This window comes from Meleagris gallopavo, chromosome 25 (assembly GCF_905368555.1).
Source record: "Meleagris gallopavo chromosome 25, MGAL_WU_HG_1.1, whole genome shotgun sequence".
NCBI classification, from domain to species: domain Eukaryota; kingdom Metazoa; phylum Chordata; class Aves; order Galliformes; family Phasianidae; genus Meleagris; species Meleagris gallopavo.
In genome coordinates this window covers 1633092-1849341 of record NC_139428.1, presented here as the reverse complement: position 1 = coordinate 1849341, position 216250 = coordinate 1633092, and the positions used below count along the sequence as shown (strand labels likewise).

Sequence of the window (216250 nt, the reverse complement as noted above, 5' to 3'; positions counted from 1 at the left end):
TCCCTCCCTCCATCCTTCCCTCCATCCCTCCCTCCCTTCATCTCTCTATCCACACACACATCCCTCCATCCATCCCTCCATCTATTCCTTCATCCCTCCATCCATCCCTTCCTCCTCCCTCCCTCCATCCCCCCCCCCATGCGTATTTCTCTTGGCAGGTCTGGCAGCCGCGGGCAGGAATGTTTCCCTCTGCCGAGTGAAAGTGGAGGCAGGAATTGCTGGAATAGCGACAGGCTGAGTAACAGCGCTAACTTTATTCTCTGAAACAAAGGGCAGTGTCCCAGACACCGAGGGCTGTTCCAGCTCCCGGCGGCCGGCAGCGCGGAGGCCAGGGCTGGGGAGTGCAATAAGCTGTGGCTGACGGCAGCCCTGCAGCCCTTACCCCAAATTTCCAGCCCCCAAACCAACCCCCTCCCACCGGTGAACCTTTCCCTCGCTGCAAGGGGAGCTGAGAGTGTGCTGTAAGAGAGGAGAGTTGAAAAAGCAGCCCCGAGGGGTGGGATTTCCCTCTAGGATCATAGGACAGCCCTCCCTGGGACCCTGGATTTTGGAGGGCTCCCCATGGGGTGCAGCAGTGTGACGGCCCTGAGCAAGCAGGGCGCTGCAGAGGGGCTCCAGGACCCCACCACACCAATCTCCCCCTTCCTGGCTCTGGGGATTCTTTGGTGGTGGCTGAGGGGTGGAGGGTGAGGAGGAGGTGAAGGAGGAGGATGAGGAAGACAATGAGGAGGAGGAGGAGAAAGAAGAGGCAGAAGGTCCTCTCAGTGGGAACTCTTGGAAAGGGTAGAGAACAGCAGGACAAGGGGAAATGGTTTGAAGTTGAAGGTGGGAAGATTGAGGTCGATTGTCAGGGGGAAGTTCTTGACAGAGAGAGTGGTGAGGTGCTGGAACAGCTGCCCAGAGAGGCTGTGGATCCCCGTCCATCCCTGGAGGTGTTCAAGGCCAGGTTGGATGGGGCCCTGGGCAGCCTGGGCTGGGATTAAATGTGGAGGTTGGTGGCCCTGCATGAGGCAGGGGGTTGGAGCTTTGTGATCCTTGAGGTCCTTTCCAACCCTGGCCATTCTGTGGTTCTGTAGAACTCTTCAATAGCACAGATGTTCCAGCATCTCCCCATCCCTCCCTCAGCAAGGTCCTGGACCCCCAAAGAGGATCCCGGGCACGAGGCCGGACCTGGGCAGCTTTTCCTTAACCGTGTGGTTCTGCATCTGAGCAGGATCTCTCCTCACTGCCCAGTGCTTGCAGCTGGGGACGGCCTTGGCTGTGGGGCTCAGGGCAAGGCAGCGCTTTCCAAAGCAAATATTTGAGCAGCACAACAACACGTGGGAAAGAGCAGGGGCGTTCACTTCCCCCCCTCACTGCACAGCAGCGGCTCCAGGGAGCTGGACCCTGCCCGGGGAGGTTCAGCCATGCCCTGACCTGTGCTGGGCTGAGCTGCTTGCAAACCTCGTTCTGCCCCATGGGTTTGCACAAAGAGGCTTTAATGTTAAAGGGGCATCGCTCTTGGCCGGTGCTGGGCAGCAGCAAGGCGGGCGGTGTGGCGAGGAGTGAGGCCACAGCGATTGCTGTCTGTGCCCCAAATCCGCCCCAAAACCCATCTGTGTGTGAAGAGCACGGTGCTGAGCTCAGGAAGGGGCATCACTCATCACCTGTCCTCAATGCTGGCCATGGTGGCTGTGAAATGGCTGTGCCAGCTGGCCAAACCCACCCCACCCCTGCACGTACAGCACAAAGCAATGCAGGTCTCCATTGATCCCTCCGATGATTGCACCCAGAGCTGCTCCCTGTCATTGCAGTCACCCATTTCTCCTGCTGCACGTGCACAGCTCGGCTTCACCACTCTATTCCTCTTTGCTCTATTCCTATTGGCCTCAATATCCTTCTCTCTGAGCGTCGTTTGGCAACTTGCATTTTGCTGCAAGGAGCGACAACACCTGGACACCCCAAACCCCCCAGGGTGGGAGCGAGAAGGGCACCATTACTGGGAATGGCACAGTCCTCACCCGCGCCCACGGTTTTCTTGGAAGCCACGCTGGAGGTGGGAATTGCACCCATGGGAAAGGTGAGGGCTGATTCACAGCTACCAGCCCTGGCACGCCGGGCACCCAGCAGCACTGCTGCCATCTGCTCGTGCCCACGTCACCTTTGGCAGGGCAGAGCTGGCAGCCCATCCCCAAGCACCGGGGGTCAGCACCGAGAGGGTGTCAGCAACTGCTCAGCAGCCCCACTCTGCCTCCTCCTCCTCCTCCTGCTCTCCAGGACGCACCAGCAGTCATGGAGACGGTGTCCCCAGCACAGCGTCCCCATCGTGTCCTATGGGGCCCTGCGGGGAGGCTCGTTCGAGCCAGGGCTTCCCCAGGGCTTCTCCATAACGGGAGCTGCTCCCTCCTGCTCCGCTCCATAAGAGGAGAGGCGGCTGGGAGCGCTGAGCACAGCTTGGCTTCCCCCATGGATTCCTTTCCTGCCCGTCACTGACAGATATAGTGCCCACGTCAGCATGGCTGTGTCAGCCGGGTCTCGGTGCCCGGGATGCCATGGGATACAGGGGGTCCTTCTTGGCATCATCCCTGACCCCCTCCTCGCATTGAGGCAGCGGGAGATGAGCTCGCAGGTGTCAAAAGGGATGAAAATAAGGGCTGAGTGCAGTGCTGTCCTTCACTTCTCTGTCTCCTGTGTGCTGGTGGCACGGCAATGCCGCTGGGTTCCCCCCGGGTGGCTGCAGGACTGCTGGGACAGCTCGAGCCCTGGAGCGCTGCTTCAGGCATCACATCTGCCAAAATTTGGGGCTTTTCTCCTCAAACCCCAAAGCTGTGATTACAACCCAGGTGTTACGATGCTGATCTTTGGGTACAACCATCCCACACCGCACACAGGGACCGGGATGTGCCAAACCCCGGAGCACTGCCTCGCTCCCCTCCGCCTCTGCAGGGCAAAGCCCAGACCCCAGAGCCCTGCTCCATTTGTGCTTTGGGGCTGACATCCTCACAGGTCACTGCAGCAGGGAAGGGAGCACCCAGGGGAGCAGTGACCACAGCCAGCAAGTCAGTGCTTTGGGCAATTAATCTCTTTAAAACCATTAATGAAGAGTGATCAGGTTACAGGTCTCCCATCAGGTCGGGTTGCTGTGCAGACAGCCCTCCTCCATAGGGCCCAGCAGCTGTGGGCTTTAACATATACATTTATAGGGTGCGTGGGGACCCGTTCCCACCTCCTCCAGCCCCATGGGGACAGGGAGCAGGGCACAGCCCCTCGGTGCACCTTGCCCTTTGAGGCCACATGCTGCACACATGGTTGAGTTATTTTGGGGTCCCTTCTCAGGGCTCCCAGCAGAGGACACTTCCCACAAGGCGCAGGTGCTGGGGTGCTCGGTGTCACCCTCTCATTGGGGTCACATCTGATGGGGAACGGAGGTGGTGGCAGGACCCTGCCCAGCATCTGTGGGAGTTGGGTGGGAGCTGTCTGAATGCCAGCAAAGCACAGTGTGGATGCGTCCCACTGCTGGCCAGTGGAGCAGGAAGAACCTCCAAGAGTTGATTCCATCAGTCCCACAACACAAGGGGCCAAATGCCTCTAAGCATGGGAGGAAGGCAGCTGGGAATTGGCCCAGGGGCCACTTGCAGCAGGAATGGGTTCCTGAGACCTGAAAACCTGCAAAGGGACAGCATGAGAGGGATGGGGGAGGGGGGACAGGGATGTCCCAAATGGCCTCAGGCAGCAATAGCTTTGCCCAGGGGGTGAAGTAGCTGCAGATCCCTCGAGTCTGGGGGTCTCAGACTTTCAGTTGTGGGCTGGGGGCAGCAATGGGGCAATGCGATTCTAAAAATGGGATTTACTGATATTTCTCTGTATGTCCAAACAGGGAGCTGAAGCACAGGGGTGCAGCTGCCACAGGGAGGGGTGGGAGATGAAACTTTTCACGGGCTCAGAAAGAGCTCAAAACACCACGAGGTGCCGCCCCCATCCCCACTGCTACCACAGCTGGGCCTGGATGCTGGAAAAAAGAGCCTGAGAGCCCACTGTGGTGTCACCCACAACCCCCAAAATCCTGTGGGCTGGGCTCAGGTGCTCTGAGGGGCCAATTGGGGATGGAAGGGACAATTCCCACCTGCTGGGGCTGACTGGGGCTAATAGGGGCTAACTGGCTTTTAAGGGAGACCAAGATGGAGGGCAGGGAGATGGGGGTGTCCTGAGAGAAAAGGGGCACCAATTCAGATGGGGACACCGTGACACCACATCTCACCTCCCCTCCCCCTCCTTTCAGCCCCCCACGTCTCAGCGCCCCCCTATCAGCCCCATACCTCAACCCCCCCCCGTGTCACGGCCCCCCCATCAGCCCCACATCTCCCCCCCAAACCCCTCCCAGCCCCACGCCGAGCTCCGTCGGGCTGCACTGCCCTCTGCTGTCGTCGCTCCGCAGCGGTACCCGCAGCCCCACGCGTGTCCCCTCCCACGGCTCTGCCCGTGCCCGACCCGAAGGGATTCAGAGGAAAAACCAAAGCTGAGCATTCCGTGGCGTTTGCCCCACAAAGGGAAACAAACCGAACCATTTATCCGAAGACACAGCAGGAACACACGGCGTGACGAGGCTGGGATCGTAGCGAGAGCGGGGAGGAATCGCTGCACCGAAGGGCTTTGAATGATTTTAATCTTACTGGTTTAATGGAGTGGATTATTATTATCATCGTTTCCTTTTTCGTAAGAGCCGTTCCTGCTCTAATCAGGTCAAAAGCTGATTTGGAAATAATCACCAGAGAGTGTGTGTGTGTTTGGGGTGGGGGGGGGAGAACCAACCAAGAGAATTAAGTCCAAGCTGTGCATTTCATATTATTAATTGAAAGCCTGGCACAGATAACGCATCCCTTCTCCAGGCTGAGCCCCATAAGCTGCTCCAGCAGCAGCCCCTGTCCCTCTGTGGGGTGTGCAGGATTAGGGCTGAGCACGGGAGGGCAGAAAGCAGGGAGCATCCGGGGGGCGAGGGGGGGGTGTGCAAACAGAGCAGCAGATGCACAGGAACCCATCTGATAGCACGGGTTGGTTGCCAGGTGTTACTGGGGCTCGTTTGCTCATCCCTGCTCTGATCACATCAAGACACAGCTCAGAACGAGTGGAATATATCAAAGTTTACTTCTGCATCGCCCCGCAGAGCAAAGCGCACACAACAGACCTGCTGTGTCACAGGAAGGTACATTCATGAGTCAGTGAGACCCTCCCCCATCCCCTGACCCCCCAAAACAGGGGGGGGGGTGTTGTTCTTTAAATTAAAAAAAAAAAAAATCATCATCAAAAAAAATAAAGCAATGCAAAAGCCGAGCTGTGATCTTCCAGCAGGATTCAGGCAGCCTCTGAGGAAAGCTGCAGCAGACAGAAGCGCGGTGCGGTGAAGCAGGAGCCCAGGTGCAGCTGGCAGCGATCCCAGCAGGATGGGGACGGTGCTGCTGTGTCCCAACCCTCCATCCCAAGGTTGGCTCAAGGCTGGTGGGGTGCAGGGGGGTTCAGTGGTCCTGCAGAAGCCTTCTGCTCAGTCCTGAGCTCAACTCCTCGGAGCCTGCAAGGACGGACTCTGCCGCAGGGTGACATTGGGGTGCCTGAAGGATGCTTGCTCAATGTGTTCCCACGCTTCCAGTCCTGAGCATTATCTGCCTGATGGCAACCAGAGTCCCAGCCGTCCTGCTGAGCCCCGCAGGATCCACGTAGGGTCAGCATTGCAGTAAGGACCGGTCCTCTTTGCTCCCTGCCCTCCCAGGATGCACAGTCCGAAGCCCCAACCTGGGGCTGGTGGATGTGGGGTGGCCCCCAGCCCCTTCAGTTCTGCATGTGGCTGCACTCAGCCTCAATGTCAGCACTTGTGTCCTGATGTGAGGCTCAGGTGGGGAAGGGGCACAGCCCCATTGTGGCTGCTGCTTCCAGAGGTGCCGACAGCAGGTTCCCCTTTATTGCCTCCAGACCTTGTGATCTTCCAGGGAAACGTCCGGCCCCGCAGGATCCCCCAACCCCACAGAGGTTCCCAGACCTGCTGGGTCCCCCCTGCCACGCACTCAAGGGCCAAAACCCTGCTGTGTCCTTCAAGCATCCCACACCCCACATAGTCCCCCAGGGACCCCTTCACCCCCATTCTTCCGGGCACCCCAAGGTTCCAGACCCTGCTAAGTACTCTGGAGCGCCCCAATCCCACTGAGACCCTTAAGGAACTCCAAGCATCCCAGCCCCCTCCCCATTAAACCACCCCTAAGGACTCCAGACCCCGCTGGATTTCCTCCTCACTCCATGGGCTCCCCCTGGCCCCGCAGGGTCCCCCCACCAGAGGTTTGTCAGACCCCAAAACCCACAGAATCCCCCTAACACCCCCCCAACTCACAGCACCCCAATCCATCAGGCACCCTCACAATCCCCAGACCCCGCTGGGTCCCCCTGTGTCCTGCAGGACCCCCAAACCCACAGCATTCCCACGACACCTCTCACACCCACATCCCCCGACCCTTCACACCCCCTCCACACCCTCGGCTCCCAAACCCACAGCGTTCCCCGAAGCCCGCAGCACCCCCACAACTCCCCCCACCCAACCACCCCCCCCCCCTCTTTTCTAAGCGGGGCTGCGCGGTGCAGCGGGCAGCCTCCTGCTGGGGGTGTGCACGGAGGAACGCCGCGCTCTCCCCGTCGCCCAGGGCACGCAGCTTCGGAGCGCTCGGGCCGCGGCGAGCAAAGCACCGGGTCGGGGGCGAGGGCGGCGGCGGAGCCCCTTCTGCAAACGCTGCCCCTGGGCGGCCAGCGCCAGCTGTGCCTGTGCCACGCCGCTCCCCAGCCGGCTCAGCGCCTCGGCTCGGGCTGCCAGGCGCAGCTCGGCGTGCCGCAGCGCGCAGTGCACCTGAACCACGCGGCCCTCCAGCTCCGCCGCAGCTCTCCGCCGGCACTCCGCAGCCACCAGGCGCCGCCGCGCCGCCGCCAGCTCCAGCGAGCCGCCGCTTCCTCCTCCTCCTCCTCCTCCTCCTGATGCCGTTCCTCGTCCTGATGCCGTCGCTGCCGCTCCTCCGCCCGCCGCCGTGCCGGTGCTGCTGCTGTCGGAGCGCTCCGGGCGCTGCTCGTCTGTCGGAGCCGGGGATGCGGCGTCCGCTGTCGCCATGGGGAGGAGATGGGAGGAGGGAGAGCGGCGGTGCGGTATAGCGGAGGGGCGGGGTGATGCTGCATGGAGCGGCACCGGGGGGCGGCACCGACAGCGGGGAGGGGTGGGACGGTACCGGCATCGGGGTGGGGAGGGGATGGGAGGGGTGCTGGGGAGTAGTGGGAGGGACTGGGTGGGATACTGGGGGTACTGGGAAGGGATGGGTGGGGTACTGGGGGTACTCGGAGATGTTGATGGGATACTGGAAGGTACTGGGAGGGGATACTGGGATACTGGGGAGTACTGGGAGGGGAAGGATGGGATATTGGAGGTACTGGGAGGGGAAGGATGGGATATTGGAGGTACTGGGAGGAGATGGCTGGGATACTGGGGAGTAATGGGAGGAGATGGGTGGGATACTGGGGGTACTGGGAAGGGATGGATGGGATATTGGAGGTACTGGGAGGGGATACTGGGGAGTTATGGGAAGGACTGGGTGGGATATTGGAGTACTGGGAGGGGATACTGGGTGGGATACTGTGAGTACTTGGAGATGTTGATGGGATACTGGAAGGTATTGGGAGGGGTTGGATAGGATACTGGAGAGTAATGGAAGGGGATACTGGGATACTGGGGAGTATTGGGAGGGGTTGGATGGGATGGGGGTACTGGGAGGGGGTACTGGGGTTACTGGGGGGATTTGGAGATATTAATGGGATACTGGAAGGCATTGGAAGGGGTTGCATGGGATACTGAGGGTACTGGGAGGGGATATTGGAATACTGGGGAGTAGTGGGATACTGGGGGTACTGGGAGGGGATACTAGGATACTGGGATACTGGGGAGTAATGGGAGGGACTGGGTGGGATACTGGGGGAGTACCAGGAGGGGAAGAATGGGATACTGGGTTTACTAGGAGGGAACGGGTGGCATCCTGGGGAGAAGTGGGAGGAGTTGGATTGGATACTGGAAGGTATGGGAGGGGCTGAAGGAGATGCTGGGGGTACTGGGAGTACTGGGAGGGGAAGAACGGGATATTGGAGGTACTAGGAGGGGATGGATAGGATTGGGTGGGATACTGGGATGGAATGAATGGGATAGTAGGGGTACTGAGAGGGGCTGGGTGGAATACTGGAAGATATAGGAAGGGGGTGAATGGAATACTGCAGGTGTAGTGGGAGGGGATAGATGGGATGCTGGGGGTACTCAGCGGGGCTGGGTGGGATACTGGGAGTACTAGGAAGAGATGGATGGGATACTGGGGGGGCACTGGGAGGGACTGGGGGGATACTGGGACAGGATGAATGGGATACTGGGGATGATGGGAGGGGCTGGGTGGGATACTGGGGATTATTAGGAAGAGCTGGCTGGGATAGCAGGGTGATGCTGGGAAGAGTCAGTTGGGATACTGGGGAGATTCTGGGAAGGGGCTGGCTGTGGCTCTGGAGATTATTGGGAAGGGTCAGGTGGAATACTGAGGGGATACTGGGGAAGGGTGGGTTGGGATGGGATATAGAAGGATTACTGGGAAGGGTTGGTTAGGACATGGGTTACTGGGAAGGCTCAGTGCTGATACTGGGATTTTACTGTGAAGGATTGACTCAAAATAATTGCTTGGCTGTTTTTTTGTTTTTGTTTTTGTTTGTTTGTTTGTTTGTTTCCCTCTATATAAAGGCTTGGAAAAGTGGGACAGGCAGTGTCATTTGCTGAGCAAATGGGGTGAAGGGACCTCACAGAGGGTGTGGGTCCTCACTGCAGGGCTGGGGGCTGAGGTAGGCCAGGGGGGGATTTGTGTGGCCCTGGTGGCACACAAGGGGGTGAACGGGGTGGGAGAAGGGGAGTGAGGTGGATGGGGAGGGACAGGAACCTCGGGGAGGGGGGTCGTTGAGGACAGGGCTCTGAGGAATGGTGATCCATTGGGACAGGGATGCTTTGAGGCTAGGAACTTGGGAATGGGGATTACAGGGACGGGGACCTCGGGGATAGTGAACATTGGGTGTGAGGACTGTTTGAGACACAGAGCCTTGGGGACAGGGACCTCAGAGCTGGGGATCTCTGAGGGCAGAGGTGCTTTGGGACAGGACCCCTTGGGGACAACAATTCACTGGGACAGAGATGCTTTGAGGCGAGGATCCTTGCAGCAAGGAACTTGGGAATGGGGATTTCAGGACAGCAATCCTTGGCAACAGGAGATGAGGGCTGCTCAAGACAGAGACCCTTGGGGACAGGGACCTTTGGGGACAAGGATCCTCAGGGAAAGGGCACAAATGCTGTTTGAGGTACAGACCGTCGGGGACAGGAGATGTGGGATCTTTGAGATATGGACCTTTGGGGACAGGGATCTTCAAGAATAAGGATCCTTGGGGACAGGGGATGAGTGCTGTCTGAGATACAGACCCTCGGGGACAGGGAGCCACAGGGCAAGGATCCTTGGGGATAGCATGGAAAAAGGGCTGCTTGAGAGAGAGAGACACCTGGGCAGAGACGTTGGGGACAAGGATCCTCTTGGGGACGAGAGCTGAGATACAGCCTCTGGGGATGGGGACCTTCCAGGACAGGGATCCTCGGGGACAGGGGAATGAGTGCTGTGTGAGATACAGCCTCTCGGGGACAGGGACCTTTGGGGACAAGGATCTCTGGGGACAGAAGGTGATGAGGGCTGCTTGAGACGGAGATCTTTGGGGACCTCTGAAACTTTCTGGGAAAGAAACAAATTTTTGCTACTTTCTTTGTTTTTTCGGGTCTTTTTTTAGATTTTTATACTTTTTTTGTGTTAAGTGCTTAAATAGTGGAACTAAAATTAGCCGCAGAAGAAAAAAAAATCAAAAAACGCCGGGATATTATTTCTGTTGGCTCCCTTCAGTTCAGCCTGACAAGGTACGGTCAGAGTTGTGTGTGAGACACAGACCCGTGGGGACAGGGTCCTACTGGGACAAGGATCCTCAGGGACAGCAGGGGACGAGAGCTGCTGGAGACGGACAGGGGGTCAGGGGATGAGTGCTGTCACAGACCCTGAGGACACGGACCTGGGGTAGGGAATGTCGGCGCTCAGCCGGGCGCAGCGCTGCGGTCGGGTCGGGGTCGCACCGCGCTTCGCGCTTCGCACTCCCGTGTCCCTCGCGGCGCTCCGTCGGGCGGGTCACGTGGGCTCACCTGGCCCAGGTGGGGCGGGGCCGGCGCCGCTCCCAGCTCGCAGGTAACGCCGGGACCCCGCGCGTCCCCCGCAGCGGCACCGGGAGGAGGGGAGCGGCCGGCGGCTCCCGCCCTGCCCTGCTTTGCCCTCCCAGCTCTGCCCGCCCCGGGGTTCGTCCCCTTTCTCCCCGCTCCAGAGCCGGGCCCGACCCCCCGCCCAGGCCCCGCAGCCGCATCCAGGCCTCCTCTTCCTCCTCCTCTTCCTCCTCCTCCGGTCCCATCGCGGGGTGCTGAGGATCCTCTGGGAGCCCCAACCCCGACCCTCGTTGTCTCGGTGCCGTCCTACGGGCAGCGGGGCTGCGCTCCTCACCGGCACCGTGCTGGGTGGGGGGTGTCGGTGGGGCGGGGGGCTCCTCCTGCAGGCTGTGTGTGGTTGGGGGCTGCGGTTCCTCCTGTTCGTCTGAGCCGAGTTTGCACCTCCGTGTCGGTATCAGCCCCTGCACTGAGGTCCTGCTGCTAACGGGATGCTCTGATCCCCCCCCACCCTCCCAGCATGGGTGTAGGCGAACCCGCGAGGCCAAAACCCCCATCTGGAGCATGCTCACAGTCTCGTTTATTTGCTCTGTTGAAACCTTTTTTTAAAGGAATCTCCTTCTGCTGAACAATGACGATCTTAGACCCCGGCTAACTGGCACAGCTCACGGCTCCCACGCTGCCCCTCCCAGGCAGATGGTGGTGTCCTCTGTGAGGATCGTCTCCGTTCAAACCGGGCGCCTGTGTGAGAAGAGGGAAAGCTGCCAGCTGCCCCGTGAGTATCAGCTCTGCTGTGGATTCAAGTTACGTACGGCTGCGTTAAGCTGCTCTGTCAGTCCCTGTGCCAAAGAAACCCATTGAGTCCATAGACTGTGTGCTCAGCCCGGCGTGCTGTGACACAGAAGGGCTGAGTGCAGTATTTTGGGGCTGGAGGTGTTTGTGAGCAGGGGTAGCATCTCTGCACTGGGGCTGGGTTGTCCTTTTCTGGGCACTGGAGATGCTTTGAAATGTCAGAATGTTGTGGGTCGTTACGTAAGGGATGGCTGCAGTCCGTGTGTTGGATCTTGGGGGGGGGGGGGGAGGAGCTGGGTATTAAGGGAAGCATCCCATTAAGCAGTGATTAGATCAGCTCAGCTGGCTTTTGTTCGTTGGTAAATTTTGAGCTGAGTTCTGAAAACAGTGAAGCTGAGAACAGAGTAGGATTGCTGTTCTGAAGAGAAAGCAATGGAACTCTCTGTTCGTGCTCTGTCTGGAGAGTTCTGCCTGTTTGGGATTGGAATTGGAGCTCATATTTAATACGTTGTCCAGGAATGTGCAAAGGAACTCCAGAAACATGTGTTGCTTACAAATTGTTATAAGCTAATGGAGCCAAAAGGTTCCTGGAAAGCAGCAATGCGACACAACTGCCTGGGGAGTGTTTTCCCTGTGCTTCTTTCTAAGGGCAATGGTACTGTTTCTTTTTGTTTCACTTTTTCTTTTATTAATTTAAAAAAAAAAAAAAAAAAGGCAGTGATTTAACGAAGGCAGGTATCTGTGCTTGAGTTGCCCTATAGAAAGTATACAGCAGGGACAGTCCAAAAGCACTTAAGCTATGGCTGGGCTCTCACTGTTTATTAATTGACCTAATTAGTATTTAGAAGGATCTCTTGGGGGTCCTGGGTGAGAAGCTCAGAAAGGAAAACTTAGGGGCCCAGCACAGCCTGGAATAAAGGCAGCAGAATGAAAGTAGAGTGACAGCCTCTACCCAACATCTCTCACTATGGTGTGTGGTGGCAACGAGAGCAGCTTGCTTTAGGATTCCTGCAGCACAGCTCTGTGGAAGCTTTGCTTCCGTGAGATGTGATTTGAGAGAGGATCTTCAATCCAGATGGAGAGGTTGGCTTTCTCAGCAAAGTCCAGGACGTGACACGGCCGTGACTGGCAAAACTCAGTGTTACTAATGCCATCATTGCTAAATCCTCTAAATGTGAATGGTGGCAAATGATTTGGAGTATGAATTGACAGTTGCATAATTGATTACTTGTCATCTCCTCCTAGGCATGGTGTGTTTTGAAACGGGTGAGTGCTGTCAGGTAATCCCAGAGAATGCAAGGCAAAGGGGAAGCTGTTGAAAAGAGGATGCTTTTCCTTTGGAGCCTGGCAGCCAGCTCCACCTGCAGCTGCACTGCGCATTTATTGCTTGGAGGCAGCAGCTCTGCAGCCTGACTTCTGTAGCAGCACGAGGCAAACCTCTTCTGAAGGCTACGGGGATTTTGGTGCCTTAAAGGGGCCCTTCTTTAACACCTCTTTCCTTGTTGAAGCATTGAGTGAAAGCAAGCAGTGTGGTTTGGTAGCTGGGGGACTCTGAACTGCACAGCAGCCTCCCTCTGTATGCAGTGAATGTGCACAGCGTGAGACCTAGTCCAAATGGTTCTGTAAGTACACTGAATTTGAGATGGAGCCTCACTGAATTTGGGTGTTGGGTCCTTCTTGCCTTAGTGGCAGCTTGCTAAGGTGGCAGATGCTTGGCTTGACTCGAAACCTCCTTGTCCTTCAGGTGCTTGAGCCATGCTGGGCCGAAAAGCAGGACCCCCCCACAACCTGAACAGCCACCGCCAGAAAAACCAGTCCTACCAGCAGGCTGTGCCCCCGAGGAGCCGACCATCCAAGGAAGCCGAGGTCGGGCTGGAGGTGTTGGGTGGTTTGACTCCTGAAATCAAACAGAGCCGCACCAGAGCCCAGCAGATGCGGGACAGGAAAGGTCGCAAAGCTGACCTCAAAGACTCTAATGGGAGAGAGGCAGAAACCATTACCTTCATCTCTGGTACGGCAGAGGCTCCTGCAAACCAGAGCTTCTGCTGTTCCTCTCTGTCTCATGCCTGGAAAACGTACAAAGCTGTTTTCTGTTGCATAGTGACCTGTGGGGGCTGCTTTCAGGACTGCAGTGTCTGTATCCCCTATCCAGGGCCTGCCGAGACCTCCACCGACGATGGGAAGAATGGAGATTATAATGGGCGACTGCCAAACAGCCCTGCCAACGTCTCTCCCACCGAGAAGAATGGGAACCAGATCAAAAAGTCCCACATGGGCAGCAGTTTCAGTTACCCAGATGTCAAACTGAAGGGCATTCCTGTCTATCAGAACAGGAGCCTGGGCCACCATCTGGAATCGGATTCGTGCTTCAAAGAGCTGCTGCCAGAGAAGCCCCTCAGGAACAGCATAGAAAAGCCACCGCTCCCCAGCAGCCACCGGAGTTCAGAGGAGTATTATTCCTTCCACGAGTCTGACCTGGATATCAGCGAGCTGAACGGCTCCATGTCCAGCAGGGAGATCGACGTCCTGATCTTCAAGAAGCTGACAGAGCTCTTCAGCGTCCACCAGATCGATGAGCTGGCCAAGTGCACATCAGACACTGTCTTCCTGGAGAAGACCAACAAGATCTCGGACCTCATCAATAGCATAACTCAGGACTACAACCTGGATGAGCAGGATGCTGAATGCAGGCTGGTCCGAGGCATCATCCGTATCAGCACTCGGAAAAGCAGGGTCCGGCCCCACATTTCTGTCCCAGCCAGCCAGAGCCACGAGGAAAAGTCCAGCAGAGGCAACGCACCAGACAGCGGGAATGAAACAATGCTGGAGTCCACGGTCATCAGCCAGGACGGTACGTGCAGGTTTCTTGGTGTTGCAGCTTCAGTACAACAGGGCTGTTTTATCAGAGCTGTCAGATGTGATGGAGTAGGGTTGAAAACTGATGGCTGTCTTCAGGGTGGGCTGCTTTTCCTGGGGAGTGTCAGTGGGGGTCTTTCTGTATTACCAGAGCTCTGCTTGTCACCAGTCGTTGCTTTCGTGATGGTATCTTTCACTGTCAGGGAAGTTTGCACTGAGCAATGGAAGGGCTCCTTCTGCTGCTTCCTCTGCACCTCTATGCTAGGCAGAAAGACTGTGAGTCAAACTTAACTGGTATGACCAGACAAGCTGGCTTGTGCCAGAGGATGTCCAGTTACCAAGCTGGCTCTCTACCCCATGTTCTAGCACCGTTCTTGGCAATACCACCCTTAAATCACCAAGACAGAGTGCCTCATTGGAGCTGAGACTTCCTACAGGAAGGGTGAGGAGAAGCCAGCGAATAGCCCTGCAAAGAGGGGGGAAGGGCTTTTGCCACACGCTGTAGGTGTGCACACTTATTTCAAGGACACTGTCCTTGTCTGGAGCAGCCTGAAATGAGTGACCTCTAAAACAGGCAGGAGGAGTGTTGTAGAAAGACTTGGAAAAGCTGAGCGTGGGGTCAGGAGACATCCAGAAGTCACAGAGGAAACTGGGTGGCTGTCGTGCCTCCCAGCTCTGCAGTGAGGTTGCTGTTGCTTCCTGGTATTTATAGCTCACGTTACTAGGACAATGGTGGGAGCAATCTGAAGAATAAGACGCTACCTCTGCTGCTACCTGAGGGTGGTGCCTCCTGAAGGAGAGCCTCATGCATTCCCTGACAGGTGTCTTTACTCTTGAGTCATAGCTGCCCGTCCTTTCCTGTCTTCTTCCTGACCTTCTTGGTTTTTACTGCAGATTTGGCCGTGCAAATATCAGAGGAAACACCAGCAGATGTGCTGGCCAGGAATATGAGGCGGCACAGCAGCGCAGGTAACGTGCCTGGCCAGAGGTCTTTGCAGTGGATGCACTGCAGGAAGGGGGGGTTTGACAGGAGTGAGCAGAGCACCCTGAGCTCCTCACACTGTGTGCGCCTTCAGTTTTCACCCTTTGCTGAGGTGACAGCTGCCTCTTAGGGTGTTTCCTTCTCTCAGGAGTGAAGGGGGCTCAGAAGGCTGCGAGCTGCCCGAGTTTGGTGGGTCCTTCTGAAAGAGAAAGGAACCCACGTGTAGAGCTCTACCTGTGCTCAGCATTTGCCCCAGAGCTTCCAGTCTGCAGGTACCTTGACAAAGTCTGGGGCTCTGCCTGGGGCATGACCAGCTAAGGTTGGATCACATGGGAACTGTGCAAAGGGAAGCAGGGGAAAGCAGCTGCCTGTCCCCTGAGCTCTGATCCTCGTGGCATGCATGCTACACTCCAAAGAGCTGCCCAGGGCTAAAAGACAAGTTTTCTCCTGCATAATAACAGATCTCTCCTAGAAGATGGCCACAATGCAGGCAGGGTTGTTCCCTGCCCGTGGGCTTTGTGTGGCTTTCTCCTCCCTCATGATACACAATGCCTTTTGTGGCAGCTGCTTGTCTAACTGCCTGGCACTTGGCTGCTATAGTTCATCATGTCTAATGTCACCATCTCTTCTTTTTTCCTCTCCAAGGCTCTCCAACAAGCAGAGATTCCTCTTTCCAAGACACAGAGACTGACTCATCTGGAGCACCTCTGCTTCAGGTGTATTGTTAAGAAAAGGGACCCAAGCAGCAGGCAGGCATTGCAAGGCTTTGCTGCAGGTTTCTCCTCTTTCCATATGGAACATATTATGTCACTTTTTCCCCCCAGTCTACTCACATCCTTTGTTGAAGCCAAAGTTTTCCTACTGAGTTTCACTGGGAATTTTTTTTTTTCTTTGGACAATATAGAACATTAAGGAAGTGAACTGTGGAGCTAATGCACTTGGGAGGTGGAATGTGTGCCCAGGGAGGAGAAGATGGACAAGGAAGTGCTCGATGATTTTATTTCCAATCTTCACGTTCGGTTCCAGCAATCTCAGTGACCCAGCTCCTTCCCTGCTTTGAGAATGTGCTGTACATTTCTTGCTTGCTGGCATTGCAGAAGTTAACCTGGGGAGGGGATAATCAGATGGTGTCTGGTTAGTGACAGTGCTGAGGCAAAGGCCAGGCACCTGCTCTCTAAGGACCCAGATCTCTGTGTAAAGAGCCTGGGTTTATGGTCCCAGAAATACAAGTCCTCTACCCATGGCGTTGCAGATCTGCCTTCTTCCTGCTGCCCTTAGTGTCGTTTCCCATTGCCTTGTAAGGGGGGAGGTTCAGCTAATGTGGTTTGTTTCAACTTTGGCCTCTTGGCCCCTCTCCCAAGATAGTGCCAGCTGCAGAGAGGCAATACTTGAACTGCTGCCCTCCTCATCCTCCCCCAGCTACTGCCAGTCTGATCTGAGCTGCACACATTGACCTGTGGCTTGCATGCCAGCCTGCTCTCCTCACTCACCACCAAGCCCTGTGCATTTCCCCATCGTGCTTGTTGTCAGGCTGGCTGCTGGGGCAGCCCTGGAACGTGGGTTGTATGAGGTATGTGAAACGATCCCTTCATTTTTAGGCTTTTTTTTTTTTTCTAATGAAGAGTTGGACTGTTTGATTACTCTGCCAAAAAATCCCATCAGAGTGTCTTGAGTGAAAGCCTCCCTCAGAGAGCATCTCCAGAGGACCTGGGAGAAGCTGCTTGATCCCACATACCCCTGTGAGCACTCAGCACCTTCTCTTTCCTTTGCTCTTCTTTCACAGCTGTGGCATTGCTACCCCAAGGGCACAGAGCCAGATGACCTTGAGGGCTGCAGCAGGAGGAAGCTGTATCTTGCTGGTGTTGCCACTTGATTTTTTTATCAGAAAGTAAACACGTGAGGCCACGGGACTTGTTTATACTTCAGGTGCCCTTGGACATGACTAGAAAATGTTGGGTTGGATTTCCCATCAACGGAATCAACACAACCACTGGTTTCTGGGGAGGGGGAAACCAAAGTAGGTCCTATGGTTTGGTGTGGACCGTGTTTGTGTGCCTTAACTGAACTGAAATGTGCCTTAATTGAACTGAAACGTGCCTTGAGCTCATAGCCTGTGATTACTCTCCCAAAGGTTGGGTAGGGGGAAGAGGATTAAATTCTTTACGTAAGCAGTCAAACTTATTTAAGTGGCCAAAGCCCTTTGAAATGTGCAGTCCAAGTCCCTGTCAGAGCCTGTTTTTGTAAACTGCTCACACTTCCCAGCGTGACTTCATGAATCATGGACATCACTGAGACCACACCTGGAGACACTGACTGAGATACTGGCAATAAAGGGGTCTGAGACATTGGTTTGGCGTGCCCTCCTGGTGTTGTCATCCGTGCTGGCTGTGAAAAACCCTTTTCCCTGTGCAAGGAAGAGACATGAAGCAAGGACAGCGTGGGGCTCAGATGGGCTGTTTGGTGACCTCCTGCAGAATGCCACATGGACCCACTCTGCTTCCTGCTCCTGAGTGGATTTGCCCATACTCCAGGACGAGTTTCCTTACACCCGTACAGCACTGTGGCTCATGCAGCTCTGTGTGCTTCGCAGTGGAGATGAGGGGTGAGAATGAACTTGCAAAGAGCTGCCAGCTGCTACTACAGCTGCAGTGGCACTTCTTTATGTTCCGTCTGCGTATTGTGAGCAAATGTGTATGGATCAAGCTTGCAAAACACACCCAAAAAGCCAAGTCATCAAGCAGAATACTGTCCATGTGCACCTGTGGTGTTTTAGGGGTTCATCTCCCTTCCTCATCCTTAGCATCTGATTCAGTTTTTTTTTTTTTTTTTTTTAATATAAAGCAGGAGATGTGCTCTTTATCTGTGCTGTCTTTTGTGTTCTTGCTTGCATTGCTTATGAGGGAGCCGGGGCTGAGAAGGAAGGCTGTTCTGCCTTCCCAGCAGTGTGTGCACAGCAGTGGTTCTGTGTGTGGGAGTTGTTCTGAGGGCTGAATGCAGGGCTGGTGTGTTGTAGGGCTCAGGGAAGGGGGGGTGCAGGTGGAGAACCCTCTGTGGAAACACAGGTTTTTCCTCAGCTGGAACTGAGCTCTGGGAAAACTCAGCCTGGGGGGGAGGATTTCCAAGGTCGTGAATGCTTCTTGCTAGAAAGTGCCAGCTCTGTTTTGTTACACGAGGATTGCAGTTCAACCTGACCACCCTTGGCCAGCAGGCAGCACCTCGTGCAAGAGATGGGTTTCTTGGAACGGTTTTAAGCCCATGAATGGGTACGTGCTGCCTTCTCTCAGCTGGAAATGTCTGCCACAGTGGAGCTGCTGTGCCTGCAGCGCTCAGAATGGCCTATTGCTGCCCCATGGCAATGCAGCCAAGGCTGCCTGCAGCGCTGTGCTGGGACGTGGCCGTGTCACTGCCGTCCCTGCCATCCCCACCTGCTCCTGAGCTGCCCTGCTAGTTCCTCCTGCAAGTCCAGGCTGTGTTTCTTTGCCCTCCGAGTGCCCTTTCCGTGAGTTCCTGCAGCACTTCCTGGAAGAGATCAGTCTTCCTCCTCCATGAATCTGGGCAGGGGGTGGCACAGTGTCTGTTCCTGATGTGCATCCCAGCTCCTGCTTCCCCTGAGCATCCGGGGAGGACATTGTGGTTCTGTCTGCTGGGTGCACCGTATGCACAACACAGGATCTCATCTCCAAACCAGCAGCATTGTTCCAGTTCAGTGCTGTGAGACCACTTCCATTTCTGGAAAGATTTTATAAAACCTCTGTATGTAAAATGATCTTCTCACAGCTTCTGCATCCCTGCTGTAAGCTCTGTGCTCAGTAACCTGCTTTGCAGCGTGAGTTTGCCGCATCGATCTGGGTTCGCTCACAGCTGCACAGGGAACCGTCCTGCTGCTATTTTCTGTCTGCTGAAGGTCGTGTTTGCAGTTGACCAAACTGTCTGAGTTGTTTTTTGTTCTTTTTTTTTTTTTTTTTTTTTTGCTCCAAGCAAAAAGACACCGAGTGACCTGACAAGGTGGGTATGACAGCCTTTCACCCCACTGAAGGTGCATGGGCACTTCCTTCTGGGAGTGTGACTCAGCACCGCCGTTCTCCTGAAGGCTGTGATGTTGCTGGGCTCAGCTGTGTAAGGAAAATCCACGGGCACTGCTGTGTCTGTGTCCTGGTGCTGCAGGAAGCTGTGCCCCCCGCCCTGTACGGCAGGGATGGGAGTTCAGCACAGCTTACAGGCTGGAAAGCAGACAACCTTCAGCCCAGCTTTACAGCCTGGTCCTTCGTGGCAGAGGAGTGGTGGCTTTCCTTCAAAGCAAGCAGTGATGAGACAGATCTGCTGCCTCTTTCCTTCCTTGGGGTTCCCAAAGCAGCCTGGGCTGTTCCTGAGCAATCTGAGCAGCAATCATCATCAAAAAGAGCTACAGCAAGAGCTGCTGTTGGGGAAAGAAAAGACCAGGAGACGCTTTTGGCACAGGAAAGCCCGTGTGGGTTTAGCATTTTGCTTTTAAAAGGTGGGAGGAGGAGGCTTTGGCTCTTTTTTGGGACCAGGACCACTCTATGGAGCAGCCCCAACATGTCAGACCTTCTGCTCCACTCCAAGCCACGGGTGAAGGGTGCAAGCTGTGCCCCCCAGCCTGGCTGTTGCTTCTTGGGGGCTTTCCCCAAAGCAGAGCAGAGCCTCAGCTGCAGCTCCGGTGGGTGGCAGCACTGACACGGCTCCTGCAGGTGTGACACGGGTGTGACATGCCAGGGGACCTTTGGTGGCCGCCAGCCCCGAGCACACCTCCTCCAGGAGGTGGGCGTTTGCTGGGAATGAGGAGAGAGATATTTGTTGGGTTTGGTCCCTGATGTCCTCTGTCAGTTATTTTCCTGCATAGGTCCCAGCTGGGAGCTGCAGTCCGGACTAACTAACTGCTCAGACGGAGGTTTGTGCTCTTTAAGCCACTTCTGCTGCCAGACCAGAGCTGTCCTGCCTGGCAGTTGACTCCAAAGGAAAACACTTTCGGGAGCCAAAGGGTGTTGGGTTCAGCTCAGCCCGTGTGGCTGCTGGGTGCCATGCAGGGGACAAGGCCAGCAGGAGAAACACCTTCTGTTCCGCTGGCCGCAAGGGTTGAAGTCCAGGGGCAGCTCACAAACAGTGCGGGGCATTCACCTGCCAGCAGTTCAGAGCAGAGCTGGGGCTGCTTCTCCCAGGGCCGTTTGCATTTCCCTTCTGTGTCCAAAAGAAAGGCAGATGGCATTGTTTCCCCCCACTCCCCAGGCCCCAAAGTCCCCGACAGCTTATTCTGGGGTTGCTGCTACCTACTGTTCTTGGTGCTGTTTGCTCTTAGCTGCTCCCCTGCTTGCCTCCTTGCCCTGACGCTGAGCAGTACCAGCCCCAGCTGGAGCACTTACGAGTTCCCCAGTTGTGGTTATACCAGCCACTGCTTCAGGCTCACACCAGCAGAGACCCTGCAAGAGCTGAGGGCAGAGATGCTGGGTTTGGTAACAAAACGGAGCCCCACGTGGTGACAGCAACCCATCAGGTGGTACTTGGGGTGCCAGGTGTGGGTTAGCGGGGCAAGGAGGTGTTGGGGAAGTAAGGAGGGTTGGGCTCAGTGGTGGTTATGAGCAGTCCCCAGGGCCTGCCTGTGCTTGCTCTGCAGGAGGGGCCGGCTGCAGGTAGAGAGCCCAGCCCCACCTGCTCACCCTCACCTCTGGGAACAGCCTCACCGCTTTGCCATGGAGTGCAGGGAGAGCTCCCTGCACCCCCAAAACAGCAGCTCAGCTCCCAGGCTCACCCACCCCCCTGTATTTCAGAGCAGGGTATGCTCACAGTACAGTGACACAATGCCCTCTGCTGTGTTCCACTGCCACCAAAAGGAAACGAGCATAGGGTTAGCTGCAGAGCAGTCTAGAAGGACCCAGAGCAGAGCAGACACATCCCAACAGGACGAGGGCAGGCTGGAGGCAGCTGCCCCAGGTTCTCGCTTTCCCACAAGGTCATTGCTGAACTGGGTGGGTGCTGCTTTTTGAACTCGAGGGCCTATAAAACTGAGAGAATGAATGCACGCAGTGTCCTGTTATTCAAAAAAATAAAACCTGGTAAGCCAGGTGCAAGGCCAGGCTGGACTTTGCCCAAGCAGGATTTTCTGCTGTTTCTGCCCACTCCCTTTGGCAGGAGGCAGAAATACTTTGTAGTGGCAGAACCTCAGAAGCAGGATTTTGGGGTAGCCTCTAAAGGGCAGGCAGGAACAGTGGCTTTTGTCACGCTTTCCTCGTACGCTTGTCATTAGGCAGACCTGGGGCAAGGGTGGCTTTCCCAGTGCAGTCATGTGCTGCTACGTAGAGAATGGGGAGCCTGAAGCAATGAGCCTTGGTCAGCACTCCTGAGCAGGACCCAGTTCCAGCTGTCGAGCTGGGGAGCAAAAGTGAGGAGTGAGGATCCTAAGAGGACCCAAGCAGCTGCGGAGCAGAAGCCCCAGCCCTCAGCAGGCAGCCACCTCTACCTGGGCAACTGCCTGCCCCCTCCCAGCTCGTATCTAAACTGCACAGCCCCTCCAAAGCCCTTCTGCAGGAGGAACCACACCGTCTACCCACAGATTTGACACTTTTTTCCTTTATGTTGCACTGCAGTTTTAACGAAGATATGAACCATGCAGAGTAATGCCGCCTGTCAGCAGGAGCTCAGAACGCAGCAATGCCTGTCAGCAAGCAGCAGGGAGAGAGGCTCTTGGAAGAGAGGCAGGTGAACTCTCAGTAAGAACATTATCCCAAAGACCCCCAAGCCCTCCCCTCGCCCACAATCACAGACCCCTAGCCTTCCCTTGCCCTAGAGCAGCACGTCACCCTCTCCACTGGAATGGGAGCCCTTCCTTGAGCTGTATGGGGTCAAGTTTGTTCCAGTTCTGGCAATAGAAGCAGCAGCAAGGATGGAAGGCACCTAAGTGCAACTCAGCCACTAAACCCTCTGTTCAGATGTAATTAAACCTAGAGTCCATTACAGGTGAGAAGAAAGGAACCAGTTTGATCCTTCCCCATTCAGTTTTTGGGCAGCAGCACAATGGTATCTGCTACCTTGAACTGATGGGTTACAGCAATGAGGAATATTCTTTCTCTACTGGAAAGACTTTTTTTTTTTTAAAGGACTGCTGTTTTCACTGCTCAGGGAGGCAGAAACGTAATTATTTCCTAAAATAAACTGGCCCTTGTTTTCACAGAAGAGCAGGAATGCCAGAGCAGGGAGGAAGTAAAAACTCAGGAGCACCAGCAGCCAGAACTGAAATGGCAAAGCAGAGGTGAACGGCTCCAAAGAGCTAGGAGATTAAGCTAAGCAATACATTAAGGATATGTCCTAAAATCTCTCAAGTCTGGCTCTTGAAACCTCACTGTCCTTTTTTGCTCTAGCCCCTCCTTCTCTCCTATTTGCTGCTTGGGAATTGCCACAGATGGCTCTGACTGGAGCTGCTGCAGACTGGTTCCGTGGTCTTACGTTCTGCTCAACACAGGACAACTGAGGACGACTTCATGGAGCTGCCTCCACAGCAAGTTCAGCTGGGGATGCTGCAAGTGCTTACTTGCCCAAGGTAAGGGATCCCTACTTATCCAGCAATATGTTTCCTGTCCCATTCAATGGGCTGCCTGAAAGAGCGGGGAGAAGGATTGGAATCAGTTGAATTTAGCCTTCGAAAAGTCCATTTCTGGATGCTGTTCCATGAACCTGCAACAAACACAAAGACAACAGCTAAGTTATAAGTCAGCAGAAGACACAGGAAGCTCTCCCCAGGGACACACAGTGAGTATCTGAGAGGCTCAGCACTCCTTCGACTCCATTTCAACTCATTCATTCAGCCTCTTCACCTTCCACTTTTCAGGTGCAAGGCAGCCCTCTCCCAAGGGGTGAACCACCCCTACTTCCTGCACCATCAAGTTCACTTCCTCTCCACATCCTCCACAGCAGAGATTGTTTTACTGAGCTCCCCAGGTCACGCTCCCCAAACTACAAATGGTTTATCCTCAGGTCAGTAGCATCAGCAATCCTACCAGCCACCAAGGTCAGCAAGCCCACACACATGGCAGGTTGTTTTTTTTTATCAGCTACACACCCTTAACTGCTACCTCTCGGACAGACACGTAGCAGCTGTGACACTGATTGTGGGGCAGAGGGGAGATTATAAGGGTAGATTAGGATTTAAGCTAAGTGTGTTACCTTATGCATTACTGGAGACATAGGGAATATCTCCAGTGCAACCTGAGACTAAGCACAACCTGATTTCAAATGTACTGCAATCTCAGCAGATATGACTATTTGGACACAGATTGCCACATCAGAAAGTTCTGAGAAGTGAACTGTGCCTACGGGAGATCAGGACTGGGGTATCAGGGCACAGAGATTCCCTGCATTCCTCCTCTGCCCTGCACTTCACCATGGGATACAACACAACTGTGTGTGGAGGTGTACGTATGAGATGGAGGGACAGGGCAGGCATTTCCATTTTCATCTCCAGGGAAATATGCACTGTGAGAGCAGAGTCTCTGTTGAGCAGCCAGGAGGAACTCTCCAGTAGAGATCAGAACCCACCTGGGTGTCATCCAGTCCACTTTGGTATGAACAAAGTCTAAGCTTCCTATCCATTCTTACCAGCCAATCTGCACATGGCCGGTAATCTTGCAGAGCACTGAACCAGTGATCTTGCTGAGGTATCCTGTATGTGCACCTTCCAGCAGGCAAGGACCAGCTGCCATTCCACAACTCCTTCAGACACTGAGGAAGTCTGGTCTTTAAAAGTTACACCCTACTCTAAACTCAGCGCACCGCTCAGAGCAAAGCTTCTTCCAGAATAGATAAGCTGAGGAAGGAAAGGAGCCAGGAGCAGACGGAAGGCCTGCTACACCAATCCTCCCTCCAGCCCTGAGACATTCAGGTTTGCACTTTCCGAGGAAGATGCCTGACTCAGAATTGTCTCCACACCTCCCTGCCTGGCCTTGGGGGCTCCATGAGTAATTTCCCTGCCAAGGTGCGTTTGTGCCAAACAAGGCAATAAAGGCATAAAAGGACTATTGGCTTGGAGACAGCTGTCTGGTGACAGGTGTGTAAGGGAGATTATCTGGGCTACTGAGTAGAGGGAGATTAGAAAACAATCAAGACCATGTTAAAGTTCACTAGAGTCGGTACTTCCATGCTCAAACATGCTTTCTGGACTTGAAATCAGAAGATTAAGACAATGCCAGAGCTGGACTATTCCCAGAATTTCTCATTATGTTATCTACCCCCATTGGCTTTTATAGATGCTGGTGGTTAGCCAACAATTCAGTGACTTTGTAACTGTAGATCTGAACTCAGGTAGAACTGAAGGGCGACCTGCTCCTCGCTCAGTAACACCGCTACATATTGGTGTGAAGGAAGAAGAGGAGAGAGGGGCATGGGAAAGCAAGCACCCACAAATCAATTGGCTATACCCACTTTTTCAAAATGTCTTGCTTCTTCTGTTCATCAGATGTGGGGAGGCCCATGGATTTCTGTCGCTGATCATACATCATTTTCTCCACCATACTGCGAGTCTCACTGTCCAGGTCTGACAACTGAAACCAAGGAATTCCATCAGAATTGAACTCACTTTGCTCCACACACACACACACACACACACACACACACACACTGCTTGCACAGAACACAGATATTCTGATGTACACAACACTGTGTGCACAAGCTAAAGAAATATTAGACACTCTAACTTATCTCAGTTTTGTTTAGTTGAAGTTTTGGGAGCACCTATAAGACAGCAGCACACGCAGCAGTGCTCCCAGTGTTGTTTTTTTTTTTGCTGGTAGAACAAAGTTACAGAAGTTGAATGTGAATGTGTTTATGAGAAGGCTTCATTCGTTCAAACAGAGGGAGTTCTTACCTTTGAGTTTTCAGGATTGATTTTCTTGGTATTGATCTCTGGGTCTGTGGAGACTAGTTTGTTCCACCATTCCATCTTGTTGATCTGAGGGAATGAAGAAGCAAAAATTATTTCTTTTTCCTGGACTTGCTCTTAGCATGCTATGTCGGGAATCAAACTTTATTTGACAGTTCTCTAAGAGTTAGTAAAATCTGAACGTGGATAAAGGGCATTACTTTCATTTCTAATCACTTCAGCTATCTAGAATTTCCACAACTGACAAATCCAGGAGCACGTTAGATGTCATGGTTGGCACAACAAAACAGGATTGCAATAAAAAAATTGCCTGTAGAGGCCCAGAAGGGACATGAAAATCCAAGGACAGACCTTACTGCTGCTCATGTCACAACAGATGTGAAAGAATAGCATGAATGCACTAAGGAGCAACTTCAAAATACTGATTTCCTTCAGATTCTCCTGAATTGCTGAGAAATTAACTGGAGATCCTGGATTATAGAATCCATCATCCAGAATCCATCATAAAATCCTTAGGATTGGAAGGGATCTTTAAAGGCCACCTGGTCTAACTCCCCTGCAATGAGCAGGAAACACCCACAGCTCCATCAGTGCTCAGAGCCCCTCCAGCTTAACCTTGAGTGTCTGCAGAGGTGGAGCACAACCACCTCACTGTGCCAGTGCCTCACCCCCCTGCAGATAGGCTGCAAGCAGGACCAAGTGGCAATACCCTGGCTTCCAATAGCATCTCTGACACTGGACCAAGGACAAGCAAGATTCTTCAGTTCCAGCTCATAAAGCCCTGTGCTTTCATCAGTTTGGTGACTCTGATTTCACCAGGGAAGAGGCAGACGAGTCCCAGCCCTCCCCAATTAATGTTGCTTTACCTTCTCCAGGTGCACGGTGACTGTTTTACCATCTTCAATCAGCCAGGAACTCTCCTCCACCTTCACTTCGTTGAAAAGCTCTCCATCAATAACAGGAGGATGGCCTTTCAGGCCAACTCTGAGGCGCCGTCTCTGGATATCCACCACCACGTCCTTCCCCTTCAGCCGGAAGGTCACCTTGAAAGGGATGGCCAGCTGGAACAGACAAAGGTCAGGTGTGAGGAGCAGAGCAATTAAGTCTCTCCTTGCCCTCTTGTGCTGCTGTTGTAAGACTCTGCCTTTTGCCAGAGTGAGATACGATAATTCTTGTTGGTCGAGCAAGAGGTGAAAGGATACAAGTGTAAATTCAGCAACAGAGTGGCCAATGTATCTTTAAGGAAGGGAAGCAGATTTTCACGTCCTGTTCTAACTTTGTTTGCCAAAGCTTGGCAGAGTTAACTACAGCTTCTGGGAATTTTATTTAGTTACCAGGCTGTCCTCCAGCTACTGAAATGCTGTCATTAAGTAAAATTAACAACCTTCAGGTCCACTATTCTTACCAGCAGCTACTTTTATTTTGTGGCTAAGATCCCTCAGACCCTGTGTATAAGGCAGTACTTACATCCAGCTCTGAAAGAGTCTGTGTCCATCTATAATTTGGGAGATCAGCTCCATTGCCAGCGTTGGGTTTAAGTTTTCCTTTATCGTTCTCATCTTTGTCTTCTTCATCTGTTTCCTAACCAACCAATGTAAAGTGAAAGGAAGTTTTTCAAGCCTCCACATATCCTTCACAATTACAGATTTTTAGAAGAGTTTCAGGTCAGTAAAATGTATCTGATATTTGCATAAATTTAACCCAAAATGAAAAGCTGTTTCTGTTAAAATAAAATTACAAGCAGAAAAAAAAAAGGCATTGCAATCTTTGGGAATTAAGCATTGTTATGACCAGGGCACAGCACAAAAGAGAAAATCAGGTCCAGTGCATATTCTCAAAGAAAGGCAGGCAGGACATCCCCTAATATTCACAAGAGTTCTCATGGTTATCCAGAAACATATTTCTCTCAGTCTAAAATGAAATCCATAGATGAGTTTTACCTGTTTGTTAGAATCTGAAGAGTCACCTTCATCCTCTGAGGATTTCACCGGGACATTGTTAACCTCTTTTTGTGCCTCTTTCTTCTGTTTAAAAAGAGGATTAACACATTAGAATAGTTGATACTTTGTGTTACTTGCTCATCTGACACTTGGCAGCTTCAACTTCTATAGCAGAAGGTATTGCAATAACTTGCTGAGGGCAGAGGGACTCACGGGCAAACCCACACCAAAATCTAACAGTTGTTCTAGAGTGCTTCACTTCAGAAGCACCCCACCTGCTCCCATCAGGAGGTTCTGATGCTGCAAAGGAGCGAGTCCAAGCCATTTAAACAACTCCCACTACTTGAAACGTGCACTGGCAAATGGAGGAGACAACCTGAACCAAGCTGGTACCGATACGTGCCAAGCGAAGCTCTCACCTGATTGATTTCCAGCTGCAGCCTTTCTGCTTCCTCGTCTGTAAGTTCCTTAATCCTTGGCTCATTTGCTTCCTGTTTTGCTTCTTTGGCAAGCTTTGCAGCTCTCTCTGCCTTTTCCCGTCGTTCTGCCTCTTGTCGAGCCTTCTTCTCCTTCCGCTCCTTTTGAGCCAGTTTGTTGTGATGATTGAAGGAGTCTGTGATCAGCTGGAAGACAGGGATGCATACCAAAGGGTCGAAAAAAAATGAAGAAATCACCCTGGTTTTTTTTTTTTCAAACCCAAATGAAGCCAACTCACTATATACCAAAGTTTTTTGCTTTTTTGTCCTTTGTGCTATTCCAGCATTCCTAACCCAGCCATCTGACAGCTACTCCATACATTCAGGAAAGCTGGAAGAATGGAGACACTGGACCTAGTTTTTATGCCTACTTCTGACCTCTCCCACAGCTGGGCTTTCCCCAGGCATATTAATGTCTGGATTACAAAACCTTTGCCATGAAGAATTTCTATAGCTCCTGGAATTGTTGCTACCACTGCAACAGCAAAATCTAGCAGAAATCAATAAGTATCACAGTTTAACAGCGTCATGATTTAGAGGAGGAAGATTTGAAAAGCTCATTTTACTGAGGGTGAAGTTCCACCAGAAATCTTTGCTTCTAACCTAACTTCAACCTTTCACACTGCTGTGTCTATGAAAAGCAAACTCTCAAGGTCTCTGATGCAAACAGCTGTGCTGCTCAGAGGGAAAGCTCCGTATACAGGCAGGAAGCCAGAGCAACTGCCTGGTGCTCAGGAATGCCAGAGAGCACCGTGCAAAGCAACACGGATGAGATCTGCTCCAGAAAACAATGCAGACAGAATCTCAGAAAAGAAATCAGAGTGGAGAGAGTTCTCAGACGTAGGTGTCAGCTACTTCCTTACGTACATCCCAGAAACCCTGTGACAAATCAGCACATTTCCAGAGAAACTCAAAGCAATCAGTTTTGTGACCAACCACCAGCTATTTCTGCTTTGTTTCTAAAGGGCAAAACAAGCTTTATTTACACAGCCTGAGTCCAGTGTCTCCTAGGACACAGAACTCAAGACATGCATCTCCCAGCCTCTGTTCCTAACAGCACCCACAGGGAGCAAAGCTATTTAGCTACAGAAGTTCCAATAAGAGCAGCCAGGACCCCCAAAAGCACCCATCAGAGCTAATCTCCCAACTGCTACTCAGTTTCATTCCCTGGGAACACAGAATCCCCAGGAATCTGAGATATGTCCTCTAATGTAAGGAAAATAGCACTAGACTTCATTCTTCCTTTGAAACCATCCACTTTCCCTTCCCTTACCTGCCTTAATTGTTACTTTGGAGACTAGAGAGAATCTCCATTTAGCAATTAATGCCTTCCCTAATACATTTACCACGGCAACAGCACCTGTTTTGCTCACAGGGCGTTCTAGTAATCAAAAAGTGCTTACAAAGACGTGCACTCTGAGTTTTTCCCTCTGTTCCATACTGGCCATGGGATCTAAAAGTATCAGACCCTTCTACAACATCAGCTTCCCTGTAATCCCTTCAGCAATCACCCAAAGATTGTATGCAAGCAGGGCAGACACAGCGTCCAGCCAAACATTACAAAGCAGTTCACATGCTAAGTGAGAGGGGGAACAGCAAGTACAACTGAGAACCCTTCAGCAAATCTGGCTAACTTGTGCTGGAACGAGCCAAAGCACGCTCAGTCCTTACAGTTACAGCAGCCCAGAGACAAAGGTGCAGCTGCTTGTGTGCAGATGTGGACTTTGAGCTTTTTCTGAGGTGAACAAACAAGGCAACACGCGGTTATCGGCACTGCAGTGTCTGTCACCGTTCAGTCAGTGTGTCTGGCAGATTTGCTTTCCAAACAAGCCTTTGGCCAGAGCATGGCAAATACCTGCACCACCAGCATCACCTGAGCAAGCAATCGTGCCTCACCACAGCAGGGACAGCTCACTGTTACCTCGTGTCAGTGGTGAGTTTTATTACAGACCGCTCATCCCCAATTGCATGGGAGGGTTTTAGGATGTTCAGGAAAGGAAGGCTTAGCAAGGCATAAACATGGCTGACACATAAATCAAAAGACATAACAACTTGCCAGATTGTGGTTTGTTACCTTTTCTGCTACGCCATCTTCTCCACCAGTGAAGAAATCTGTTTTACGCCTCAGGAAACTGAAGAATGTGTTCACAAGCTGGGAACAAGGAAGGGGGACAGGAAAAGGATGAAAAAAAAAAACAGCCAACCAGAGCAATGAGACCACATCACTCCAAGGCACCTCATGTTTAGTGAACAGTGTTTATTTTGCTCTTCCCATATGTGTCAGGATCATAATTCTGTGATTCCATAATGAAACCCTCTGACTGTTTCCCAGAGAAAACATTCAGTGGTCATGTGAAAATCTACCTCCTGGCTCTGTTTTTCAGGGGAGGCATCTATGTGATTTACATTAATAGTGTAGGCGTGTTATTCTCAGATCACTTTGGAGAAACACATATATGGACATCCCAAGCTGCTAATTAGATCCATCTGATTCAGGAACACTGAGCATGCACATATTCATACATGTGTATGTGTACAGGTTTACACACGTACTGTATTTTGCTGCCTTGCATGTCTAAACCCACCCTTCCCAGCTCTGTGTCCCGTTTGCTTTTACAAAAGACCGAAGTCCTTTTGCTTCCCACTAACTGCCTTGCTACCTGCCAAGTGTTACTGATGAATGGAAACGCACTCTCTCAGAGAATACTGGTTTTTTTTCCCTTGTATTTTTTTTTTCTCCCATCAGGAATGACATCTTGTCGGTATTCCAACCTGAACTTTGAGGATTGAACAAGGAGATGTTTTTAGCATCACTTCCCCAAAATTTTGGGGTGCGGGGAGGATGCTCCCATACACCCCTCCTGCAGCTCAGCTCCGGGACCCCAACTTGAGCTGCCACGTGAGTAAAAGCGAGGCCGCACCGCAACCTCAGAGCCCCGCGAGGAGGAGCCAGGGGGGCCGCCGCCGGGTGGCTGCGTTCAAAAAGCGGCTCCTTCCTCCCGCTCACGTCCCCGCCCTCCTGCACCACGCAGCGGCGCCGCGGCCGAGAAAAGGGGATCCGCACGCTGTCAGCGGCCGCGCCCCGCGGCCCCGCGGCTCCTCAGCTCCTCGCCAGCACCACGCGCCCCGCAGAGCAGCCGCGGCGGGACCGGAAGTCACGCGCTGCCCCTCCTCCCGGGCCCGCCCGCTCCTCCTCCCCCCCCCAACCACCACCGGGAGCACGGAAAGGCTTTGCTTTGGCCGCCCCGGGAACGGCGGTGCTACCTCGCACACGCCGCCTTGGTGCTGCTGCGCCATGGCCAGAAGGATGCCATCGAAGCGATCCTCCTGCTCCGCCGCTTCCTCCGCGCTCAGCCCCATCCTGCCCGCCACCGGTCTCCTCAGAGCCCTCACGCTACTGCTAACCGGAACCGGAAGCAAGCTGGGCGGAAAGCGGAAGGGCGGTACCTCCCCCAACAACCAATCGCAGCGCTCGGCTGCGCTGCTGCCTTCGCGGATTGGTCGAGGCAGTACCCGCGGTGAAGAGGCGGGAAGAGTGGCGCGGGGCTCGGTTGCTATAGCGACGGCCGGGCCTGGGCCTTTCCAGAAAGCTCGGACGGGACTCGGGGCAACGGGCCTGGCAGCGTTGTTTACTTGCGGGTATTTCCTGTCCTTGCGCAGGGTTTGGCTCTTCCCAAATCCCCTCTGGTCACCACAGGGTTCAAAGAGCTGCTCGTCCAGGCCCAAGCAGAGTCAAGGGTCTGCAGTCTGCAGCAGGGAGAGACTGCGCCAGTCCTGCTGGCTGCTGTGGGCCTCTCCTTACCCCTCACTGCTGGTTTCACTCCTTCTTTGTACCAAGAGCTGTGTGCCCTTAGGGTGAGTTGCCCTTATCCCCAAACGTTGCCTACTGCCCAAGGTCCCCCTGAAATCAGTCAGCAGATGCTGCCAATTCCCCAGGCTGACTTGTGCTGGCCAGCAGACACAAATACCTGGGTGTTTTGTGGTGAAAATCTATAAACGTGGCCCTCAATTCCCTCTTGCTTGTGTACCAAAAGCTGTGTGTCCTTAAGGCGTTTGTTCCTCACAGGGTTCACCAGACCTGAGTGAGGAATTCCTCGCAGGCCCTCCCTGAAATCCATAATTATGTGCTGCCACTTCCCTTCTGCTGATCGAAACATACAAATTCCAGAGCAATTCAAGGTAAAAATCTATAAACCTGGCTCTCACCTACCCAGCATTTCTTCTGCAGCACATGGGGCGCTGCCTCGGGTTTAGTTTGGCTTCACTTATTCACTGGCTTCCTTAACTGTAACAGCACGAATCTCCTGTCAACAAGGTTAGGCAAACATCTGCTGATAAAATGACTTCCAGGTTGCTCTTCCAAGGCCGGAGCACACAGGCCATTTGCCATGGGGTCCTCGCTCCAGACGAGCACCGTGCGTGTGTGTGTGTGAACTCCTTGGCAGCGACACCTGCCAGATAGCACAGCCTGATTGCAGCGTGGGGCCTTGGTGCCATGGTACAGCCCGGGTTAATGACTTTGTTTATACTGTTTGGGTAATTGTGATAAGGCTGCCCAACCCGCTGCCCCATCCCCGCGCTGCGGCTGCTGGCGTTTCATTGAGAAAACGGCCATTGACGCCATGCTGAGATCTTGCTGATTCCAGCCAATCAGTCTGGGGACAGCTGGTTGTTGTTTTTTTTTCTTTTTTAATGAGGACCGCTTAATCACAGAGCGGTCAAGGCTAGGAAGGGGTGTTCCACTTGTGACTGAGCCTTATAAGAGCTTGTTTGAACAGCCATGCGTTGGCAGAGCAGAGGGGACAGGTCACTCCCAGGCCGAGACGGGGAGGAAACTTACAGGTCTCTCCCATCTGTGGAGTTTTACAGAGGATACGGGCTCCTATTTCTGCTCTGATGACCAGTAGCACGGACATGGACTGCGAGAGGTGTCAGTGCCAGCATGAAGACAAACACTCAGCCATTCTCTACACCCTCTTGAGCCAGAATCTGAGCCACAGCCCACCCCACCAACGCTGCCTGTGTCACCAGCGCTGGACAGTTTGCCTCCGGACACCCCATATCACCTGCCAGGCCGCCTCCGATGTGTTGGTGAAAACCATCAGCTTCATGAAAAACCTCCCTTCCTTCCACCTGCTGCCACGGGGGGACCAGCTCCTGCTGCTGGACAGCTGCTGGGTCCCCCTTTTCCTCCTGGGGCTGGTCCAGGAGACGGTGACGTTTGAGGTGATGGAGACCCCAGCCCCCAGCATGCTCGAGAAGATCCTCCTCGACGGCCAAAGCAAAAGGCAGGAGCCTGAGTGGACGCAGCCCATGCTGGCCGCTGTGCAGTGGCTGCAGTGCAGCCTCAACACTTTCTGGAGCCTGGACTTGAGCCCCAAAGAATATGCCTACCTGAAGGGAGCCATTCTCTTTAATCCTGGTGAGTGCTCAGCCCTCTCAGCTCTGCCTGCTGGTGGCAAGAGAAAGCCCTGCATGAGTTAGCATTCAAAAACACAGCTCTTGGCTTGGAGTCACTCAGAGTTTGGGCAAAAGCGTGTGTGAGAGCAGGGAGAGCTGCTCACATTATCATTAGCATCAACAGTGCAGTTTACAGCTGGGACGCAGGGAGGAGGGATACTGAATGCAGTGTTTAAAAGCAGAGATCTTCTCACCTTGCAAACAAAGAACCCTGGGACTTAATCTATAAAACTTATGTTTGCCCTGTTCGTTATATTTACTCCCTCAACGCAACAGCCCTGAAATACATGTCACTAGTGTGGCACTCGGGGGTTTTCTCCAAGATACGGGGAAGGGGATGGGAGAAACCTAGAGCTGTTTTCCAGCCTTCCTCTTCACGTGCCTTTCCTTCTTTCTCTTGGCAGATGTCCCAGGGCTGACGGCCTCCCTGTACATCGAGAGCCTCCAGCGAGAAGCTGAGCGAGCGCTTCAGGAGGTGGTGCGGATTCTGCACCCCGAGGACCAGGACCGTTTTGCCCTCATTTTGCTCATCACCTCCACCTTGAAATCCATCCCTCCTGCCCTCATCACAGACCTCTTCTTCCGGCCCGTCATTGGCAATGCAGACATTGTTGAGCTCATCGTGGATATGCTGTATGAAATCACCAGCTGGCAGCCGGCTCCCTCACCACACACGGCTCTCTGAGCTGCTGTGCTCTGCCATAGCTCTGAGGGTGCTCTCCAACACCTGGCAGGGCAGCAGGGAGGACTGGGGAGCAGGCATGCAGGACAGGCACTCTGAGCTCCACAGAGAACTGGCTTTGCGTGTGCCTCTTGCTAGGCTAGAGGGCTCAGCAAGGTTTTAGCAGAGCACACAGGAAAGCAGCCTTGATTCAGCAGATGTCTGTGGCAGCTCCTGCTCCACCTCTGCCAGTCTGTTTCAAGGAGTGTGAGTATGTGTGTGTGGCTGTTTCCCTGTTCTGCAGCTAGTAGTACTCAGCTGCTAGCAAGCAGGCCAGCCCTGAGACAAGGGGCAGATTGAGTTAGAGCCTGCTCCAGTTTTCTTTTTTTTATCTCAGTGAATCCTCAGTTCAATTAAAACCAATGTGTGTTTTGCTGTTAACTCCAAGAGATGAGGTTTGACCTCAACTCACTGCCCATGACAGCTCAACTCTGTGGTAGTGGTATTTAGGGGTGCTGAGTATCTTCAGTGATATTACTTGTAGGGTATAACCAAGTGCAAACAGTAAGAAATTAGATCTTTAAATATTGGCCAATGTCTATTGTGCAGGAAATCTCAGAAATATTCGTAAAGAATCTTCCTCAGGCAGCAAGAGGGAAAAGTATAAAATCTTACAGGGTGTGCAGCCAGCCAAATTAACGCCTTCTGCCTTTCATCAGGTTGCATCTTCTCTCCATTATGCCATGAGCTGCAACAGGATTGCTCACAGAGCAATGGATTACCTAAGAGCAGTGAAACTATGGCAAATAGTGCTGCATGAACATCAGGGAGTTCATCCTACCTATACACCACAAAGGTGCTTTTAGCAACACTGAGAATGGCTCAGGCTGTGGGCTTGCCTCTGTTCCTGTGACAGCAAGGAACACACTGAGCTACAGACACTGAACAAACAAGCAGAACTGTTGGTGGCAGAACAAAACATCCCTGCCTTGAGTTACAGCTGGTTAAACGTGTAGCACGTCTGGAAACCTCACTTCTCCTGTCTGCAGCTTTTGTACAGCATTAGTTGTCAGTATTTTATGGGTGAACCTTCTTTTGGTTTGTATATAAGAGACAGTAAATTATTTTTTTAATAAAATCTTTTACCTTTTGGAAAACGGTGGTGACTTTCAGGGAGGCTGTTACACTTCTGGGATTGCGGACTTAGAGAAATACTGGCTGTAGGCCTGGTGTGGAAAGGACACCTGAAAGCAGGGCCGGAGCCTTTCCCCTCTCAGTGAAATCCTTCTGCCTCGTCATCGCAGGGGAGCGTTGCCATGTGGTCACAGCAGTGTCTGATTCACAGCCCCGTGGCACACACTCCCCTGTGCACCCAGCAGAGAGAAATCTGCAGAGGCAGCAGAACCGCAGCCTGTCTGTACGCTGCACCTTCCTTCATGCACGCAGCCTCGCCCGGAGGTGCTGAGGCAGGAGATGGGTGCTGACTCACCTGGATGTGCACACAGCCGTCAGCAGGCACGGAGACCAGCCTGTGTGCCACGCACGGCCCTGCCGAGGTGCCTGCTGGAGCCACACGAGGTCTCCTGGTTCCCCATCGCCCTGAAACACATCGCTTTTGAACAGGAGCCTGGTGGGAGAGCAGCGCGTTCTGCCCCTCTGTCCCTTCCCCCCCCTGCCAAACCGTAGCAGGCTGCTTCCAAGGCGATCTCAGCCCCTGACAGCCATTTTCCAAAGGGAAGGAGACTGTGAGTCACCGGATGATTTCCGCAGGCCCACGCCAGCCACGAGCTGCTCAGCACGGTGACACACACGTGAGTCACTGCGTGCAGGGCACCCAATACCCGGTTGGCACAGTAACCCAGCAGCAGGCAGGCAGGTGTCTGGGCACAGGGGAGAGCTCCCGGTGCCTCCGTCCGTCCCACTGCTGCTCCCAGCAACTCCTGGAGACAGGAGTGCCCTGTGCATGGTGGGGCAGCACCTCACTTCAGCACAGCATCGCTCCTTTTCCCTGTCCTACACATAGCTCTCAGAGCTGCTACTTTACCCAGCATAAAAGAAATTAAAAGGAAAAAGAAAATAAGGAAAAGGAAAAGCAAATACCAAGACCCCCCCCCGGGGTTGGGCTGCACGTGGGAACGCCCCCCAGCACCTCCTGACCCCATGGCCTACAGTGCCCCTCCCCGCCACGAGGCGGCGCCATCTTCCCCGCAGGTCCGTTGATGACGTCATCACCGCGCGCCGAGCCCCGCGTGACGCACCGCTCGGCGGACAAGATGGCGGCGCCCAGTTGTGAAATCCCTAATGGCGGCGCCGGTGCCGCCCGTTATTGCCTGGTAAGCGGCATCCCGGCCGCGCTGCGCTCTGCCCATCTCCGCGCCTACTTCAGCCAGTTCCTGGAGGCCGGCGGTTTCCTTTGTTTCCACTACCGCCACCGCCCCGAGCGTCCGCCGGCGGGAGGCAGCGATGGGCAGAGCGCAGCGCCCAGCACCTGCTGCTGCCCGGTGGCCGTGCGTCCCGGTCGGGCCCGGCGCTTCGTCCGCATGTACTCGGGCAGGCGCTGGGTCGGGCCCGGCGGCACCTCGTTGCCCGGCCGCTGCCTCGTCCGCAGGGTCCGCCTTGGGACAGGTACGTCTGGGCCTCCCCTGTGGGCCCGCTGAGCACAGGGTGTGTCGTCCCCACTCCCTCCCCTTTCCTCTCTCCCCTTTCTCCCCCTCTCCCCCCCGGTGGAGTTTCCTTAACACCTTACATCCGTTATGGGGCAAGCAGAGTCAGTTTGGGGGCTGTTCCTTTACCTAGACCTACCCAGGAGGGCCCCTCTCTGGTGTAGGTGTGTGTTTTCCCTCCCCAGATCACTCCTTTCCTCTTCCAGGCACAGAGACGTTTTCCAGTGGAGAGGACATGAAGGCTGAGGGTGAAACCGTCATGGAATCGGACTTGAAGCGGCTGCCTGAGTTCAACCCCCCTTCCTTTATGCCTTTTGGGAATGTGGGCACCCCTCTGAAAGTCTTTCTGGAGCTGATCCGTGCCTGCAGGCTGCCTCCCAGGATCATCAAGAAACTACAGCTGGATTTCCCAAAGGCAGGCTCATCCCGGAGGTATGGCAACGTGCCTTTTGAATACCAGAACACTGAGACGGTTATAGAAGAAGAAAGAGTTTACACTGCTACGGGGGATGAGATCACAGAGGACGAGGGGCCTGTGGCAAGATCTGAGGTGACTGATCCAGCCAGTGCTGAGGAAGATGAGGTGGGGCAGGAAAAGGAGGAAGAGGAGTCGCACTCGGATGACGTGAGTGGATTTTTGTAGCGCTGCCTGAGGTCAGACATTGTGCTGCAAAGCTGAGAGAGTTGATGTAACTCTTAGAGCTAATTTTTAATCTTTTAATTGTATTGTGACAATTGCTTGTCTGAATATGGTGTTAAATGTGGTTGTTCACATGGTGCACGTAGTGGTGCAGATGTTAATACTTCCAGAGCAGCTTGTCCAAGTGAAAATGCTTTATGGTGTCAGCACAAAGAGCTCAGGCCAGAGGATGGAGCCCAGGTGGTGGCTGGTGCTGCAGGAGGGCACCTCTGCCTGCTGCGTGACAGGTTGGTCTGGCTCTGATGTTGCTTGTAAATGAGATGGCTGGAGACTGAGGAGCACATTAATGTTCTGGAAATGACATGCAGAGTCGTGCAAATGGTTGACCTTGAATGTTCCTGCAATACAAATTAGTCATTTGGAGAAAAATGACTTTCTTGACAAAGACTTCTAGAAAACTGGGCTGGTCTGGCTCTCCAGAGATTATCTTGCTCCCCCCCGACAGACGCCTGTCTAGCCTGTTCTCCCAAATCTTTGTTATTACAGAGGCAGTGCAGTCCTGAGGCAAGCCATTCCCGTTCTTGGCTGTCCTGCCTTTATACACCAGAATTAACTTGTATGTCAAATCTTTGCTGCAGTTTTATTCCATTGGATTCTCCTAGCAACAGTGGACACAGAGAACACTTTGTTCCTTCCTTTAAAAGCTTTTTATTCAACAGCTGCTTTCAGTCTTGTCTTTTCCAGACTACACAAGTCTGCTCCTTGGCCGTTTCTCATAGGCTCTGTTTCCTGGATCTCCAGCCATTCTTTTGGACATTCCTTAGTCTGTTAACGTCTCCCTTGAAGGGCTGTGCCCAAAGCTGGGCAGACAGCAGTAAAGCTGTCAGTCTGATCTGTGGCTGTGCCAGCAAACTCCTTTTCTGGAACCCATACAATCTCTTTAGGGATCTACTTGAGTGGAATTAATTTGTTGCTAGTGCTGACTTAACCTACAACACACCTGCTCCTTAAATGGACATCTTTGCGTTACAGATCAGGTACGCTGCTGAAAGCATGCTGTGAAGTGGGTGTGATGTGGTATTTTTCACCACTTCTGTCTGCTGACTCTGGCATTAGTCAGGGGAATGAGGTCATCAGCGCTGGTCGTGTTAGTGCCTGAAAACAGCAGGCTGAGACGAGCTCTGTTGACAAAGGTGTTATATTGTAAAGGCATTGCAATGGACCGTGAGGGTCAGGGAAGTGAAAAGGAGACTTTGTGCTGCTGCTGTCCCCCACCTTTTGCTGGTTTCTTTGCAGGACAATGATACCTGTGAAGAATGGGAGCGACACGAGGCTCTGCATGAGGATGTGACCAAGCAGGATCGTGTGGAGGAGCGGCTGTTTGAGGAGGAGATTGAGCTGAAGTGGGAGAAAGGAGGCTCAGGCCTTGTCTTCTACACAGATGCTCAGTACTGGCGGGAGGAGAATGGAGGTAATGTTGGTGTTTGTGTCACTGCACTACAAACCAACTGCCACAAGCTGGGTACTGGGGGCCCAGCCTGATAGAAGCAGATAAATTAAGTGTAACCCTTCCAGCTCAGCTGCAAGTATGGGCATCTGGCGATCAATTTTTAAGCATTCCTTTGGTGACAAAACCTGCAGAAGTTCCATCTGATGGCTCAAGGACCTGCTGGTCCTATTAGCAACCTATTCTGTAACTTGTATGCCCTAATATCTGTTCCTTCCCGTTTTGTTAGAGGAAACGGGATTGACTGCTAACTAGCAGCTCTTCTGTGTCAGACATCCACAGCCATTACCAAAACCGGTGCTTTTCTTCTCTTGGCAGACTTTGATGAGCAGACTGCTGATGACTGGGATGTGGACATGAGCATCTACTATGACAAAGGTATTTGAGCTTGGAAAAACTTCATAGGAAACAGGGGAGGTTGGGAAGTTCTGAACCTGCAGAATTTTTGACGTGGGGAACTCAGTCATCCTTTGAAAGCATCTGAGACGTCACTGTACTTGAAAGAACGTTTTTTGGCTGTGAGAGTTGCCAAAAAGAACAGGTTCTGCTTCCTTGCTGGGTGGTGCTCTGGGGGAAATCACAGCAGGAAATAGCTTTCCTGAGCTGTTCTACTCTGACTCTTGTTTCTTTTTTCCCTAGATGGAGGTGACAAGGATGCTCGTGACTCAGTCCAGATGTGGCTGGAACAGAGACTTCGAGATGGTTTGGAGGATGGGTCTACCTCAGGGCAGCAAATTGGCACCTTTGAGAGATACACCAAGGTGAGCTCTGGATACAGAGTGGATGGGGAAAGGCTGCACTGGTGATGTTCAAAACATGTGCATCTTGTGGAGGGAGGTTCTGGGAAGATAAGAGTGGGCTTTGTCCAACAGCTTTATGACTTTTTTTCTGCTCTTCCAGGGCTTTGGCAGGAAGGTTCTGGAGCAGCAGGGCTGGACGGAGGGGCTGGGACTGGGGAGCAACAACTCTGGAATGGCTGAAGCTCTTGACAATGAGGGTCAGAATCCCAGGTGCAGGAGAGGTCTGGGGTAAGTACCTTGTCCTCCCCTGCCAGCCTGGGTTTGAAGCCTCTTCCTGGCATCTGCAACTAACTAGCTTAAAAAGAGTGGACTGTGAACCAGAGCAGCAAGGCTGTGTCCCAGGGACCTGCCACAGCACTCCAGAGCTCACTGCTCTGCTCTTCCTGACGGTGCAGTACTCTTGAAAGGGCTTGTGTTGTTACACTGAAAGAACTGGAACCATTTGCAGGTTCATGCAGCACACAGACATAGAGGGAAATCTGTGCTCAGGAATGTCACCTGCTACAGTATTTCTGTAGGAAAATCTCAAGTGACCCGAGTGAGATTTGTGTGCCATACTTCTGACTTCTCTGTGGGCTTTGCTCAGTGCCTTGTCTCACTGCGAGGGCTGCTTCTTGTTCCTGTCTGTGAGATGGCTCCAGGACAGAACACCTGCACCATTTCTGCCCATTCCTCCTTTATGACACGTGGTGGAGACAGCCTGCATCTACAGGGGTGTCCCACAGCCCCAGCACTACTGACCCCAACGCTGTCTGCTTCCCTCTAGGTACCACGGGGAGAAATTGCCAGCATTCAGCAAGGTGAAAAAGCCACGGAGAGAAACTCCTGTCCTCATCTCAACCATCTACGATGACCCTGAGCCCATGGACAGTGGTGACCAGCTGCTCAGGCGCCAGCCACCCACTGCCATGAAGTACAGACTGGACATGCCTTTCGTCCGGGCGTCGCGTGGCACTCTGGAGAACTCCAGCACTCAGTCACACTGAGCAGAGACTATCGCAGAGCCTTCTTACTGCTCCCGCTCCTGTTGACCACAGGCTGGCTCCTGCTGGTCTCAATACTGGAGTAGTTTGTTCATATATTTATTTTGGGAAGAAATAATTTGTAACGGAAAGTGCCCTGATTATTTTTTTTTTTACTCCTCCTGGAGCTATTAAAGTGAGGGGAGATATTAATGGTCCTATTTGTTCGCTGGGAACAAGGTGGGAATTGCATTTTTATGCCAGAGCTTTAAAGCCAATACTGCTGCCTAGATCAGCAGAGCTGCTGTGTTAGGTCCACAGCCAGCTCAGCCCAAAAAGCAGAGCGCATAGTTCACAGCTCCTTGAGACCTAGGGCAGGACAAGTACAGACAGGGCCAGCTGTGGCAATGTAACTGTCCTGCAGAAAGTTTGCTGCGGGCTCACAGCTTTGTCTTGCTTGGGCGTGACAATCCCACAGTCCCAGCAGAAACTCACTGGGATGAAAGACACGTCCTGGCAGCCTTCGGGAAGGCGTCTCCCTGTGGTCAGGTGTAGCAGCTGCTTCCTTCCATGCTTCTCTGTGACAAAGTCTGGGCTGCAGAGAGCCCTGGGCTGGGAGCTTTCATCCATATGACCTGGCGTTGTGGTGTTACGTGTGAATTAAGTCTCCTCCGTGTCAGTGGGCTCCAGCCTTTTCTTGCTGCTTACTCTGCACTTCTCATTAGGTGTGGCAGAGACAACGTGGAGAGTCATTTCTCTCTTTTTGGAAGCGGAGGTGGGGGTGTTGGGTTTGTGCCTGGAGGAAACGGGTGGAGCGGAGAATCGAACCCGCGAACCCTCGGCACCATTCGGTCCGCTGCGCCCTCCGACCGCCAGGGGGCGCTGTGCAGGCGGCTGCCGTTCCGGGGTCGGAACGCGGTGAGCGGGGCCCTGCGGGCACCCGGACCCAGAGCTGCGACACCGGCGGTGGCGGTGAGCGGGAGGGGGAACACGTGGGGGTGTGGGGGAGGCATGGGGAGGTTGGGGGATAGGAGGGGTGGAGGAAGAAGAGAAGGGCTGGGAGTGGGGTGTGGGGAGGAGTGTAGGGTGTGGGTGGGGACACGGGGGGAGAAGGGGAATGGGACGTGGGGCTGGAAGAAGGGGCGCAGGGAAGGACGCACAGCTGTGATGCTGGCATTGGGTCCAGCAGCCTTCCTAATTCGCAGCCACGCGCTCAAGGCCCGGCTGACAGCGTTCGTATCCATGGAAATAAAGCTGTGAATGAGAGCTTTGTATTTCTTGCTCAGGAGGAGGAAATGAGCCGCCATGTCTGAGAGCAGCAAGGGGAGCCCGCTGGCCTTTGGCCAGGTTGTGATCGGGCCTCCAGGCTCCGGCAAGACGACCTACTGCCATGGCATGCAGGAGTTCATGGGCAGGATTGGGCGCAAGGTGGCTGTGGTGAACCTGGACCCAGCCAACGAGGGGATGCCCTATTCCTGTGCTGTGGACATCTCTGAGCTCATCACCCTGTCTGACGTGATGGAGAACTTGAAGCTGGGACCCAACGGGGGGCTCATCTACTGCATGGAGTACCTGGAGGCCAATTTCGACTGGCTGCAGGAGAAGCTGGCTGCCTTCAGAGGTCACTACTACCTGTTTGACTGCCCGGGCCAGGTGGAGCTCTACACCCACCACGACGCCCTGAAGAACGTCTTTGCACAGTTGGCCAAGTGGAATTTCAGGGTGGGTTCAGTGCTCTGTGGGCACTGCAGCTGTGCAGGGGGCTCAGGTGCTGCACACCGTGTAGTCGGGGCTTTTTGGTTGTGGATGTGGCTGCTAATGGTTGTTTTCTTCTCCATCCTGCTTGAGAAAGGGTTGCCCAAGGAGGTTGTGGATGCCCCATCCCTGGAGGTATTCAAGGCCAGGCTGGATGTGGCTCTGGGCAGCCTGGTCTGCTGGTTGGCGACCCTGCACATAGCAGGGGGTTGAAACTAGATGATCTTTGGGCTCCCTTTCAACCCAGGCCATTCTAGGATCCTATGATTTTATACTTGGTGGGACAGGCAGGGGTAGCTTGTTCAGGATATTTAACACAGTGCCACTGTCCTCAGCAGAAACATGGGTTCCTTCCTCCCAGATTCTCGCTGCTGAAAGTTTGTTCTGTGTTGTATTTGAGTCAGTGCTGTATTTCAGGGCAGGGAATGCAGTGTGTGCGCAGAGCGAGTGCAGATCCTCTGCATTGCACTGTGAGAAATTCAGGTGTCATCTCAGGCCCTGCCTGCTGCTCCTGCAGCCAAACCAAATCGCTGTGCACATCGTAATACGTGCTCTGTGCTTTCTTGCACAATGGAAGATGCAAATTAGGAAGCGCGGGTGAGAAGAGTCCCATAACCACACTAACTTGCCTACGTTGCATTTGTTTTGCATTTGGGCCAAACCATGAATGTGCAAACCACATGTGATGCGAGCAAGAAGGGCAAGTTCGTTTGCTTGAGAGTGTCACTGGGAATCTGCACATTAGAATTCATCTTTATTCAAATAAACATACACGAAACTGTAGTTACTAAAAAAAGATGGTTACGCTCCTGTTTTGATGGGCACAGGAGTGCTTACACCTGCCTGTGAGCTTTGCTCTGGCTTTTTGTTTTTTGTCCTGCAGAAGCACGGCTGTGACTCAAGCACCCTCAGCTACAGAGCTCTGCCCGTGAGTGGCATTGTGCAACAGCCAGCAGCTTAGCAGAGATCGTAGACCACATTGTTACAGCCGCGTGAAACGCAGGGAATCGAGCAGCTCGTTAATTTAGTGATTAATTATTATTTCAAACCACAGGGCGCTTGCTTCTCCTGGCACAGTGTGGTGTTCTGGAGTTCCTGCTATTGAGCTGGCAAACGTTCCTGTGGGGAACGTGGAAACGTTGAGGCAGTTGTGTAGCTCGGAATGGGGGTCACCCCCAACTGCCCCCAAAAACCTGCAGAGTGCAGCCAAGCAGGGAACTGCTGCTGCAAAGAGAGATGCCCTCAGAAACGTGGGAGCAGTCGGGGTGTGAGGGTGTCCTGCAGCGCTGCAGCCTTCCCACAGCCCTCCCTGCACGCAGCATCCTCACTCTGAAGCCCCCACGGGTGTGAGGGTGGAGATGATGGACCTACCCATGCATTGTATGGATTGTATATCCATATGTATATCCATAGGAGGGTGTTTTATGTACGTGTGATAGCTTTCACCATGTAGGAGTTGTGTGGTTACTTAGATCTGGGTGGGTTGTCCTTCTCAGAGTCTCCCAGGATTAAGCAGAAGGATTTTCGCCTTTGTGCCTTTGCTCCCCAGCTGGCTGCAGTACATCTGGTGGATTCTCACTACTGCACAGACCCCGGCAAGTTCATCTCCGTGCTCTGCACTTCGCTCTCTACCATGCTGCATGTGGAACTGCCCCACGTGAACGTCCTTTCCAAGATGGACCTGATTGAGCAGTATGGCAAGCTGGGTAAGCACCTTCCAGAGAGGGAGACGTGGAGTCAGGTGGTGTCAGATGCAGATCGCTGCCATGGTACAGGGCTGTTTTGCTGGGAGCTGGTTGGGAAAATGGTGTAAATCTCACTGGGTTCTTGGTAGCGAGCCTTGGCCGGAGAATCACCCACATCTACAACAGGTTTTCAGAGCCTCTTGGTGTTTCCCTACAGCTTTCAACCTGGATTATTACACGGAGGTCTTGGACCTCTCTTACCTGGTTGACCATTTAGCTTCTGACCCCTTCTTCAGAAACTACCGCCGCCTCAATGCGAAGCTGGTGGAGGTGATTGAGGACTACAGCCTGGTGTCCTTCGTTCCGCTCAACGTCCAGGTGATGCAGTGGGAGGAGAGGGGCAGAGAGGGCAGGGAGTGCTGGCGAAGCAGCCAGGATGTTTGGGAGCAGCTGGGTTGCACGTGGGCATGCAGAAAGTGGGGGAAATGCATCTTCTGCAAAGGCTGCCCCCAAATCCCATATCGCCTCTGCTGCTTTTCCCTCTGCCCCCAGAACTTGCTGTAACAAATGGGGACGTGGGGGCCAAAAGGCTTTACAGTGGAGAGACTCAAGGATGGAGGAAGGCAGTGAAATGCACCCAGACTTGCACATGTTCTGTGGCAGCCAAAGGAGAAGGAAAAGCTAATGGGCTTGGAGCTATGTGGGCCTCTTGTCCTGGGGTGGGGAATTGAGACTCCTTCGTTCAGCACCCACATTTCCATTCCGAGCCATTACCTAAAACACTTTTAAATCAGGGAGAGCAAAGTAATTTGGAGATGGGAGGAACGCATTTGTGAGCAAGGACTGAAAATGTTAATTTTGCAGTTTGCAGAAGTGTCAACAAAGGGAGATGGGCTGAGATGAGCAGTGATGAAAGGGAGCGAGAGGGCGGAGGGTGTCAGCCCATCGTGTATTCAGACCCCAGGGGGGAGCTCCTCCTTGTCCTGTTGCCCTCTGGGCTCAGGGAGGAGGCTGGCAGTGTCATGTGGAGGCTTTGTGTGTAGTTTAGGTGGCCCACAGCCTCTGAGAAAATGAGTGGTAAAGGCCAGCATGAGCTCTTGCCCCTGGGAAGGATTGTGTTCCCTGTGTGTCACCTCCCTCCCTTTCAGGATAAGGACAGCATGCGGCAGGTGATGCAGGCAGTGGACAAAGCCAACGGCTGTTCCTTTGGGGACCAGGAGCACAGAAGCCTGGAAGCTCTGATGTCAGCAGCAGTGGGAGCAGATTTCCACTTTACTTCGTATCCTTCTCCACCGATCCTCCCTTGTGTTAATTTCTCCTTTAGAGACTGGGCAAGAAGGGCTGGAGGTGGGGCTGGCAGCTTGCAGGTTGTTCCTGCCATGGTCTGATGCTGTGTTGTGATGCAGATGCTCAGCCCAGAGCTCAGCAGGCAGTTGTCCACACCACAGCTACTCCATGCATTGCTAATTGATGCTGTACACGTGGGAGGAATCTTTTGACAACTTTCCTCTTATTCACACTCGCTTGGACTGCTTCTTTACACTCTGTCCAAACCATACAATTGATTCTCCTGTACTTGTCGGATCTGGGATCAGCCAGAGCCAGAAATAACTCAGGTGATGCATGCTGCTGCCAGCACTGCTGCCTTCCTGCCAGCCTTCAGGCACACGTTGGGGTTGGCTCTTCGCTGAGAACGTTAGAGCTCCTTGGAGAAGGGAGTGTTTGAGCCCTGCCCTGCCGCCTTGTTTTCCTTAATTAGTGCGTTATCAGCACACTTGCAGTGCAGGAGAAGTATGTGCAATCTCAGGACAAGACAGTGGAAGAAGAAGTGATGGATATGTAACACACCCAGCTCCGCCACTCTGCTTCGACAGCTCTCCTTTTGCTGCTGAGAGTTTAAGGGACTCTGCTGTGTGACTCAGTGCAAGTGAAAGTCTCTCCAGGCGGAGGTCTGCCTGCTGCACTCCCTCACTGTGGGAATTTGAGCTCAGCCCCAGTGAACAGCAGTGGAATGGATGGGCTCTGGCTGAGGACAAAGCAAGTTGGGTCTTTTTGGAGCGAGGGAGATCTGGGTGGGGATTGTGAGAGAAGACAAGCAAGGGAGACTGAGTTTTGCCACGTCTCCTCTTTCCCAGTGTGCCCAAGGTGGATCTGGGGAAAGAAAAATCAGCTTGTTTCTTCTCTAGTGAGACTTGAGACGTGAGTTCTTGGTTTACTTCATAGGAGGAGGTGTACGTGGCCCTCGTAGTCGGGTTTATCCGGGCTAGGAAGCCTCCAGTCTGTCTCAAGGAGGACAGAGAGATGGTTGTTTTTCTTTTTTTTAAATAATGATGGACTCTTTCTTAATAAAACACTTTGTCTCGCTTTCATCTTGGGAGTTTGCTGAACCTGAATAAATAAAACCGAGTGCTGCAAAGCCTGGGGCTAAAAACCCTCTGGTGGGAACGTCACAGCAGGGCTGTTTGCAGCGCTGTGTTCCTCTACCTGGAAACTGTGCAGGTCCTTCTCCAGCTGGAAGTTGGGCTGGGAGCCAACCTGACCAGAGTGGGAGCTGAAACTCCATCCTCATGCCTTGCTGATGTGGGTTTCCAGCCCGATCTCTGAGCCCCACATCTGATGCAAAAGGGACAGATGATGTGCTCATAAAAAAGTAAGCTGATTTATGGCTGATTTTTCACGGCTCTGAGAGATTTGGTGGCTTAAAAGGGTGCTGTTGGGTCAAGCCAGAGTCACCCACAAGCTGCCAATGCTTTTATACCACTCGGCTTCTGCTGGTTCTACCCATGCAGCACCTGCAGCCCCAGCCCTGCGGTGGGGAAGATGGAAAATCAAAGAGCTCTGAGCCCCGAGGGGAGCGCTGCCGTGTCCCACAAACCGGGTCCTTCTCCTGCACATCCCCATGCCGGGAGGGGACGGATCCCGGGGGCTGAGGAGGTGACAGCCTGGCTCCCGTCGCTCCCGTTGAGCAAGCATTGGGCACGGGGCCAGGATTCGTCAGCACGGTGCGGGCCTGGCCCTGGGGTCCTGGCTCCCAGCCCGTGTGGTCCCTCCTGCCCCCACCCCCAGCTCTGTGTTCTGTGGGGTCGGGGGTTGGGAATGGTTGGGGATGGGGAATGGAATGGTTGTGAGTGGGGAATGGTTGGGGATGGGGAATGTTTGGAGGTGGGGAGTGGTTGGAGACCACGAAGCTTTGCTCACAGCTCTGTGGAGGGATGTGCAGCTCCATCTCCCTACCCTACAGCACAGCCTCCTCCCCTCCCCCCCCCAAGAATGGGTTCCAGTGCCCAGGACTGGCTTACTTCAAAGCAGTGCGCTTGGAGTGAGCTGATCCCAACAGCAGCCCAGGAGTGTGGGGCTGGGACCAACACCGACTGGTTTCAGAGTCCCCCAGGCTGGGATGGGCACCATCCCTGCACTGCCTCAGCCTTGTGCTATTCTCTGTGTGTGGACAGACACACAAACACAGAGGAAGTGGGACAGAAGTATCCTTCCAGGCACTGCAGCCATCCCAAGCATCTACCCCCAATCACTGCAAAGCCCACCACCAGCCTGGCTGCCTTCCACTGATCTTGGGTTCAGTGAATTCCCCATCAGGGCAGCACTCACCTTGGGCACCCCAAAAGCTGCCCTGCTGTGGCCAGCAGCCCTTGGGATGGGGCTCAGCCTCTGTCACCCAGCCTGGGGACAAAGAACAAGCCTGGCTGTGTGTCCTGCTGCCTGTCTGTCCTGCTTAGGTTGTGCAAGCAGTGCCAACGAAGCAGCAGAGATCTATTCCAATAGCCATAAAGCCATGGCCACTAGCCACTGGGTGTGGGGCTGTGCTGGGACCTGCTTCCAGTGCCCACCACCTGTCCCCAGCCCTAGAGTGGCTCTGAGTTGGGGACACTCCCTGGGCATGGGCACCTGAGTCCCATTGTGCTGCTGCTGCTCAAAAACCCTAAAATCCACGTGCACAGCCCTGCTCTGTTCCTACTGTGGGAAGATAAGGATGGGGAGCCCTTGTGGGTGTCAGGGATCCCTCCTAGTCCCAAAAAGCCTACGGGCTGTCTGGGAGGCTGGGGAGCAGCACGGCCCCAATCACACTGCAATTTGGGGCATGGTTATCATCGCTCACTGCCTGCCATCCCTCCCTGTGTCCCCAGCCCATGGGGTCAGGGCCAGAGGGTGCCTGCGGGTCACCCTGCACGTCTGCCGGCCCTGCACTGCCCAATGAGCCTGGGAGCAGCTCCAAGGAGGGGTGGGTGCGTCCTGAGCAGGACAGAGGCCAACCACGGAAGCCCCTCATTTTCCCTTCAAAGGGAACCGATGGCACCAATGGACCCCAACCCCATCCCCATCCTCAACCCCACGTTCTCTCCTCAGCTCTGGGTTGGGGGCTCCCAGCGTTGCCTCGCAGGCACTAAGCCGGCTCTGCCACGGGATGTGGGGCTGGGTGAGCAGGTTCTGCTCCGCGCATCCTCCCACGGCCAGAGCATTCCCACGGCCCCATTCTCCCCACCCCAGGGTCGTGCCTCAGTTTCCCCAAACCCAACATTTGACCGTGCCAAAATGCAGCTCTGCGCAATGTCCCCAATGTCCCCAAGCAAAGACCCCACTGAACCGGCACACCCTGAGTCACGCCGCTTCCTCCTGCCACCCCATTTCCCATCAAAGCCAGGTCCTCCCCACCACGGCCCAGCCCTGCTGCTCTCCATCTGATGAGCTCACGGCCCAGGCTGCCGGGACTGGATTTCAGTGTAATTAACTGTTCGTGTTGAAACTCGCGCTTTGAGAGCTGCGCCCTTTGCTGTGGCTGAGCGCCAGGGCCAGAAGTGCTGAGCTTTCTCCTGTGCTGGCACATCTGCACCTCCACGGGGATGTCCTCACCTTGGTGGGATGCTGTCACCTCCCCTGTGACAGCTCCACGTCAGTGTTGTAGGGGTTGAAACATCTCCTGAAACGTCCCCTTGTCTGCACAGAGCCCCATTAATGGGGTTTGGGATACTGTGGGTTGTGTGGATTGGGTGGGGACACCATGGGGATGGAGACATCATGAAGGTGGGGACACCATAGGGACAATGTGGGGATGGGAACATTGTAGGGATGGGGACATCGTGGGAATGGGAACACCATGGGGATGGGAAGACCATGAGGGTGGGAACACCATGAGGATAGGGGCACTATGAGGACGGGGAAACTATGGAATAGGGGCATCATGGGGATGGAAACTCAGTGGGAATGGGAACACCATGGGGATGGAAATACCATAGGGGTGGAGACACCATGGGTTTGGGGACACCATGGGAATGGGAGCACCATGGGGATGGAAATACCATGGGGGTGGGGACACCATGGGAACATCATGGAGGTGAGGACAGTACAAGAATGGGAACAGTGCAGGGATGGGGACACCATGGGAATGGGGACACACAACTGCAGGGTTGGAGACCTGGGACACTCTCTCCCTATGGAGAAACCCACCTGGAATGCCCACCTGGAAAGCCCTTTCTGGGACCTGTCCCTGAGGTCTGGGCTCGCTGAGTACCCCCACACCCCACGGCAGCACAGCAGGGCTGGGAGGGGCTGCAGGCAGCCAGACCGGTGCTTTGGGAGCCCTGAGTGCTCCCCAGCACGGCGTGGCATGCAACGGGACCGGCGCTGGGAGCTTCAGGAGCTGCCTGGGCATGTGCACGGGAGGAGAGATGAGGCGACCACAGAGGCAGGCGTGCACGAGATGGTTTATTGGAGCCGCACAGAGGCTTCGGCAATTCGCGATCCTCCAACCGGGTGGGGGGCACATCGGACCCCCCTCCCCTTTTTCCCCATCCCGTCCCATCACCTCCTCCCACTGCCCCCAAGGGACCAGTGGCGTGGCTTCAGCCCCCCAAGACAGTGGGTTAGGGCCCCCCTAAGCCACGCTGGGGTATCTCCCAACCAAAATGCTAAAGGGATGGGGGGAGCATGACAAGAACATGGGGGAGAGAGGGAAAGGGGAGGCCCTGCCAAAGGGCAAACATATGGACCCCACTCCCAGAACTGGAGGGGGGTGAGGGTGGGGGGAGCGAAATTCCTTCCCCACCCCTTCAAAAAAAAAAAAAGAAAAAAAAAGGAAAACACACCAAGGGGTTTCGGGAAGGAGAGGAGGGGGAGTCTGGGAGGGGGAGGAGGGGAAGGAGGTGGGGGACGGACCCCAGCTGGTGGGGGCCGTTCAGTTCTTGGGCTCTTCACCAGCCTCGCCGCCGTCTTCGCCCGCGCACTCGGCTGTCCATAGCGTCAGGTTGTCCCTGAGCAGCTGCATGATGAGGGTGCTGTCCTTGTAGGAGTCTTCGCTGAGCGTGTGCAGGTCCCCCATGGCCTCGTCGAAGGTGGTCTTGGCCAGCGAGATGGCCTGCTCGGGGGCGTTGGCGATCTCGTAGTGGAAGACGGAGAAGTTGAGGGCCAACCCCAGGCGGATGGGGTTCGTGGGCTGCATCTCCTTTTTGCTGATGTCCATGGCCTCTTGGTACGCCTTCTGGGCGCTGTCGATCGTCTCCTTGCGGTCGTTGCCGGCGGCCACCTCGGCCAGGTATCGGAAATAGTCTCCCTTCATCTTCAGGTAGAACACTTTGCTCTCGGCGTCGCCGGCCTTCTTGATGAGGTGCTTCTCCAGCAAGCCCAGCACCACGTTGCAGACGCCCTTCAGCTCCTCTTCCACCTTCTCCCTGTATTCGTTCACCAGCTGCGCTTTGTCGTCGCCCTCCTCGGTTTTGTGCTCGATGCTGGAGATGACCCTCCAGGCCGAGCGCTGGCAGCCCACCACGTTCTTGTAGGCGACGGAGAGGAGGTTGCGCTCCTCGTTGGACAGCTCGTCACCGTGCTCCACCACCGCCTTCATGAAGTCCGCCATGTCCTCGTAGCGCTCGGCCTGCTCGGCCAGCTTGGCTTTCTGCACTTGGTGGTTTCTTGCCATGGCTGAAGGCGGACGGGCGCGGGACGAGACGTCGGGGCGAGGAGTGGGGCCGGGAGCCGTCGGAGCCTCTGCTGAGCTTCGCCGCCTCGATTCGCTTTTGGCTGAGCGTCGGAGCCCCGAGCGAGAGCGGGAGGAGTCAGCGAGGCTGAAGGAGCGGCCTCCTCCTCCTCTGCTTCCTCCCCGCTGAGCCCGCCCTTAAAAGGCAAATTGCCGTGAGTCATCGCGCCCCGAGGCAGAGGGGTGCTGGGGAAGGGGTGAGCGGGTGGCACCCACCCTGCCCTCGCTCAGGGTGCCAGGAGGGAGAGGATGAGCTCAGGGAGGTCCTGGGGTCCTCGGAGAGCTCCTCTGTGTCAATGGGACACCCCAGGGGGACTCTGGATCCGTGGAGAACTCTGGGTCCATGGGAGATCCTGCATTAGTGGGAGATTCTGAACCAATGGGGGAGCTCGATCAGTTGGGAACCCTGAATCAATGAGGGTCCCTGGATCAATGGGAGACCCCAAATAAATGGGAGACCTGGAATCCACGGAGACCCCAGACCAGTGGGGGACTCTGAACCAATGGGAGAGCCTAGACCAGTGGGATACTCATATGCATGGGAGACCTGGAATCAGTGGAGTCCCCAGATCAATGGGAAACCCCAAATAAATGGAAGACTTGGAATCAATGGGGTCCCCAAATCAATGGGAGACTGAATCAATGGGGGATGACCCCAAATAAATGGGAGATCTGGAATCAATGGAGACCCCAGATGACTGGGGGACCATGGATCAACTGGGGACCCTTCCCCATCTGCAAGCAGTGCTCAGAACAGGGAGCTGTGGGGTCGTCAGGTTGGGGTGAAGCAGGAATGCGGCAGCACCCCGTGCTCCCTTCCCAAACACCCTTAGAAAAACAGCATGGGGTGGGCCTGGCTGTAAAAATGGTCTCCTCCCAAAAATCCTATCACTGTCATTTTTATATGATGATTAACTTGTTGGTAATTGCGAGGGCTTGAAGGGCAGGTATTTATTCCCACCGGTGGGGAAATGGAGGCAGGAGGAGCAGCACCTTGCCCAGCACTGCCACAGGGATCGGAGCCAGGATTGGGATCAGGGCATTCCCAACACCGCCAGCTCAGGGGGAATTGCCCTGGCACTTGGAAGTACTCAACCCCAACCTCTCCTCCCCCAAAATTTTAGGGCGCCCCCAACCCCAGGGCAGCTCCACACCCACAAACCCCACCGGAGCCCCATTAAGGCTTCTCCACCTCTCCCCCAGACCCATTGCCACGTCCCCCACCCACTCCGTTCATCCCAGCAGGGCACGTTTCGCTCCCTTCACGCCTCACTGAAAGAGTGGGGATTTTTTTTTTTAAATTTTTTTTTTTTTTTTCATCCTCATTTTTATTTTACTTCTGCCCAGGAGCGCTGGCGGCCCCGATTAGGATCTGCGCTCAGCGTTGCGCTGCAGTTTCGCTCTCAGCCTGTTCCCACACGCCGGCACAGGGCAGGGTGCGGCGGGCAGGCAGCACGTGGGGATGGGGCCAAGGGCTTCACCAGCACTGTGCCAGCACCCTCAGCCCCATCCCTTCCACTCAGTCCCTGCTGGGGTTGCTCAGGGCTGGGAGCTGCCGGTCCCAACTTTGTGCTATCCCAGTCCCCATCCAGCCGAGCGGTGGGGGCTATGGGATTTTGGGGCCCAAAGTGGAGCCCACGTGGGCACTGCCTGACCTCACGGATGCAAGGGGCTATGGTTTTGAATAGAATGCACTTCTGCCCCATCTCATCCCAAAATGGTAGCAACCCCCCCCCCCATAGGAGAGTATGGGGGCAGGTCCCCCCCAGGGCACAGCGTGGAGCTTGAGAGTTCAGGTGCTGCCAGAAGCACCGAGCTGCTGCCAAATGGTGGCAATGAGCAGAGCAAGAGCTGCAGAAATATTCTGTTCTACCGGTTTTGGTGCAAGTTGGGGGGCGGGGAGGGGGGGTGAGGGGACGAGCCCCAGCTCTGTGGCCTGCTGGGGGGAGCATGGCCACCCATCACACTCAGAGCACCCACAGATGGCCCTAAACTCACACAGCTGCAGCGAGGGATGTGGGATGGAGCCCAGCACCACAGAGACAGACAGGAAACGGGAAAATCTTTATTTTGTTACAAAAGTAAAAGGCAGAATCCTACCAGGCTTGAAGCCCTTTGCACAGGGGGAGGGGACCCATCCCCTCCATCAGAGCCCCATAGTGATGGAGCGGGGGGTGGGGAGCTCATGAGGAGGGTGAGCGTTGACCATGCACCATCCTACAGGGTCGAGTGGGATGCAGTGGGCAACACGCTGCTGGCTCAAACCCAACCCCCCCAGGAGGAACCCCCAGGTAGGGCTGGGTGCTGGGAGCCCTGGCTCAGTATATGGCCCGTCCCCACGGTGAGGGGGAGGCAGGAGGAACGCAGTATTGCACTCGGGAGGGATGCTGTATGGCTTTTTGGCCCCTGCTGTGGGTGGGGGGGCTCAGAAAGGCTTTGGCTTGCACACGGCTGCTCTCCCCCCTCTCTCCCAGCAGGAAGGAGGAAGGCACAGCGCTGCAGAGGCACAGGCGGTGCTGATGGCTGTCGTCATCGGGAGGTTCGTGGGGTCCTGGCTTCCCCAGGGTGCACCAAGAAGGGCAGAGGGGCCGCCGGCCTGCGGAGCTCCGTGCTGCCCTGAGCACACTGCACAGCCCCAGGACCGAGGAAGGAGGAGAAAGAACTCACCTTGATGGTAGGCACATGGAAGGACAAATGTCACATTACACACAGGGAAACCGAGGCACGGAGAGATGGAAATGAGGGGTGGAACCGCAATGTGCTCCCAGTCCAGACAAACCACAAACACATCCCTGCACCATGCAGGGCACTACTGCAAACACCACGGGGCTGCTGTCCCCAAGCTGGGCTGACCCAGTCCAGCTCCATCTCACAGCACTGGGGGGGGAGGGGGAAGCACCCTGCTGTGCTCACCCAGGCTGCAGGAAGGCAGGTGGGAGCATGCAGGTATCAGCACGGCTGGAGGGTGATGGAGGGCTTCACAGGCAGAGCCGGACATGCGGTGGAGATGAGATGGGCTGAAGGAGAAAAAGGAAATCCTTTCTTACCAGCCAGCCCCCAGAATGCAGGGCCAAGGGCAGAGGAGAGGGCACGTCCCATCAGGCTGTGCAGGAAACAGCAAAGTCCTGGCAGGCATCCTCCTGGGGAAGACACCAGAGTTACGCGCCACAACGCCAGCGGGCACGGGGTGTGTGAGCTGTGATGGATGGAGTGCGGGGCCCAGAAGGAACTCAGCTCCAAGCAGAGATGCATGAGCAGGGCGACACCTGGCCCTGCCCTGAGACCTGGGGCAAACCCCCCCAGCATCAATTGGTGCTCAGTGTCCCCCCCCTCTGCAGCCCCATCCTGCGGGAGGGCGTCCAGACGAGCCCCGTGACTAACGCACCATCCAACGTCAACATCCTCTTTTGTCTTAAAGGAATAAAATAATAATCCAAGCAATTAACTCTTTAAAAATATAATTTTATTACAACGAGTAATCAAGGAAACCGGTTTCAAAAAGAACAGGAAGGAACCTGGGCCCTGCTGATGCCCTGCACACCACTCTCCTGGCCCCAGGTCCTCCTCCTCAGCCCTTGCTGGCAGGGACAAACCCCTGGGACAGCTGTGCAGCAGTGGGGACGTAGGGGCACAGCAGCCTCTCTGGATGCCAAGGTGGCTTTTAGGCTTCCAGGCTGAAGCACACAGCCCATGGGATGGCACGGAGCCACACTGCTCCCATTGCGCTCAGTGAGGGCCATCTGCTGGGATGCAGCAGAAATGGAGCAGCTGCCACGCTCTCACCTGGGCCCCTGGGGCGAGCCGGGCTTTTTGCAGAGGGGAAGGCAAGCTGGTGGCCATGGCAAGCTGGCAGCCCTCCATGTGGGCTGACTCAGTCACCTGCTGCATGCAGCACAGCTCTGGCTAACAGCAGGACAGGCTGCCCCCTGCCCCAGGCTGAAACCCCTGCCTGAAACTCCCAGGAAACCCAACCAGGCAGCTTGACACAAAGCCCTGCAAGGCTCCGCCCTGGTCCTAACATGCACAACGCTATCTACATCAAATATAAAAACATTACATAGAAAATAAATCTACAAATTGTGCAAAATTATCCAGCAGCTTTTAGTAACACGATTCAAGTATTGCTAACAAGGCCTGTGAGTCTCCCTCTACTGCTCCTGTCAGCAACCTGCAGAGCTGGGAGTCCAACCCGGCTCACCCACATCTCCATGGCTGGGAACGATGCACCAAGGCACACAGGGATCACCCTGAGTTCTCTGCTGGCCAAAACCCAAAGCGAGAGCATGATGTGAGGCTGTCAGAGATCAGAACCCACTTGCTGCTCTCTCTGTGTAACCACCTGGGACAGGCACAGCCCTTGGGAAGTCACCACTTTCCTGCAGCCTTCCATTCTCTTACAGGTTGGATGCAGGCAGGCTTCCCTGGCAAATTAAGGATCTCAAATCTCACAGCTGGAGCCTCTCACAAGGAGAGTTGCAGGATGGTGTATGCGTTTCTTCTTCCTCACTATGAGGGTTCTCCTAACTTGTGCCCTTGCTGCAAAGCTTTGTCTTAATGCCAGAGGCAGCATGCAAAGATCTCCCCAGCACTCCCCCGGTGAGCAGACAGAATACAGCACCAGCAGCAGGCAGGACACCCAGCCAGCTCCCATGGCTGCACAACCACAACTCAGCAAGGCACAGCAGCTGCTGGAAAAGAAAAGCCACTCTGGCAGCAGGTCAAGCTGAATACCTGGCCGCTAAGACACACAACCCCTCTGCATTGGCACGGAGGAGCAAAAAGCGTTCGTGGATACAGCAGGGGCACCAGGGAGCTTCCACCTGCACCAGCCTAGCAGACAAGGCTCAGCAGCATAGCTCCAAGCAGGATCCCTCTGCCAGCCCACGCCCCATTCTCAGCTCCTCACTGCCCCACACAGGGCACGCAGCCACTCCCCGGAGTGATGCTCCAGGCTCAGGGCTCTCCCCGGACCCGTTTTGCTTCCCAGGTGCAGGAGGGATCCCCGCTTCCTGGCACCAGGCAGCCCCGGGGTGCTGCATCAGTCAGAAGTCCAGGCAGGTCACATCACAGTGAAAGGAAGAAACAAAAATAATAAATAAATAATAATAATAATAAAAAAAGGCAACGTATGGCTCGACCGAGTCTTTGGCAGATCTGCATCACAAAGCTGTCCTGCCTGAGGCCAGGGAGATGGTGAGAAGGGAAGGTACTGCTGGAGATAGGTGCAGGCATGGCGGGCACTGGGCTACACCCCAGCACCACCTCCTACCATGCTGGTGTCAGGTTTGGCTCCAAAGGACGGGATTTCGCTCTTTGGACTGGCTGGCGTCCCCACATCCGGCTGGATGAACCCTCTTCTGTCTATCAAACTGGAAAACAAAAGGGAAGAGACGCAAGGGGAGGAGGGTTAGGATGCAGGACATGGAGACTGGACGCACAGCCCCCGAATCAAATAATTTTCAGTGATGGTTTCTGCAGACCCTCTGCTGGCCTGGGCTGTAAACCAATCCTGATCGTAAAACCAAAACCTTCCTGACATGCAGACAGTTCTGTTGTAAAGACAGAGCTGACGACCCACAGGAGGTCTCCTCAGCTCCCTGCCCACCACACAGCCAACAGAAAGGTTTGGGTTGCCACAGACCCAAGTGGGAGCTGCGAAAGGACTTTAGCACAGGAACCCAAAGTAAACGTGGAAGGATTCTGGGTGAAATGTTGTTCTACAGCCTCCCAGCGCGCAGCTCAGCTCCCTGAAGCCACATTTAGCACTGCTGAACGGCAATGCTGGCATTTCAGTACCTCTGAGGCCAACGAAGAGCAGTGGGTAACGCAGGGAGCAATGCAGAGAGCAGGACGCAGAGGTGCATAGCAGGCAGCCTATCTCTGTCCCAGTGCACCCTCTGGTGACAGAGCAGCAAAAGCAGCTGCTTGCAGCTCCCCGGATCAACGCTAACAGCTGTTGTGGAGAATTTGGTGGGATGCTGCCAAGCATTTCGGGTCATCTGAGCTCTCACCTGGGATGGAATGGTCCGCACAGCACCGCGCAGCAGTTTGTGAGGATGCTTTTATGGCTGTAAGGATTGGCAAACTCTGAGCCTCTCTTATTTGACCAGGACCCTTTGATCTGAAAGGAAAGGAAAGGACACGACGCAGATTAAGGTAGGAAAGAGGTGATGGGAGGTAATGGCGTGATGGGGGGCTTGGTTCAAATCCTCACTCAGGAGGTGGGAGGTTGGGCTTAATGCAAACCTCCTCCCTCTGTGTGATGAGTAGCAGGGCAGCATGAAGGCAGCGTGCTGCTCCTGCCTCTGCCCAGGCTCAGCAATCAGAAGCTCCAGAGCTGTGTCCCCTCTATGCTGTGCACCATCAGTGCCACTGCCTGACCCTCACCCCTCTTTTTTCTCTGCTAGGCTGAAAGCTCTTCAGAGCAGCGCTCTGCCTACCGGTCCCTCTCATGCTCCAGAGGTTAAACAAACAGCAAGGGGACTCCCAGGTCGTTCTGCAACAGGAGGAAATAATCTCATGTCTCCACCCTCAGCAGCTGTCACAAGGACTCTGATTTTGAAACTCAGGGCACATTCAGCGTAGGCGCACGCAGGCGGGCAGATGTTGTACCCAGCCTTGGGCCCCTGGTTGCACTGAACCATTACCACCCTGTTTCCTCCTTCTGTTTTTACTCCCCCTCCCCAGATGCAACACGTGCCTGGGACGTGGGCAGCACAGCTGGAGGAGCTTTGGGCTCGTGGCTGGTGGGGCTGAGGTGTGACAGCCAGGTGCAGTCCAGCCAACCGCTCTCAGCTAACAGAATGGGGAGGAGGAAGAAATAAAAGGAGGAAAAAAAAAAAAGAAAAAAAAAAAGGGATGCAAACCTGATGGGATGCAGTGCTGGAAGCTTCCAGCAAGGATTACAGGTACTTCTGGTCAGAAGGGTGAATTTTGATTCCTTCTGAGGATCAGACAGATCCTGCTTTTCCATACAATCTGCCCTTCTCAGGGCACTCACTCAGCCCTTTGAGTCTGCACCACCCCAGCCTTTAAGGTACACCTCCCGAGAAGACATCTGTGTATTTTTTGCTAATTAGACACGAGGAACTAATAGAGACAAAGGGACTTGCCCAGGGTCTCTCAGGAAACCTGTGGTTAGACAGGATGCTGAATTAAGATCACCCATGTCCCAAGCTAACACCCAAACCTCAGGGGCCTGCTTTCCTTTTTTTTACGTCAGAACTCCTCATTTTAAGCAAAGCCATATACAGAATGGAAAAAACCCCACACATGTGACCCTTCTGACGTTTCAGAGCGCTGCCTCCCAACCTGACACCAATGCTGTCCTCCCACCACGCTGCTGTTTGCTGTTGTTCCCCTGCTCAGCTCTGCAAACCGGGAGCACAGCTGTTTCCTTGTCAGTGGATTACGGCAGAATTCCTCACCCAGATCCTGCACCATGGCCAGGGGGTCCTGGGGAGCCTCACCTCTGCTGAGAGAGCAGCAGGGCTGGCAGCCCCTCAGCAGATTTTGGGGTGAAAAGATGAGGGTTTGGCTACTCACGTCTTCATTCGTGGTCAGGTTCGAGGCAACTAAGTAAGTGTGAAAACCTGAGAGGCCCAAAATAGACCAGACTGAGAAAAAACAAATCACCAGCTCCAGCACAGTGAAACAAAAGTCAAGGAATTCTCAGAGAACAAAGTCATCTACACAAGCTGTTTTGGGGAGGTACTCACAGTTAAGACCACACCAACTGGGCCATGAAAGCACCCCAGCTCCCTCTCCATCCCCGTGCCATTCTGCAGGCATCCACCAATGCACAACTTTCTTCAGATGTTCTTCTTCCTACATAACCTTACAAGCTGGGAATCAAGTTTGCTACCCAACCTTAATACCTGGCAACAAACTAGAAGTGGGAGTAAAGACGTAACCAAACTGGTGATGCCATCAGTCTGTGAGTATCTGATACCTGCCTGCCCCAACCTGGCACCTGGGCATTAAACCATGGGAAGTGCATCAGGCCACCCCTATGAAGAGCCAGCTTCCCTTCTTTGTTACACAATTAATTGTTACTGCTCAATTGTCCAAGCAGTTGTTGGCACCAAAAGGATATCTTGCAGGTGTTGTCTTCAGAGTGGTGAGGAATCCATCTCTCTGAGAGCCTGCAAGGCAAATGGGACAAGGAACCAGGTTCCACCAGGCAGCCTCACACCTCCAGGCAATGCTTCACTCCCCAGCACACAGCCACCCCTGCAGTCCAGAGGGATCTGTCTGGCTGCTCAAAAACACCTACGGGCTGCAACTGTGCAGAGATGTCAGCGAGCAAGTGCAGGTCCAGGAGATTTAGAGCTGAAAGGGAGGTCACCTCCTCTGCAGGGCTAAGTGAAGACACACTAAAGCCCACCCATTTGGGATAGCACCAAATACATTTGCTCTGGAGGAGGATAACTCCGTCACCAGCTCTCAAGGTTTCTCTGCAGAGAGGAGAGGAGTTGATTCTGGGCTTCCCCGCAACGTGAACCCCCATTTATTTGGGATACCTGCACTGGGAAGCCTGGCTTAAAGCCACTCAGCAACCTCGTGCTGCCCCAGGGCCCCGAGCTGCTTGTCACCTAAAGCAAGGTGTGCTGCTGCTGCTGACAGCCGGACTTACGCAGGGTGAGGTGGGTGACGACGCACGCGAAGATGAAGGCTGTCAGGAAGGAGAGGGAGAGGATGAAGGCGTAGAAGTAGCGGTAGTTGCGCTTCCCCACGCAGTTGCCCACCCAGGGGCAGTGGTGATCAAACCTCTCTGAAACACAGGAAAACAGTGAGGGCTGCTGCTGCCCTCCGCTCGCTGCTGAGCCTCTGACGACCAGCTGAGAACCCAGCTTGCACTCCCTGTCCCGAGATCAGCAGCTCTCAGCAGAGCATCATTGCTGAGAAGCTTGAGGCAAGCCCTGCAGCCTGTTCATACACCCCTTTTTAAAAATCATGTAAGGTCAAAACTTTCCTATCACCTTGCACTTTCAAGCCTTGTGACCGGTAACATCTCCCATTACTAAAACTGAAAGAGAGCAGGGAAAACGTGGCAGTTTCTCCAGCACCCCGCAGCACTGGGTGTGTATCCACAGCATTGTTGCTCTCCCTCTGTGTGTCTGTTCCCTTTGCAGAAAATAATATACAGAGTTATGAAAATACGGCTCTACAATCCAAGAAACTGCCTGGGAACCCAGGGCAGGTACAGTATGCCTGGAAACACTCCCAACACTCCCATCTTCTAATGAAAGGGCTGGATTGCAGACTTGAAGCACTGCTGTAAACCTGCTGCAGGGGACACCAACACAAACAAAACTCTGACACAAAGTCAGTGCATGCCTGCTCTCCCAGATTGTACCTCCCCAAATGCTGTCCTGTCTGTGGCTGCTTTCCAGGCAGCAGATCCAGTGCAAGGAGGAGCCCCAGCCACCCACAGCTATCCCCAGACATGAAACACATGAGAGCTCCCAAACATAATCAGAGTCACGGGGTTCTGCTGCTCCATCTGCCCCAGTGAAGTGCAATGCGTGGCTCCGGGGCCCCATGGGGGATTACCAAGAGCCTCCCTCAAGGAGCAAAGTCTCTGCTCATGCCACTGAGCCCTGTGCTGCTCCTCTGCTCACTCACAGTGCTCCCTGCATGAGGCTTGCCTGCATGGAGCCTTGGGGGCTTTTCCTGTCTTCCTTCTCTCCTGCCCCACCGCAGCCAGAAGGCACGGAGTGAATGCGTAGATGAGCTACACCACAACCTGCAGCAGTTTCTGTACCACCCGGAGGCCAGAGACAACCTGGAGCCTGCTGCAAACCTTGCACTTGGTGAAGCCTTAACAGAATCACAGAATGGCCAGGGTTGGAAGGGACCTCAAGGATGATGAACCTCCAACCCCCTGCCACATGCAGGGCCACCAACCTCCACATTTAATCCCAGCCCAAGCTGCCCAGGGCCCCATCCAACCTGGCCTTGAACACCTCTAGGAATGAGGCATCCACAGCCCCTCTGGGCAGCTGTTCCAGTAAAACCACACATCATGGAACACTCCTGTCCAAAACAGGGGAGAGAGACACAGAGCACTGGACATGCTGAGCCCTCAACCCGAGCCACTTCTATTTAAATGAGAAGAGGACAGACCTCTTGTTATCTCACTGTACAACCCCTTGTGAAAAGCAAAAGCAGTCTGCTCAGGAACATAAGCCACCCCTACACCCACGGGATGGGCACTGCTGCTTTCGGGACTCACCGACGCAGTTGTCGCAGACGCTGCAGTGAGAGGTGCGTGGGGGCCGGAACATTTTGCAGGTGTAGCAGTATTTGAGCTTCACCACGTACTTATTGATGACCACTTCCATGGTGCGGGCTGGCAGGCGGTACGTGGAGGTCCCCATGGCATCTGCAAGGGAGAGGAGGGACAGTCAGAGCAGTGCAGGGGACACCCGACCACCCCAGGACACAGCTGACATCCCACGGGACCCCAATCTGCTGCCAGGCACAACGAGGCATTGAACATCCCCATCACAGAGCAGCACAGCAAGCACATCTCAGATGCTCCAGGATGATTTCACTGACCCGTGCGCATCAGTAGCACGAGAGGGTTCCTTATCCACATGGGTGAAACTGAGGATTTGCAGAGATGCTGTGTGTTTCACCTGCGTGTTGTGCACGCGGAGCTGGCAGCTAGAAACTGATTATCAGCTCGGCAAAATTGGGAGCTGGAAAATCTCTGTGCCATGTCTGCAATTTTGGGTTATTTGTTTGTCTCAGCCACTCTTGAAAGAGCACCTTTCCCACTCCTGGGGAAGGCTTTGAAAATAGAGATGTAACAGAGCAAGGTAAGAGGAAAATAAATGGATTATATTACCAGCAACAGCTGGTGCAGCAGGCAGCATCTGCAGCCAGATTACTGCTGTCAGCATTTATAAATAGAAACACAGATAACCACTCTGAGAAGATTTTCAAGCCAGTTTTTTAGTCAAGTACAGAATTATCGCCTTGCAGCTGCCCTCAGTTGGGCAGATGGGAAATGCTCCATGTCAGCTTTGCTAAAGCATTTCTTACTGAAGGTCACACAGATCATGGGTGCACACACCTTCCTGGGCACTGCAGCACAGCAGACAATGGCACTGATGCAGTGAAAAGCAAAGAGCTGGGGACACATCATATCATTTGTGTCCAGGTCTGGAGCCCCCAGTACAAAAAAGACAGGGAGCTGTTGGAGAGGATCCAGAGGAGCCACAGAGATGATCAGGGGGCTGGAGCACCTCCACTACAAAGACAGGCTGAGGGAGCTGGGCTTGTTCAGTCTGGAGAAGAAAAGGCTGTGGGGTGACCTCAGTGCAGCCTTCAGTACCTAAAGGGAGCCTACAGACAGGAGGGGAATCAATTCTTGGAAAGAGGAGATAACAGCAGGACAAGGGGAAATGGTTTGAAGTGGAGGGAGGGAAGATTGAGGTTGGATGTCAGGGGGAAGTTCTTGACAGAGAGTGGTGAGGTGCTGGAACAGCTGCCCAGAGAGGCTGTGGATGCCCCGTCCATCCCTGGAGGTGTTCAAGGCCAGGTTGGATGGGGCCCTGGGCAGCCTGGGCTGGGATTAAATGTGGAGGTTGGTGGCCCTGCATGTGGCAGGGGGTTGAAGCTTTGTGATCCTTGATGTCCCTTCCAACTCTGGCCGTTCACCTCATCCTCCTTGCAGGGCTCAGGCTGCTCAGCCTCACTACCTGCAGGATGCTTAAGCAGAGATTTGTCGTGGTTTACCACAGGCAGCTCTGAAACCCACTAAAGCCTCAGGAGGGATGGTGCCACTTGGAGTGAGCACACAGGTTAAGGGCTCCATTCCTTCTCACACTGGCATTCCGAAACATCCCAGCACTGGACATCCCCCTTCTCCCCCCACCCCCCCTGCACTTCTGGCTGAGTGCTTCCAGGTTACAAATCCACAGTGCCTTTACTACACCCCAAGTGTGGATTCCACCCCCCAGGTCCATCCTGCTCTCTCATCTCCTGCTGCACAGCTCCTCCACCTTCCCAATACCGACCTGAGCAAGGAGTGGCAGCTCAGTGTCCATCACAGCAAAATTCCTGCTGTGGGGTGACCCCACCAACACCAGCAGGAGGGAGAGCAGTGAGAGATGGGACCATGCATCAGAACAGACCACCCTCACTCACACTGAGATGAAATGACTGAGGGACCACTCCCTGTGCAGCAACAATCTCCATCTCGGCACCAGTTTTAACGCAATTGCAGCTGTCCCATGAAAACAGAAAAGAGGATCTCATTCCTACTTGTTTTTAGAAACACTTCCTTGATCCAGGAATCCTACTCAGGAGATTCTGCCTGTCAAGTTCTCCCCTCAAATCCCAGATGATGTGGGGATAAGCACATCATCGAGGGAAGCTTTTTGTCTTCCAAGCGTGCCTCTTGCTGTAGGCAGCTTTCTAAATGCTGCTTGGTTAATCCTCATCAGCTTTCTGTCTTGACAGAGTCTCTGCACTACAGCCACGTCACAGAAGGGCAGAGGGGAGGAACTCAGGTAGCACAGAACTGTCTCTTCCAAGAGAGGGAAAATAAACCGAGGTCTGTAGGCTCAGCTGGAAATCAAATCCCCAGAAATCCCAGCCCCAGATCTGAACTACGGCACAGACGATGAACGCTCTGCCTGTCTGCCTCCACGAGTGCAGCAGTGTGACTCTGAATGGGGACTTTGTGCACCCCCAGCTGCAGCACAGCCGCTGACAGCACCACGCTCAGGATGCTGATGTCGTGAGCTCTCCTTCATCTCAGCTCTGTACAGAGCCACAGCCTGGCTTGCTGCTGTGCTACAGGCACAGGGCTTTGCCTGGGAAAGCAACGGGGCAAAGCAGAAAGGAAAGCTCTGAGCAGGCAGCGTGCAGCAGCACACAGCACATAAGAGCACAGCAGAGGGCCCAGCTCTCTCACCGATGCGTTTCTCCAGGTCTGCAGCCTCACTGGGGGTGGCTCTGGGCAGGATCCCGGGGTCCCTGCAGCTCGTCTGGAGGAGGCAGCTGATGACGAAGAAGAAGAGGACAGCTGCGATGATGGGGATGGCCAGGGTCAGGTGACGGGCGAGGAAGGGGCAGCTGTGAAATGACCAAAAAAACCCCAAACTCACATATATAAGCACTGTTACCAACCGTCCCTTCAGAACCAACTATCGTTTATTACACTACAAATTACCCCGGGGAGGGGGTTGGGCTGAAGCAGAGACCTCTAACACAGCAGGAGCCAGCACAAAACACCTCCCGTAACACAAATCCTGCAGCACCGGAGCTGTGCGGGGCCGGCAGCCCCGCGTTCTCCAGCACCAAGGCAGCACCAGGAGCCAACCGCTCCGCACAGCCTCTGCCCTCCTCCATCGCAGCATCACCGAACCGCAGGATATCCCCCCTAGGAAAGGACCCACGGGGGTCACCGAGCCCGACCCCCCCCCGCAGCCCGGGTTAAGCAGGGATCAAACACGGCACGAGCTTTGCCCAAAGCGGAGAGGGAAAGGAGCGCTCGTTCTCCTCCGCTTCGGGAGGGCACAGCACCGAGCTCGGCTGTCCGGCACCGCGCATCCCCGAACAACCGGCACGGAAAGGACCCCGAGCTCAGCGCTGCCTCCTCCTCCTCCTCCTCTTTTTCCTCCTCCGGGTCCCGGCAGCTCACGCGCAGAACGGGAAGGAGGGACGCGATGTCTCGCACCGCACAGCGGGCACCGCCGGCCGAGGGACGCGGAGCGGCGTTGGGGGCAGCACGGACTCACTCGAAAGCGAAGAACAGACCGCTGGTGGCCAGGATGAGACCGAGCGTGAGGGCGAAGACTCCGCTGTGCCCCGCCAGCATCAACCGGCCGCCGCAATAGAAGCGGTTGCGGCCCGGGAACACCTCCCATTTCCGTCGGGGCCGCCGGTTCTCGCCTGGACGCTCCGGTACAACGGGCGGCGGGGAAACGGCGGGGCCCGGAGCGGCGGCACCGGGCGGGATCTGCCGGTACTCGCAGTCCTTCATGGCGCCGCCCGGAGCCCGCAGCGCCCGGCTCGGCCCCGCCCCGCATTGCAGCGCCCCCTGCCGGCCGCGGTGAGAGCGGGGTGTGACCGGAGAGCGGCGTGTGACCGGAGAGCGGCGCTGCGGGGCGGCACGGGGGGGCCGGGGGGTTTCGTTGCACAGAACCACAGAATGGCCCGGGTTGGAAGGGGCCTCAAGGATCACGAAGCTCCAACCCCCCGCCACATGCAGGGCCACATGCAGGGCCACCAAACTCTACATTTAATCCCAGCCCAGGCTGCCCAGGGCCCCATCCAACCTGGCCTTGAACACCTCCAGGGATGGACGGGGCATCCACAGCCTCTCTGGGCAGCTGTTCCAGCACCTCACCACTCTCTCTGTAAAGAACTTCCCCTGACATCCAACCTCAATCTTCCCTCCCTCAACTTCAAACCATTTCCCTTGTCTTGCTGTTATCTCTCCTTTCCAAGAGCTGATTCCCCTCCTGTCTGTAGGCTCCCTTTAGGTACTGAAGGCTGCACTGAGGTCACCCCACAGCCTTTTCTTCTCCAGGCTGAACAAGCCCAGCTCCCTCAGTCTGTCCTCATAGGAGAGGTGCTCCAGCCCCCGATCATCTTTGTGGCTCCTCTGGACTCTCTCCAACAGCTCCCTTTTTTGTACTGGGGGCTCCAGACCTGGACGCAGTGCTGCAGATGGGGCCTCACGAGAGCAGAGCAGAGGGGGACAATCACCTCCCTGTCCCTGCTGGCCACCCCTCTGCTGATGGAGCCCAGGATAACATTTGCTTTCTGAGCTGCAAGAGCAAACTGCTGGCCATGTTAAGCTTTTCATCCATCAGGACCCCCAGGTCCTTCTCTGCAGGGCTGCTCTCAAGGACCGCTCCTTCCAGTCTGAATGGATGCCTGCGATTCCTCCGACCCAAGTGCAGAACCTTGCACTTTGCTGTGTTGAACATCATTAGGTTCACCCAGGCCCACCTTTCAAGCCTGTTTTGGCCTCATGGGATTGCAAAGAGGAGCCCTAACGGGAAGCAGCAGCTCTGAGCAGGGCCAGCAGCTTGCTGCCATGCGTTTCCCCTTTTGTGGTAAGGAGAGCAGCTCTTTCTGCTAATTGGATTTGAGAGTTTTTGTGAATGTAGGGTTTGAGTTTCTACCCTCCACGAGATGGGAATCTTTCTTTATCATCTTCTGCATAACAGTGGGAGGCAGACAAAACTCTGGCTGCCTGCCAGGAACTGCTGCTTTCCCACCTCATCCCCTGCAGTGCCAACGGGAAGGTGGGAGGAGGCAAGAAGTCAGGATAACACAACCCTAGAAAAGTAAGGAGACACTGGAGAACAACCCCACGGGTACAGTCCTGGTGCTTCTTAGGAAGAGATATCCACTCCTACAGCTCTGTGCTGACCAGCATCCTTTGTTATAATGAATCTGTGAGCACCCATAAAGCATAAGATGCTCTTCAAAGGAAGTGTCTGTGGAAGGTGAAGGTACACATTTACATCAGCTGTCCATTCCATGACAGAGCCATGTGCCATGCTCTTCAGCTAGGTGTATCATCTGCACTCAATCACTACTTAAAGGAAATTCTGTGTTACAACACATGTCATGTAGCAGAGTGTAGCAGGAGAAAGGCAAGAAAGATTCCTCCATGCTGAAGTGTCTTTTTAGCTGTTACAAAAACAAAGAAATAGCTCTTCAGGTTCACAATACATTTCTCAAATGTTTATTTCAGTGCAGATAAGACAACTAATGCAACTGCATATTTGAAAGATAGAAGGAAATGTGTGTTTCAGCAGCTTGTTGTATTGGTGCTGTTTATTTTTCTGTAATTACTCTGTATTTACTCTGCTCATATTCTCCAATTTTATGTTAATGAAGTGGTATAAATGTGTGCACACACACCTGATGCAACTGCTCTCCTGCATCCTCCTTTACATTACAAAAAACACACCTTTGTTTATTAAGACAGAAACATTACAAAATGAAACTCCAAGAAGTCAGATCTTTGCAAAGAACCCCAATAACCAGGAGGTCATTTTTCACAAAGCCCCAAGAAATCTGATCTTTTCATTGTGGTGGGTCACTGCCAATTAAGCTCCTTACAATGTGTTTCTAGTTATTATCACAACACCCACCACAGAACACACATACCTACTAAGTTGATAAAATCATAGAATGGCCTGGGTTGAAAAGGACCACAATGATCACCTGGTTCCAACCCCCTGCTGTGTGCAGGTCACCAACCAGCAGCCCAGGCTGCCCAGAGCCACATCCAGCCTGGCTTTGAATGCCTCCAGGGATGGGGCATCCACAGCCTCCTTGGGCAACCTGTTCCAGTGCATCACCACCCTCTGTGTGAAGAACTTCCTCCTAATATCCAACCTAAACCTAAAATATTTGACTGCTTTGGCTTTCAGCTCTCTCAACTACTGTTGACAGAAAGCAGTGAATTAATATACTAAACCAGATTGCCACAAAGAACAGCAGCACAAGCAGCCGTGACTCTTTCAGTCTCAATCCCACCCTCACCTTGCTGCAGGTAGCACCAGCTAACGAGCTGAGTATTAGTAATTACAAACCTGGCTAGTACTTCTGCTTAAGGTTTATCAATCCCAAAGAAAACATACGTGGAGGCAAGTTAATATCCATCAGTTTAATAGAGAGGCACTCACCTTGGTAGGGGCAGCTGGCCAGCAGAGTGCCCACACCACCTCAGTGCTCTACTTATGACAGCAGGAGACAAGAAAGCATCATTCACAGAAAGCAGGGAGACCTGGTTACAGTTGCAGAGCTCACAAACAGGTTTCTTCTTGCTACGTACAGAAGCAAGAGGCAGTGTATGTGTGTTCCCAAGCTGCCACAAGTCCTTTCTCATGGGCCAGTCACCTGTTTGGGCCTTGAGCTGTGTTTATCCACATGTGATCTGAAATGCAAACTTACCAGGCAAACACACACGATACAAAGGTTGCTTGGGATCAGTGGTACCTGCAGACTTTCCTCCTTTCATTTTTACATTTTGCAACAGATCCTGAAAGAGAGAGAAAAAGTAAACAAATGTTGACGTCCTTCAATTCCCCCCGGTGGTTTTGGATGGTGCCTTGTCAGTCTCATTTAACCCCTGTTCTCTTCCCAACTGCACATTATGCCTCCACGTTGAACAGCAGAGGATGCCAAAGGAAGCAGGCCAATGACTGAAGAATTAAGCCCAACAGATGGCTGGAAGCCTGCAGTTTTTCTGAGGTGCAGGACACACACACCTCACCTCCAACACCATTTGTTACCCACCCTGATGGTGGGAAGTCGAGTCCTAAGATGGCTGTAATTGCTTGTGACATGGACTACAGATAACAGATATTTGTAAGCTTGCAGAAATCACCAGCACAATTCCTCTCTGAACAAAGAAAGGCCATTTCTTTTCAGATCTGTCTGTACAGGTTGAAGCTGTGTAGGCAAATATGATACTTCAGATGCCATTAAAGGAATCACACTATAAGAAGGAGGGATTTTGTATTCCATGAAAATAAAACTGGGAGCAGAGCATAACGCATGAAACGTGAAGATATTTATTCTGGGAAATGATTCATGATTCCCTTTATTTGGCAGATGCATGAGCTTGTAGAGGTACCTATTACAAACTGCTCCAGAAGAGATTTTCACTTGTCTGAATGTTGTTTTTTTTTTTTTTCCCATTGGGAAATGCAGTGTATCTTTGGGCAAACCACCTCTTTCTTTCATCTCTGTCTGCAACCAGTGGCTGTGTTTCCCTTTCCTAACTCCCAAAGGACAATACTTCAATCACTGTGTGCACTGAGTCTTGTTTTTGTTGGTCTAAAATTCATTAAATTATTCATGTCACCTGGTTTGAGAAATGTACAAATCACGGGCATCAAACAGCAACCAAGCATCCAAGTAACAGCAGGGAATTTACTAAGATACTCAAAGCTTTCTACCTCTCCTTTCACCTTTCTCTAAAGTCTGCCTCACTGGTGGTCCTTCTCCAGTGATGCTTTCCCAGCTGTCAGCCATTAGGGGATAACAATCATAGTTCAACTTAGCACCCACCTAAAATGAAAAAAACAAAGCTTCACTGTTAGCTGTTACAGCAGCAAAGAAAATGACAGTGATCACATTCACATCCATCTTCACAATCACCTGCTTTCATGGCGAATCAAAATAACAAGAAGATCCATTATTTATGAGCTACAGAATTCTTCCAGAAGGGATTCACTGAATCCTGATAATTCAGAAATATTTTCTTCAGGAAATTCACTGTTTTAGGTCTCAGTCATATAGCCTTTTCCCATGAAAGAAAGTATGCAATTAACACACTCCATAGGAAGGTGTACATGTTGGCACTGGGAATGTCCCTGTTTTTACTACTTTTATCCTGCCATGCATTGTTATATTTATTTATTATTTATTTAAATACATTTTCTTTGTCTTTCTGAGAGTTCTCAAAATAAAGAAGGAAATACCTCAATGAAAAATGCTGCACTGAAGCCTACACTGAATGTTCACATATTTGCATGACGAATTGCACAACGAATACACAATGAAGGTGGTTTGTACACCACATTGAGCTTACCCATCCCTGTTGTTGCACTCATTTTACTAATGATAAGAATTCTTGATCTCTGGTAGGGCCTGGACATTGGGTACCAATGTGAATGTGGAAAGATAAATCTTGATGGAAAAGTGGAAAGGATCATAAATTGCCCTGCCTTGTTAAGTGGCACGTGGAACCAACATGAGACTTGAAACCTCGATTAAGAAAAACAAAATGGAGTGGCATCGTACGTAAAGTGGAGTTGTGGTTGTGTGGACACTTCACTTAGCCTCGAGTGGGACCAGAAAGCACAAGACAGCACTACTTTTGTTTGGCTGGGGAGTGTCATCAGCAGATGTATTTCTCTCCCAGGTGTCAGGGATGCCCATCCCTCTAAACACAAGCTCTACCTGTCTGAAAAACCTTGATTTGAGCGGAGGAAAAAGCTTCGTCCATATGTACAAATGGAGTATTATACAAAGCAGAAAGTTAAGGATAGCATCAAGTCAAAGTTTAGAGGAACATCCCCTGCAGACAGATGTGCAGACGGATCTTTCTCCTCACCTTTCTCTGTATTTGTTAGTTCAAGGATATATTTCATGTTGGCTGGGAAATATCACGTAGCAAGATCCACCCTCGAGGAAATTCATCTCTATGGGGTTAATGGGGGCAATGAGAGAACTGGGGGCAATGGGGGAATTGGGGACACTTGGGATGAGGGGGGCAATACGGTTAACGGAGGGAACTGGGGGTGGTGGGAGAGAGCAGCTGGTGATGGAATTAATGGGGGGAAACTGGAGTCAGTGGGGGCTACGTGGGGTAACCGGAAGGAACCATGGAAACTGGGAACAGTGTGGAGAAACTGATAATGGGGGCACTGGGGAGAACTGAGAGGTCACGTGGGCCTCAACGTGCGGAGAGAAGCCGTCGTGACGTCATTACTGCCCCCTCCCCCCATCTCCCTTCTCATCCTCGGCCCCTCGCTCCGTTGTCACTTCGAGATCATCGCAACAGGATGGTAGTGATGACGTCATCATCCTGCGCCGCACCGCCCCCTTAGCAATGTCCCCCTCCATTGGGCACAGGAGGCGGGCCCACAGCGCAGAGCCGCCCCTGGGGGAGGGCAGGGCCTTCCCTTTGCCCCCCCCCGGCTCCGTTATCCCCGCGTTTCTCCCTCGGGGTCCTTAGTTCCCGGCTATGGCTCTGTGGGTGCTGCTGCTCCTCGCGGTGCTCCCCGTGACGCCCTCCGCCTCTCCCCGCTGCGCCCCGCAGTGCCCCCCCGGCACTTACCCGCACCCCCCGGGCCGAACCCGGCAGCGCTGCGGTCTCCCGAGGGGCAGCTCGGAGCCCGTCCGGTGCCGAGGTGCGAAATAGGTTGCGGGAGGCCCACTTCCGGTTGGGGTAGGAAGTGGCGGGCGAATTCCGGGTAGACAGGAAGTGGGTGCACTTCCAATAGGGGCCGGGTAGGAAACAGTGATGAAAAAATGATTTTCCTGCTTTTGGGGTTCCCCGCAATTGGGCATTTCCACAGGGGTCCTCCGGAAATGGGGTCCGGGGGGAAACAAAACCCCGGGAGCGTGTTGGTGGGGTGTTCACTGCCGCCCTTCACCCCCCGCAGCGCTCCGTTGCCCCGCGCCGCTCTCTTTCCCTCACGGCACCGTGGAGCCGCGCTTCCCCGCGTACCCCTCCGGCAGCGTCCTCCGCTTCTCGTGCGACGACGGCTTCGTGCTGCGAGGGGCCGCAGAGCTGCGCTGCAGAACCGGGGGTGTCTGGAGCGAACCCCCCCCCGTGTGCGACGACGGCGGTGAGTGGGAGAAGCCCTAAAACCCATCTAAAGGGCCCGAAATCCTTCCAAAAGGCCCTCAAGCCTCCAGGAAATGCCCCAAAATTTTTTGGGGGGCCAAAATATCCCTGGGAGACCTCAAAATCACTCTAAGAGACCCGAGAAATCTTCAACAAGGCACCCAAATCCCTCAAGGTCTTCAAAATTCCTCTTAAGTGCCCCAAAATTCTTGGGAGGTCCCCAAATCCCTATAGATACCCCAATATACTTGTGAGGAGGGACAGAATCTTCTATAGATAATTCCAAATGCTTCTGGTGTGAGGGCAAAATCCCTCATAAAGGCCCCCAAATCCTTCTGGGAGTGGCAAAATCCCCATAGAGATCCCGAAGTTCTTCTAAGAGGGGCTGAAATATATCTGTGGGGTGGGGCAAATACCTCAAAAGCCCTAAAATCTTTCGTAAGGGCCCCAAAATCCTTTCCAGAAGGGGATGTTGGGCAGAGCCCTTATAATCACCCCCAAATCTCTCAGTGACGCTCCAAAATACCCCAGGGGGGTGGGAGAGGTGGGGGGGAAGGAAGGGTGTTAAGTCCCTCTTACACACCCCAGAATTTCTTGTAGAGTTCCCAGAATTCTTCAGGAGGATGGGGGGACGACAGGGGTTGGAGGGTCCTTATAGGGCTGAGGGGGGTTAAGGAACATGAGTCTGGGGGATTGGAGGGGGGGAGTCTTCATGGGATGGATAGGTGGGTTGATTGGGAGGTCGGGACTCAGGGGTCCCTGTGGGGCTTAGAGGAAAGGAAAAAATATCTGGGGGGGCTCATGGTGTTAGGGGTCCTTGGGGTGTGTCAAGAGTCACTAAGGGCCGGGGGGGGAAGACAGGAGTTAGATGGGGGAATTCCTACGGGACTGGGGAGTCTCTGTGGGGTTGGGGGTCATCCCTATGAGGTGTGTGGGTCCCTTGGGGAGGGGGTCAAGGGCTACCTCCACTGATTCTCCCCCTAGAAGGTGACTGTCCCCCCCCTGTGACACCAGCGGGGGGGGTGACAATGAGCGGGGGACGGCACCATGGAGCCGAGGTTCGGGTGCACTGTGGGGCAGGGCTGCAGCTTCTGGGACCTCCCCGGCGCTACTGTATGGAAACTGGGAGGTGGTCCGGGCCTGAACCCACCTGCCGCCGTGAGTGGAACTGTGTTCCTATGTTCCCAGGTCCATGTATGTCCCATATATCCATGTCCCCAAATACCCCCACGTCCCCCAAAATCCCCATGTCCCTATGTCCTGTATCCCCATGTGCCATATTCCCATGTCCCTAAATATCCTCATATTGTTCCCTTTTTCCTGTGTCCCCAGGTACCCACGTTCCTAAGTCCCCAAATGTCTTGGGGCGTGTTCCCAAGTGTCCCCGTATCTCCACATCCCCATAATGTTCCCAAATGTCCTCATATTGTCTCCACGTTCCCACTTGCCCAGAATGTCACAATTTCCCACGTCCCCAAATCCCCACATCCCCAAATGTCCCCACAGACCCCTACGCCTTCGACCTCCCTGAGGACATCAGCAGTGGCCTTGGCTCTTCCTTCGCCTCCATCCTGGAGCTGGCGGGTGCCCGCAATGACAGTGGTGAGCTGGGGGACGCTGTGGTGACACCACGGTGACATCATCAGAATGACCTCACGGTGACATTGTGGTGACAGACATGTCCCTGGGACGTCGCATTGTACTGAGTCGCAATGAGTCCCTCCATGTCTACGTGCTTCTGGATGCCTCTGGCAGTGTCCAACAGGAGAACTTTGAGCTCTTCCGGCAGAGTGCGGTGGCCATCGTGGATAGGGTGCGAGGGGACAGCAGGGTGGGACCATGGGGAGATGGGGTGGGACCATGGGGAGACCACAGGGAGATGGGGGGATGGGGAGCGGAGATGAGGTGGGACCATGAGGAGAAGAAGTGGGACCATAGGGGGATCATGGAGAGATGAGGAGATGAGATGAGACCACGGGATGAGGTTAAGACCATGGGGACTGATGATGGGGTGAGATGGGACCATGAGGAGATGGAATGGGACCACAGGTGTAGGTCCCACAGGTTGGAGGTCTGGAATGGGTGCCCTGAGCTGTCCCCATCCCCCTGCTGCCCCACAGCTCAGCAGCTTCGAGGTGCCCCTCAGGTTTGCCATTGTCTCCTTCGCCACCCACACGCATGTCATCATCTCCACCATCGAAGACGACGCTTCCGATGCTGACGAAGTCATCGCGCGCTTGGAGGCCATGAACTTTGATGGTACATCCCCAAAGTGGCCAACCCCAAAGTTGGGAATGCACTGGGGACACAGTGACATGGTGTTGTCCCCTTAGTGCACAGAAATGCAACAGGAACCAACATGCATGGGGCGCTGTTGGAGGTCTACCACATGATCCTCTTCCAAAAGGAGCGGTCAATGCGTGATGGCCAACCCAACGTGTGGAGGAACACGCGGCATGTTGTCATCCTGCTGACAGATGGTGGGGACAATGAGGGGACAGTGCTTGGGTGGATGCTGTGGGGCCGGGCTGAGCTCCATCATGCTGCCCCTTAGGGAGGTTCAATGTTGGTGGACATCCCCGGGACGCGGTGGCCAAGATTGAGGATGTGCTGGAGATCAGAGAGGACCGCGAGGAGTATCTGGGTGGGTGTGTGGGGACACTAGCAGGGAAATGGGGACACTAAGGTTGGCTTTGTAGATCTCTGAGGTGGATTTGAGGATCTCAGTTGGGGTTTGAGAACACCTGAGGTAGCACTGGGTACCTTAAAGATGATTTGGGGGACCTCAGAGGTAGACTCGGGACATCAGTGGGGCCATGTGGACACTCATGGGGACATTGATGGGAGTGTGGGGACATCAAGGTAAGTTTTGGGGACCTTGGGAGTGGCTTTGGAGAGCTGAGGAGTAGAGTTGAGGTGTCCTCAGTAGTTCTAGGGACCTGAGTTGGGCTTTGGGCATCTGGAGGCCACCATCTCCACATCCCTGCCCCCTGTGTCCCTTTGCCCTGGCCACTATTTGCTGTTGCACCAGCAGTGGGGTCAATACCCTGGTTTACTCTTATCCCCAGGGCCAGTGCCCCATCCTGGGTCACCAAACCTCGATTTGGTGCCTCTAACCCCATACTTACGATCATACCCTGTGGCAGATAGCCCACACCCCATTCTAGGGACCCTTAACCCTGTTCTAGATGCCCCAAGCCCTGTTCTACGTGCTCCAATGTTCACGTGAGACATCCAGACCCCACTTCTGAGGCCTTCAGCCACCTTCAGTGCACTCAGTCCCAACTCAGGTTCTCTAAACCCCGCTTCAGGTGTCCCCTGCCCTCTTTCTTACTCCCTGACCCCTCACCCCCAGACATCTATGCTTTTGGGGTGGGGACCCTGGAGGTGGACATGGCCGAGCTGGAGGCAGTGGCCTCGCACCGCCGGGATGAGCGCCATGCCTTCAAGCTGGCAGATGCGTCAGCACTACGCCAGGCACTGGAGGGAGCATTGGCTGCTACTGCCATCGGGGACCTCTGTGGTGTCATCATCCCTGCTGGCACTGTCCGACCACCGTGGCATGTTGTACTGAGGGTAGGCACTGGGGAGGATCTGTTTGGGTTGGAGATGATCCACTGGGGGCAATTGAGGATGAAGGGGAACCCTTTGGGTACCATCTTGGATGTGGGATCCTTTGGGAAATGTTGGGGGTCAAAGGAATATTTATTGGGATTCATTGAGGATGGAGGAGGGAACCACTGGGAACTGAGGGATCCAGTGAGGATGGGGGGAATGTATTGGGGAACCACGGGGTTGGGAGGATCCATTACAGATCATTGGGATTCTTTAGGGATTGGGGGGAAGTAATGAAGGATCATTGGGGGTGGAGGAGTCCATTGGGGATGGGAGGACCCAGTGGGGACAGGGAATTCCAATGCAGACCCCATGTTCTTGCACCCCTTCCTCCTGTATTCTCCCAGACTGGAGTGCAGCAGCGTTGTGCAGGGACCCTTCTGGGGGGCCGCTGGGTGCTGACGGCTGCCCACTGCTTCCTGGGGGGTGAAAGCCCCCATGACTGGAGCGCCGAGCTGGGTAAGGCCCCAAAAGTGGGGACTCCCTCATCCTGATCCCAGAGCCTCCCAGCCCACTGGGACCCCAAATCCAGGACCTCTCCACCCCATTGGGACTCCCCCCGATTCCCATTTTTGGGGGTCTGCAGCAGGGGGTCAGGAGGTTTCCATCCGGGGGTGGAAACTCCATGAGGACTTTGATATCCGGGGGAGGGCGGCACGGGGGGTCCCTGAATTCTACGACTATGATGTGGCCCTGGTGGAGCTTGAGAAGGAGGTGGGAGACACAGGGGCCCCCAGGTGAGTGGGACAGTGGGGTGTGGGGGGGGGGGGCAGGTTGATGTTGAGGGGGTTCTGACCCCCCTAAGAAATCTAATTCCCCCCCAAAAAAGGCGCATTTGCATACCCTGCACTGAGGATGCGAACAGAGCTCTGAGAATGGCACCAGGGACCACATGCCAGAAGCAAGGTGGGGGCACCCAACATCATCCCCACCTCCATGTGTCCTTATATCTCCGTTCCCACATTGTTCTCATATTGCCAAATGTCACAACGCCTCATATCCCTGAGTCTGTATCCCCCCAGTATTGTTGCCATGTCTCCCTATTCCTACATCCCCATTTCCCCATCTCCATATTGTCTCCAAAAGTCCTCATTTTGTTCCCATATCCCCAAATTTCACAATGTCCCATATCCCTGTGTCACCATCCCCATGTCCCCAGCCCCCCATACCTCCCCATATTATCCCCATGTCCTCCAGAGGTGGAGCTGTTGGGCCACACTCGTGTCCCCGCCGAGTTTGTGTCACTGGAGGGCAAGAGGTTGAGCGTCAGGATCAAGGAGCAGGAAGAGGTGTGGAGCTGCCCCAAGGCACAGCTCTACCCCATAGTGGGCCCCAAACACCCTCCACAACAGGGAAGAGTCCAAGCAGGGCTCTGCCCCACAGCAGGACCCTGCCCCATAGCGTGGCTCTGACCCACAGCGTGCCTCCTGCCTGGGGGGTGCAGTGCAGCCTGGGATGCCCCATGCCAATGCCTCTGTGAAGGATGTGGTGACAGAACGGTTCCTGTGCAGTGGGCAGGAGAGCGGCAGTGAGCGGGAGGATGCAGCCTGCAAAGGTGTGTGTGGAGGCCCCAAATATCCCCATCCCCACACTCCCATGCCCCCATATTGTTCCCATGTCACTGTACTGTCCCCATATCCCCATACCCCAATGTCCCCAAATGTCCCCAGGTGAATCTGGGGGTTCCCTCTTTGTGGACCGCCGCCACCGTTTCCTCCAGGTGAGTGCTATGGGGGGGGGGGGGCTGAATCCCCCCTTCCCAACCCCCCCCCCCCACCCACCCATTTGAGGGTCCCCAATCTCCCCCTCCCTGCAGGTGGGGATCCTGAGCTGGGGCACCTTCAATCCATGCCACAGGGGGGGCCGCAATGCCGAGGGGGGTCTGCTCCGTGCCCCAGCCCCCCCTGGCCACCACCCCAGGGATTTCGCTATCAGCCTCTTCCGCATTCAGCCCTGGTTACGGCGACACCTGGGGGGGATCCTGCGCTTCACCCCCCTGTGACTCCCCACCAAGGCAGGACTCCCCCCAAGGGTCCTCCCCATTGGACTCCTATAGGAGCTCAATTGGACCCTCCCACCCCAATCTGTACCGCCCCAAATAAAGTTATGCCTCCCCCAATTTTGTGAACTTGCATGGGTGGTTGAGATGGGATACTGGGGCAGTATGGGGTGGTGGGGACTTTTGGGTACCACTGGGGGAACTCATTAGCATCACTGCGTTTAATGAGCTTCAGACTTAAAAGGCCCTACCTGTGGGGAGGAGAGGTAGACTGTTCAACCACTTCCATTTCCCATAACCTGCCCACAGGAGACAGTATTACACAACCCTTACCCTCCCCCAGTTCCAAACTGACTCACAGATCTGGGACCAATGAAAGGAGTTGGATCCGGACCCATGGCCACAGTGCTGCTCACTCTCCTGCCGTTGAACCTTCTCAACCCCGGCCTGTGGGTGACCCCAACCCCCGTCCCATGGCTCTGCACCATATCTCGCCCCCATGACTGACGATAGTGCTCCCTCTTGGCTGCTAATTACTACCTCATGACCATGCCCCACAGCTCTGTCCTGGGACCTTCCTGGAGGGCTGCTGGGAGCTGACTGCCACACACTGCTTCCTAGGGGGGAGAGCCCCTGCGCCCTGAGTACCGAGATGAGTATGGCCCCAAGCCCCTCATCCTGCCTCCACAGAATCACAGAATGGCCAGGGTTGGAAGGGACCTCAAGGATCACGAAGCTCCAACCCTCAAGGATGATGAATTTCCAACGCCCTGCCACACGCAGGACCACCGACCTCCACATTTAATCCCAGCCCAGGCTACCCAGGGCCCCATCCAACCTGGCCTTGAATGCCTCCAGGGATGGACGGGGCATCCACAGCTTCTCTGGGCAGCTGTTCCAGCACCTCACCACTCTCTCTGTCAAGAACTTCCTCCTGACATCCAACCTCAATCTTCCCTCCCTCAACTTCAAACCATTTCCCTTGTCTTGCTGTTATCTCTCCTTTCCAAGAGCTGACTCCCCTCCTGTCTGTAGGCTCCCTTTAGGTACTGAAGGCTGCACTGAGGTCACCCCACAGCCTTCTTTTCTCCAGGCTGAACAAGCCCAGCTCCCTCAGCCTGTTTTTGTAGGGAGGTGCTCCAGCCCCCTGATCATCTTGGTGGCTCTCCTCTGGACCCTCTCCAACAGCTCCCTGTCTTTCTTGTACTGGGGACACAGTACTGCAGATGGGGCCTCACGAGGGCACAGGGGGACAATCCCCTCCCTGTCCCTGCTGGCCACCCCGGCCCCCAGAGCCGCCGGGACTCTCCGCCCAGAGGACTCTCCACCCAGACCCCCTCAGCGGCCTTTACGCACCATCACCCGAACGGACCCCATCAGGAATTTCCACCGCCTTTTATTTCCGCGCGGGCGCAGAATTACGGATACACCCCCAAAGGCGCGGCGAAATACCTCACGACACGCGACAACTCCGACGTGAGGGCTGTGACGTCATCGGCGCCGTTACGATCTGAAACCCCCTCAGATCCGCACCGACTTCACCCCACAGCGACACGCTTCCGGCCGCCCCCGGAAGAGCTCACCCCGCACTCTTCCGCTATTTCCGGTCACGTGCTCAGCGCCGCCGTGCGTCGCATCACGTGCGCATCACGTGCCGCCGTCCCGGGCCGCTGAGGTCGGCGGCGCCGTCACGTGACCCGTGCCTACGCGCGGCGGGGCCGAGCGCAGATGGCGGACGCTGAGGCCGAGGCGGCTCCGCGGGCCGAGATGGCGCGGCTGGTGGCGGCGCTGCGGGGCCGGCTGTGGCAGCTGCAGACGGAACTGTGCGAGCAGGAAGTCTCGGAGGCGTCGTCCCGGGCCTACTGCCGCGGCTTCTGCCAGGTACGGGCCGCGGCGAGGGGCCTCTCAGCGCGGTGAGGCCGTTGCGAGACTTCGGCGCGGCGGGAGTTGGCGGAGCGCGGCGGGGGGGCGCTGTCGCGGTGTCGCGGTGCCGCGGTGCGGGGCCGCCGGTGCGGTGAGGCGGAGCGCTGCGCCTTTGGGCCGCGCGGGGCATCGGGGCGGATGGGAGGGAACGGGACGGGACGTTCTGCGTTCATCGCGGTTGGGAACGGCGCCGTGTGGGAGTCCGGCCGGCCGGGCTGCCCGTGTGCTGCGTCCGGGTCAGTGCTCGGTGCGAACGGTGGTTTAATGCCGACGATGAACGGTTTTTGGATTAAATCATTAAGTTCTTGAGCTTGGTTAAGTGTTGTGGGTGAGCGTGGCTTACTTGTGATACAGTAATCTGTGCGGTTAATGAGTTACTGCTTCCTGAACGGCATCTGTTAGTGAGAGCTGTGCGGTTACATCATCTGTTGTTGTTGGGTTTGGGTGTTTTTCCTCTTCAGTTCGAAAGCGTTCTGTGCTTAAAACCCTACCTGCCATCCAGTGCTCCCACCCGGCCTTCCTTTCTGAATGGAGGGGCAACACCAGCTGCTGACTGTGGCCAACAGCTTCACAGGTGTCTGAAATGTGGTGTTAATCCTCACAGGGTCGTTATACACCTGTAGGCTGTGTGCTTGGCCATGCTGTTCTTTTGGGGAAATCAGAGAATCAGTAAGGTTGGAAAAGATCTCTGAGATCGTTCATTCCAACCACCCACTCACCACAGTATTGCCCATGGACTGTGTCCCTCAGTGCTACCTCCCCGAGATTCTGGAGCACCTCTGGGGATGGTGACTCCACCACTCCCTGTGCAGCCTCTGCCATTGCATCACTGGTGATTTTGAGAAGATCTTCCTAATACCCAACCTGACCCTCCCCTGGTGCAACTTGAGGCCATCACCTCTCATCCTGTCACTGTTACCAAAAGCAGAGGCTGACTCCCACCTCCCCACAACCTCTTTTCAGGCAGTTGTAGAGAACAGTGAGGTCGTTCCTGAGCTCCTCTTCTCCAGGTGGACCCATCCCATTCCTTCAGCCGCTCCCCAGCACTGTGCTTCAGACCCCTCACAGCTCTGTTCCTTCTCTGCACGCACTCCAGACCCTCCATGTCTTTCTCACAGTGAGGGGCTCAAGGCTGAGCACAGCACTAAGGTGCAGCCCCAGCAGTACCAGCAGAGATGGTCACCTCCTGCTGGCTGCATTGCTGCTCACACAGCCAGGATGCTGTGGGGCTCCTTGGCCACCTGGGCACCCTGCTGGCTCACATCCAGCCAAGTGTCACCAACGCCCCTAAGTCCTTCTCTTCACAGCTCTTGGCTGCTGTGCCCCAAGTCCACAGCGTTGCATGGGGCTGTTGTGACCAAAGTGCAGCACTCAGCACTCTGTCTCACTGAAGCTCATCCCATCAGCCTCAGCCCAGCAACCAGCCTGCCTAGCTCCCTCCATAGCTAACCTCAGGCAGATCGATGCTTCCCCCAACTTGATGCTGTCTGCAAACTTAATGAGGGTGCTCAGAATTTACCACAGTGCTGGAAAGGTTTGTTAGGTTCTGGTATTCATGCTTTGCAAACTTCAGAGTGCAGCTCACACATACTGCAGTTTATCTACCTAGATAGAGATTTGTGACCATGCATTTACATGGAAATCTCTGTAAAATGTGTTACTTCTGCCTTGTTTCAGGCTTTACAAAAATGACCTCCAGTGCTGTTTATTGCAGCCAAATGTTGGAACAAGAATTTGGCAGATATTTGGCAGATATTGTCAAGATGACCAACACGTGTATTCATTTGGTCACCCAGAATAAACTTATCCAGTGCTGTCATCAGTTTTGGACAGTTCTGATTGCCGTGATTGTTCTCTTAGAGATCCAGGGGAGGACAAGCAGTTGTTGAGTTGTCACCCAGCCACTTCAGTGGGGTGTGAGTTTGTGATGGTGTTGTGCTGTCAAATTATGCTATGGGAGGGTGTGATTTTACAACACTGTTTCCCCTTCTATCTGGGGATGTTTGTGGATATGGCACTGAGCTCTAGTGATAAAACTTCTCAAGGACTGGGTGTCTGCTTCTAAGTTAAACTTAATAGAAAGTTGAATTGAGGTACTTAACAGCTTGGAGGCCACCACTGATATCTTGTCATCTGCTCACTGAACTGCAGCAGGTCTTGCCTAGAGAGAAACTCACTTCAGTTGTGTTTAAGTAGGGTCTGGAGGTGTAGTTGTGGTGAGGGCCATTAAAATACTTTGGGATTTGCCATCCTGTGGATACATCTGGCACTGTGGGAGCGACTGATGCTGTCAGGGCACAACAGATGTTGAACCAAATAGTATCCAGACAGCTCTGAGCACAGAGAAGCAGCATTGGCAACACAGAAACTTACAGAAACTTGTGCTGCTTTTCTGCACTCTTTCTGGGAGCACTGTCTGATGATGCTCCCTTCTTGGTCACTTACCTCTTGGGCAGGAGAGGAAGATGAGTGTTCAGGATGACATAACTAAGTGTCTCAGCCCTAAATAGTGGGTTGGCTCTGCAGCTGTTGTGATGCACTGCACGTTCACATTATGAGGAACAAGTCTGTTGGGGTAAGTCTATATACACAGACACCAACTGGTAGGGTCGGGCTGTGTGTACATGAGGTTCCTCTGTTGTAAATATGAACCAGTATCAATGAGGCAGAGCGTGCAGCACCTCAGCATCTCATCTGCTGATCCTCAGCACCAGCTGGGTGGGTGAAACTGTTGGGAGGACTTGCAGTTGTGATCTGGTCTGTTAAAGAGGAGCTGTCTTTTTAGTTATGTTAAACTCAAAGCTGGTGTAAGAACAGCTTTGTGAGAAGTGCACCTATGCCCTGCAATGCTGCAATACCTGCTTGGGAATCAGTGCAGAACTGAGGAGCTGGGTCAGTCTGTGGGTTGTGCTGTAGGTGGATGCTTGTGGCCCCTGTTGTCTGCATCCCACTCTGGTTACATCTGTGGCTGTAGTCAAAGGAAAGAGGATGTAGTGATGGTTTCAGTGCCTGTCTGTTCCAGGAGAAGTTCCAGCTCATTGGCTGCTCAAAGAATTGCTGACTTTAGATGACCTCAGTGGTAAGATAGCACTGAGGGGAAGGGTGTAGTGTTTTCTAGCAAATGTGTATACTTTCGGGAAACATTGTAGAACGTTTTACAGGCCTTGTACTGTGGTAGAATCATAGTCACTGAATCGTTTGCGTTGGAGAGGACCTTTAAAGGCCATCCAGTCCAACTCCCAGCAGTGAGCAGGGACCCCCACAGCTCCACGTGGTGCTCAGAGCCCCTCCAGCCTGAAAATGATGTATGTGCCTGTCATAACCAAGTACTAAATTGGGTAAGTTGCCATTAATGGATGTACTTTTAGACAGGAACAGTGATCAGTATATTTTATTTCTGCAGTCACTGTAATGGTAGACTCCTAGCAGGGTTTCTGAATAGATGATTTCATGGCAGTCATCAGTCATTTGAGTATCTCAAGGAATTACAGCTTGACAGCCTTTGTAATTCTTCTAATGCCTTATTTTTTTATTAAATCCTCCACTAGTTTCTTAGAGAGGCACTTACATCAGTAAACAACCATTAGTAACTCATTGCTTTTGTTAATGAGCTTTGTGTGGTTTTTAAGGATGGTTTCTGTAGACTTCCAGCCTCTTTAAAGCTGTTAACGTTGTGGTTTGGGTTAGTTTATAGTTGAATTCGTACAGGGGTTATATTACTGAGTTCTGGGAGAATAGCCTGCAAAACAGTCTTAGTTTTAGTATTTCCATAGATTTCATTGTTAAACATCACATGTGGTTGTGCTGGTTGAGTAGATGTCTGCATTCTTTATATTTTGACCCTAGGACCGTTAAGGTATGGGTTAGATCACTGACACAGCATTGGGCAGTGTACAGAACAGCATGGAACTAGCTGCTTTTTTCTTGCTATGTTGATCACTTCAGAAGTTTCTGACCATGATAATGACTGCATTTATTTTAGCAAGCTCACCGTCGTGCCTGGTCAGCAGTGTCCTGTCACAGTCTGATGTAATCACACGTTGTCTCGGGGTGTCGGAGGCACAGCCTGAAGTGATAGGACTTGACCAAACCCCTGTGACAACTAAACTCTTCCCATACAGTCTCGGCTCTGAGGATTGCCCAAAGCTCAGCATCGTTGCCTTTTTTTCTTTGGAGCTGACCTTAATGTTGGTAGCTGGTTTGGACTGGAGGAGGTAAGAACACCAGCTGTAGGGTGCCTGCCTTCAGAGAGGAGGTGCTGCCTGGAAGCAGGACTGCACTGTCCTTAGCTCAGCACCCTGCCTGCTCTGTGTTATGCAGTGGTTGGTAGGAAAACAACGCCCCGCTGATTGGAGGTCTAAGAAGCTGAGGAAATGCTACTGTCAAAACTGTACTATTTTTCTTGAAGCAGGCTGGATTTTAGGTGGCTTCTTCAGTACTGTGCCTGTGTTTGGAGCATGGGTACGTAATGGTGTGATCTGGGTTCTGTAGTTCTGTAGTTCTCTACTGATGGCTCATGTTTGTTGTATTGATGTATGTGTGTCTTTAATACAGCACAGCTTGATAGATGTTCTTAATCTCAGTGTTGGGATGTTTTACTGAGGGATGAGGTTTAGTGGGAAGTATTGGTGGGAGGTGGTCTTAAACTGAGCCAGGGAGGTTTAGGTTAGATGCTGGGAGGAAGTTTTTCACACGGAGGGTGGTGAGGCACTGGAACAGGCTGCCCAAGGAGGCTGTGGATCCCCATCCCTGCAGGCATTCAAAGCCAGGCTGGATGTGGCTCTGGGCAGCCTGGGCTGCTGGTTGGTGACCTGCACACAGCAGGGGGTTGGAAGTGATGAGCACTGGGATCCTTTTCAACCCAGGCCATTCTGTGATTCTATGTGGACAGTTGGATTGGATGATCTCAGAGGTCTCTTCCAGCCTTGGTACTACTGTGATACCATTGCTACGTGTGTGGATCTGCCTTTGTGACACTTGCACAGAAGAAGCCCTCCTTTAGAATAAGAATTCGCTTTCAGAATTCACCCACCATCTCTACTGGATATGGCACGTTGATGATTGTTTCTTAAAGAAAAGCGTACTTTGAGGCCTTCTAACAAAAACCCATTTTCTTTCAGACACTTCTTCACTACGCTGGCAGTCGGGGTGCATCAGAACATATTTTACCTTTTTTGGAAGTATATCGGATCTCCATCCAAAGCTTTGCCAACGCACGGCCTTACTTGACCACGGAATGTGAGGATGTTCTCTTGGTGCTGGGCAGGCTGGTGCTGTAAGTGTTAAGTTGGTACACTTTTGTTTTAAAATACATTTAAAAAAAAAAGGCATAAATGATACTTTATAAATGAACAGAGGAGTTGTTGAAATACAGTGTAATACTTAATTTGACAGCTGTGTTTAAGGTGCATTATGTAGTTCCTCCGTACCTGGGTAGGTGTGAAGGTATTAGGAAGGTTCTGTTCCTTCACAAAGGTTCTAAAAGTTATTTCTTTAGTAGAAAAAGCTTAGTTCTCGTTGAGTGCATCTTTACTGCTAGACTTTCATGCATAGATAAAAAAGCCTGCATTGGTCTTGGTGCAATTGCTGCCTTTGTGTGTCCTCCTGCTTGTAGTGCAGGAAGTTACGAGGAGATCCCCTTCTGAAAACTGTTTGTGTTGGTTACTAAGTTTTGTGTATGGGATAGCCACGTGTGGTTTAACCTGAGCTCTCTGACCAGTTCTGTAGGCACTCGGATGATTTAAAGCAGAACGATTCTTGTAAAGCAATTCTCCTTTTTATTCCTGTTTTTACTGGTGGAAGCAAAGTTGGAATTTCTCTTACTTCCTCACAGACACTTTCAAGTGCAGGGATGCTGTTTGTGATTGCGAAAACCGTAGTGTAAGGGCTTTCAAAACCATCAGTTAACAACCTTAGCCCCAGAAGGATAACAGCACTGCTGGTGAGGTTTTGTTCAAGGCAGAAGGGCGAAGTTTCTGAGCTTTAGCTATAAAGCTCTTTGTAAAATATGAGTAGTTTAGCCTTCCAGTGGGCTGACTTTTCTCTGTTTTCTCTGTCAGTAGTTGGCTTGCTTGTGATCTGAAGTCAAGTGTTTTTGAGAAGCAACACGTTTTGTAATGTATGAATTTGAAATATCAGTCAGAACCAGATATCTCCTTATGATGCTTTTTTTTTTTAAATATTTGGAGTTAAGAGAAAATATGAACTAGCAGTGGTTTATTTTTTTTCTACTTCTGTCTAGGAGAGAAAAATACATGAAATCAGATTCCTTCCCACCTGAATTACTTTACAGTTCTCTCCTTGTTTGTTTAATTTAAGATGCTTACATGGAAACTGAAAGCTTACACTGTAAATCGTTCAGCTCATGGCCTTGTGGTTTCCTGGGCTGCATTGAGTGAAGAGGAATTGTCTTGGGCCTCATATATAATATCCCAATGTTGCCAAAAATAACTTGTTTTAATGAAAAATATATTAGAAAATAAGAGCAGCAACAACACAACAAAACTAGTGGGATGTGTGACCTTGTAGCTGTGAAAGCAAGCATCAGTGCCTGGTTTGATGGCAGTGGCTGCAGCTCTCAGTGAGCTCTCAGGGTGTTGTCAGAGATTTCTGATGAAGTTTTACTCTTCCTGTGCTTCATCCATGAAAGCAAAGTTGTTGACAAATGGATGAACTGCCAAAAGGTGATGGCATGAATAAGTTGTGACTGTGAAGTGAGGGGTGTCTTCCTATGGTAAGAGACGTGGTCAGGTTTTTGAGCTGATTTGCAACTCTACACATTCCTCTTGAAGACTGGCAGGTCATATGTTTATGTTGACTGAAATTGGAGTAAAAAATACACAAAAAATTGATGTCTTTCTCAGCAATTTTGAAAACTATTTTCAAATTCTGTTATCAGAATGGAAAGTAGGGCTGCATGTTTTCCTCTGTTCACAGGACTGTTTAGCCAACGCATTAAAATGCATGAAATCATTTGCCATAACTTGAGCTTGCCATAATTCAGTTTGGTTTGAAGCACAACACAGTTGATTTTTGACCTCAAAGACATGACCGCTCCTTTAAATGAGTGAAACAAATCCACCCAAAATGTTAAATCCATCTGCCATTTTTAATCTTCAAGTTCTGGCACAGAATTTTCCTCGGATTCCATAAATGCCTTGATTTCATTCCACAAACTGTAAAATCTTTTTAACATTTTACCCCAACTTAGCCACCTTCCTTCAGAAAAATGAAGAACGACCCATAACCAGTACAGATGCTAAGGAACTCCAGGAGCTGGCGATGATTCAGTCCCTTGGATTGATGACATTCACAGCTTTGATGATGATTTGCATGGCATTATCCATTTTTAAGCTTTTGCAGATACATTTTCTTGATGTACGGCGTGGTGATATTTAACCAGACGTGAGTTGCCGTGGCAATTGCATCCTCTTCTATTAATTTTGTAAGTCCCACTGTTTTACCAACCACCATTGGGGCACCACAGAAGATCAGAAGTTAGAAGGGCCCACAAAGATCACTGAGTCCAACTCTTGGCTCTATACAAGACCACCCAAAATTCAAACCCTGTATCTGAGAGCCTTGTCCAGATGCTCCTTGAACTCCATCAGCTTCAGTAGCTCTACCAGATCTGCTGACAAAGGTTAAAGAAAATGGCTTTAATGTAATTTTTTTACTGCTTCATACAAATCAAGAGATCTAGTTGTGTGTTTTAGTGGCAACAAAGAAAGCATTTCATTATCAATACCTCTAATGAGAACGGAGCCGTGTCTGTAATGTCAGTATTTTCACTGACTGCCAAAGCATACTATTTGAAATTAGCTGCTTCATTCTCCATATTTCTCTCAATAGCTTTTCCTGTTTTTCCATCTGTTTGGCTGCAGTCTGCTGATCTTACAGAGATCCATTTTTTTTTATTAGGATGAGTTCTTGTCACGTTGCTTATAGCTGCTGCTGTGATGTGTGGGGCTGCAGGCCAGGCAGGCTGCTTCAGCTGGTGCCCAACACATCTCTTTGCAAAACACCTTGACATTTTTCACTCTGTCTAATCATATTCCCATCCTTTTTTTTTTTTTTTTTAAATCATTATTCTCCTGGTTCCTACTCATTTAGCTTTAAGTTTGCCTTCTGTCTTTGTATGTGGGGTCACTGATGCCTGGAGTACAGCTTCTTTCATCTTTCAGGATGCAGCTTGTATACTTGGCTCACTTTGTGGCTGATGTGGTAGAATCATCGTGTTCTTGTTATGGTTACAATTGAGAGGAATCTGAAGAATGAAAGGCAGTGTGTGAGGTCATGGGTAGTTCTGTGTCACGGGCTGTTAGGTGTGCTGTTTTACTCACTCTGAGCTCTCCCATCATATCTTTCTGTAAGCTTAAATGGGAAGGAGAGAGGAGCTGAGGCAGGGAATTAGAGGTGAAAGTTAAGTTCTGTGAGGAAGGAAGAATATTACTTGATTAGGGATATGGAAATGTGCTGTCCTGATGGGACTTCTGGGAGCTGTCATAGACACAAACACTGTTTTCATACTCCCCTCATCCCCTGAAAATTGATGCTGTGCAGTGTGAGGATGTTCTGGTCCATTGCCTAATGTTAGAAAATAGAAGGAAAGCTTGGAGTGGTTGTGGTGTGCAGGGGGGGCGAGTGAGTGTGAGGGAAGAGGAATGGTCTTCGTTGTGGCCCTTGGATCAAATAGAATTCAGGATGCTCATTTCCACAGCAGCAAAGCACAGGATCATGGAGGCTGGGAGGAGTATCTGCCCAGCCCCAGCTATTAAGGCAGTCATTTGAAAGGGAGTTCAGCATTTCCACACCTTCAGCAAGGCGTTTTATGGACTTTTTCAACCACTGGAAGAGAGATCTGAATATCTAAGTAGAGATAACTATGGTTAGAGCAGTGAGTCTGGTGAGTATTGCTTCCAGGAGGAGAGCCCTTGCTTTTCATAGCACCTCTGTGAGGAGGCAGGTGTGGTAGTTCAGTATCTTTGCATGTCTAACACAGCATTACTCTGTCTAATAAACTGTTGTAATTTAATTCACTAACTCAGATGTAGCACTCTGCTGGCTGTCCTTAAGGGTTAATTCAACTCAGAACAAATGCAGAGTAACATCTGGCTGCAGGTGGATTATTCCTGCTGGTCTTTTAACACAAATTGCTGTCTATAAAAGTGGTGGTATAATAATTGTATGCAGATATGAAGTGTTGGGTTTGTTTGACTCAGAGTTGCTCTGCAGAATAAAGAAAGTGAAATCAAGGAGTACTTTATGGGTAGAAAGCATGAAATGAAGGAGAAACCCCAAGGCCTTGTTCTTTAACAGAGCAAAGGAGTGGGAAGGTTGAACAGCTTTCAGTAGAGTTACACCATAAAACTGTGCCTTTGAATTGTACAGAGTGATGTGAGGAAGAACCAGCAGCATTCTGCTGAGCTAAAGCCAAAGCTGTTCTGCTCAGTAGCAGTTGACTTTCTCTTTGGGGAGAACAGCATCTCCTTCATTTCTTGTTCTCACCCAGAGTTGCAGTGAACGGCCGTTCTTCCCTCTTGCTTCCAAGGGAGGACAGAGAGTCTTTGTGCAGCTGTACGTGAGTAACTTCTAACAAAAAAATAAAGACAATCACTTGTTTTTCTTGGCAAAAAAAAAAAAAAAAAAAGAATCCCAACAAATCTCTGATTGGCTTTTGAGGTTGTGCTGTAAGCTGTGACGTGGTGATGTACTCCTGGAGCTTCACACTTCAGAAATGGCTCCAGGAGAAGATTTCAGGACTCAAAGATTTCTTGGCTCAACTCAGTTCTGGGTTGCTACAACAGATGATATTTTTCTAGGTGTAAACTCAGCCCTTGTATTTTCATAGGCTGATATCTCAGTCTGTATTCACATAATGCTTTGGGAATCATGTATAAGAGTCTCTCCATAGCCAGATAGCACCCAAGTGCTTAACTGCAGGAAAAACTCTGTGAAACCTCATTTTGCCTTGTAGTTTAAGCCTGCTATCTTTCTATAACCAGTACATATATGAAAGAATATTTTTACAGCAAGTTTTTTTTCCCCAAATTAAATTAGTGGAAGTAGATAGGACAGTTGAGTCTTCAACAAAAGAAAATGAAGTGTGCATCTGAAGACTTTAAAAGCACATTGTCAGCAAAGTTGGGTAGTACCCAAACTCACATTTGCTTCATGGCCATCTCTGTCTTTTACCCTTCCCCTCACTTGGCTCTTCTGTCTCTGGGAGCAGTGTGTCCATTGGGAGTGGAGGTATTTAGCAATAATTAGCATGAATTAGAACTATTGAACAATGTAGGTCTAACTTAGAGCAATAATTCGGTGTGGTTCTTGTATGGGAGCCTTGGCTGATTTTTCTTTCTTAATGTTGATGTGAACTGTGGGAACTTTTCTGCTGCACATCAGTCCTATGGCTTCTCTAGATGTTGCATTGTGGCTCATGATTTAGTTTGCCTTGATGTTGTTCTGTGCAGCACTTGGGGTTTTTGTTGTCTGTGTGCTCAGTGTAAGCTTAGATAACCCCTGTTTGTGAACAGTGGAGGCAATAGTCTTAGTGCTCTGTCTCCAAAGAAACTAGGCAGTGTTGATCAAGACTTTCCCCTGAAATACAGCGAGTGTTCTGAATGTCTACAGTCATTTCCTTCTTGTTTTTTCCTCCTTAAAAATTAGCATTAGCCTAATGGCTTAAATGAAGGAACACCAATTAGGTCTGACTTTCTCCTCCATTTCAGAAGAGTAGAAATTCTGTAGTGCAAAGTTCCTAAGCTGCATTAAACAACTTCCTTTTTGATGCTAGCAATCTTATCCCAGGAAGGTTGTGCACTGTGAAAAGAAGTGCTCCTCTGTATTGACAACTGATGGTTCTGGGACTGGTGTTGGCCTTTAATTGATTTATGCAGTCAAATGTATTTCAGTGTTACTGTCACTTCTCTGTTAAGTAATGTCTGTCACAAATGTTATCTATCATAAAAACAGAATTTGTAAGGTAGCTTGCTTACTTGCCTCTTACTTTTCCAGGAGTTGTTTTGAGCTACTCCTTTCAATTCCTGAAAGTGACTTGCCACATGAGGTGTGGCTAGAATTCCATCAGTCCATACAGGTAAGTGTTCTGGATTTCTTTTTTTTCCAATTTTACGTATTTTTTTAATATATATTTTCCTTTTTAAAAAATCCTTATTCAGCCTTTACTCAGGTTTAGTAACATATCTTATTTTAAGAAGAAACACATACAGCACACTGTATATTTTGATCCAATTTAGCATGCGATCTCAGATGTGAGTAGAGATATGCTAGGGAAGAGCTGCTGTTAAGAAGACACACTGTTCACTTTGGTTGTTTGAGTGGCTGAATGTCATCATCTGAGGACAGCAGTCTTTTGAGGAGTACAACTTCAGCCTTGCCCAAGTCGATAGTTTTGTTCTGTAGTTACATCTTGCTGCAGGGGAGGCAACAGATGATGTATGTTTACTGTGTCTAAGACAGTGGCTTGGGCTCATCTGGGACATGAAACACATTAGCAGAGAGGGGCTTGGGACAGGTATCACTAGGAGGCAGCAAACCTCAGCTGCTGTAGCACAGTGCTCAAAAATGTGCTTGTGTCTTCTTTGGCACTTGTTACTTGGAAAGTGCTTTTTGTGTTTAACACATACCTGTCCTTAGATAAGATAAGTTTGTGTATCCAGGAGTTGTCTTTTGTGTGTGTGTGTCTTATAGAACAGTGCAGAGCTCAAGACTCTGTAATCCAGATTCTTTCTCTGATAAATAGTTCCCAGAAGGGATATTTGAGTCACGCTGCTACATGTAATGCATGCTGAGAACTAGTGACTTCCTAAAGCTGTCTCTTGCAGTATTGCTGCATTAAGCACTTGTAATTTAAGAGATTCTTCTTTGTCTTGTGTATGTTACACAATTTCTCAACAGTAAGAGCTGTGAATATCTTGAATTACATGCTTTTGTTCAAATGATGCCACAGGAATTGGCATAAATTCTCAGGACTTGTGGTAAAACTGTTAGTTGATAGTGACATCCATGGCAGCACCCTCTTTGCTATCTGTCCCCTTAGTGCTCAGCCCAAGGCTCTCTGCCCTGGCATCCCTAACAGCAGGGAATGTCTGAATCCCTCTCCCACAGGAATGTTTTGAAAAGACTTAAGTGCCTGGTGTCATACTGCTGAGAAAGATGAGAAGTGGGAGCTGTCAGAAAGTGCTTCACTTTTGTGGATAAGATGCAGGGTTTGCTAGCACATCTGTAGCAGTTCTCTTAATCTCCCAGTGATGTTTGTGGTTCCTATATCATCACATGCACAGCTCTCCTAAAGCTCCAACCTGAGCATTTTTGGGCAGCAGTGCTGACTTAACATGTCACTCACCTGTCAAATTCTACTGGCACGCCATCTAGCTGTGTACAAAGTGGGGAATTGATCTTGTGTTAATCAAAAAATAAATATTAAAAAAATTTTCCCTCTGAGACTCTTTCTGATGAATTTGTTTTCAAACTGTACAGGAAGGGAAGACCTGAGAGAAGGAGCAGCTATGTGAGCATGATGGTTGCTTAGGTCATTTTGCAAATGCTTGAATACAGCTTGAAACTTTTGTGTGTTGTAGCTTTTTTAGGTTCTTAGAACTGCTTAAGAGCTCTTGGAGCTCTGGCTGGGGCACTTAAAGTCACTTGAATACTCAGGGTGTGACTGTACTGCTGAATTGGTTTTCTTTGACCTTGTAAGTGACATTTCAGATTCAAGGGCAGAAGTCAGTTACTGTAAGCATCACACATCTTTGAAATCTGTAAATTAGCACCAGCTCTTCTACTGCTATCAACAGCTGCTTTTTGAGATGGTCTTACAGACAGGTGTCTTGCTGGTTAGCTTTTTGAGTAATTTTTAGAGATTGCTTAGTCTTTAATAATGAATTTCAATTAGTGAGCATGCTAGGAAGTATGCTTTTTGTTTTTCTGTCAGAGTGGTTTCAGGTGGAAGCACTGTCTCACACTAAGTGGACTTGCAGTACATGGAGTAAATGCACTGGATGTGCAGCCCCTTGAAGCTGTCTGTTGTGGAAGAGTCGTGGCACAGCTGGATTTAGAAGAGAGCTCCAGTTTTTTACCCTGTAGGACTATTTTGGATCAGGTTGCTGAGGGTTCTCCTTCTCATTCTTAGTCATGTTAAGCATCTTTAAGAGTGTGAACACCAAAATGCTCCAGTGAGCACATGCTTTATCAGGATTTCCCTTTATTATGACTGTTCTGTTGACTCTTACAATTAATAAAGACTTTAGCTCCCTCTGGCTTCTGAGTATTACCCTTCACTCTCTTTTCCTGTGGTTGCACAGACCCCTCTGAAGGCCTTTGCTGGACTTGCTCCACGATGGCAAGTGTGTTGTACTGGAGGGCCCCAGTCAGTGTGTTGTACTACAGTAGAGCCTCAAAAATAGCAGACAGAGGGGAATAAACACTTGGCCAACCTCTTAGTCGTGCTCTTGTTAAGGCAGTTCAGCATTGGTGACCTTGTTTGCTGTAAAGGCTCAAGGCAGACTGATGTTTCCCTTACAGACCCTAAAGGCCAGTTCTACCAAGTTGGTCACCAGCCTCCACAGATACTTAACATAAAAATAATAGCATGTCCTGAGGCAGAAGAGGCCCACAAGGATCATTGAGTCCAACTCCTGGCTCAACAAAGGACTACCCAAAATCCAAACCGTGTTTCTGAGAGCATTATATGAATGTTTCTTGAGCTGCAGCAGGTGACTTGGGGTGTTCTGTGCCAGGTGCAGTGCTTTGCGTTTCCCTGTGTGGAACTTGCTGAAGTCCTTGTCAGCTCCTTCCTACAGCTTGTTGGAGCTCCTTCTGAACCACAGCTCTGCTCTGCAGCATGCCTGCTGTTCTCCAGGTTTTGTATGAGGTACAGACCAGCAGAAAATGTATTCTTCCACATTATTCAGCCCATGAATAAAGATGTTGAAAATGTCAGCCTAGCATTGACCCTTGAAAAGTGCTAGTAAGAGACAGCTGCTCTTTAGTCTTTGTATAGTTGGTCACAAAGCTTCTGAACCTGACAGTTGAGCTCGTTTTGCCACCCACATTGTTCTCCCCTTTTCCATATTGTAACAAGTTAGTTGTGGAGATGCTATGGGAGACTGTTTAAAGTCTTGCTGTGTCTGTGTGAGCAACGCTGACTGCTCTCATGTCACCTGCAGTCTGTTGCCACAGAGTGTATTCAGGTTGATCAAGTATTTCTTGCTAAAGTAAGTCCTTTCTATTTCCAGTCCCACTGTTGTTGGTCTTTATGTGGCTGAAGATCATTTTCAGGAGAATTTGTCTCACTCTTTTGCTGGGGACATTGACTGTGATGACTGACCTGTAATTCCCTGGGTTCTTCTCCTTGGTTTTGGAAAATGAGAGCAATGTGATTTTGTTTTGTGGTTATTTTGTTGGGTTTTTTTCTTCCTGTATGCAGCAGGAGCCTTCCCACAGTAGTCATGCTCTCTGTCTGAAATGAGCAGCAGTACTCAAAGCTGTTGTTTGAGGCTAGCTGGTTACCTTCCTGCTATACTTGCATGGTAAATTGTTAATGCAAATCTGTAGTTAATAAAACAGCACCAAATGCATTCCTAACTAGATTAGGGATACACAAGACATGTATTGCTTGTTCCTAGTCTTCCTTGTGCGTCTTGTGACAATAAGATCTACCACAGATGTAATACTTTTTGCTACAGACCAAGTTGCAGAGCACAGGGTTTTTGCTCATCCTCGAAAATTATGCAGCTGGTGTGTTATGTGAGCATGGAAGAAGGTGGTTGCAATGAGTTCTGTAGTACACACACCTTTCTGTTGTCCTTTTTCATTATTGAGTCTTGGTGTAGTTCTTGCTGGGAATGATTTTTCTCACAAATTTGCACACGTTCTCTGTTAACTGACAAAGCACCCCAAAGTCAGCTGGATGCACAACCTCCTTGAAGAGCCTCGTGCACTGAGTCCATCAGTCACTAGAAAACAAAGCTGTCCAGGTGATGAATGGGTCAGTACAAACTTAAAACTGGACACAGGCTCTGGTGGTGAAGCAGTAATTATTTATCCATTATAGATAAGGCAGGGGGGTTGGAACTTGATCCTTGAGATCCCCTGCAGCTGAAGCCATTCCGTGATGGTGAGTATGCTGTGATCCACTCAGAGTAGGTGTATATAATTAGAGGGGGAAGAGATGAAGGTTGCCTGTTAGCTGTGTTTTCAATTTGGTGCTTCTTAAGTAGCTTGTGGAGCAGAATGGTTTTATTAGGAATCCTTTAAGAAGCTTCTGAGACTCTGACAGCTGTGGATCAATGTAAGTGAAGTCTCACTGCAGGAATGTAATTTTCTGCTCATGAATCTTTTACTGGGAATAAAGCTGCTCTACTTAGTAGATGGGTGCATCACCCAAGAGTTAAATTTAGGTTTTCCTGTGCAGAGACTTATGGTGTGTGATTTGCTGCAGCATTAGAAATGGAAGTGATATCAGTAGCTGGTCTGAAATGAACATCTGATAACAAGAGACTGCTGAACATTGATATCTAATGTATTGAAGGATAGCTAACCGTGAAATGCAAAGATGTCTTTTACTCTGAATGCCGAATGGGAAAGTCCTGAGGAGAAAAACTTGGAGGTTTGGTGGACAAGAAGCTGAATGTGAGCAGCCAGCAGTGTGTGCTTGCAGCCCAGAAGGCCGACAGGCTGCACAGAAAGCAGAGCGGTGAGCAGGCTGGGAGGAGGTTGTCCCCCTCTGTTCTTCTCTTTTGATACCCCACTGTGTTCAGCTCTCAGCCCCCAGCACGGGAAGGATGTGGAGCTGTTGCCATGGGGCTGGAGGAGGCCATGATGCTCATAAGGGAGCACTGTACCCTACAGAGACAGGCTGATAGACCTGCAGTTCTTCAGCTTTGAGAAGAGAAGACTCTGGGTAGACTCAAAGCAACCTTCCAATACCCAAAGAGGGTTTCTAAAAAAGCTAGAGAGGTTTTACAAGGGCCCAGAGTGACAGAACAAAGAGTACCAGATTTAAACTGAAAGAGGGGAGATTTACACTGGGTAATTGGAAGAAATTCGTGGTGGTGGTGGTGGTAAAGGCCTGGCACAGGATGTTCAGGGTTAGCGTGGGTGCCCCATGCCTGGAGGTGTTGGATGGGGTTCTAGAGGAGTGCGTCCCTGCTTGTGACAAGGGGAGGGCAGGATTCCACAGGTCCTACTCAACCCAAGCTGGTCTGTTGTATACCGTGTGATTAAGAATACTGCTAATTGTAAGCACAACTCGTTAGAACCAGGGGATGTAGTTGTGTCAAATCCAGTTAAACTGGAGATGTGGTGAGACTGATGAGAGGAGCACTTTATTGCCCAGGCAGCCACCAACTGCTGTAGTTAATTGGTTTCACTTTGTCAGTTTGGGGGAAATTCTGCTCAGTGATACTGTGAGTTTTTCAGAGAGAATTTTCCTGCTAGAAACACAAGTGCTGGAATCTGAGAGTTCTTTCACAGCTGCTCCCATTGCTCGGATCCTTCCATAGCTTGAGGGTGGTTTTTCATTCATTGCTTCCCTCAGATGAGCAGATAGCTGAATGCCACCAGCTCCCCTTCCTCTGCATTAACCTTTAGAGTGTGTTTGTGAATTTGAACTTCATACCAATGTGCTTTAATACCTCTCAGAGAAACAACCAGCTCCTCCAACCAGCGTTAATGGTAAATATAACATTTGAGGCTCACAATACTTCATATTTAGAGCTGTTTAGTCTTAATTCCTGTTTCTCAAATGGCACTCAGTGCTTTGTTGCAGAATTATCCTTCATCTTTTATATAGCAATTTCTTTATTTCTTTTTATTCAGAGGCTAGAAAATAGTGGTAGATTTAAAAGCGAGGGGAATGCTGCACACATTCATAAAGAAACATGAAAATTGCAGAATTATAACTGGAAAATTTATTATCATTATTATTATTATTATTGAACTAAGAAGTCAGTTAAGTTTCGGGATGTTGAAATTGGCAAACATTATTACAGAATTAGAAATGTACACGAGAAAGGATGATATATTGTTAAAAGCCCAGTGCAAGCACCTCAGAGCAGTAATGGCTCTGAAGAATGGTGTGAAATTGTTAGAATGCAATGAAATATGAAGATATGTAATTAAAAATTACATGATTTTAATGTTTGACGAAGACTTTTAATGATTTATTTCCTTTTTTTTTTTTTTTTTTTTTTTTTTTTTTTAGAATTCACACGATGCTTTACTGGAATTTGGGAATAACAACCTCCAAGTACTGGTGGATATCACAAGGGAAGGAGTTTGGAAAAATCCAGTTCTTATGAAAATTCTGTCCCAGCAACCTGTAGAAACAGAGGAAGGTAAGCAGGAGGCGTTGGCAATGAGGTGGGGTTGTTAAGAAGTAACTCAGTGCACTTTTGGTGAGGAAACAAGGATTTGAAGTCAGAAGGGAGTTACAGTTTCAGTTGCTTTGTGCAGGACGTGTACTGTGTATTCATGTGCTGCTGAGTTCTGTTTATGATTGAAACGTTCTCCCTGGCTTACTGAATGATGATCTGCCAGATCTGCACTGTGGTTACACAAGTGTCATTAATAGGAATTATTTTTTTTCTACTAAAAAAAGAGTTTTTGCTCCATAAGTTTGGCTGCGGAGCACTGATTCTAATATGTGTCATATAGGAATATTTCAGGAATTCCATCACTTCTTCTCTGTTTCATCATACAGAGCTCATTCCTGGATCTTTGTGTATGATTATATGCAGTGTAAGAACACACTGGTTTCTTTCTCCTAATTGTCAAGGGTCTTTTGAATCAAGTGTAGATCTGGAGACTATCAGACTGTCTTTTTGTAGATCTTAATGACTTGGTAATAATGCCATAGCTGCCCTGAAGCATATTTCTTCAGCTAAGGCCAAGTACGTGCTGCATACCTCAAAAGAGAATCAAACTAAGTAGCAAGATTTTCAGTCAGATGTCTTTTGATGCAATGTAAAAATGGCTTTAACTCCTATTGCTGCTCCTTTGTGGTTTTGAACTTCACTGAATAAATTTTGCTAAATAATTACAGAAAAATCATTAGGAGTTGCACTCCTAATATTGAAGTAGCTTGCAGTCTCTTGCAGTGACCAGTTGTATTTGGTTGACCTAGACCAAAAGGCTGGCGTGTTTCAGGACAAAAAAAGTAGCTCAGAAATAACAGTTTCACTCTGAAATTTATTTTGCAAATTGTGGAAATATGGGAGTTTTTAAACAACTTGGGGTGGGAAAAAGAATACTTTGTTGAAATATTCTGCTTCTTTGGAATATAAAGCTGCAATTAAAAGTTGAAGGTACTGAATCTCAACTTAACTGGTGGAATCCTGTTCAAAATCATCTGATCGATGCCCTTTGGGCATTGCTACAACATAACTCCATGCTGCCTTAAGGAATGCTGTCCTTGGTATTATTTCTACCCCCACCCCTGTTTCCTATAGCCCAGCATTCTTTCCCTCCCGAGTTGTTGGGAATTTGTGTGGGAGAAAATACTCCACTTGTTGCTGTCCCTTTTCCTCATCCATAGCATTCTGTAAGGGAGCTGGCCACATTGCACAGCGTTGTAATGAACTCTGAGTGCAGAGAGGCAGCTTCAGGGAGTTGTGAGTTGTGAATTGATGCATTCTCAAAGGCTTTTTTCTTTCCCTAGCTAATAAATTGATTACACGAGAAGGGCCTTCCTTTCTGCAGATGCGAATAAAACATTTGATGAAGTCCAACTGCATCCCACAAGCCACTTTCTTGTCAAAACTGTGTGCAGATTCTCCAGATATTGCAAATGTTGCATCTTTTCGCCAAGCCTACATCACCTGTGTGTGTTCTATGCTGCCTAATGAGGACTCCATTAAGGAGGTTAGTAAATCATAGTCCCTCTTTATTGGGTGTTTATCAATAATTTTCAAATATATTTGCAATACTGAGATCTGAAGCTGAGTGAGTGTTGCAACAGAGTTCCAAAATATCCAGTGATTTATTGGAGATGACAGTAGTAACTGTATCTCTCCTCATCAAGGTAGGTGAGTGTTTCTCTTTTAACTTTCACTGTGGAAGCTTGATTTGAGAAGGGCTGAAGGAAGTCTCAGCCCTTCCTTGCCTTGCAAGCTCTCTCCTCTATAAAATACCATTGATAGAAATGTTCTGGTTTAGTGTCATGTTTTGGAACGTGATTGTTTGGAATTCATGCTTATGGGCAGACAGCAAGAGATTGGATTTTTCAGCAGATCTCTTGACTTTTTTAGACCTGGGTTTTAATTGCCAAAAGGAAAAAAAAGAGAAAAAAAAGAATGCCTGCAAAATGCAGTTGGGAGTTGTAGATAACATTGCCTTTATGTTATATAAGTTCATTTTGCTAACTGCCCAAATGGGAGAGGGTTCTAAAGAAAAGTAAAACTGAGTAGGAATCAGAACTCACTCCTACCAACTCTTGACACCATTCTGTAGCTGAAATGTGTGATGTGAACTCTATTAAAAGGAGACAGTGTTTTGTTTGTGTGCTTGAGACAGCTTCCTTTGACAGAGTAAACATATATTTGTCTTGTAAATGTGCTCTTAATTTATTTTCTTTAGATTGCAAAGGTGGATTGCAAAGAAGTACTGGACATCATATGTAACCTGGAATCTGAGGGGCAAGAAAACACTGCGTTTATTCTTTGTACAACATACCTTACTCATCAGCTTCAAACAGCAAATGTGTATTGCTCTTGGTAAGTAATACATATTATTGCTGCTTTTAATTCTTAGTGACTTTTGTGCGAGAGAATTAAGCTAATAAAGTACAAAAAATACGTAGTGGAAGTGGATTAAGAAATACATCAGGCTAAAATACTTGTTTAGATAACTTACGACAAAATAATAAAAAAAAAAAACTACCACTACCACCAATCTTGCCAACTAAACCACATCCCTCAGAGCCACATCCCCATGGTTCTGGAACATCTCCAGAGAAAGAAACTCCACCACCTCCCTGGGCAGCGTGTTCCACCACTCTGCTGCCCTCCCAGTAAAGAAGTTCTTCATATTTGTATGGAGCTTTGTGTTGCAGTTTTTTTCCTCGTTGCTCCCTGTTTTGTTGCAGTACACAAAAGAAGAGAGACCAGCCCCATCCATTTGACTCCTGAACTTCAGATATTTGTAAATCTCAGAGATTTAGAGTCTTAAAGCACCGGGGAAGAGTTGTATCATTGGAATGCAGATGTCAGCAGCTCTGCTTCGTGCCCTGCGGGAGAGCTGTATTGTGACTCATTGTGCCCAGTTGGAGTTTCTATCTAAAATGTTAAGACTGTGATTGTGGTTGTGTTGTTTTTTTTTCTTGACTATAAAGGGAGTTTAAACAATTTGTTCAACTCTAGATATCTGTATTAAACAAAATAAATCCTCTTGTCTTTACCCATTAAATAACAGGAGGCAAACTGTTTTCATCCACTGCACGCATGGAAGTAAGGCACAGTAACTGTTCTTGTCAGCATTTCTAGGAGATGGAGACCTGATGGAAGTGTGCAGTGTTTTTTGGTAACACTTAAATTGTTGTGACATCAACTCTTAAGGTGTGTAGACTCCATGCAGGTTGTGTATATCAGCAATGGGCTTATGTTCTGTTTTTAATTCTTTGCAGGGAGCTGACACTTTTCTGGAGCAAATTGCAGAGAAGAATAGATCCTTCTTTAGATTCCTTCTTGGAGAGATGTCGTCAATTTGGCATCATTGCCAAGACACTACAGCATTTATTTTTCTTGATCAGAGTCATACAGTCTGAAGTAAGTATACTTCATTCCAGAGGCTTTGGATGCAACTGGAATTGTTTAGATGAATTTACTGTTCTCTTAATAATTCTGCTGATCTGCTATGAAAACATCAGACATCTGACTTTTTAATGATTAAGGTCTACCAGTGATGAGGGATGGAGATTATGACTGAGTTGATCCATGGAGTTGTTTCATGTAACCCTAAACTTGTGTAGAATTTGCTGTTCCACCAGGTTTTACACAAGTCCATTGGGCCCAATGGGATTCGTCCCATGGTACTTGGAGTTGGCTGATGTCATCACAAAGCCTTCCCATTATTTTTCAGCTGTCTTGGGAATCTGGATAGGTCCCAGTTGACTGGGAGCTGGCAAACGTTTTTCCAGTTTTCAAGAAGGGCAAGAAAGATAACCCTGGTAGTTACAGGTCTGTCAGTCTCATTTCGGTTCCTGGTGAAGATTATGTTGGAAGTTATTGAAAAATATCTGAAGAAGAGCATAGTCATTGGTCAAGCCAGCTCTGGTTCATGAGGGGAAGGTCCTGTTTAATTAACTTAATTACTTTTTATGACAAGGTCACCCATCTAGTTTACCAAGGGAAGCCAGTTGTTGTTACCTTTGTGGATTTCAGTGAAGCTTTTGATACTATTTCTCAGAGAATCCTTCTGGACAAAATGTCCAGCTTACAGCTAGACAGAAACAAAGGATGAGCATTGGCTGATGGGTTGGGCCCAAAAGGTTATGGTAAAGGGGGTGCTGTCAGGCTGGTGGCCAGTCACTAGTGGGGTTCCCCAGGGCTCCATTTATGGGCCACTTCTCTTCAAGCTTTTCACAAATGACTTGGATGTAAGATTAGGAGGAGTTTTGAGCAAGTTTACCTTTCATACTAAATTGCCGGGAGCTGTTGACTGTCTCAAGGGTAGAGAGGCCTTGCAGAGAGTTCTTGGAGAGAGCTGGGCAGTCACCAGCTGCATGGACTTCAGCAAAAGCAGCGCCAAGCTCTGAATCTGGGAAGGGCAGCCTTGGCTACACATGCACGTGAGATGCTGGAGAGCAGCCCTGCTGAAAGGGGTCTGGGGGGATTTGGTCAGGAGCAAGTTGACCATGAGCCAGCAGCATGCCCAGGCAGCCAGGAGGGCCAGCTGTCCCATGGGGTGCATCAGGCACAGCACTGCCATCGAGTGAGGGAAGGGATTGTTGCTTTGCACTGTGTGGCCTCACCTTGAGTACTGTGAGGATCTTGGGACAGCACAGTTTAAAAAAGGCATAAAACTGTTAGAGAGTGCCCAAAGGAGGACTATGAAGATGGGGAAGGATCTGGAGAAGACATGAGGAGTAGCTGAAGTTCCTCAGTCTTCTCAGCCCAGAGGAGACTGAAAGGAAACATCATTATGGCCCACAGCTTCCTCATGATGAGAATGGGGAGCAGCACTGATTTCTTCTCTCTGGTGACTGTGATGTGATGTGAGGGAACAGCATGGAGCTGTGACAGGGAAGGGCCAGGTTGGATTCTTCACCACAGGGTGTTTGGGCACTGGAACAGGCTCCCAGAGCAGCGGGCACAGCCTCAAGCTGTTGAAGCTCAAGGAGTGCTGGGACACCACTCTCAGATGTATAACGTATAATCTGATTTTTGAGTTGTCTTGTGTGGAGCCAGGGTTGGACTTGACAATCCTTTGGTCCCTTCCAACTTGAGATTCCAACTTCTATGATTCTGTGCTCTGACATCTAAACTAGTTAGTGTGAGTCTTCCACAGAATGCAGTAAATGTGAGATGGATCCCCTCACTTAAAGAGTAGATGTTCCTTACATAAAGTAACTTAAAATATTGTAGGCTGATGCCGATGGACTTGGACATGTAACACTCAGAAGTCTACAGGATGCTATTGTCACGTAGCTCTTTTAGAGAACAGCTCTGGAATGCATCAAAAGAAAGGAACGTTTGTGGCTATCTGATTTTTATTTTTATTTTTAACAGGCAGAAGAAGCAGGACTTGCTGTATCTGTTCTTTTGTGTGTGAGAGCCCTTCAGATCAGATCGAATGGAAGTGATGAAATGAAGACATCGGTGTGTAAAACAATAGCATGCCTTTTACCAGAAGACCTTGAAGTTCGAAGAGCTTGTCAGCTCACTGAGTTCTTGCTGGAGCCAACTTTGAGTGGATTTAATATGTTGGAGGAGCTCTATATGCAACCAGATCAAAAATTTGATGAAGAAAATGCACTGGTTCCAAACTCGCTCCGTTGTGAGCTGCTGTTAGCTTTAAAAGCATATTGGCCGTTTGATCCTGAATTCTGGGACTGGAAGACTTTAAAGCGACATTGCCTTAAACTGTTAGGGAAAGCAGGTTCTGATTCTGAGGATGATGCAAGCTGTAATATGTCAATCAACGAAACCGACATGTTAGAAACTTTCTTCAGTGACTGTGATGAGGCGAAAGACCACAAATATTACGATGGGAAAGACCCAATAAACTACCACAAAGAAAAAGCAAGAGTGAAAAAACCAATTGGTTCTTCAGAACGATACCAGAGATGGCTTCAGTACAAATTTTTTTGTGTGCTTTGCAAAAGGGAATGTATAGAGGCTAGAATACTGCATCATTCTAAGATGCATATGGAAGATGGCATTTACACGTGTCCAGTCTGTACAAAAAAGTTCAAGAGAAAGGAATTTTTCGTACCACATGTAATGGAACACGTTAAGATGCCACCTAGTAGAACACACAGACCTAAAAAGAAGATAATACTAAAAAAAGAGAGATCGCCACAAAAGACAACAGCTTCCAGCAGCCCCACTCCGACACTTCAGGAGAAACCACATCAACCAGAGCTCTCCGAAGCCTTTGGAAGTGACGCACATGAATATGTCACATTCAGCCAACTGGAGAATTGCCAGCTGCAAGACAGAGACATCTACCCGTGTCCTGGGACAGATTGCTCTAGGGTATTTAAACAGTTCAAGTATTTAAGCGTGCATCTGAAAGCTGAACATCAGAACAACGATGAGAACGCGAAACACTACTTGGATATGAAAAACAGGAGAGAGAAGTGCGCTTTCTGTCGCCGGCACTTCATGACATCCTTTCATCTGCGGGAACACGAGCGCGTGCACTGTGGACCTCAGCCATACATGTGTGTGTCGATGGACTGCTATGCCAGATTTGGGTCGGTTAATGAGCTGCTTAATCACAAACAAACGCACGATGATCTTCGTTATAAATGCGAGTTAAACGGCTGTAACATTGTTTTCAGTGACTTGGGGCAACTTTACCACCATGAGGCGCAGCACTTCAGAGATGCTTCGTATACCTGCAACTTCTTTGGTTGCAAAAAGTTTTATTATTCAAAAACTGAATTTCAGAATCACCTCGCGGCGCACAATATTGCGGTGTCTAATGGGGAGGTGAAGCAAACGGTGAAACTTGAAGAGTCTCAATTGCTTGAACAATCTGAAAATTCCCATCAGAATGAAGCCTCGGATCCCACAGGATCACAGGAAATCCCCCAGATTAAAGAAGAAGCTCTCTCTGATAGTGAAGATCTGGACAGCGAAAGTAATTGCAGTCTTCACTGTGGAAACCACAGCGGGACTGCTGCAGTGAATGAAGGCCAGGTCCCTCCTTTACTGATTGAAACGCTGGCTCATGGTCAGACAGTTCCGAGCTTTCTCATGTCCCAGGAAGGAGTCTTCCATTCAGCAGATGTGAAACAGCAGTGTACCAATGCAGCAGTCTGCTTTGATGAAAAGAAATTTTCTTGCGGCTTCGAAGGCTGCTGTTCTGCACACAAGAACTCCAGAAGTATGCACAAACACCTCCGCAGGGCTCATCCATATAATTTTAAAGGGAAAAAAGGTATGGAAGTGAAATCTAAAGACTTTCTCGATCTGTTGAGTGATGCTCCAGAAAGTCAATCCCCTACAGACATTAGTACAGAGTTAGGTCATAAGTCAGACAGAAATACTGACTCTCCAGAAAGCTCGTACTGCAATATAAATGCTAAAGGAAACAACAGCTTCAAGGAAGAAACATATCCTTCTTCTCCAGAAACATCTTTTTATGACAGTTCTAAAGAATCAAGTATTGAAGACAACATGTTGGAACTCATGTTAGGCTTAAAACATCTCAGTTTAAAAAACTCTAACATCCAGAGTTCTTCAAGAAGTAAGCGTGTTTTGGGCTCTCTACAGTCCTGTTCATCTAGAGACACCAAGTGCCCCGAGTCAGGAGTCGATGCAACTACCTCAAAGTTTCAGTTCCAAGAGCAGCAGGATAACTTACCCAGCCAGTACCTTACTCAACTAGCAGCTAAACCGTTCTTCTGCGAATGTCAGGGATGCACGTGTGAGTTTGTGACGAGAGAAGCTCTCTTAATGCATTATGTTAAAAAGCATAACTATTCCAAGGAAATGGTTCTTCAACTAAATATGTTCCAGCATCGGTATTCGCCTTTTAAGTGTCATATTTGCCAAAGATCATTTACGAGAAAAACACACCTTAGGATTCACTATAGAAACAAGCATCAGATTGGTTGCGAGCAGGTGGCTCACAAGGTGTGTTCTAATGAAAAATTTGATCATGTCAGCTTGTGTACAGACGACGTGCATAAAAACAGTGCTGTTCCAACACCTGTCTGTCCAACCAAGGTTGAGTTCATTGACCGTTCCGAACAGCGGTGTCATCCTAAAAAGGAGGAATGTAGTTCTGAGACAGATTTGGAGTCCAGTGAGGAGACGGATGGGAACGTAACAAGAAAATCATCTAAAATAGCAACTCTGGACAGCCATAGGGAGGAACTGGAAGCAAGGGAAGGGAGAGGAAGTAAAAGAACAGTTGCTAAAGGAAACTTATGTTATATACTGCATAAGTATCACAAACCATTTCATTGCATACATAAAAGTTGCAACTCTGCGTTTACCAACCAGAAGGGTTTGATCCGCCATTATAGGACTGTTCACCAGTATAATAAGGAACAGCTTTGCTTAGAAAAAGACAAAGCGAGAACAAAAAGGGAACTTGTCAAATGTAAAAAAATATTTGCATGCAAACATAAAGAGTGTGGTAAGCGTTTTTTCTGTTCTAAAGACCTCGCTAAGCATTGCAGTGATTTCCACAACGAACACTTGGATGACCAAAAGCTGCTTGCTGGGACTGAGTCTGCAAGGTTTGCTTGCAATCAAGCCCAGTGTCCTGCTGTGTTTTGTACCTTCAGTAAGCTGAAACAGCACCTCATAGAAGAACATGCCAGCGGAGAGAAAATAAACAAAGATTTTGAAATCCATTGCGACCTTAACGGCTGTAATCGGATTTTCACAAACTACAGTCACTATTCTCAGCACGTCTATTTCCGACACAGCGAATATTACGACGATCTCTTTGGGAATCAGAAAGAGGAGCAAGATAATCATGACAAAAATAAAAGTGGACAAAGTTGTGTGAAAGGCGGTTTTGGCCTAAACAAGCAGAATGGAAAGAGGGTCAAAGACAAACCGAAAAGAATTAGCAGAAGTAAAGATAAGCATTTGCTTAGTTTCAAAACAAAAGAGGAAGCCTTGCAAATGTGTCAGGAGAATTCTAACCAGACCCAGTACCCGTGCATGGTTGTGGGATGTCTGTCTGTTGTAAAGTTGGAAAGCAGTATATTGAGGCACTATAAACGCACACATCAGATGACCAACATGTACATAGAGCAGAGGATTCAGAAACTTGTTCTTTGCGTTAAATGTGGCACAATGACTGAAAAGCAGTCCTGCTCTGAACCAGCTTTAGACTTGGATAAAAAAGACGTAGAAGTGAAAGAGGAGAAATCAGCTGATCCTGAATGCCCACAGGAAACGGAGAAGCCTCTTGTTTCAAACACTGAGCATCAGGATGTGAGCAGCGAGGAGCAAAAGCAGTGTCCTTCGAGTAGTGAGAGCTTCAATACGAGTGCCTTTATGTATTCGGGCACTTTAAACTGTAGCCACAGTTCCAAAAGCAGCTGTTTGGAAGAGCATAACGTCAGGGAGTCGGACATGGGGAACACTGAAGAGTTTTCTGAAAATAGTGAAAGAGAAAATAGCTCTTATTTCTCCAGTTTACAATTAGAACTGCCAAGAGAGAAAGAACCAGAAGGAAGTGAGCATAGCGCAGTTAATCAAAACGCAAAAAGAAATGTGCTTTTTGCTACAAAAGACAAATTTCAGAAGCCTCCAGTCTCCAGACCATTTGATTTAAAGACGTACAAACCAATGGGGTTTGAGTCTTCATTTTTAAAATTCATTCAGGAAAGCGAGGGAAAAGATGACGATGACGACGACGATTTTGATGAGGTGGTGGAATGGGAGTCCCCCGAGCAGCTGCCGATAGACAGAGCATTGCAGAAAGAGGGAGAGGGTCAGAAGGACTCCCCACTGAACAGCTGTGCGAGTGACAAAAGTGTCGTCATACCCCAAAGTGATCCCGGGCAGCTCCCAGAAATGCAGCCCTTGTTGGCAGAGCCCTCATCTGCCCCTTCTTTAGAAAACCTGAGGGCAATCTTGGACAAGGCGCTGACGGGCTGCGGAGACCTCGCCTTAAAGCAGCTCCATTACTTAAGGCCTGTAGTTGTTCTTGAAAGATCCAAATTTTCCACAGCCCTTATAGATTTATTTCCGACAAAAAAGGCAGACGAGCTCTGCGTAGGAAGTATGTGAGCAGCTCTGCTTGGAGCAGCTTGCCTGCACTGCTGCTATTGGGGAGAATTCACGTCAGAGCAGTAGCTGTCACAGTTCACACTGTTTAGGTTAGTTTAGACTGTTTAATTACATGAATGTATAATATCTGTCAAAAGCATTGGCCAAGTTAATTTAGCTCCCTCCTCCCCCCCTCTATTTTTTTTTTTTTCTCCAATGGACTGCTGATTTTGGTGCTATTTAACACATCAGAGTACTGGAGGCTTCCTCCTGCAGCGTACATGTGCATGACTGTGTATGGAACAGTGCTGGGGTACCAGGGTTTGGGGCGATGGAGTTGACTTGAATGTGCACCCGAGGGTGCTTCGTGTAACATATTGTACACTACAGCATCTTATATTTTTTGAGTTATGAGTTTCAATAAATTACAATTTTTCACCCATTTATTTACTGTACAGTAAATCCTTAGCGTGGCCTTCTTGTTTTTTGACCTGCTGCATCTCGTTTCTCACCTTGGAGAGATGGCGTTTGGTTCCTTTATCAGTGTCTTTCTCCCAGTCTCCACTGGGGAGAAGGCAGTGAGCAAACAACAGTGCCATCCCTCAGCATCTCAGAACTTGGAACAGTGATTTGGCATCGTCAAAGAATGCACTGGAATCGGAGTCCTTTGAGTTGGAGGAGAGCTTGAAGACCATCTAGGCCAACTCCCTGCAGTGCACAGATGAGTTGTGCTTCAAGCAGCAGGGTCCTTAGCTTTATCTTTCCCATCTCATTTTGTTGAAACTGTGAGAGGATGTGATGTGTGAATCCTCTTGCTAGGTTTTAGGAGAGGAAAGATGAGGTCAAAATGTTAAATCTTGCACTGGGGTTGGGTGTGTGAAGTAAATAAAGCATCCTCCAAAATGGTTGTTGGTAAACAGTATCCAAACAGATGATGGTGGTATGGCAGCAGGGGTGGAATCTTCCTACCATCATCCCGTGATGTTTTGTTGCTGTGTGACTGATGGCAGCGGAGGGGCAGTCCGACAGTATTGACCTGTACCCAAGTTTGATTGTAATGAAACTATTCAGGTTGTTTCTTTCCTTTCCCATTGCTGCTTTCTGATCCATAAGAAGCTGTGTTCGTAGATGGACAGTGAACATCCTTGTGCAGACTGTGAATTAGTTGTGGGTTTTTTTTAATATAAATAAAAACAATTCTAGGTCCATAGAATTGTCCAGCAGTAGGAGGGGTTTCTGCTTGGCAGGGATGGAGCTCTTCTGTGTGAGAGAGAAATGCATCACAAGAGTTTGCCTAAAATGATGGGATAAATTGCTGTGGAAAGGCTTCTTGCAAATGTTCATCTCCAGTGGAACTCAGGGTGCATTGATTTCCCTCTCCCGAAATAACAGTCACAGTTACCATAGAGGGACAGAAGTAGCAGTGCACAAAATTCTGGCTATTGGGGGGGTATTGCTCCCCTTGCAGTGTGATTAATGAGCAAAAGAAAACAAAGTGCATATTGCTGCAGCATCACCTCTCCCTCCACAACATGGTTTCCTATGTCCTTATGTCAAACTTCCAAATCATTTTAAAACCATGACTTCGACTGAGTTTGCGTTTCTTATGTGGTTTATATAGGCTCCATTGTAAATCCTTGTTGCCAAAGAACTCTGTGTGAACTGCTGATGGTGCATCTGGATCCCATCTATGTCACTGAAGGTGCTGAGCACCGTTCCCTGGGGGATGCCACTTAGCACTGCCTCCGCCTGATGTAGGGCTGAGAGTTAGTAGATACACAGATAAGTTCTGTTGTACGTTGGATCAACTCAACAGATATTTGTTTCCTGGTAGGACTGCCAAATTTTACTTGCTTTCTATTTCCTCAAACATATTCTGTTTGTTCTGTTGTAGAAAGGGGAGGGAGGAGCTGCTTGACTTCACAATGAGCTGACAAGAAATGGCTTAAAAACCAAATAACTCATCAGTTTTAAAACATTTTACTACAAAACCATGTAAATCTGTGAGCACAGAGGTGGGAGTGGGAGAGAAAGGTTGTTACCTTTCCTGCCCAGTGTGCATGGCCAGTGCCATAGTAGTGCCTGCTCCCCACTCTCTGAAATCCTCTATTCCATTCCATTCGAATAATCCTCTGAGTACACTTCTCTGATTCTGTATTCTGATCTTTGCACTCCTGTTTTCTTCCTGTGGTGTCATCCACACCACCTCTCTTTACAGAAGGAAACGTAGATTTTGAATTGTAGAAGATCCCACGTTCTGGGAGTCCCTGCAGCAGAACCTCTGTGTGGTTCCAGCACAAGAAGCCAAAGAAATGCACAGGATGTGTTGTGCTGGGTGGCCTGATTTCAATAAGGATTTAACAGAGCTTACTCCAGTAGAATTGAAGACAATAAATACTCCATTGCAAGGCGGAGAAGATAAGGAAAGGAAAAACCGGAGCTGGTGGCAGACAGCTAAGAGACATTTCTCAATAGCACTGGGGAAGAAAGCAAAGCAACTGGAACTCTGCTGGGAACTGGGAGAAGAGTAACGTCATTATAAATGATTATGTCCTGGAAAGTGGTGTTTTTTAGAAGCAGTGGGGGAAGGAGACTTCTGTGGGCTCATAGGGCTGAATGGACACAACTAGCTTCAATACTGAAAACTGCACCCATCCAGTAGGGTGTGAATTCCCTTCAAGCTCTGCTAAAGTCACGGTAAGAAGCTGTGTGGGAGTTGAGTTTCTACTCCTTTGCATTTTAGGTTGCTAAGAAACTCTTTGCTCTTTCAATCATGCTGAAATTCTTGGCTTTGCAGCAAGCTGGGGGGCAGGAGGGAAATGCACAAAGCAGCAACGTGGTGTTTGGGAAGGTAATCCATCTCCAGCATGAAGTTCATTTTGGGCAGAATGGCAAACGTGAATCAGAAGGGGGATTTCTAAGCAGAAGCAGTAGAAACCAGCAGGAACGGATGGCAAAGATGGGCAGAAAGATTCATCACGTTAGGATGGAGCCAACTGAAAATCCAGAAGGGTTGAGCAGGAGGTGGGGTGGGAGCTCAGAGCTGTGTGGGGTAACAACACAGCGTGGGCTGGGGGGGTCTTCAGGCTGCAGTGTGCCCACTCCAGCACTGAGCAGTGGGAATGCTCCCCGAGGGCAGCCAGCCCTGACCCAGCCAAATCCACGTCTCTGATCTGAAGACGGGGATGTGATGTGGGACAGCATCAAACGTTTGACACAAGCTGAAATAGAGCTTTGATGATTAACTGCTGATCATCCTGATGAATACCTGTGTGCTGATGCCAGGCCCGAGAAGTGCAGTTCCACCAGCAGGAGTTTCTTTTCCTGGGTGCATGGAAAGCAAACGTCCATCGAATGCTATGATGGCTGTGGAGCAGATGGAAAAGGGACTGAGGGCTTTGGGGCAATGCTGTCTGTCTGGACTTCACTCGCTGGATCTCTGGGAACAGCCTGCCCACGGTCCTACACTCGTTTTGGTTAGAAAATCCTGAAAGCACCTTGTTCAGCTCACAGCTCAGCTCTTCCCACCTCAGCTTCTCAGCCAGCACTCAGGGCTGTGTCCGGCGTGAGCCCCCGCATCCCACGTCCTGCGCAGTGAACACAAGATTTCCTTCTGGTTAGTTGGGCCTTGCTGTGCGCTCCCACCGGCAGCCCGGCTCCGTCCCTTCCCAGCTCAGCGCTCCGGTTTCCTTTCATTCCGTTCGCTGCCTCCGTCGCAGAGCCGGGTTCACCCCGCGTCGCTCCTCCGCTCCGGCAGGGGGCGCTGCAGCGCCGACGGCGGAAGGAGGAAGTGCGAGCGCGGCGCGGGACCATGGCGCTGCCCGGCGAGCTGTGGGCAGAGCTGCCCGCCGAGAAGCGCATTTTCTCCTCCGTCCTGCTGTTCTCCTGGGCCGTGTACCTGTGGGAGGCCTTCCTGGCGCACCGGCAGGTCGGCGGGGCTGAGTCTGAGCCGAGGCCGGCGGCGGGCGGGAGCGGGGAGGGCCCGGCCCGACGGGCGGAGCTGGCTTCCCTTCACGCGGCTTTTTCCCGGCGCGCGGCGGGGGTCGGGCGGGGCGCGGTGCCGCTCGGTGCCGGTGTGCGCCATCCTGCCGTCCTGCCCCGCTCGCTCCTCTCGGTTGCAGAGCAGCCGTGCGGTGAAGGCGCTGTGCCGCGCTGAAGGCCTCCGCGCCGCGGCTCAGCGTCCCGCCTTCCTCCGCCGCGTCGGTTCTTATTGCTGAGCGCGGTGCCCTGCGGTGCGGGATGGCAGCGGGAGGGAACCGGGTAGGACGAGCGGTGCGCCCAGCTCGTGAGGTTCAATAAATCCACGTGCAAGGTCTGCACCTGGGTCACAGCAACCCTATCACTATCGGTACAAGCTGGGGGATGTAAGGACGGAGCGCAGCCCTGCCCAAAAGGAGGCACTGATGGATGGCAGCTGGACGTGAACCAGCTCTGTGCCCTCACAGCCCAGACAGCCAACCGTACCCTGGCTGCATCCAAAGCGGTGGATCTGCCCCTCTGCTGTGTGCTGAGACCTCACCTGCAGCACTGCGCCCAGATGGGGAGTCCTCAGGACGGGAGAGACGTGGAGCTGTTCGAGAGTGTCCAGAGAAGGGCCACAAAAATGTCCCGGGGATGGAACACCTCTGTGCGAGGCCAGGCTGAGAGCTGGAGAAGGGAAGGCTGCCGGGAGACCTACGGGTCTGTCAGTGTCTGAAAGAGCTGTAAGAAAGGGAACAGACTCATTAGCAGGGCGATAGGACGGGGGGGAATGGTTTCAAACTGAAAGAGGAGAGATCTGCATTGGATATAAGGAAGTTCTTTACAATAAGGGCAGTGAGGCAGTGGAGTGGTTGCCCAGAGAGGTGGTGGTGCCCATCCCTGCAGACACCCAAGGTGAGGCTGGAGGGGCTCCGAGCACTGATGGAGCTGTGGGTGTCCCTGATCACTGCAGGGGAGTTGGACCACGTGGCCTTTAAAGTCTCATCCAACTCAAACGGTGCTATGGATATCCCCTTATCCCAGCTGTGTCCTCTCCTGTCTTGCTGTGCATCCCCATTCTCCATGCCCCTGGGCAGAGAGAGGGGCACAGTGCACCTTGATGCCATGTTGACACATCCCAGCAGCGCACACAGAGCACAGCACTGTAAGGGCTGCTGTGAAGACAGCAAACTGCATCTCAGAGGGGAGGGAGCAGCAATGGCAGCTGCTGTGAGCCACTGGGTGATCTGCAGCCTGATCCTCTGCTTGAAGGAAGGAGATAAGTGACAGAGCTGAGGAGCATTTCCTTGGAGAAGGAGCAAAACTATTGAAATGAGACAAGGATGGATGGAAGAATGGCATGCAGACTTCTGAAATTCACAAGTGAAAAGTTCTTGGTTGAAAATGAAATCGCACCCAGTGTATGCAGCCAACCCATAGGGATGATTTCACAGAGGATGTGGTGTTGAGTTTGAAACTCTGCTTAGTCATAATCACAGCACCATCAGTCTTATCCCATGGAAAGAATTACTTTCTGTTATCTTTATATAGCAACCTTTATGTTAGAAATGCGTAAGCAAGCAGCTCGGGTTCTGGGTCTGGCAGTTGTGCTTTGATTGTAGATTTGGAACATCACAGAAAATAAGAACTTTGGAATATTTGTTTTCCTGTGGTGTTTTTCAGGGTTTTTTTTGTTTTTTTTTTTTCCTTTCTGGGTGGCTGATGAACATTTGCCATGTGATACTTCTCTCAGTCTTATTTCTCCCCTTCCGAATACTGGAAGTTGGTTTGAAGTTTCTTTCTCTCTTTTTCAGAGACGGGTGTACAGAACAACAACACACGTGCCATGCGAATTGGGACAGATCATGGATTCAGAAACATTTGAAAAATCTCGCCTGTATCAGTTGGACAAGAGTACTTTCAGCTTCTGGTCAGGGCTGTACTCAGAGCTGGAGGGCACTGTAAGTACCGGAGCTGCTCCAGCATCAGGTGGTGATTTTCATTGTGAAGGAATTGTGAAATACTTTGGAGATCCCGTGCTGTTGGCGCTGTGGCATCTCACATCAGACTGAAATTTGAATGGTTCAGGCTCCGTGTTTCTTGTTTGTGGCTATATTGCCTTGTGAAAAGAAGAGATCGTTCAGGTAGCTTGTAATTTCTCTGTGCAGTGCTGAATAATACTGCACAGCTACAACCCATATTGTTATTGGGGCACAGCTGACCCATTATGCTTTCCAAATAATTAAGGAGTATTGGAGTGATTTTCAATAATTACAAATACAACTCCTTTCTGTGTTTGATTTGTAGGTTCAAATTAAGCAGGAGATAAAAAGACAAACCTGTGAGAACAGGAGGAATACCAATAGGTCCTTCTGGAGCTTAAGAGAGTTACATTGGGCAACGAGTGCTCACGTATATGGGAAAGATAGAGCTAAGGTCAAGGGAAGTGAAATGGGAAAAACCTAATTACAAAGCTCTTCTGATTCATCCTTTTAAGTCACTTCTCGTGCTGAGATCATAGCAGGACGAGGTGACAGTCTGCTTTATGTTTTTGTTTTCCAGATGATTCTCATCTGCGGAGGAATTCCTTTTCTCTGGAATCTGTCTGGTCAGATTTCAGGCCGTGCTGGGTTTGGACCAGAATATGAGGTGAGCAGTCTTGAAATGCTACAGAAAGTGTTAAATATGGAGTGACCCACATCTTAGTGCTGCTTCAGCTAGCTGAGGTGGCAGATGGAGCTTAAGGGCTTTTATATTTTAAGTATTGTAGATGTGATTTTCTTTACTTCAGATTTTGATCAGAGCTTTGTTTGTACCTTCAAGCAGTCCAGAAAAAGCTTCTGCTCACTTTGAACAAAGCTGTTCTGTGGTGTCGGGGACGTTTATTAAGATGGCAGCACAGGGGGGTGTAGGCTTAGGGGTTCTTTGTTCCCCCTCTTTCTGATAGATGAAAGCTTTTGCTTGTCACAACATGGGATATCAAATATAGGAGAGTGTGTCAGACATCTCTGCTGTCATACCCCAATAGTGGCTATTACTGCCAGCTCTTCCATGATGGCTACTACAAGCAGCACTGAGGGGGCAGGTTGAACCTGTGGGGTTATTTTCAGTGGCAGAGTCTCAAAGACAACATGTGATGACCAAGGTATCCAGTTTTGCATGAAATGTCCTTTCTTGCCCATTTTCTTGAGGAGTTGGAGTCTCTCCTCCAAATGAAAAGGAGGAGTTCTGTTCCACTTTTCTATTCTGGAGAAAATTTGATGTGTCAAGAAAACCCCTGCATCTGATGGCATCTTTGATGTGTCATACTTTTTCCTGCTTGAATCACTTAAGCCCTAGGTAGTCTATTGAGATAACCCCCACAAATAAATAATGTGCCTTCTTTTTTATTTTTGCCTTAGAGGGGGAAAAATAAATAACCTGTGCAAAGGAAATGTCCGTCATACCTTCTGCTTCTGGGTTATCATCAGGTGCCCTCAGTTTAGGGTAAGGAAGGCTTAGTGTCCTCTTCAGCTTAGGTTGTGTCAGTTCTGATGTATATCTCCTCTGCCTGCTGCCTGAGTGAGCAAAATAGAAACACATCTCTTGAAAATCTCTCTCTACCATCATAAAAGCCACTTGAAAGCCATATGATCACAGGGAGCTGGTAGTGCCAGTTTTGTCTAAGGTGTTTTTCTTTAAATTACGTGGTGAGATTTCCCCAAAAGAAATAGTTTAGTCATTATGGATTCATTATTCCTCTACTCCAAAAGTTCTGCAGAAAGCACATAAATAACTTACGAGATTTAAAGCTATTGCTTTTTGGACAGTCAGCCTCTGTTCTATTCAGAAGTCAATGTAAAAAGTTTCCTTTCTAAGCAGACCTGAGTAGTGGCCTCTCTTATCTCCAGCTGCTCCATGAGACATCTGAGATACGTGATGACATCCTGGTTTGTATTCTGAAGAAGTTCTGAGCAGTGCCTACGCACTGCAGCAATGGTGTGAATGTAGGGGAACATCCATCTCTGTATGTCCTATAAGTAAGATCAGAAAGGACTGTTCTCACAATTCAGCTGGATCTACTGCTTAACACAGTGTCAAAGTTTTCAAGCATCAAGCACCAGATTCTTTATGAAAACAGTTTGCTTTGGTGTAAGGGAGGCTAATCTAGTCAGTAATCTTAACACTCAGAAATGCTGTTTCTGTGAATGCATCTAGCTTTAGCTTCTAACCAGCTTCAGTTACACTACTGACATGAAATCCTTTTTGACAGCAGGAATATTAATCAGTATAGGTCAGTAAATATCAGATCTTTTGTTTTGTTTTCAGATTGTTCAGTCGTTGGTGTTCCTGCTGCTCGCAACGCTGTTCAGTGCCCTGACTGGTCTCCCATGGAGTTTATATAACACTTTTGTCATAGAAGAGAAACATGGCTTCAATCAGCAGGTATTGTACAGTGGGCAACCTGTATACTGACCTAACATCTTTGATAGCTTTGGTAGGTTGAGTGGGCTGAGGTATTTTCTGAAATGAACATCTGCCCTGTGTTGTGCCCACAGCCAGGGCCAGCCTGTGGGCAGTTCTCCATGAGCCTCTGCTGGACTGCAGGGAAATGCTGCTCTGTACCTGGAGCACCTCCTGCCCTCCTTCTCTGGGCTGGCTGTAGCATCTACCTAATTCATTCTCTCAGTTTCTCCCTCCTCTCTCCTATTTGCTGTTGCTCTCCCAGAGCACCCTGGCATTACTTGCAGCTCAGCTCTGGCAGCAGCTGAGCCCTGTTGGAGCAGCTGGGGCTGTCCCTGAGCTGACGGGGCACCAGGCACAAGTCCAACCCCACTCCTCCCAGAACTTTGCCACCCAGTGCGGTGGTGCACCCTGTGTTGTCTTTGTCCACCTTTATTTATAGTGGTGTACTGTTTTCTTTCTGGGGAAGCTCAATTTGGAAAATTGTCACTACAATTTTTCCTTGACAATTTCAGTGTGTATTTTCTGAAACTGCGCCAACAGCAGCTGCTACTCCGGTGTGTAGGAAGCAAGATTGTTCTGGATAAGACTTAAGCTTGTGAACAGCTCAGAACTCTTTTATGCTCCGTTTAGCTCTTGTTTGACATGAAAACCTGTCCTTCTGAAAACGTTGTTCTAGCAAAGCTGGAAAATATGTGCATCTTTTAAAAATATTTTTCTTCTCTTTTTCATACGAATAAGGAGGTACTCATTCTCAGTGTTGATGTACGTGGTCATTTGTATCTGAGTGAATCTGAATTACTGAACCAGAGGTTCCCTTCTGTTCTGCAGACTTAATAGGGAGCTCCTGTTGAGGGAAGGGTGAATGTCCCTGTGTTTCCAGAGCACGAGGCTAGTGTTCTTCTTCTGGCAAATGCCAAACCAGAATATCTATTCAGTGTACTTGGTTTGTTCTCTCTCTATCCCTTCTGTTCTGCAGTCCTCAGGGATTGTAAAGGCTGACCGAGTCTCAGTTCTTGCAGTATGTTTATGGCCTGGCCTAGCCTTAGACATCCCTTTGATATTCAAAATCCTTGAATATCCATCAGAAAGCATCTTTGATTATCTCTCATGTCAGTCCTTTGTAGTTGCATCAGGCCTGTACTTGGATTGTCTGTTACCTTACTGGGAATAAGTTCCATCCTGGTTCCAGTTCTGCAAGCTTGTTGTTTCAGGAACACAAAAGTCCTAAGACTGTCTTAACTAGGACCTGTGATATACTAAAGGTAGAGCAAACTGGTGGACCAGCTGATGGATGGACAGCTTCACTTAAATATCAGTAACCTTGCAGAGTGTGTAGTAAGCTCACAGCACTGATCAGACCCTTTGTCTGTAGGGAAGCAGAGGGCCAAATACTGACCTTAGCAGCTCTTCAAAACTGCCTTGAGACAGCTCACAGAAGCTCTGTAGTTTCTCTGTATGCTTTAGTGAGAGTGACAAGGATTGAGCTGCCTTTCCTTACGTCTTTTTTCTCTGTAATGGTCCTCATGCCAGGAACTGAATGCCAAGTCTGGCTCAAATCCAGTCTTGTTTTAACAGCTGTCTTACAAACAACGCTGATTCTCTGCCATTCATTTCAGACCACTGGGTTGGCTCCTTTAGTGAATGAGCCTGATTCATAGCTGGTACTTTGCAATTGATCTTCAGGCAGACTCTTCTTCCATGAGAATGACTTGGTGGAAATGAGGGTTTCTCTTGAGTTTACGCCTGCCTTAGAAAGGTCGGAAGAGATGGAGCAAAGTCAAAAAACACCATAAAAATGGATAGCTCTGTTCCTGCTAGATCGTGGTGCTGGCATTAAAGAGAGAGTTGAAATCTATCCCAACTATTGCCCTAAGTTGTTTCACCAGTTTGTTTTTTTTTTTCTTTCCAGACGAGTTCCATATCTTTAACACAGTATGGGGTTTTTAATGCCTTGTTGGAAAGGATCTGTACATAATAAACCCTTCACTTCTGTGCCTTGCAGATAGCTGTAAGTACTGAAAGAACATTTTCTGACAGAGCTAGCTGGGAGTGTGACTGCATTGCAGAATCACTCATGAAGTTTGATTCAGGTAGAGGTCTTTGAAGCATCCTTTAAACATCTATGAAACATCCATCCTGATAAAGTTATTCTAATTTTGATAGGGGTAAAAGGCCCAGCTGCTACCTACAAGTCTTCAGCAGGACTTCTGTCCCTTTTCCAGGTCAGACAATCAGTTTGGTGACTGAGTTGAGATGAATTGAGGCAACTGCTCGAAGACAAAATATCCTACAGTAACTTTGTCTTTTTCTACTTCCCATTTCTCTAAAACTCCATGATATATGGAATACTGATTGGTAAATGAGTTAAGGGACAGATAAACTTAACATTTTCCTTTTCTTCTGTAGCGAAGGTTATATATGCAAGAAAACTCAGGTTTGGGTCAGGTCCTGCTAACAAACTGTGCTGCCACATGGGCCTCAAGTCCAGGTGGATATGTGGAGCCACAGCTGCTATGAGCAGAGCTAAAGTTCTTCTACCCTTTATAACTGCCTGCTGTCCTTACCATGCATTGTTATTACCACTTGGTTGTTTCATCATTTGTCTTTTTTTGTTTCTGCTTGTCCAGTATAAGGATCAGTTCATTGACTGCTGAGACCCATTGGTGTTTACACTGTAAATGTCATTGCTGTCCTTTCTTTGCAGACACTGGGATTTTTTTTTAAGGATGCCATCAAGAAGTTTATCGTGACACAGTGCATTCTGTTGCCAGTGACATCCCTCCTGCTTTATATTATTAAAATAGGGGGAGACTACTTCTTCATCTATGCCTGGCTCTTCACATTAGTTGTGTCCTTGGTGAGTATATGTTTGTGTTCCTTCCAAATACATGGCTTGGTGTGCTGACCTGTACATATTACATAACTGAAAAGAACATAGGAGAAGAATCTGCATCTCCAGGCAGTTTTGGTGCCTGCAGTGTTTAATAAATGTTTTCTCATGTTCTCACTGCACCTGTTCAGGAGTAATAGCTCATATTAATTGCCCATGCTAATTTGATATTTTAGATTTTATTTATTTTGCATTGGTTCAGCGAAAAATAAACATTCAAAAAACTTTAGAACAGATACTGTAATTAAAATGCTGCATAATGATAGGATGGCTGGACTGGATGCTCTTAGAGGTCTTGTCCAACCTTGATGGTTCTATGATCCTGTTTTCCTTTTTCATACCTATAGAAAGGGAGCCAAGACAACGAGCACTGGTTTAACAAGACAAGACAAAATGTGCCTTGGTCAGTAATGTTCCCACAGGGCTTCTTTTCCACGTAACAAAACACCAATTTGCAGTTGTTTTGCTTTGCACTGAGACAATTAACCGGTTTCCATTTCTTGCCCTGCTGATATATCTGCTTTTATAGACTGAATTGGTAATTGAAGGATCCTTTTGTATCCATTAAAATGATTTCATGTTTGATGTGGAACTCCATGGTGACATATAGTAGCAGCAGTGCCCTGCTGAAGCAATGAGTTTAGCTCACAAATACTGCTCAGAGATCTTTCAAGATTTTTTCTTTGTGTTTCCCTCTTCTCCCACCTCCCCCTTCTATCTCCCCTCTTCCTGAGGGTTAAGTCCATGCCCACACCACTGGCTCCCTCCAGTTATTTTGCAGTGCCACTGCAGCTTTACCATGGCATTTATTGTGCTTTGATGCCTTGATGTATGGGTTTGAATGGTCTTTGACACACAAAACATTAAGAGGTGTTAAGAGTTATGCTTTAGAGTTCTCTTTAGGGGAAAAAAAAAGTTGTAATTGCATTTGATTGCTGGAGTTGCATCCTTCTACCAGTCTGTTAGTCCTGCTGATATCAAGAGATTACCCAAAGATAATAGCAGATAAGTGGCTGGTGGGCAAAAAAACACACAACTGTCAATGTCCATTTGCTTCTCATGCTTTGTCCCTTTCCTCTAACTAGAACTTAAACTTCTTCCAAGTCCAGTCCTTTTCTTAAGAGAAAAAAAGAAAAAAAAAAAGGGAAAGAGAAAAAAAAAAAAAAAAAAAAAAAAGAGCTTTGTAGGTCCAGAGAGCAAAGGAAAAAAGTTCAGCTTTTCTTTCTGCCAGAGTGTTGCTCTACCCTGGCCTTCGTGCTCAGTCTGCATCTGGTACCAACGGGAAAAGGGAAGAAGTGTGGTACCTCTCAGCAAGGTTTTGTGATAAAGACCATCAGTTCCTTAGCCTGTAGTTAATATTAATACTAAACACAATTTTGGCTTTTTTCAGGTGCTCGTTACAATCTATGCAGACTACATTGCTCCTTTGTTTGATAAATTCATTCCACTTCCTGAGGGAGAGCTCAAGCAACAAATTGAAGTAATGGCAAAGAGCATTGACTTCCCATTGACGAAGGTGTATGTTGTTGAAGGTGAGAGTTTGAAATCTGTGGATTTTCAGTTTTCTTTTCCTGGCATCCATAAGAACATTGAGCTGATAACATTGGACTCTGGTATACAGATGTCCTCTTTCCAGCATTTCACTGCATTGTGTCTTGGCTCTCTCAAGTTCATAACCAACTGGTGATGTGCAACAAAGTCTGTTAATTTCAGGGTTTGTTCAGTAACAGGTAGGTTACAAAGGTTCCTTCCCTGCAAATGCTTTCATAGAGGTTGTCATGTTTTACCAAGAGACATTGCTGCCTTGTAGCTGGTCATGGGATTTCCTTGATGCAAAGGGACTGGATGCTGAAGCCTCGTGCTCTGAGCAGCCTCTTGCTCTGCCCATCTGTCATGGTTGAGTGCTGAAGTTACCATGTGTGTACCTTGAGTTGGCATCAATGGGACAGTGGATATTGTATGCCCTGAGGAGTTGATGCAGCTAATGAACATATAGTGGGAGCATGCCTTCAGCCTGAAGTACCTTATCTTTTGCTGGAATAAATGGAGCCAAATTCCCCCTCTTCTCCCATGGAGCCCTTATTCAGTCTGGATGTTGCAACAGCTCCTGTCTATAGGCAAAAAAAATAGAGAAATTGAACAGTTCCTTTTACCTAGACAACTTACTGGGATCAACTGAAGCAGTCTGTTCTGTGGAAAAAGATGATTTTACTGGCCTAAATTCTATCAGTAGTAGAAAGAGCCTGTAGGTCCACCATTCAGGTGATTTAGATGAAAATAACTAAAAATTTGCCTATTTCAAACAATTATAAGGGACTGCCTGACCTCTTTATTTCATCTCTTCATCTTCTCTTTCCTTATCTGCTCCTACGGCTTCAGAATTGTGAACAGTCCTTTCTGTCACTTTCAGACAATTCTTAATGAATCCATGACAGGTACTTTGCTGGGGGAGCAGCAGAAGTTCTTTGCAGAATTCTCTTCCCGCTCTGAACCTGAAATTACAGTAGACATTGTTTTCTCTTTTTTGGATAGCAGATCTTCACTTGGCTGTTTTTTTGTTTTGTTTTGTTTCTTTTTTTTTAACAATGAAAAATGGTATTTCTCTATTGCAGTCAGTAAAAGAGATAAATTCTACTTAAAATGCACTTCAGACCATGAGATCATTTGCTTGAGTGTGTCTGTGTTGTATCAGGACTTTGGCAATTCCTTTGAAAGCATCTATTCTGTCTAAGATTTTATGTATAAGCTTTAATGAGCAGGATTATCTGAATTGTGGTCTCTAATGTTAGTTCTTCCCTGTCAGGTTCAAAGCGTTCTTCTCATAGCAATGCTTACTTCTATGGATTCTTCAAGAATAAGCGGATAGTGCTGTTTGACACGCTCCTAGAAGATTATTCTGCATTGAACAAAGAACCAGTAGAAGGAGAAGAGGGTGAGAATGAAGAAACAAAGTCTAAAACAAAAGTGAGTTATGCTTCCCTACCCTCCCTATGTTTTTCATTCTGTTATTTGTGTTTACTTACTGTGAGATTATCCCTTGTGTTCTAAGGGTCCTAAGTGGGATGCTGAAATCTCAAATTCCCTCATGAAAGTATCCCTGAATGGCTATGAAGTGGAATTTCTAGGGTTGGCAGTGCGTGGGTGTCAGTAACACCAGAGATCTCAGAAGTCCACAGGGGCTTTAGCAAACCATTGTTTTCCTGCACATAACAAATAGGTCTTCCCTGCGACTGATGGAATGAGGGACCTAAAAACCTGTTTGGGTTTTTAGCTTTTGTCTCTGCTCTTGGGACTGCTGTAGCTAAGCTTCCCTTTGAAGGGAGTGCTTTTGCTTATCAGTGCATCACAGGAGTGCCTCTTACTGCAGGCAAGAGCTTTGGTGCTTTGGAGAGAGTTTGGAAGGCAAATTTTCCAGCAGTGTTCCAGGTCTGCTGAGAAATGTCTGCACAGATAGAAATGAGACATCGCCGCCTCATGGTAGAAAGACTGCTGAACTCACAACTTCGTATTTTCTGAATATCATCTTGAAAAAGTCTCATTAAGAACTTGTATGTGTTGGTAGGATGGAAAAGCATAGCTGTGCTGGTCTTGGGAAACTTAAGTGACGTAAGAAAGCAATAAGTGAAAAATACGTGCAGTTGTGCTCAGTTTGACTTTCTTCTTCCCTCAGAATAAAAAGCAAGGATGTAAAAATGAAGAAGTTCTGGCTGTTCTTGGTCATGAATTGGGTCACTGGAAGCTAGGTCACACTGTCAAAAACATTATTATCAGCCAAGTAAGTCATGACAAACTGGTGGTGGTGATTGTTTCAAGTTATTGTTTCCAGTTGCTTTTTTTTTTTTTTTCCCCTTTTATTTTCATTTTTGTATCTTTACTGAGTGTGCAATACCCTCCTGTCCCTTCCTTGCATGCACCCCCAGAAGGCTGGTGAAAGCCAACTGCTTGCTCCTCTGCATGTATGAGTTCTGAAATAACCTGGATTTCTTTTTATCTTTCCTGTGGAGCTTATATGCAAACCAGTTATATTTTAGGGCATATATTAGACTTGGATGAAAAGCTCATCTTAATCAAGAATGCTGTTACATTTCTCTAGATGAATTCCTTCCTCTGCTTCTTCTTGTTTGCTGTTCTGATTGGTCGAAAAGAACTCTTTGCTGCATTTGGCTTCTACGAGACTCAGCCGACCCTGATAGGCTTGATGATTATTTTCCAGTTCATTTTTTCACCTTACAATGAGGTATGGTTTTGAACTTGTCTTTCAGATGCAGGTGCTGAAGTATTGTCCTATTTAAATAATAATTTTATGTTGACTGTATTATTACTGTAGAGAAAAGTTGGAAGTTTCTATTAGCTCTGCTATTTCTGTTTCGTAACGATTGTTACTGCTCCATGTTAGACTCCCAGTTGCGGGTATGGTCTGGACAAATCTTAGTGAGCTCAATCTACAGCCACAGTGATGTGTGGGATGGGGGAAAGAAGGTACAGCAGTGTCTGTTTACTGATAGTGTAAAGAAAGTGCAGATGGTTGAATTTTTAGGTAATTTTTATGTATTTCTCTCCACAGATTCTCTCCTTTTGCTTGACTGTATTAAGCCGACGATTTGAGTTTCAAGCAGATGCATTTGCCAAGGAACTTGGAAAGGCTAAAGACCTATATTCTGCTTTGATCAAACTAAACAAAGATAACTTAGGATTTCCTGTTTCTGACTGGATCTTTTCAATGTGGCATTATTCCCATCCACCCCTTTTAGAAAGACTTCAAGCCTTGAAAGATGCAAAGCAAGAGTGACAGGAGCCTGTGGGGCAGACAGCACTTCCATCCAGAGGCAAAGTTAGGAACATCTCTTAAAAACGGGTGTGATGTTAACAGCACGACAAATCCAAGAATCCTGAAACAGTATTAAATTATGACTTTTTATTTTTAAACAAAAACAAAGTGGTGGAATTTAATTTAGAATAAAGTCTTGGGTGAAGGCCAGGCCTCCTATGCTCTGGCTTGTATCTCCGTATAGATTTGTAAGGGGAGAAAAATATAATATTTTGAGGCACCTATTTCTTAAATTTTACATTGGTTTTGATTCTTTTCCCCTTCTTGGTGTTCTGTGAACTTTCTCTGTCTCCACCTTCACTCACAATGAAGACGTTTTGAATGCTATGGTTTCTTACATCGTAACTGTACTAGCCGGTCACTGTGTTTAAAAAGAGTTTAATGCAGGTATGAGCCTTTCAGCTGGAGTTAAATCCATGTCTGTCGTAAGGGAAAATGCTGTTTCTCTGAAATGTGACAATACGGATGAGTCAGAGCCAAAGAAATAAATCATGGCCTCCTTGAAAATGAGGATTAGTCTGTATTCAGTATTGGTACAGAGGGATACATTGGGCTGTCCTCTTCTCCATTCTGCTTCTGGGGGTGCAGAAGAATGTTAAGGAGAAGTGAAGGCAGGACCCATGCATTAAAGAAAGTTGCAAGTTCTTTGGTCTTCCTCCTCTTGCTTATAAGCATAATGGTTAACAGCATTTCCACACCTCGGTTCCTCCATTTCTGTCAACCTTTGCCTAATTTAATTGTGTATATGGAAGAGATCTGATGCTCAGGCAGTGTGTTCACGTTGAACTTTAATTCTGAGGTCCGCAGAGGGTTTTTTCATTCATCTGGACTTAACTGAAACAGTGTGGGAACTCAGAAAATATTGCTTGTGATCATTGTAATACAAGTAATCCAAGATACGGTTTGTCTGTATAGGCTGGGGAAGGGTGAAGGGGTATTTGGAGAAATGGCTTCTGCATCTGTCATCACAGGCAAGATGTGGAATTGAATTTACTTTTGTTGAATAAAGATAGAAATTAAATATGGGTTTGTATGTGTCATCAGAGTGGACTGAATGCAAATACTTTATATAAAAATCTGATTTCCTGTATATTCTAAGTTGAAATGCTCTTCTCAGTTCTGTGCAGAGACAACACATCAAAGCAAGATCTGATCCTTTTGAGTGCCTGAACATTCTCCAACACTTTGCTATTAGCTTACATTTGCTTTTTTGGTCTCAGGGAGAAATGCATTCTGAGATGGTGGGCATGATGATGCCTCAGGAGCAGTAAGATAGATGTATGATTTGTATTTATAAACTAAACAATGTGAAGTAAAACTACAGATTTTAGGGATTTAGACATAGTTTTAGAGGAGGAGCCTATAATATCTTTGGAAAGAAAAGGGTTAACTTAAATCATAGAATGACTTGGGTTGAAGGGACCTTAACAATCATCCAGTTCCAGCCCCTCCTCATGGGCTGGGTGCCCCCCACCAGGTTGGGCTGCCCTGTGCCTCATTCATGGCCTTGGGCAACTCCAGGGATGGGGTACCCACAGCTCTGGGCAGCAGTGCCAGCACCTCACAGCCCATCGAGTAAAGAATTTGCTCCTCACATCTAACCTAAATCTCTTTTAGTTGAAAATCATTCCTCCTTGTCCTATTACTATCAGACCATGTAAAATATCACTCTCCTCCTCTTTATAAGCTTCCTTCAACTACCATAGGGCTGTAAAGACGTCTCCCAGGGCCTTCTACAAGCTGAATACCCTCAGCTCCCTCAGTCCTCCTCTGCAGGGCTGCTCTCCATCAGTTCTCTTACTCCATACACACACCTGGGACTGCCCAGAGCCAGGTGCAGCACCTTGCACTTGGCCTTGCTGAACTTCATTAAGTTCACATGGATCCACTTGTCCATGGTTCCAGGTCCCTCTGGATGGCATTTCTTCTTTCTACTGCACCACTCAGCTCGGTGCCATCAGCAAAGTGCTGAGAGTGCACTCCACCCATCATTGATGCCATTGGTAAAGATGCTGAAGATTACTGGTGCTGAGATGGAGCCCTGGGGGCCACCACTCCTCACCACCCCCACCCGCACACAGAGCCACTGACCGCAGCGCTTTGTCCACAACCACCCAACCAATTCCTTACCCACCAAACAGCCCACCCTTCAAACCCGTATCTCTCCGGCTCTGAGAGGGGGATGTGGTGCACCGCCTTGCACAACTCCTGCCAGGTGACATCGGTTGCCCTCCCTCTGTCCAGCACTGCCCCCAGGTGCCTCAGGCTCGCTCTGCCCTCGGCCGTCTCAGATCCCGCCCCTCGCGCCCCAACATGTCCTCCAACGCGCGCCGTTCCCGCCTCGCCCCGAGGCGCTCTCGCGAGGAGACCGACGCGCATGCGTGAGCTGCATCCGGCACGCGCGCCCCGGAAGTGACGTCAGGAGGCGGCGCCGTGCGCGCTCGCGGTCCCTTTGTGCGGTGCGGCAGCGGCGATGCTGGCCGGAGGAAAAAAGGCCGCAGAGGCGGCGGGCGGCGAGAGCGGGCCCGAGGCTCCGGTGCCTCCGTCCGCTGCCGTAGGAGCGCTGGGTTCTTCCGCTGAGAGCGGCGGGGCCGCGGAGCGCACTCCTCGTAAGAAGGAGCCGCCCCGGGCCTCGCCCCCGGGAGGTGCGTCCGAGCCGCCCGCCGCCCCCGCGTCCGGCGGCGAAACCACCGGCATTGCAGAGACCCCCGAGGGCCGCCGGACCAGCCGCCGTAAGCGGGCCAAGGTAGGGGCGGGCCGGGGGGCGGAGCGGGCTTCGGGCGCGGCCCACCGAGAGAGGCGGGGGGGTGCTGCGGCCGTCGGGCTGCCGGGGCATCTCTGGGGGGGGGAGGGGGGCTCTGGGGGTTCGTTTCGTGTGCGGGGCGGTGCTGCGCGTGTCCTGATTTGCGGTGTGAACGTGGGGGGGTGATCGGTGCTGTGGGGGTGCTGGTGACACTCGGCTAAACGTGAGCCAGCAGGAGTCCAGGAGCCCACGGTATCGTGGCTGTGTCAGCAGCAATGCAGCTAGCTGGAGGTGGCCGTCCCTCTGTGCTGGCACTGCTGGGGCCACATCGCAGTGCTGTGCTCAGCCTTGAGCCCTTCAGTCCAAGAAAGAGGTGGAGGGACTGGTGTGTGTGCAGAGAAGGGAAAGGAGCTGTGAGGGATCTGAAGCACAGTGCTGGGGAGCGGCTGAAGGAATGGGATGGTTCAGTCTGGAGAAGAGGAGCTCTGGGGGGATCACATCGCTCTCTATAACTGCCTGAAAGGAGGTTGCGGCAAGCAGGGATCAGATTCTGCTTTTGGTAACAGTGATAGGATGAGAGGTGATGGCCTCAAGTTGCACCATGGGGTGTCAGGTTGGGTATTAGGAACAATTTCTTCTTTGAAACAGCAGAGATGTGCTGGCACAGCTGCCCATGGAGGTGATGGCATCATGCAGGTGTTCCAGAACCATTGTGGCACTGAGGGATGCAGTCAGTGGGCATGGTGGGGCTGGACAAGGCTTTTCCAACCTTAATGACAGTGATATTAAGCTGTGAGGTGTAAGAGTCTCCAGCAGCTGCCAATAATTGCGACCTGCACTCAGTAACTCTCATTTTCTTCTGAACACAAATGAACGTATTCTTTATAAATCACTTGTACTTGGAAGCCTCATTGTGGAAGACTGTGGAAGTCTCAGGTGTGTGTAATGCTGGGAGGATTTGAGATGGAAGCTGACATGATCTCTGGGGACCCTGAGCTATGTGGTGGCAGTGGTGTGGTGTCCTGCATGGCTGTGCCCTGAAAGCAGCACCAATCTTTTGTATATAAGAACTGTCAAATAGGGTCACTCTGATGTAGTTGCAGAGAGTTTTACTTGCTTTGTTAACAGGTAGGAATTACTGCACTGTTTGGGGTATATTTTGGTGATGCTTCTCTGTGTTGGCAGTATCCATTCCCTAAAGCTGTAATGTGGTGTTCCCAGAACTGCTTCCCACTAGCACCAGGTGGCCCTGCCTTGAGTCACTGTGTGCTGTGAAATCAATGAAAGTTATCCAGGTTGATTGATAAATACACCTTGTATTTTGTTGTGCATGTTTTTTGTTGGGTTTGGCTGTGCTCTGAGTTCTGCAGGAGCTGAAGGAGGAGGAGAGGCCAGAGGGCTTTGGGGGAGAACTGCTTTCTTTTGGTTTCAAACTCCTGTGATCTGTGGGATTGCTGTGAGTTACCTTAGGATGGGAGCTCACAACAGGTCTAGTAGTGCTGTAATCACTCAATTGTGTAAAAACCAATAGTGCTGGACTGAATTGGGTGTAAAAAGTTGAAAGTGAGTGAATAACCAACTGTGCATGTTGGTGTTCTGCTGAACATATGCTTGCCTGTGTGCAGGGCTCCCTGTGCTGCTTTGAGTTGTGGCCATTACTGCCTCTCCTTAATGACACAGCTTTGATGGTAAAAGTGAAACATGTCTCATTCTGTGGTCAGAAATGCAGTTATTTTTGTTGTCACATGCTAGGGGCTGACCTGCAGGTTGCTGGGGGAACACCAGCTGCTTTCTTCTTCATTTTCTATTGACTGCCTATTTTGAGAAGCACTTGATTTTATTTCAGTAGAAATCAGGTAGCAGTAGGCAGGGAAATTTAATAGCAGTATACAGAACTTTCCTACTTTGGAAAAAATGCTTTTATTTCTCTTGGGGTTCCTGTGTTCCTTTCAGTTGGGCCATGCTTTTTTCTGAAGCTGGTAATATTTCTTTCTGCTGGAGAGCAGCTAAAGAGATGTGGGGGTTGTATCTGCCTTGTTCCTCATGTTGGGAATGGGGCAAGGTGGGACTGGAATATTTCTTCTCAGTTATTACGGGTTATTTTGTTTTGCATTATATTTTATTCTTACCACTACTTCTAGCTCTGTAAGTTATCTCTAGGGACCATAGTGTTTCTAGAGAAGTTGCAGATGTGAATGGTGCCACGGTCACTTCTAACCCTTCTAAGTTTGTGCATTGTGAAGTCTGAATGGGGAGGTGGCTGAATCCAGCAGGGAGTGCAGAACTGGGCAGATGAATCCGAGTTATGGGTTGGGCTCTTGCAGTTTGTCATCCCTGAGTTTGACAGGGAGCTGGAGACAGGGAAGTAAGCTGCAGAGGTCAAATGATGATGCTGGCTTTACAGAAACACAGAAATTGGGCTAAATATTAGGAGAAAGCTCCTACTTCTGAGGGTCAAAGACAGGTTATGTTGTGCAGGTGAAAACATGAGACTTGTGGAGCTGTTGAGGACCTGTATGATGTGATACCTGAGAGATAACTCTGGCTGAGGTAGCTCAGGCCTGTTCTGTGAGCCTGGAAGTGGTTTTGTTGCTTGCAGTGTTTGTTTTAGTGTTGGGACTTTGACAGCTTCGATGTGTTGACAGTGTGTTGTTCTTTCTGCAGGTAGAGTATAGAGAGATGGATGAGAGCCTTGCAAATCTCTCAGAAGATGAGTATTACTCCGAAGAAGAGAGAAACGCTAAAGCTGAGAAAGAGAAGAAGCTGCCACCTCCACCTCCACCTGCTCCTGCAGAAGAAGAGAATGAAAGTGAGCCCGAGGAGCCATCTGGTGAGTGAGGAGAGGTGTTCTCCTGTAGCACTGTTCAAGTCTTTTATTACCAGAGATAAGTGGTGGCCAGGTGCAGCATCACAGAACCCCTGTCTGGTTTTGAATGATTGTTCTGCACTTGTTTGATTGCTGGAAAGGAGGGTAAGAACGTGCAGGAGTAGCCTGGTGGAGATGTGCATCCATTGAATTCTAAACCAAGCTAAACATCTCATCCCAGAACCTTGTAGTCCTTACTGACTCGTCTTTGGAAGCGTATGGTCTGGAGTAGCAGCTCTTTCCCTTTAGCTGCCATACCTGTTTGTGTACCACCATTCTTACTTGAGAGGGAAGAGGTGAGGTGTACTGGGGGGTTGCTGTGCAGGAGAGCCCACTTAATTCACAGAGATTCTCATGGCTTTCAGCAATGAATCTGATCTTAATTTCTGTCTGGATGCTGTTTGTTGGATCTTCAGTGCCCTCCTCTGCCATGAGGAGTGTTGCTTGTGTTGGGAAGGTCATTCTTCATGGAGCAGCTACTGAGAATCACGGGGTTAGCAGTACCCTTCCCATTCTTTACACTGAATTTACAGCTGCCACTGCTTCGTCTCATGTTGGTGTATCACTGCAGTACCCACAAAATCACATTTTGGAGAGTTCATAGCTCATTGTGCTTGGTGATTTTAGACAATAACTGGAACCTAGGGATGTCAGCCGCTGACATAAATAACTGTTAGCCACTTTCTCTGCTGCTCTTCATGTACTTCTTTTTGACAGACAGATCTGTGCATGCAGAAATGTCAGTTTCTACTCACCGTGTCAGGAAATGCAGTAAAGGCCAGCATTGTGTTTTAGCTGTTAGAAATTGCCCCTGCAATCTCTCTCCAGATGCAGGAATGCTGCAACTCATGTGCATGACTGAAATACTTGCGAAGATGAAAAAAGCTCCCCATGCTTGTTGTAGCTGATCTATCAAAAAAATGGATTTACAGTAGGTGCAACTGAGCAGATATGAGATTTACTATTTAATATAGCCAAGACTTTGGATTTAATTCTTGAGATACTATATTAAAATAATTTCCATGTACTCCTCATGTGCCATTTTCTGCCTAGAATAGTGATTGTTGAGTTTGATTTAAGACAGAATCGCTGTGAAGGAGGAAACGGAGAAGCAGAGGCAGCGGCAGGCTGGTGGTTCTGTGCACCAGCACTCGTTCTGTGTTCAGTCACTCAGCTAAAAGCAGTTTTCCAGCAGGCTGTGTCTGCTCAGGTCATGATATTCTTCCCAGAAATCCTGCTGGGGCGCATGATAGTGTGGTGTAGGGTCAGCACATGGAAGGAAGCAGAGTGTTCCAGTGTCACTTCCTACTTGGGCTTGCTGTGATTTTTAAAGGGTCTGAAGATGTGCACATCAGTGGCTCTTTCTGTCCTTGTCTTCATTTGCTGAAGCACAGGCACCAGAGCATCAACTTGTCTACATTGGCTGTTGAAGTTTTCTGAAACTTATTATTCAAACACCACTGATAGGAAAAGGAGTGGAGTCCACTGTATGTTCTCATGTAGGAGCAGTGCTTGTAGCTGAGCTGTTCTCTCTGCCTCTTCTTTGAAGCAAAAATACAGTATTTTGATCAGAAATACAACGTAGGGCATCAATGGTAGCACAGGATTACATGATGAAATTAGGGAAGATATGGAAGTTAGCTTTCATGTTACTGTCTGTTTGTTGGCAGACCTCGGCTTCCTTCATGTGTGCAGTGTTTGAGATGATTGCTTTTTGCATAGAAAAGCCTAAATTGTACAGTCTTACAGAAGTGTAAAAGTAACAGCAGGCATTTCATTGCTCTGAAATGATAGAAAGGTGATGTTAAAAGGAAATGAAACGTGGCACTTCAGGTCATAGTGAAATGTTGCTCTAATTTGGGCTGGGTTCCATTAACGTGTTCAGCTGTGGGGAACTTGAGGTGTTGTGGGTGTACAAATCTGTGAAAGTTGCTGCATGCTACAGCAGTATTTCATCATTAACAGAAGATAATTCTCTTAAAATGTCTGCTTCTCTTTATTTGAAGAAATAGTTTGACTGTACAGAATTCCCCAATTAACTTTCAGTGCTGGATGAAGTTTGAGTTCCTGTTTGCCACTCTCCCTTTTGGCATTCAGGAGCTTGCTGCTTTTGTTTTTCCCCTGTAAGGCTCATTTTTGTTGGCCTTCACCAAATCAAATTTTCATCTTTATGCCTTCCTGAATCTCCTTTATGTGCTCCTGCCTTGTGAGCTCTGTTGCATTCTCACTTGGCAGTGTTCTCATGCCTGGCTGCTACTTTCCAAAAATGGTGCAATTCAGTGCAGTCCTGATTTCTGTAAAATGAATAGTCAGACTTAGCGGTGCTCTCTGTGCCTTTTCATCCAAATTATCTGTTTTCCTCATTCAACTCAGTGCTCATTTTTGGCCATCCTTTGCTGCTATTCATTATTTTAAAGCATTGGATGTGTTTTTGAAGTAGGCTTCTTTGCAGACCTTATTCCTGTTCAGCTCCCACTCTGTTCTGCTGCTGCCTTACCCAGCTCAGCACTCTGCTCCTGCACAACTTGTGTTCAAGTGCAGTAGTTTGCTGGATGGATCAGCAGTTTGCTTTCTGCTTTGTTCCTTAGCAGCTGGGATCTGACTTTCTCATTGGGAAGGAGGGAGAATCTGAGTCCTAGCGTGCCTTGTTTCAGTATTGCTCTGTGTAGACTCTGCATAGTGCTTAGAATTGTATCAAAGCAAGCAATAAGGTTAGTGACCTAACATTAAAAATAATTTAGCTGTTATTAACACCAAGAAAATACTGTCTTTTTTGTAATGAAACCAAGAGCAGTTTTGTTCCCTCTATTCAGTGTCCATGCTAACTCAGGGATAGTGGGTGCTGCAGGCTGATGCCAGCATCCTTCTAATTCCTTCAGCCACCGAAGGTACAAGTGTAACTTTCAGTGCAAATTTATGGCTTATGATATATTCCAAATGTTGATGTTTGACTTGTCATATTCTCTTCTTAGCGTGGAAGCAGGACCTGTAATGTTGGAATATGCTCCCTGCAAAATAAAGTACTTATGGTGCAAGTGAAGTTAGGAATTTTCTCCTGCTACTGCAGATGTGTTTGTCCAGAAAATCCCAAAGTGGGACTTCAGTCAGAACACAAATGTTTGTCTCTGAACTTCCCTGTTAGTGGACTGATGATATAAAAGTACTTTTTCTCCACTGCTGTCACTGCGTGAAAATGTGCTGCTTGTGTCAGAGCCATATTGAGCAATATGACAGGCAGTCCTTCTAAAGCTAATTCAGATTTGGAGTCCAGTACTGAAATTGAGACACTCAGTGTGCTCAGTGAGCGAGGAATTTCTGAGTTATGTTGAGACTTTTAATCATTGTAACTATTTCAGTTTTATTTGTAGATGTCCAATGTTATGGCAAAGGTATTCATCTGGATTATCAAAATATGAAAACATTTGGTTCATTAACTCCAATGAAATTCTTAAACTGTTAAGAAGTGCCCATTCCATTTGAGTCAGTGGAGGTTTGTTTGGGCTTCAGAGAACTTGCTGACTGCTGAAGCACTTGCCTTGAAGCAGCATTCATACAGGTGTTCATAGCTCAGCAGTCCTGCTGTGTTTTCCTGTTCTCCAGAGCTGATGATTTTAGACCAATATCTGAAGATTGCTTATGAGGTGGACTTGGAGCTGGCATCTCCTGTGAAGGTTAGCAGCTTGTAGGAAGGTAACTGATACTGGCTTTGTTTCTGTAGACAATGCAGCTGTACTCATCTCTGTTTTAGAAGTGCTCTGTTCCCAATTGGGTTGTAGTCGTATTCTGTGTAGTCCTAATGTAATTTTGAAACTTCTTCCAGTCTTTCAGATGAGTGCTTCTACTTTCCTCATGTTTCCAGCTCTGGATCCGTTGACAGGTTGCTATCTTTCAGTGGTGGATATTGGTGATGTTGGCAATCTGTAGTTCAGCAGTACTGGCATGTGCTTGGCTTCAGAGGTTGGTTAGTTTGTTACAGCACTGTTGGTTATCAGGGGTTCTGAAGCCAAGATAATTGTTTTGAAGCTTTCACATAAAGTTCCTTTCATCAGCCTTCAAGGAAAGGCTTACAGCACGAAAAGGAGGCTCTCTCTAAAAAAAAAAAGAGGTTCAAATTAGAGGTTTGAACTGCAGGTTCAAACTAAGAGGCTCAAGAATGGTTCAAACTATCCCCTTCTATATGAGGAGGCTCAGGAGTCTCAAGGGCAAGATTATCAAATTCTTAAGGTTCTGATGCTATCCATCTACCAGATCTTGGCAGTAAGAAGTGTAATCATTCAAATCCTAGCCATTAATGAAGTTGGTCATAAGTATTTAGCTACTAGGAATGCTACATACTGTGTGCTTCTTTATTTCCCAAACAAGTCTGATGTAAAGGATCCAGTAACACAGATTACATCTTAGAAGACCACAGAGTTTGGTGCCCCTGGACCTAGGTTCCAGGAGATGGGATTCTCAGAAAATGGGTTTAGTTAGTTGGTGACGTTTAATACCTACAACGCCAACTGCCGGGCCTTTATGTCCAGAATGGTTTAACTTATGGAGTAAGGTCCCTGAGTTCTCCTCTTTCCTTCCACAGGGCAAGCAGGAGGACTTCAAGACGACAATTCTGGAGGGTATGGAGACGGCCAAGCATCAGGTGAGGGTGGCGTTTGATGCTTGCCACTTAGGAGCAAGAGCCGCCAAGCTAGGGAGCGATGCTTGCAAGTGCGCATGGGTGTGGGTGTCCCAAAAGTAGCGAGGTGCAGGAGTTGTGTACCCACCTGTTTTTTAAAAAAAAGAAAGTGAAGGGTATTTTCAAAAAGCACTTGAGGTCTGTACCACCTCCAGAAAAGGACACTAACCTGTGTTGAAATGTCTCAGGCCGATCTCTCATCCCTCCTTTCCTCTCCATGTTCAGAGGAGTCCAAAAATGCAAAAAGATCATTCTTACATAGACAGTTTTTCCCAGTTAAAATGGCATGGGAAGCCCTGGGCTTCAGCACAAGTAGACCTTTATCTCATTTGCTGAAGAAACATAGCGTGTCTTTTTTGCCTTTTTTTTTTTTTTTTTTAAGGGGTTGAGTTTGAGATGTGTCCCAGTGGTTAGCCCAGGAGATCCATCTGTTGTGGACATCAGGAGTCTGCTTTTCAGTGGACTTGGTGGCTGGTTGCACTCAACATCTGGTCCAAGCACTGATGCCAGCAGCATGCATTTGCTGTTTAATTCACAGAATTGGTGTCTTCACTTTAAGTCCTTTGAGTGCTACTGAAAATCTTCCTCTAACTCTGCAGCTTTCACCCTCACGTGAGGTGTGAGGATTAGGGTTGTAAGCCATGGAGTCAGATGCTCCAGAACCTTATTCTGGACCTTCACGTTGCTCTTCGAAGCAAATACAAATTCAGGATGTTTGTCTGAGCATGCATCCTTGCTGTTTCTATATCAAGAAGTGTAGCTGTGTTTTGCTTTATACCACTCATGCAGATTTCTGAATGTTATAGACTGTGGACTGGAGGATGCGTTGCTTACTGAGGTAGGCATTGAGTGTTGGGAAGTTCTGCATGATTTGCATTACATACATGCTCGAGGGTGTGCTGTAGCAGTGGGCTGATCCCTTAACCAAGCGACTTCCCCTTGGAGTGTCATTCATCTGCAGATGTGTCAGTAAGTCTTTAAATGAGCAGCAGCCCTCAGCATCCCTTCTGTGGGGATAAAGATAATTAAAACTTGGGCACATTGGGTTGTTGATACGGAATGTCAGGAAGTGGTGTGTGCGTGTGAATGTGTGTGAAGAGGAGATAGCAGTCCAGGAGGAGACATGTCTGCGTTCTGTGAGAAGTGCCCCAGGGAGAGCAGTGTGCAGTTCTGAGTTTCTGTTTCTTTTACCATGTGAAATAATACAGCAGGCTGATTTACCTTTGAGCCGTGTCACTGCCAAAGGAAACACAAGGATGTTTCATTTGTTTAAGATCTGATGGTTGACTCAAAAACAAACAAACAAAACCAAACGTATCACTTCACACTTGGCTGTTTCTAAATTGTGATGTCAAATCTTGTGGCTTTTTTTTTTTTTTTTTTTTTTTTTTTTGGTAGTATAAAATATAGCAGTGCTCATCTGGAGTGATTTTAAAGTTTGGGTTGTAAGAGGTGTGGCCTTAATAAATACAAACAGCAGAGGAACCACTGTGCGGCTCTTCCTGAGGCTGTCTCGAGCAGGAGTTTCTCTGGTGTCTCAGTTACAAACGCAAAGCTTCTCAAAAAAACTGCCATGCTGCTTGAAAAGCCTGTACACTGGAGTTCTCTGCTGGCTGTCACTGCATGGCAGGCAGTGTTTCCTAAGAAGTACCCTGGGAATGCCCACTCATTTCAGCTCGAGCTCCTAGAGGGAGCTGGGTGGTTCTCAGTCTGTGGCCAATCTGTGCCCGTTGTGCTGCTGAGCCCCTGCCAGTGCTCAGCATGGAGCTGTGCCATCCTGCACCGTGCTGTCGGAGCAGTGACTTCGGTTTGCCTGTCGTGTCATGGTAGGGAGCATGGGGTTCAGCACATACATGCATTTGTAGGTGTCCATTAGTAGTGTGTTTGGTACAGGAGTGACAGGCAGCTGAAGGGCCCAGAGCTGTGTGTTACTGGAGGAGATGAAGCTAGCTCTGCTGTGTTTCTTCCCCATTGCAGACCATTGCTGTCCAGAAGCATTATTGTGTCTCAGTGTTTCCTAGTATTAATTCCACTTCCTTGCAGAGCTCTATAGACTCAGGTTTTAATTTCCTCTTGCAATTTCTTGTAAGCAATCAGAGTTTTCTTTCCTGTTGCCCATCATGCAGTTAGATCTTCTGATCTTTGCTTATGAATGGATTTATTTTTTTTTCACAATCATTCTCTTCCTTAATTTTTTTCTTGTAAGAAATGCTTGGAAGCTGTGCATGGCTGCACCAGAACAAAGAGAATTCCTGCTTTTCCCCAGGACAGCACTTGCATGTGGACTTCAGGCTCAAAAAGAAGCATCTTTGTTAGTGGAACACATGCTGCAAGCTGATACATTTTTTGATACTCATTACAATTTTCAACAATTCCACTTTCAGCACATAGTCTTAACCTTGCTGCATTGCCCGTGTTCTTCCCTTCCTTGGGGTGTATTGCTTTGTATCTTTTGAGACCTCACTTCTGTCTTATTCTCAAGTCAGCTCCTAGGACATCTGAGGTTCATAGTGCTCAAATTTGACATCTCAGCGTTTTGTTCTCCTTGCCATGCCTGCAGGGTTCCCTCTCTGCACTCCCTTTGTGCTGTAGCACTTCCTACAGCTGTGCCTTGGTTTGCTGCTTTATATGATGTCCTAATGAGGTTGAGGCATGTGGGGCACATAGCTGCACGAGAAGTTCCCTGTAGGTATCTGGGTGCCTTTATGAACAAAGTCTTCCCCGTATCTCCTGTTTAACATTGTTCTTTTACACACGGAGCCTTTCTAAGGAAGAGACCCAAATCTGCTGTACATGAACTAGGGAGGTGGTGTAAGTAGGATTGCATTTCATTGCAGTGCATATTATGGGTATGTAAAAATGGAAAAGAAAAAGCTAAGGCACAGTCTTCTACCTTAAGGAGGAGAAGCTCAGTGCAAATATCACCCTTGGAAAGCAGGTGAGAGGGGCCATTGTGCTCATATGGCATGGGCCTTTTGGATTGGAATGGCTCCAAAATGTTTCTCATATTCTGACAAAGTGGGAGCTGCTCAGATGAAGGGCAGCACCTGAAGCAGTTGTGATCTACAGATATTCTGCTGGATTTGCGTTCTGCTGCCCTCCTTATTGCTCAAATTGCTCTTTGCAGTAGCGCAGCTTTTTTGTTAGCTCCAGATGATGCCTATAATTCAAAGAACTGTTGACTTGGAAAGCTGCATGCCTTCCAGAAATAAAGGAAGAATAAGCAAAAGCTTGTCCTGAAATGAGCCACTGTGTCACCTCGTGGTTGCTCTACGTGCATTCAGTAGAAGTGCAGGGCCAAAAACATTCCTGTAGCAGTTCCATTGCAGTGCTTGGAGACAACTTGTTTTTTTATTGTAGGTGTGGAGGGTGCAGCTTTCCAGAGTAGACTTCCACATGACCGTATGACATCTCAAGAAGCTGCCTGCTTCCCTGATATAATCAGTGGGCCACAGCAGACTCAGAAGGTGTTTCTGTACATCAGGAACCGCACCGTAAGTGTATTGTAACAGTATTGATCACAAAGATGTAGGCCACTTTTGTACCAGAGTATCTTGCAACCAGTTTTGGTGGTTACTGTGTCATATCATTAGTAGATCTTTGCTTTTGTGGTGGTGGTGTTTCATTTCTCGCATCCTGTCGTGCTCTAAGGAACAAATTACCCAATTCTTGATTAAAGCTGTGCTCTGAAGCTGTGTAATAATCTGCAGTATTCAAATGTCATTGGCAACCTCAAAACTATGAGGATTCTGCCAATACAGCTTTTTTAAGGAAACAAGTAGAAAATTGGAACACATGTTCTAGTGTTAGCATGCAGATTAAAAATATCTCTGTAGAACACTTGAGAACATGATATATTATTGCATAGAATAAGGCAAAAACTCTCAGCTTGTATTGCTTTTTACTTACTGTTCAGTTGCTGCATATAGACATCATCAGTCATGTGGTTTATTCTCAGAATACTTGTTCTGGTTCGATTTCCTAAAAGAAATTGCTCCACTGAAAAATTAAAGTCTGCTTGAGAATGTTTGTAGCACCTCTGCCCAATTCAGAACTTCCATGCAACTTAAAAACGTCAAAGGGAGGAGTGAGATTTTAATAATTCATTGGGGAATTCATTCACTTGGGATTTAAACCTGAACAAAACTGGAATGGTAGTACTGTGTTTCTGAGGATGATGCTCTTTTAATGTGGGCAGATGATGATAGGACAAAGGGGGCAGCAGAGGTGCTTAGGGAACTTTCTAGGCAGGATTTCCTTTCTAAAGGGGGTTTGAGTGGATCTTCTCCAGCTGGGAAATAACTCCCCAGCTTAGGGGTAACACAGTTGAAATTCATTTGAAGTAACAGTAAACTAATGTGAGTAAGTAAAGTAATTGTATGTATGTGTACATAGAGATTGGCATGTAAAAACAGATTGTTGGCTTTGAATTCTTCCAGCTGAGAATGAAACCTTAGAATTGAATGGTACAGAAGTGGCACGTAGCACTATGAAGTGGTTTGTTCCACGATCAAAAAGAATGTTAAAAATTACTTGGAAATAAGCAGAATATACTAAAGGAGAATTTGCCTCAGTTGGCCTCCCAGATTATATGGAAATTCTTTCCTCTTTGTCATGCTTGTGTGATATCCATTGTATGTTATCAGTGAGGAGCTGAGGCATTTCAGTTGTGTAATTGTAGAGAAAAACCCAAGGAAATAACCAAAGAAATCACTAGTTTTGGAATGTGAAATGACGTGGATATGCTGTGTGAGCTACACATTGCACAGCAAAATGTTATATATAAACTCAGCTTTGTTTTTGGAGTGCAACTCTCCTAAATGTGGATAATGCCTTTTAATTGTAGGCTTTTACTTTTGGTCAGCCCTGCAGTGCTCAGACAATTGGACTCAATTATCTTTAGGTCCCTTCACCCATTCTGTTCTATTCCCTGCATGTACATGGGCAGTGTATTCCGTGGATATTGTCTTAGTAAAGATGGGTTAGGTGATTAAGAGACTTCATTAGATAGCAAATACTTCTATAACCTTGACAAAGACCATGTGAAATTTGATGCAGCAGAGTCAGATGCGGGCTCATATTGCATGCCTAGTTAAAATATGGCACATCGTATTTGCCATGCAAGCTGTATGGATAAGCAGTCTTTCCATGTATGTTTTCTTTTATGTGTGATTAGGAGGTCACTAATTTGATGCATTGACATGTACTTTAAATGGGATAGGAGAGTAAAATTGATTGTATTGTTCATTAAAGAACGCTGGAAGGTGAAGTTTCTTGTAATGAATGCAGCACTGCAGAGAGTGACTGTTACAGCATTTACTCTCCTATCAGTATTTGGTTACAAACACATGGAAAACACCTCCTTTGTATTGCTTAATAATGTGTCTTACTGTTTAACAGCTGCAGCTCTGGTTGGATAACCCAAAGATTCAGTTGACATTTGAGGCAACCATCCAGCAATTAGAAGCACCTTACAATAGTAAGTCAAGTCTTTTCCTGCCAAAACCATACTGTATGTACTGTTGCTGTTTTTCAGTTTTGGGAAAAAGCTCTTCCAAATCAAGAGAGGACTTCAGATAAGTCCTTCTGTTAGTGTGGAGTGAATGCTTGATGAACATTCAGGTGCAAAGCAGCATATTGCAGCATGCTCATGTCATGAGTTGATAAGAGTTTGTTCCCTTAGTAAAGAAATCTTATCTATAGCAGAATTCATGTAAGTTGGTAAGTAGATGAGTTGGTAAAGAAGTTTCTTGCAAATGAATTCACCTGCAGCTTTTAAGGTTTGCTACAACTTCATGGGGATTTGAAAGTCTGAGAGTTTCTCATTCATGAGCTTTAAGAAGTTGCATCAGTCAGTGGCCATAACAAAAGAAGGCAATACAAGAGCAAGGAGTTACTGCTTGCTAAATTTCAGTCGAGGTGGTGTCCTATGCTTCATAAATGGAAGAGATAAATAAGAGCATTTTATGTTCTGTACTACTTTTCAGGCAACATTTGTAACTGCTGTACAGCATGGAAAACAATTTGTGGTTTCCAGAAAGATATTAACTTCAGATATGTCCTTCAGGAAGGCGTATTTCTCAGTAGAGCAGCAGTGAATGCTGTTAGTTCTGTGCTGCTGAAGATACAGAATAACTTAAAATGATGACAATTTTGCAGGTGATACAGTGCTCGTTCACAGGGTGCACAGCTATCTGGAGCGGCATGGGCTGATCAACTTTGGCATCTACAAGAGAGTGAAGCCTCTTCCAAGTAAGCAACTTGAAAGCTGTTTCTAGTTGCAGGGTTTCTTTTTGTTTCTGTTTATTATTCTACAATTTACTAGGGCAAATCTTGGAGCACCTTTATTTTTAGGTTTCTGGTACTTTGACAGTAGGAAAGGCTGGAAAGCCATTGATGCATTAAGTTAAGCACTCTTAAGAGGGCAAAATCTTTGTAAAGCAGTGGCTGCAGAATGAAACTTGCAGAAAGCGTAGTGGCAGTTGACAGGTTCCCAATTAATGACTGGTGGGAGATGATCACAGAGGAAATTAAATGCACTTTCATTAGAAGAGATTTTATGTCAACTGTACCTCACATCTAACATAACAGTAGTTGTATGAAGTTTTATTGATCCTGTGATAACTGACTTTAATGGTCAGAAACTTCTCAAGTCTTAACCATAGGTAAGTGTTCCTGTATTATAAGGGATGAGTGAAAGATGCTGATGAGTACTGATCCAGCTCCAAAGCTTTCCAGGTTTTATTCTTTTGGGTCCAGAGGAAATAAAACTATGATACATTGTCTCACTGTAATTAATAAGAATCAGATTCTTCAAGCAATTTTCCTCTACAGGAATTTCTTTCCTTCCTTCATAGATAAGCTGTTGGCCAACTTTTAATTCTCATTAAGAATATATTTGTTTTGTTTTGCTGTTATCATATTACGTACATACATATTTCAGTTTTCTCTGTGGTTAATTGTAAGAAGTTTGTGTTGTCTGAACTGGTGATGAGAAGGAAGCTGTTTTCATTCCTGGTATCTTAGACACAACTGCTCATGTTGTGGTTCACTTCCACATCCTATAACTTATTATTTTTTTTTTCCTTTGTTTAGCCAAGAAGACTGGGAAGGTGATCATCATTGGTTCTGGTGTGTCTGGGTTGGCAGCAGCTCGCCAGTTGCAGAGTTTTGGGATGGATGTCACAGTTCTGGAAGCCAGGGTATGAATTTCTGTGCTGTTTTACTTTGATACTGAATCATAAGCAGGAAGGCACTTGACACAGTGACTGGAAGCATCTCTGCAGTGTGCCCAGAGGTGGGTGCACTTGGCAGCCAGCTGGGGTGTGTTGGAGTTCTGATCTTGTCTCACTGGGAACAGTACCTGTTCTCCTTGGGAATGGATGAATGCTGTGTCAGGGAGCAGTGCACAGTGAGGTGCTCACCACCAGTAATGCCTGGAATCTTCATTTGGTGATTAAAAACAGATATTTAGTGATTAAGAACTGATATACTGGAAAGTAGAATGCAAGTCTGCATCTCAAAGAGCTCGCCCATAGGTCAGAATCATTGTCTGGAATTGCAGAGTGTAGTCAAGCAAGATTTCTTTCTTGCTCTTTTGTATTCTGCATTAATCTTTCCTTATTGATTACCATGTGCTTAAGGCTTATATTGTAAAGTTATATAGAGCTCGATTTCACAGAGGGTGGTGAGGCACTGGAACAAGTTGCCAATGAGGCTGTGGATGCCCCATCCCTGGAGGCATTCAAGGCCAGGCTGGATGTGGCTCTGGGCAGCCTGGTCTGGTGATTGGCTGCACATGGCAGGGGGTTGGAACAAGATGATCATTGTGGTCCTTTTCAGCCCAGGCCATTCTGTGATTCTACGATTTTCCTGTTGCCTTAACGAGCCGAACATTCCTTCAGTAACAAACACATTTCTTTTTTAAGCAGTTGTAAGTAGAATCTCCTTAATTTGAAATTGAAAATCATTTTTTCCACCTGATTAAACACTTGGAAACAGCTTGATGCTAATCTTAAATAAAACAAATTAAGCTGTTTGTAGATGTGCTTCTGACACTCTTTTAGCACAGAGTGCATGTGAGGCTTTCTTTACTGGAGCAATGCTTCAGACCTTCCTTTGTGCTACCTGTCCTGAGAGGTGCTGTGTGGCTGTTTAATGCTGCCTGGTGGTTCCTTGCATTATGACTTCAGTGATTCAGGTGTAGCTTCTTCGTGTCCACTCACTTTCTGCAGCTGTTAGGTTATTAGTAGTGTTTACACACTTCTGAATTTCTGGTTGGGTGTTGAAAAACTGAAACGTACAGTGTTATGTGAATTAGTAGCATGGGATATTTGCACCATGTTCGTTGATCTTTTTCTTGGGTAGCATCCTGCTAGCTGCACTGGGAATAGGAAAAGGGGTTTTTTAATTGTGGTTTTCTTTTGGTTTGTCTGTTTGTTTGTTTTTCCCACTTCTGTGTTTAATATGGCAGGAAGAGAATCGTCACTCTTAAGTTAACATATCAAGAATCAAAACCTTTTTTCCCCATTTCCAATGTGGGCTGCTGATTTGTGGTTGTCTTCTGGGTTTATAGCTGTGTCTGCTGAGGAGAATAATTGAAAAATTGTTCAGTGGCCTTTTCTAACACTAAAATTATTTCTCTTAAGCACGCACAAATCGTTTCCAGTATTGGAGTTGTTGTGGTAGGAAGTAGTAGGAGGCAATGTATAACGTAGAACATAATCTGCCTGTGGGCAATGAAGGATTTTTCTTACAGTCACAGTAAGTCCTACTGTAGGTGCAGCTAAATTTATCCAAATCTACATGGACTACTTTTTAATTAATGCAATTTTAATGTTTTATCCTTTTAATTTAGGGAAATTATTTGCCAAAATTAATTTGCAGAGCTTCTTTACAAAAAGGAATCTACGTTCTGTTCCCTGAACCTTTGCCTGTGAGAATGCTGAGCCTATGTTATGTCACGTTTGTGATGACTTTTAAGTGAGATGTGATGCTGAACGTTACCAGAGCTGTAATCTGTTGTGTTTTTAAAAGGACCGAGTGGGAGGAAGAGTTGCTACCTTTCGTAAAGGGAACTACGTGGCTGATTTGGGAGCAATGGTGGTAACAGGACTTGGTGAGTTTTACAAAATAAAAAGAAATTGGGGGAGAGAATGTTGCAGGTCACTATATTAAAAAGAAATAGGAGGCTTTATACCGTTTTCTTTCCTGGCCAAAGTAATTGTGTGTGTTTGATTATTAAGAACAAGGTGTTCTGGTTTGGCCTCTTCAGTAGTTACCATTTTGTGGCAGTGGATTTTCATAATCTTCAGAAGCTCCTGAAGTTAATGTGTAGCTGTGGAAGCTTTTTTTTTTTGTCTCTAAAATAGCTTTTAGTGTGAAATCCTTAATTAATTGCAGATAGACATCTCAGGAGTACTCTAACTCCCAAAAATGCTTTCCAGGAGGAAATCCCATGGCTGTGGTCAGCAAACAAGTGAACATGGAGTTGGCTAAGATCAAACAGAAGTGCCCACTGTATGAAGCAAATGGACAAGCTGTAAGTCTGATGCTGGTTCCATATAAATAGTATCTCCAGTGTATTTGTTATCAGCCTACTGATGTAGCACAAAGCAGCATCCAGGAAGAGAGGAAGGGAGTAGTGAACATGCCTGTCTACTTCAGGCTTATCTGTAGTCATTCTTCTAAAACCTATTTCTTCCATACAGATTTTTATTTGAGATTTCAGATCTTGTATGGAAGCTAAGCTCCTGTTTGTTCCTCCCAAAGTAACTGATTTTTTTCCTCAGGCAGTTGACACCTCACTCCCTCTTTGAAAGGATTGTCTGCTGTGCTGAGTCCCTTTGCACATTCACAGCATGGTTAAGCTTGGATGGGATCTCTCCAGGCCACCTGGCCCGGTCCCCTGTCCCAGCAGGGACACCCAGAGCTGCTTGCCCAGGAGTGTCCAGACAGCTTTTGAATGTCTCTGAGGAGGAGACTCCACACCTTCTCTGGGCAGTGTGTTCCATTACTCACTCACTGCGTGGCACAGAAGTGTTTCCTGATGCTGAGACAGAACTTCTCATGTTGCACTTTGTGCCCGTTGCCTCTTGTCCTGGCACTGGCTACCATTGACAAGAACTGGGCTCTGTCCTCTTTGCACCCTCTCTTCAGGTATTTATTATCAACAGAATCCTCTCCTGAGCCTCTTCTCCAGACTGAACAGTCCTGGCTTCCCCAGCCATTCTTCGCAGGAGAGATGCTCCAGTCCCTCACTCATCTTGGCCTTTCATTGCTCTCTCCAGCAGCTCCCTTGTTCAGGGAGATCCAGAGCTGGACATGGTATCTCCCAGTGATGGCTTACCAGTGCTCAATAGAGGGAAGGATCACTTCCTTTGACCTACTGGCAGTGCTTTGCCAGTGCATCCCAGGTTACATACTGTTAAATGTGTTGCATTACATTGCTGACTCATGTTCACCTTGCTGTCTGCTGGGATGCTTGGGTCCTTTTCTGCAAAGCTGCTTCCCAACTGGTTGGTTCATAGCATGCCCTAACACCTGGAGTTGGTCCTCCCCAAGTGTGGGACTTCAGCTTCTCCTTGCTGAATGTCCTGAGGTTCCTATCAACCTGTCAGAGTCCCTCTGGATGGCAGCAGGACCATAATAGTGTATCAGCCACTCTTCTCAGCTTTGTATTATCTGTGAGATTACTGAGGGCATGCTCTACCCCGTCACTAATGAAGATGTTGAGTGGAATCATGGTGATTACCAGCAGCTTCTTGGTATTTCAGACTTCAGGAGAGTTACCTTACAGCTCCTCATTCAGAACAAGTGTTATGGGATCTAACTGTTCAGTGGAATCTTGCTCCCTGTGCCTCTGGAAGATCTGTTTAGCTCAATAATAGCAAGTCCTTTATTTGCTTTTCACTGAGATGTGTTCTGTGGAAGCATGCCAAGTTCTGACTAGCATTGATTGAAGGAATTGTAGAATTTTGAATGTTAGTTATGAGGTGTCACGAGTTCAGACTGCACTGGGAAAGGCAGTCTTTAAATTTTTCTCTCTGCCATTCCAGTATTGTATCTCTGAAGCTCACATCTAGGTGACCTAGATCTTCTTTTATTTGTGAATAGAATATGAAGAACAAAGTTTGTTCTTTTGGTTTGTAGGTTCCAAAAGAGAAAGATGAAATGGTGGAGCAAGAATTCAATCGTCTGTTGGAAGCCACTTCTTATCTCAGTCATCAGCTGGATTTTAATGTTCTCAATAATAAGCCTGTCTCCCTAGGTCAGGCTCTGGAGGTTGTCATACAGTAAGTGACTTCACTCTTCACCGTAGAATTTTGTATTTTATGGAGGACTAAAAAAATAGGTCATGATGCTCCTAGAGTAAGCATTGCACACTCAATGGATGGTTCTAGCTTCTTGTTTGTGCTTCTTGTTATTTCCTGTTTATTGAAGCAAAATATACCACAGACATCTACTGTAGCAAATGTCTTTTCTTGAATGCTTCCTGAAAGTCACTGCTACAGAAACTGATAGTGGATAATTAACTTAATGTGCAGGGGGTGTACTTATTGTCCACCTATTCTGCTGGAAAGGTAGTGGTGTTTGGAATAGACCTTTTAATAATGCTAGATAATGTCAGGCTTGCATTTCAGCTGGTCAGGTGTCCTTCACTTACAGAAACTTGTATGCAGCAACAAGAAAATTCATGAGTGTTTTCTTAAAATATCCTGTGTGCTTTTATGCATTACATCTAGGTTATAATAATGAGCTTTTTCAGTACTGCTAGGATTTTATACTGAGCTGACTCTTACTCGTTGCCTCTTCCAGATTGCAGGAGAAACACGTGAAGGATGAGCAGATTGAACACTGGAAAAAGATTGTGAAAACACAGGAGGAATTGAAAGATCTTCTTAACAAGGTCAGATTTTGTCCAATGATGATGTTTAGAACAGGAAGTTACCACTATGTTTCTCCAAAGAAAACCTAAACAACAACACAAAGCAGTTGCTATTAATACTGTTCTTAAAAAAGCCAGCTGTTCTAAGGCTTGCCAGGTATCACTGCTATGACAAATGAGGCCTAAAGAGCTATTTTAATTCATGCTGTTTTTCTAACCTTCAAAAACTTCTTCAGAAATAGTAAGGGAAGTACCTGCTTTTTTTTTTTTAATATCAAAAGACATAAGCAGTAGTGCAGTAGAAGATTCTTAAAGAAATTTGAAAGCTACCATACAAGTTGAGTAGGCTTTCTTTCTCTTTTCTGTAAGAGAACTTTGTCCCCATGTACAAATTGAAGTGCAGGGGAATAGGTAGAAGAGGTAAAACATGAATCTAGGAAAAGAAAGAGAGAACACATGATCAACCAGTGTTATGTCATAGCTTTTGTTGGAGCTGTTAGGAAACAGCAATGGCTGTGGCACTGTGAAAACCCTTTGAATGTTGAATTTGGAGGAAAGGATAATCAAATCTCTGATTTGTAGTGTAGGAACAGTGTTCCAGGCTGTCTCTGGAGTCCCACTTAGTTGTGGTAGGTGGGCTCTTTAGATCTCCACAGTTTCTCAAATGAAGAAATGTCTGAGGACAGCTGATTCTTATTTTTCAGTGAGGTGTTTAGTCAGAAATCACTGATGTTGTGCTTAAGCCATGTTCTTCTGGAGTTGGTGATATTTATTGTGATTTTGTGGATGTAGAATTGTATGTAAGTAACATCTGGACATCTCTTTGCTGCAGTGGTACAGTTTGAGGTGAATATCCATTTTAGACAGTCACTCATGAAATCTGTCTACCCCTGTTTCTTTTTTTTTCCCCACTTCATCTTAAAAAGATGGTAAACTTGAAAGAGAAGATTAAAGAGCTCCATCAGCAGTATAAGGAAGCATCAGAAGTGAAGCCACCTCGGGATATTACAGCAGAGTTCCTTGTAAAGAGTAAACACAGAGATCTGACTGCACTTTGCAAGGTAATGGATGGCATACATGCAACACTCAATTCAGTGATCTCTGAAAACTTCCCCAGCCAAGTAAAATAATCTCATCTAAATGTTTCCACAACTCTCACTCAGTTCTAACACTCTCTCAGAATGTGAAAGATTGTAACTCGGGGTTGATAAGTTGATGACTGTATTTAATACCTCAGTTAAGGTGGAGAGTATTAACATGTTGAACGTTTGGATTTAGCTACCCATGTTAGATCATATCAGAGAGCATTTAGCAGCTCTTTTCCTGCAGTGTGACATAGGCTTCTGTGTAGGAAACAGCAGAAGAGTACAGTATGCTGAATTAAATGTTGGAAAAATTAAGAACTGGATTTAGGTTTCACAGAAACCCACGAGTCTTGCTGTTATTTCTCTTGGAGCCAGATCCAGCAGGATGCCATGCAATATCTCTCAGTCCTTTTGAACGTGAGCTGAGCTTAACGTGAACTTTTATTGTGTTTAGGAATACGATGAATTGGCAGAAACGCAAGGAAAGCTGGAAGAGAAGCTGCAGGAACTTGAAGCCAATCCACCAAGGTAAGGATAGGAGTGATAAAGATGAGTAACGAGGAAAGCAGAGCGTTATCCATGTAACACTGTATTTCTGAAGGGAAGGTTCTACTTTCCTTAGAACATGAGCTCCTCTTTGCAAGTGTGACTTGGCTGAGTTTGGTTTTGGCATTTGCTTTGAGAGTTTTGTTGGCTCTTTTTCTCCCACTGAGGAAGAACTGATAGAATACGTTTTCCAAAGCAACGTGTTTACAACGTCCTGCTCCAACAAGCTTAAATGTCTTTTGTCTTGTATTCTCTTCCAGTGATGTTTATCTGTCTTCAAGGGATAGGCAAATACTTGACTGGCATTTTGCAAACCTGGAATTTGCTAATGCTACACCTCTCTCTACACTTTCACTGAAGCACTGGGACCAGGTAGCTAATTAATTAATGTGTTTGTTTTGCAATGTACTTCAAAATCCATTTCATTCCCATGTGTGTTAACTGTCTCAAAACTCTTGAGTGCTGTCTGCTTTAATGCTTAGATGTTGTCATTCCCTGGTGAAATTCCAGGAAGCTTTCTCTGAATGTTGAAACAACCTGTAATAATGCTGTCTCCTAAAACTTTTCATAGTTATTACTTGGTTAATATCATAGGCTTTAAAATCGATTAGACTCATTCTTTGAAAATGTTTGTTGAAAACATTGTGCCACTCCACAGAGTTGCTGATTATTCTCAGTGGAGTGATGTGACTGTTATAAACATAGACTTTCCTGTGTCTTCATTTTTAGGATGATGACTTTGAATTCACAGGCAGCCACCTGACAGTGAGGAATGGGTATTCCTGCGTGCCCGTGGCCTTGGCAGAGGGGTTGGATATTAAGTTGAACACAGCAGTTCGGCAGGTTCGCTATACAGCTTCAGGTATGTGAAACCACCTCATGATAACAACTGCTCTGAGGGAGAACAATCAAATAAATTACAGCTCAGCTCTTCTGGAAGGGGATGGATCTCATGGAATGCACCTATCTGAAGTTTTAAGTTAGAAAAAGTCGTGTTTCTTATTGTGATAGGTTATGTAGGAAGCTTTAACAGATTCGTAAATCTTTAATGAGTTTTGCTTCTTTCTGTGGCTGGCTTAACTCCACCATTTTCAGCTGCAATTATCAATTAAGAGGCTCACACTCATTCTCCAGTCTCTTCATGCTGTTGTAACTGAAGTTTTTGGAGTAGGAGGACTTTGCTGAAGATAGCACAGGCTGTGCTGTTAGAACTCTGGATATAAGATCCACATGGAAGGAATACTGGTCTTCAACGCATTGATCTTGGGGAAACTCAGTGAGAAAGTGACTCAGTGAGAAGCACATCCCTACTGGCTGTGTAGTTATGCATGTATTTAAATATCGTGGACCTTTAGACTTATTCCAGTGTGGTCCTTCTTGGATGCTCTATCAGTTCCACATTTTGGTATTTGCACTGTGTGGCCAGTTATGTTTGCTTGCCTAGAAGTTAGGTTAAGCTTGGTAAAGTTTTCTCTGTAACCTAAATAGTTTCTGCTGTGGCTGTGCTTTTAAGATAGTCTTCTAAATTTTTGTTAACCCAACGCTGGGGCCTTTATAAGGCCTCTTGCCTCACCTATTAAATGACAGTTTTTCACTTCCTTTTCCAGGCTGTGAAGTGATTGCTGTAAACACACGATCTACCAGCCAGACGTTCATTTATAAATGTGATGCTGTGCTCTGTACCCTTCCCCTGGGAGTCCTGAAGCAGCAGCCTCCAGCAGTACAGTTTGTGCCACCTCTCCCAGAGTGGAAAACTTCAGCTGTGCAACGTATGGGATTTGGCAACCTTAACAAGGTCAGTCCTCGTTGAGGGAACTGCAGTGGAGTGGGGGTTGTAATGGATGGAATCTGAAATGTTTGTGGTGGATGGAAGGAGAATGTTTCTTCTGTTCCTCCTTTGCTAGGCTTTGGTGTTGAAAATTATCTGAAGAACTGTAAAGGCTTCTTCTCTGTATCCTGTATGATTTTTAACTGGTTAAATTTCAGCAATAGATTGACACAGTACATTTAGCACAGCTTGGTAAGCAGCAAACAAATAACGTGATAGGATGGGTATTAACCTATGAAACACAGTAAAGGTATATGCTTGCATGTATATATCTCCAGATTTTCCTTCCTGCACTTTTTCAGTGATGAAAGTCAATTAATGGAAATGTCTTTATTTTTATTTTTTCCCCCCTGATTTTATTGATTCTTTGCTTCCAGGTTGTGTTGTGTTTTGATCGTGTCTTCTGGGATCCAAGTGTCAATTTGTTTGGTCACGTTGGTAGCACTACTGCAAGCAGAGGGGAACTTTTCTTGTTTTGGAACCTGTACAAAGGTATTTGTGCTGCATGTCTGCTTCTATACAAACAAGAAATTGGCAGATTCAGATGCAGAAAAGAGCACTCCTTCAGGTGCTGTTATTTTTCACACATGAATGTGATAAGAAGTATTTGTAGGAAGGCAAATAGAAGCAGCGAGTTGCAATAAATTAGGACAGAACATGGAAGAGGATGGGTTCATCAGTGCTGAGTTTGGGGCTACATCTGTGAAATTACATTGCTTCTCATTGGGTCAGATGGCTGAAAGGGGAAAAGTTAACTGAACTTTTTTGTGGATCCACAGGTGAGAGTTAAAATGATAGCAAGATGGTGGAATAAAGTAGAACTGACTGACTTTGTGATGCTGCAGTCATTTATTTCTGTTGTGTGTTGTATTTCTGTAGACATAGCATTTTGAGAGAGACTTCTTTAGCTTAGAGAACGAACTAGGGAGAAAACTATCAATCCAGAAACAAAAAACTTAGAAGCATCATAACACGTGTTGTTATCTGAGTTCTTCTCAAATTGCTCTTTTTCTGGATGGTGTTCTACTCCTCCTTTTGGTTCAGTTTGTGATTGTTTCAATCTCTGTGCACTGGAAATAGAAAGAATTTGTACAAGTGAGCTATTGTGCTGATCTTAGTGAAATTTTATCATCAATTTTCTTTTTTCTGTCAGATTGTTTGGAAGATTTTGAGTTACCTGGAACATGTAGCACAGATGACTGTTAAATCCTAATGTCTGTCTTCTCCCAGATAAATCCTTTCCCCTCTTCTACGTGCTGTCCCTCCTGATGTGCTGGTTTTCAATACATCAGTTTTCTTGATAATTCCAAGTATTACCGTAGTGTATATTCATCTGTTTTCGTCCTGGTAATTCAATGTGGTAGGGGATGATTGAGAAATATTATTACCTGTTGAATTTATTAGTTTTTTTTTAGCTCTGTGATTTAGCTGCAGATAATAGTCAGACTTGTCTGGTTGAAATGTTAGGATTTCAATAATTCACTTATTTTTCTCTCTCCCACCCTCTTCCTCCCTGGTTAGCCCCCATCTTGTTGGCCTTGGTAGCAGGAGAAGCAGCAGGAATCATGGAAAATATCAGTGATGATGTCATTGTTGGACGATGTCTTGCCATCCTCAAAGGCATATTTGGCAGCAGTGCTGTGCCACAGGTTAGTACAGATAGGCATCTCAGTGGAGGACCTGTATCCTGCAACAGTATAAAAAGTAGATGGTAACTTTATTGTACCAGTTGACAGACCAAATGCTGGAAGGCATGAGCAGTACTTCATGTAAGGAGTAGGTGCCATTCGTTTTCCTTATTGCAGGGTAACTATAGAGCTGTTATTGGAAGTGGTTTTATCATCCTCAGCCTTTTGCTGTTTTCTGTATGATGCTCGACCATCCCAAGGAAGCAGCAGTTCTCAGTTGTGCTGAGTTCTCTGAAGTGCACATTTATTGAACGTGTTTATAGTTTGGCAGCTTACGTGTTGTAAGCACTTAATAGTGTTGAGATTTGCTGGATGCCATTCAGCAGTCTGGATACACCACACTCATCTGTGCTATCTGATGAACTGTATAGAATGCAGAACTTGCTGTGCAAGTACATCTATCAAAGTGGAGAAGTAGAAAAGTTAAACCAATACAACAGCACTTCTCCGGAACGTAATCCATCCTCCTCCTTGCTGTGCTCTTTCTTGTTAGTGTTGTCTTTTCTCTTTCTGGCTGGGTTTTCATTTCCCTAAAATAGATGTAACCTGCACCAGCTTTCCTGTAGGTCCCCCTTCAGTATTGAGGACCACTGTGAGATCTCCCCAGAGCCTTCAGCCTCCAGGATGAACAGCCCCTATATCTCTTTCTCTCTCTCTCACTTTTATCCTTCACTTTGCATCTTTTGTATTTTGTACTAACTGTAGAACACAAACTGTGTCAGCAACTGAAGCTTCTCTTTTCTCAGCCCAAAGAGACTGTGGTCTCCCGTTGGCGTGCTGATCCGTGGGCCCGGGGCTCGTACTCCTATGTAGCAGCTGGATCTTCTGGAAATGACTATGACTTGATGGCTCAACCAATTACTCCAGGGCCAGCCATTCCAGGTGCTCCACAGGTGAGGTATTTCTCAGTTCTTCATAGAAATGTATCAAGATATGATGGGTTTGTTTCAGTAAAGGTGAAGTCCAGAGGGAGAGAAAGCAAAAATTCTCTCCCAGACTGGGAGCCAGCACAGTGAAGACCTAAGACATCTCTGGTTCTTTGGGAAGATGAAGTCTTGAAAGCAAAAGCAGAAGGGGCTGTAGGGCTTTGGCTTCGTTGAGGTGGTTCTTATGGTGGTACAAGTCTCTAATAAACATAGCTATTGATAAAATGATTTTCTATGGAATATATAAGACAAAATTGTTGTCCTACTTTTCGTGAGGTAAAACTGCTCTAATCTACGTGAATTGCTGAAGCTTTCTTTTGCACGTATTGTCCTAGAGTTCATGTTCTAGTGTCAGACGTGGTCATTTCTTGACATGTATGTAAATTTGGCCATAGAATTGTAGATACAACATTGAAATGCTTTTTCAGCATACAGTCTAGGAAGCAAATCTCTATCAGCTTCTCCAAGTACTGCTTTTGAAGTAGAGTTCTATTGCCAATGTATTTGCTTTGCTACAACGATAAGTAACAGGAAAGTATTTTGTCACTTTGTTTTTGACAAACATGGAACTGAATCTGTGCAGAAGTCATAACTGTGTTCTCTGTTCCTCTTTGCAGCCCATTCCTCGCCTGTTTTTTGCAGGAGAGCACACAATTCGCAACTACCCTGCCACTGTGCATGGTGCTTTACTGAGTGGACTGAGAGAAGCAGGGCGCATTGCAGACCAATTTCTTGGGGCCATGTATACTTTGCCCCGCCAGCCTACTCCTGGGGTGCCCACACAACAAGCTACCACCATCTAAAGGAATGAGGAGGGATCAGAAGAGGACTAACAAAGCCACAAAGCTGCTGCTGGGTGAACAGCTTGGGATGAAGACATTCATGTAGTTTGTTCAGAGTATCTGCTGAAGGAACTTGGCCATAAGTTGCTGTGTTAGAATGGCCTTACAAAAGCCAGTTGGCTTGGCAACCCTTGACAAAAACCTCAAAAAGCTGTTTCAAGTGTCAGCATATACAGAATTCTTTACTACTAAATTGGGCAAGGAGGTTTATTTCGACTCTGCGGGTGCTTTCTGGAAGTCAAGCTTATAGTTGGAGTCTTAGAGGGTTTTATTCTACCTATTCATGTATTTACAATCCAGTAATTGCAGAAAAGGCCCTTTAGAAATTGGCTTCTACGAACTGTAGCTTAGTGTAGAATTTGTGGAAACACTTTTGCTTAATTTTGTTTTGAAGAATAATATTTTTGACCAATTTTATTCCTCCCCAGCATTTGAGGATTTGGTGTGACCGTTTCCCTACCAGTAACAGTGCATTGCACCCTTCCAGAGTGTGCCAAGCATGCTGCAGTGGTAAATATTTTCAACAGAAGAAATAACCTAAACTGGATATTCCGAAGTTAAAAGCTAGGAAAAATCACTTGTGTTTGTTTATATAGAAGCAGAGCTGCCCAGACAGTAAGCTTGTGAAGGACTTCATCTCACGATCGGTGTGTGCTGCAGGTGGGCTGTGCCTGGTGGGTTTCTACCCCTTTCTTTCAAAGCCCAAAGGGAAATACTTTCTTTTCTGCTGGGTTGAGGAGACAGTGTTGCAGCTGCCAGGTTATCCTTAAAGTGACTTTGGCTTGGCTGCTTTTCTTTGTTTTCCTTCTTTCTCACTCAGTGCACAAGAACGTTCTTCTCACTGTGCAGAGTGCTCTTATTTAATCACTTAGGGCCTTCTCTCCCCTATCTCTAGTTAGCACTGTGTTTTCTTCTCTGAACTTTTCTCACCTGTCTTCGTAGAGCTTGCTTACATCTCTCTGTGATCTTTCACACTTTTCTACTTCCCCTTTTTTTTTTTTTTTAAGTCTTTGTTCTCTCTGATGTTCTGTGTGTACGTGTGTGATCTGTCCCACCTTCTGTTCCACTGGCGAGTTGGTACCCACCCATTTCCTGCTCTTCCCTCAGCAGTGTCACTGCTCACCTTATTCCTGAAGATGATGCACAGACAAACACGACTGCAGCCCCCATTTATTTATAGCAGTGTTGGTTTTGTCTGCAGGCTTTCAGTCTTGGTGTTGTTGCTTCTACTGTTTTCTTGTGCCTCAGTCTTAAAGCTGGAGATCACTTTTCCTTCTGACTGTATCTGCTGTCTTCATAGGCAGAGCTTCTGATGGGCACTGAGAATGGAGGGACAATGGGATAAATCAGAGCTGGTCATCCTTACTTTCCCTTCCAGGAGGTGAGAGGACTTGGTGCTGCTTGGTTAGGACCTGGAAGTCCAGCAGGGCACAAAGGGAGCTGTGTCCAAGGGAAGTTTCAGAGGGCACTGGCTTATTTGAGACTTAAAGCTTCCCTCCTTCTGTTTAGGTAAAAGCCTACCTGGAATAGAATGGAATAGAATCCTAGAATGGTTTGGATTGGAAGGGACCTTTGAGATCATCTAGTTCCAACCCCCTGCTATAGGCAGGGACACCTCCCTCTAGCCCAGGTTGCTCACAGCCCCATCCAGCCTGGCCTTCAGCCCTCCCAGGGAGGGGACACTCACAGCCTCACTGGGCAACCTGTTCCAGCATCTCACTGCCCTCATGGAGATGAATACTACTGAGAGACATGGTGTTCCATGATGACAGTGTAACAAGCCTCTAAAATCCATCAATAGCTGATCTGTTTTCTTGGCTGTTGTGATGGAAGGCGGGAAGTGGGTCTGAGGATCAGGTGCTGTGCTCTGTAACGTGGCTTTGAGCTTCTGTGGGTCTCTGTATCCATAGGCTTGTTGGTAGTGCTGTGGCCATGAGGACTGTCTTCCCACTTCAGCAGTGTCAAGAACTCAGACAAGCTCTTCTGGTTCACTGGAAACTGAAATAGTCCTCAGCAAAACCAAGCTGTATTTTCCAAATATCAAGCCACATCAGATAACTAATGTTATTTTCAGAGTCGGTGTTCTCCTATTTATGATCATTCTGATGGAGACTTAGATATTCAGTGGACCAAATCCCCTTAAATGTACAGTAATTTGCCAGACATTCACACATGAACAAACTTGCTTCCACACATTGCCTTTGCTTTAGAAGTGAGCAGCTCGATGTACTTCAGGCTTTTAGGAGCCTTTGGGGATCAGCACAGACACAGATGTGCTCCCTGCATGGCCCAGCTGCCTGTGGTCAGTAGCACTGATTGCACCCAAAGTAGAGCAGTGGTTGGGTGAAGGTGAAGGTGCCAGACTGCTCCCTTTTGTTTTTTGGTTGTGTCCTGGGGGGTTGCTGGGGTGAAGGAAGCATAGGGAAGAACACTGTTATCCTATGGCCAGCTGAAGTTTTGCAGACCTGGATCAGGTGGCCCAGTGTGGGCTGACCTCATGTTGAGGTTCAGCCCTGCCAGGCTGTGCAGTGAAACTTCCATCCCTCGTCCAGGAGCAGGAGCTCTCTGCTCCTTGCAGCACTTGTGTTCCTAAGTGTGACTCCCAGCACTTAGCAGCTCTTTACCTGCAGCTTCTGTCCTCCAGGGACTGATTGCCACCTCCCTCTGGTGGTGGCTCCCATTCCAATTCAGGAGCTTTCTGCTCTGCTCTTTTTACCAGGCTTTGGTGGACCTTTGGTGCCACCTGTAATGGCTGTTCCTGTTGAAGTGCTCACTGCCATTTTCCCACCACCTACGACCTGCCGAGGAGCAGAAAGTATTGCAGTTGAATGAATTGCCAGATCTCCCTCTCAGCATCCTTCCTCGTGACGTGGTCTCCTTCCAGCTGCTGCCCTGACTTCCCTGTACGCCGCCTGATCTGTTAGCACAGGTTGGGATTGAAGGCAGCCAGGCTCTGTCCCAAATGAATGCAGTGGAGATTGGCTGCACCATCTGTTTGCATTGCTCCCCATCTGTTCTCAGGGACTCCCCACTTCTCGCTCTATGGGTACGTGAACTGTATTTCTGAGAATAAAACTGATTGGTGCTGTGTTTTTTGGGTTGTTTTTTTGGGGGGGAGGGGTGTCTTTCTAGTTGAACCTTCTGTGCTGAAGTTGCACTGGTGGTGTTCAGTGTGTGGGCAGTGCTCTTAGGTGCACTGCTTAACTCTGAGGTGTGGGATCAGGGCTTGGACTCGGTGATCCCCATGGATCCTTCCAGCTCGGGGTGTTCTGTAGGGTGAAGGAAACCTACAGCGGAGCTCTGGGTGCTGAGTGAATGCATGTGCTCACTTGGTTGTGCATTTTGGATGGGCAAATGAGGAGGAAGATATGTTTGGTCCTCTGGATATCTGAGGTTGTGACAGGTGCTAGCATCTATTTTGCAACAAACAGCTCTTAGCTCAGGGTCTTTGTGTTTGTTTGTATGGAGCTGAGGATGCTTGCCATGGTCCTGCCTGTAGTGAGAAGTGATCACAAAGCATGGCTTCTCCATTTTGCTGCCTCAGCATTTGTCTGGATTATAAACATAGGAAAAAGAAATAACCTTCTGGGGTGTTTTGGTTTCTTTTTTCACTGTGAACCTTTCCAGCTCTCCTGCCATGCATCTGAAGAGCTCAGCAGAGGGCACTGTGGCCACCGAGGTGCTCGCTTTATCTGGCAGCTTTAAATCACAAAGTGCCCCATAAAGGAGGGTGATTTAACTCCGATTCGATTTATTTGTACGCTGCAAATTCTTTTTCAGGGTGGTGTTGATCCCAGTAGTTACTCTTCCCAGAAATGGATGTTACCAAAGGAGAATGAGAAGCCTCAGCTTTGTTCCCATCCCTTGATGGCAGCTCTGCAGAATGACTGGAACTGCTTGGAATTGAAAGCAGAGAACGAGAAAGCTGGGACACCTGTGTTGTGCACTGTGCGTGTGCCAAAGGGCAAGGAGGTCTGGATGGCCTGGAGTAAAAAGCGCTTTGGTAACAGTGTGATGTCCACTGAGAAAAGGACAGGAGGACTCGCAGAGGGAATAAAACAGAGCACGCCCTGTGCCTGCGAGAAGTGAGCTCAGAACTCATCCCATGTTCTGTGGGAGTAGCTTGGCTTGGGGAGGAACGGAGTCCTGGGCTGGACTGGCATAAGGGTGGTGGTAGCGATGTGTCAGCAGATCTGTTGGCAAGGACAGAAAAAGGGACCTGCCAGCTTGCTGTGCACCTCAGGACAGCGCTGCTTTGGTTGCAGTGCCAGAACTCCAACCTCAAGGCTGTGCTCAGATCCAGGAAAGTGGCTCCTCAGGGACCCTGGGGGGAGAACCAGGAACAGTGTGGGTTTATGGCTGGGAGCAGCACTACATGAGCAGCCTTCTCACCAGGTTGGTTAAGGCCAATGGTTTGCAGCTGAGATAATGAGAGGGTTAGAGTCGTACTGCATTGCACTGGGGTTAGGATTGCAGTGCATTGCACGTTGCATTCCATCATTTGTTTGCAGGCAGAAGGAACATAAAGCCACCAAAACAAGGAGATGTGACTGACTGAAAACGATGGAGCAGTGAAGCTTCATGGCTGAGCAGAGCAGTGCAGCAGGTACCTGTGAGCACACAGTATGGAATAACATCTCACAGTGGGTGCTGTGCCCATGCCTGGCAAATCACCCACCTCGTGTGGGTGATGGGTGCTGCAATGGTAACAAACACTGGGAAGGATTTGGTTTGGCTGCAGATGGTACTGCAGGAGATGGCATTGCATGGGGCTGTATGTACCACACCAAGACACGTAAAAAGAGAAGAGTTTTATTGGTTATATACTGTAGAGCTGACAGTGTTCGAGTCAGGAGAGACATGCAGAGAAGTGTGGTTACATGTGGCATGCAGACTGCGAGCACTGGGACGGGGAGAGGTGAGCAGGGGCAGAGCTGCTCCCCTGGCTCTGTGGTTATGAAAACATTTATTGCGTTATTGCCCTCTAACTAAGCCGCCCCAGCCCAAATCTATGTCTGCAAATACAAAAAAATAGATTATTATATATATATATTTTTTCCTTTTTAAAAATACATTCCATGCAGCCCCCAGCACCGTCCCCCACCCGGGTCCTTTCCATCAGCTGCAGCAGCAAAGAACAGCTGGGACCCCCCGTGCTGTGTGAGGGGCAGAGCTGAGGGCTGCACTGCAATGTCTGGGTGGTTGATGCTCCATCCACAGCACTGGGAGCAGCCCTGCACCCCCTCTGTTCTCTCGCAGAGCTGGTGGCTGTGTGTGGGGATGGGGCTCCATCAGAGTGCAGTGGGGACACTGCAGTGCCTCCTTTACTCTGACGCAGCAAATACATTTACACCTTTGGAATGACCCTCGTGGCCTCAGGTCCTCTAAAAGCCCGTTATATTTATATGCTAAAATTACAAATATTTCTTCAGCGATGGCAATATTTACACATACACTATTTTACAGCTGTTCCAAAAAAAAAAAAAAAAAAAAAAAAGAAAGAAAAAAGTGTGCAATTTGAGTCAGAACACATCGTGTTTCCTGAAGTCATCGCTATAGTAATACAATCAGCTCCTATTGCACTCGCCATGATGGGGCAGAACCCCTCTGTCAAACTGAGGTTTTCCTTCTCGGACTGAACTGGCAGAATGAGGTTGGGTGGCACCACGTTGTACGGAGCTCAGAGCTGGAGGTCTGTGCTGCAAAATATGGGGTTGGCAATGGGGAACAGCTGCACAGCAGCTTCTCGCAGCCATCCTCCCCTTCAGGCTGCTCCTTTCCTTCAGTGCCGTGTTGTCCTCCTGCTCCACGGTGCTCTCAGATGGTGGAACTCCACCAAGTTTCAGCACTGCAGGACCAGCGTTGCAGTGGGGGGAAGAGAAATGCAGCACAATCTGCACTGAACCGCAGAATTTCCATTTCTCTCAGTTCTGTTGTTGGTTTGGGGCTGTTTTGTTATGACAGCAGCTGCACGCAGTCCTCTTCTCCCACCCCACAGAGCAGCAGGAGAGAGCATGTGATATAATTTAATATAATTTAGGGTGATTAGAGCTGCTGCAGGACTCATTTAAAAGCGTTGCCTTTTTGCCTCATGAGGCAACCTGATGCATGGACACATCTCGAAACAGAGTAAACTGCAATGCTAAAAAATACAGATTTGGGATAACATCTACAACTGCTGAGAGGAAACTGGAAACTTTTTTTTTTTTCCCCAAAAATAACCTTTTTTCTCCTCCAGCCAATCTTTATTTAAAAAAATAATTAAATAAAATAATGCCATTGAAGCACCTCATGGAAGGGGTTGGTGGTTGTGCAGCGCAGCCTCAGCAACAGCCCTGGGGGGGGAGGGAGGGGGGCACAGAGCTGCAGTGGTTTGACATGCAGCCCCCTCACCTTATGGGTGTGTGGAGCTGTGAGGTGACCCCAGCACTGCCGCCATCTGATGTTGGTGGCACTGAGAAGGGAACAGAGCTCTGCAGCCCCTGACCATACCTGGGTCCCAGGTGGGGCTCCTGAGGAGGAGGGGGGAAGAGGGGGGCAGTTTGGGGCTGCTCCACAACCATCCTGGAGCTCACTCTGGTGTCCAGTCCTGCTGTTTTCCCTCTTTTTAGAAGGAATAAGGATATCCTGCTTCTCCAACCAGAAGAAAAGCCCTCCTTTCTGCATCCCTTGAATCTCAGCAGCTCAGAGCCAGCATGATAGCCATAAAGCTGTGGGTGAAAAGCCCCCCCAGGCCAAACCAGGAGCACATCTGCTGCTGTGTGTGCGCTGCTGTGGGGTTGGTGCAGTGATCACTGAGCATCAGAGCTCAGCTGCTATCAGCAGATCACGCACAGCTCCTCGCAGGAGCAGCAAAAGGGGAGGAAGCTGTTCCTAAAGCTGTTCTGCCCTCCTGCCCTGTTAGCGTGTCAAACAACCAGAGAGTGCTTTTCTCCCAGCTACAGACAGGAATGCAGGCGTGGGGTGAGTGTGACCTGAGGAAGGTGTGGTGTGCAGTGGAGATCGTGGGCTCCTGGAGGAGCTGAGCACTGCGTAGGACGGCCATCCCAGCTGCAGTCACAGGGACACCTCCTGCATCTCATCTGTATCTGGGTGATTGGTGAGAAGTTCTCTCTGGTCCGAGGAGTACCTTTGTTCCGTTTGAAATCATGGCTGGTACACAAGTCAGTGTTTCCATACGGAGACAGAGCTGTGTCCTATGGAGAAGGTGAGGATTGCAGGTACAGAGGTGAGAAGTGGGAGTCCCCTGAGCAAAGTCTCTGCAGCTGCCTCTTCAGCAACGAGGAAAAAAATTCACTGGTAAAGCTCTTGTACCTCACAAATGGTGTCAGAGAACTGTTTTCTGGCTGGCTGAAGCTTCTGGAGAGGTTACAAACAGATGTGACACCCGTGAGCTCAGTACAGTCCTGTCTCTCGCTCTGTGATGCTGGGTTGGTTTGGTGGAAGGGAGCACAGCTCATCTCCGGGACGTCGGCCGGCCAACACGAGAAGCACCCTGCAAGAGAAACCTCAGCATCACAGCCTGCCAGGACTTGGGGACTGTGGGGACAGGTACTGTGATCACCCTCAGGTCCCACTCCCATTGGGACCGTGGGCCTGTGGTGGGGCCGTAGGGGGAGGACAGTGGCAGGAGCAGTCTGGAAGGCATCAGCTCTCTCAGGGTTTACAATGGAATAAGCCCAAGGCAAACTGACCCATCCCTGCCCCTCATATGCTTTCACCATCACCTTTTTGTATGTGAGCACACACAGCACCTCTTGCTACGCTGGGGATACGGATGTGGGAAGTGCAGTGAACAACCCCTGGCAGCACTGATGAGATGGAGCCACAGCTGTCTGCAGGGCACAGAACTGAGTGCAGGCAGTGCAGGAGCACCAGCTGACAAATAACAGTATGTTATGCTGACCTGACTGCACCCAAGCTTTTATTTGCTGTGGTATCAGACTGTGCAATGCAAGGGAGTCCCTGGTGATCTGACACAATGATCCCTCCGTTGCAAACCACACTGCTGGGGATAACTAGGAGCAGAGCTTTTTATTCTCTCTCTATATATAAGGAGAATGTCCTTAGCAATAAAGCCAGCTGAATAATCTAGAATGGAAAAATAAAGTACTACTTTTTTCCCATTATAAGAAATCAGTAATTAATTTACTCCGTTTCTGCGAAGCACTGCTCCCCAGAGAGGTTCACCCTGATGTGGACAACCGAGTTGTGTTACAGGAGGTTGGCTCAGAGTTTGGCTTCATGCCTTTGAGCCCTCGTTTCTCCTCAGATCTCACGTACCTGATCTTCTGCCTGGAGCCCTGGTGGGGTATTGGGGCTGGATGTGGGGTCCTGCAGCTCCAGAGGGGGGACTGCCCTTCTCCCTGCCGTGTCAGCCTGCGAGAGGTACTCAGAAGAGCCATACTGTTTTCTTCTGGAACTGGAGACAAAATCTTTGCTTTCATCCTGCGGGAAGGAAAACAAGAGAACTGGAACTCGATGTTTGTGTCCCTGGGTTCCCCAACTCTGACTGCAGTATGAGGTTGTGTTTCAGTTCCCTTTGGCAGGTGGGCACCGGAGCCACCAGCTGAGCTCGAGGATGTCCTCAGCTAAACACTACCTCCCAGAGGCTTGTTAAATCCATCCCATAATTTACTGCCTTAAGTTCTGGACGCTGAACCCTCTGCTCAGCCATGTAGGGCTGTGTTTAATCCCTGAGCCCATAGCACTGCAGGCCCAGGAGACTGAGGAAGGGATGTGGGCAGCAGGAACTCCTCATTTGGTGACTGAAGCAATCTCTTAAAAACATTAACTGTGAGTCTGAGCTCACTGTTGAGGGGTGGCTGGTAACCTGAATCTATTTTCTTGGCAATGAGGATGTGATGAGGGAGCGCCTTGTGCTCTTTTCCTGGCAGAAGCATATATAAATACCCTTATTACGTTTTATACTTGCTGATCTTTTCTTGACTGCCTGCCAAGACCCCCATGGGATCCAGGTGCCCACAGTTTCTGCCTTGGGGCTATATGGGGCAGCTGTGCCTTTCGCTTTGAGCTCCGGAGTGCAGAGACCCCATGAGCTCCCTGGGAACAGCAGATGTCAGCGCCTATTATCGCCATCACTGGGCTGGAAAACCTCATCTGAGAGCTCTGTCACACACAAGTTCCAGCATGTTGTAAGGCACGTCACCATCAGAATGCTACAGAGCTCCTTGTGACGCTGAACTCAGCTTTTGCTCAGGGAAATACAGCTGTGCTGATGTGGGATAAAAGGCCGTGGGGGCACTGCACTGTGAGGGATGGAGGACAAAGCTCAGCCCCGCTCCTGTGTGCATGGAATAGCAAGGAAGGGAGGCACCCTTTATTGTAATGATGTCAGTCATCTTGATGAACCTGGACAGCTTCCCAGCAGGTGGGCACCTCCTGTCTGACAGCAGCTGCCTTTGGAGGGGACTGGGTCAGCACAGAGGTGCTGCATCCCCTGGAGCAGCCGATAGTGTCAGCCCCATGGGGCTGCTCAGCTGGGCATGCTGTCCAAAAAGGCTTTCACAGGTGAGGAGCTCAGGGGGACGAGCAGGCAGGCAGATGCCTCTCCCAGCTGCCAGTAATGGGCCGGGGTGAAGCACTCACATCACTGACGGATCAGCTTGCCCTGCTGAGTCCTGGGCAGTGCCATGTGCAGGTGGGGACAGCAGCGCCCTGCAGCCTGGGGTTGGCACACAGCATGCTGATTTCCTCAAGTTACCAACCTCCAACAACAGAACAAGCTGTACCAGGGCACATCTGACTGCTGAAGTCAGAACGTTCGATGGATTAAATCAGGGATAAAGCTGTGTGCTCCTCGAGCAAAGCACAGAGCACAACTCTGGGTACTTTCAGGGAGACTTTCCCAGAGACCCCCACCCTCATAAAAAGGCACAAGTAAAGAAGAGCCTCTTGCTGGATTTTTTCACCTCAGTTCTGCGGTACATCACTCCAATGCAGCCACAAGAAAAAACCAAAACCATTCACCCTGCACTGCTGCTTGTCCAATCTGTGCCTGCTATTTGTGTCTGCACTAAGGCAGTCACTGCAGATTTTCAGTAAAGATCGGGCTGGTGAAAAACTGACTTCATTATCTGAAACATGGAGCCCAGGAGAATAACAGCAGGAGGTGATGCATCTCCCCAGCTCTCTCCTAGGGGCTGTAAGCACCAGAGGGAGCTGCTCCTCCACCTGCACCTCTGCCCCAGCACTGATCCTACAGCACCTACCCCAAGCAGACCCCCAAAGACCTGCTTCTGTCCTGCAGCCTTGCTCAGAGCTGCTCGTTAGCAATAAAAAAAAGAATGAAATTTAGTGAGGCCGAACAGCTGCAAGGGAGGACCTCTTGAGCTGCAAGGCAAGTTTGTGGTTTGCCAGAAAGCCAAACTTCTAGCAGGAGGCCTAGGGCTGGCTCTCTGCGTTCCCAAGTACACGAGCTGTCATTGTGCAAAAGGAGACCTGCCTGGATTTATGCAAGATAAGTCCAATGTGGCACATGAGGAACTATGGCCAGGGAGAAGATATCACTTGGAACCTCACTCCTACAGGTGGGATAGAGATGGGGCTGCACACACCTGCCTCAAGCACAGGGGGTGATGTCATTCCCCAGCGCTACCTTCAAAACAGCAGATTTGGGTTGTTCATTGAGGCTGAAGAATGCCAACCACCATGTCTTTGTACCCTGATGTATTCTTAGTGTCCAAATGTATCTGGAAGGCCAACCTGCACACTGCAACGCCAGGCAACAAACTCTCTGCAAAGCAAATGGTACAAATGCTTCTGTGCTTATTGTTGCCAAAGAAGTAGAATGATTTCACACACTGCCACCACCTCATCTTCCTCAGGGCTGCAGTCACCTGGTTGTGAATTTGTCCCCACTGTCACCAGCCCTATCAGATGGCTCCTCTTTGTAACCGGGAATGGCAGCAGCTGCTTAGATCAGCTTTAAGGAAAGAGCAGAAGTGGGAGGTGCAGTGGGATTTAATGGACTGGAAGGGCAGTGTGAGCGTGTTTCAAATATGCCAGAGTCTGCAACTCTGGCAGCAAGACAGACCATCGGTGAGGGTCAGCCCTGCTCTGAGTGACCCCTCTCATTAGCAACACCCAAAGGAACGGGAAAAGAAGAAATGCACTCCCATGGCCCTCACTTTTCAGATGATGTAATGATACGGACCAAGGAAGGAGCAACCCTGTGCAACCAGCCAGCCCTGATCTGCTCAGATGTCCAGACAGCACTTCCAGACCAGAGCCCGGCAGTTCTGGCTCTGGTTTCGCATGTGCAGCCCTTCCCAAATGAAGGCACTACCTGAGGACACCCCTACTCACACCTCATCTCCTCATCTGAGTGCCACTCCAAGCCGACTGAGCCATGCAAAGCCACGCTGAAAAGCACAGCGGATCCTACACCAGCCGGACCTATCTCCTCTGATCTTGGCAAGACCAAATAGTTAATTATCTAATTATCATATGGCAAGGAGTGCGTAATGGGGACACTTACAGGTAACGTGGTGCGGTGCCAGGGGGAAGCCGTGGTGGGATCACCGGTGTAGTTCCTGCGTGTCAGCAGTTCGGATGCACTTAAGTTACTTTTGGTCCTTCGGGAGCCCATCTCAGGGGTGTTCCAGGAATTGGTGCTGGCACTGCTCCTCACTGAGCTCTGCTCCAAGGAGTTTGTTTGCGTGCTGTTCCCTTCCATCTCGGAGAGGTCCACTGAAGACCTGCATGCGTTCGGAGGGCTGGAAGCTGTGTTTTTCTCCACTTTTATTTGAGAGTCCTCCAGGGAATGTAAGCCTTGCCTTGTTCTCCAGGAACTTCTCAGAGTGACGTGTTTGGTTTCGGATGAAATGGAATCTGAAGAGCCGTGGCTCCTGGAGCTGGCTGTGTCCAACGGGAGCTCACTGCTCTTCTCGGGGGGCTCAGAAGTCTTTATCACAATGCTGCTCCTGGAGACCACCGTTTCTGTTCTACTTCTCAGCACCGCATCTCCAGTTCTGTCAGTCTCAGATAATTTCAGGGCACTTCTATTAACTGCGACCTCAAAAGGCTGGGGGAGGCTGTTCGTTATCGGGGAGGGTTCATTTGGAGCAACCCTGATGTTGCTGGTGGCAATATGCCTTTCCTTTCCTGCTGTGTCCATGCTGGGCCTTGGAACTGTTGGCTCAGAAGGGAAGATTGTGATACTGCTCGTCATTTTATTTGTGACCGCTTTAAAAACAGACTTCTGCTTTTCTGACTCTGTCTCAGTGACAGCCCCTCCCATGATGGCCTTCATGTCCTTCTCCACAATGGCAGGTTTAATGATGGCTTTGGATCTCAGAGCTTCTCTTGGGCTGAACGACCTTCTGGATTTCAGTCCTCCGGTGTCGGCATCTGATGGTTTCATACACTTAGAGGAGTCCTCATCGTGTACAGTACTTTTGTCATTTTCAAAGAGAGATGCTCTAAAAAGTCCCCTGGAATTAGAGAACTGCTTGGAATTGGCTTTCTTTCTTGTCTCAAAATCCGACTCAGTGTTTGCTTTTTTACTTCTCCCCATTTCTTCATCTGAATTAAGTTTTTCATGACTACTCTGGGTGGTTTTGGAGTCTGCTTTTAAGCCAGCACTTACATGGCCTGCTGCTGCAGACTGCTCTGCGTCCTCTTTAAGAATCTGCAGAATGTCCTCCTGGCTCCTGGAGCGATGCGAACGCTTCGTTAGCGGCGATGCTTTCATGCTTTCAAGTGACACATCTGCGAGTTCCTTTTCCTGGGGGATGACGGCTCTTTTAGCCCTTCCCTCCAAGGGCTGGCGGTGCGATGCAGTCGAGGCATTCGCCGCTTCTGCCTTAGAGCCAACACAGTCCGACTCTGCTGCTGAGATGTGGCACCTGTATGCGGTGGCCACGCCATTGGAAGAGGCACAGTGACCCCTGGATTGCTGAGCGTCCCCCACTAAATCGCTCACCTCTCCCTGATTTGTTTTCAGCTTCTCAGCTAACAAAGCCACCGATTCCCCTCTGCTCGACTTTTCATCCCTTGTGTCTGCGCCGGTCTGGCAGCTGCCACGGGTTGCCTGAGATGGTTTTTCAGCCTTGGATCTCAGCTCACTAACGGGTTTGGAAGGTGTTTTCCAAGATTTCTGCTCATGAGCAGCGGGAGGGTAGCGACTGAGGACAGAGGGCTGCTCTTTGGATCTCTTCCCCTCGTTCTGCGTGAAGGAAGTTTCCTTTTGACCAGACGAAAAAGTGGAAACCAAACATTTCTCTTCCAGTCTTTTCATATCTGTTGCAGCAACATCTGCAAGGGCAGCTGCACCCGATGCCTTTCCTGCCTTCCTGCTCATTAGGCTCGGGCTGGGTGTCTGCTTACCACCATGGCTGGAGCTGTCATTGCTGAAGGAGAAATCTCTGTTTCTCACTCTCTCCCGGCGCTGCTGGGGCGAAACCTCCCTTGGTTTGTGCTTGGCAGCTGTGAAATCTGCTGCAACAACTCTGTATTTAGCTCTGTCATGTTTCCCCCTGCTAGAGAAGCTTGCATCTTCATTTTCAACCTCTCCATTTTCCAGATCTTTCTGTTTCTTTATTTGCATTTTTATTTCTTCTAACTGACTGGTGAGAAGTTTGTTTTTATTCTGTTCACTCAAATAATTGTCTTGCAGGTCATTGTTTTTGGCTCTCATTTTTTTCAGTTCTTCTTCTAAGGATTCAAAATGTTTGATCTGAGTTTTAAGTCTCTCAATTTCTTGGGTGAGATCTTTCACTTTGTTGTCTTCCTGATTTTTATTCTTTTGGTTTTCTGATTTATTCCTGGCTTCATTTTCTACATGCTTTAGGTAATCCACGCTTCCCTTCCGCCTGGTTTCTTTAGAGGGCAATGCAGAAGTCAAATCATCTTCAATTCTCAAATCATTTCTGTCCAGGAGATTGTTTGATGACCTTTCCAGCAAGTTGGATGCATTTCTAGTTTGATCGGCCCTGTTTAATTTATTGTTTTGCTCCAGTTTCAGCGTGAGCTCCTGGATTATTTTTTCATTCTGCTTTTCTCTTTCATTAAAATGTTTTCTCTCACTGATAAAGCTCAGTGCTAAAGACTTCAGTTTTTCTAACTCACCTGTTAAGCTCTGCTCGGTTTTATCCATCCTCTCTTCAGACGCTTCAAGTTCCTTCACTTTCACTCGAAGTATTTCTAACTCTGTAGATATCTTTTTGGTCAAATTCCTTTCTTCGTTGAGGCTGAGACACAGCTGCGTGCAGTCGTTTTTGCTCCTGCCAAAGGCCTCCTCCAGTTTCTCCAGCTCTGCCATTCTCTTCTGCAGATGCTCAATTTCTGACTTCAGCTCTCGGGTGAGGCTCTCCTCTTCTTCGAGTTTTTCTTTCATTAACCTGCAAAGCTCTTCAGCCTTCTTAATTTCCTCATCCTTGCCTTCAATCTTTAGCACTCTTTTCCGCAGGGCCTCGATGTCAGCCAGCATGCTGGAATTGCTGCCTTCTGCCTGGATCACTTTGTCCTGGAGCTCCAGCAGCTCATCCTCTGCTTTCTGGAGATTTTTTGTTGCTTCTTCCAGTTCATCAAGGCGGCGGCTAAGACTCTGCAACTTGAACCGTAGGTGCCGACTGGAGGTTTCCTTATAACCTGTAAATTCTGCCATGTTTATTTTCTGTTCCTCTGAGATGGGAGCTTGGCTGATTTCGAGTGCTTAACGCGTGTTCCCAGTCTGTTATACTTCCTTTGAAGAGAGGCAGCTCAACCTGAAAGAAATAAAATGCTTAAAGGGAATACAAGAGCTCAGAATACACGTATTCTCACTGTATAAATTAATCGCAAATATTTATATTTTTCTTATTTAAACATGTTTCTGAGTGCCAATTAGGGACATCAGCTGCCAGCCAGCACTGCCCATCACTTCCAGTACTCCTCCTGCAGCCCAAGTCACTCAGCATCCAACTTTACCTGAGCTGCAGTCACATCCCGTGTCAGTGGAGTTTCAAGTTTCTCCCTCCTCTTTCAGAAGCTGTCAGTGCCCTCAGCTGCCACCCACTCGTGCACCCAGGAGACAGCAGCTGCAAGCACTAGGCTTTCTACTCCTTGTTGCCAGGGATAAAGAGTAGCAATTGCAACACATGGGTAAGCTGTGACGCAGTAAATGCAACTCTTCCCAGCTCAGAGCCAGCAGGGCAGGGTTAGTGAGAGCTGGGGACAATGTGAGTGAGCCAGGACGGCTGATGGGAGGATGAGAAGTCCCTTCTGACTGCGGGCATTAGCACTGAGCCATCCTGGGCTCTAGATAGATCCCAGCCATGCATTGCATGTACTAAGTCCACAGAATCATCAAACCACAGAATGATTGGGTAAGAAGGGACCTCAAAGCCCCCCCAGCTCCAACCCCTGCCATGGGCTGGTTGCCCCCCACCAGATCAGGCTGTCCAGGGCCCCATCTATGGCCTTGGGCACCTCCACGTCTCTCCTGTACTGAACACAATACTCCAGGTGGGGCCTCACGAGGGCAGAGCAGAGCAGACAATTCCCCCCCTGCCACTGCCACCGCTCTGCTGATGCAGCCCAGGGCACTGCTGGCCCCCTGGGCTGAAGGGGAGATGACTGCAGCTCTCAGACCTGCGCCCTGGCTCAGCGGTCTGCCTCGAAGCAGGATGTGGCTCCAGCATTTCTGCTGGAACTCCCCGCAGAGGAAACACTCCGGAGTTTCCTATTTCACAGTGCCAAGAGGTGAAGAGCAGGATGTGGGGAGGAGACAGCACCGGGAAAGGAGACTGCAGTGCCCCAGTACAAAGCCTTTGATTGAAGCTGATTCATTTCCTGACGAGCAGAGGGGCCTGCAGTGCAAACAGGGACCCACAGCACACAGCAGGCACCCACCATGCACCCCAAGCACCTTCTGTGTGCAGCACACACCCCGTAGTCCTTCTGCTGAGGGACAACTCAGACCACAAAGGCCACGTGGCCCACGGCTCTGCTGAGAGGCTGAGTGCTTTGGCTGCAACCAGGAAAGGCTGCTCAGCTCCAGGCAGGATCCCAGCGAGAAACGTCACCGGAATGTCGCAGGAAAGGACAAAGCAATTTCGCAGTGCCCTAAAAAACAACAGTGTTCCCAGTGTGCCTTGGAGCAGGGAGTTAATGGTTAACGCCATGTCAGGCGCTGGTCAGGAAGCAGCTCGGGCCCAGCAGCTGCCTTCCAGTCTCAGGACGTGGGCTTGGGTAAGGGACTCTCAGTGATGCCTACGTGTTGACCTGGAGCTGATGGGAGTCTCCAAGAGGAAGGACAGGAGTTCTGGGCACAGACTGCTGGATACACTGCTGTTGGTGAACCACTGTTAAACCAACTCACTCTTCCACCAAAGTGCTCTCCCAGAGCTGGTTCCTGCAGAGCTTGGACCTTGTCTAGTTATCTGCCTTTGTACTTGGACACCTACTTGTACGACCTGGTGCAGGGAACCTGCTTTGGCAGGGGGGCTGGACTCGATGATCTCTGGAGGTCCCTTCCAACGCCTATGATTCTGTGATTCTGTGAACACTGGGTGGAGAGCTTGGTGGGGATTATTTGTCAGGACTGAGACCCTCTGGCTACACTGTCATAGCCTGTGGGTCTAAAGGAGGGGGATGCTAAGACAGGATTCCAAGAGTCACTGATCTCTGTGGATGCCAGAAACTGTTCAGAGTGCCAGAGGAGAACCAGATTTTGGAGAAAACATTTTAGTCTCTGAATGAAGTTGAAAACTGAACTCAGCAATTAATGGGGAAGCAGTGACACAGCCTGCAGCAGAAGAATCACCAAAGACATCCATCCTAGATGAAAGGGACCTTCTGAGGTGATGCCTTCCCCATACACCTTCTCAAATATCAGGAATTAAGGGTCCTCTCATAAAGACTATAGCTGCAGAGACAGTGTCTTTGCAGCCACTCTTCCCTGAAAGACTTACTGCAGCAGCTGTGGGTCACTGGAGGTCTCAGCTTCCATAGGATCTGAAGCCTCCCAACTATCCTAATCTTCTGCAGTCCATAGGAGACAATAACTGGGGCTGAGCTCATTGCCAGTGAACTGATAGGCTGAGCAAACAAGCTGCTCTGACAGAAGTTATCCTTTGATTTGTATTTAGAATTCCTCTTTCCAAATTTTAAACCGTGGCAGCCACTCTGCCCTCTGGTAACTGGCTGTTACAAAGGAATATCTACACTCAATAGATTAGCAATGAGAGGCCTCCAGGTGCACTTAATGCTACATACAACTCCAGCTTCCCCACAACACAACCTCGGCAGAAGCATTTTGTAATGTAGTCCACCTGATTCCCTTAGGTCTCTCGAGACCATCCTAGTTGCTAACATCAAACAGACACTGGGATTCTCAGTGCTTGGGAGACTCCTCAAAACAATCTCAGTTGATCATGGCAACAACTGTCTGCCCCTTGGATGCTGAAACACTCCTCAAACCTTTTTTGGGGTATCCTCTGTCTTGTACCTTATTTGATGTCTCTCAGATGTCATAACTCCTCATCAAATAGGGAACAGTTGAAAGATCTCAAAGCAAGGGGACAGGACAACTTCTACGATTTGCTCTTCTCTAATTCTGCATTTCTGTTTCACCTGTATCCTCTCTTCTCCACTTCTCTTCTTCTACTTTTCTGTCTTTTCTATATGCTCTCCCATTCTCCTCTTCTGCTCTTCTGTCTTTCAAGTATTCCTTCTTGTCTTCTTGTTGTCATCTCTTCTGCTCTTCTTCCTTACCTATATCCTCTCTCCCTTTATTTTGCTATTCTCCTCTAGTGCACATCTTTCTTAATGATATCCTCTCTAATCTCCTTCTCCTCCTCTGTGCTCCTTTTTTACATGAATCTTCACTTCTCTTCAGTGCTTCTATTTTTCTGCTTTTCTGGGTCCCTGCATCCATTTTCCTCTTCTGCTGTTCCTTCTCACAAGCAAGGATGTATAAGGTACAGTGTACTGTACCAAGCTTCCTTGGGGTCAGTAGGACCCTTCAAATCTCTAGCTACACTGATGATGGAGTCTATGTGGCACAACAGATCCCACAAACAGTATTTCAACCCTGAGCTCTGAAGAAGCTGCATGGGAACATCCCCATCCTCACCAAGCTCCACAAGCAGAGGACTTCCTTCATGTTCCAGACAAACTGTTGCTACACGTACCCTACCAGCCCAGAACTGCTCAGCCCATGAGCTCCTCTTCCATCCAACTCAACTTTTCCTGTAGTCACGACTCAACTGAGGCTTTCAGAAGTTCCCAACCAAACCACAATGGCAAAAAAAACAACCCAAATCCAACAACCAAATGCACACATTGTGAGAACTGTTTCAAAGTCCTTTGGCAGTGTATCACAGCCTTTTGATGTAGGAATACAGTGAACTGCTGTTCCTCACAGGTGAGTAAGCACTAAGAAAATGAACCTTCCAGGAGAAAAGGTGAGATTTCTTGGCTTTAGCTCACACTACTGCAATGTTTATAGATGAGAGTTGGTCATGTCCTGCAGACAACAGCATATTCAGAGGGCGTTCATTCATTTCATTCGAAGAGCACTTTCTAGAAGGCTTCAGATAATGTGCCCTCTATCTCTTGCCATGTCAAGGGAATAAAGCAGCTCTGGCTCAGATGGCAAAAGTGATGGGAGATAAATCCCAAGTAAAGATTCCTTTCTGGATGTAAGAGGAATCCTGATTCATGCCAGCTGTCAGCGTGGAGCTGCACGTTTCTAAACCTGGGATGGCTCTCTTGGGTGAGATTCATTCAGCATATTTCACAGTCAGAAATCTGCAAACTTCAGGAGAAAGCCTATTCCAATTCCCTACATCCTATACACCTTAATGAGAGACCTTCTAGTGCTTTGTGCTGCGTATTATTAATGAGTCCCAAGCAAGAAAGCTTGCATGCCATCTCAGCCTCACAGCCTCTATCAATAGGGCATTTTTACATGATTTCTACCCTACTTTACATTTCTTTTTTAATAGGCTTTAGTGTGGAGGAATCTCCAGGAACAAAGGATTGCTACAGCCCTCCTACTACTGACAGTCCATTGATCTCCACCTGCAAAACCCATCATCAAACTGCACAACAGTAGTGTTCAAACCATGCAGTAGAGCAAGACCTGCTTTCCCAAAGCTATTTGAAAAGCAACAAGCCAAAAGATGTATTGAATTGTAACACCCAAAGGGAAGGATAGGACACTGATACATGCAAATAAGCAACCAAAAAGCAAACAAGATTTACAAGACAGTCTAGCTCAAATCAACTGCAACTGAACCTAACTGGCAGAATCACACCTTAAAAATCTTATTCACTGTTTGAACATTCTCATAAATCTGGTCTCTAGCTGATTTGGTACGATGATATCCCAAAAGTGAGCAGTATGAAAAGGACATAGAGCCACCCCAAGGACATGGTCCTCATCTGTAGGGCCAGGCTGTGGTGCTCAATGCCAGGACAAGAGGGAATGGGCACAGACTGGAAGACCAGAGATTCTGCCTGAACATCAGGAAGCACATCCTTAATGTGCATGAGATTTAGCAATGGAGTAAGTTACCCAGGGAGGTTGTGGAGTCTCCTCCTTGGAGACATTCAAAAGCTGTCAGTGCTAGACAAGCAGCTCTGGGTGTCCCTGCTGAAGAGGTGAGGTTGGACCAGACGGACTCAGAAGGCCCTTCCAATCTGCACCAGTTTTTGGTTTTGTGATCACACATTAAAAATAATTCAGATTTAACTCACCTTGTTCCACTGCAGGTTTGTGCACGAGCGTTTGTTTTGAGAAAGCATCTCCTTCTGTGAAAGAATTTTTACACTTTGTTTAAAAACTGCCTCCTCCTGTTTACGTTGCCTAGTTTCAATGTCCTGAACAACCCAGCCAAGTACATTTTTGAGCAATGTGGAACCTGAGCTGTATTTAAACGTGCAATAATGAATTACTAGTGCTTTTCCTCAGGGGGTGATGGTGTTTCATGTCTTTATTAATAACCTAGATGATGAGACAGAGTGTGCTGTGCTCTCAGCAGGCCTATGGTTGATAGCAGCCTGGGAGGTGGGGGATAAGCTGCAGGGCTGCTGTTCAGAGGACCAATTTTATTTTCACCACTGGGGTGGCCAAACACTGGCATTGGGTCCCTGAAGGGTTGTGACATCTTCATCACTGGGAGGTATGTTGAGCTCCACACCAAGCCCTGGGACAACCCAAGCCCTCCACAACTGATGTGATTTATTACAAATGACTCAAGAGGCTCAATGTGTTTACCTTAATAAGGAGAAGAAAAAGACTAAAAACAACATCATCTACAAAGAAATTTGTATCTGCCAGAACTCTTCTACCAGGTCTTTAACTGCTTACAAAGCCAGGACTCACACCAGTGCCTGCAAACTAAAGCTAAACAAAGGACAAGCACAAATAAATGCACATTTCTAAGTTCATTCAAAGTTTCTAAGGCTGATGGGAATTAATGGAGATAAAACATGATCTGTAGTGGCTGTTTGAAGTTGGTCCTGCTTTGAGCAAAGGCGAGAGACCTCCAGCTGCACTGCCAGCCTGAAAAGGATACAGCAAAAATTGGAGATGGTGACAAACATAGTAAGGACAGCTCAGTTAAACAGAGAAGTATGAATCACTGATAAAGTGAGGTTAAACACTGCAGGGGGCTGCGTGCTGTTAACACACAAATGGCCACAGCAGAATTGCTATCTACAGAAGCAGCCCATGCACTGCTGCAGCTCCAGAGACTGATCAGTAGGAAACACTCAGTAGATGTACAGAACTTGTGTTATTTTGAATGCAATCCTGAGCTATGTATTTTCATCCCATGTCTGGCGCACTTTGTGAACTGGGTGATAACTGTGTCTCATTTCAGGAACTGCAACAGAACAACTACTACCAGACTCATAAACATAATTTCTGCTGGAAGCCCTTAGGAGCATGATACTGCTCCTCTCCAGCCACACAGAAGCATCTTGCCTTACATGTCCCATCCCTTGCTCTGACAGGGCTGTTGGTAATGAGCCCCAGAAGCTTTAGAGCATCTTCAACATGCCCATGTGCAAACAGCTGTTGGCACCCCCTGCCACCATCCTCTCCACTGAATCAAGACAGACTGCATGTTGGAGGACTCCATCACCTTGTATGAGTACATCTGGCACTTAATCTCTTACAGTATCCATCACTATGAGGCAAGGGCACATCCTATACCCTACATTTCAGGCTTAGCCAATGCTGAAGATGAGTGAGAGTTATTCGTGCCTCAGCCTGCAGCTGTTTTTTCATTCATTTCTCCTCTCTTGAAGCTGGAGTTTTCAGTAGTTACTAGACAGCAGCACTCATTACAGGCAACAGAAAGTCAAGAGCTTCAAACACAGCAATAATTGGAGACAAGAAACACAATTCACCCTACTGCAGCTGGAGTCCTTGGGGGTACTCTATGCTGGCAGACCTGAGCTCTGCATTCCCCAGCTCACACGTGGTCCAGTTTCTGGGGAGAAATAGCACAGGGTTGTTGTCCATGTTCTTCTGATGGAGCACACACCTGGTACTCCTCCCTCCTCCTCAGACACTTGGGGTGAGCTCAGATCCTCCCTGCTCTATTTTCTGCTCAGCTATTACTCAGAACACCCGTGGGAAGTGGATTTTTGCGCTGAGCACAATGCTGGGAGTGTTTGTGCACACCTGGGGAACGGGAGCCTCAGGCAACATGGGGCACCAGACCGGGCAGTCTGCAGTCACTGCAGGCGTAAGGACTTCACTACAGACACATCAGCAAAAGCAGGGCAGTTAAGGGGATTCCTCTCTGCAGCCTCAAATGGCCAAACAGGTTCGGGGAGGAAATGGATCAGACTCCACTCTGGCACATTTCCACCCAAAGCACAGGCTAGGTGTGTTTGCTGGAATCTGCCCCGTGTGCATAAGCATCTGTAGTTTTAATTGAAGGCTTTCTGGTGCTGCATACGCATGCAAGGGAGCGTGAACGTGTCACGTTCAGACGTGGTAACACTACTGACTGGTGTCTGTATCATCACTCAATGTGATGAGAGCAGTGGTGGGATTTCTCTTCCCTGCCCCAGGGTGGGACAGGCTGGGAGGAGTCCAGTGTGTCATTTCTCATTTGTGAAGCGAAACATCACTGCCACTTATACAGCAAAGGAACATGGGTGTCACCAGCTGCAGCAGATAAGGATGCTGTGGTCAGAGCCAGCTAAAGACGGAAGGAAAGTCTGTCTTAATTTGATTTTGCCTTTTATGATCTCCTTCCAGAGCCCCATTCCTGACCCCACAGAACAATATGCAGACGTGGGAACGGGAGAAAAAACACTCCAGAAGAAAAAGCAGGATAAAATAAAAGACAGACTAAACAAGAACTGGTCAGAGCCCACCAAGACTGCGATGTGTCACTACTCCTGCACGCCAGCCACAGGCATCCAATGCTGTGCTGGAAAGCAGCAGATGATGTGTTTGCTCACACAGAGTATGGATAGGGGCACCTCAGCCCCACTGAACACAAAGGCAAAACATCAAGTGACTTGTAGGGATGTCTGCATTTTGGGGCACCCACTGGATGCCCGTTGGAAGGATCTGCATCTGCTGGAAGAAGGAATTCTCAAAGTCACAACAAGAGAAATAGTCTGGAAACTGTTTAATATTGACTAATGCAATGCTAGACATGTGAAATGATGAGACAGCAGCCAAAAATAACCACAGCGTTCAAGGAGACTAAAACAAAAATCCCGAACAGCATCTACAGCAAGCACTGGGGACTGCAGCACTGCAGCTGCAGAGAGCATCTGCTGCGTCACTGTCACACGGCTCTGGCACTGACATTCCCATCCCCTGCTGCACCCCTCGCAGTACAAAATGACTTCCCCTGCCCCAGGAGCAGAGCTGGCAGCCTGCAAGGAGCAGAGCATCGCAGCTCTCAATGTCTGTAGGTGCTCTGAGCAGCGCTGGGGGTGGAACACAGTCCCTGCTGCTTCCCCATGCCCAGCAGGGAACTGCCCTTTTCTGCACAGCTGCAGCTCTGCTTTGGCTCCCCTTCCAAATTCCCAGAACATCCATGAGTTAAAGCTCACTGCAAGCAGATCTGAGCCTTCAGCCATTGGGTAAAGCACCTTCCATCAGGTTGTTCCTACATGAGCACCAAACCGAGCTGTGCGATGTCTGTGCAATGGGAGCCCTGTGCCAAGGAATCTGGAGCTCCTGCACAGAAACAGAACAGTACTTGCAAAGCCTCTCAGCATGCTGCTCACTGCCAGGTATCAAAAGATGCCTCGCATATGCAGCAGCTAAGTTCTCTCTTTCTAGAAGGTCCACACTGCCCCCATATTTCAATTTAGCAACATTTTTTTTCTTTATGGGGAGGCACAGAAGCTGGTAGGCAGGTGAATTGTGTCACACCACAGGCCAAGCTGCCTTCCTCACACTTCTGAGAAAAATGTCCCATACTGCACTGGAGGAAGATGCTTTTCCTCTTGGACTCAATGCCCCATGCTGCTACTTGTCCTCAGAAACAAATCTTACTGTCACATTTCATTTCACAAACACCATGTGGGCATCTCTCCAGCACTTCACAGACCTGGCAGCACTCTGCATGGGGAAAGCGGCCCCAGCTCAGTGCTGCCTTTGGGACACTTATCCAACACAAAGGGTCTGTCCTGCCCCCCCCAGAAATGTGGGGGTAGGGACACTGCCCTACATAAAGAGCTATAAAATCTGCAGAGGAAGAAAAGAGGCAGGTGACGTTTGCTGCAGTCTGTAAAACACAAAGTGATGGGATATCAGAATGAGCATTGGAGATTCAGAGCAAGCAGCAAGACCATAGGAATCACTGCTTGCAGGAAGTTACCAGTACCAAAAGTTCATACAGGTCCTGAAAATGATTAAAAAAAAAAAAAGCAAATGGAAGAAACTTTCAAAGACTATTAAATGTAAAAACCATGAAGTCCTACAACTCAGGAAGTCTCTGGAAGTTAGAAATCTTACTGAATATCAGCACTGTTCTCATGCTCCTTCCAACACCCGCTTCGGATGCTGGTGCAGGTGGGATGCTGGGGATGGAGCTCCTCCATCCAACCCACAGCTCCTTCTCTGCTGCTCCCTTTCCCCCTCCCCTATCAGTTCACTTCTCCAGGCTCCATTCTTAGCTAGCACTTGGTGAAACCTAAGACCTACCTTCCACCTCATTCCTAGAACCCATTTCTGGTCACTGCTGGAGACATGACATGGGGTAGGCAAACCCTTGCTCTGATCCAGTAGATCTCTTGCTATCTTCTCATGCTCTTTTTTGTCCCGTTCTAAACACCTACCCAGGTCAGATAAGGTCAGCCTTGCCCCACAGGCAGGATTAACACTGAAAAGTGCCATACCACATCCAGGCTACAGTGCCTCAAAGCATCAACCCAAGCAATTTATCACCCAGCAGCATTTACAGAGCTGGGAAAGGCATCCCTGCCACCATACACCAAACAAGATCAACATCGAGTACACTGCATCACTGTGCTCATTAGACACAAGCAGCTTTAACCTCCACATTCTTAGCATTATAGCTGAGAGCCACATATGCAATGAAGGATCTCCACCGGCATGCAAATTACAGGGTGTTGTATGTTTCTTCACACATCATCTGATCCGTGGCATACTGTGCTCTCCTGAAGGAGTGCTGGGAGGACATCCAAACCAGCCCCTCTGCAAAACCCACTCCTTTCAGCTCTGGGAGCTTGTCTAGCCAAGAGGCTCGAGATGTTTCCACACAAACTCTGTTGAAAATGGGGATTACTGTGGTTTCCTCACCGAAATCGGTGAAGTTTGTCAGTAGTGAAAGGGAAGTTTTGTAGCTCTTTTACACCCATCAAAAGAAAAGCTTGGGGAGGTGCCATCGTTGCTGCCTGCGCTGCACTACAACGTCTGCTGCACCATCTGCTTTATGCAGAAACCAAAGCACAGGCTGGCAGCCAGCGGGTGTGGGTGCTGCCCCTGGCACACAAATGCCATCCAGCAAGCTGCCAACTCCCAGTAGAGAACAAACACTGGGGAAGAGCCGAGTTCTGGAAAAAGGAAGCATGCAGGGCCATGCTCCTATGGAGCAGGAAGCTCCACGTCACCCACAGGTTGTGTCTGAAGCCAGGACAGCAATGTGCCTGTATTTATGTGCCTATACGGTGGTATGCCTGCAACTCTGTTCTCTGTCAGTATCAATAAATGACCTGCAGATTTTCAAATAGAATGTACAGAGTTGCAGTTCAACTCAAAAATTTGACCACGTCTCTTTACCAGACTTCCATCAGACCTCTCTTAGCAGAGGAAGACACCCCTCATGTCACCATCACACCTTACTCATGCCATTGCCTTTTGGCAGTACGTCCATTTGTGAACAACTGCTTTCAAGGACGAACCAAAGGAAGAGTGAAATTTCATCAGAAATCTCTGAGAACACCCTGAGAGCTCACTGAGAGCTGCAGCCACTGCAATCAAACCAGGCACTGATGCATCAGTTTCACAGCTACAAGGTCACACATCCCATTACTCTTTATTTTTTGCTCTGCTTCAACCATTTCAATGAGGACTGCAGACCCAACACTGCAGCTCCTTCAGCAGTGAACGCTGGCTGTTAGGAAAACAGCAAAGTAACAGAGACAAGGATTGATTGTGAAGAACTATGGAAGATCACTCCAAGTCTCATGATGGAATTTTCTGGTCCCACCTGAGCCTCTGCTGGCAGCTAGGAAAGATACGCAACAGAGATGATTAAACGTATGGCTTCTACAGAGGGAATTCACTGATAGATGAGAATTACTTAGCCTGGAAAATGCAATGATTCAGGACGAATACAACAGAGCTATAAAACTATGAATGGTTTTGGAGAAGAGGGATAAGGATCGAATATTCACTGCCTTTGTAATCACGACAAACAAGAAGAGATGGTGCTCCTTGTGATGCAGATAAGTTTGGACTTGCCACAGGGCACTGGGTGCTCCAAGTTTATATTGGTTTGAGGCAGACTGATAAAGCAGTATAAGAGACATCTCTTGAGGGTTAATGAATCTACGGAAGTAACACTCAGCTCTGTAATTGCCTGTGCCACACAGGGCTGGAAGAGCACAAGGACCTACGTCCTGCAGGTTTGCCCTGTATCCACCCCCTTCCCCAAGGCCCTGTTCTTGGCCACTGCAGAAACACAGATACAACTGTGGTCTGATCCAGGAGCAACGTAATGGCTTCAGGTAGGGAAGCTGAACCCAGCTTATAATGACAAAAAGAGAACATCTGTCCCACCAGATCTGCATTGAGCACTGGGGGAAACAAGGCTTAAGGCTCAGATGGGAACCACCAGTAGCGGCCCTTTGTTGGCAGGTCTCTGCTCTCTCCAGTGCACTGGGCAAAGCAGCAGCTGTGCTTTGTTTCCTGACCTCTCCCAGAAGGAAAAGCCTTCTATCCCACATTGCACAACAGCACAGTGTGAAGAACAGGCTTATCTCACCCACACACTGGCCACAGTGTACTTCTGGAGGCAGGGAGAGCTGTAAGGTGAGGGAAAGCGCAGCCAGGTCTCCTGGTAGGTCCTCTGGTCCTGAAGCTGTTACACGAGGTAACCCAGCTGAAATCCTCCTTTCCTTCCAGAAGGCTGGCTGTTTGAAATCCCAAGAGGACTGTGTGTGGCCAAACAACTTGAAAACACAGTCTGAAGGTGGACACGGGTAGCTCCACGAGCGTTTCCTTGTCATTCAGCATCTGCTGTGTCAGAAGGGCTCTGACTCAACACTTGCCTGAAGCATGGAAGCCCTACAAGGAGGCAGCAACACAACTTCACGGAGGGAGCAGTCATGTCCCAACTCAAGGCAGAGCTGTCAACAGGTTATTTAATAGCCTAATTTGCATTTATTTATTTATATATTAGATAGTTTTATGCCAACCTCAAAGAACAAGACTCTGCTTATCTGCAAGAGCAACACAGAATCCTTCTAACTCACCTCAAAACTCCGAAGGGAGAATGATCCGGACTAAGGGAGCTTCTCATCTCTAAAATGAGGTGGTGTTTGGCCTTCCAAAGTAGGAAGAGCATACATTTGTGAAGACAGAGAAAGAAATGGGCCATACAAATTCACAGCTGTGCTGGTTACTTAAACTGCTAAGAGTTACACCAGAGAGCTGAAGAAGCAGTAGGCGTAGGGCACCTGGGCTTCATGAAGGCCTCTGACGCTGCGCCCCACGTGTATTTTCATAAGCAAAGTTAAGGAAACAAGCAAAAATAAAAGGATGATGAGCAAACAAGAAGGGCCAGCGCTCTCTGAAATTTCACCCTGGTTCAGTGTGAGAGGCAGAAGTCTTATTGGTAGTGGCAAAGAGATTGTTAAGAACTGCTATTGGAGATCAGTAGTCAGGGTGGACCAAAATACATCTCTAGACATGGTGAGCAATGGTTGTTGGGTAAGAACGTAAGACACAGCATAAGTACAGAGTGATCTTTCCATTCATACATTTTCCTACCGCAAGTCCTTTGTGGTGATCAGTTCAGCAGTCTCATTAATGAAGCATGATACAGAGTGGGAAGGAGACCGAGAAGGTAGAGATGCCGCAAAGCTGAGAGAGATGGCAAGCCCAGAACACAACCTGACACACAGAAGCAGTAGTTCAAAGCCCAGGGGCCAAGTCCTGCTCTGCAGGCAAGGGAACAACAGAAAAATGGAATGGGAACTGGTGGACTCACAGCAGAAAACTAACACAGGGGTAAGATGCTATCACCTACCTACAAGGTCATCTTCTGTGCAAAAAGCCAAGTAACGCTCTAGATACATTAAGACATGCTGTACACATGTCAGGGGAGGTCTTTTTTTTTTTCCTCCTCTGAGATAGGACAGTAACCCTCAGGTCTGTGCTATAGGGCTGAGCTACACAACTGCAGCAGTGCCTTATCACCCAGCAATCAGCCAGGAAGAGTTGGCAGCTCAGTGCTACACTGCAGACAGAACTGCGGAGCTCTGCGCACAGCTCAGTGCTGCTCCGTGCAGCAACAACTGCAGCAGTGAGCAGCAGTGAGCAGCCAGCACAGTGACACTGAATAGGGGAGGAGGGGGGGAAAGAAGGGGTGGTCCCTTGGCACCCCTCCCAGTCTGCTATGCTGGGAAATTTGACCTGGAGGTCCCAGCTTGCTGTCTCTTTGTCAGGTGTGAGATTGGACTCTGGCTGAGCTCTGTGCTGGAACAGTCCATCTCCTCGGACAGCACTCACATGCCCAATGTTCACCCTTTTAAAGTTGTGCTGTCAGCATAAGAGTCCAGACACCCTTCACTGATTTAAATCAGTATAAAATGGTGAAGGAATAAGAAAAAAAGGGAAAAAAAAAAAAAAAAAAAAAAGCAGCAGCCAGCACAGACAGAGAATTGTTCATCCCATGCCAAGCTGCTGCCTCAGGCTGTAGATTAACAGCCGCGGTTCTCCTGCACGCCAAAGAGCGCTTCAGGATACTGCCCCAAGGCCAAGTGTTGTGGGATGAGAACACCATTGGGAGAACAGCCCTGGCCTGGGCCGACTCCTGAGCTGCTGTTTGGAGCTGTACAGGAAGGCCCAGGCCAGCCATGTCCAACCCGCAGGCCACACGCGGCCCAGCACAGCTCGCAATGCCGCCATGATGGCAGCTGTGCCCCCATTGCTCACAATGCCTGGCTGAACAGGACAACATGGGAGGGCACAGGGCAGTGCTGACTCACTGATGGCCATACTTCCGTGCGTTTTCATGGCTAAACACAGCCTTGCGAGCAGCAAAAGACACACAGCCGTGCTTTCCATTTTGATAAAAGAATTTGAGGGCAGGTTTCAAGGCTGCCAAACAATTATCAGTTTATAGCTGTGACTCCATTTTCGGTTGTCATAAATACATCACCTGTGAATTTTCTAATGGAACATGCAGAGCTGCAACCAAAAACCTGACCACGTCTCTTCACCAGACTTCTACCAACCTCTCTTACCAGAGGAAGACACCCCTCACATCACCATCACACCTTACTCATGCCATTGCCTTTTGGCAGTACGTCCATTTGTGAACAACTGCTTTCAAGGATGAAGCACAGGAAGAGTGAAATTTCATGAAATTTCATCAGAAATCTCTGAGAACACCCTGAGAGCTCACTGAGAGCTGCAGCCACTGCAATCAAACCAGGCACTGATGCATCAGTTTCACAGCTACAAGGTCACACATCCCACCAGTCTTATGGTGCTGTTGCTCTTTCTTTCTAATGCTTTAATAAAAATAATAAAAGTTAAAATAAGTTTTGTTACTTACATATATTAACTATACATACATATGTATTACGAGAGCTGCTCCGGAAAGTAATACCTCCTGTTTTATGATGTCGGTTCACGACATCATCAGAGTTGGATGTTGGTGGTACAGCAGTAGAGGTTGAACCTTCCCACCAATATCCTGTTATGTTTTGTTGCTGTGTGACAGATGGCAGCATTGGAGCGCTCTGACAGAATGGTGTCTGATGTGAAAGTGCATATGGATCAAAAGTGGTTCACTGAATTCCTACACGTGGAAAATAGGGCACTTTTGAGCGTCCCAACAGCGGATGTGAGTACAGTGATGCATTTCAGCAGCACTAACAGCACTGACTCACTCACTCAGTACAGTCCTCCAGCAGGATTTTAAACCTTATCATCAGAATTCAAATTTTTATGTCAGGTCTCCAGGAAGATGCTGATGCTGGGGGCTTCCCTCTTTGGTGCACAGTCCCCAGGGAAGACAGTCCCTGGCTGCCTGCTGACACCTGGTGTACATCCAACACTCACAGACCCAGAACGCATTGCTTTTACCCATTTAGGGTGCTGTACTGGGATGTCCGGACAGAACTGCTCCTGCCCCAACCTGCTATGGCAGCCAGAATGTGTGGGGCTGGATGAAGGCTGCAATCAGCAATAATTCAGATGGAAGGCCATCCTGAAGAAGCCAAGGACCATGAATTAGGTGATGGATGCAGCAGCTGTTACTCCCAAAGAAAAAGAGGGTTTAGACTTGGTTTGAACTGTAACCTCCCAGCAGTAGGGCCACCTGTATGGGAGCCTGCATCAACTCACACATGTGCATGCACCTTGCAGCACTGCACAGCTCAGCAGCACTGGGACAGCACAGAGCTAGAGCACAGAGCTGCATTCCTCAGCTCAGCCAGCGGAGGAACACCAGGGGTTAATGGTATGGAGCTAGGAGGAGGAAGCGGTCAGCCATTTGAAACTCCTCTGGCATGAAGGCTGGGTTAGGTTACACCACTGCTCCCCTGCACCAGCAGCATCCTTCAGCTGTGTCAGGGAGCTGCCAGCACAGCAAGAAGAGCTCTGCAGCACTGTTCTATCTGCTGCTCCTTTTGCAATCCATAAAACCTACGCTCCACATAAACGGATGATTTTGGTTGCTGTTCCTAAACCTCCCCTGCCTGCTAGGGGCTCTGCAGCACAGCCCAGAGAGCCTCTGTTCCACCAGGACCACGCAAAGCAGCAGGTAATGCCACCAGGACCATGTGAAACAGCAAGCAAGTTCTCTATAACCACGTAAAGCAGCGGGCAATGCCACCAGAACCACACAAAGTAATGGGAAATGCTACCAGGACCATGCAAAGCTGCAGGCAATGCAATCAGGACCACGCAACGCGGCAAGCAAGATGGGGCAGGAACACCAAGCAGATCCCCATCTGCAGGCTCTGACTCAAACGTGCTGCAAAAAAAAACAGAGCAGCGATTCCTCACAAAATCATTTGTGCCAGGTCCACCTGGTGCAAAAAAAAAAAAAAACCCAAACAAAACAAAACAACACCAAAAAGGGTTTCTGTTAAATGGAGGCTGGCTGGGACATGCCAGGAATAAACTCTGAATCCTTCACCATCACTCAAGACAAGCTCAGGACACGCTGTCCTCCGGCCATGCCACACATAATGACAACCCAGGACTTCCTTATGATGATGGCCCTGAGCTCACCCCTCAACCCACAGGTTTAGGAACCACCTTTTTTTGCTCACTGGCAAAGTGTGAAGTCAAACGAAAGGAGGGATTCAGGAGCTTATGTCACTCTCTTAAATGTGATTTATGCAATGAAGACAGCTGGGTAGATTGGGAGACTCTAACAGGAGTCTTTTGTATTCAATTTTCTGCTGAAAATACCCTCAGGTAACAAGAAAACCAACTAAATAAAGTAACTTTTACAAACAGATGACAGTGGGATCTTTGAAGGAACTTCTTATGCCTCTGTGAGAGTGTACTTGCAGCTGTTGTGACTTAAACAAATCAACCTCAATATTAATATTCAGAGACTAATAAGATTAATAAGATGCTGCCTGCCCCATGCTGCAAACAGCCTAAAAGAATGTTTCAGAGAGATACACACTGAATGGATCAGCATTTTTGGAGGCATGCTGGTGTTTTTCCAAAGCAGTTGTTCTGCTGGGGGGAGCAATGGTACCCAACACAATCCTCACAGTTTTAGGAGAAAGCAGAATACCTGGCAGCTGTGCCACTGAGAACAGCCAATTCAGAATACATCCTGAGTGGAATCATGGATAGAATCATAGAATGGCTTGGGTTGGAAGGGACCCAAGGATCATCAAGTTCCAGCCCCTCTGCCACAGGCAGGGCCACCAACCTCGAGCTCTGGTACCAGAGCAGGTCGCCCAGGGCTCCATCCATCCAACCTGCCCTTGAACACCTCCAGGGATGGAACATCCACACCTCTCTGGGCAGCCTGTTCCAGCACTCCTTCTTTGCAGCAGGCTGAGAACAATGAGGGAAAAAGGCTGTATGAGGGAATAAGGCTGTATGTAGGTTAGAGGTCTGAGGACTGGACAGGGCATTCAGCAGCTGCTTTTGGGATTCTTCTTAACACAGGAGAGGGCTAGAGGGACATGTGGCCTCTGATCCCTCTGTACAGAAATGTACCTGGGTTATTCTGTTAGCTTGCAGAAAGTTCATCCCCTGCTGCTAGGGATTGCCACTAGGGAGTCAGAATTTCCCAGGTGAAAGATCCTCCCTGACATCCAACTGCAGCAAGCAGCCAGAAAGCTGTTCAGATGACAGAACCATGGGCTGGGATTTCCAGCAGGAAGGTGCTGAGTGATATTTCTCCTAAAGGACTGAATACAACTTCAAAGCTCACCCAGCTCCTGTAAACCTCACGTCCATAAGGCCAAAGCTAAAAGGGCTCAAGATGCCCATCAACTGAAAATTACCATAGGAAAACTTTGTTTCAAATTTGCAATTTCTTGCAAAAAAGAAAAAAAAAACCAGTCTAGATACATCCTATTGACAAGAAAGAGGCAACTCACAGGCAGCCTGCCTTGATGGTTTTGAAGCCCACTGGCATCTGATGGACCACAGACAAAAAAGGCTTAGGACAAAAGATGGACAAATTCTTTTACTCTCGAAGCACTCACGCTCCCGCAAGCATTACACAAGATGCTAATGAGGGAACAGGCAGGCTTAATGCCAAGCATTAATTTCTCTGAATCCAATCCTAAAAGACCCGAGCCAAGAGAGGACACGTGCTTTTCCTCACAAGAAGCAGAGAATGATGAACAAAACCTAATACCAGACGGGAGCAGAGGGTCTCCTTCCATCACTGCTGGGCACGGCTGCTAACCACGCTCACCCCCTGCTTTGCTCTTTCTGTGTTTTCTTTCCCTTTGCACTGCCTGGACTGAAGGACGGATATTCCACAGGAAGGAAGGACTGCCTTGGCTGCACCGAGATGGGACCACATGGCTTCCTGTCCCGAGCTGCTCCTTTCTACATAGGAGGAAAGAAGTGGAAAATCTACATTTTCTGCCTCATCCAGGTCACCAGTAAGGCAGTGAACTTCATCCCAAGCACCACATCACCTAGTCCAGCTCCTGCTCCAAAGAGGGCTTCTGTCCAAAGAGGTGAGCAGAGTTGATCCACCGGGTGGGGGGGGGCTGAGGAGGCAGTTCCTGCTGCAGAGAGCTGCAGGAAGGGGCTCACAGCCACCGCTGCTGCTGGAGGGATGGGGAGAATGCAGGACCTTCCGCACTTCCCAGTGCCACCCCCCTTCCTCCCAGCAGCAAGGCTTCCCAGGACTGCAGAACAACCACAGTAGACAACAGGAGGTGACTGTTTTTATGCCCCCAGCAATTGCTGTCTGACTGTGCCTGTGCCAACCTCACATCCACCTTTCACTCCTGGCTGCCAGGAGCTCACCTTTGCAGCCTGAGTTCTGCAGCACGGGGGGACCCAGCCCCCAACCCCCCTCCCCAGCAGGCTGCAGCATTGCTCTCGGTCACCTTCACTAACTCACAGCTTCAGAGCTTTCTCACATCACTGTGTTATTCTGTTCTGTTACTCTCCCCTGCACAGTGGATCTGTGGCAATTTGTTACAGAGAGCAAGAAGCTCTATTTCAAACTATTGCTATGCTTTGCACAGTGTAAAAAACCAATCTACATAAAGGCAACTTCAAGTGAATTTAACATCTTGTGTAGATTCTTCACCACATTCTATAACCAAATCTCAGAGAAACTTCAACACACAGACACATATTATATAGGATACTCTCATGTCAAGCCACTAAACACATGCAACAACAATAAAACAAAGCCAAACAGTGCATATACAGGATGTTACACAAACAGTGAAGTGAGAAGCTTCATTAAGATTTCTCCACTGCTCCCAGTTTGAATTCTCACCCCAATGCAGCACTAATAGCCACTTATCAGCACACAGGAATCACTGTTCCTCAATAACAACAGACATATTTCCAAATGATTCACACTACCTGAGGAATTAATGCTTTTTCGATCCGTTCCAGATCCCAGGTCAGGATTCTCCTTTCTATTCCGGTAAATTCCACCACGATATCACGTGTAGCAACAAGTTCTCGAAGCGGTTTCGTCAGATTTTTTCCTTTAAGGTAACCCTCTGCACTCCCACGTGAGGCACAGGCATCTATCTCAAAGGCACTGCTGAAAGCACTGCAGTGAGATCAGATGATGGCACAAGCGTGGAGTTCCTGCAGCCTCCTTCCAGCTCTGGAAACACAGCCCGCGATTCTCAAAGTCACCCAGCAGGGCAGCCCCAAGCCAGCGCTGTAGCCTAAAGCCCAGACAACACATAGAAAAGCATTCTAAGGAAAAGAAACGTTGAGAACGGAGGTGAAAACAAAGCCTGACAGCTGCTGCTGCAGCACGGGAGGTTGCAGCACTGCAGCAAGAGCCGCCGTTCCCAGCTGTGCGGTGCTGCATGCAGAGCTGACGCCAGCAAGCATCACATCAGGAACCCTCCCTGCACCACCTTCAGCTGCTTCACCTTTCTGCAGGCATATTGCGTGCTGTCAGAGGGAACGTGGCAAGTAAAACATTCAAGGTAAAGACAATCATAGAATCATAGAATGGCCTGGGTTGCAAAGGAGCACAATGATCATCTCACTCCAACCCCCTGCTGTGTGCAGGGTCACCAACCAGCAGCCCAGGCTGCCCAGAGCCACATCCAGCCTGGCCTTGAATGCCTCCAGGGATGGGGAATCCACAGCCTCCTTGGGCAACCTGTTCCAGTGCATCACCACCCTCCGTGTGAAAAACCTCCTCTTAATATCCTAACCCCCCCCCCCAACTCAGTTTAAAACCATTCCCCCTTGTCCTATCACTATCCACAAATGGGTTTCTGCTGAAGAGTTCCTTGAGCCTGTGCTCATTTTAACCGGTCAGATAGAAAGGCTCATTTTCAGCTTAGGACAGAGCTACTACCTGAGAGGTCAGCTGAAACAACTGCAGATTAAAACACATATTTGGAAACCACTGATGCAGGCCTGACTGTATCACACAGTGACAGTATGACCACTCTGTAGCCACTCCTCCTGTTTCTCCTGCCGTGCCACCCGCATGGCAAAGGCAGTGCGCCCACCTTGCTCACCCTGCACCCTTCCAGCAGCCATGAGATGAGCTGACCTGCTCCGTGCTGCCTGCATGCCCAGAGCTGGAAGTGCTGCTGTGACACAGGTCAGCCCTCTTGCATCACCTCCTCCAGCAGCAGACTCCTTCCTCTCCTATCGTGCAGGCTGACACATGAGCCCCAGGCTTCAGGGTCTATAATATTAACCAGCAAAGCTCTTACCAGGGCTAAGAAAGCCTCAGTGCTCACGTCCTCCTCCCTCCACTCTGCTTTTGGCAGCGTGCGCTGGAAGATGCATCTGGTCTCAGCCCTTAAGGTGTCTGCAGGTGGCTGAATGAGGGCCGTCCTACTTCTGAACTGGTGACCACAAATCCAGTCAAGAAATGTGGGTTTTCATTCACCACCACATTCACCATCTGCCCCTCACAGAACCAGAAAGTCACAAATTAAAACTGCAAACCTCAAAAGCATCTAAGTTAGTGATTTAATCTGAAACTAGGTAAGGTTTGAATACTGCAGCCTGGGCTGTATGGGAGATCAAACTATGACTTCCTCCACCACTTAAAAATCAATTAGTTGCACGCATTCAGAACGGTGCTGACATCAGCAAACTGTACAGCAAGATGATCAGAGCCTGCACTGTCCCCTCTGTGGTGGGAGGGAGTAAAGCAGAAGGGCAGCCTGCAGCTCACACAGCATCACATATGCGAGCAGCTGCCCCCTCACCTGGAGTACCAGTGGATTTTGCTGACCCAAACTCAGGACAGCAGATCAGACCCTGATTTAAATGGCACTGAGAAGATATCTGAGGTTCGCAGAACCAAAGGAAGCTCAGGCACACCGGGGCAGGACTGTTGGGACCAAAGTGAACACAGTTCTGTACTCACGTGCTCTAAACACGAGGCCTATTTCAGCCAAGAGTGGGCAGCACAGTGTGCAAGCAGCAGCTCCACCAGCACAGCACAGCCAAAGGGAAGACGGGGTGGTGGTACAGGTGCAAACACAGGCACACAGTTGGCAATGCTATATGCCATCAGGGAACATTCTCTTTGCACAACTGATCTCACAGACTTTGGATCAGATCCTCATGCTGAAGTTTCAGCCAGTTTGCACCATTCTTATCTTGCTCCATGCTGCCCTTCCCTGCCCAGAGCATTCCTGCAGGCAGGATGGGACCAGACAGAGTTACAGAGATGGAGGGGACAGGTTCATTTCTGCACTCCCAATGCAGGGCTGCACACTGTGTCACCGGGGCAGAGCTGCAGAGGGCTGCCAGGGGAGAAAGGAAAGGCAGAGCCATCTTCTCCAGCCACAGTAGCACCGAGCCAGCACTTCCCAAAACCACAACTGGAGAGAACAGAATGACACCAGGGTCTCCTCCAAGCTGACAAGCAGAAACAGCTCCCAACTCCCCTCTGTCACAAGGAAACAAACACAGCAGCTGACATCTCCTTATGTTTTATAGCTGTGCAGTTTGGCGTTCCTGCTCCTAAACAGGAGAATGTTGCATTTCCTTCCCAGTGCTCGTGGTGTGGATCCCAACGCCAGCACAGCTCATCCAGTTCTCAATGCTGCACACAGAGGACACTCCTAGCAAACTGCTACGGACCACATTAAAACCCATTCACGTTTTCCAAACGCCCTCCATCTTTTCAACCCTTGATTCCAACGGTGCACGCACCCTTCTGGATTGTGTTTCTGTAAGAATCCCAAACATTTGGAAACGGGAATGTTAAACTTGCTGCAAAACCCCCGTGAGCAAGCACCTACATAGCACCAGCCCTGTTTTACCAAGGAGGAAATAGAAACTGCTCGTGCACAGTGTGTGTGTGTGCAGTGCCCAGGCAGGGCTGTTCGTTGCACCTGTGTATCGCACTCCACCCTGCTGAGGGTTAAAGAACAGAGGGCTGAACTGCACCTACAATCCCTTATCTGCTGAGATTAGGGTCCTGCAGGGCAGCATCACCACCAAAACCCGCAGAGGCACAGGGAGAGCCAGGCCCAAACGGCCACATTTTGGTGGCTAAAATGCAATGCCATAAATTGTGCTCAGCCATCTCGGAACACGCTCTGATGGTCAGGCTGCTGAGACAACAGAAATCCCACCAACCCCCCAGGAACGGCAGTGCTCAGCTCCTCGCAGCGGGCTGTTCGTGGTGATGTCTCTTGGATTCTGGGGGAGAGGCACAGAGCTGTCAGGAGAGGGCTGAGGGGGGGGTGATGGAAAGGCTGTGCCCCTGAGGGTGGTGGGCATGGAACTGGGGAGTGGGCATGGAACTCAGGGAGTGCTGGGACACCACCCTCAGCCATAGGGTTTGGGTGGTGCTGTGGGGGCTCAGTGACCCCCACGGGTCCCTTCCAAGTGAGAATCCCCTGTGGCTCTACGACTTGCGCCGAACCTGTGAGCACAAAACATGGCGCTGCTATGACTCATCATCATCACGTCGATCTCCCAAAGCAAATGGCCTCCTAGACAAGATGATTTGTTTCATTTCAGCTTAACTGACACCCAAACCGTCCCATGCTGTGATGTGGCTCAGCTACACCACAACATATTGGTTTCTTCACTGCCCACCGCCCCCAGTGGGACAGAGACGGGCACAACCAGAGTGCACAGCAGTGGGGTAACATCACACCATCACCTACGTGGAAGAACAAACCAACTCAGCCTTGGTTGCAAGACTGTTGGATTACTACCATTATTTTAATATTCCCATCTCCGGTCAGAACCAGATTTGAAGGCACCCATTTTAGACCAAGATCCGTTTTTTGCTGACGTGCACCAACGCGTGTTAAAGGAATAAATCCGGTCACCTCTCCTTAAAGCACAGAGAAGACAGACAGCCTGCAGTGCTGCGACCTGCACCGGCTCCCTGGAAAGCACAAACCAGCCCAGCTGCCCCAAAATGAAGTGAGGAAGTCTTAATGTTTACAGGGTGATGGGAAAGCTGAGGCTGAACAGCCACTCAGAGCCAAGCATGGTTACAGAGGACCTTCTTCCACATCCCCTCACCCTCATTTAGCCCCACAGGAGCTCTCCCAGCTCAGAGTTGGGTTCTGCTGTATGAGTACACCCAGCTGGTCCCAGCACCCGAGCCATCCTCACACAGCAGCTCTGACACAAGAGGGGATCTGTGCTTCTGCAAACCGACCCATGGGTTTCACCAACTGCCCAACACACGGAACGCTGGCTTTGGGCTCACACGCACACAGAAGTGCAGAGGAATACCATCCCTGTTCAATATCCCATGGGTAGAAATGCGTGTCTGCCAACAGACTGCAGGCAGAGCGAGGAACTGCACTCCTTCCAAGTCCCGAATGCCTGAGACAACTCCAGGACTGTGAAAACATTTCTCCTTTTACCTTATTTCCCCTTTTCCCAGCAATGCAGGGGTGGGATGCTGCCCAGACCCTCCTGGGTGCTCCAGAAGCAAAAAAAAAAAACCAAACAACCACACCGTGCTGCCATTATGAGTATCATTTCCAGTGATTTCAGCTAGAACGTTCACAGTGCTCACACACCCATTAACATCTGAGCCAACTGCGCCTCGTCAGGACATGCCGAGGAGTCCGGACGGTCACCTGAATGCGGGGCAAAGCAGTTTCAAGGCTTCACACGGAGCGTTAGGAAACGAAACGCAATAAAAGCGCGGACACCGCCCGACAGAGCAGCACTGCGGCACGGCCACGTGCGGGGCTTTCTGACGACAAGAGAGCAGATCCTACAGTGCTAAAGCAAGTCGAGGAAGGGGCAGAGCTGCTTAACAAAGGCAGAGGGCAGCGGGAAAGCTCCCACGGAGCAAAAAAAAAAAATAAAAAAAAATGAAGGAGAACGTTATTAAACGACACAATAAAGGCGGGCGGGTTGGGAAAGCGGTGGTAAAAAAAAATGCAGAAACACCAACAATTGACGGGAAAGGAAGTATACGGAGCTGCCGGAAATAAAGAGAGGCAAATAAATAAATAAATGGAAGCCGACGGGTCGCTTCGCAGGAACCCCGCGTGCCTCGCAGCGTGCAGGAACCTCCGAACGGCTCAGGAGCGCTGCGGGCACCGAGGAGCTCAGAGCAGCGCCGACACCGCCGCGTCCCGACCGGGAGGGGCAGCGCCGGGCCGGCAGCGGAGGGCAGAGCGGAGAGCGGCGGGGCGGCCTCGGGAGGAACGCGGCGGCCGCTTCGTCTCCGCCGTCGCGAAGCGGCCGTTGGGGGAAGTCGGAGGATCCCTCGGAGCCGACGGAGCGCGGCCCGAAGGCGCTTCCTAGCCGCCCGGCCGGGTCCCGGCGCGGCGGAGCGGCTCGGCCCGTCCGCCCGGCCTCGCCCCTCGGGATCCCCCCGCCGCCACGCCGCGGTTCCCGGCCCCGCGAGGCGCCGTGCTGGCAGCGCGGACAAAGCGGATGCCTCGAATTCCTCCCCACCCCGCGGCGCGGGGCTCCGCCGGGCCGGGACCGCGGCACCCGTGCGGCGCCCGTCCGCCCTCCGTGCCCCCCCCCTCCTCCACCGCCTCCTACCTGCGCCGGGCCGGGCTTCCGCTGGCGGCCGCCGGGACGGGCCGGGCCGGAGCAGCCGCGGCGCGGAGTTGGGCGGCCGCAGCCCGCGGGGCCGTGCTGGAGCGGCGGGTCCGGGCGCTGACAATGAGAGGCGGCCCCGGCGCCGCTACGTCACCGCGAGGGGAGCGGGGCCCGGCGGGGCGGGGGGCGGGAGCGGCGCCGCCGCCGGGCGGGGCGGGGGTCGGGGGCCCGGCGGTCCCGGACCGTCGCGGAGTTTCGCCTCCGCCGGGCGACCCGCTCCGGGCGGCGCGGCTTTCGCGGGCTCAGCCGTCGTTGGGAGAAGCGAGAAAGGAGTTTCGGCCATTTTGGGGAAAGAGGGAGCGGGGCGGCCGGAGGGAACTGCGTGCCGGGATAGCGAAACGGGACGGAGCGGCGGGCGACGGGCACCGGGAGGGGAACGGGGGAGGCGGGGAGCGGCTCGGGGCCGGGGCTCTGCGGGAGGAGGGAGCGGTGGGAGCGGCGGCCCTCGGCCCGTCCGGAGGTGCGGAGCTCCTCGGCCGTCCCGCCGCCGCCCGTCCCGAGGCTGGCGCAGCTCCCGCCGTTTGCAATGCGCCGAGGAGGGAACGTAGGTCGCATGGCACCGGAGTGTGGAGGAAAGTTCATCCCGAAGGGCAGCTGTACGACGTGCCGCCTCTGGTTTGGGACGTGGCGCTGAGCGGAGTGGTCGGTGATGCAGCTGTGGTTGCCTCTGGTATCGTAGAATGGCTGAAGATGGAAGAGACCCTCAAAGGTCCAACTCCCAGCATTGAGCGCAGACACCCACAGCTCCATCAGCGCTCAGAGCCCCTCCAGCCTCACCTTGGGTGTCCGCCCCTATGAGCAGCCCATTCCAGCGCCTCATCACCCTTATTGTAAAGAACTTCCTTATATCCAATGCAGATCTCCCCTCTTTCAGTTTGAAACCATTCCCCCCCCCCGTCCTATCGCCCTGCTAATGAGTCTGTTCCCTTTCTTACAGCTCTTTCAGACACTGACAGACCCGTAGGTCTCCCGGCAGCCTTCCCTTCTCCAGCTCTCAGCCTGGCCTCGCACAGAGGTGTTCCATCCCCGGGACATTTTTGTGGCCTTTCTCTGGACACTCTCCAACAGCTCCACGTCTCTCCCGTCCTGAGGACTCCCCATCTGGGCGCAGTGCTGCAGGTGAGGTCTCAGCACACAGCAGAGGGGCAGATCCACCGCTTTGGATGCAGCCAGGGTACGGTTGGCTGTCTGGGCTGTGAGGGCACAGAGCTGGCTTACGTCCAGCTGCCATCCATCAGTGCCTCCTTTTGGGCAGGGCTGCGCTCCGTCCTTACATCCCCCAGCTCGTACCGATAGTGATAGGGTTGCTGTGACCCAGGTGCAGACGAGGCTGATTTCAGCTGTAAGGGGAATACTGGAACAAGCTGACTTGAGGGAAATAAAGGAGAACTTTATTTCTGAGTGTTTCTCTGAACCAGCATCCAAGTGGTGACTCCAGCGCGAGGAAGAGATAGGAAAACCAAGGAATGACCAGCGTTGGACATCTGCTGTGGGTGGTGTGGAAGTGTTGTGGCTGCAGCTGATGGTACCAGGGCTATAGCAACAGAGCTGCAACTGCTGGAGAAGGTATTTTGAAGAACAAAGTTGTGTTATGTATGTTAGAGAAGCAGAAAGATATGCCTTAAGAAAGGAAATATGATGCATGACCTAAGGGAAATGAAGAGAAATAAGGAAAAGCTAGCTGCCATTATGAGCTGTTTTGTGTTGTTCATGGGGACTTAGTACAGTCAATGGAAGCATCGAGCAAAGGGACAGAAAGGACAAGTGGAAGTGAGGATGTAAGAAAGTGGTGGAGGCAAACCCAGCTCTGGGCTGGACTCAGGGGTTGTCAACAAGGGCAACCTGCCAAAAATTAGCAGGAGAGACAGGAACAATGTGAGGGTAGTACAACTCTGAAGAGTAAAGGGGACAGAAGTGAAGCAAACTACACAGGTTGGGACAGGAAGAGGGGCAGAGGCACAGGGGAGGAGGGGATATGCCAGGGATTGCTTGTAGGTCTCTTTCTTACCCAGAAAGACTGCAGGACAGCCTTGTCTTCTTACGGTGCCAAGGGTGCAGAATATAAATCACGTGGGCAGATGTGATCAGAGATGAAATAGGGGGAGGGGAGATCATAAACACCCATAAAATTATGAATAATATGAGGAAGCAACAGGAACTGTCAGTATGTCTGACAGTAGGGGACCGTATGGGTGCAGCAGGCTGGAACAAACAGAAGTAGCTCGTGCTGGTTTTGCACAGCTCGATCACATGAGAAGTGCCTGGCCACGGGATGCCACAGGCACCAGAGGCATAAGTATGGAAAGGGATTACAGAAGCTTACAGAAAACAGATTTCTCAGCGGCTATTAAAAATGTTTCTGAGTTGTCTTCCAGTCCACAAAGTCCACAAAGTGACTTTTCTGCTCTTGCTCTGTATCTACGGTCAGTTTAAATGAGGTGCCTGAGTCAATCTAACAGCTTGCTGGTGGTACATGCAGTTCTGCTCCTGTCCTCCTGCAGCTATTTGTGAGTCTGTGCTGCTTCTGTTGCACCACTTCTGGCATTCAATCTGTTCATTAAACCAGCGGAAAATTAAAGCAGAGCGAATACTGTTCTGCCAGTTTAGTCAGTTGAATCAGCCCATGGGTTTATGAGCCAGTGGCATCCATCAAATCAACATTGCTTGGCTTTGTTGAGCCTCATAATGTTCACCTGGGCCCATTGCTCGGCCTGCCTGTGTCCCTCTGGCTGGTTTCCCTTCCTTCTAATCTATCAACTGCACCACTCAGCTCAGTGCCATCAGCAAAGTGCTGAGGGTGCACTCAATCCATCATTGATGTCATTGGTAAAGATGCTGAAGAGCACCGGTGCTGAGATGGAGCCCTGAGAGACACCACTCCTCACCGATCTCCATCCTCACATGGAGCCACTGAGCACCTCTCTCTGGGTGCAATCTTGTTTTTCTATGCAAAAAAGAATTTCTTATAATGGCAGCTGAGATTCTTATGTTATTACCTGATTGCAGGGATTTGGGCTTTACTCATGATAATATCTTGATATTTATTGCACTGGCTTCTAAAAGCTAATGCCATTGGAGGAATGCTTTCTATCATTTCTGAAAGGAGGTGGTGACTGGGGAGATTTCCTGGTAATTGATAAAGGACAAATGTCTCCAGCTGACAGAATATCCTGCACTGAGATCTAATTGCAGGGTGCTGCAGGGAACATGCATGCTTTGACTTTCATTTAACAAATTCTTCTGTTTTGAATAAATCCTTCTTAGTCATAGAAATAACTATCTGCTGGGACAACCGCAATACATTCTTCTATTAGAAGTTAAAATGTGTTTTACTTTACCCATGTGCTCAGTATTACAAGAGTTGCAGCTGAGAGGCTCCTAGAAAGCTCTTGTGTCTTCTGTGAGATGAGTTCATGTGCTCGACTGCGATCCAGACCCTGAAGGACACGGTAAATATGGACATTGATCTCTGACATGACAGCCTCCTCCTTTCAGCTGTAGGGTGTTCTTTATCTTACGTTTATGATGCATGTCAGCATTGTCTTCTGCCAGTTCCATGGTACTGTTTGTTTTCAAATATGAATTCCTGAAGCACTCTATCAATATTTACTGGCATTAAGAATGGTGTGATATTGCACGGTGTGCCTTTTTGAATTAGTCTATAGAATAGGCAAAAAATAGCCTATTGCAGCTTTTTGTATTAGCTTATAATTAGCCTATGATAGGCTGGAGCAATGGGCTGAATGTGTATGAGGATCACCAAGGCTAAGTGTCAGGTCCTGCACTTGGGTCACGCCAAGCCCACACCGTGCTGCAGGATGGTGGAAGAGTGGCTGGAAATTGCCCAACAGAAAAGGACTTAGGGGAGACCTCATCGCTCCCTGAAAGGAGGTTGTGGTGAGGGGGGTTGTGTGCTCCTGGGTTACAGTGATGAGAAGCGATGGCCTTAAGTTGTGCCAGGGGAGGTTTCTGTTAGCTGTCAGGAGGAATTTCTTCATGAAAAAGAAGAATTGGAAGAGCCCAGGGGAGTAGTTGAACCACTGTCCCTGGAGGTATTTAAAAGATGTGCAGACGTGGGACATGGCTTAGTGGTAGACTAGGCAGTGCCAGGTTAATGATTGGACTCGATGATCTTTGAGGTTTTGTCCAACATAAACGATTCTATGATTCTGTAATAGAATCAAAGAAAGGGTTCAGTTCACTTCCTGTCCAATTTAACAGTGTCTTATGAAAGCTTGAAGAACAGTAATGGATCATCTTTCTGTGCTATGATATTTTGCCATTCTGTTCAACATCAGAAGTCTTAGATTAAGAGTAGACTTGACAGAAGAAGTACAAAAGCATAATTGATCCAGATGAGGCCATGGGAGCAGACCAATTGATCCAGATGAGGCCATGGGAGCAGACCAGCTCAGAGGACCCATCAGGACCGTTATCTATGGTTTTATGATTCATGGAAGTCCTCACATTGGGCAGATGAACCAGCAGGAGAAATGCTGTGGAGACACCTTGGGAATTTGCCTTGGCTTTGGGTACTGCTGCCAACTCAGCTCTGTGCAGGAAATGCCAACCCACTACATCAACGACCAAAATATACTCTTCTGGGAAGTTTGCTTTTAAACAATGTCACTCCCCAGATATTGAAGGACAAAGTTCACCATTTCAGCTGTTGAAGTAATTCAACAGTTTTTATATTGGGCATAAAACCATCTGCTACTTATTAGGTAACAGATTTGATCCGGAGTCTTTTGCTTTCCAGCTGTGCTCTGAGTACTGGACTGAATTGCCCAGGTCTGCTTCTCTTTTCCTCCTTCCCCACTTGATTTCTATATGTATGAAGACAAAATGTTCTAGCTAGGAACTATCACAGGGCTGGGGAAAATTGAGCAGCTCATCATTGTCCTGCAGTTATAAGAAGGGTGGTGGATAGGGGGTTTCCAGCTGTCCTTCTGAATGTTGGAAAGAAACAAGGGACTCTTTGGAAAGGACACCTTGACAGAGGGCTGGCTCAGAACATTGGTATGGAAGCAGAGAAAATACCTCTCAATACAGAGGGATTAGATGAACAGGAAGCTTCTTGCAGGATTCCTTAGGACATGAGTTTCCAAATATCCCATTTTTCCATTTGCTCACTGGTCTTTAATCCATTTAAACTCTCATCTCCAGGACTGTTAGCAATAATGAAGGAATCTCAACCCACTGACCACTTAGAACCAACTATAAATGTAAGGCAGGGTAGTAATATTTGTTAGAGCTCCTACATAGCAGACATAGACTATGACATCCCCTCCTCATCACTGTATGCAGTTTCTTCCTTATACTTCACATCCACCCCAACAACTTTAATATCAAAGAAAGTTTTTCTTGATATTTCACTTAATTCTTTCCAAATTCCCTGATTTCTTGTCTTACCTCTATGAGTATGGAGAACAGATTATTTACTACTTCTGGCCAGTTGTCTTTTCCCTATCTGAAGTCTTCAGTTTTCACTCACATCTTTCATCCCCAAAGGCTCACAGTATCCACACATCACTTGAAATCTCTCAATTCTCACAAAGGCTGAAAAAAAAACCAGTTTTTTCCTGGCTCAGTCTTAAGCACATATTGCTTCCAAAGGGAGTCTGAGTGCCCAGGAATTATACACAGCAACGTTCAGCTGTCTTTGCTGAATTTACCTTGATTTTCTATGGCTATGATATAAAATTACCAGAACCAAGGACTGGTTCTTCTGGCTCCATTCTGAGGTCCCAATCATTCCACACTGACACTGAACATATTTTGTTTCATTTTGGGCATACAAAAAAAAAAAAAAAAAAAAAAAAAAGCACAAAACCAACCCAAAACAACACAAATATAAGAGCAAGGTACTTTTCAGTAATGTTCATGCTATTTATTTTGTAGTATTTCTGCACTGGCTATTGCACACATGATCAAATGTGTAAAAATGATTTCCAACAGTATGGCTTCTTTCTGCAGTTTACCAAAAGTGCAACTTCAAATTCACATTTGTGAAGTGCCCACAGAACTCACATGCTTGCTACATCTTCCTGCCCTGCTGCCTGCACTCAGGCTGCCTCCTGTTTTCTGCCAAAGCTGCTAGTTTGATCAATTTCAGATGGACAGCAATGTGCCACAGGAAGTACAGGTGGCTAGATCCCATTCTCCAGAAACCTTGTCAGCCTACATGAAATGCTGGTAATACGCAGAAGTACTTAAGTCCTCCAAATATGCATAAGCTTTCCTCCCATCAGGTTACAAAGACATGGCAGGCTTGGTAGCATGTGCCATCTTATTCTAAATGTCGCTCTGATAGTAATGCCTCCTATTTCTTTCTGCAGAAACTAGAACAGATGCAAAGAGTACAGTAGCACTGCTTGTAAGAGCAAATTCTCAGCTACAGAACGCTATTTTTCAATATATCCATCACTATTAGCTGTGTATTTTCACCAGCAATGAACAAGAGCTGCATGCTGTGCTCTAAAAATCTGCATGGCTGTCCAGAATGCAACTCAACTGTTTCATCACTGTCACCACTGCTGAAATGCACCACTCACTGCCTCACTGTGCTCACATCCACTGCTGGGTCTCCAGAAACGTTCCAAAGTGTTGACGAATGTCAATGGGTGCCATTTTTTCCTGCATGGAGGAATTCAATGACACACCTTTGCTATATATGCACTTCTGTTTCAAACACCATTTGTCAGACTGCTGACATATGTCATGCAGCAACAATACATAATGGGGTATCGGTGGGAAGGTTCAGCTTCTACTGCCATCCCACCAACACCCACCTCTGGTGTTGTGGGCCAACACTACAAACCAGGAGGCATTACTTTCAGAGCAGCCCTGCACAAACTCAGCTTTCTGTTCTGTCTTTCACCTGTTGCAAACTTTACTTCATCTGTTGATATTACGCATACAAATGATCACTGCAGAGACCACAGACAAGTTATCTTATGGTATACAGAGTCCCAGACAGAGAGAACCAAACTTGCGAGACGTTCCCTGTTCCATGCACAGCACAGGGATGGAGATCACCACTCTGCACCCAGGAATCAAAGCACAGAAAATCTCGGGGGAGGCTGCAAGATTGTGCAAAGCTCAGTAATGCAACAGATGAGGATCAAGACGAGCACTTTTTGAAATGTATTAGTTTTTGGAAAGCCTGTTTAAATTCTTCATTAAAAGCTGTATAAATGACGGGATTGATTAATGAATTTAAGTAACCTAACCACGTAAAAAAGTCCAACAGGATGGGATGAAACCAACATGCGTCCTGGCAGATAGGCAGGACGAGGGACATGACAAAGAACGGCAGCCAGCAGAAAATGAAAGCTCCTAGAATAATTCCTAAAGTTTTGGTGGCTTTCCGTTCTCTTGCAGCAGAAATTCTTTTCCTTTCCAGAATACTATCTGCAAGTTTTATTTGAACGTGATTGATAAATATTGGGGATCCACCAGAATGGGAATGCCCTTCGTGAAGGCTTGCGTTAATGGAGCAGAGGGAAGACCCAGCAGAGCCAGTTATCAGGTGTGCAGTAGTGAATCGTTTCCCATACAGTGAGGGTGGCTTCAGGATCCTGGATCGAGCTGCTACATAAATTCTACCGTATAATATTAGGAGGAGCACAGTCGGAATGTAGAAAGCTCCACAAGTGGAATAAATGGTGTAGGAAATCTGATCTGTGTTCACATTACACTTTGCGATTTCTTCATGAGCTTTCACTTGCCTCCAGAAAAACGGTGGCACAGAAATACTAATGGAGATCATCCAAACCACAGCGATCATGAGCATTGCTCGGCCAGCAGTCCGGCGTTTGGCATATTCCAAAGCATCTGTGATAGCCCAGTATCTGTCCAGCGCAATCACACAGAGGTGTAGGATTGAGGCTGTGCAGCACGTGATGTCTGATGATAACCAGATATCACACAGCACTTGGCCAAAGGCCCACGTGTGGGTGACAGTGTAAGCGATACTGATGGGCATCACAAGGACAGACACTAAAAGATCTGTTACTGCCAAGGAGCCAATGAGGTAATTTGCAGGTGTGTGGAGCTTTCTAGTAAAAAAAATCGTAATAACAACAAAAATGTTTGCAAGGATCGTTGCCAAAGTTATGACAGACAGGAGGACCGACAGGGATATCTTCAGTCCTAATAATGTCCTTTCATCCAAAGCCAGCGGTGGTTCAGTAAAATTTAATGACTTATTTGCTGAGCTCTGGAGAGAGAGCTCTGTCGTAAGGTTATACTGAGTCATCTTCTGTACTGATTTCAGTTTTCAATGTAATCTTTCCAGGATGATGAAGAAAGACGCTCACCTTTTTGCTGAATTACAACTTCTCATACTAGAACCCAACACTGAAGAAAAACCAACTTGTTGAAAACAGCAGCTGCATAAATCATTACTGGAAAGTGAGGGACTGAAATAGAAACATCTGGGCACGTAACCTATCCTGAAAAGTATTTTCACTTCCGCTCTAATATCTGAATGTCACACTTCTGGTATTTATAAAGATCTCTACTAGTAGAGTACCCAAGAGATAATACAATACTGCCTGGATTCCTGATGTAAGCCTGATTTCTGCCAGATTTGTAGATCAGGACCTGCTTCCAAACAGTGCAGAGCTCTGTTCTTGTTTATTCCTCCAGATCATTCTGGCTTTCTCTTCAACAACCACCCAGTCTTCAAATGCTGTATTGGGAACCAGTTCTCAATGCGTCAGTGCTGAAGCTCACAGGATGTTCCATGTACTGAGATGCTCCTGGTCATGCACACGGTGAATGACTGCAATGACTGGTGGTGCTTCCCTCGAAAGAGGAAGAGTAGGGCTGGCTAAGGGGATCTGCAAAAAGAAAGTGAATGCTTTAGCCCACAGTGGTAATAGAGGATTTGTGGAAGTTGAACTGTGATAGTATACAAACAACAGACTTGCTATACATTTCTTTAGATTTACTTTATGTAACCGAAATCTTTACAAACCTGAAGAGAACATCCTAGGGCAGATTTCCTTGAGATCTTTTGGTCAGACCCACCCACGAGTACCAGAACATCACTTACTTATGGCAGCCCATCCTTTTTTGACAAAGATCCCAAACGTAGGTCATGAACAGTTCTAAAGCACATCCCCAGGACTAACAACAGAGACACTGAACTTCACAAACATAACTCCCAGGCCAGCTTCCTCCCAACCACGGAGCTGAAATGCCTCTAACAGCAATAACTTGCACAGCTTTACAGGCTTTGACAAAGAACTGGGACTCATGTGGTGAGGAATCTGCAGAGCAAGAGCATCCATCCTACATGAAACACCAATGTGTCAAACAGCTTCTCTCAAGCTCCTAACACTGTGCACAGTGGTTTCTGGTTTTCTGTGATTGTTTTTTTTGTTGTTGTTTTGTTTTTTGTAAACATCCACCTTCTGTGATTGTAATAACAACAAAAATGTTTGCAAGGATCGTTGCCAAAGTTATGACAGACAGGAGGACCGACAGGGATATCTTCAGTCCTAATAATGTCCTTTCATCCAAAGCCAGCGGTGGTTCAGTAAAATTTAATGACTTATTTGCTGAGCTCTGGAGAGAGAGCTCTGTCAAAAGGTTATACTGAGTCATCTTCTGTACTGATTTCAGTTTTCAATGTAATCTTTCCAGGATGATGAAGAAAGACGCTCACCTTTTTGCTGAATTACAACTTCTCTTTTGGTCAGACCACCCACAAGTACCAGAACATCTCTAACTTACTTATGGCAGCCCATGCTTTCTTGACAGAGATCCCAAATGTAGGTCATGAACAGTTTTTTCAATAAGGGACCAAGAAGAGTCACATATTTCATAGTAAGCTATGACTCTCTTCAGCCAACCGTTCTTCTTAATGTCCATTTTTTGTGACAGAGCAAAGGTTTAATGCATGGGTGTCCAACCTGTTGGCTTGCCTGGGCTGCATATAGGTAGGCTGCTCTAAAAGTAATGCCTCCTATTTATTTCAGTGAAAAATACAACAGCAACACTGAGCTCAGTAAGTCTGTTTGATAAACCAAATTCTCATCTACAGAACACTATTTTTCATTACAGGGGTGACCCTCTGTTGTTGTCACCACTGCTGAAACTCATCACCCACCCCTCACTCTGCTCACATCCTCTGTTTGGTCTCCATAAACGTCCACAGGCATCAATGAACGTCAGTGCGTGCAACTTTTTCTGTATGTAGGAATTCAACAACACACCTTTGTTCCATGTGCACTTCCATGTCAGACACCATTCTGTCAGTGTCCCTTCTGCTGCCATCTGTCACACAGCAACAAAACATAACAGGATATTGGTGGGAAGGTTCAACCTCTACTGCTGTACCACCAACATCCAACTCTGACATCTCAGACCATAAAACAGGAGGCATTACTTTCAGAGCAGCCCTCATAAAATAGATAATATAGTTAATGTATATAATTAACAAAACTTATTTTAACTGTTATTATTAAAACATTAGAAAGAAAGAGAGCAACAGCACCATAAGACTAGTGGGATGTGTGACCTCGTAGCTGTAAAACCAGTGCGTCAGTGCCTGGTTTGATGGCAATGGCTGCAGCTATCAGCTCTCGTGGTGTTGTCAGAGAATTTTTTTAAGGAAATTTTACTCCTCCCGTGTTTCATCTTTAAAAACAGTTGTTCACAAATGTCATTGCCTTTTGGCAGTATGTACAAGAACGAGGTATGATTGTGAAGTGATGGATAATTTTCTGAACACAAGAATGGACATGGCAAACAAAGTCCAAGAAATCCGGTGATCTGACTCCAACTGCAGCCAATACATTCAGCTCAACCCTGTGGCCCTTTTCTGACACTGTCCAAATTCTGATATGTCCTTTCTGAGACACAGGGACCTGAACCACAAAGTGTTGAAGATGTGGGTACAGCACAGATGAACATACAGCAGAACAGTCTTTCCTGTTCTCAATTTCTTTCCTAGCAATTCCCGAGAGTTGTTTTTTTTCCCCATCATCACGAACCACCAATCTGACACTTCCACTAAACAGTCCCAATTAATAAAATTGCAAAGGCACGAGTGATAACACCAGCACTTTTTTTCCTGTATGCTCACTTTTTGCACCTCTCTGTACTGAACTCCTTCTCCCACGCTTTACCTAACTGCAACTCTGCATAGTCAGTCCTTTCTTTTAATACTTGAAAAAGCTTTATCTCACCTCAGTCCTCACACTTTCCAGAGCACTGGTAGTCTGAGCTTTCCTTATTTACCTTCTTTAAGAATCTCTGGCCAAGAACCTTACCCAAAGTGTCTTGAGAAATCCAAGTAATTGTATCAATTGAACATCAACCAATCCACAACTTCATTCAATGGTTTTGTGAGGCAAACTTACCTTTACAAAAGCCATTTTCACTGTTCCCCAGAAGACAGAATTTACTGTACGTACAGTAATTGCACCATTTATGACATTTTCTGCAAAGCAGCCAAGTACAGACTTCAAGTTTATGAATACGCAGTTACCCATCAGGTCTCTTTGGAAACTACATCACAACAGCTGTCTTACAGTTTTAAGTATTTTAAATAGAGGCTCAACACCCTTCTTGATCCCGTTGTACCTCGGATCCTGAGTTGCATTGAGCTCTTTGGCTTACAGCTACCTGATTGTGAAGATTTGTTATTCATTTTGGCCAGAAATAAAGGTTCCATTTGAAAACTTACCCCGGATTCTCTTCATCGGACAGGGATGCTAAATGTCAATCTAGTTCCTCTGTGATAATTTTCCTTCATATTCTTGATTTCTTTTTCATTTCCTTATTACCATCCCTTTGATTCTCTGACTCAATAGCTCATTTCAGAGCTGTTGCTTTTAGAGCCTAAGAAATCTCTTTACCTGAACACCAGGCTGATCACACATCCCATACAGGAGAAAACCTAAATCAGAAATATGAGACAGAATGATTAGCAATATTTATTTTTGTTCCCTACTTAGAACTTTATCTTGGGTATTCACTGTGCTGACATGAAAACATATTCCCTATGTGATAAATTATCACCAGGGACTACAGACTTCTGCAAAACAATCAGTCAAAATATTTTTTCCCTAAGAAGCAGTGAAGTGCCACAGCAGGGTATAATGTGCAGAACTGGAAAATATTTTTGTAATATTCTAAATAAATAAACACTCACTGTGTAGTACCTAAACAGAAGCGTGATCCAGTTCAGTCAGTCACGAGCTCCTGGGCTCCACAGACAAAACTGACAGGCAGAGCCTTGGGGTACAAGCATGGTCAATCAAACAGGATGGCCATAAAACTCTGGTAAAACTCACAGCCCTGCTATTGCAAAGATGTATGCATTTGTTTAATAATATAACCTCATATGCTACAACTGAATGTTAAATTCACTGCACAGCTGAGAACATGCACGCATGTATCTTTAGGAATCAGGGATTCTAAATCTAGTTTTAGAAGCTCTTTTGAATGTAATTCCCTGTGATGCCTATTTTAGAGGCTTTGTGCTTAGTTTGTGTGAGCTGACAGTCAATACTGCTGATATAAAAAAAATGGTGATGGCATTACCATTAAAATTAACATATTGGTATGTAAAGAACATAAGTTATTATCAAGGTAAAATGAATGTCTTTCAATGATTTAAGTTACCTTTTATTCAACTAAGGGAAAATCCTGAATAGAGACAAATGAATTTCCTGTTGAAAAACAGAGAAAGAAAAAATTAGTTTTCTTAAACTACACACGTTGGATAAAAAGAAATCTAGAGCAATCACTAAATTAAACAATACAGTCAATGTCAAGGTCAAACAGGTAGCTACTTATTAAGGAAAAAAAGAACACAAATGCATTTACAAGAGCTGCACATCCTGGAATACTGTGAGCCCATGTGGCACATTCAGCTGAGAGCAACCTTCCAGTGGGACGTGTTGCTTACATAGGGCTTAAATGACCTCTGGAGCAGGAGAAGAGAAGCAGTGGGTAGAAACAGGAGTTGTTACTGTCTCTAGACAACATTCTTGTCTTCACTACGTGCAGTTTTACAGTCTGGGTAGCACATGAAGTTATGTTTGCAATGCTGAGTGCAGCATCCTCTGCTTTGGTCTCTACCAGGCAGGACTCAGTGTGTTTCCATTCACCACTCTCAAGATGGAAACCCTCTTGGATGAGGGTTCTTTGGTCACCCTCACGTGTCACTGGTGCCCTTGGCCATGGGATGTGAGTATTTTTTCAGTTCCAGGTGCCTGAAGGGAAGGTGGTATCACAACATACCATGGCAGTAGGTAGATCAGAGCTGCCCTCTGCAACTGCCTCTCTCCTTTACCAGGGCCATGACCTGTGATGACTGCATCCCTCATTCATCCACCTCCAAAAGCCCTGAACACTGCACAAGGAGGGACCTTTCACTCAGGTCCTTCATCCACACATTCAGTGGTTCCTAAGAAGATCCAGGAGGTGCGTAATAATGCTTTGGTATCCTGGAAAGATTTGAGGAATTCTTTTTAGTTCCTCCCCAGAGGAAAAAAAAAATAATACTCAAACGGAGAGACAATTTTAGGCAGTGCACTGTTATTTAACTTAACAGGCAAAGAGTAAGCACAGCTCATGGGCTTGAAGGTGAAGAGAGCTACATATTCAGAGTGAAAAAACATTTTGGCTGTCGATGATAACCACTGTTATCATCAATAATGTTAATAATAGTGTTATCATAACCCGAGGTGCTTACCTAAAGCCAGACAGCTTTGTGAAGGCGCTTTGTGCTTCAGCTCTGTGCTTGAAGTAGGGAATGCAGCAGCAATGGGAAAGCAGCAAGGCAGGGCTGTGCTTCTGGTGAAGCTCCACGCTCAGCTCCAAGCAGCATGCTGGCAAACACGAGGTTAATGGCACTAAAAGATGATTGTGACAGAGTGCCATCGTGTGGCACCGCACACCCAGCACGGCGGATAGGGAAGATACGAAGATTTCAGTGCAACCAGAGTCACACATTCCTGTCTGTTCGGAGTCTGGCTGCCATTTCTAGAGAACAGGATGGTTTTTTGCTGAGAACAACCTCACGGTGCAGCCAACAACAGCTTCTGAGAATGCTCGGGGCAGAGAGAATGCTTTGGTGTGACCGTGCAGATCTGGGTTGGAGCGAGGCAAAAAGTGCATGAAAAAAGAGACTGAAATGGAAATACAGACTTTGCTCTTTCAATGAATGGAGCAGGGGAAGAAAAAAAAAGAGGGAACAAGATGAAACATCTTTTAAGAAGAAAAATGTTGAAAAATGTTTCCTTTGACTTCAGGCTGAACTCAGAGGAATCAGAGTTCATTCCTTCCCCCACAGCTGGGTAACAACACGGGGAATTGCAAAGGGATGGCTGAGAACAGAGCTACGCTTCAGGAGACGACAGAAAATCCATTTGCTCTTCCGTCTCTTCATATCTGGGTTTAGTTTTTCATGTAAATGTTTTCATGTAAAAGTTTTTCATGTAAATACCTTGCCAAAATAAACGAGGTGGGTTCAGTCACACTGAAACCCGGACAAGCAACGAAGACGCAGCGCAACCCAGCAGACAGCAGATGGCACTGCTAGCAATAACAGCACGCTTGAAAGAGGCATTCACAGGAGAAGTCAAAAGAAGGAGCAATTTCTGAGCCAGTTCTTGTAGATTTGGGACAACTGACTCCAGTCAATAGCATTTGAGTGCTCATAGAATGCCAGATCCCAACACCTGCTCAAGAAGCTGTAGGAATTGGACAGACTATAGATAATAGTTAAAGCAGGATGCAGCTTCTGGGAGAAAGCAATCCCACAATGTACTGCACAGAAAACTCAGCATCTGTGTAAAAGTTAAAGCTTGGTAACATCAGTAAAATGGGGTCTGACTGTATGGTTTGCATGCATCAGTGTGAAGGACTGAGCATGCTTCAAAAGTGACAATAACCCTAACTGGAATCCTGGCTCTGGATTAAACTGTCTGAAATGCATACAGGAAAGTGTAACATTTTGCAAAAGCTGTAGATGAGGGAGAATAAACCTGACAAGAAAATAGCAGGCATACGTACCTTGCACAATAAGTAGGATTAAGCAGCACTGCGTACTGGAATGGCTGCCAAATTGGCAGTGTAAAGAAAGAAGATGAACAAGTATGGGGAGGGATAGTTTAAGAGCAGCAATGTGAGTGCTGTCATTTGCTATCCAATGCACATGAGCTAGTGAACCATGTGAATGAGCAGTTTGCGCCTTGCAAAGAAAGCAATCTAGAATGGAATAAATACATTCATACGATGAGGAGCTGATTTCAACACTGGGTACAATAACAAAACTAAGAGCAAAACAAAGGCAACCTGCAAACGTGTCCCCGGGAGAGAGGAATGAGCACAATTGCAATTACTCATTTGTTTTCCACTCAAGCATGGACCACAAGCTTGAGTGGACCAGAGGAACCTGATCTGCTCCACATCAGGGACGTGTGTTAGCAGAATTAATGATTAAAACTTCTTTAGACACGGAGCTCAATCAACAGGAGCATAGTTTGCACCTGAATTTCTCAGGTGTTTAGGGAGCAGCACGCAGTGCTACTGGCTAGACTGGTTATTCTGATTATTCAGGATGCTTCTGAGATCTCAGGAGTACTTTGTTGGCATCAACACCAAATGACTTTATGTTATTTGCATACATTGCCATATCCTGCAAGCAGAAACCATAGCTACTTTGCACCTCCCTGACCTTTTTTTCTGCTCTAGGATGACTTCCTCAGTATTTCTTAATTCAGCATGCTGTTGCACAGGCACACAGTTTTTAATATTTCACTCAACTTTCAAGGAAATATCAACATTTTCTCTCTCTTCTATATACACACAGGCTATCCAACTCACTGCCACTACACCTTGCGACTCAGCGTGCCTTATGAGGGGGCTTTGGGCAACCTGATGTAGTGAGAGATGTCTCTGCCCATTACCAGGGTTGGAGTAAAGGCCCCTCCCAATCCAAACCACGTAATAATCACCATAATTGGTTCTGTAATAATCACAAAGAAAGGCTGGAAATTAGCAAGCAGTGATGCTGATAGATGCTATAGCACAGAAACATCCTCTACAGTACATCACCAAGAGCTTCTTTAGAGGAAGCAGAAGCCAGAACACTGAGAGCCTTACCTGAACTCCATCAACCTTGCAGTGTCTGATCACAAACACGCACAATGCAAAACCTCCAATTAATAACTTTTTTCCTCAAATTTTCATTCCCATTATTACTCAACGTCATATAAGGAGTGGAATTGTGAGGGCTGATGAGATACGGTGCGGTGTGAGATTAAATGTGACAAATGAGATTCACACCACTGAGCAGAGCACATCAAAGACACCAGTCCATCACCTGACTTCTGTTAACTCATGGGAGAGAAGATCATATTGTTGCATACTAAGTCATGAACCCAATTTCTTTCCTGTAAGGGAATTTCAGACCATTACTCAGATGTAGGTGAGGGACTTCCAAGCACACTTGGGTAACCAAACCCCCCTATGAAGCCCAGCACATCAGTACATAGAGATGAGGCTGTGTGAGCCCATGCCCCAAAGGAGCCCACAATTCTTCTCTTCACACCTGATGGGATTCAGCACCAGAGGTATCCTGAGCCAACATACTGAATTCCGTTTAGAAAAGGATGGTGTATCACTGTGACAGCATCCTTTAGATGATGTCTGGACTTTAGACTCTTCTGAAATACAGAATTTTCCCCAAGTATTTAATGGTACTCCATTCCCTTCACTTGCAAGTCTGCAAAACTTTGGTGTTCATTCAGTGGAAGCAATGGGAATTAGGCTAACACAGAGCACTCTGAAAAAGACAATGGCATCCACAGGAATCAGTGCCCAAGCACTGGCCCTTTGAAAATCAGCTGTAGTCTATAATGTTGGAAAGAGATATAAAGAAAGAAAAAACTCTTGCAAATTCCACCCAAACTGTCTGTGCTGTGCTCTGCGGAGCATCTGATGATGCTTTATTTAACTTGGTTTCAGTATGTGCAGCCATTCCCATGAGACTCCAACTCTGAGCATGGGGTCCACTGGGATTTTTCAAGCCATCCACACGCACTGAGTTTCACCTTTATGCTTCAGCCATTTTTCCTTGCCCGTCCTCTTTTCCAATCCCGTATCCTACAGCTTTACCTGTAGAAGCATCTGAAAGGCACTGGGTGATGTCCCACTATATGCAGTCATGACTTAAAAACACAAGGTACAATCGTAAAAACATTCAGGTTGGAAAAGACCTCTAAGATCATCCAATCCAACCATCCAAGTACCACCAACATTGCCCACTACGTCCCTAGATATCTCATTCCCAAGATTCTTGAACGCCTGTAGGGACAGTGATTCTACCACCTCCCTGGGTAGCCTGTTTGATAACAGTAGAATGATGGTAGAGTTGATAAGCCTAACTATAAACAATTAATCAGAGCATCCTTGTGCCCCTTGCTCCTCACCTTCCCCCATATTGCCAATGCAGGGAATGAGGTGGCTTCAGAAAGCAGCACACCCACCATTCATGCAGCAATCCCCCACCTGGTAATTAAAGTCAAAAGGCACATTTGCAGAAGTATGGCCTTACACTTCCTGGAAGAAGCATTCATTCACCTTGTACCTCCTTACCCTCTGTGCTGGAGGCAATTCAGGAAGAAAATGGGATCAACATTTGGCTGAATGACCTCATCTGGAGCACGCAGCCAGACATGCCAGAGAGCACTCAGAGCCTTACCAACACCATGCAGAACGTACTCTGCTGTGGTGGGAAGAAGAAGACACAGCAGTTGGCACTGCTTTCAGTAATGGCTTGGTTATCAAAGTGGATGGTGTGCTTCTTCCAGTGATATGAGCTGATTTTATCACACAGGAGTAAGGAGGTTAAATTTGAGTTAAGAAACAAGCAGCTGCCCTACTGCATGATGCAGAATAACCAGCTCCACACTGCAGGACCAAGAGGTACCATCAGCAGCATCAGCAATCTGACACCCCTTCCAAGTGGCAAAGACTTTGGCAGATGTGTAACTAGGAAAAGAACTTCACACAGATCTTATTTTGTCCATTTTGGACAAAGAGGAACCCTGTGTTCATTGAGCCCTGGGCACTGTGTCCCCAAGATGATATGGGCTACATAGAAAGAGGAAAGCAGTGAGAATTATCAGAAAAGTGGACCTATGAGAATAAACTGAATTAGCAGGGATGTCTGGGCCAGAAAGGACACAGCTGAAGGAAATGTTCAACAGTCTTTACGTGCACAAAAGCCTGCTAGAGAGCATAAGGAAAAGCCCATTCCCCAAGGCTATGGCTGCTCTAGTGAAGGGAGAGGCACTTAACTGCTGCTGGGGAAACCTGGCAGAACAGCAAAGCTCTTAAAGGAGTTGTTGGGAGACACCATAAAAACTTTCCATGACAGAGATGTTAAGGACAAATTAAACCATCATGAATTTCCAAGCAATCCAGCACTGGGGAAGCAAAGTGAATTGGAAAGCACGTTTTCCCTGAGTACAACAGTAAAAAATAGCAATCCAAGACAGTGCTAGTGCTACAGAACGTTACCACTCAGATCTGGAGCTGGCTCAGGACTCAGCTCTGTGGTACTGCGGTGTTCCAGAGAAATTAAGATAACTGTTATTGTCTTCAAGCACTGGTGAGGAATGCCACAACTGTTTATTACAACTGTCACTGGGAAACCAGGGCTCCCAGTCCCCACCACTTCAGAGCATGACCAGGAGGAAGGAACACTTCCATGGCTTTGTAGGATGACTACCAAAACATCCTCTATCTTGATAGACTGCTTCTGCACCAACAACAGCAGCTTTTTTCACGTCCACTAATTCTCAACCCTCACCTCTCACTGCATGGCGATCTTCATTATGCTGCCTTATTATTCAGTCTCTACCATACAGACACAACATCCCCGAATATTCAGTGTTTGCTCCTTTTATTCCTCAACATCTGTAAGGCACTATGAAGCAGCATTCCCACGTATGACCAGCTTAGTGCTCTTCAGACACAGAAACACTCCATATTACAGTATTTATGGCAACAATGATAATTATTTTTCCCCTGATTTAGAATGAACTCCCTGAGCTCTCTGATTTACAACGAGCTCAGAGGTGGTAAAGGTGGTAAATTCTCCTCCATGCTCCTGGAGGTGATGTGCAGGACGGGAGCTGGCAGGACAGACAGGAGCATCTCAGACATCATGCACTGCAGCCCTGGGGAATCACAGAATGTGGGTTCTGATCTGCACTCTGAAGGATGTCTCTCCTGACATGCAGAGCCAAATGCACTGCCCATGCCATCTTCCCTCAAAAAGCAGAGTAAAGACCAACCATTTTTTTATGGTAACTTTTTACATCAGGAGGGCTGCACAGAGCTGTATGGAGGACAACTTCTGCAATAAAAATGGCTCCAGGACAACTGTGCCTTCTTGCAGCGTACAGACCAGAATGGCATCCTCGCCACTGACTTTTGTTCCCTGCCATCATGCTCACTGTGTAAGACAAGCAGCCAGACCCATCACATCTTCCTGCATTTTGACGTGCTTCATTTAAAAATACACTTTACAGAACCCTAAGAAAGCTGCAAACCAGCATCGTTCACAGCACAGCAGGCTGGATTTTTCCATTTTCTGATTCTCAGACGTTTATTCACAGATGCCTGCATTACATGGGCTCTATTTCTACCTCCTTGGAGCCTATCAAATGTGTGACACAGGGAGTGACCATTGGCTGCAAAGAAGACACAACGATCTGCAACACAACAATTTCAGGAAAAATGAAAGAGCGATGTCTCTGGGAGGACACTGTTCTGAAACCATAAGGATCTGGGAAAAAAACAAATGTTAGGGTCAATACGAAAAACAGACTGGCTGTTTGATATTTGTTCATTTCAATATTTAAGAAGAACACAATGCACAACCGAAATCCTTCGTTATCACGTCATCTTACTTTGGGGCAAACACACACACACACAAAAAAAAAACCAAAAGCAGATCTGTCCTGAGAAACCTCTGTCTCAGCCTGCAATGATCCGCTTCACAACCCACTGACACCAGCACAACAGTGCAGAAGTTACAACTGCTGGCAGAGGTAGCCTCCTACAGCCTCTGGGAAGGTTTATGCACAAAGTTTCCTCCCCTGGGGTTCATGTCAGGCTCACAGCTGTGGTCTCTCAGAGGAAACTCAAATCTCCTTCAAGGCCTTGGCTTGAAAGTCTCATGCCTACTGCATACTGGAAAAATCAGGGCCACCTCATGAGCTGCAGACCTCATCCTTGGCTGTTCTGTAATTCCGCAGACGCTCCTGCTCTTTGTGGTAGTACCAAAACCCATCCATGAAACTGGTCTCCCATCTATTATTTGCTGCAACTTGCACTGTCACCATATTCCACGTGGGCTCCACAAAACAGCTTTCATCTGGAACACCCCAACTCACATCTGTGCAGGTACAGGCACCGAGCACCTGAATAGTGGTGATTTTTGGCCACACTGCACCTGAGGCAGAGGCCGGGCAGCTGGGTCACTGGGGAACAGACTAGGAAGGGGAGCGACAAGGCTGGGAGCACTGCAGTGTGACAGATAGCCGAGATGTGGCCATCCAAAGCCCTCTCAGATCAATTAACACCAAAATTACGCTTTCAAAGTGGTTTAATCTATTTATAAATATCCCCCTACAGCTGGGGGGAGGAAATCCCCAATAACTCTTCAACAGGGATCAGTGCTCTTCAGCATCTTTACCTATAACATCGATGATGGGACTGAGTGCACCCTCAGCACTTAGCTGATGGCACTGAGCTGAGCAGTGCAGTTGGTACAACAGAAGGAAGGGATGTCAGGATTGAGAGCTGGGTCCACGTAAACCTGATGAGGTTCAACAAGGCCATGCAAGGTGCTGCACCTGGGCCAGGGCGATCCCAGGTGTGTGTGGGAGAAGAACTGCATGAAAGCAACCATGCAGAGAAGGCTTTGGAGGGGTCTGGTGGAGAAAAACTGGACACGAGCAGCAGTGTGCACTTGCAGACAATCTGCAACTGTACCAACAGTACCTTGGGCTGTCTCAGCAGAGAGGTGGCACTGGGCAGGCGGGTTTGTCCCCTTTGATCTGCCCTCATGAGGTCCCACCTGCAGTACTGCATCCAAACCTGGGACCCCTAACACAGGAAAGATATGGAGCTGTCGGCACAGACCCAGAAGAGGCCATAAGGATGCTCAGAGGGCTGAAGCTCCTCTGTTGTGGAAAAATGCTGAGGGAGCTGGAGGTGTTCAGCCTGGAGAAGAGAAGCTCTGGGAGACCTCACTGTGGCCTTCCAGTACTTGAAGGAAGGAGGGAGAGTGACATTTTACACAGGCAAAGAGCGACCTAACAAGGGGGAATGGATTTAAACTAAAAGAAGGGAGATTTAGGTTAGACATCAGGGAGAAATTCTTCACTTAGAGTGCAGAGAGGTGCTGGCACTGCCTCCCAGAGCTGCGGGAGCCCCATCCCTGGAGATGCCCGAGCCCACAGATGGGACCTGGGCAGCCCGACCTGGTGGGGGACCCAGCCCATGGCAGGGTGAGTGCTGGGAGGTCCCACGCTCCCCTCCAACTGAAGCCATTCTATAATTAAAACTCCAACCCGCCCTCGAGAGCGGTGCATCCCCTACCCCTACGGGATAAACTGCGCTCCCGTCCACGTCCGGCGCTCCTCACCCCTCCCGCCCGCCTCCTCCGCCAGCTCCCGTCCTGCCCCAAACCCCTCCACCTCCCGCGTCCCCTCCAGCAGCGCGATGCGCCCCGGATCCCCGAGCCGCGGCCGGCGGGGAGCGAGCGGCCACGAGGAGGAGGCGGCGGCGGCACCGGCGGCGGACCCGCGGCTCTGCTCCCCTCGGCAGGTGCGGGAGCCAACTTCACCGGGGCAGCACGAGCGCCCTCCGCCCGACCGGGCCGAACCGAAAGGAACGGAACGGAACCGCGGCGCTGCCCGCCCCGTCGGCGCTCCCCCGGCGCCCCGCTCACCTGCGGTCCCGCCGTTCCTCTCCGTGCTGCGGCGGTGCCGGCCGCGCTCGCCCTAAATAGCGGCGGCCCCGACTGCGCTGCGCCAGCGCCGCTCCGCTCCGCCGCGGGGCCCGGCTCTCCTCGGGCGCGGCGCGGCGGTTCGCTCAGCCCCGGGGGCCGGGCCACAGCCGGCGCGGAGGGCTCGGGGCGGCCGTCCCAGGCTGCGGAGCGCCGATAGCTGGGGCTGCTTTGCCGTGAGCGGCGGGGAGGGGTGAGGACGGGGTTGGTCTCCCTCGCCCGGAGTGGCCCCACGCGGTGCTGCCCCGCATGAGCTTTGTCACAGAGTCACGGAATCACAGAGGATCCAGTTCCAGGCCTCCTGATGCGGGCAGGGCTGCCGATCAAGCGCCAGGTTGTGCTGCCGTGGATCCCATCCGTGGCCCTGAGCACCTCCAGGGATGGGGCTCCCGCAGCTCTTTGCAGCAGTGCCGGCGCCTCACCGCCCTGTGAGAGAAAACTTCCCCTGACATCTAAACTAAATCAGCCTTCCTTTAGTTTAAAACCACTCTCCCTTTTCCTATCACTATCTGCCCGTGTAAAAAGTCACTCTCCCTCCTGTTTTCCTCCCTTAAAGTACTGGAAGGCTACAATGAGGTCTCCCAGAGCCTTCTCCAGACTGAACACCCCCAGCTCCCTCAGCTTTTCTCCATAGCAGAGTTCTTCCCCCCAACTCTACACACACCTGGGATTGCCCAGACCCAGGTGCAGAACCTTGCACTTGGCCTTGTTGAACCTCATCAGATTCACATGGATCCACTTGTCGATCCCATCCAGGTCCCTCTGGCTGGCATCCCTTCCTTCTGCTGTATCTACTGCATCACTCAGCTCAGTGCCATCAGCAAAGTGCTGAGAGTGCACTCCACCCATCATTGATGCCATTGGTAAAGATGCTGAAGATTACTGGTGCTGAGATGGAGCCCTGGGGGCCACCACTCCTCACCACCCCCACCCGCACACGGAGCCACTGACCGCAGCGCTTTGTCCACAACCACCCAACCAATTCCTTACCCACCAAACAGCCCACCCTTCAAATCCGTATCTCTTCAAATTAAGTGTGATGTGGGACCATGCCAAAGGCCTTGCACGAGTCCCAGTAGATGCCATCAGTTGCAATTCAGGTAGAGCCAAAGTCTTGAAACAGCAGTAATAAAGTCAAAGCTCCTTTGCGGTATCATTTGGCCTTAAAAAGATACTAAATTAGACACTGCCAACCAGCTGTCTCCATTTCCCTCTGGCAGCTAATTTACATATTGGATTATTTTCAAGAAACAGCTAATTTCATGTTTTTTGAACACTTACTACTGCTGATAGCTGGGCTCTGCCATCTCCACCACCTTATCTCTGCATGATGGGCTGAAACTCATTCATGCTCAGGAACTGTGTGACTTTGACTACAAGTCTGCTGTAGCTGCTCAGAAGGAATTTCATGCCCTCCAATTCTGACCCTCCTTTGGCACCTCTGATTGCTGGCTGTGCCCAGGAATAGCAGCATCCCATCCACCCTCCCTTGTAAGAATGCATTTTTAACACTGAAGGGGCTGCATGTTGTGTAAGTCAGACAGCTACAGCCTCTCACCTGGAGCTCTCACCTGGAATTAGAGGGAATTTTCAAGCTGTCCCACCGTGGTGTAAATCTCATACAAAAATAAATAAGTAAAATAAAATAAATCGCTTCCTGCAGCATCAATTGACTTCCAGCCTGGGAGAGGACACCGAGTGAATCTTCTGAGCCTCCAGAATTTCCTGGAGACAGAACAAGACCGCCGTAGCTACAATAGCTGCTCTTCAAAAACCTCGAGAAGATGCCTCTCAGTTTATTCTCCTTCCAAACAATGTGGGTGTTGTTTCGTGGGTGGAAATGTGTTTGGTGCAATATAATGTGCAAGGAAAGAGGTTGGTCTTTTACATCTCCAGCTGAAGAACGAATTCTGCCCTTGGGCAAGAGAAGCTTAGAGGAAATCTTGCAGAGCTCTGCAGCAGAATGCAAGGCGGTCTCAGAGCTGTGGCCATCATAAGCTGTCTCATTGCTGTGCTGTCAGTCACTCAATAGGAGCAGAGCATTCGCTTGCTGCAGCCATTGCTCTGCTGTGCCGTGGCCCGTAGATGTTTGATATTGTTCACAAGCATTACTTCCATACAGAAAAAAGGTTGTGGTTGGTGGCTTTCTTAGGCTGATGTGGAAAAGGAAACAGTTTTGGGGTGCAGACCAATCTTCAGACATTTTCAAAAAAGGGAAGAAATACATTTCTTCCTTCTCTGAGTTTGGTCACCCGGACACTTTCTTGCCTTCTAACAGCTACAGCTCATTTCACTCGTGCTTTATAAGGTCAAAATCAGCACTGTATTTAATATCCTGTGTTGAATGTTCCGCTTAGACAAATAATGCAGCTATTCTTTGAGATATGTTATTGTTTTGGGGGGTGGGAGGCAGGGGAGGCTCATGCAGAGAGGGAATTTGTGCACATATCCAGAGATGCTATGAGTGTGCACCAGTGAGACAGGCAGATCTACAGATAAAGGGGCCTCTGAAACGAGTCTGCTTCTCAGTTTAACACTAGGAAAAAAAATATGTCGGTGTTGGCAAGGTTGACAGAGTCACAGAAGTGTGGTGGTGATGCTCAGTCTGCAGACTTGTGTGTCAGAGCAGTTGTAGCTGTACATCAGTTGAGCTCAGGTACATCTGCAGCAATTTGGTGCTGAGTGAGGACCTTTGAGAAGATCTGGGCTTTTCCTTGGGCTGTGGGAGACAAAGACAGCTTTGCTGAGCTTCCACCCTGCATCCATTTATTTGACTTTCACATGGCAGATTGCATTTTTCCTTTTCACATCGAGCCTACTTTCCGAAGGTACAAATCAGGAAGCTGAAGAGTTTCCAATAGCATGTTTTTGTGAGCATATCTCAGTTCATTTCAAAGCCAACATTTCATAGGAACCTAAATATCTGTTTTCCAGAGAAAACCATGTGGCTAGAACATCATTTGTTCAAAATGTCAGTTCTGTTCTCTCTTCCTCAAATTAGAGATATAATCATTATTTTTTGGGTGCTTTTCTTTGGATACCTTTAGCTGCGTGCAAAATGACTCTGCAAGCCGGTGATATACAGCTTCAAAGTATGAAGCAATTATTTAGTTGCTAATGTATGCAAAGGAAAGCTGGGAAATAACAAGGCTAAGCTTTAATCTGCTTGCCAGCTCAATAAGAAACCAAAGTTGTGTCTGGCCAGGCAGCCATCGGGTGACCTGTGCAGCTTGCCAGTGGGCCCTTAGTTCAGCCCCATCCCTGGAGGTATTCAAGGTTGGGTTGGATGGAGCCCTGGGCAGCATGACCTACTGGTTGGCAACCAGCCCACAGCAGGTGGTTGGCATTGGATGATCTTTAAGTTCGCCTCCAACCTAAGCCATTCTATGACTCAGCTGACACTGACCCATCTAATCGTTCTCTTGTGGGTTTTATGCCTTTCCATGGCGGTGTTTTTTTCCCCCTGAAATCTCATTCTCCATCTCAGCAGTCCCACCTCTCTGATTTTGTTTTCTATGATGTATACTAAGACTTTCTCACCCCTCTTTCTCACAATCTTTCTCTCAGCTGTCTGAGGTGGTGATGAATCTCTTCCTTGGGTCCTTGGCACATAGACAGCTGAAGCCCCAGAGAAGGCAGAGGTAAAACACTACAGAGAGAATGAAATCTCATTCTCCAGTATCACACATGAAAGTCTCAACAGCACTGGCTAGATTGCTGATTGCTCTGAGGTGCAGCTTTTGGGTATTTGATTTCGAAGGGCTCAGGTTTTTATTCCACTGCTTCAGAAGATAGGCTGAAATCTTGAGTTTTTTTGTTACCATTGTTATCCTCACCCTAAATCCAAAACACAGCACCGTGCCAGCAACTGGGAATGAAATTACTCTATCCCAAACAAAACCAGGAGAAGATGGAGTTATTTTATTGTTCTCATTGGAGCTCTCAAGAATTTGGGGGCAGACATGG

At 48.9% G+C, this 216250-nt stretch overlaps 15 protein-coding genes and 1 long non-coding RNA gene across 51 annotated transcripts; 9 read left to right on the top strand and 7 right to left on the bottom strand.

The window, feature by feature from the left end:
- Nucleotides 1–6569: 6569 nt before the first annotated feature.
- On the bottom strand, nt 6570–7170 carry TRNP1 (TMF1 regulated nuclear protein 1). Its single transcript, XM_085208829.1, has one exon. It carries the CDS (start codon nt 7112–7114, stop codon nt 6578–6580), a length of 537 nt encoding a protein of 178 aa, XP_085064955.1. The 5' UTR covers nt 7115–7170; the 3' UTR covers nt 6570–6577.
- Nucleotides 7171–9908: 2738 nt separating this feature from the next.
- Nucleotides 9909–17747, top strand: KDF1 (keratinocyte differentiation factor 1). 6 transcript variants are annotated; one of them, XR_014879596.1, is made up of 6 exons: nt 10163–10289; nt 10870–11033; nt 12795–13901; nt 14801–14875; nt 15534–16458; nt 16672–17747. XR_014879596.1 is itself a non-coding variant. In XM_085208640.1 (6 exons), exons 4-6 carry the CDS (start codon nt 12806–12808, stop codon nt 15614–15616), a joined length of 1254 nt encoding a protein of 417 aa, XP_085064766.1. In that variant the 5' UTR covers nt 10163–10289; nt 10870–11033; nt 12559–12672; nt 12795–12805; the 3' UTR covers nt 15617–17747. The 6 variants fall into 6 exon arrangements, 5 of the variants coding, with proteins under 5 accessions (XP_085064765.1, XP_085064766.1, XP_085064767.1 ...); XM_085208640.1 differs by adding an exon at nt 12559–12672 and having other exon boundaries at nt 15534–17747; XM_085208639.1 differs by lacking the exon at nt 10163–10289 and adding an exon at nt 9909–10124 and having other exon boundaries at nt 15534–17747.
- Nucleotides 17748–21454: 3707 nt separating this feature from the next.
- On the bottom strand, nt 21455–30634 carry NUDC (nuclear distribution C, dynein complex regulator). The gene is made up of 9 exons (XM_010723290.3): nt 30452–30634; nt 29262–29339; nt 27131–27334; nt 26712–26795; nt 26239–26352; nt 25638–25832; nt 24757–24840; nt 24315–24433; nt 21455–22571 (listed from the first exon to the last, which is right to left on the bottom strand). The coding sequence occupies exons 1-9, from the start codon at nt 30545–30547 to the stop codon at nt 22520–22522; spliced, it is 1026 nt and encodes a 341-aa protein (XP_010721592.3). The 5' UTR covers nt 30548–30634; the 3' UTR covers nt 21455–22519.
- Nucleotides 30635–31888: 1254 nt separating this feature from the next.
- On the top strand, nt 31889–34465 carry NR0B2 (nuclear receptor subfamily 0 group B member 2). Its single transcript, XM_003212477.5, has 2 exons — nt 31889–32609; nt 33052–34465. The coding sequence occupies exons 1-2, from the start codon at nt 32084–32086 to the stop codon at nt 33330–33332; spliced, it is 807 nt and encodes a 268-aa protein (XP_003212525.1). The 5' UTR covers nt 31889–32083; the 3' UTR covers nt 33333–34465.
- Nucleotides 32303–35380, bottom strand: LOC146542789 (uncharacterized). 2 transcript variants are annotated; one of them, XR_014879598.1, is made up of 3 exons: nt 34990–35380; nt 34798–34907; nt 32303–34695 (listed from the first exon to the last, which is right to left on the bottom strand). It is a non-coding gene; the product is annotated as an uncharacterized LOC146542789 (long non-coding RNA). The 2 variants fall into 2 exon arrangements; XR_014879597.1 differs by having other exon boundaries at nt 34798–35380.
- A 201-nt stretch (nt 35381–35581) lies between these two features.
- On the top strand, nt 35582–40093 carry GPATCH3 (G-patch domain containing 3). Its single transcript, XM_010723292.4, has 7 exons — nt 35582–35933; nt 36178–36596; nt 37908–38082; nt 38437–38496; nt 38758–38879; nt 39019–39146; nt 39685–40093. Exons 1-7 carry the CDS (start codon nt 35582–35584, stop codon nt 39902–39904), a joined length of 1476 nt encoding a protein of 491 aa, XP_010721594.3. The 3' UTR covers nt 39905–40093.
- Nucleotides 40094–40703: 610 nt separating this feature from the next.
- Nucleotides 40704–45689, top strand: GPN2 (GPN-loop GTPase 2). The gene is made up of 6 exons (XM_085208738.1): nt 40704–40852; nt 41167–41602; nt 43185–43341; nt 43538–43698; nt 44469–44599; nt 45091–45689. The coding sequence occupies exons 2-6, from the start codon at nt 41186–41188 to the stop codon at nt 45161–45163; spliced, it is 939 nt and encodes a 312-aa protein (XP_085064864.1). The 5' UTR covers nt 40704–40852; nt 41167–41185; the 3' UTR covers nt 45164–45689.
- Nucleotides 45690–49019: 3330 nt separating this feature from the next.
- Nucleotides 49020–50409, bottom strand: SFN (stratifin). Its single transcript, XM_003212503.4, has one exon. The coding sequence runs from the start codon at nt 50246–50248 to the stop codon at nt 49508–49510; it is 741 nt and encodes a 246-aa protein (XP_003212551.2). The 5' UTR covers nt 50249–50409; the 3' UTR covers nt 49020–49507.
- Nucleotides 50410–52350: 1941 nt separating this feature from the next.
- ZDHHC18 (zDHHC palmitoyltransferase 18) lies at nt 52351–70287 on the bottom strand. Of its 13 annotated transcripts, none has more exons than XM_085209003.1 (11): nt 70140–70287; nt 68266–68365; nt 66976–67331; nt 63237–63397; nt 60543–60692; nt 58941–59078; nt 58401–58449; nt 57851–57953; nt 56317–56426; nt 55575–55674; nt 52351–53445 (listed from the first exon to the last, which is right to left on the bottom strand). In XM_085209003.1, the coding sequence occupies exons 3-11, from the start codon at nt 67176–67178 to the stop codon at nt 53404–53406; spliced, it is 1056 nt and encodes a 351-aa protein (XP_085065129.1). In that variant the 5' UTR covers nt 67179–67331; nt 68266–68365; nt 70140–70287; the 3' UTR covers nt 52351–53403. The 13 variants fall into 13 exon arrangements, 7 of the variants coding, with proteins under 7 accessions (XP_085065129.1, XP_085065128.1, XP_085065127.1 ...); XM_085209002.1 differs by adding an exon at nt 69414–69501 and having other exon boundaries at nt 66976–68365; nt 70140–70256; XR_014879647.1 differs by lacking the exons at nt 68266–68365; nt 70140–70287 and having other exon boundaries at nt 52351–52972; nt 53219–53445; nt 64063–67119.
- LOC104914277 (complement C2-like) lies at nt 69755–76386 on the top strand. Of its 3 annotated transcripts, none has more exons than XM_085208994.1 (16): nt 69811–70212; nt 70468–70653; nt 71637–71810; nt 72159–72254; nt 72329–72465; nt 72773–72911; nt 72986–73132; nt 73207–73296; nt 74008–74228; nt 74615–74726; nt 74800–75004; nt 75097–75173; nt 75465–75556; nt 75687–75822; nt 75938–75987; nt 76084–76386. In XM_085208994.1, the coding sequence occupies exons 1-16, from the start codon at nt 70047–70049 to the stop codon at nt 76267–76269; spliced, it is 2214 nt and encodes a 737-aa protein (XP_085065120.1). In that variant the 5' UTR covers nt 69811–70046; the 3' UTR covers nt 76270–76386. The 3 variants fall into 3 exon arrangements, with proteins under 3 accessions (XP_085065122.1, XP_085065120.1, XP_085065121.1); XM_085208995.1 differs by having other exon boundaries at nt 69817–70212; nt 74854–75004; XM_085208996.1 differs by lacking the exons at nt 75938–75987; nt 76084–76386 and having other exon boundaries at nt 69755–70212; nt 75427–75556.
- A 1492-nt stretch (nt 76387–77878) lies between these two features.
- RLF (RLF zinc finger) lies at nt 77879–106076 on the top strand. The gene is made up of 8 exons (XM_085208993.1): nt 77879–78147; nt 83310–83464; nt 89206–89287; nt 95417–95549; nt 96872–97074; nt 97789–97925; nt 98834–98975; nt 100938–106076. Exons 1-8 carry the CDS (start codon nt 77995–77997, stop codon nt 105633–105635), a joined length of 5703 nt encoding a protein of 1900 aa, XP_085065119.1. The 5' UTR covers nt 77879–77994; the 3' UTR covers nt 105636–106076.
- A 3300-nt stretch (nt 106077–109376) lies between these two features.
- ZMPSTE24 (zinc metallopeptidase STE24) lies at nt 109377–122759 on the top strand. Its single transcript, XM_085208997.1, has 10 exons — nt 109377–109542; nt 111389–111535; nt 112137–112223; nt 113883–113999; nt 116725–116877; nt 118301–118442; nt 119714–119874; nt 120581–120685; nt 121004–121147; nt 121475–122759. The coding sequence occupies exons 1-10, from the start codon at nt 109426–109428 to the stop codon at nt 121697–121699; spliced, it is 1398 nt and encodes a 465-aa protein (XP_085065123.1). The 5' UTR covers nt 109377–109425; the 3' UTR covers nt 121700–122759.
- Nucleotides 122760–124131: 1372 nt separating this feature from the next.
- Nucleotides 124132–153911, top strand: KDM1A (lysine demethylase 1A). Of its 2 annotated transcripts, XM_085208924.1 has the most exons (20): nt 124132–124484; nt 127146–127311; nt 131924–131983; nt 135380–135513; nt 137420–137498; nt 138179–138271; nt 139115–139221; nt 141056–141137; nt 141466–141560; nt 143171–143313; nt 143837–143927; nt 144833–144967; nt 145446–145519; nt 145798–145909; nt 146267–146399; nt 147145–147332; nt 147743–147857; nt 148887–149014; nt 149800–149946; nt 150597–153911. In XM_085208924.1, exons 1-20 carry the CDS (start codon nt 124212–124214, stop codon nt 150780–150782), a joined length of 2541 nt encoding a protein of 846 aa, XP_085065050.1. In that variant the 5' UTR covers nt 124132–124211; the 3' UTR covers nt 150783–153911. The 2 variants fall into 2 exon arrangements, with proteins under 2 accessions (XP_085065050.1, XP_085065051.1); XM_085208925.1 differs by lacking the exon at nt 131924–131983 and having other exon boundaries at nt 150597–151031.
- A 1706-nt stretch (nt 153912–155617) lies between these two features.
- LUZP1 (leucine zipper protein 1) lies at nt 155618–190308 on the bottom strand. Of its 2 annotated transcripts, none has more exons than XM_085208922.1 (4): nt 190171–190308; nt 162322–165550; nt 159105–159269; nt 155618–158316 (listed from the first exon to the last, which is right to left on the bottom strand). In XM_085208922.1, the coding sequence occupies exons 2-4, from the start codon at nt 165448–165450 to the stop codon at nt 158278–158280; spliced, it is 3333 nt and encodes a 1110-aa protein (XP_085065048.1). In that variant the 5' UTR covers nt 165451–165550; nt 190171–190308; the 3' UTR covers nt 155618–158277. The 2 variants fall into 2 exon arrangements, with proteins under 2 accessions (XP_085065048.1, XP_085065049.1); XM_085208923.1 differs by lacking the exon at nt 190171–190308 and adding an exon at nt 184552–184984.
- Nucleotides 189588–201930, top strand: LOC109370948 (uncharacterized). Of its 14 annotated transcripts, none has more exons than XM_085208932.1 (6): nt 189588–191060; nt 191168–191349; nt 191649–191796; nt 193581–193679; nt 197636–197761; nt 198530–201930. In XM_085208932.1, exon 1 carries the CDS (start codon nt 190057–190059, stop codon nt 191026–191028), a length of 972 nt encoding a protein of 323 aa, XP_085065058.1. In that variant the 5' UTR covers nt 189588–190056; the 3' UTR covers nt 191029–191060; nt 191168–191349; nt 191649–191796; nt 193581–193679; nt 197636–197761; nt 198530–201930. The 14 variants fall into 14 exon arrangements, with proteins under 14 accessions (XP_085065058.1, XP_085065052.1, XP_085065057.1 ...); XM_085208926.1 differs by having other exon boundaries at nt 191486–191796; XM_085208931.1 differs by lacking the exon at nt 191649–191796.
- Nucleotides 196029–198532, bottom strand: HTR1D (5-hydroxytryptamine receptor 1D). The gene has a single exon (XM_019622781.3). It carries the CDS (start codon nt 198488–198490, stop codon nt 197354–197356), a length of 1137 nt encoding a protein of 378 aa, XP_019478326.1. The 5' UTR covers nt 198491–198532; the 3' UTR covers nt 196029–197353.
- Nucleotides 201931–216250: the final 14320 nt, after the last annotated feature.

Excerpts from the sequence above, each read along its gene's own strand:
- KDF1 (XM_085208639.1), top strand. The coding sequence starts at position 12,806 with ATGCTGGGCCGAAAAGCAGGACCCCCCCACAACCTGAACAGCCACCGC. Across the intron at positions 13,902-14,800 it reads CACGGTCATCAGCCAGGACG|ATTTGGCCGTGCAAATATCA; the intron begins GTACGTGCAGGT and ends TTTTTACTGCAG. Across the intron at positions 14,876-15,533 it reads GAGGCGGCACAGCAGCGCAG|GCTCTCCAACAAGCAGAGAT; the intron begins GTAACGTGCCTG and ends TTCCTCTCCAAG.
- LUZP1 (XM_085208922.1), bottom strand. The coding sequence starts at position 165,450 with ATGGCAGAATTTACAGGTTATAAGGAAACCTCCAGTCGGCACCTACGG. Across the intron at positions 159,270-162,321 it reads GGCACCGCACCACGTTACCT|GATGAAAGCAAAGATTTTGT; the intron begins GTAAGTGTCCCC and ends TCCTTCCCGCAG. Across the intron at positions 158,317-159,104 it reads GGCTCCAGGCAGAAGATCAG|GGTGCTTCTCGTGTTGGCCG; the intron begins GTACGTGAGATC and ends TTTCTCTTGCAG.
- NR0B2 (XM_003212477.5), top strand. The coding sequence starts at position 32,084 with ATGACCAGTAGCACGGACATGGACTGCGAGAGGTGTCAGTGCCAGCAT. Across the intron at positions 32,610-33,051 it reads AGCCATTCTCTTTAATCCTG|ATGTCCCAGGGCTGACGGCC; the intron begins GTGAGTGCTCAG and ends TTCTCTTGGCAG.
- TRNP1 (XM_085208829.1), bottom strand. The coding sequence starts at position 7,114 with ATGGCGACAGCGGACGCCGCATCCCCGGCTCCGACAGACGAGCAGCGC.
- NUDC (XM_010723290.3), bottom strand. The coding sequence starts at position 30,547 with ATGGGGCTGAGCGCGGAGGAAGCGGCGGAGCAGGAGGATCGCTTCGAT. Across the intron at positions 29,340-30,451 it reads ACCAAGGCGGCGTGTGCGAG|CTTGTGAACACATTCTTCAG; the intron begins GTAGCACCGCCG and ends CCTTGTTCCCAG. Across the intron at positions 24,434-24,756 it reads TCAATCCTGAAAACTCAAAG|TTGTCAGACCTGGACAGTGA; the intron begins GTAAGAACTCCC and ends CCTTGGTTTCAG.
- ZMPSTE24 (XM_085208997.1), top strand. The coding sequence starts at position 109,426 with ATGGCGCTGCCCGGCGAGCTGTGGGCAGAGCTGCCCGCCGAGAAGCGC. Across the intron at positions 118,443-119,713 it reads GAAGGTGTATGTTGTTGAAG|GTTCAAAGCGTTCTTCTCAT; the intron begins GTGAGAGTTTGA and ends CTTCCCTGTCAG. Across the intron at positions 121,148-121,474 it reads TTTTTTCACCTTACAATGAG|ATTCTCTCCTTTTGCTTGAC; the intron begins GTATGGTTTTGA and ends TTCTCTCCACAG.
- ZDHHC18 (XM_085208998.1), bottom strand. The coding sequence starts at position 64,307 with ATGAAGGACTGCGAGTACCGGCAGATCCCGCCCGGTGCCGCCGCTCCG. Across the intron at positions 63,398-64,062 it reads GGTCTGTTCTTCGCTTTCGA|CTGCCCCTTCCTCGCCCGTC; the intron begins GTGAGTCCGTGC and ends GTCATTTCACAG. Across the intron at positions 53,446-55,574 it reads CCAAACCTGACACCAGCATG|GAGGATGCCTGCCAGGACTT; the intron begins GTAGGAGGTGGT and ends TGTCTTCCCCAG.
- LOC104914277 (XM_085208994.1), top strand. The coding sequence starts at position 70,047 with ATGGCTCTGTGGGTGCTGCTGCTCCTCGCGGTGCTCCCCGTGACGCCC. Across the intron at positions 70,654-71,636 it reads CCCCGTGTGCGACGACGGCG|AAGGTGACTGTCCCCCCCCT; the intron begins GTGAGTGGGAGA and ends TTCTCCCCCTAG. Across the intron at positions 74,229-74,614 it reads CGTGGCATGTTGTACTGAGG|ACTGGAGTGCAGCAGCGTTG; the intron begins GTAGGCACTGGG and ends GTATTCTCCCAG.
- LOC109370948 (XM_085208929.1), top strand. The coding sequence starts at position 190,057 with ATGCCTCGAATTCCTCCCCACCCCGCGGCGCGGGGCTCCGCCGGGCCG.
- SFN (XM_003212503.4), bottom strand. The coding sequence starts at position 50,248 with ATGGCAAGAAACCACCAAGTGCAGAAAGCCAAGCTGGCCGAGCAGGCC.
- GPN2 (XM_085208738.1), top strand. The coding sequence starts at position 41,186 with ATGTCTGAGAGCAGCAAGGGGAGCCCGCTGGCCTTTGGCCAGGTTGTG. Across the intron at positions 43,699-44,468 it reads TCGTTCCGCTCAACGTCCAG|GATAAGGACAGCATGCGGCA; the intron begins GTGATGCAGTGG and ends CCTCCCTTTCAG. Across the intron at positions 44,600-45,090 it reads GCAGATTTCCACTTTACTTC|CACACTTGCAGTGCAGGAGA; the intron begins GTATCCTTCTCC and ends GTGCGTTATCAG.
- RLF (XM_085208993.1), top strand. The coding sequence starts at position 77,995 with ATGGCGGACGCTGAGGCCGAGGCGGCTCCGCGGGCCGAGATGGCGCGG. Across the intron at positions 95,550-96,871 it reads ACCTGTAGAAACAGAGGAAG|CTAATAAATTGATTACACGA; the intron begins GTAAGCAGGAGG and ends TTCTTTCCCTAG. Across the intron at positions 97,075-97,788 it reads ATGAGGACTCCATTAAGGAG|ATTGCAAAGGTGGATTGCAA; the intron begins GTTAGTAAATCA and ends TATTTTCTTTAG.
- HTR1D (XM_019622781.3), bottom strand. The coding sequence starts at position 198,490 with ATGACTCAGTATAACCTTACGACAGAGCTCTCTCTCCAGAGCTCAGCA.
- KDM1A (XM_085208924.1), top strand. The coding sequence starts at position 124,212 with ATGCTGGCCGGAGGAAAAAAGGCCGCAGAGGCGGCGGGCGGCGAGAGC. Across the intron at positions 139,222-141,055 it reads TCACAGTTCTGGAAGCCAGG|GACCGAGTGGGAGGAAGAGT; the intron begins GTATGAATTTCT and ends TGTTTTTAAAAG. Across the intron at positions 141,561-143,170 it reads ATGAAGCAAATGGACAAGCT|GTTCCAAAAGAGAAAGATGA; the intron begins GTAAGTCTGATG and ends TTTGGTTTGTAG.
- GPATCH3 (XM_010723292.4), top strand. The coding sequence starts at position 35,582 with ATGGCGGCGCCCAGTTGTGAAATCCCTAATGGCGGCGCCGGTGCCGCC. Across the intron at positions 38,497-38,757 it reads GAGCATCTACTATGACAAAG|ATGGAGGTGACAAGGATGCT; the intron begins GTATTTGAGCTT and ends TTTTTTCCCTAG. Across the intron at positions 38,880-39,018 it reads CCTTTGAGAGATACACCAAG|GGCTTTGGCAGGAAGGTTCT; the intron begins GTGAGCTCTGGA and ends CTGCTCTTCCAG.